Source organism: Salmo salar, chromosome ssa10 (assembly GCF_905237065.1).
Source record: "Salmo salar chromosome ssa10, Ssal_v3.1, whole genome shotgun sequence".
Classification (NCBI taxonomy): Eukaryota; Metazoa; Chordata; class Actinopteri; order Salmoniformes; family Salmonidae; genus Salmo; species Salmo salar.
This window is the reverse complement of record NC_059451.1, coordinates 86,852,848-87,090,591: the sequence shown is the minus strand read 5'-3', so window position 1 is coordinate 87,090,591 and position 237,744 is coordinate 86,852,848. Positions and strand designations below refer to the sequence as shown.

General features: G+C 43.2%; 10 protein-coding genes, 2 long non-coding RNA genes, 1 other non-coding gene and 1 pseudogene across 26 annotated transcripts in view; 8 read left to right on the top strand and 6 right to left on the bottom strand.

Moving 5' to 3' along the window:
• Positions 1-12,833, top strand: part of herpud1 (homocysteine-inducible, endoplasmic reticulum stress-inducible, ubiquitin-like domain member 1) — an 18,332-nt gene extending 5,499 nt beyond the window's left edge. For both annotated transcript variants that reach the window (XM_014124099.2, NM_001177821.1), the window contains 4 exon segments: positions 3,380-3,490; positions 5,782-6,144; positions 8,088-8,193; positions 10,585-12,833. In XM_014124099.2, coding sequence (XP_013979574.1) covers positions 3,380-3,490; positions 5,782-6,144; positions 8,088-8,193; positions 10,585-10,761 — 757 coding nt within the window. In that variant the 3' untranslated portion in view covers positions 10,762-12,833.
• A 959-nt stretch (positions 12,834-13,792) lies between these two features.
• LOC106560849 (cholesteryl ester transfer protein) lies at positions 13,793-32,309 on the top strand. Its single transcript, XM_014124222.2, has 16 exons — positions 13,793-14,084; positions 14,229-14,343; positions 14,625-14,756; positions 14,967-15,037; positions 15,180-15,267; positions 15,400-15,469; positions 15,725-15,785; positions 15,908-15,999; positions 16,116-16,295; positions 16,534-16,584; positions 16,798-16,947; positions 17,050-17,117; positions 27,962-28,004; positions 28,091-28,160; positions 31,385-31,470; positions 31,609-32,309. The coding sequence occupies exons 1-16, from the start codon at positions 13,943-13,945 to the stop codon at positions 31,684-31,686; spliced, it is 1,497 nt and encodes a 498-aa protein (XP_013979697.2). The 5' UTR covers positions 13,793-13,942; the 3' UTR covers positions 31,687-32,309.
• A 9,092-nt stretch (positions 32,310-41,401) lies between these two features.
• On the top strand, positions 41,402-68,217 carry LOC106560850 (protein NLRC5). 5 transcript variants are annotated; one of them, XM_045688184.1, is made up of 49 exons: positions 41,464-41,497; positions 44,656-46,674; positions 47,046-47,346; positions 47,589-47,639; positions 48,188-48,271; positions 48,565-50,296; positions 50,386-50,469; positions 50,592-50,675; positions 50,871-50,954; positions 51,095-51,184; positions 53,145-53,195; positions 53,422-53,451; positions 53,580-53,663; positions 53,780-53,863; positions 56,045-56,134; positions 56,453-56,533; positions 56,660-56,743; positions 56,866-56,949; positions 57,058-57,147; positions 57,643-57,687; positions 57,780-57,836; positions 57,963-58,046; positions 58,251-58,334; positions 58,442-58,531; positions 58,635-58,694; positions 58,873-58,956; positions 59,208-59,291; positions 59,453-59,542; positions 59,650-59,715; positions 59,987-60,073; positions 63,448-63,531; positions 63,632-63,718; positions 64,058-64,117; positions 64,229-64,279; positions 64,398-64,481; positions 64,589-64,672; positions 64,788-64,871; positions 64,960-65,043; positions 65,123-65,209; positions 65,277-65,360; positions 65,465-65,566; positions 65,670-65,753; positions 66,228-66,311; positions 66,460-66,543; positions 66,668-66,751; positions 66,844-66,921; positions 67,032-67,115; positions 67,201-67,284; positions 67,418-68,217. In XM_045688184.1, exons 3-49 carry the CDS (start codon positions 47,049-47,051, stop codon positions 67,497-67,499), a joined length of 5,571 nt encoding a protein of 1,856 aa, XP_045544140.1. In that variant the 5' UTR covers positions 41,464-41,497; positions 44,656-46,674; positions 47,046-47,048; the 3' UTR covers positions 67,500-68,217. The 5 variants fall into 5 exon arrangements, with proteins under 5 accessions (XP_013979699.1, XP_045544140.1, XP_013979700.1 ...); XM_014124224.2 differs by lacking the exon at positions 44,656-46,674 and having other exon boundaries at positions 41,402-41,497; XM_014124225.2 differs by lacking the exon at positions 41,464-41,497 and having other exon boundaries at positions 42,861-46,674; positions 48,191-48,271.
• A 2,198-nt stretch (positions 68,218-70,415) lies between these two features.
• On the top strand, positions 70,416-100,024 carry LOC106560852 (copine-2). The gene is made up of 16 exons (XM_014124226.2): positions 70,416-70,684; positions 75,576-75,778; positions 77,237-77,416; positions 77,555-77,629; positions 77,786-77,857; positions 78,053-78,136; positions 78,325-78,414; positions 78,588-78,686; positions 79,188-79,274; positions 79,772-79,831; positions 88,096-88,229; positions 88,537-88,591; positions 89,385-89,436; positions 89,645-89,778; positions 98,504-98,740; positions 99,516-100,024. The coding sequence occupies exons 2-16, from the start codon at positions 75,605-75,607 to the stop codon at positions 99,621-99,623; spliced, it is 1,641 nt and encodes a 546-aa protein (XP_013979701.1). The 5' UTR covers positions 70,416-70,684; positions 75,576-75,604; the 3' UTR covers positions 99,624-100,024.
• Positions 100,025-102,194: 2,170 nt separating this feature from the next.
• On the bottom strand, positions 102,195-111,201 carry LOC106560853 (PSME3-interacting protein). Of its 8 annotated transcripts, none has more exons than XR_001318680.2 (9): positions 111,116-111,201; positions 109,687-109,731; positions 108,342-108,475; positions 108,098-108,196; positions 107,434-107,555; positions 103,980-104,113; positions 103,728-103,801; positions 103,433-103,583; positions 102,195-103,105 (listed from the first exon to the last, which is right to left on the bottom strand). XR_001318680.2 is itself a non-coding variant. In XM_045688180.1 (9 exons), the coding sequence occupies exons 1-9, from the start codon at positions 111,184-111,186 to the stop codon at positions 103,101-103,103; spliced, it is 858 nt and encodes a 285-aa protein (XP_045544136.1). In that variant the 5' UTR covers positions 111,187-111,201; the 3' UTR covers positions 102,195-103,100. The 8 variants fall into 8 exon arrangements, 6 of the variants coding, with proteins under 6 accessions (XP_045544136.1, XP_045544137.1, XP_013979702.1 ...); XR_001318681.2 differs by having other exon boundaries at positions 102,195-103,089; XM_045688180.1 differs by having other exon boundaries at positions 103,705-103,801.
• Positions 111,202-116,779: 5,578 nt separating this feature from the next.
• LOC106560854 (RING finger and SPRY domain-containing protein 1) lies at positions 116,780-140,776 on the top strand. 2 transcript variants are annotated; one of them, XM_014124234.2, is made up of 15 exons: positions 116,780-117,398; positions 117,917-118,451; positions 119,143-119,195; positions 126,753-126,865; positions 136,543-136,669; positions 137,488-137,546; positions 137,684-137,750; positions 137,848-137,979; positions 138,061-138,176; positions 138,353-138,496; positions 138,583-138,694; positions 138,853-138,955; positions 139,106-139,258; positions 139,395-139,499; positions 139,611-140,776. In XM_014124234.2, exons 2-15 carry the CDS (start codon positions 118,093-118,095, stop codon positions 139,705-139,707), a joined length of 1,740 nt encoding a protein of 579 aa, XP_013979709.1. In that variant the 5' UTR covers positions 116,780-117,398; positions 117,917-118,092; the 3' UTR covers positions 139,708-140,776. The 2 variants fall into 2 exon arrangements, with proteins under 2 accessions (XP_013979709.1, XP_013979708.1); XM_014124233.2 differs by having other exon boundaries at positions 116,782-117,398; positions 118,007-118,451.
• Positions 140,777-140,889: 113 nt separating this feature from the next.
• Positions 140,890-143,255, top strand: LOC106560855 (ADP-ribosylation factor-like protein 2-binding protein; annotated as a pseudogene).
• A 29-nt stretch (positions 143,256-143,284) lies between these two features.
• On the bottom strand, positions 143,285-146,245 carry LOC106561108 (uncharacterized). The gene is made up of 3 exons (XR_001318726.1): positions 146,159-146,245; positions 144,872-144,976; positions 143,285-143,815 (listed from the first exon to the last, which is right to left on the bottom strand). It is a non-coding gene; the product is annotated as an uncharacterized lncRNA (long non-coding RNA).
• On the bottom strand, positions 145,714-145,796 carry trnal-cag (transfer RNA leucine (anticodon CAG)). The gene has a single exon. It is a non-coding gene; the product is annotated as a tRNA-Leu (tRNA).
• Positions 146,246-157,117: 10,872 nt separating the features above from the next.
• Positions 157,118-171,890, top strand: LOC106560856 (protein-glutamine gamma-glutamyltransferase 2). The gene is made up of 13 exons (XM_014124235.2): positions 157,118-157,334; positions 158,331-158,501; positions 158,667-158,897; positions 159,301-159,419; positions 160,128-160,256; positions 162,949-163,126; positions 163,299-163,437; positions 163,547-163,650; positions 163,791-164,033; positions 164,224-164,490; positions 164,732-164,892; positions 165,097-165,233; positions 171,149-171,890. The coding sequence occupies exons 1-13, from the start codon at positions 157,319-157,321 to the stop codon at positions 171,294-171,296; spliced, it is 2,043 nt and encodes a 680-aa protein (XP_013979710.1). The 5' UTR covers positions 157,118-157,318; the 3' UTR covers positions 171,297-171,890.
• Positions 171,891-171,966: 76 nt separating this feature from the next.
• exosc6 (exosome component 6) lies at positions 171,967-173,425 on the bottom strand. Its single transcript, NM_001141201.2, is given in 2 exon segments — positions 171,967-172,191; positions 172,437-173,425. A coding segment is annotated over 1 exon segment (834 nt). The 5' UTR covers positions 173,338-173,425; the 3' UTR covers positions 171,967-172,191; positions 172,437-172,503.
• Positions 173,426-173,853: 428 nt separating this feature from the next.
• aars1 (alanyl-tRNA synthetase 1) lies at positions 173,854-194,363 on the top strand. Its single transcript, NM_001140078.1, is given in 21 exon segments — positions 173,854-173,920; positions 181,052-181,205; positions 181,488-181,676; positions 181,837-181,982; positions 182,504-182,695; positions 184,560-184,704; positions 184,794-184,939; positions 185,043-185,151; positions 185,421-185,571; positions 185,675-185,799; positions 186,273-186,417; positions 186,550-186,728; positions 187,017-187,130; positions 187,243-187,449; positions 187,758-187,942; positions 192,100-192,208; positions 192,372-192,485; positions 192,574-192,693; positions 193,025-193,111; positions 193,258-193,371; positions 193,500-194,363. Coding segments are annotated over 20 exon segments (2,904 nt in total). The 5' UTR covers positions 173,854-173,920; positions 181,052-181,061; the 3' UTR covers positions 193,683-194,363.
• A 274-nt stretch (positions 194,364-194,637) lies between these two features.
• On the bottom strand, positions 194,638-204,912 carry st3gal2 (ST3 beta-galactoside alpha-2,3-sialyltransferase 2). The gene is made up of 6 exons (XM_014124237.2): positions 204,282-204,912; positions 201,239-201,432; positions 200,182-200,361; positions 199,698-199,743; positions 198,026-198,145; positions 194,638-197,898 (listed from the first exon to the last, which is right to left on the bottom strand). Exons 1-6 carry the CDS (start codon positions 204,624-204,626, stop codon positions 197,725-197,727), a joined length of 1,059 nt encoding a protein of 352 aa, XP_013979712.1. The 5' UTR covers positions 204,627-204,912; the 3' UTR covers positions 194,638-197,724.
• A 1,250-nt stretch (positions 204,913-206,162) lies between these two features.
• LOC123724456 (uncharacterized) lies at positions 206,163-223,575 on the bottom strand. Its single transcript, XR_006757015.1, has 3 exons — positions 223,106-223,575; positions 206,568-206,687; positions 206,163-206,466 (listed from the first exon to the last, which is right to left on the bottom strand). It is a non-coding gene; the product is annotated as an uncharacterized lncRNA (long non-coding RNA).
• Positions 223,576-237,744: the final 14,169 nt, after the last annotated feature.

Below are 237,744 nucleotides of genomic sequence, written 5' to 3'. Positions count from 1 at the left end.
AAGGTGCCGCCAGTGGGTTGGGTTCCACTGGCGAAATCTTCTTATCTTGACTCGGCACAGCCTCAGAGACTGGCCACTCCGAGGAGCCTGGTCCTCCCAGGGTTTCTCCATTGGGCCCGACTAATAGGGAGTTTTTGCTCCTGGCCGCCGTACACCGTCTCAAACGCGGTTAGCTCCAAGGAGTACAGGCTGGGTCAAGGGAACCATTGAAGTACAATTGTACCCCGCCTTCCATCACCGATATGGAGCGTACCGAAGGGCCCGTTAGTAGGGAATTCCGCTGATTACGCTGAACCTCCGCTCGTTCAACTAAGGCTGGGTTAAAGCTAGATAAGAGGAGTGAAAAGGGAACTTTGAAGCCCACAAGTGTGTTGCATTGTGGGGAGTAAGTAAGGCCTCCGGTCGGAAGGAAGGCGGCTGATGCGCAGCCTATATAACGTAGAAATGTCAGGCTTGTCGGGTTTGGCGCAAGCGGATGTCAAAGGGAAGAAATCCAACCGGCGGAACTCCTCTAGTGGCGCTGTGCTCCTCATACCAGTATGTAAATATCAGCGTCGCGCAGGTTACAGCGAGAGCAACTATGACTCTCTTAACCTCTCTTGGGCAAGTGGGACCCTTCACACTATTCAACAGCCAGTGAAAAATCAGAGCGCCAAATTCAAAACCACAAAATGTCATAATTCAAAGTTCTCAAACAAAGGACTATTTTACACCATTTTAAAGGTACACGTCTCATTAATGTAACCACATTGTCCGATTTCAAAAAGGCTTTATGGCGAAAGCATAAAGTTAGATTATGTTAGGACAGTTCCAACACAAGAAAAAGCACACAGCCATTTTCATAGCAAGGACAGGCGTCACAAAAACCAGAAAACCAGCTAAAATTATGCACTAACCTTTGACGATCGTCATCAGATGACACTCCTAGGACATCATGTTACACAATACATGCATTTTTTGTTCGATAAATTTCATATTTATATCCATAAACCCCATTTTACATTGGCGCGTGATGTTCAGAAAATATTTTGCCTCCAATACTGCCGGTGAATCAGCACAATTTACAAAAATACTCACCATAAACGTTGATAAAATATTAAACTGTTATTTAAAGAATTATAGATGAAGATCTCCTTTATGCAAACGCTGTGACAGATTTCAAAAAAGCTTCACGAGGAAAGCACACTTTGCAATAATCTGAGTACTGCGCTCAGAAAAATACACTAGGCAATACAGATACCCGCCATTTTGGAGTCATCTAAAGTCATAAATAGCATTAGAAATATTCACTTACCTTTGATGATCTTCATCAGAAGGCACTTCCATGAATCCCAGGTCCACAATAAATGTTGCTTTGTTCGATAAAGTCCATCATTTATGTCCAAATATCTCCTTGTTGTTAGCGCATTCAGTAAGCTACTCCAAGTGTAGGAAGCGTGCGGAAAATGTCACGACGAAAAGTAAAAAAAGTTATATTTACGTTCGTTCAAACATGTCAAACGTTGTATAGCATCAATCTTTAGGGCCTTTATCACTTAGAACTTCAGTAATATTCCAACCGGACGATTGCAATGTCTTAAAAAACGTTTTGGACACAGCTAACTCTCACGTGAACACGCGCCAACGAACGCCAGTACCTTCCTGAGTCAACAACTTCCAACTTCCTCTATTCGCTCTCTGTTCATCATAGACGCCTCAAACAACTTTCTAAAGACTGTTGACATCTAGTGGAAGCCTTAGGAGGTGCAAAATGAACCCTAAGTCACTGTGTGTTCGATAGGCAATGACTTGAAAGGACAACAAGCACCAGAATTCTCACTTCCTGGTTAGATTTTTCTCAGGTTTTTGCCTGCCATATGAGTTCTGTTATACTCACAGACATCATTCAAACTGTTTTAGAAACTTCAGAGTGTTTTCTATCAAAACCTACTAATAATATGCATATTCTAGTTCCTGGGCCCGAGTAGTAGGCCGTTTGATTTGGGTACGTTTTTCATCCGGCCGTGAAAATACTGCCCCCTACCCTAGAGAGGTTAAGGTAGCCTGCAGCGCCTTTATCTTGGCCAGGTCGCAGTTGTAAATGAGAACTTGTTCTCAACTAGCTTACCAGGATAAATAAAGGTGAAGAGAAAAAAAACACTTACCAAAACTATAGTTTGTTAACAAGAAATTTGTGGAGTGGTTGAAAAATGAGTTTTAATGACACAAACCTAAGTGTATGTAAACTTCCGACTTCAACTGTATCTCTTAACACCATCCAAATTGGATTTCTGTTTGCCATATATTTTTCAATTGTGCTGTGATGCTTCACCAAAATTCGAAACCTTTCTATTCTTATAGTTTCTACAGATTGTAAATTAAAGATACAATTTTCTGCTTAAAGTATTATTATATTATTGATCGATTTGACTACGACTTTTCAAATCACCCAGTAGTGCTATCTGCAGGGTTAGCTCCAGGTAATTGTTGCAATTCTTCAGCCATTCCTGGACCTTGACCAAAAATGAGCTACATATGGACAGGACCAAAATAAATGATCTAATGACTCTGCCCCCTCACAGCAAAATCTGCAGAGCTGGTAAAATTATATCCCCCATATATATAACATTCTATTGGTTGCAAGAATTTTGTATACATATAAATGGAAAAATTCAAAGTTTTGATTCCGGCGTCATTTTGCGTGTCAATTCATAAACCATGTGCCATGTAATCGTTACATCAAAAATCTCTTCCCAACTACTTTTCACAGCTGTCAATTGTTTGGTCCTTAAGTGAAACTAGTATATATTTTTATTTATCACAATTTCCTTTAACCAATTTTGGTATTTAATGCAGAGCCGACAGACAAGTTCCTTACTTTTTCTCCCTTCCCCCTTGCCTCTTCCATTTTTGCGGTAGTGCTGCAATTAGTTGGTTGTAATTTTGGATAGAGCAGACATTTCCATATATTTGTCTTAGCTGCATGTGTGACATACATTTATCGAAAAATAAAGTAATTGTTTTTATCAATTAGTATATTTGAGTTTAACCATAATATTTGTTGTATTATTTGTTCTGTCTTTTCTGGTGGAGTAAACTGAAATTGCAACAAACTTTCTATGGCTTGTTTAAAAAATAACTATATTTTGGAGATTATTTTGTTTTCAAATAACCAAACGTGAGCGTTTGTAATCTGAATAAAGGGAAAAAGGCCATTCTTGAACATGGGGTGAGACATTCTTACTAATCTGCTAGAGAACCAGTTTGGATTTAAGTATAGCTCTATTACTTGTGTTGCTTTATGAAACGTTATATTGCTGGGAGAGATGTAATACGTTGGTCTATCCTTCATTCTGACATGACATGCAATTCACACTGCTCTTATCCTGTGTGTCTCTAGGCCAGGGGCAGCAGAGATAACCAACCCAACCTTCCCCACCTACTCCCTCTACAGCCCTCAACAGCTGCTCTGGCTGCAGCACATGTATGCTCGCCAATACTACATGCAGTAGTAAGTATTCAATCCCAAGCATTTTATCACATTTAGTTATGACTTCCTACTGTCTTGCCATAGCATAATTTTAAGCAGGGAAAATACTTAATGAAGTATGTTTGGCTTAGACCAGGGGTGTAAGCTCGCAGGGCCATATGCTATAGAGGGAGATCTCAATTAACATTAAAATTACTAAAACCAACTGTGGAGAAATGATAATGGACCTACATTTAGCAGTCCCTCTACGATCGCAATTTTTTTTTAATCAACAATTCCCTGCATTATATGCGAGGGGTTGCGAATTTGAACAATTACTGCACTATTTGCTCATTAAACAGTCAAATCATAGCAATATTATTGCATAAAACTGAGCCATCACTGCATTACAAAAAGAGGGCTCGCAATTTCAACCAATCACCGCACATTAACTGCATAATATGGTTCAATCAAGCCACACATCGACCAACTTTTTTCCTCGTCAGCACAATTTTTTTATAAATCGGGCAAAGTCACTGCATTTTGCCATGTAAAATGTCAGATTTACAGCTGCAAGATCAAGCATTTTTGCCCGCAAATATAAAACAAATCCTAGAGAAATCCTGGATCAAATCATTTATAGTCTCTTCACTCTGTCCAGCTTGCTAAGTGATCGAAAACAAATGCGGTGCACAATTAGTTTAACACTCCTGGCTTACTGTGGGTGTTTCTCAAAATACATAGTACCGTGCTCCGAGCATACAAATTGGAGCACGGGAGGGTCGGAGTATGAGTCCAAATCAAAGTATGCGAAACGGAGCACGAAGGGCACTTCTTGAATGCGTACTCCATTTGTACATATTTTGAAGCATGCATCGATGCAAGCTTAAACGGAAAGTAAGGAAAGAAATATGATGCAACCACGTAAAAAATAATGCTTTTAAAAGAAAAATCAATGGCTGACATTATTTGAGATGAAGCGAGATAAAATACTAATGCTGCCTATTCACGTGTAATATGTTGCCCAAGTACAATATTTTATCTTCATATGTTAATAAATACATGCTGTGTTAATTTTGGCATGTTTACATGCCGAAGTACCGTAGATCGCAAGCCCATGATAAGTAAATCGGGCTAACTGGCTAGCTACGACTGTTAGCTAGTTAGCCAGATAGCCACAAATAATTTTTAGCTAGCTACCCCTGAAGAATTGACATCTACCTTGTATAATATTCGTTTTAGGTCAGTTTAACAAGCAAAAATATCTGGTTAGCTTCATTATTACGATTCACACAGCTAGCAGATAGTTATGACGTAAAACGTCTGCTTTGTGTATATCTTGTTTAGTCTCTATTGCCATTGTCCTGGAAGGAAGACGGTTCAGTAAATGTGTAGCTAACTGGCTGGCTAGCTAGCTAGTCACGAACAATTGGTAGCTACCCACAAAAAATGTACATCTACCTTGCATAACATTAGTTTTAGGTAATTTTTGCCTGTTTAACTAACTGGCTAGCTAGATTATTACGATTCACATATCTAACGTTAGCTGATAATTATGAAGTAAAACATTTGCTTTGTGTATATCTTGTTTAGTCTATTGTTGTAATTGTCCTGGCTGGAAGAAGGTTCAGTGAATGGGAGATGTAGTGTGAGGTAATACAGTAGGGGGAGGGGGAGGTAATACAGTAGGGGGAGGTAATACAGTAGGGGAGGGGGAGGTAATACAGTAGGGGGAGGGGGAGGTAATACAGCAGGGGAGAGGGAGGTAATACAATAAGGGGAGGGGGAGGTAATACAGCATGGGGAGTGGGAGGTAATACAGTAGGGGGAGGTGATACGGGAGGGGAGGTAATACAGCATGGGGAGGGGAGGTAATACAGCAGGGGAGGGGAGGTAATACAGTAAGGGGAGGTAATACAGTAGGGGGGTAATACAGCATGTGGGAGGGGGAGGTAATACAGTAGGGGAGGGGGCGGTAACACAGCAGGGGGAGGGGGAGGTAATACAGTAGGGGGAGGGGGAGGTAATACAGCAAGGGGAGGGGCGGTAATACAGCAGGGGGAGGGGGTGGTAATACAGCAGGGGAGGGGGAGGTAATACAGTAAGGGGAGGGGGAGGTAATACAGTAGGGGGGTAATACAGCAGGTGGGAGGGGGAGGTAATACAGCAGGGGGAGGTAATACAGTAGGGGGAGGGGAAGTTCTTCTCTAATGTTTTATGCATTCACCACACTCGTCCTCACAAGAACGTACTCAAGAGAACGTAGTCGGAGAAGGAGTGTGGAGCATGGTACTATGCATATTGAGAAACCGTGTCTGTCTTTTGTCCCATAGCCATGCAGCCTACGCAGCAGCAGCTTCTGCCCCCTTTGCCCCAGCCGCAGGCCCATCCCTGCCTGCTGCTCCCCACCAAGCCGCTGTCCCAGCAGCCCTGCCCAATCAGGCCCCCATTGACAACCTGCCAGCCAATCAGAATGCGCAGGACGGTGCCTTTATCAACCCGGGAGCAGCCAATCAGAACCTGCGGATGAATGCCCAGGGCGGGCCTGTGATGGAGGATGAGGAGGAAATGGATCGTGATTGGCTGGATTGGGTGTACACGGCTGCCCGTCTGGGAGTGTTTCTCAGTATTGTCTACTTCTACTCCAGCCTGAGCCGCTTCGCCCTTGTTATGAGCAGCCTGCTCCTTATGTACCTGTGAGTTGACTGTTGATGTGACTGTGTTTGTTTGTTGTTAAACAAGGTATGTTGTTGTGTATTATGTCTATAACTGTATAGAGCCCCACAGTGGAGGTGTCATTATACCCATAAAACCTAGCGGTCAAACAGGGAAATGGTTCCAATTGTTTTTCCACCATTAATAGAGGATTTTATCAACACTTAAAATAAGGTCTGTGTTTTGTGTAGGCTTACCATGGTGTGACATTTTGATAACTGTGTAAATCTCTCTTGGACAAGGTGACTTCTTTATCTGTTCAGCTTTGTTCAATCTCATATTCAAAAAATGCTAATTAGGATCCAAGTAGACATCATGCAAACTACAAATCCCTGCAAGCTCCTGCATGTCAACTCTAGCTGACACCTTTGCTAACAGGTATTGTGTCCGTTTAAAACTTGCACAAGACAGTTCACAGAATTGTCCATTGAAAGAAATGTAGCCAATTTATTCATTACTACATTTAGCTAACATTAGATGGGAAGAATCTCTGGATTAACTTTTTCCTCGATTCGTCAGTCTTCTCCAGACCATCATGGCGTTTGTAATTTTTTTTATGATAACCATATTAGCAGCTAATTAGCATTCCATTTTTTGGGTGTAAATACAGGCAAATATATTGATAAAAGTCACCTTGTCCTACAGAGATTTACATGGTTATCAAAACGTCACACCAGTGTAAGCCTAGACAAAAAACAACCCTTATTTGAAGTGTTTCTAAAATGCCCAATGGGGAAAATTAATGGTGGAAAAACGATTGGAACCATTTCCCTGTTTGACCGCTAGGTTTTATGGGTATTTTGACTCATACTGTTGTACTCTGTAGCCAGAGCCATGTATTTAGAGAGTTTGGCCAACTTTTAGAAGTTTGAATATTGTTCATATTCTCCATGTTATGTTAATCGGCACTAACATGGCTGACAATAATGTTTTCAAGTGTCATGTAAATGCATCATAATGCTCATTCTAGACATTATTCCCAATGTAATGTTAATGAGGTGCTAACATGGCTGCCATAGCATGTTGTAGAGTCATCTAAATGCATCATAATGCAGAAACCTCAATGGCCCAACTCTCTAAATACATGGCTCTGTGTATAGCCTGTCTGCTAATGGTGAGGCTGGCATTGGCCATGGGTGATGGGCAGATGAAGGCACCCATACAGTAGTCCTGAGAGAATGAGGGCCATATGTTGTGCTAATCAGCAAAGAAGAGATGTCCTTAGCTCAGTGTGTTGCAGTCACACGCTCTGTCCATTGTGCAACTCCCTCAGGCTCTGGAATCAGCTCTCTCATCCAAACCACACATTCCAAAAGTATGACTGGAGACAAAGCTGTGTGTGTTTGAGAGATGTTGAGGGAGAGCGAGAGAGGCATGGCCTCGACATACACTAACACAGTCTGTGAGTTCGTTGTGACCGCAGTATCCTGAATGTTTTCCCATATTTCAGTCTAATGTGAGGATATGTAGTGCTGGTTGAGTGTTTCTCTATGTGCTGCTGAGAGCTGCCTGGTACAGCAGGCCTCATCTCTGCTACGGTTACTATAGATATGGGCATCAGCTCAAGGGCACTACTCCCTCCCTGATCAACTAATCTGAACAGACGTGGCAGAATGGGACCTAAGCCTTATCTTTATGTGTAACAAGGTTTAGCCGCTAGTACTCCACCACCCACGCTAATGATTAGATTGGTCTCAGTGTGCTGGAAGGAAAGTTGGCCTGGTTATAGGAATGTAAATAGAGTGACCATTATTAACATGTCAGTCAGTCTGTACTTCCTCTTTGTTTGCACCACCTGGTCTTGTCTGGAAATGCAAATGGGGACCACCACAAATATCCTGTATACTCTGACTGGGTAATAGATGCACAGTTTGAGAAGAATCATGCAGATCTACTTTATTAATCCCAGTTGTCTTCCTCTCAGGCACACAGCAGGCTGGTTCCCCTTCAGACAAAGGCCCCTGGTCAGAGGTCAAAACAACTTGGTCCCTGAGGTCATCCAGAACCAGGACAGGAACCCAGTGCCACCGGTAAGACACATTTCCTCAGGGGCTGGATCTCTGGGGGTGAAAAACAGATATGGCTTCATTACAAGGCATGTACTGCCTTATGTAGTAACATTCGTCACACAGCGTGTAGAGCAGAGGTGTCAAATGAATTTTGTCCCAGGGGTCGTATTTGTTCTTCAACGTGGTCCAGAGGGGTGCACTGAAACTTGGTTATACTTCCTAGCTGTCAGAATTAGCAAAAGATAGTCCTCTTTCCATTGTTTTTGTAATTTTCAATACTCCCTGACTGTCTAGCTTTAATTTCGGGGATTATTAGCAAGCTGGACAGTCAAGAACTGTATAAATGTTGGTCCATTGTCATTTCTACACAGTTTAGATTTGGTTTTAGTCATTTTGAAGTATATTGAGTTTGTGTCCCAGGAAAGAAGCGGATTTAACTTCTTTAGGAAAACAGCCCTAATGTTGGAAACAAACATTATTATGTTGTCATCCAGTCACATTTATTGATTTTCCAAGCTATAGCACACAATATGTTATACAGTTCATTCGGGAAGTATTCAGACCCCTTCCCTTTTCCACATTTTGTTACGTTACAGCCTTATTCTAAAATCTACGATTTTTTCATATTTTTATTATCATCAATCTACACACAATACCACATAATGACAAAGTGAAAACAGGTTTTTAAAAACTGAAATACCTTACGTATTCAGACCCTTTGCTATGGGACTCGAAATTGAGCTCAGGTGCATCCTGTTTCCATTGATCATCCTTGAGATGTTTCCACAACTTGATTGGAGTCCAGCTGTGGTAAATTCAATTGATAGGAAATGATTTGGAAAGGCACACACCTGTCTATATAAGGTCCCACAGTTAACAATGCATGTCAGAGCAAAAACCAAGCCATGAGGTCGAAGGAATTCTCCGTAGAGCTCCGAGACAGGATTGTGTCGAGGCACAGATCTGGAGAAGGGTACCAAAAAATATCTGCAGCATTGAAGGTCTTAAGAACACAGTGGCCTCCAACATTCTTAAATGGAAGAAGTTTGGAACCACCAAGACTCTTCCTAGAGCTGGCCGCCCGGCCAAACTGAACAATCGTGGGAGAAGTGCCTTGGTCAGGGAGGTGACCAAGAACCTGATGGTCACTCTGACAGACCTCCAGAGTTCCTCTGGAGATAGGAGAACCTTCCAGAAGGACAACCATCTCTGTAGCACTCCACCAATCATGTCTTTATGGTAGAGTGGCCAGATGGAAGGCACCGAAAGGACTTTCAGACCATGATGGTCTGATGAAACCAAGATTGAACTCTTTGGCCTGAATGTCAAGTGTCACGTCTGGATGACACCTGGCACCATCTGTACGGTGAAGCATTTTTTTATTATTTTATTTTTACCTTTATTTAACTAGGCAAGTCAGTTAAGAACAAATTCTTATTTTCAATGACAGCCTAGGAACAGTGGGTTAACTGCCTTGTTCAGGGGCAGAACGACAGATTTTTACCTTATCAGCTCAGGGAGTTGATCTTGCAACCTTCGGTTACTAGTCCAACGCTCTAACCACTAGGCTACCTGCCGCATGGTGGTGACAGCATCATATTGTGGGGATGTTTTTTAGCGGCAGGGACTGGGAGACTAATCAGGATCGAGGGAAAGATGAATGAGATCCTTGATGAAAACTTGCTCCAGAGCGCTCAGGACCTCGGACTTCCAACAGGACAATGATCCTAAGCACACAGCCAAGACAACGCAGGAGTGGCTTCGGGCCAAGTCTCTGAATGTCCTTGAGTGGTCCAGCCAGAGCCCGGACTTGAACCCAATCGAACGTCTCTGGAGAGACCTGAAAATAGATGTGCAGAGATGCTGCCCATCCAACCTGACAGAGGTTGAAATGATTTGCACAGAAGAATGGGAAAAAACTGCCCAAATACACGTGCTAAGCTTGTAGCGTCATACCCAAGAAGACTCGAGGCTGCAATCGCTGTCAAAAGTTCTTCAATAAAGTACAGAGTAAAGGGTCTGAATACTGATGTAAATGTGATATTTCAAAAAAACAGTTTTTGCTTTGTCATTATGGGGTATTGTGTGTAGATTGATAAGGGGGGGGGGAAACTATTTAATCCATTTTAGAATAAGGTTGTAACTTAACAAAATGTGGAAAAAGTCAATGGGTCTGAATACTTTCCGAATGCACCGTACAGTAGGTTTTCAAAGGACCAAAGAGAATGGTCTAATTCGTGTTTTAATTTTTGCCATGGAAAAATATTAGTTATACTGGTATCATCCTGGCCCTGTTTGACTCCCCTGATATAGTTTCATTTAACTGTGTTAAAAAAAAAAATACAGTTTAAGTGTTTGTTTTATATCTGAACTCTGGTGGTGGGGCTAACAGAGTTTCTCCTCTTCCCTCAGGCGGAGGTCCCTGCAGGAGAAGAGGGGGCCGAGGCGGAGGTTGGACCTGATGAACCACACCCGCTGACTGGAGTACCTGTGCCTCAACACAGGGTGTCCGTCGTTTGGAGTGCCTGGATCTTCTTCAAAGCCTTCTTTGCCTCCCTCATCCCAGAGGCCCCGGGAGTGGCTAACTGAATAATTGACTCTTCCAGCAGGGGGCACAGTGGAACTGAAGTTTCCCTCAGTCTCAGACCTGCCTCTCTGTCACAGGAAGTCCTCTCTCTGGCCTTCTGGATGGATGCCTGGATGGATGCCTGGACATTTTGTGAGAAATCATGAATGATTAAAAGCGTCAATGCATACAAAGCCCTGGCTGTAGTCTGTTAAGGGTGTGTGTTTAGGGATATGATTCATTCGGCGCTTCCTGCCTTATGATAGTGACCAAATGGTTGTATATACAGTACAGTACATACACCTCTCTCTGCCAAATGGTTGTAAATGCTGTAAATGTTTATTGGAACAAAACATTTAAATATTATTGTATTGTCTGTACACAGCACTTTACAAAACTTATCTTATTATTAGGGCTGGGACAATACTAATATCGCAATATTTTTTCCATTGCAAAAATGTAAACACGAAGCAGATCAAACTCTTTGGCCCTTTAAAAACCTTCTGTATGTAAATATTGTCTGCTATATCTTGGAAAAATAAATAAATGTGATTCTGGATGAGTAGTAATGTACACTCAGCAGCCAGTTTATTAGGAACACCAACCTAGTACCGGGCCAGACCCCTTTTGCCCCCAGAACAGCCTGAAATCTCAGGGTCATGAATTCTACAAGGTGTGGCATTCAAACATTACTCAATTGGTATCAATGGACCTGATGTGTGCTAGGGAAAGCATTCCCCACACCATTACACCACCGCCACCAGCCTGTACCGTAGACACCAGGCAGGATAGCAACGTAGTCAGACTCATGTTGCTAAATGCCAGATCTTGACTTTGCCATCAGCATGACTCAACAGGAACCGAGATTTGCCGGACCAGACAATGTTTTTCCACTCCTCAACTGTCCAGTGTTGGTGATGGCGTGCCCAGTGGAGCCACTTTTCTTGTTTTTAGCTGATAGGAGTAGAAACCGGATGGGCTGCAAAATCCCATCCGTGACAAGGACCGACGAGTTGTACGTTCCGAAATGCTGTTCTGTACACCACTTGTACTGTGCCATTATTTGCCAGTTTGTGGCCGGCCTCGTAGCTTGCACAATTCTTGCCATTCTCCCATGACCTCTCTCATCAACGAGCTGTTTTCGCCCACAGGCCTGCCGCTGACAGGATATTTTCCCCCCGCACCATTCTCAGTTAACCCTAGACACTGTCGTGTGTGAAAAGCCCTGGAGGCCGGCCATTTCTGAGAACCGGCACACCTGACACCGAAGATCATACCATGCTTAAAGTCGCTTAGGTCACTCGTTTTGCCCATTCTAACGTTCAATTGAACAGTAACTGAATGCTACGATGCCTGTGTTCCTGCTTTATATAGCAGGCCACGGCCACGTGACTCACTGTCTGTAGGAGCTAACCATTTTCGTGAACGGGGTGGTATACCTAATAAACTGGCCACTGATTGTATGTTTCCAACATACATGGGGCTGTTTTCCGAAATAGTTAAATCCGCTTTGTGTTTTGTTTCTTTGCCACGATACTAACGAGTATCGCAATACTGGTATTGTGCCGGCCATACTTATTATGCAAGCTTGCTTTAATCTGGGTTAAATTCTGAGATGCTTATAGTGCTATATGATAAAATAGTTTGTATTGCTCTTGCTCAGAGATGGAAGTGCTATACAGGGTTGTGCATGAGTATTGAATGTTTCTCTGGTTGTCTCAGATGTGAAATGGAAGGCAGTGTTAACATAGTGTGGCTTTAATTCATTAGACTGGTTAAAGATCTTCTGAAAGTTGAATTATGTTAAACACGGGAATATGCAGTTGTGTGGGTCTTAGGCCAGACTGTTTTTGCAATTAAAATGGAATCATGCATAGCGACCTCGCTCCCTTGTTACACAATGAGAAAAATATATATTGTGATTCCTTTTGGAATGCCTTTAACTGTACACATACACTAAGTGTAATTCCCCCCTAGTACGTTTTAATGTGATTTATCTTTTTGTTTTTATTTTGGTAAAACAGCTTTTTAATGGATGCTACTGTATCAAGAATATTTTGTGGAGACTTGCAATAAACTTACTTATTTAAAAGGATTGCTTCTTTAGATAGTCATTTACTAGACTACAGTCACCTAACAGAACAAAAATACTTTACCTCATCTAAAGTACTCAGACACACAAGCTTGTTTTAGATAACATGTTTGAGAACAATCAACAAAAATAGATTTGACATTTTCATAACCTCTCTTGTAAAGAAAATTGTTCACAGGGGTAAAAGGGTCTACACAGTATACGCAAACGGAGCCGACGGAGGTCAGTTTGGGTCACTACGTAGTTCTACGTACATTTGTGCGGCTGAATTTTTGGACTGCTGTGTAGATCCCTTAAGCCTCCGCTCCAACTCTACAGCTTTTGCTATCCAGAGTTCATTGACCTGTTGGAGAAATGTGGGAGTTGCAAACTGCATTCTGTGTTTACAATGTGGGGTTTACTGTAGTACATTCCATGTATTGTCCCCATCACTTCCTCAGAGTTATCCAGGCAGGCCAGGGAGTTCAGCTAGTACATTTGGTCCATAGAGACTTGCTCCCTCTAACCCAGCCCACTCTGCAACTGATCATGTATGTCATGTCACTACATATTTACTGGAAAGTACATATTTTCTTAGGAAGTTGTATTGACCAACGTGGTCATGATTGATGAATATTTGCAGAAATAGTACCACAATTCCAATTTTCTTTACATAAAACTGAAAGATTTTAGTGAAAGTTTAGCTATATGGTTCCATCATTCTGGGTCAAGATTGGCATTTCTGTGACTGTAAGGTATGGGAGTTTCTGATAATGTGCCCTAGAAAAAGTGTCTGTACATCTGTTATTTACTGCCCTATAATAACCCTACCTCGCATGTACAGAACTAGTCCCCTGGGCCCAGATAGAACACATAACAACACCCACTCCCAAATATCCCGCTCTGGCCTGGTTGAGGCCCAATCACAGACTACAGGGGCGGTGTTGTGAAGTTTAGTTCAGCCAAGTTTAGCCTCAGTCCGATCCCCATGTCTTCTGTTCCCTCCCTCTTCCTCCCCTTGTCTCTTGTGCATGCTCAACACAGCCTGGATCAGTTAGTTCAGAGGTTCTGAGGAGGCACTACACAGCTCTGGGATCCACTTTGAAGTCAGTGTTCATTTAGCTACTGGTGAGATGGATAAGTGTGTGATGACACTCCCAGTCCTGCTGCTCTTCCTGGGCCTGGTTGTGATGTCCCAGTCCTGTCTGGAGCCAGCCTCTGCATACAGGTTCACTGGGGCTGTCTGTAGACTGACCTACCCTGCAGCGGTGGTCTGTGAGTATCTATCTTATTTATTCCTGTCTCCCTATGGTGTTCTGTAATGTTTTCCACCAGAACTGTTACTGTCAGGGTAGTTAACTGTTTTGTTAAGTATTGTCTTTAGTCTATATATAGACTAATTGTGTATTTTCTCTTCAGTAAATGAAAAGACGACCAAGGTCATCCAGGCTGCCTTCCAGCATGCCAAATATCCAAGCATCAGCAACGAGAAGTCTATTCTCTTTGTTGGAAAGGTGAAATATGGGCTTGCCAAGTGAGTGGACCTGACAGTCAGTATACCTGCACCACATGTACGCGCTTATGCTGTTCCTTTCATCCTCCTCCATTACCTCACATGCTCTTCTTTTATCCTGTATTCACTTACCATTGATAATGTATACAACACATGATTGGATGAATGCATAAGCACTATTTTTTCAATCAAAAACAGATTGAATGTCAACACTGTTGCCATTGCTTTGTTGGTTTGCTCCTTTATTCTTGCTAAAATGAACAACCAATAATAATGTCCTCGCCTGACCTTTGCCCTCTCAGCCTGGAGATCCATAACCTGTCGATTGGGCGGAGTGAGTTTGAGCTCATAGCAGGTGAAGGCATTGAGATTGCCATCTCCAACGTGTCTGCTGTTTTCAAGGGAACCATCCAGTATGGATATGGAAGCTGGCTGTGAGTCCTTCCATCAGTCATTGTGAACAGGGAGGATGAGAGGGATGGAAATAGTTTGTGACATGATTAGATATAACTTTCTAGATCTTACAGTTACGTATGTTGTGATTTATCCACATTTCATGTTGGCTACTACTTAAGTTTTGTATTGAATATCTACCTTGAATATCTGCGTGGCCATGACACTGCCATGTGTAATCTGTTTTGCAGTGTCAATGTGGGACATTCAGTAGACTTTGAAATTGATTCGCACATTGATCTTGGCATTAACCCCAAACTCTGTAAGTACCTTTTTCTGCCCATTGTTTTTGTGGTGTTCAATGTTCACTCTTCCTTCTCATTCTTCCTAAGAGTTTACAGGAATCTTATCTTACCTTTTGTAATGTATTTCCTGCCACTGATCATGTGCTTTCTCTGTCTCAGATTGTGGAAAGGGGAAAGTTGCTGCAGACACATCAGACTGCTACCTCACATTCCACAAGCTGGATCTCCTGCTGCAGGGAGACAGGGAGTAAGTGGCATTCTGGAACCCAGATAGTTTTATACACATAGTGTAAAATGGTATATCTGTAATGTCCTCTTCCTTCAAGGGAAGTAACTGCGACATGAAGGACAAACCCTGTGTTTTACATTCTGGCTTTAGGCCTGGCTGGCTCAAGAGGCTGTTCACAAACTTCATCACCTTCACTGTGAAGCTGGTTATTAAAAGCCAGGTGAGTGATGATTAGAGGGAAATATAGGAGAATAATGTACTGTTGGACCTAGGGTAGGCCATCATTGTAAATAAGAATTTGTTCTTAACTGACTTTCCTAATTAAATAAACCTGCAGTGTATCAAGGTATTGGACAGAGGCCTCACTGATAGCTCAACTCTGCCCTCTACTGTCTTGTTAATGCAACCCAGCAAAAACATTGTCACATCAGCTGCAACATAAAATGAAACAATGTCCCTGTTTTTGTTATCTTAGATCTGTAAGGAGATCAATAATGTGGCAAACATATTGGCTGACTTTATACAGGAACAAGCAGGTATGGACACGTTTGGGGATCCTGGGTAGATAACACACGAAGTCTATAGAGGTAACAAGACTTTCTCTTATTTAGAATATCTGTCAGTGACTATGTTAACATCTCCGTGTTGATTCCCACAGAGCAATTCCTTAGTGATGGTGACATCAGCATGGATATTGGAGTAACTTCTGCCCCTGTCATCACATCCAATTACATTGAATCATACCACAAGGTACTGTATATCCCTTTATTATCTAGCATCCATATTCATTGTACATGATGATGCACAATACCAATTGTTATTATATGTATTACAGTATCTTTCTTCTGTCTTCCCATAATGTCCAGGGTCTGGCCAAATACAACAACGTGACAGCTGTCATCAATGCGTCTGTATTCGACCCCGGCCAACTGACAGAGGACCGCATGCTGTACTTCTGGATCTCTGATGAGGTCTTCAACCCCCTGATTACAGCTGCCCACCAAGATAGACGTTTTGTCCTCAACATCTCTGGCCTGGAGCTCACAGTAGGTGTCTACCAGACTAGTGGAAGTCATGTGGACTAGTGTACAAGGCAGCATTTATCAGGAAAACAGTAATCAGGACTTGTTGTTGGGGTTTGGTCCACGGTGTTACAATATGGTAAAGGCAGGGAAACTGACTGGAGCACTGTGACAAGCAATGAAATTCTTGTTCATTACAAGCTGAATTAATGTGTTTGTTTTAATGTATGCCAGTTATTTAACATGGTCAATTTCATTTCAGGAACTGTTTAAGACACATTTGTCTACCCCCATTCCAGAGTTCCTAAGCCAGGTAATGTGACAAAGCCACTCAGGACAGTCCTCAGACAGACACAACATGCTTTTATCAGCTCCACAGACCATGCGACCTATCTTGGCCTCTGCAATTTAGTGGTGTTTTGAGTTTCATTGTATTTCAAACCTCTTATATTGTGTACACAGGTAAGTCAGTGTTTCTATCTGTCTGTTCCTGTATGAAACCTGTCTCTCTGTATCCCTTTGTCAGTTTCTGTCCTCTGAGGAGCCAGTGCTGAGGGTGTGGAGTGTGTCAGTGCCTCACCTGTGGACGACCCCAATGGGCATCTCTGTCAGAGCTGTGGCTGCAGCAGAGCTGACTAGCGGAGCTGAGGACATCCCAGGACTTTACTTTGAGATGGTCAGCCAAACAAACACTTGTTTTAATATTTTAAATGATAACCTAGCATCAGACAGTAATGTGTCCAAGAAGAGTAGCTGAATGGGGTTTGTCGTTGTCTAGGAGGTGGAGGTTGTTGTGACTGCTTCCTACGCCAAGAAGAAACTGATCCTAATCGCTACAACATCACAGTGAGTCCATTTACGCGCCTATACTGTAGTGAACATGTACATACACATGTATATGAACTGCATATGTGAGTAAAGGCATTACATGAAGACCATGCTTTTAATTGTTCTTGTGATACTGATTCCACTGTGCCTCTATAAGGGATACAGACTGTAATGGTTTAGTAAAACACTTTCTGATTGCATGGCAGTTTACTAACAAGTATACGGAACAAAAATATAAACGCAACATGTAAAGTGTTGGTCCCATGTTTCCTGAGCTGAAATAAAAGATCCCAGAAATGTTCGATATGCACAAAAAGCTTATTTCTCTCAAATTTTGGGCACAAATTAGTTTTCATCCCTGTTAGTGAGCATTTCTCCTTTGCCAAGATAATCCATCCACCTGACAGGTGTGGCATATCAAGAAGCTGATTATACAGCATGATCATTACAAAGGTGCATCTAGTGCTGGGGACAATAAATGGCCACTCTAAAATGTCCAGTTTTGTCACAATGCCTCAGATATCTCAAGTTTTGAGCAAGCATGCAATTGGCATGCTGAATGCAGGAATGTCCACCAAAGCTGTTGCAGAGAATTGAATGTCCATTTCTCTACCATAAGCCGCCTTCAACGCCAGCCTCACAAATGCTGACCACGTGTAACCACGCCAGCCCAGGACCTCCACATCTGGCGTCTTCACCTGCGGAATGGTCTGAAACCAGCCACCCGAACAGCTGATGAAACTGTGGGGTTTGCACAACTGATGAATTTCTGTTTAAACTGTCTGAAACCGTCTCAGGGAAGCTCATCTGCGTGCTCAAATCAAATCTCGAATCAAATTTTATTGGTAGCAGATGTTATTGCAGGTGTAGCGAAATGCTTGTGTTCCTAGCTCCAACATGCAGTAGTATCTAAAAATTCACTACAATACACCCAAATCTAAAAGTAAAATAATGGAATTAAGAAATATACAGTACCAGTCAAAAGTTTGTCCACACCTACTTATTCAAGGGTTTTTCTTTGTTTTTACTATTTTCTACATAGTAGAATAATAGTGATGACATCAAAACTATGAAATAACACATGGAATCATGTAATAACCAAAAATGTGTTAAACAAATCAAAATATATTTTAGATTTTAGATTCTTCAAAGTAGCCTTGATGACAGCTTTGGCATTCTCTCAACCAGCTTCATGAGGTAGTCACCTGGAATGCATTTCAATTAACAGTTAAACAGTTCCTTCTTAATGCGTTTGAGCCAATCAGTTGTGTTGTGACAAGATAGGGGTGGTATACAGAAGATAGCCCTATTTGGTAAAAGACCAAGTCCATATTATGGCAAGAATAGCACAAATAAGCAAAGAGAAAGGACTGTCCATCATTTAAGACATGAAGGTCAGTCAATCCGGAAAATGTATTTTATAGATTTTTTGTACCCCTTTTTTGTGGTGTCCAATTGGTAGTGACAGTCTTGTCCCATCGCTGCAACTCCTGTACGAACTGAGGAGAGGCGAAGGTCGAGAGCCGTGTGTCCTCCGAAACACGACCCCGCCAAGCCGCACTGCTTCTTGACACACTGCCCATTTAACCCGAAAGCCAGCAGCAGCAATGTGTCGGAGGAAACACCGTACACCTGGCAACCGTGTTAGCGTTGTTGCGCCCGGCACGCCACAGGAGTCGCTAGAGCGAGATGGGACAAGGACATCCCGGCCGGCCAAACCCTCCCCTAACCAGGACGACGCTGTGCCAATTATGTGCCACCTCATGGGTCTCCCGGTCGGCTGCGACACAGCCTGGAATCAAACCAGGATATATAGTGACACAGATAGCACTGCGATGCAGTGCCTTAGACCGCCGTGCCGCTCGGGAGGCCATGTGTCTGAACTTTTGACTGGTATTATATAAATATTAGGACGAGCAATGTCGGGGTGGCATTGACTAAAATACAGTAGATTAGAATAGAGTATATACATATGAAATGAGTAAAGCAGTATGTAAACATTATTAAAGTGACTAGTGTTCCATTAAAGTGAGCAGTGATTCCATGTCTATGTATATAGTGTAGCAGCATCTAAGGTGCAGGGTTGAATAACCGGGTGGTAGCCATCTAGTGATGGCTATATAAAAGTCTGATGGCCTTGAGATAGAAGCTGTGCTAGTAACACTGGCTGCAGTACCCATGGGGAGGGGGTCACACTCGAACAATCAGAGAGGGGGCATGTTATTGTGGCCCTGGTGGCACAAAATAATCAAAGGTCTGACTGCACAGAGATGCTTGGGGAAAATGGTCATAACGGGGACCAGAGTGTGTGTGTTTCAGGGTAATGGGGTGGATCTGATCTCTATCACCTAGGACTTGACATTGGTTAAGTCTTGCATGCTTTCTCAACAGCTGTAACTGTATATGCATTTGTAAATCAGGTCCTTTCTTGAGTTGGGCTCTGGAATGTAACAACCATTGGGCATCTGAGCTTATGGTTGATTGTGGGGGAAAGGGGTTGAGTGTGTAAGAGTGTATTTGTGTGTGTGTATATACCACATCTGTTGCAAGGGGGTAAGGATGTTAGGGACAATATAGGAGGAATCACAATAATGTTTTGCTAAAATAATAATTGCTTGACAAGAATTTAATGCATTGGCAATCCTGGTTACAGGTAACAATCCTTTCCATGAACTGTCAACATTATTACGCATATTAATTGTAAATGATGGAAATTAAGATACGCAAGAAATTTGAATATATAAATATTTTTAATAGCTATATATGAATCAAATTGAGGTGAGAGCATTGGAAATACTTTTAGCGGTTGATCTGCTTCTGTTCTGTGGGTGGCACTGTGTGCTCTTTTCAAAGGATGGGTCCTGGCCTCTCTGGGGGGGCTAGGGATCCGGAGGGACTGGGGTGGTCTGCCGGTCACTGGGATGACAACCCAACTTGGGATGGGGAGGGCTTTAGCGGGTGGAATAGTGGAGAACAATTGGAGGGTTACTTAGTAGCAATGCAAATATCATGGTACAGCTATATGGACACTCAATCACTATGGTACTTTTTAATGGTAAATTTACAAACATATATTATGGTAAATAGATTTGAAACTTGTATTTCATGGTAAATGGTGAAATAAGTATAATCAATTGTAATAGCTTAGCAAATAATAAGAAAAGAAGAACAATATTTACCTGGCTCAAAGAGAAGGAATATAATATCTAATGTTTACAGGAAACTCATTCAACAATTTAAAATTACGTTGTGTGTGAAAAGGACTGGGGGGGGGTGAAATATACTTCTCCCATTGGCAAAGTAACTCAAAAGGGGCGATGATATTAATTAACAGTAATTTTGATCCGAATGTGCAAATTGTCTAAACAGATCCGCAAGGTAGATGGATGATTTTAAATACGTTATTGGACCATAAACAGATATGGCTCATTAACCTTTTCACGCTTCTTTGAAAATATATATAATAAATGATCAACCCTGCAAGCAATACAAGACTCTATTATCATGGTGGGAGATTGGAATACTGTTTTAAATACCTTAATGGACCGTAATCAAAATCACATTACGAACTATCACCCTCGTGCTTTTAAGGAAATCATGAATGTCATGGATATATTGGAGCTGGTGGACATATGGAGGCTTAAATATCCTGACCTAGTGAGATATACAGGGGCTCCCGAGTGGTGCAGCAGTCTAAGGCACTACATCTCAGTGCTAGAGGCGTCACTATAGACCTTGGTTCGATTCCAGGCTGTATCACAACCGGCCATGATTGAGAGTCCTATAGGGCAGCGCACAATTGGCCCAGTGTTGTCCGGGTTAGGGTTTGGCCGAGGTAGGCCATCATTGTAAATAAGAATTTGTTCTTAACTGACTTGACTAGTTAAATAAAAAAACATGGAGGAGGCTCAATCAAGCTAGTTGTCTTGACTTCTTTCTTATGTCATTCTCATTGGCACCAAAAGTAAAAACGGTGTTGATAGGGGATCGAATGCTGTCGGACCATCAGATAATTGGCATATACATTGCTCTTACTGAATTTCCACATGGGCGAGGATATTGGACATTTAATCATAGCCTTTTGAATGATAACTTGTTTTTAACTAGGACAGAGTTATTTATAACTGAATATTTCCGACATAACATAGGTACAGCAAATCCCCTTATTGTATGGGACACTTTTTAAATGTGCCTTTAAAGGCCATGCTATTCAGTACTCATCTCTAAAACAAAAGCAATTCAGGTCTAAGGGGTCCAACTAATAAAGGAAATAGAAAGACTAACAGAATAGATAGGTAACAATAAAAACTGTATCATAGAGGCTCAGAATAAGTTAGAGGAAAAACAAAAAGAAACGGAGGAACTAATTCAACAAAGATCAAGAGTAATATATTATAATAATAAAGCAAACTGGATGGAATATGGGGAAAAATGCACCAAATTATTTTAAAATCTTCAACATAGAAATGCTACCAAAAATAATTTACTGAAACTTGTTACAAGTGACAGAGTCACCCATGATTCACCAAATTATATTTTGAAAGTGGAAGCGGAGTAGGCCTACTTTAAGGATATGTTTTAGTTTCAGTCTCCTCCATCTCCTCTAACTTAAGCTAATTGTATGGATAATTGTTTTTTTTTGTAAAATTAACAGCCATACAGAAATACTCATGTGAAGGTGAAATTACAGAGGAGGAACTTCTTGATGCAATTAAAGCCTTTAAGTCCGGGAAAACTCCAGGGCTGGATGGCATACCAGTAGAGGCATACCAAAACTGTTTTGATATACTCAAAGGACCATTATTAGCATGTTTTAATCACTCCTATGTTAGATTATCAGACACTCAACAAGAAGGTCTGATTTCATTATTACTGAAACAGAATACAAGTGGGAAATATAAAGATCCAGTCCATTGAAAAAAATTGGAGGCCCCTTACAATTCAGTATTGTGATGCAACAATTCTTGCAAAATGTACAGCGTATAGAATTTAAAAGGTATTGTCGGACATTATTCATTCTAATCAGACAGGCTTTTTACATGGATGAAACATTGGAGATAATATAAGGCAAGTACTGGAAATAATAGAACACTATGAAAAATCTGTGAAACTAGGCCTGCTTTCATAGCTGACTTTGAAAAGGCTATTGATAAAGTGTGACTGGAGTTTATATATAAATGCCTGGAGCATTACAATTTTGGAGAATCTCTTATAAAATGGGTTAAAATTATGTATAGTAACCCTAGGTGTAAAATAGTAAATAATGGCTACCTCTCAGAAAGATGTAAAATGTCAAGAGGAGTAAAACAAGGTTGTCCACTATTGGCATATCTATGTATTATGGCCATCAAAATGTTAGCCATTAAAATCAGATCCAACAATAAATATCAAGGGATTAGAAATACAGGGCTTAAAAGCAAAGGTGTCATTGTAAACTGATGATTCATGTTTTCTTTTAAATCCACAACTTGGATACCTCCACAGCCTCATAGAGGATCTAGATAATTGTTCTAATCTCTCTGGATTACAACCAAATTATCATAAATGTACTATATCATGTATTGGATCACAAAAAAAACAACTTTTACATTACTGTGTAGTTTACCAATAAAATTGTCTGATGGTGATGTAGATATACTAGGTATACATATCCTGAAATAAATACATAATCTCACTCCAATACATTTTAATAGAGCGTTAGCAAAAATAGATAAGATCTTGCTACCATTGAAAGGTAAATACCTTTCTATTTGTGGAAAAATCACCCTGATTAACTCTTTAGTAATATCCCAGTTTACCTATTTGTTTATGGTGTTGCTTACACCTAGAGAACAGTTTTTTAAATTATATGAGAAAAACATTCAAGTTTATTTGGAATGGCAAGCCAGACAAAATTAAATGGGCCTATTTATATAATGAATATGAATTCGGATGAATTATGGAATTATTAAATTAATTATTAAAGCATTATACCTCTCACTAAAGGCTTCAGTCATACAAAAGTTACACTTAAATCCGAACTGGTTCTCTAGCAAATTAGTAAGAATGTCTCACCCTATGTTCAAGAAAGGCCTTTTTTCCCTTAATTCAGATTACAACCTCTCACTTTCAGTTATTTGAAAAGGAAATCCTCTCCCAAATATCGCTATTTTAAAAAGAAGCCATGGAAAGTTTGTTGCAATTTCAATTTAACCTACCAGAAAAGACAACAAATAATACAACAAATATTATGCTTAAACTCAAATATACTAATTGATTAAAAAAACAGTATGTTTTGAAATTCTTTTTTAAAAAGGTATAATCTTCATAAATTATATTATAAATAGGACTGGTGGAGTTATGTCACACATGCAGCTAACAAAAACATATGGAAATGTCTGCTCTATCCAAAATTACAACCAACTAATTGCAGCATTATCGCAAAAATGGAAGAGGCAAGTGGAAGGGGGAAAAAGTAAGGAACTTGTCTGCCGGCTCTGCATTAAAGACCATCATTGGTTAAAGAAAATTGCGATAAATAAAAAAGTATATCAGTTTCATTTAAGGACCAAAAAAATGGACAGCTGTGCCATATAGATTGCAAAATAGTTGGGAAGAGATTTTCGACGTACCGATTCCATGGCACATGGTTTATGAACTGATACGCAAAACGACATCGGATCGAACCCACAAATGCTGATGCACCAGATACTCAACTATTCTAAAGGCCAGTTTTATTGCTTCTTTAATCAGGACAACAGTTTTCAGCTGTGCTAACATAATTGCAAACGGGTTTTCTAATGATCAATCAGCCTTTTACATTTACATTTAAGTCATTTAGCAGACGCTCTTATCCAGAGCGACTTACAAATTGGTGGATTCACCTTATGATATCCAGTGGAACAACCACTTTACAATAGTGCATCTAAATCTTTTAAGGGGGGGGTAGAAGGATTACTTTATCCTATCCTAGGTATTCCTTAAAGAGGTGGGGTTTCAGGTGTCTCCGGAAGGTGGTGATTGACTCCGCTGTCCTGGCGTCGTGAGGGAGCTTGTTCCACCATTGGGGTGCCAGAGCAGCGAACAGTTTTGACTGGGCTGAGCGGGAACTGTGCTTCCTCAGAGGTAGGGAGGCGAGCTGGCCAGAGGTGGATGAACGCAGTGCCCTTGTTTGGGTGTAGGGCCTGATCAGAGCCTGAAGGTACGGAGGTGCCGTTCCCCTCACAGCTCCGTAGGCAAGCACCATGGTCTTGTAGCGGATGCGAGCTTCAACAGGAAGCCAGTGGAGAGAGCGGAGGAGCGGGGTGACGTGAGAGAACTTGGGAAGGTTGAACACCAGACGGGCTGCGGCGTTCTGGATGAGTTGTAGGGGTTTAATGGCACAGGCAGGGAGCCCAGCCAACAGCGAGTTGCGGTAATCCAGACGGGAGATGACAAGTGCCTGGATTAGGACCTGCGCCGCTTCCTGTGTGAGGCAGGGTCGTACTCTGCGAATGTTGTAGAGCATGAACCTACAGGATCGGGTCACCGCCTTGATGTTAGTAGAGAACGAGAGGGTGTTGTCCAGGGTCACGCCAAGGTTCTTAACACTCTGGGAGGAGGACACAATGGAGTTGTCAACCGTCATGGCGAGATCATGGAACGGGCAGTCCTTCCCCGGGAGGAAGAGCAGCTCCGTCTTGCCGAGGTTCAGCTTGAGGTGGTGATCCGTCATCCACACTGATATGTCTGCCAGACATGCAGAGATGCGATTCGCCACCTGGTTATCAGAAAATGATCAACTTGGATTAGCTAACACAACGTGCCATTGGAACACAGGAGTGATGGTTGCTGATAATGAGCCTCTGTACGCCTATGTAGATATTCCATAAAATATCAGTCGTTTCCAGCTACAATAGTCATTTACAACATTAACAATGTCTACACTGTATTTCTGATCAATTTGATGTTATTTTAATGGACATAAAATGTGCTTTTCTTTAAGTGACCCAAAACTTTTGAACGATATGTATGTATGTATGTATGTATGTATATATATATATATATATATATATATATATATATATATATATATATTTGAAAAAATATATATGGGGGATTAGAAGTGATGCAGACAATTACATTGATGGAAGCTACAATCTATCTGCAATATTAAAGCTGATCTACCCCCTAAAAAAAAGTTTTTCAGTCTCTCGGTCTGATGCACCTGTACTGACTTCGCCTTCTGGATGATAACAGGGTGAACAGGCCGTGGCTCGGGTGGTTGATGTCCTTGATTACCTTTTTGTCTTTCCTGTGACATCGGGTGGTGTAGGTGTCCTGAAGGGCAGGCAGTGTGCCCCCGGTCATGCGTTGGGCAGACCGCACCACCCTCTGGAGAACCCTGCTGTTGCGGGTGGTGCAGTTGATATGGCCCGACTGGATGCTCTCAATTGTGCATCTGTAAAAGTTTTAGGGGCCAAGACAAATTTCTTCAGCCTCCTGAGGTTGAAAAGGCACTGTTGCACCTTCTTCACCACGCTGTCTGTATGGGTGGACCTTTTCAGATCATCAATGAATGACTAAAATGAATGACGTGTACGCCGAGGAACTTGAAGCTTTCCACCTTCTCCACTGCGGTCCCATCAATGTGGATAGGGGCGTGCTCCCTCAGCTTTTTCCTGAAGTCAAGGATCAGCTCCTTCGTTTTGTTGATGTTGAGGGAGAGGATATTTTCCTGGCACCGCTCCACCAGGGCCCTCACCTCCTCCCTGTGGGCTGTCTCGTGTGATAGAAGAATTACATATTTACCTGATTTGTTGGATATTTGACAATTACTTAACAAACAGTAAGATATTTCTGTCCTGCTAATGCTGAGTTTTATGGTGTCCACTCTAGCTTCCTGCAGCTAGTCTGGGTGTCGAGGACATTGGTTTTACTGGAGATAGCTTGAAGCTGACAATTGATTGATGTCTCTGTGATAAAAAAAAAAACAAACAGCCACATTTCATTTTATGGTTAGTGGTGCATGTGAGACATATGTCTCCGGTCTGATTGAGCCTGCATTCCATGGACAAGATATGGTGTATGTTTAGCTGGGATAGAGAGTAGTAGAACAAAGGCCTCAATGGTCCTTAGACATCCTGGCATCTGGGAAATTAGGCCAGGGGTTAAGATAACGCCAGGGGCAGCTAAAGGCAGGATGAGCCCAAAGTGGCTTATGGTGCCCCCCAATCTATATGGGAGTGGTGGAACCAAGCATTCTGGGTATTAGCTATATGAACTGTGCATTGTATGATTCAGGCTCTCAGCCTAGCAGTCAGAACAAGACTGTTGGGCTGACGGTGTCATTATTGCAATAATTAATCGATATTTTAAAAAAAATGATTGTTTGAAGAAATAACCAAGTCTCTCTCAGGACTGAATTTCCACGACTCTCGTCATTGTTGGTAATCAGGCTTACTATGGTTGTGTCGTCTGCAAACTTGATGACTGAGTGGGAGGCGTGTGTGGCCACACGCAGTCATGGGTGAACAAGGACTACAGGAGGAGGCTGAGCACGCACCCTTGTGGGGCCCCTGTGTAGAGGATCAGTGAAGTGGAGGTGTTGTTTCCTACCTTCACCACCTATGGGCGGCCCGTCAGGAAGTCCAGGACCCAGTTCCATAGAGCGGGGTTCAGACCCAGGGCCTCGAGCTTTAGGATGAGCTTGGAGTTTACTATGGTGTTGAAGGCTGAGCTATAGTCAATGAACAGCATTCTTACATAGGTATTCCTCTTGTGCAGATGGGATAAGGAAGTGTGCAGTGCAATGACGATTGCATCATCTGTGGATCTATTGAGCGGCAAGCAAATTGAAGTGGGTCCAGGGTGTCAGGTAAGGTAGAGGTGATATGATCCTTAACTAGCCTCTCAAAGCACTTCATGATGACAGAAGTGAGTGCTGTGGGGTGAAAGTCATTTAGTTCAGTTACCTTTGCTTTCTTAGGTACTCACCAGGGTCTTGGCCTGCCTGCAGTTTGGTGTCATAACTGATTTCAGTGGGAAAATGCTCACCTTCAATGGCCACTGGCATGCTGGAGAAGTGTGCTCTTCATGAATCCCGGTTTCAACTGTACCGGGCAGATGGCAGACAGCGTGCATGGCGTTGTGTGGGCGAGTGGTTTGCTGATGCCAACGTTGTGAACAGAGTGCTCCATGGTGGCGGTGGGGTTATGTTATGGGCAGGCATAAGCTACGGACAATGAACACAAGTGCATTTTATCGATGGCAATTTGAATGCACAGAGATACTGTGACGAGATCCTGAGGCCGATTGTCGTGCCATTCATCAGCCACCATCACCTCATGTTTCAGCATGATAATCCATGGCCTCATGTCACAAGGATCTGTACACAATTCCTGGAAGCTAAAAATGTCTCAGTTCTTCCATGGCCTGCATAATCACCAACATTGAGTATGTTTGGGATGCTCTGGAACGACGTGTATGACAGCGTGTTCCAGTTCCCACCAATATTCAGCAACTTCACACAGCCATTGAAGAGGAGTGGGACAACATTCCACAGGCCACAATCAAGAGCCTGATCAACTCTATGTGAAGGAGATGTGTCGCGCTGCATGAGGCAAATGGGGATCACAGCGGATACTGACTGGTTTTCCGATCCACGCCCCTACTTTTTGAAAAAGTTATCTGTGACCAACAGATGCATATCTGTATTTCCAGTCATGTGCCTAATTTATTTATTTCAATTGGCTGATTTCCTTATATGAACTGTAACTCGGTAAAATCTTAGAAACTGTTGCATGTTGAGTTTTATATTTTTGTTCAGTGTACCTCACACTGCTGCCTATGTCTGTGCAAGTAAAGAAACAACACTTATGTGACTTTGCTTCTTCCCACAAAAGAATTTCCATAATGAAGGATTCACTGTCCACAGACACACTGCAGGTGAGAATTAAATAGGCTGAATCCCAATCTAAGTGACCAGTAGCGGTGGTACATTGCTTTATTTCTCATTTCCCTATGCTCTCCAGATGGTTGAAGCCCACATTGAATATTTGAAAGAGGCAGTGGAGAAAATAGGGGTCCCAAAAGTAATATCCGGTGAGTACTGTTTCATCCTCTCACACTTAGTGAATTGTGATATACAGTGCATATGGAAAGTATTCAGACCCACATTTTGTTACATTACAGCCTTATTCTAAAATTAATTTAATTGTTTTTTTTCTTATCAAACTACAGTTAAAGTTTGCACACACCTTAGCCAAATACATTTAAACTCAGTTTTTCACAATTCCTGACATTTAATCCTAGTACAAATTCCTTGTCTTAGGTCTGTTAGTATCACCACTTTATTTTGAGAATGTGAAATGTCCGAATAATAGTAGAGAGAATTATTTATTTCAGCTTTTATTTCTTTCATCACATTCCCAGTGGGTCAGAAGTTTACATACACTCAATTAGCATTTGGTAGCATTGCCTATAAATTGTTTAACTTGGGTCAAACATTTCAGGCAGCCTTCCACAAGCTTCCCACAATAAGTTGGGTGATTTTTGGCCCATTCCTCCTGACAGAGCTGGTGTAACTGAGTCAGGTTTGTAGGCCTCCTTGCTCGCACACGCTTTTTCAGTTCTGCCTACAAATTTTCTATAGGATTGAGGTCAGGGCTTTGTGATGGCCACTCCAATACCTTGACCTTGTTGTCCTTAAGCCATTTTGCCACAACTTTGGAAGTACGCTTGGGGTCTTTGTCCATTTGGAAAACCCATTTATGACCAAGCTTTAACTTCCTGACTGATGTCTTGAGATGTTGTTTCAATATATCCACGTAATTTTCCTCTCCCATAATGCCATCTATTTTGTGAAGTTCATCAGTCCCTCCTGCAGCAAAGCACCCCCACAACATGATGCTGCCACCCCTGTACTTCACGGTTGGGATGGTGTTCTTCGGCTTGCAAGCCTCCCCCTTCTTCCTCCAAACATAACGATGGTCATTATGGCCAAACAGTTCTATTTTTGTTTCATCAGACCAGAGGACATTTCTCCAAAAAGTATGATCTTTTTCCCCATGTGCAGTTGCAAACCGTAGTCTGGCTTTTTTATGGCGGTTTTGGAGCAGTGGCTTCTTCCTTGCTGAGCAGCCTTTCCGGTTATGTCGATATAGGACTCGTTTTACTGTGGATTTACATACTTTTGTACCTGTTTCCTCCAGCATCTTCACACAGTCCTTTGCTGTTGTTCTGGGATTGATTTGCACTTTTCTCACCAAAGTACGTTCATCTCTACAAGACAGAACACGTCTCCTTCCTGAGCGGTATGACTGCTGCATGGTCCCATGGTGTTTATACTTGCGTACTATTGGTTGTACAGATGAATGTGGTACCGTCAGGCATTTGGAAATTGCTCCCAAGGATGAACCATACTTGTGGAGGTCTACAATTTTTTTTCTGAGGTCTTGGCTGATTTCTTTTGATTTTCCCATGATGTCAAGCAAAGAGACACTGAGTTTGAAGGTAGGCCTTGAAATACATCCACAGGTACACCTCCAATTGACTCAAATAATGTGAAGTAGCCTATCAGAAGCTTCTAAAGCCATGACATCATTTTCTGGAATTTTCCAAGTTGTTTAAAGGCACAGTCAACTTAGTGTATGTACATTTCTGACCCACTGGAATTGTGATACAGTGAATTATAAGTTAAATAATCTGTCTGTAAACGTTTGTTGGAAAGATTACTTGTGTCATGCACAAAGTAGATGTCCTAACCGACTTGCCAAAACTATAGTTTGTTAACAAGAAATTTGTGGAGTGGTTGAAAAACGAGTTTTAATGACTCCAACCTAAGTGTATGTAAACTTCCGACTTTAACTGTACATACAATACCCATAAAGACAAAGCAAAAACTGTTTTTTTTAATATAACATTTACAAAAGTACTTAGACCCTTTACTCAGTACTTTGTAGAAGCATCTTTGGCAGCGATTACAGCCTCAAGTCTTCTTGAGTATGACGCTACAAGCTTGGCACACCTGTATTTGGGGAGTTTCCCCCATTCTTCTCTGCAGATCCTCTCAAGCTCTGTCAAGTTGGATGGGGAGCGTTGCTGCACAGCTATTTCCAGGTCTCTCCAGAGATGTTCGATCGGGTTCAAGTCAGGGGTCTGGCTGGGCCACTCAAGGACATTCAGAGACTTTTCCTGATGCCACCCCTGCGATGTCTTGGCTGTGTGTTTAGGGTCATTGTCCTGTTGGAAGGTGAGCCTTCACCCCAGTCTGAGGTCCTGAGCTATCTGGAGCAGGTTTTCATCAAGGATCTCTCTGTACTTTGCGCTGTTCATCTTTCCCTCAATTGTGACTAGTCTCACAGTCCCTGACTAGTCTCACAGTCCCTGCTGCTGAAAAAATCCCCACGGCATGATGCTGCCATGTTTCACCATGAGGATGGTGCCAGTTTTCCTCCAAACATGATGATTGACATTCAAAGAGTTTAATCTTGGTTTCATCAGACCAGAGAATGTTGTTTCTTGTGATCTGAGAGTCCTTTTGGCAAACTCCAAGCGGGCTGTCATGTGCCTTTTACTGAGGAGTGGTTTTGGTCTGGCCACTCTACCATAAAGGCCTGATTGGTGGAGTGCTGCAGAGATGGTTGTCCTTCTGGATGGTTCTCCCATCTCCACAGAGCAACTCTGAAGCTCTGTCAGTGTGACCATCGGGTTCTTGGTCACCTCCCTGACCAAGGCCCTTCTTCCCCGATTGATCAGTTTGGCCGGGCGGCCAACTCTAGGAAGAGTCTTGGTGGTTCCAAACTTCTTCCATTTAAGAATGATGGAGGCCACTGTGTTCTTGGGGACCTTCAATGCTGTTTGGAACCCTTCCCCAGATCTGTGTCTCGACACAATCCTGTCTCGGAGCTCTACGGACAATTCCTTCGACCTCATGGCTTGGTTTTTGCTCTGACATGCACTGTCAACTGTAGGACCTTATATGTGTGCGGCTTTCCCAATTGTGTCCAATCAATTGAATTTACCACAGGTGGACTCCAATGAAGTTGTAGAAACATCTCAAGGATGATCAATGGATACAGGATGCACCTGAGCTCAATTTCGAGTCTCATAGCAAAGGGTCCGAATAGTTATGTAAATAAGGTATTTCTGTTTTTTACTTTTTATACATTTGCAAACATTTGTTTTCGATTTTTTTTAATCCATTTTAGAATAAGGCTGTAACGTAACAAAATGTGGAAAAAGTCAAGGGGTCTGAATACTTTCCGAATGCAAGGTAAGTGTGTTGTTGTGAACAATATGTTCCTCTTTTGACCCTGTTTTCTTAGAACTAGAACCAAGTTTAACTGCACTACTGGACAAACAGGGAGCAAATCTGTTTGAACTCATCGAACCCCAGGTTGTTTCTCAGGATGTGAGTACTCATACATACACCCTCACTTCATTCTTACTCATCATAAACTCAAATTAAAATATATACACAAACTATAGGACTAAATAAATATTTTACAGAACTGATACTATTCATTGTCATTTGTCTTTCTGTCTGTAGGGTTTTGTGATTATCCAGACAGACTTTGCCTTTCCTCATCATCTGCTTGTGGAATTCCTCAGGAAGACTCTGGAGTGATTCTAATATTGAGATGCTGGGAGTGGTCACAGGCGCTCCCTGTCCCTGTGCATCAAATCACATACAGTAGGCTACAGTATACTGAGGTCTAATGTGCAATGTTTTGAATGACTGTATTAGTGGAAGTGTTGATAAACGTACACTTGGGAATACAATTACTAGTTGTATTTGCACATTAAACAGGAATAGGTGCAAACACATAGCAAATCGGGCACTCTGTGTGTGAAAAGGTTTTTGAAAAGGTCATTACACTCATTATGAACTTCTGTATTGACATGGTTGATTCTGTCTCTTAACCTTGCCCCTAAAGCTGAATTAGATATTCAACTTGTCTCAATTAGGAACATGATTTGTATTTGCATACTGTAAGTAGAGGGTTAAATGTGACCATGGCAGTTGGGTATTTCTGCTCATGTCTTGTGATTGGATTGGTTAATTTAATATTCCATGGTTAAGGTGGCACAGAGCAGGTAGAACCGGTTCCTCTGCCAACTGCCCTGATGTACCAGGTGTCCCTCTGCCCTCTGGGAAGATTGCTTCAGAATGGAAACAATACCAACTTGTTTGGTCTCTGAAATGTCTTACTGAAATGTGCAGTTTTGTAAATAAACAAAAATACGGTTGATGGTAGTCTCCTTTTAATTCACACACTTGTTTTATAAAGTAAAGTAATAGAGGAGATATGTATTGGAAAAGTATTGGAAAATAAGTTATATTGCATAATACATATAGGGACAATCTAATTATATAAAGGAAAGTACTACATCTTCACAATGAAAGAAAGTCTTATCATATAATGATATTGCCTGGCCCTTCCACCTCTCCTCCAGCAATATGCTTATGACTGTATAGCCTACATGTAGCCGGGTCATTCCTACAATGTCACACCAGCCTTCGCTTTGGCTCCCCCTCCTGTCCAGCTCAGGCGTTTTGCGTCACCGGCCTTCTAGCTGCTGCCGAACCTGCTGCTGGCAAACGCCCTTCACTCATCAACCCCGAACTTGTCTCGCCATCATTACACACACCTGATTCAAATCCTCACTGTATATATACTCCCTCTGTCATTTGTTTATTATTTATTATTTTGCACTTTGGGTTTTGTCCCGCTTTTATAATTATAGTGCTTTAATAAACTCAGTAGTTCTAAACCTGCGACTGCCTCCTGCCTACTCCTCTCTACACTTGTGACAGAATCACTGACCCAAGAGAACAGGAAGCAGCAGGACATCTTGACCTCTCCGCTATAGGAGCGAAGCTCCTATACCAAGACTCGTGCCTGGAGCACCTCGGGACTGCCATGAACAAGGTGCTCCGGACCGTACGCCAGCTGCAGGCTACACCACCATCTTCTCAGTTCCCCGCGGTCGTTCCAGCCACCCCACCACCATCTACATCACCCGGTCCGATCAGCAACATCCATCTGCCCCTCCCGGAGTGGTTTGACGGGACTCCAGCTCACTGTAGGGGGTTTCTCCTGCAGTGTGACCTCTACCTTGCCCGTCATGCCGGGACAAGGTGGCCTTGGTGATCTCGGTGCTGACAGGCCGCACCCTGCCTGGGAGAGGGACGGTCCAGAATTCCTATGAGCGCTTCACCCAACTCTTCCATGCCGTTTTCGACCGCCCTACAGAGGGCCGAGAGGGAGGTGAGCATCTCCTCTGTCTGCGCCAGGGGTCCAGGACAGCGTCTGAGTATGCTCTGGATTGCCGGACAATGGCTGCATCCACTGTCTGGAACGACCAGGCCCTGTTGACTGTTTTCCGAGCTGGCCTGTCGCGATGAGGACCTCACGCTGGACCAGCTCATCACCATGAACATCCGCCTGTATAATCTACTGCGTGCCCGTCGTTGCCCGGGTCTCTCCCAGGAACCTCCAGCAAGACTGAGCCCATGGAGGTGGGCACTTCGCACCTTCCCCCAGAGGAACGTCAACGCCGCCGTCAATCGGGTCTCTGATCCTACTGCAGGGATTCGGACCACCCCTGGAACACCTGTCCTAGAAGGTGAACCAGGTGAGGAAGCGACAGGCCAAGGAGCGCTCCGGCACCTTCCCAGGTAGGCGTGGACGTGCCTTGCTCCTCTCTGTCCACCCAGCCCGTCCTCCTTCCTGTCACCTTTCTGGACTATCCTGGCCCCCCACTAGTGGACTCAGGTTCTGCAGGCAATTTCCTAGACAGGTCAGTGGCCTTATCATTACGCATTCCTCTAGTCCCTTTACAAACCCCTATCCCAGTCCATGCCCTAGACAACCGTCCCCTAGGAACAGGACTGGTGTGCCAGACCACGATTCCCATTTCCCCTACAGTTGCTCACAACCACCATGAACGCATCCCTCTCCTCATCTTAGACTCTCCTGGAAACCCCATAGTTTTAGGTTGCCTCTTGTTACAGTTGCATAACCCCAGGATATTGTGGACAGAGAGGAGGTTGTTGGGTTGGTCGCAGGAGTGTCAGGGGAGGTGTCTCTCTGTGTCCATCTGTGCCACCTCGGTGGAAAGTCCGCACCAGGCCACCCACGTTCCTATCCCGGAGGAATACCGGGACCTACAGGTGGCTTTTTCGAAGACTCGTGCCAAGTGCCTGCCCCCTCATCGCCAATGGGACTGCACTGCATCAACCTACTGCCTGGTTCTACCCTCCGGCATGGGCACATCTACCCTCTCTCACATGCAGTGACCGATGCCATGGATGTCTACATCCAGGAGGTGCTGGGCCAAGGATTCCTCTGTCGGTCCACCTCTCCGGCCTCCTCCAGCTTATTTTTCGTGAAGAAGAAAGACAGAGGTCTCCGCCCCTGTATCGATTACCGGGCACTGAATAAGGCAACTGTTAAATTCAGTTATCCGCTGCCTCTCATACCCACTGTGATTGAACATATGCACAGTGCTCAGTACTTTACCAAATTGGATATACACAGTGCCTACAACCTGGTGTGCATCAGACAGGGGGATGAATGGAAAACCGCCTTCAGCACCAGGCACTACGAATACAGGGTAATGCCCTACGGCCTGACAAACGCACCCTCTGTGTTTCAATCATTCATTAACGAGGTGTTTAGAGACATGTTGGGTCGCTGTGTAGTGGTGTAAATAGACAACATTTTGGTGTACTCCACTACACGCGTGCAACATGTTTCATGTCAGGTCCGTTTTGGAGAGGCTGATAGGGCATTACCTGTACGCCAAGGCGGAGATGTGCCTTTTCTTCCAGCAGGCGGTCTCCTTCCTGGGCTATCGGATATCCACCGCAAGAGTGGAGATGGAAGAGCAGAGGGTCAGTGCAGTACGGTCATGGCCTGTTCCATCCAACATAAAGGCGGTGCAGCGCTTCCTAGGTTTTGCCAATTATTTTAGATGCTTCATTGGGGGTTTCAGCACAGTGGTGGCCCCTCTCACCTCCCTCCTGAAGGGAGGTCCTAGATAGCTCCGCTGGACTGAGGAGGCCAACGAAGCATTCTGTGCGTTCAATTAATGTTTTACGAACGCACCTGTTCTGGCTCATCCTGACCCGTCTCTGCCCTTCATCGTGGAGGTGGACGTCTCAGAGATTAAAGTAGGGGCTGTACTCTCCCAACGCACTGGATCGCCGCCTAACCTCCATTCATGCGCCTTCTACTCATGGCAACTGTCTCCCGCAGAGCGGAATTATGAGGTGGTGGATTGTGAGTTGCTGGCAGTCAAGAAGGCGCTGATAACATGGCGGCACTGGCTGGAGGGTGCTCAACACCCATTCCTTGTTTGGACGGACCACCGGAACCTAGAGTATACTCGAGTAGGGAAGAGGCTGAACCCGCGGCAGGCCTGGTGGGCCCTATTCTTCGCCAGGTTTGACTTTACCCTCTCCTACCGGCCGGGATCTAAGAACGTCAACGCTGATGCGTTGTCCCGGGTGCATGACACAGAGGATTGGAGGGAGAAAGACACACCCATTGTTCCCCTGTCCCGCATTGGGGCTCCTGTTGTGTGGAATGTGGACGCGGACATCTGTCGAACCCTGCGACAGGAGCCCTCACCTGCCCACTGTCCCAAGGGGCGTGCCTACGTGCCCTCTGATGTGCGGGACCGTCTCCTTTCCTGAGCACGCACAGCACCTGTGTCAGGGAACCTGGATATAGGCTGTACTATTGACTGTCTCTCCACCAAGTACTGGTGGCCCACCTTGGCCCAGGACATCCGGTTTTACGTCTCTTCCTGCTCCACCTGCACACAGAGCAAGACACTGAGACACCTCCCCTATGGCAAACTCCATCCGCTGCTGATAAGGGAATTTATATGTTTAAGGTAATGACTAAAGAATTCCACCCTGAAACATAGTTATTAGATTATGTAACATGTATTATGAATAATTAGACTAACGTAATTATTAGACTATGTAAAGTAAAATGAATAAATGTGATTAGACTAAAGTCCAATAAGGTTTGGTCGAGACAAGTTAAGGGTGAGAAGTGTGTAATTAAGAAAATTTGGAGGAAAATTAAACTATTCATGACCTGACCTGGTTGGAACTCTAAGAAACTTAGACGACAGGAAAGGGAGTCCTGTCAAGGTCCCTCTAATCTCGGCAGGATAGACCTGCCAGCTTGGTAGTGATAAACGAGGAATGCGAACTGTGGGGAAAGATACAGCCCACCTACTGATTGTGTGTCTGTGTGTGCGTGGAAGTAGGAGGGGGTGAGAGTTATAAAAAGACATGTCTTTGCATTTTTTGACTTTAGAAGGTTCTCTGAATAAACTTTACGGACCTTTTGCAGAAGCTGAGTCTTTGCCTAATTATTACTATACCCAGGGTCTTACAAACCTCGGGGGATTGGTCAAAGCTTAAATAATTGTTAGTTATCATCATTGGGATTGAAAATTCTCATGACAGCTGCCGGTTCCACAACGACCCTGGTCCCATCTATCCGTGGACTTTGTCACAGAAAATCCCCCCTCGTAGGAGCCCAATGTTTTTGAACATGTGAATAATTCAAACCCCAAAATATTTGAATCTTTATTTAATTGGTGGATGCAAGGGTTTGTACATATTGTTGTTTGGTCGTTATAGGCCCAGTTTTCCAATGCCTTTCATTTGATTCCTCTGCCTGGTTAGCTCTTCTCTCACGTCTTCCGGCACTATGGGATCCCAGAGGACATCGTGTCTCACCGTGGTCCTCAGTCCACCTCCCGTGTCTGGAAAGCCTTCATGGAATGACTGGGGGTCACGGTAAGCCTCACCTCCGGGTACCATCCTCAATCAAATGGGCTCCAATCCCCATTCTATCACTGTATATATACTCCCTCTGTCATTTGTCTTTGTCGGTCATTGTAAATGTTGCTTGTTTTCCTGAGAGGAATCTCTCCTACTATTTCCTGAGTACTTTATGGTTTTGCACTTTGGGTTTCGTACTGTTTTTATAATTATAGTGCTTTAATAAACTCAGTAGTTCTAAACCTGCAACTGCCTCCTGGCTACTCCTCTCTACACTTGTGACACAATGTGGTGCTTTTTGGACCTGTGGGGAACAAAAGTATATACAGTTGGAGTTGGAAGTTTACATACACTTAGGTTGGAGTCATTAAAACTAGTTTTCAACCACTCCACAAATTTCTTGTTAACAAACTATAGTTTTGGCAAGTCGGTTAGGACATCTACTTTATGCATGACACAAGTAGTTCTTCCAACAATTGTTTACAGACAGATTATTTCACTTATAATTCACTGTATCACAATTCCAGTGGGTCAGAAGTTTACATACACTAAGTTGACTGTGCATTTAATCAGCTTGGAAAATCCCCAAAAATGATGTCATGGCTTTAGAAGCTTCTGATATGCTAATTGACATCCTTTGAGTCAATTGGAGGTGTACCTGTGGATGTATTTCAAGGCCTACCTTCAAACTCAGTGCCTCTTAGCTTGACATCATGGGAAAATCAAAAGAAATCAGCCAAGACCTCAGAAATAAATGTGTAGACCTCCAAGTCTGGTTCATCCTTGGAGCAATTTCCAAACACCTGAAGGTACCACGTTCATCTGTACAAACAATTGTACGCAAGTATAAACACCATGGGACCACACAGCCATCCTACCACTCAGGAAGGAGATGCATTCAGTCTCCTGGAGATGAATGTACTTTGGTACAAAAAGTGCAAATCAATCCCAGAACAACAGCAAAGGACCTTGTGAAGATGCTGGAGGAAACAGGTACAAAAGTATCTATATCCACAGTAAAATGAGTCCTATATCGACATAACCTGAAAGGCTGCTCAGCAAGGAAGAAGCCACTGCTCCAAAACAGCCATAAAAAAGCAAGACTACGGTTTGCAACTGCACATGGGGACAAAGATTGTACTTTTTGGAGAAATGTCCGCTGGTCTGATGAAACAAACATAGATCTGTTTGGCCATAATGACCATTGTTATGTTTGGAGGAAAAGGGGGGAGGCTTGAAAGCCAAAGAACATCATCCCAACCGTGAAGCATGGGGGTGGCAGCATCATGTTTTGAGGGTGCTTTGCTGCAAGAGGGACTGGGGTACTTCACAAAATAGATGGCATCATGAGGGAGGGAAATTATGCAGATATATTGAAGCAACATCTCAAGACATCAGTCAGGAAGTTAAAGCTTGGTCACAAATGGGTCTTCCAAATGCACAATGACCCTAAGCATACTTCCAAAGTTGTGGCAAAATGGCTTAAGGACAACAAAGTCAAGGTATTGGAGTGGCCATCACAAAGCCCTGACCTCAATCCCATAGAAAATTTGTGGGCAGAACTGAAAAAGCGTGTGTGAGCAAGGAGGCCTACAAACTTGATTCAGTTACACAAGCTCTGTCAGGAGGAATGAGCCAAAATTCACCCAATCTATTGTGGGAAGCTTGGGGAAGGCTACCCGAAACGTTTGACCCAAGTTAAACAATTTAAAGGCAATGCTACCAAATACTAACTGAGTGTACAGTGAGGGAAAAAAGTATTACTGACAAAGAAATTATCAATCTATCATTTTAATGGTAGGGTTATTTGAACAGTGAGAGACAGAATAACAACAAAAAATCCAGAAAAACGCATGTCAAAAATGTTATGATTTGCATTTTAAGGAGGGAAATAAGTATTTGACCCCCCACTCCCCCCCCATTCTGAAATTTGCATTTTTGTCCCCGCCAACATTTTATAATTGCACTGTGACACAAAATGCTGCACCGGTGTGCTTTAGGACCACACAGACACCAATGATCATGCGGACAGGCTGTTTAAAGGCAAAGCTTCTGAAAGGCTGCCATATAGGACCAGCATGGGAGAGATTATCAGAGGCAGCTGCAGTCTGGTTTTAACTTTTTCTCAGAGTTGTAAAAGCAAGCAGAGCAGAAACTGGCTACTCTTTAGTTGACTGATATAGCTGGCAAGGTATCTGCTGTTTTACTGGAAAATGTATATTCCCAGTGCTGAGCTAGGAGTGTAACTGACATGTTACGTTAGCCAATGTTTCATCCCTTCTCGATTGAAGTGAATGAACTACTAGCCACTAGCTAGTAGCTACCACAGGCAGTTCAGCTGTAGCTAGCCTCTAGCTATCTGTCAGGTAGCAGTGTCTAACAGCTGTTGTGTGTATGAAAATGTTTTGTAGCTTTTGTTTTGCCCCGTTACAACAGAAGTACATTTCAATCACACTAGACCTGAATCAAACGATGAAACCACCGCCAAACAATTGAAGACCAATATATTCTGACGTTTCTTCTGCATAATGTGAGTTGTATTAATCAGTATAGTAATGTTATTTATCTGTCACTTTCCCTAGCTAATTCCCTACTTTTTACACAGACACGGTATAAACAGCTCTTCAGACTTCACTGTCATGGTGCACAGTCAGTACGCAACACTATGCTCATAATGTCTTAGCAGGATCAGACAGCCAGGGAAGACCAGTCTACGGAGCTCAGGTGAATTTTGCAGTATATTATAACAATCACTGATTGGATACAAAGTTCCATCTTGAGTTGATGGGTAGGCTGCTGTCTGGGATCTGGGAATAATGTTCATTTCAATTATTGAACAAATAATTATATTCTTGGATAATGTATAAATGTACACCAAGGTAATTCTTTGTCATGCCTCATCTGAGCAGGATTAGACGGTGACAGGGGTCTCATCAGGAATAACTGAATATCATGCACTCAGAAATGTCTTTATTCCGATGTAGGTGTAAAACACAAAAGGGGACATATTTGCATATGTTATGGTCTTGTGAATTCTGGCAAAGAGTATGTTCTTTTATCTCAGCATGTCTACAGATTCTCCATGTTTTGTTTACTTGGAAATGTTGATACTGGAGACTGTTATCAGAAGAAACTCTGCAACTGTCACGTCTACTCCCGCTCCTCCCCTCCGGCGTTCGACGTCGGCGGTATACTAACCACCATTCCTGGGATCCATTATAATGCACACCTGGTATCAATCATTACGCGCACCTGCAGGTCATCATCAGACACACCTGGACTACATTACCTCACTTATTACCTCGCCTATATCTGGCACTCACTTAGGTTCTCTCTTCAGTCAGTTTTGTTTATGTATTTCATGTCCATAAGCTACTCGTGGTTGTTATATTGGTTGATGTTCCGTTTATTTTTAAACTCACCCCCTACACTTGTTTTTCTGACTACCAGCGTATATATTACAGTATCCTAGCTTTTATAGCAGCTAAGAAATGCATTGCCATTAATTGGAAGGTTGGTTATCCACCCACAATGTCACAATGGGTGGCAAAAATGTCAAGTTGTGTATCACCAGATTTGATTTATTACAAGATTAAGGGTATACTGTGCAACTTTCATAAGGTCTGGATTCCTTATATGGAATACTATACGACAAAAGGAGTCTGTATTGAAAACATGCCCACGTCAGGGGAGATACCTATTTAGGCAATCCCTAGCTGCTTGGCTGCTCAGTCCTGGCCCTGGGGTTATTCCATACTGTTGGCTGTCTCTTTGGCCTTGGCCTAACACACCTGAAACCAATAATGAATGTTTCACTAAGATCCTAAAGCTGAGTGGGGTGTGTTGGGTTGGGGAGCTGCAGGGCCATGGAAGGCTAAGGGCAGGACAGGGTGACCCAGCTATATTTTGTGCAAGTAAAAAGATCTCTACAGTACTATTAGGCCTATGATATTAATTATATGGAGGCTGTCCTGTTTCTGTGTGTTTTATTCAACTTTTCATTTCCAAACCTTTCCCTTGAGACATAAAAAAAATGGGAAGAAAGTTGTGTTGGGGAGAGAGTTGAGTTGGGGGTCGGGCTGGCTGGGCGGGCTGGCGGAAATTTGGTATAGAGGATGTCTTAATAAAGACAATCAAAAGTTAAGTCTTTATACTTTATTTAAAAGTGTTGTTCGTTTGTTAGGCTATTGGTTAAAGGTGCAACACAATATTGATTACTGAATTATCATTGATCTAGTTCAGTCTTATCAATCACTTAAACATATTTAATAATGGTCTCTTACCTAGCTTGATGACTGTAGACATTTTTACTTACTTTTTGTTGTTTTAAATAGAGATGGCTAGAAGGGCCATGGGTCATATTAGATTGTGTTGAAATTCAGGAAGTTAGCTTTAGATGCAATATTATTTTGGAGACTGGCTGTGGACACCCGTGACGCGCGCGAGCAGTTTGCATGAAATTATTCAATGTGTAAATATATTTTGCAATGCTCGCACACATACCGCGGTCGGTTTCTAATGAAAACGACTCAAAAACGAAACCGAAAGTAAAAGCATCTTATTTGGTTTGAGTTTCACTTTATTGTAGGCTGTTCTGCAGCGATGCGACCAACAGCTACATTTGGTAAGTTATACTTTTGGCATACACTTATATTGGTTATTTAAAAAATAGGTCAATAGTTAATTGACTTTGTATAGAGTAGTAGGCTATACTTTATGTAGCAGCCCATCCAAACTTGCGCGCCCAATACGAAGTAGATTGTCGTGGTAGATGATGGCACCACTCATGTCACCACTCACCACTCATGCCATAATGATGGCACCGCTCATGTCTCTTTTGTAACTAATGTTCCTATACTTATGAGTATAACAATGTTCAAAGTTTCACCCCGCATCCAACAACATACACAAAATAGTTCAAATTGGTGAAGTGAAAGAAAAGACTTGTTTCAATAAATTAGAACAAATTCTAAATGGAAAAGTGGTGCGTGCATATGTATTCACCCCCTTCGCTATGAATTAGTGGATTCGGCTATTTCCGCCACACCCTTTGCTGACATGTGTTTAAAATCGAGCGCACAGCCATGCAATGTCCATAGACAAACATTGGTAGGAGAATGGCCTTACTGAAGCTTTCAGTGACTTTTAACGTGGCACCATCATAGGATGCCACTTTTCCAACATGTCAGGTTGTCAAAATTCTACCCTGCTAGAGCAGCCCCGGTCAACTGTACTGTGCTGTTATTGTGAAGTGGAAACGTTTAGGAGCAACAACGGCTCAGCCCAAAGTGGTAGGCCACACAGGCTCACAGAACGGGACCGCCGAGTGTTGGAGCTCGTAAAAATCATCTGTCCTCTGTTGCAACATTCTTCTTCCAAACTTCCTCTGGAAGCAACATCAGCACAATAATTGTTAGTCAGGAGCTTCATGGAATGGGTTTCCATGGCCAAGCAGCCGCACACATGCCTAAGATCACCATGCGTAATGCCAAGCGTCGGCTGGAGTGGTGTAAAACTCATTGCCATTCGACTCCGCAGCAATGTAAACGTCTTCTCTAGAGTGATGAATCACGCTTCGCCTTCTGGCAGTCCTACGGACAAATCTGAGTTTGGCGGATGACATGAGAACGCTACCTGCCCGAATGCATAGGCCCCTTAGTCTCAGTGAAGGGAAATCTTAACACTAAAGCATACAATGACATTCTAGACGATTCTGTGCTTCCAATTTTGTGGCAACAGTTTGAGGAAGGCCCTTTCCTGTTTCAGCATGACAATGCCCCCTGTGCACAAAGCGAGGTCAATACAGAAATGGTTTGTCGAGGTCGGTGTGGAAGAACTTAACTGGCCTGCACAGAGCCCTGACCTCAACCCCATCGAACACCTTTGGGGTGAATTGGAATGCTGACTGCGAGCCAGGCCTAATCATCCAACAACAGTGCCCGACCTCACTAATGTTCTTGTGGCTGAATGGAAGCAAATCCCCGCAGCAATGTTCCAACATCTAGTGGAAAGCCTTCCCATAAGAGTGGAGGCTGTTAAAGCAGCAAAGGTGGGACGAACTCCATATTAATGCCCTTGATTTTGGAACGAGATGTTCGACGAACCCTGAACCCTCCCAGTCAGATAGAGCGTCGCCGCCTGCCCGCCTCTGGAGAAAACAACCTGTGGTTGCCGAGGTTACCCCATTGGCTCACTGCAAAAAGTTAACCTTCATCAAATGCAATTTTCTTGTTGTCTGATTGTTTTAGTCAATTACAAAAGTACATTTAAGAAAAGTACAATATGTCTAAAGATTACATTTCAACACTGCCTGCTCTGCATTCTCTCTACTTATATAAAAAAGTTATATTGTAGGGCAGGATCCTCAACTAGATGATGTTCAAGGGGCCGGAAAAGGCAGTGTCGGCATTTAGGCCTGTAATCGAAAGATCACTGGTTTGAATCCCCGAGCCGACTAGGTGAAAAATCTGTAGATGTGCCCTTGAGCAAGGCACTTAAGCCAAATTGCTCATGTAAGTCGCTCTGGATAAGAGAGTCTACTAAATTACTAAAATGTAATCATAATTACAAATAATTTGTAGACTGCAAATTGACCGCAAGAAGCCCAAACCGATATAGTTTGACTAAAACATAATAATTTCTCTCTATTATGCGTGGGAATACTAGGGAACCGATTTCTTCAATTAAAATCACCTGGAGTTTATATCCTGGTGTTTTTATAGTCTATTATGTCCAAGAATAAAAAATGTAAATAAAAAAAGTTGAATCCAAAAAAATCGAAAACTTGGAGGGGCCAAATCAAACCACCGGTTGCCATTGGGGAACCCTGTTACTTCCCTCATGCCCCTATTTCCCTATGTGGGAGCATTGCGGACCGTAGGTTGGGATTTTTGACCAGATTATATGTACATTGAACAACACAGCAGCTTTTGGGAATGTTTTGTTATTTCTGTACAAGTAAAAATCGACAATGAATGTGGCTATTTCACACTGTTTGCTTTCCCCAATTTGTGGGCGTGGTTGAGGTGAATTCTTTATTACTTGAATACAGGGGCGCAACTTTCACTGGGGACGGGGGGACATGACCCACCCACATTCTGAAATTAGCATTTTTGTCCCCGCCAACATTTTATAATTGCACTGTGACACAAAACGCTGCACCGGTGTGCTTTAGGACCACAGACACCAAAGATCATGCGGACATGCTGTTTGAAGGCAAAGCTTCTGAAAGGCTGCCATATAGGACCAGCACGGGAGAGATTATTAGAGGCAGTTGCAGTCTGGTTTGAACTTTTTCTCAGAGTTGTTAAAGCAAGCAGAGCAGAAACTGGCTACTCTTTAGTTGACTGATATAGCTGGCAAGGTATCTGCTGTTTTACTGGAAAATTTATATTCCCAGTGCTGAGCTAGGAGTGTAACTGACATGTTACGTTAGCCAATGTTTCATCCCTTCTTGACTGAAGTGAATGAACTACTAGCCACTAGCTAGTAGCTACAACAACCAGTTCAGCTGTAGCTAGCCTCTAACTATCTGTCAGGTAGCAGTGTCTAACAGCTGTTGTGTGTATGAAAATGTTTTGGAGCTTTTGTTTTGCCCCGTTACAACAGAAGTAAATTTCAATCACACTAGACCTGAATCAAACGATGAAACCACCGCCAAACAATTGAAGACCAATATATTCTGACGTTTCTTCAGCATAATGTGAGTTTTATTAATCAGTATAGCAATGTAATGTTATGTATCTGTCACTTTCCCTAGCTAATTCCCTACTTTTTACACAGACACGGTATAAACAGCTCTTCAGACTTCACTGTCATGGTGCACAGTCAGTACGCAACACTATGCTCATAATGTCTTAGCAGGATCAGACAGCCAGGGAAGACCAGTCTACGGAGCTCAGGTGAATTTTTCAGTATATTATAACAATCACTGATTGGATACAAAGTTCCATCTTGAGTTGATGGGTAGGCTGCTGTCTGGGATCTGGGAATAATGTTCATTTCAATTATTGAACAAATAATTATATTCTTGGATAATGTGTAAATGTACACCAAGGTAATTCTTTGTCATGCCTCATCTGAGCAGGATTAGACGGTGACAGGGGTCTCATCAGGAATAACTGAATATCATGCACTCAGAAATGTCTTTATTCCGATGTAGGTGTAAAACACAAAGGGGACATATTTGCGTATGTTATGGTCTTGTGAATTCTGGCAAAGAGTATGTTCTTTTATCTCAGCATGTCTACAGATTCTCCGTGTTTTGTTTACTTGGAAATGTTGATACTGGAGACTGTTATCAGAAGAAACTGTGCAACTGTCACATCTACTCCCGCTCCGTCCCTCCAGCGTTCGACGTCGGCGGTATACTAACCACCATTCCTGGGATCCATTATTACGCACACCTGGTATCAATCATTATGCACACCTGCAGGTCATCATCAGACACACCTGGACTACATTACCTCACTTATTACCTCCCCTATATCTGGCACTCACTTAGGTTCTCTCTTCAGTCAGTATTGTTTATGTATTTCATGTCTATACGCTACTCGTGGTTGTTATATTGGTCGATGTTCCGTTTAATTTTAAACTCACCCCCTCCACTTGTTTTTCCGACTCCCAGCATATATATTACAGTAACCTAGCTTTTATAGCAGCTAAGAAATGCATTGCCATTAATTGGAAGGTTGGTTATCCACCCACAATGTCACAATGGGTGGCAAAAATGTCAAGTTGTGTATCACCAGATTTTATTTATTACAAGATTAAGGGTATATTGTGCAACTTTCATAAGGTCTGGATTCCTTATATGGAATACTATACGACAAAAGGAGTCTGTATTGAAAACATGCCCACGTCAGGGGAGATACCTATTTAGGCAATCCCTAGCTGCTTGGCTGCTAGTCCTGGCCCTGGGGTTCTTCCATACTGTCGGTTGTCTCTTTGGCCTTGGCATAACACACCTGAAACCAATAATGAATGTTTCACTAAGATCCTAAAGCTGAGTGGTGTGTGTTGGGTTGGGGAGCTGCAGGGCCATGGAAGGCTAAGGGCAGGACAGGGTGACCCAGCTATATTGTGTACAAGTAAAAAGAGCTCTACAGTACTATTAGGCCTATGATATTAATTATATGGAGGCTGTCCTGTTTCTGTGTGTTTTATTCAACTTTTGATTTCCAAACCTTTCCCTTGAGACATAAAAAAAATGTGAAGAAAGTTGTGTTGGGGAGAGAGTTGAGTTGGGGGTCGGGCTGGCTGGGCGGGCTGGCTGGCGGAAATTTGGTATAGAGGATGTCTTAAAGACAATCAAAAGTTAAGTCTTTATACTTTATTTAAAAGTGTTGTTCGTTTGTTAGGCTATTGGTTAAAGGTGCAACACAATATTGATTACTGAATTATCATTGATCTAGTTCAGTCTTATCAATCACTTAAACATATTTAATAATGGTCTCTTACCTAGCTTGATGACTGTAGACATTTTTACTTACTTTTTGTTGTTTTAAATAGAGATGGCTAGAAGGGCCATGGGTCATATTAGATTGTGTTGAAATTCAGGAAATTAGCTTTAGATGCAATATTATTTTGGAGACTGGCTATGGACACCCGTTGACGCGCGCGAGCAGTTTGCATGAAATTATTCAATGTGTAAATATATTTTGCAATGCTCGCACACATACCGCGGTCGGTTTCTAATGAAAACGACTCAAAAACGAAACCGAAAGTAAAAGCATCTTATTTGGTTTGAGTTTCATTTTATTGTAGGCTGATCTGCAGCGATGCGACCAACAGCTACATTTGGTAAGTTATACTTTTGGCATACACTTATATTGGTTATTTTAAAAAATAGGTCAATAGTTAATTGACTTTGTATAGAGTAGTAGGCTATACTTTAAGTAGCAGCCCATCCAAACGCGCGCGCCCAATACGAAGTAGATTGTCGTGGTAGAGTATAATGTACTCAGCAGCCAATCCAAACTTGCACCCAAAACAATGCCTATTATTACGGTGCATGGCGTTTTCTTGTGAAGCAAGCCTATGTATTTGCGAACATGCCGTGTAACTATTTAGCTTTGTGAAATTGTTTGAGATTGTGTTATAATCTAGTTATAGATTAAACGTAATCAAACTGAATTTTATGTTATTATAAAATGTATCCTAAACTTGTACAGCTGATGGAAGCAGAGGAAGATGTCCAGACTGTATTGACACAGGAGACCCATGAGCTGGCAGACATTCTGAGCTATCAAGATGATGCAGTTCTCGCCATACTCAATAAAATGATGGACAGCAGAGCGCGCGAACGGCTAGTGCGCCTTGCCAGCCACAGAGAACGCATCCTGGGGTTGTTGAATTACTTCAGGACAACAGACCCTGCTATTTGCCGCCAATTTCTTCAAATGGTCTGCATGCACTGCGACATGCCAATGCGTCTGGAATCTCGGCTGATGTCTGTGGCCGGATCTGTGACTAGTGAGTAAGACATTGTGGTGCCTGCCCATACTGACCATCCAGAATATCCACACTATAGCCTATTTATTCAGTTATGGGGAAGATGTTGATATCAGGGTGAGGTTTCCTTTCCATTTCCATCCCTCAAATGTTGACACCCAACAATAAACAATAAACACCCCACTGACAATGCTGTAACTCTGTGGATAGACTTAGGCTTAGTTTTGACCCATATTGGAAGTTTGATTTGTTTGACTGTGCAGGTGATCCTTGGCCTACACCAGCAAGAGAGACCCTATCCCTCTGTGATCCAGGTAATCAATCAATCAATCATTACATTTTACTGCAGCTGTTCAGTCAGTTTTTACCCTCTTTTTCCATAATAATTTAAGGAGATATGAAGTGTTTCATTTCTTTGTGTAAGATGACACCTCTGTGATATTCAGGCAAGAAATGGGTCAAAGGTCCAACAGCAGTTAACACACTAAAAACAGCATTAAAATAGTTAAATGCGTATGGAAGTAAAATAGTGGTTTTGTCTCAGACATAACTCCGCAAACTGTTTTTAGATTGGTCATTTAGTCTAGCCAGCTATCTAAACTTGTACTAATGTGTACTAATGGCCAATACTAATGGGCATGCAGGGCACGTGCCCAGGGGCCCTGACATCTGGGGGGACCCCATTGATTTTGTTTGTAATTTTGTTAGCAAAATCTTGCTTAGGGGCCCCCAAAAGGCCCTGGAGAAGGGTGTCTTTTCCAATGCTTATGCAATTCTGTTTAACCACTGTGCTTCTTCATATTTTCTTGGGTTTCCCCTATTTGTCCCTTATTGGGTTCTCTCCATTTTGTTTTCTTCTCAGAAGAAGTCATTGAAAACAACAGCCATACCCTGGTTCATGAGTATATACCATCTCAGGGTTGGTGTGCAAAACGCCCACGAATAGGTAAGTACCAGTCTTTTCATGACACCCAATTTTTGGGGGGGCATATCTCAGTAAGATTTCTTACGGAGTTTCAATTTTAAAGGACTTGCATACTGTGTGAGCTACCTCTGTTACCTGAAATGTATCTTTGTCTTCACTTTATGAAAGTTGTTTGATTCGAAATTAGTACACAGTCACAAAATATATTTTGTAAACAAAGTCATGAACAGCCTCATAAACGTGTAGTCATGTAGCTGTGTTCAGGTCAGGAGTATGTTGTGTGTTATTTTATAAGATGTTCTTTGTATGTCCAGACCACGTAGAAAGCTACAAGTCTGCTGTGAGGAGATTTCTACTGCAGAGGTGGGAGAGGGTGATGCAGGGTGTGGTGAAGGAGGTTCGTCTGGAAGAGGCCTGGGTCAGTCTGCGCCACAGAACCCATGTTAGACCCAGAGACAGGGCTGATGGAGCTCTGAGCCCCTCAGAGCTTCCGCAGGGGGACGAGGAGGGGGCTGTGGAGGACAGGGTGACTGTTCACTCCCTCCTGGGTTCAGAAGCCCAGGTCACACTGCTGTTAGGCCAGGCAGGGTCAGGGAAGACACTACTGATGCACTGCCTTGGCCAGAAATGGACACAGGGCGCCTTTCCCTCCTTTCACCTACTGATCCTGCTAGAGTTCCGCCAGCTCAACCTCGTGGCTCGGCCGCTCTCTCTGAAGGAGCTGCTCTTTCGCTTCTTCCTCCCACCAGAGGGTGGGGAGGAGGAGTGTACCGCTGTACTTGACTTCATCCTTGAAAACCCTGAGAAAATATGCTTGATCTTTGATGGCTATGACGAGTTTCACACTAAAATCACCCACTCAGGGAAACTGAGCAGCCCATTTTACCCACTGTGTCCGCTCCCCATGGCAGAGCTGATCTCAGGCCTGTGCAGTCGCAGAATCCTCCCAGGATGCACTCTGTTGATTACCTGTAGGCCTCGGGATGTGACAGACTTGGAGAGCTCTGTGGACTGCATTGGGGAGCTGCTAGGCTTCAACCAGCGCAGTGTGAAAGAATATGCTGAACAGTACTTCCAGGACAAGGGTCTGGATCTGAAGGAGAAGGCAGTGAGTCATCTACTGGCCAACCACCACCTCCTCACCATGTGTTACCTGCCAGCCCTCTGCCATATCTGCTGTGTGTGCCTGGACCACATATTCTCCAGTGGTGGGTCTCAGCTTTTACCCCAGCTTCCAAACACCCTCACTCAGGTCTACCTCCAGATCCTCTGTGCCTTTCTGAGCCGATGCCCAGGGAGCAGCACACCCCTGTTGCAGAGTCACAGGGCAGAGGTCACACTGCTGGGCCGCCTGGCCATGAGGGGCCTGGAGGGGAGCAAGATCGTGTTCTTGTCTGAAGAGGTTCCACCAGACCTGGTGGACTTCGCCACTAAGGCTGGTCTCCTCTCACAGGTGGACCTGACCCATGAGGATGGATCTAAAGGCCAGGGCTACACATTCATGCACCTCACCATGCAAGAGTTTCTGGGCGCGCTACATATCATGACCAGCGAGGACATCACAGATGCCCAGCTCAGGAAGAAGTTCAACTTCAAGACCCGCTGGACCACGAAATCAGACCCCAAGACGGTTTTCACTGACTCCCTCCATCTGTATGTTTGTGGGCTTGCTGCACCAGCCTGCTCCTCCTACCTGATCCAACTTGTTCGGGGAGTGGGGGCTGTGGGGTGGGTGAAGAAACGCTTGGCACTAGTTCGCAAGTTGCTCCGAAGCCTGGCAATGAGCACCAACCTGACTGGGCCCAAGGTGGTGGAGCTGTGCCACTGTGTCCAGGAGACCCAGGATGCCCAGCTGGCCAGGGAGATGGTGGGGTCGCGTCCCTGCTTTGAACTAAGGAACATAACATTGAACCCTGTTGATCTGGATGCTCTGGCCTTTGTCGTCTCGTCTGCTGGAGTGGGCATCGGGTTGGACTTTGGAGCCTGTTCTATGGAGCTGGAGTGTCTCGATATTCTACCCAGCTGCCAGCACATCGACTTTCTAATGTGAGTTCATGACTCATTTATACACTGTGTACAAAACAAGGATAATCCTGCATGAAATTAATTTCCTCTTTTTTTTAACAATCCCTCAGTTTTCGAAGCCGTAAGTATGACGACAGATTTGCAGATAAACTTTCTTCCATCCTTCCCAGACTACCAACCCTGAAAAGATTTGAGTGAGTCCTTCACTGAGTCACTCAGTTTTGAAATGATCAACTTTCAAAATTGTTTGTTTGTGTGTGGATGTGTACGCAAATTGTCAAAGTGTGACGTGAATAATTCTGCTCCTCTTCCCCAGGTTTATCTGTGGTAACCTCACTGATGTGGGAGCTGCCAAACTTGCCAGAGCCCTGGAGAGCTGTCCACTGATCACAGAGCTCAAGTAAATGATTATTTACTTACCGTAACAACCAAAGATTATTACCACCACTTCAAGATTTTATAAACCCTTTTATCAGGATCTAACCAATGTGGTTAAAGATACAGTACCTTATTTGCCATGAAAGTACAGTTGGTCTGATTCGGTATTGAACAGGTTTTGCATTGTATAAAGTGATTTGTGTTGTCTGTCTGACAGTTTCAGTGACAACAGCCTGACAGACAGCGGAGTCGGGGAGATTGCTGACATCTTTCCCAAGCTGCCCAGTCTGGCCTCTGTCTCGTGAGTTTATTGTTTCCTTGACTGGATAATTTGCGTTGCATGATCCTAGCCATCTATTTATATTACAAGTGTCTCTTATTTCTACATTTCAGCAAGCTTGCACTTTTGTAATGTGGCCTATGTGTTTTGTATGTTTTCAGGTTGGGGAGGAATGGCTGCTCTCTGGAGAGTATCTACATCCTTCTAGAGAAGATCACTTCCAGCCCCTCCATCCAGGGACTCTATGCTGAGTGAGTTCAAACAATAGACACTTCCAGTGTTTACAAATAGAACCTCCAGTTGTAATCTGCATACTTCAGAAAGTATTCCCACCCCTTGATGTTTTCCACATTTTGTTGTGTTACAAGGTGGGATTAAAAGGGATTTAATTGTCATTCTTTGTCAACGACCTACGCAAAATACTCCAACTGAAAAATTTGAACATTTGTAAAAAATAAAATGAAAAATAAAACACTAATATATCTTGATTACACAAGTGTTCAACCCCCTGAGTCAATTCATGTTAGAATCACTGTTGGCAGCGATTACAGCTGTGAGTTTTTCTGGGTAAGTCTCTAAGAGCTTTGCACACCTGGATTGTAGAAAATTTGCCCATTATTTTTTTTTTATTATTGAAGTTCTGTCAAATTGGTTGTTGATCATTGTTAGACAAGTCTTGCTATAGATTTTCAAGACGATTTTAGTCAAAACTGTAACTAGGCCACTCGGCGACATTAAATGTAATCTCGGTAAACAACACCAGTATATATATTTGGCCTTGTGTTTTAGGTTATTATTCTGCTGAAAGGGGAATTTGTCTCCCAGTGTCTGTTGAAAAGCAGACTTAACCAGGTTTTCCTTTAGGATTTTACCAGTGCTTCGCTCTATTACGTTCCTTTTTATCCTAAAATAAACTCCTTTGCCGATGACAAGCATAGCCATAACATGATGCAGCCACTACCATGCTTGAAAATATGAAGAGTGGTACTCCGTGATGTGTTGGATTTTCCCCAAACATAACGCTTTGTATTCAGGACATATCTTTTTTTGTTTCGCTTTAGTGCCTTATTGCAAACAGGATGCATGTTTTTGAATATTTTTATTCTGTTCAAGTTTTCTTTTCACTCTGTCATTTAGGTTAATATTGTGGAATAAATGCAATGTTTTTGATCCTATAAGGGCACAAGGCGAGAACCAAATGCAGACACAGGAGGCAGATGGTTGAGCTCCGATATTTATTACAACAAAAGGGGTTGGCAAAAGGCAGGTCGGGGACAGGCAAGAGTTCATAAACCAGGTCAGAGTCCAAACAGTATCAGGGGATAGACAGGCTCGAGGTCAGAACAGGCAGAGTGGTCAGGCAGGCGGATTCGGCGTCAGGACAAGCAAGGGTCAAAACCAGGAGGGCTAGGAAAAAACAGACTGGGAAAAATAGGAGCTAGGAGAAATGCTGGTTGACTTGGCAAAACAAGACGAACTGGCATAGAGAGACAGGAAACACAAGGATAAATACACCGTGGACTAATGGGGAAAACAGGAGACACCTGGAGGTGGGTGGAGACAATCACCAAGACAGGTGAAACAGATCAGGGCATGACAGATCCATACAAATGTTTTTCCTATCACAGCCATTAAGCTCTGTAACTGTTTTAAAGTCACCATGGTTAAATCCCTGAGCGGTTTCCTTCCTTTCCTGCAACTGAGTTAGGAAGGACGCCTGTATCTTTGTAGTGACTGGGTGTATTGAGACACCATCCAAAGTGTAATTAATAACTTCACTATTATTTTTACCCATCTAACAATAGGTGCCCTTCGTTGCGAGGCATTGGAAAACCTCCCTGGTCTTTGTGGTTGAATCTGTGTATGAAATTCACTGCTCTACTTAGGGACCTAGTGAGTCCATGCAAGTTTACTCCTGAAGTTATTTAGGCTTTCCATAACAAAAGGGTGAATACTTATTGACTCAAGACATTTCAGCTTTTCATTTCATATTAATTTCTAAACATTTTTAAAAGAATCATTCCACTTTGGCATTATGGGCTATTGTGTGTAGGTCAGTGAAACAAAATCTCAATTTAATATATTTTAAACTTAGGCTGTAACACAAGAAAATGTGGAAAAGGTCAAGGGGAGTGAATACTTTCTGAAGACACTGTAACTCAAAAAAAGAAATACTGGGGATGTAAACTATGTTTTTCTCTCTCTTTGCAGGGGAATGAAGGACGGCAGTGTCCTGTTTGTCCCAAGCTTAGACATGAAATGGTGAGTTTCAATTCGTTTTAATGAGGTGAAATAAAATAATATGCAACTTTCATTTATTTTTTCATTGTTTGGTGTACCAACAGGCCCATGAAAATCAAGCTCATGTTTCATAGCTCTTTGAGAAAATGTTGCTTTTATTTCATTGTTTTTCTATGCTACATTTAAGGAAATCTGTACTGTATTAATCAGCCTGACCCCTTTTCACTGCTTTTCTAATTGTCTCAAGTTCTAAGGATAAAACTGGACTGACTGTCAGGTATGAAATTCTCAAATGTGTTCTTATACAGAACCCAGGCTTTTATACATGTATATTTCAATTGAGCTTCTGAATTCCTTGAGTAACATTGCTGTTGTTTTTTTCCTGTCTCTTTATGTGTCATCCAGCCTGTTGAACTGCAGATTCACTACTGACCAGATGAACAGACTGTGTCAGTTGCTAGCGAGATGTCCTGGCCTCTCTGTCCTGGAGTAAGTGAATATGTACCCAGTGTCCTTGAACAAGTCAGATCAGACTGTGGGTAAAGACACAAAATAAGTTAAGACAATCTGACTTTCTGTTTGGCGTTATGTTGTAACCCCTGCAGTCTCTCAGGTGGCGACATCAAGGCTGATACTCTCAAGGCCCTGACTGACTCTCTACAGGAGCTGAACGTCTCCAAACAGATTGTGTAAGACTGATCATTCATTTCAAGTGTTAGACTTTTGACAAGGTCATGACCTTGTGCCTGTCCTATATATATATATATATATATATATATATATACTGCTCAAAAAAATAAAGGGAACACTTATACAACACAATGTAACTCCAAGTCAATCACACTTCTGTGAAATCAAACTGTCCACTTAGGAAGCAACACTGATTGACAATACATTTCACATGCTGTTGTGCAAATGGAATAGACAACAGGTGGAAATTATAGGCAATTAGCAAGACACCCCCAATAAAGGAGTGGTTCTGCAGGTGGTGACCACAGACCACTTCTCAGTTCCTATGCTTCCTGGCTGATGTTTTGGTCACTTTTGAATGCTGGCTGTGCTTTCACTCTAGTGGTAGCATGAGACGGAGTCTACAACCCACACAAGTGGCTCAGGTAGTGCAGCTCATCCAGGATGGCACATCAATGTAAGCTGTGGCAAGAAGGTGTGCTGTGTCTGTCAGCGTAGTGTCCAGAGCATGGAGGAGCTACCAGGAGACAGGCCAGTACACCAGGAGACACGGAGGAGGCCGTAGGAGGGCAACAACCCAGCAGCAGGACCGCTACCTACGCCTTTGTGCAAGGAGGAGCAGGAGGAGCACTGCCAGAGCCCTGCAAAATGACCTCCAGCAGGCCACAAATGTGCATGTGTCTGCTCAAACGGTCAGAAACAGACTCCATGAGGGTGGTATGAGGGCCCGACGTCCACAGGTGGGGGTTGTGCTTACAGCCCAACACCGTGCAGGACGTTTGGCATTTGCCAGAGAACACCAAGATTGGCAAATTCGCCACTGGCGCCCTGTGCTCTTCACAGATGAAAGCAGGTTCACACTGAGCACGTGACAGACGTAACAGAGAGGGAGACGCCATGGAGAACGTTCTGCTGGCTGCAACATCCTCCAGCATGACCGGTTTGGCGGTGGGTCAGTCATGGTGTGGGGTGGCATTTCTTTGGGGGGCCGCACAGCCCTCCATGTGCTCGCCAGAGGTAGTCTGACTGCCATTAGGTACCGAGAGGAGATCCTCAGACCCCTTGTGAGACCATATGCTGGTGCGGTTGGCCCTGGGTTCCTCCTAATGCAAGACATTGCTAGACCTCATGTGGCTGGAGTGTGTCAGCAGTTCCTGCAAGAGGAAGGCATTGATGCTATGGACTGGCCCGCCCGTTCCCCAGACCTGAATCCAATTGAGCACATCTGGGACATCATGTCTCGCTCCTTCCACCAACGCCACGTTGCACCACAGACTGTCCAGGAGTTGGCGGATGCTTTACTCCAGGTCTGGGAGGAGACCCCTCAGGAGACCATCCGCCACCTCATCAGGAGCATGCCCAGGCGTTGTAGGGAGGTCATACAGGCACGTGGAGGCCACACACACTACTGAGCCTCATTTTGACTTGTTTTAAGGACATTACATCAAAGTTGGATCAGCCTGTAGTGTGGTTTTCCACTTTAATTTTGAGTGTGACTCCAAATCCAGACCTCCATGGGTTGATAAATTGGATTTCCATTGATTATTTTTGTGTGATTTTGTTGTCAGCATATTCAACTATGTAAAGAAAAAAGTATTTAATAAGATTATTTCATTCATTCAGATCTAGGATGTGTTATTTTAGTGTTCCCTTTATTTTTTTGAGCAGTGTGTGTGTGTATGTATATATATATATATATATATATATATATATATATATATATATGTATATGTATATATGTATGTATATGTATGTATATGTATATATATATATATGTATGTGTATATATGTGTATATATGTATGTATATATATATATATATATATATATGTATATATATGTATGGTTGTATATATATATATGTGTATGTGTATATATATATATGTGTATGTATATATATATGTATATATATATGTATATGTATATATATATATGTGTATATGTGTATATATATATATATATATATATATATATATATATATGTATATATGTATATATATGTATGTATATGTATATATGTATATATATGTATATGTATATATATATGTGTATATGTGTGTATATATATATATGTATATGTATATATGTATATATATATGTGTGTGTGTGTGTGTGTATATATATATGTGTATGTTTTAACCCAGTCATGTAGCCTAATACGGTTATTGGTTGTGTCTACAGTCTGAATGAGATTCCCATATCGGTTGATGGGTTGATGGTTCTGACGAGTTTCCTGTCTGTATGTCCTGATGTGGTTCAAGTAGACATCAGGTATGTTGTGCATAACACCCCTTCATTTCTTAGATCGAGCCAATATAGACCGCATCCCTTTTATTGTGTGTAAACTACAACCACAATAAAACCAGCACATTACCTCATCACTTCCTGGTAGCGTCACACTTCAGAGGGTGTCTCTGTCAAGTGGCTTGTGATAGGCCCAAACCAGACGTTATAAACAAGCAATCAATTACAATACTGTGGTGCCTTTTATAATGTACAACTTCGATGATCATGATTTTTTTAGAATGCTCTGAAAATGTTACCTTAACACTGACTGATGTGCATTTTCCCCATGTTTCCTCATGACAGCCTGCAGGACCCTGTGCGTGCATCCATACTTTTTGCTGGGGGGATAGAGAAACAACATCCTGAGATGTCAAAGAAACTTTGGTATGTACAATATTCAAGTTGTTATACACTGTATTCACTGTGTATAACAATATGGATAATGGCTATAAAGTTATACGATATTGTCTCTTCTTTTCATCCTCGTTTCTCATTAACCCCTGTGTACAGTCTGATTGGCTGTGGTCTTCGTCCCCCTCACTTGGACCATCTGTGTGAGAATCTGATGGACTGCTCTGCTCTGACTCTGCTGGAGTAAGTGCTCTGAGTTGTGAAAAGAGAGTTGGGTTGTGAAAAGTTTCAGAGAGTTGGGTTGTGTCTGTTTGTGTCTGTTTATCTCTCCCCCCTCCCCCCCACCTGTTCTTTGCCTTTCTCAGTATTTCCAACAATTCTCTGGGAAACAAAGGTCTAAAGAAGTTGTTAGACCTCTTACCTCAGCTTAGCACCATCCAGGAAATCAAGTAAGAATTTCTTAGAACTTACCTTTCCTCCCTTTCGTTTGCTTGAGCTTTTTTTGATCAAAGCTATTTCTGTCCATCAAACCAATGCTTGTACCCTGTTTGGTGTAGTGTCAGTGAGAATGCAGTCAGCATGGAAGGGGTGGTGCTGCTAGCTGACACACTCTGCTCACACAGGAACATGAGCGAAGTGAATGTCAGGTATTCACATACCCTATTTCTCTCTCTTTCTTTCTCTCTTTATCTATCTATTTATCTACAGTATATATCTACAGTATATATCTATGTGTCTATCTACCCACTGGGCGCACACAGGTTGAATCAACGTTGTTTCCATGTCATTTTAATGAAATTACATTGAACCAATGTGGAATAGACATTGATAGATCCACTGGGAACAGATTTCAATTCAATCTATCTACAGTATATATCTATCTATCACTCTATCTATAGTATATATCTATCTATAGTATATATCTATCTATAGTATATATATATCTATAGTATATATCTATCAATCTATCTACAGTGTATATATCTATCACTCTATCTATAGTATATATCCTGTCTGTCTGTGTCTATCTATCTATATCCTATACTCTATCTTGTGTAAAATGGGCATGGTAAAAAGTTATTGAAATCATATCATGTTTGATTAGTATTTTTTTCTTTTTATACAAATGTTAAATTTATCAGTCATGGGGGGAAGAAGCTGTTCCTGAAATTCCATTCCAGTAAAAGGTAATAAAGTTGTTTCTGTCAGTATACCAATTCTGTAACTCAGTTGGATGGTGTAGTCCAAATAACAATTCACTGAATCACTTTAATTTTAGAATACAATCAGAAGCACTCAGGACCTCACCAGATATGGAACAGGATAAGAAACTCAGGTAGGACACTAAAGTTTTAGACAGAAGTCTTAACATGCAAATGACTTTCTGAATTGCTGTTGTCCGTGTAATATCCCATTCACTTTACCCTGCAATATAATCCCAAGCTTGTGTTTTTGTTTTTAGCCTAACTCACAGTGATATCCAGCCCACTGACATGACCAGGCTGTGTAGAAGACTGGTACAGTGTCCCGGCCTACTGAAGCTAGAGTGAGTTCTTATGTTACCTCTAACTATGTCTATGTTCTGTCTCTGTCTTTCATGGTTAACTATAATATACTGTATTGTGCAATATTTATGTATAATATCTAGTATAGTTTCTATGTTCTACTCCCTCCCTCTTCTTAGTGTGTTACATGTATGATGTTTTCCTCCTCAATCCTCTAAAACCATTCTGCCTGTCTGTCGTTTCAGTTTCTCCCATGGATCCCTGAAGGACGATGCCATTGAAAATCTATTAAATATCCTGCCTAAGATGACATCTCTTCAGCTGCTCAAGTGAGAATTCTTCACCCTGCTCAGTAATGATCATCTCAGGGCCACAACACCAGTAAGGTGTTCATTTCTCGTCCTTCTCTTCCGCCCCTCTTCCCTGCCTCCCACAGTTTGAGCCATGTCCAGATGTCTACAGACGGAGCGTTGTTATTGGTCAGATCTCTGATAGACTGTCAGCGTGTCAGAGCTGTGGAACTCAGGTATGTACGGCTCATTCATTCATGTGGTTCATACATTTGGTTTTATATGTACAGTATGAACTGTGTTTATGTAAATGACCTTACATTTTGATGTACTTCTAAGGCCCCAAGGAGAAGCGTTCATCAAGTTTGTCAACATGAAAGTAGAACAAGCAACTTGCAGGTGAATGTGGTTTATCTGCTCATACTGTTCCCATGTATACAAATGTTATATTACATTACAGAAATAAGGTTTTAGGTTAATTAAGCTGTATTTAATCAGTCACATGTAGTAGTTCTTCTCTCTAACCTGGTTTAACCCTGACCTCATGTCTGTCTGTATCTCTGTGCCACCTCTGCAGACTCACGCAGTACACACTGAGCAGTAGAGATGTGGAGAAACTCTCTGGGATCCTGGAGCAGTGTCCTCATTTGTCTGACCTGGAGTGAGTGTCCCTGTCCCTGGGTCACTGCCCAAATTTGACCAAAAATAGCAGTGCTTATAAATGATGTACTCGCAACTACTGCGCTGTATTCCCAGAAATACCTTACACTACTAGAGTATATGCCTTAACCAATGGTCAAACTGTGTTTCCCTCGCTGAACATTTTAGGGTGTTTTTTATGGCTATTTTTCAACACATTTTCAACCAACCTTTCTCATAGTGGATAATAACCCATTATTTTCAACGGTGCAGTTTATCCAGTAACCTCCTGAGAGACGAGGGAGTGAAGAGCTTTGTGGATTCTCTGCCAAGGCTGCGGATTGCCAGCTCAGTGAAGTAAGGCTCATTGCAACACCTCATCTTCCTTCAGTCCGTACGGTGAACTCCATTACCACTAGTGCTGGTCTGCCTCCCTGAGTGCTAGCAGATGCATCTGTTCTAGCTTTATGGAAGTTAGTTGTGCTTGCTTGTACAGCTGTATGTGTTTCTCTCTGCAGTCTTAATGATAACAGACTGACCCAGATGGGGGTGCTCTACCTGGTGAACACAGTGACGACCTGTGAGAAGGTGGCTGCAGTTGAAGTCAGGTAAAATTCTATTGAACAATACCATGTTGGCAAACTGAACATTTACTTGTCTAGACCCCCATCTATATAGTATGAAAGTCTGGGTCACTTTTTATGTCTGTCTGTAGTTTGGGAACTGAGGAGAGGTCGCTCATCCGCTTTGAACAGGACAGTGACTGTGGCAAAACTCTGAGGTAGGACAACAAGGCTACTACTTTCTACTCAATAGTCATAAAATCAATTAAGGCAGTCACAGAAACACCATAGTGTAAACTCATTTAGCTAGTGGAACAGGAAGTATTGTTTATTTTGCTCCCAGAAAAATAAAACTCATATCGAAACTGAAAGGATTGCTTGTATAAATTATATCAAACCTCTTACATATGACTCATGGGCATGACCTCTATCTCCTCAGTCTCTCACCTTCTCATTCTCTCTCTGCTTCATGGTTCCTGAACCCTGCAGTCTGAGAGAGTGTCATTTTGGGGCTGACCATCTGCAGAGACTAGCAGAGATTCTGACACGCTGTGCTGCTCAGTTGGTCAAACTGAGGTGAGAATGGGACTGGGAGAATTGCTTGACCCAAGGTTATTATAGTAAATGAAACGAAAACAAATCATGAACAAACTATTTAGTAAACTGAAATGAAATAATTAACAAATCGTTTTGAAAAATTAAAACTATACTGAAGCTATTACCTTTGACTCCAAAATGAACTAAATTAAAAACATCGTGAATTATGCTCAGTTTTATTTTTTCTTCAACTTTGGGCAAAACAGGTTTTCAAGACTTCGGTGGGTTTATGCAACCAGGAGGTAAATGCAACCAGGAGATAGTAATGTTTCAAATAGGCCTAGCTTGTGAATCACAATCACTAGCTAACACTAGCTAACAGTGGAAAAAAGGTGGCTAGTTAGCTAATTTGATTCTTCTTACATGTACTACTAAAGTTAAAAAGCATTGGATTGGTGTAAACATCGGCGAGAGAGCGTTTCCGTCCACCATATTTTTTACTCCAGTCTGTACTATTCCTTTTAAATCCAAGTCACATTGATATTGACTTAATTTAAACCTAACCTAACCTATGATCTTACCCATCACCTGATGTATTAGCCTACTGCCCTCCAGTTGCAAGAGGTAAAATCCTAAACCCCACCGCAAAAAAATGATACAACACAAATGGCTCCAAGCCTCCCACGCATGCTTTCTGTCCTTAACACTAAAACTAATTCATATAAAAATGAAATATAACTATAACTAAAGAAAAACTAGCAAATTAGGTCTGAAAATGACTTATAACTAAACTAAATTTCAAATAAAAATTGAAAAACGAATAGAAATAAACACATGTAAAAACACAAAACTATAATAACCTTGGCTTGACCTTTGCGATAATTAACTCCACAAATTTCTTGTTAACAAACTATAGTTTTGGCAATTTGGTTAGGACATCTACTTTGTGCATGACACAAGTAATTTTTCCAACAATTGTTTACTGACAGATTATTTCACTTATATTTCACTGTATCACAATTCCAGTGGGTCAGAAGTTTACATACACTAAGTTGACCGTGCATCTGTCAGACATATCAGTGTGGATGACGGATCACCAGCTCAAGCTGAACCTCGGCAAGACGGAGCTGCTCTTCCTCCCGGGGAAGGACTGCCCGTTCCATGATCTCGCCATCACGGTTGACAACTCCCTTGTGTCCTCCTCCCAGAGTGCTAAGAACCTTGGCGTGATCCTGGACAACACCCTGTCGTTCTCCACTAACATCAAGGCGGTGACCCGATCCTGTAGGTTCATGCTCTACAACATTCGCAGAGTACGACCCTGCCTCACACAGGAAGCGGCGCAGGTCCTAATCCAGGCACTTGTCATCTCCCGTCTGGATTACTGCAACTCGCTGTTGGCTGGGCTCCCTGCCTGTGCCATTAAACCCCTACAACTCATCCAGAACGCCGCAGCCCGTCTGGTGTTCAACCTTCCCAAGTTCTCTCACGTCACCCCGCTCCTCCGCTCTCTCCACTGGCTTCCAGTTGAAGCTCGCATCCGCTACAAGACCATGGTGATTGCCTACGGAGCTGTGAAGGGAACGGCACCTCCATACCTTCAGGCTCTGATCAGGCCCTACACCCAAACAAGGGCACTGCGTTCATCCACCACTGGCCTGCTGGCCCCCTACCTCTGAGGAAGCACAGTTCCCGCTCAGCCCAGTCAAAACTGTTCGCTGCTCTGGCACCCCAATGGTGGAACAAGCTCCCTCACGACGCCAGGACAGCGGAGTCAATCACCACCTTCCGGAGACACCTGAAACCCCACCTCTTTAAGGAATACCTAGGATAGGATAAAGTAATCCTTCTAACCCCCCCCCCTTAAAAGATTTAGATGCACTATTGTAAAGTGGTTGTTCCACTGGATATCATAAGGTGAATGCACCATTTTGTAAGTCGCTCTGGATAAGAGCGTCTGCTAAATGACTTAAATGTAAATGTAAATTTAAACAACTTCAAATTCTGGAAAATGATGTCATGGCTTTAGATGCTTCTGATAAGGTAATTGCCATCATTTGAGTCAATTGGAGGTGTACCTGTGGATGTATTTCAAGGCCTACCTTCAAACTCAGTGCCTCTTTGCTTGACATCATGGGAAAATCAAAAGAGATCAGCTAGGACCTCAGGAAAAAAAAATGTAGCTCTCCACAAGTCTGGTTCATCCTTGGGAGCAATTTCCAAATGCCTGAAGGTACCACGTTCATCTGTACAAACAATAGTACGCAAGTATAAACACCATGGGACCACGCAGCCGTCATACCGCTCAGGGAGGAGACGCGTTCTGTCTCCTAAAGATGAATGTACTTTGGTGCAAAAAGTGCAAATCAATCCCAGAAGAACAGCAAAGGACCTTGTGAAGATGCTAGAGGAACAGGTACAAAAGTATCTATATTCACAGTAAAACGAATCCTATATCGACATAACCTGAAAGGCTTGCAGCAAGGAAGAAGCCGCTGCTCCAAACCCGCCATAAAAAAGTCAGACTACGGTTTGCAACTGCACATGGGGACAAAGAATGTACTTTTTGGAGAAATGTCCTCTGGTCTGATGAAACAAAAATAGAACTGTTTGGCCATAATGACCATCGTTATGTTGGGAGGAAAAAGGGGGAGGCTTGCAAGCCGAAGAGCACTATCCCAACCGTGAAGCACGGGGGTGGGGGTGCTTTGCTGCAGGAGGGTCTGGTGCACTTCACAAAATAGATGGCATCATGAGGATGGAAAATTATGTGGGTATATTGAAGCAACATCTCAAGACATCAGTCAGGAAGTTAAAGCTTGGTCGCAAATGGGTCTTCCAAATGGACAATGACCCCAAGCATACTTCCAAAGTTGTGGCAAAATGGCTTAAGTACAACAAAGTCAAGGTATTGGAGTGGCCATCACAATGCCCTGACCTCAAGCCTATAGAAAATTTGTAGGGAGAACTGAAAAAGCGTGTGGAAGCAAGGAGGCCTACAAACCTGACTTCGTTACACCAGCTCTGTGAGGAGGAATGGGCCAAAATTCACCCAACTTATTGTGGGAAGCTTGTGGAAGGCTGCCTGAAACGTTTGACCCAAGTTAAACAATTTATAGGCAATGCTACCAATGCTAATTGAACTTCTGACCCACTGGGAATGTGATGAAAGAAATAAAAGCTGAAATAAATCATTCTCTCTACTATTATTCTGACATTTCACATTCTTAAAATAAAGTGGTGATCCTAACTGACCTAAAACAGGGCATTTTTACTAGGATTAAATGTCAGGAATTGTGAAAAACTGAGTTTAAATGTATTTGGCTAAGGTGTATGTAAACTTCCAACTTCAACTGTACACACCAAGTTATTGAATGCAAAATGATTGCCTTTTTTACTCTGATTTACTTCAGGATAAGAAACAACGGACTGAGTGTTCAGGTGATTGAAGACTTGGTGAAGCAGCTGAGGTGTGGTCACGTCCAACGCTATATCAGGTGAGGAGGAGGATATGGGAATGGCCTGTGGTGTCTGTGTATTTGTGTGTGGGATTTCTTGCATGAGTGTGTAAACATCTCTGTATTAATTTCCCATCAGTATTGAGGAGCCATGGATCACAGCAGAAGCAGCTGTAAACCTGGTCTCCTGCTGCTTGAACCTGAACCCCAACATACACACCATCAGGTGAGAATTCATTGTTTTTATTTGACCTTTATTTAACTAGGCATGCCAGTTAAGAACAAATTCTTATTTACAATGACGGCCTACCCCGGCGAAACCCGGACGATGCTGGGCCAATTGTGCGCCGCCCTATGGGACTCCCAATCACAACCGGATGTGATGCAGCCTGGATTCGAACCAGAGACTGCAGTGACACCTCTTCCACTGAGATGCAGTGATTTAGACTGCTGCGCCAATCGGGAACATGTTGGCATTCGAGCATTCATGTTGGCGTTAGGTAATATTTAAGTCTAGGAAAATAGAACACGATATGCATAATGGATGTGTGAACTTGTTTTGCAGGATAAATAAATCCACCGTACACATTACTTTGGAAGAATGCCAAAATCCCACTGCTACCAGGTAAAGCTGAAAGACAATTACGTTGTCTATTTCCAAAATGTTTTTTAGATGCGAAGATAAAGATAACACACTCTTTCTGTTTTGACTGAGCTGCCTTTATTTGAGTTTCAGTGGTGGCACTTCTACAGACATGTCTGGCTCTCTGTCTACCGTGACCATAAGGTGAAAGCATCTTCCTTTATTATTCCTACATCAACAGGAATATGTGTGAGCTGGCTCAGAACTGGTTACTGCATGTGAGCTCTCCCTATCATATGGTCCTGCCTCTTGTGTCTTTCAGCCTGGTAGACTGTGCAGTGCAAGGGCACCACCTAGTGTCTCTGCAGACTGTGTTCCAGAGCTGTGTTCTGCTACAGGAGCTAGAGTAAGTATCTGTGAGAAAGAGACCTGGCAATACTTTGGAAGTAGTGAAAATGATTCTAATGTCTAATTTAGTTTTAAGTTATACATATTTCTTATTTTCCTCTTTAGTTTGTCATTGACCAGCATTGGTAGAGTGGGAGCAGAGTTGCTCTGCTCTGTCCTACCATCCTTAGCTAGTCTGAGGAAACTCAGGTAAGGCTGATGTTATGGATTTTGGGGGTTGGAAAGGCTTTTAAGTGTTTTGATGACCAAGGATGACTATCTTAGGCTACACATGAAAAACATGTTTTCTTGTCTTTTTTCCTAGTCTTGAATCAAAAGAAACCTCTGAAGATGTGGTATTGCTCCTTGCCGAGGGGTTGTTGCAGGCTAAAAGCATTGAGAGCTTGAAGTAAGTGATTGTCATTCATCCCCTATGCCTACTTTTTATTTTTCGTTCCTGACTCTGACCTGTCACCACTCTCTCCTCTCTCCCTCAGTTTGTCTGGTCATGTGATTACTGACAGAGGAGCTGTAGCTCTGACCAGAACACTCCAAAACCTTCCTCGTCTCAGAACAATCAAGTAAGAACTCTTGTATTCTTGTATTCAACCACCTGGCCAGTGATACAACAATACTAATACTGTGCCCTTCGTCCCCTAGTCTGTCCCTCTGCTATGGTTGGACACCAGCATCGGCCTTGGTGCTGGTGCGTGGGCTGGGACAGTGCCTCTCTCTGGAAGGGATCAGGTAAATGATTATTATTATTATTAGTATTATTAAGGGCATGAGTTAAATATCTGTATCCTGTCCACAGCCTTGACTCTGTACAGCTGGATGAGGAGAGCACAGTGTGCCTGGCCCAAGGGCTCCATGCTATGACCTCCTTGAAGAGGCTGAAGTGAGTAGAGCTTCCTGACTGAGAATGTAGTGGACTTTGCTGTGCCTGAGACAGATTTGGTGTAGAGTGTTATCTTTACCAATGATATGTGATCCGTCCCGTAGTCTGAATAATAAAGTTACCATGTTGACTGGATCCCCATGGGAGGGGGCCACTCTGGTCCTGCTGTCCTCTCTGGAGGGGCTCAGAGGGATGGAGGAGATAGAGTGAGTAGAACCACGATAACACAAATGTCAAGTAGTATCTGACTTCTGCATGGACTAGACATCACGTTTGATGTGCTATTGTCAATGTGTGTCTGGCCTGCAGGTTGGAGGGGATGAGGATGTCAGATAAAGAAGTGGAGGAGCTTATCAAACACCTGCCCACCTGGACAGGCCTGAGGAAGATCAGGTAGGGATTATTGGACTGGAGGAATGGATGGGGAATGGCCCTGGACAAAAAAATAGACTGCATAATTAATGTGTCAAATGAAGCTAAGATATGCATCAGGAATCTGTCACATGACCCGATCTTAGAACTGTCAAAGTGTCAGCTAATATTCCAATGGCCTTCAACATTGGTGTGTGTGGGATTTAGGCAGACATTTGTAGATGTATCATCATCAGAAAGGTATAAAGCTGGTTCAAAGTGCTGATTTATTTGTTATTGCAACGTTATTATATAATTATGTTTTCTCCATCACAAAGTCCAGCTTATTCTACTTCCTGAACTGTTGCAGAGGAAACATACTGCTGTAACACTATGAGCTATGATATGAAATGGACACATTTTCCTCTCAATGATTAGAAGATGGAGAATGTTGGTCCATATCTCTATAGACTATATAAAACACACAACCAGCCTCTTTCCTTTTTTGTGTCTCAGCCTGTCAGGGAACTGCATCAGTGACCAAGCAGGAGAGAGGCTGGTCCAGGCCCTGACAACCTGCACAGCACTGGAGGAGCTCAAGTAAGGCCAAGCCCAAACTATCAATCCAAAGTGCCCTATTTCCGCTGGGCTTTCACAATGACCAAAATAACATTTTGAATTCACAATGACCAAAATATCATTTTGAGTGCAAACAATGCACCGTCTGACCTATGACTTTATATCCCAGTCTGTCCAGGAATAATCTCAGCCTTGCCTGTGCTGTCAAGATGGGACAAGTTCTGCCCACTCTCACTCACTTCAGGGTTCTAGAGTAAGTCTATTCCCATCAGTTTTTGTGTGTGGTTTGGATCATGTTACGTTTATTTATTGATTTTATGCCATGTAACTGCAACCCTAACCCTTGTTTATGTTCATGGTTGTGATTTTGTGAAAAGTCTCTCAGAGAATGAGATTGGTACAAAAGGATCTGTCAGTATCTCCAAAGCCTTGATCTCCATGAAGTATTTGACAAAGATACAGTAAGATATATATCTATGTGTAATCTGCTATAATAGATACTGTATATTCCCTGCCCAAGAGACAAGCTTTTAATGTACTAGTTGTCTTCCAGCTTGACCTCCATAGGGACTTCAGAGCTTGCTTGTCTGGCTGACAGCCTGGCTCACTGTGTCTGTGCAGAGGATGTCAGGTAAGGGAAATTCAGACAGCACAGAGCAATATTCACCATGATCTGAATATTCACGACTGATTTGACCATGTTTCCTCGCTCCCTTTTTCACTTCCTGTCCATTTGGTCAGTTTTGCGTGGAATGATTGTGGAGATGATGTCGCAGTGAAGCTTGCCGAGGTTTTACCACAATGCCAGAAGCTAAGGAGACTTGAGTGAGTGCTAAGTGTATGCTTTTACATTGACATGTTTTCAAAGGATTTTATAATCAGATGTGTTCTTTTATATCTTTGATTTTAGTCTAGAGTCTAACAGAATCAGCACTATTGGAGCAGAGGCACTTGCCAGAAGCTTACAGTCTTGTCCATCAGTTGAAGTGATCAGGTAAATATCTTGGAAGTTTTTTGTTGGTAAACTGTCAATTGTATAAATGTATTATACTGACTATTAATTTGGATACTGCCTTTATTGTGTGCAATGCCATTTTTACAAATGTCCTCTCCCTGTGTTTGACCAGACTGTGGAGGAATGTTATTTCTGCCAGTGATGCCCAGAAACTGAGACAGAGAGAGAAGAGGCTCAACTTCTCCTCCACATAGATCTCCACAAAGATCTAATCTCACTCATTGAATGTGTCAGCAGAACAGTAAACTTGCACTTTTATTTTATAGTTTTATGCACTTAAAGTTGATTTTGTTTACATGTCATCAAATTCAAACAAACAATAATATCATCCAGGAAGAGGAGGAACAGTGAACCTTTATTCCAACCCTGGTAAGAGGATGTAAGAGATGAGACTAATCTCTCTTTATACATCTCCCTTCCTCTTCCTGGACAATCAGCTCATAGTCTCCACTCTCGTATTTATTTCTGGATTGATTTTGAATCAGGAATTTATTGATTGTTTGTGTTTTGCTAAAAACTAATGTCCACCTCAGGTAGAAAGAGTGAGCAAATGACAAACTAATAACTCAAGTTTATGCTTCAGGTGTTCCCGCTCTCTATCTTGGTTTGTAAAACTTGAAGTATTTATGTGATGTTGACCTCTCCCCATTTGTTAACTAAGCATTGAGGTAGATTTGAAATATTGTTTTTCTAATGGAAACCCCTGCTTGGTGTGAATCTTATTTCTTACACTTTAATATTAGTTATCTTGCACTGCTGGATTCTAATGTCACGGCTCATGTTTCACTGTTACGTTATTAGATGCATTTCTGCTCATTTATTTCTTATTCCTCACACTTGTTTTTGTAATGTTCATGTTTTAATCTCACATGCACGTTGGTCTAATAAAGTGTGAGACATGTCTTTTTCATATTCCATGTAAATAGTGATTCTTTTTTTATCTGAACATACCTCTAGATGGCAATACAATTTCACAACAGGAGGTTATATTGTGAATCAGTAGGGAAAATTAACTGGGTGCCTTCATTTGAAATATTTACGTAGTGTATTCTCTTACCCGAATGGACCCAATGACAACTAGACCCGACCCATACCCTAGACCAGACTGGACCCAAGTGACAGAAAAAATTGTTTTATCAGCCAAGTTGCTCTTCTGGTTAACGAATAGTTCTATTTCTTTATATGATGGAAACAGCAGAGCTGTGGTCGGGTCCGCTCAGTTCTATCAGCTGTAGTTACATAAACCCAGGACTTGATGACAATCAAACAGGACCTGACCCAATGGAAAAGTTACAATTTTGGACCTGGACAATTTTCTGTAGCTTTCTTAAGATGAATGCACCAACTGTAAGTTGCTCTAGTTAAGAGCATCTGCTAAATGACTAAAATGTAAATGTTTTACATACAGATCGCATATTACTGTGTTGACTTATAAAATATTGATGCCACATGAATCATTTGTACAGTTCTTTATTAAAAATGTCATTTTTTTGGTACATTTGACTGTGTAAAACCTAGCAGTACTAATTTCTCTGCGAGTGAGAATGATATATTATCAGGACTCAGGATAAGACCCAGATGCAGACAGTTCGAATCACAGATGTTTATCACAAAATGGGGCAGGCAAACGACAGGTCTGGGGACGGTCAACACACTGGTAGGCTTGACAAGACGATCTGGCAATAGACAGAAAACACAGGTATAAATGCACAGGGGATATTGGGGAAAATGGGCGACACCTGGAGCGGGGTGGAGACAAGCATAAGAGGGGTGAAACAGATCAGGGTGTGACATGTATAGCATTTTGCAAAAAAACATTATTTGTCTCTGAAATGAAAGCATCAAGTGATAGATTTTAAACAAATACTGTCATTGAACACGCCAATGATTAGATAGTGAAAAAACGAATCTCTTCCATAAGTTCTTTAAACAAGAAAAGCTAATTTACCAACATTTCTGAAAATGGATACATTATCGAGTTTTGGAACTACCAAACATTAGGAACACCTTCCTAATATTCCTAATATTGAGTTGCACCCCTGTGTCAACAATTTTGGACCCCCTTGTGGCCCCCTTAATGTGGAGTATGAAATAATTTTTACATAACTAATTTTTGCTATCTTTCTTTTTTTACATCCGTTATTTGACAATGGCAACGATGATGATTATGAACATGGTCTTTTGCCTGTTAATGCCTGCTAATGCAGTGAAGAAAATGATATGACAACAATAACGTCTAATGTAACTGGCCCCTCTAACAGTACAACTGGCCCCAGCTTGGCGCCCCCAGTTGAAATGGTCTAGAACCGCCACTGCTCAGAACATCGTCAATTCGTCGGTTTATGGACTCAACAAGTTGTCCAACGCATTCCACAGGAATGCTGGCCCATGTTGACTCCAATACTTCCCACAGTTGTGTCAAGTCGGCTGGATGTCCTTTGGGTGGTGGAACATTCTGAATACACAAGGGAAACTGTTGAGCGTGAAAAACCCAGCAGCGTTGCAGTTCTTGACACACCGCCAGGCACCTACTACCATACCCCGTTCAAAAGCACTCAAATATTTTGTCTTGCCCGTTCACCCTCTGAATGGCACAATCCATGTCTCAATTGTCACAAGGTTTAGAAATCCTTTTTTAACCTTTCTCCTCCCCTTCATCTACACTGATTGAAATGGATTTAACAAGTGACACCAATAAGGGATCATAGCTTTCACCTGGATTCACCTGGTCAGTCTATTTCATGGAAAGAGCATGTTTTCTATCGTCAGTGCATACATTTGACTAAATGTGTAAAACAAATGTAATATATGCTTATTTTGGGGAATTAAAAACAAAAACGTGTGTTACAAATGGTTAAGGAAAGAAAATGTGCTACTGCTTGTGCTTTACATATTTTTAAAGATAAAATATGTTGGGGCTTTTTGGGGTTAACTTTAATGGAAACAGTAATGTACCCTAATATACTGTACTTATGTGTCAAACGCATTGGGCTATATAACATTCGGCCCTGATTAATGATTACACAATAATAGTCTATGTTAATAAAAGTATGTAGCTATTCCCGAACCAGAGCATTTATGTTCTCATTTTGCTGAAGGCAATTATCAACTGAATAGAGGGGAGCGCGTGTGATTGAGTCGGGTGGAGTTGCAATGCGCGACCACTTCAATCGCTCCACTACACCACTCGGCGAGAGACTGTCACAGACCAGAATGACCTCCCCTCGCGGCCAACCACAACAATTTGTATTCCCTTGATTATATGTTTTGGACATCATGAAAATAACGTCAATGTGTGCATAGAAAGAAAAGTGTTAAAGTTATCAAGAAAGAAGCGTTCTTCAGAGAAGAGTATTAGTAAAAAATCACATTTACCAAGGTAAGTGAATATTGGGGCACTTGTGTATTTTTATCCTATGCGATTTAACGATATTCATATATTATGTCTGGAAACATGTCAATTAAGTAAATGTCTCTTTTAATAAAATATGCAATGTGTTCCAATGTGTGCTGACTGAAATATTGTCAGTGTATTTATGGGATATTGATTGATTGTAATTTTAATGTTCAATGTACTGCTTCCTGAAATTGCAAACTGATGCAAATATTTATGGTGGCACACAGGATATGTCAGATGTTAATGTGAAAAGAAAGCACAAAGCTCAAGCTGTCAACCACAAGAGGAAACCGAGTCAGTTGTCTCTAGTTCTAAAGTAGAAATGTCAGTCTCCTCTGAGACTCATGTCTTTACTTCTCAGGTTCACTCTTATCTGTCTATTAAAAAGGGACATATACTCTCTCTTTCTGTATCTATCTTTGCTCCATATTTCTCTGGATTGACCTGTGCTCATCCCTTTTGTTGGTAGTTAAAATCTATTCTGAAATGTTTTGAATTTCCATTGTACGCAACCATCAAAATTCTCACCCACCCCCATAAGTATTCTCAAGTGACATTTGCTCTCACAGTAGATGAGATGATGCAGTCAGTCTAGTCCTTCAGCACTGAGATTAGTGAAGATGGGAATGCAATTTTCAGCTTGGGTTCACAATTGTCTTGATTGATAGTCATCTTGATAGATCTATGGGTATCTATATGTGTTGACTTAGCCTGGACCATTTGAAGATAATGTCCCTAGTTACTGGCCCAATACCCAATTTAATCTTTTTACCATCTGAATAAATGGTCTGAGAAAAGTTTTCCTGCTGATTAGAACAGCTCAAGGGGCACCCGAGGGGCACTTTATGTTTGCAGACAACCAGACCTGTATTTATCTGTGAGGTCACTTCCTTCTACCACACTGAACACAGAGAGGAGAACAACATGATACTGAGGGTGGTGACTTGGGTCTATAACTCTTTTAGGTAGCCTACTGTATTCAAATCAGTTTTCAGTGTGTGACGCACATGGCGAAATGTAAACTAATAGGTTAAAGTATCAAAGATTTTATTTGAACGTCAATACGCCTACAGTATGTGGCATTATTTATTTTAGAATTCAAGTCACTGAGACAGTTCTAGACTCTAGTCACTAATTCAGATCCTGTAGTCTTTCCCCATTTCCTACTATCCCACAAAGATGTGAACCGTACTTTGGCCAAAGCTTTGCCTTAGGTTTGGAGAATGTGTTAACTCCATAATGTTGGATGGACTGAGGGGCTGTTATCACCCTCTTTATTTTTGGTATGTATTGTATCGTCAGTGCATACATTTGACTAAATGTGTAAAACACATTGCTGATACCAAATCAACATTTAACTGTTTACATTATACCAGCAATTGAGAATATGATACTTTTGTACACTTGCGCAAATCCACCCATCAATGAAGATGCTTAGGTTGGAAGTGTATGATGATGCTGTACACTTCAGTATGCTCCCATTGTACACTTTTGCTTTGGTTGAATCAAATTATTTTATACCTTCATTTAACTAGGTAAGTCAGTTAAGTCAAATTCTTATTTTCAATGACAGCCTAGGAACAGCCTGTTCGGGGGTAGAACGACAGATTCGTACCTTGTCAGCTCGGGGGTTTGAACTTGCAACCTGTCAGTTACTAGCCCACCACTCTAACCACTAGGCTACCCTGCCGCTCCAAATATATTGATAATGGAAAGACCTTTCGATGGAACGAGCATCATAGAGAGCCTCATATATGACCTTTAGATGGAACGAGCGTCATAGAGAGCCTCATATATGACTTTTAGATGGAACGAGCGTCATAGAGAGCCTCATATATGACTTTTAGATGGAACGAGCGTCATAGAGAGCCTCATATATGACTTTTAGATGGAACGAGCGTCATAGAGAGCCTCATATATGACCTTTAGATGGAACGAGCGTCATAGAGAGCCTCATATATGACCTTTAGATGGAACGAGCATCATAGAGAGCCTCATATATGACTTTTAGATGGAACGAGCGTCATAGAGAGCCTCATATATGACCTTTAGATGGAACGAGCGTCATAGAGAGCCTCATATATGACCTTTAGATGGAACGAGCGTCATAGAGAGCCTCATATATGACTTTTAGATGGAACGAGCGTCATAGAGAGCCTCATATATGACTTTTAGATGGAACGAGCGTCATAGAGAGCCTCATATATGACCTTTAGATGGAACGAGCGTCATAGAGAGCCTCATATATGACTTTTAGATGGAACGAGCGTCATAGAGAGCCTCATATATGACTTTTAGATGGAACGAGCGTCATAGAGAGCCTCATATATGACCTTTAGATGGAACGAGCGTCATAGAGAGCCTCATATATGACTTTTAGATGGAACGAGCGTCATAGAGAGCCTCATATATGACCTTTAGATGGAACGAGCGTCATAGAGAGCCTCATATATGACTTTTAGATGGAACGAGCGTCATAGAGAGCCTCATATATGACCTTTAGATGGAACGAACGTCATAGAGAGCCTCATATATGACCTTTAGATGGAACGAGCGTCATAGAGAGCCTCATATATGACTTTTAGATGGAACGAGCGTCATAGAGATCCTCATATATGACCTTTAGATGGAACGAGCGTCATAGAGAACCTCATATATGACCTTTAGATGGAACGAGCGTCATAGAGAACCTCATATACGGCGCCTACATATAACAATCCATTAACCATATCAGAAAATGACATGTAGAAAAATGCGCATTTTGGTTTTATTTTTTTATTTTAAGTGTTCATTATAACCTTACAATGCATTACTTCAGTTCATTAGTTATGGTACAACATACAGTGCATTCGGAAAGTATGCAGACCCCTTCCTCTTTTCCACATTTTATTATGTTACAGCCTTAATCTACAATGGAATAAATATATATTTTTTCTCATCAATCTACACGCAGTACCCCATAATGACAAAGTGAAAACAGTTTTTTTGATATTTGTGCAAATTTATTAAAAATAAGAATAGAAATACCTTATTTACATAAGTATTCAGACTCTTTGCTATGAAACTCAAAATTTTGCTCAGGTGCATCCTGTTTCCATTGATCATCCTTGAGATGTTTCACCAACTTAATTGATTGGACATGATTTGGAAAGGCACACACCTGTCGATATAAGGTCCCACAGTTGACAGTGCATGTCAGAGCAATTGTAAGGAATTCACTTGTAAGGAATTCAAAGGAATTGTACGTAGAGCTCCGAGACAGGATTGTTTCGAGGCACAGATCTGGGGAAGGGTACAAAAAATGTCTTCAGCATTGAGGGTCCCCAACAACACAGTGGCCTCCGTCATTCTTAAATGGAAGAAGTTTGGAAACACCAAGACTCTTCCTAGAGCTGGCCGCCCGTCAACACTGAGCAATCGGGGGAGAAGGGTCTTGGTCAGGGAGGTGACCAAGAACCCAATGGTCACTCTAACAGAGCTCCAAAGTTACTCTATGGAGATGGGAGAACCTTCCAGAAGGACAACCATCTCTGCAGCTCTCCACCAATCAGGCCTTTATGGTGGAGTGACCAGACCGAAGCCACTCCTCAGTAAAAGACACATGACAGCTCGCTTGGAGTTTGCCAAAAGGTACCTAAAGGCCTCTCGGACCATGAGAAACAAGATTCTCTGGTCTGATGAAACCAAGATTGAACTCTTTGGCATGAATGCCAAGCGTCACTTCTGGAGGAAACCATCATGCCGTGGGGATGTTTTTCAGAGGCAGGGACTGTGAGACTAGTCAGGAAGGAGGGAAAGATGAATGGAGCAAAGTACAGAGAGATCCTTGATGAAAACCTGCTCCAGAGCACTCAGGACCTCAGACTGGGGGCGAAGGTTCACCTTACAAAAGGACAACGACCCTAAGTACACAGCCAAGACAACACAGGAGTGGCTTTGGGACAAGTCTCTGAATGTCCTTGAGTGGCCCAGCCAGAGCCCGGACTTGAACCTGGTCGAACATCTCGAGAGACCTGAAAATAGCTGTGCAGCAACGCTCCCCATCTAACCTGACAGAGCTTGAGAGGATCTGCAGAGAAGAATGGGAGAAACTCCCCAAATACAGGTGTGCCAAGCTTATAGCGTCATACCCAAGAAGACTCGAGGCTGTAATTGGTGCCAAAGGTGCTTCAACATAGTACTGAGTAAAGGGTCTGAGTACTTATGTCAATGTGATATTTCAGTTTTTTTTATTTTTATAAATGTACAATTTGCTTTGTCATTATGGGGTATTCTGTGTAGATTGATGAGGGAAAAAACAATTGAATCCATTATAGAACAAGTCACATAACAAAATGTGGAAAAAGTAACTGTATGCAGTCCTACATCTGTGATCTGTTGGTATTATAATCCATTTCCTATACCCTGGTTCCACTAGCACCAGCAGTGGAGGGAGGGTCTTACACAATGGCACATCAGTAGCTTAGCAACAAGAGCCCTCACCACACTCCTCATGTCCTTACATTACGTTACCTGTGTATGAATATTTGACAGAGTACAGATTTTATTCTCTCATATGACACATGAAGGACCCCTGTAGATCAAATATTCTGCATGCGACCCTGACCTTTGTTTTTCATGCAGCTGAATTGATTCATTCAACTCTCTGGATACTGCACATGGATCAAATATGTGTTTAATGTTCTATTGAATATGGAATATGAGAATTTATGATAGGTCTCAAATTCTCTGTCATTAACCGCCCTGCATTAAACATCCTCCTGTTTTTGTGCGTCTCTCCATCTTATTTTGAACCTATGAGTCTCTACAGAATGCTCCATGCTACAGTAATGTCATTCATAGTGCTGTTTCTCTGTGCTGTGTGTGTTCCTAGGCTGTGGGAGGGCTGACACTCCTGCGAGCATGGCCTACACGCTTGGCACGGTGCCTGACTCTGGGCCAACCATGGGTCCCCAGAACTGCGTCACTAGGGTGGAGCTGTCCGTGTGCTGTGGCAACCTGCTGGACAGAGACGTGGCCTCCAAGTCTGACCCCTTCTTAGTGCTCTTCCATGAGGTGGACAGCAACTGGGTTGAGGTGAGGAGGGGGGAGGAGGGTTGGGCATGTCTGGGAAAGGTTGAGGGGATCAATTATAAAGGAAGAGAAAAGGAGAAATGACTGTTGGAAAAGTGGAAGGAATGAAGGATTGTAGGGGTTGAATAAAGTGGTGAAGTAAACCACTTGAGAGGGTGAAATAATCATTAACAAATATCCTCTGACTGTTGATTGCTCTCAATGTTTTTTTGAATGATACTCGCCAAGTTCGCAATAACACACAGTGTTATCAATATACAATGAAGAAACATCAATCCAGAGCCGTCTTTGAAGTGTCTTGAGGAGTGTGGATCTGTGTGTGCTCCGGGTGCCCTCTCATTGCCAGGGAAAGACATGCCTGCCTGCCTGCCTGGGTACTGTTGTGTTGAAGCAGGCTAAGTGTGATCGCTGCAGGCTTGGGCTGTCGGTCAACAGGGCAGGCTCCAACATGAAACCAGCAAAGCGGTTGCTGCAGTTACCATGGAAATTTGGACGGAAACAAAGGAGTCATGATGTTCTTGATGCGTGGAAAGAGTAATGAGGAATGGAACTTACAGGCAAACAGGGAAGGGACATGGAATATACCCAGTGGGTTTTGAAAACGGGTAGCCTATATGTAAAAAGTACCTCGGAGGATGTCTGCTATTCCAGAGGTGTAACATTTAATCTCTTTAAACTCACTGAGCATGTAGTCATCCTGACAATGGTTTCTCTTTGGATCATGATGAAAGCTACAGCACATGAAACACACAACTATACACAAACATTCCAAAGCTATATGAAACAAAAACGCAGAGAAGAAATAGAGGAGTGAATGGTTTTTAAAGGGAAGGGCTTTTCTTCCTGTCTGTCTCGGCGTGAGAGAAGGGTTCATTCTGGGTGGAGGAGCCATCTGTGCTGTAGGGGTAAAGAGGGAAGTGTGATAGCACAGAAAGGGGAGGGAGGTAACAGTCAGAGAAGATGCTGGGAGAGACACAGAGGCGAGGGGTTCCAGTCAAACAGACAGAGCAGCGTTGGAATGTACAGTTTGCGCCAGTCTAGCCTCAGAGATAAGAGCACAATGGGGTCGAGGACTATGTGAATATTCTATCAGTGAGTCACACATACACTGTGTTAGTCACCACCAGCTAGTTTTATCTTTCACATGAATAAGGCCTTTTCAACCTTACACACCCCCACATGTCCACCTCCAATCCAGTGGAGGCTGCTGAGGGGAGGGCGGCTCATAATAATGACTGAAACGGAGTGAATGGAATGGCGTTAAACACATGGAAACCATGTGTTTGATGTATTTGACACCATTCCACTTATTCCGCTCCAGTCATTACAACAAGCCCGTCCTCCCGAATTGAGGTGCCACCAGCCTCCTGTGCTCCACTCTGTATACTCGGTGTTGGCACGTTTGTGTGTGTGAATACAGTACCTGTTTGACAAAACCATATTCCTGTGTATCATTTTCAGATTGGTCGAACAGAGACTGCGGTAAATAACCTGAATCCAGTGTTTGGGGTGAAATTTAAGGTGGACTACCATTTTGAGGAGGTCCAGAAGCTCAAGTTTGCCCTGTTTGATGAGGACAAGTGCAGCAGCCAGTTGTATGAGCATGACTTCCTGGGAGAGTACATCTGTACACTGGGGGTGGTATGCTACCTGTCACACTGTTCTTAGAGTCTGTCTGTGACCCCTTTCTGCATCTGTTTATCACCTGTTTGTTATGTTTATTTGCAGTTGGGCATTTTCACCCCTCACTCACTTCTCTCTCTGGTCTGTTACCTTTAGATTGTGTCCAATAAGAAACTTCACCGGTCACTGACCTTGGCCAATGGCAAGCCAGCTGGGAAAGGAACCATCACAGTGAGAACATCATGCTTGCACAACTCATACCCACAGAGCGATCCAAGAAATAAAGACATGTCCACACACACGCACTCACACATACACACACACGTTCTGTAACATGGTACAGTTTTACACTGGATACAATACAGTAACGGGTTCTCTTGTGTACAGATAACTGCGTTGGAGCTGTCAGACAATAGAGTAATCACACTGACCTTGTATGGGAGAAAGCTTGACAAGAAGGTAAGAGTCACTGCCCATGTAGTACCATATTATCATCACTGTTAAGAAGTTATTACGTAATATTTGGAACAACAATATGATTTTGTCAATAAAGACAATGCTCATGAAACAACAACAATGCCCTCTCCAAGTCTTCACCGTGGTATGCCGGCAGCTATGTGGGCCATTGTCGAACAAGATTGCTTTGTTTTGCAGGATTTCTTTGGTAAATCAGACCCTTACCTAGAGTTCCACAAACAAGGAGATGATGGGAAATGGATGTTGGTCCACAGGACAGAGGTGAGTTGGCTCGGGGGTGGCTGTTTAGACTATTTCAATGTCAACACTGCAGAACTAAGTGTATTATATCACTAAACAAGGTGTATTACCACCTGGTAATACATTAACTGGATTGACCTAGCATCTGAGTTCTGTATTCCACATGACATGGAAGAAGTTGTATCTCTGTAGCTGTTTTTGTGCTGCAGGTGATAAAGAACACTCTGGACCCGGTGTGGAAGCCCTTCACAGTACCACTCATCTCCCTCTGTGATGGGGACGTAGACAGGAGCATCAAGGTAAGTGAGGTTTACCAACATGTGCATTCATCTGAGGACGACGGCATGAAAATGTTAGCGAGGGAATCCCCTTTTAGATATGTAAAAAGCCAAATACATTTGAAGTGATTTCTTGTGGTATTACGGAATGTTCTGATCTTTTTGTCCTTCCTGTGTGTTGTCTCATATTACAGGTACTGTGCTATGATTACGACAACGACGGAAGTCATGACTTCATTGGAGAGTTTCAGACCACTGTCACCAAGATGAGTGAAGCCCAGAATTCACTGGAGGTGAGGGATGGATTTTAGATCTGTTCCTGTTTATCTATGAGAGTTTGTTCTATATGGGTTAGTCATGCTTTGATGTGGATCTAAGACCATTTTCACATTGTCTCCAATCTCAAAGCACTCCTCACTGTGAGTGAATGACTCACTTAAGACACTACAGTCTCAATGCATCTAACACAGCTCACCATTTCTGAATGGAGGATGCCCGTTCATTTGGATATTTACAAGTGTTTATTTACTAACACCAATTCAATCTACTGCCTGTTTTAACCTCACTAAGAGATGTTGGGTAACACTTTATTTTACAGCTTGGTAACACCTGGTGAGAGAAGTAGGAAGTTACATTTTACTTCAGTTTTTGGCTGTCAACTTCTTCCTGAAAACCTTGTGTCATTTGCTAATGGCAGAAATCCAAATAGAGCTGGTGTGAGAATGAGTGTAAATTGTGTGGGTGTGCAGATGGGCCTTAGTTGTAATTTTTCACTTAGTGTTCCTTTCCGCCAGGTCGAATTTGAATGCATTAATCCGAAAAAACAGAAGAAGAAAAAGAGCTACAAAAACTCTGGAATCATCATTCTGAAGTCATGCAAGGTGAACCAAAACACGCAAAGACTCACAGATATACACTATGCCTCTTAATTAGTCAACCCATTATGGAAATCACAAAAAGCCATATTAAGTCTAAAAGGAAACAGCTTTAAATGTAATATGAATCCACATTAAAGCGTTATGCACACAGCTAATGACTTTCCTTCATAATAGTATTTTTTATTAAAAACCAAAATGCCTGTAATGTGGCTTTGCTTCAGGCAGGGATTAAAGTAATGGCTCCAAATCCCTATTAAATTAATGTATTAATATCAGCACAAAACACCTGTCAGTCTCACACAGTCCACCACGGTTCTGCCTGCAGTAATCACCTTTGTTCAGGCAGCCAATTACTGAATATGGAGATGACTCAGTCCTATCAAAGTGTCACTGCCGCGCCTCCTCCAATTATTTATCCATAGGAAAAAACAATTTGAACTTGCTTGAGTATGGAAAAGTATGAGCAGAGTTTGAATAATGTTTGAATAATGTGTCCTCAGGTTGAAAGGGACTATACCTTCCTGGACTATATTTTAGGTGGATGCCAGATCATGTTCACTGTGAGTATGAGGTCATCACTCAACTCAGTGTGTCTCCCACTCTACCTGTAAACTCTGACCCTTTACTCCTACTCTCAACCGTCTCTGCCACCCACCTACAGTAACTCAGACATCCACCTACCCCTGGCAATGGACTCCAACATGTAAAATTACACATAACTCAGGATGGAACACAAACACACTGTGCACACACACACACGTACTGTATGTTCGCACACATACTAACAAATACATTTTGAAATACACTACCATTCAAACGTTTGGGGTCACTTAGAAATGTCCTTTTTTTTTAAAAGAAAGGGACATTTTTTGTCCATTAAAATAACATCAAATTGATCAGAAATACAGTGTAATCATTATTCATGTTGTAAATGACTATTGTAGCTGGAAATGGCAGATTTTTTATGGAATATCTACATAGACGTACAGAGGCCCATTATCAGCAACCATCACTCCTGTGTTCCAATGGCACGTTGTGTTAGCTAATCCAAGTTTATCATTTTAAAAGGCTAATTGATCATTAGAAAAACCTTTTGCAATTATGTTAGCACAGCTGAAAACTGTTGTTCTGATTAAAGAAGCAATAAAACTGTCTGTCTTTAGACTAGTTGAGTATCTGGAGCATCAGCATTTGTGGGTTCGATTACAGGCTCAAAATGGCCAGAAACGAAGAACCTTCTTCTTAAACTCGTTAGTCTATTCTTGTTCTGAGAAATGAAGGCTATTCCATGTGAGAAATTGCCAAGATACTGAAGATCTCGTACAACGCTGTGTACTACTCCCTTCACAGAACAGCGCAAACTGGCTCTAACCAGAATAGAAAGAGGAGTGGGAGGCCCCGGTGCACAACTGAGCAAGAGGACAAGTACATTAGAGTGTCTAGTTTGAAAAACAGACGCCTCACAAGTCCTCAACTGGCAGCTTCATTAAATAGTACCCGCAAAACACCAGTTTCAACGTCAACAGTGAAGAGGCGACTCCGGGATGCTGGCCTTCTAGGCAGAGTTCCTCTGTCCAGTGTCTGTGTTTTTTTTGCCCTTCTTTTATTTTTATTGGCCAGTCTGAGATATGGCTTTTTCTTTGCAACTCTGCCTAGAAGGCCAGCATCCCGGAGTCACCTATTCACTGTTGACATTGAGGTGCATGGTTGCTACTCAGATCTCCTCCAGCTCCTACCAAACCTGTGGCTGACAACTGGACAGCTTCCCTTGTTCAATAGATGGACAGAAAGATAATGAGGGAGGGAGGGAGGGAGGGATAGATCTAACATTAATAATATTTACACTGTATTTCTCATCAATTTGATGTTATTTTAATGTACAAAAAATTTAATTTTCTTTAAAAATCAAGGACATTTCTAACTAATCCCCAAAACTTTTGAACGGTGGTGTATATTTTAATGTAACGTTTATTTTTTTTATTTGAACATAAACCACTTGCATATGCTACTTCATTCATTAAATGCATCTTACAGTACTGTACATCTTTGGAAACATGGTAGGTTCAGAATTCTCTGTAGAAGGATAAAATCATCATTGGTCTATTTTTGGCTCAGGCTGATGGGAGAAACATTGTGCGTCCCTGGTGATGTCACACCTTTGTGTCAGTGCTCCGTTATTGGCCAGCCAGGGTATTTATCTCCAATGGTGCTGAAACACTTTACACCTCCACCACTTACGTATCCGTGCTACCGTGAAATACTCAGAGGAACTGTTCTCAGCACCCAGGGTTTAGAAACGTGTAAAAACAACTGTTACCACCATGATGACATGTTGTTGCATACTGTAAATACTTTAGTACATACCAAGAGAGAATGTAGACTTTTATGCCAATATTCTGTAGATATTTTGTGGCCACAAATTAACTCCACCTGTTTTTTATTATTCCCTGAATGGCAATATTAACTTGTTCCATCTTGCCACAACTTTTTAGTTACCTGTATGTGACTAGTTGTGTTTATTTATGTGGTTGTGGACCACAAACATTGTTCTGATGAGCAGGTTATGTGTGGTCCTGTTCAACCAATTATTTTATCCCAATGTTATTGTCAGATTTTTTTTATAAGCAAATATAACATTTGTGTTTCCATAGTTACTGTGTTTTGTGCCAAAGCAGACTGTCTTTGCAGGAATGAAAGAGAGGGAGAGACAGAAAACAGTATAGGGGTATTACTGGAAAGACACAACTTGATGGTTTGGCTTTAGGTGGCTACATCTTATAGGTCACCCTTGAGAGACCAATGGAATTTGTGTTTGTACTGTATCCATAAGATTTTGTCTTTTAGTTGACATTTTCTAAAACCTAGGAAATGTGCAATGATTCCTGACAGTTTTATTAAATGTATCTGATTTTAAAAGAGGAGATACTCCTATTTCTACTTGGTCAAATTATGTATATCCTTATTTTTTTTAAACGTGTTCAAACCCCCAGTAAGATTATAACACCATTACCTTAATCCACTATGATAATTCAAATATTTAAATAGTTCACCCATGTGTGCTTCATGGATATTATACCTGCTTGTTATAATTCAGCTCGAGATTGGTGTTTGGGAAGGAATGTGAATCTAAATCCTCAACTGTGCTTGCTGCAGTTCTCTTAAACTCTTTTTCTTTTGTGAGAGACCCAGGGCTCTCTCTCTGTTCCACAGAATTCAGTTATACTTAATGCTAATCTGTTAGAGGGGAAATCTTCTCTACAGAGATGCAGATGAGGAGCACTGCTTATATTGAAGAAAACAGTATTTGTGGTAGTTGCAGGAAAAACCTTCTTGACTATAGAGCAAAATATTTATAACATTGTAATAAAAGCAGCATTAGAACAATGGTCAAACCAGCCTAAAGGTCAGGCCTGCGGTGGGGAGCAGTCCTCAGTAGAACAGTGTTCATCTATAAGGTCATCTGATTGTACATTAGCTTGTTACTTCACCACCGGCTCTTTCGGAAGCACTACACTTTTAGAAGAAAAGGGTTCCAAAAGGGTTCTTCGGCTGTCCCCATAGGAGAACCCTTTTAGGTTCTGGATAGCATCTTTTTTTCTAAGAGTGTAACAAAGGGTTAGAGATATGTTTAAGAAACAGTGTGGTACTTCATCTGTACTAAGGGAGTTAAAGCTGAAGATGTGAGTCAGTTGCCTGATCAGCACACTCATCATCTTACCTAGAGCTTGATTGAGACGCATGGGGTCGGGCATAAGACGTGGCACCCTAATTCTGTCCAATCTTATCTATCTATCTATCTATCTATCTATCTATCTATCTATCTATCTATCTATCTATCTATCTATCTATCTATCTATCTATCTATCTATCTATCTATCTATCTATCTATCTATCTATCTATCTATCTATCTATCTATCTATCTATCTATCTATCTATCTATCTATCTATCTATCTATCTATCTATCTATCTATCTATCTATCTATCTATCTATCTATCTATCTATCTATCTATCCCTCCCTCATTATCTTTCTGTCCATCTATTGAACAAGGGAAGCTGTCCAGTTGTCAGCCACAGGTTTGGTAGGAGCTGGAAGAGATGTGGATTACAGTTTTTCTCCATTGGTTTGGCTCATTTCTTGAAACAGAAATTACATTCTCAAAACTCTAAGATCATTTGGCAAAACAGTCTTACAGTTCAGCACAACACTATAGCTCACTTGCAAAAGCTCATGTCTCTCCTAAAACTGTTCACTCATGCTTCAAAACTAAATTCCTTTCCCATATAAAGAGTCAGTGCCACGAAAATGGCAAAGATCCTTCTCAATTGCTTTGGCTCATTTCTTGAAACAGACCGGAAGTTCTCAACACTCTTGGTGCTTTAACCAAAACTAAATTTCCTTCTCATTTAAACAGTCAGTGCCCCCAAAATGCAGCGGGCCACGGTGGAAATTCACATTGTCCCATACAATGACATATTGTGGTAGGTGAGGCCCTACGAGACCTCTCTCATTTTCAGGGATCAAATCAAAATGAAGGCGGTCCAAGAAGATGAGGAGCTTCTGTGTATTGTATGGGCCAAGACTGGGGATGTGAGTGGCCACACCATTCTCAGATATGGCAGCACACATAGTTATATTGCCCCCTCGCTGGCCTGGGACATCCGCCGTGGCCCGGTGGCCAATAATATTACGGCCACGTCTTCGGCCCTTGGCCAGGTTGAAGCCAGCTTCATCCACAAACACGAGGATGTGATGGGTCTCGTTTCCTTCCAATGCCATTATTCTCTACAATAGCGTAAAAAAAGAAAACATCAAATCAGTCATACAGAAGAGTCATACACTACAGTTACAGACAATTACATAGGAATGTTCTATGTTCTCCACAAGTTCAATATACTACTGGCCACTACTCCAGTGGTTCCAAACCTGGGGTACATGTACCCATATGCAGAGGTACTACAGGGGGTATTTGACAGAAAGGGGAGGGGGGAAATCATCAATGACCAGACTTACTGAAATGTTACAGTAAAACCCACAGTATTAGATAGATTTACATGGGAGGCACTAATTGCAGCTCTTTGACCCCTTTTCTTATTGTATGTTATATTCTTCAAAATAAGGATTATAATGATAATTGCATCATACAGTAAGCTGCAGTTTTTAGGCGAAATGTTGAAGTCAGATAAATCAAATACTTCCATACCTGGATTACCTGGATACACAAATCAGGTAAAGTGGGTACTGAAGCCAAAAAAGTTTGGGAACCACTGCTAAATTGTAAAAAGGTTATAATGATGGACAACCAGTAACTGACTTACATGTACATACTGGTACCACAGCTCTTTCACTCTATCAGAGTTCCTCTCAAATGGTACCCTGTAAATTTGCTTCATTGTCATCTGATGCTTCTTCAATATCCGGTCTATTGTGGAGTTGCTTATAGAGTTGACATTTTGGAATATGGCATTGTCTTGTAGGATTGCAGCGTGGATCTGTCTCAATGTGATGGCATTATTTGCCATCACCATGTTACAGATCTCTTGTTCTTGTTGTTCATTGAGAAGTTTTCCTCTGCCACCCGTGCAAGGTTGTCGTCCAATCCTAGATATAGAAGTCAAAGGACAACACTCCATTCGTAATGTATACCTTATGTATTCCTTACAGAATGAGTTACCTATGTAATTGTATTGTTGTTTTACTTACAGTAACTTTACCACAATTCTAATGCATCACTGCACAGTGACTGGAATACTACTGTAAACTGTATCATCAATACTGTAGAAAATAAACTGTTCCATAGTTTATTTTCTCCAATGTTTTTCTTGTCATTTTTAGTATCATAACATCCCATTGAGGTAAGATATTACTGTAGGCCTATCACACACACACACACACACACACACACACACACACACACACACACGCACACACGCACGCACGCACGCACGCACGCACGCACGCACGCACGCACACACACACTAAATGAATAGGTAAATGTGTAAATAAATATATTTCTTGCTCTATGCACAGTGTCCTGTCCTATACAACATATAATTCCATAATTGACTGACTACATACCTGTTTTCCCTGCGAAAGGTTTGGATGATGGAGGAGACTGTTGAGCGAGTCACATTAGGCTGCACTCGGCGACCTGCCTCCGCCATTGTGAGGCCATGGTTGATGACATGGTCTATAATTGTGGCCCGAATTTCATCCGGGACAGCATGGTGTCTTCGTGCTCCTCGGCCTCTTCCCCCTATTCCACCACCACGCACCCTTACTCCTCCTCCTCCTCCTCTTCTTCTTCCTCTCCCTCTTCCTCGAGCAGTCAGTTGCCCTTGTTCATTTACTTGGCCAGGTGCCTCCATGTTCAGAAATTGTACTGGTCCTGCATGGTCAAGCTCTTTACATACATGTTTGGCAGCATTCACAGTCATGGACAGCACCTGTCAGGTAACTAAACATACTGTTTGATTGGTCATCTGAGATGTGTGAAACTCCTCCTTCGTTAGTCAAGTTCTAGTTTCACCTGACTGTCAATTGCTGTAATAAATGTATCAAATGTTCCAAGGGATTCATATATGGTATTCATGGTATTATGTTCTTGACTAATTTTGACAATTGAACAGACTATTGTGCATGTGATGACTTATACAATGAAATGACGCTGACACGTTTTGGAGCGAACAACCATTAGACTGAGAATCAACAATCAATTTAGATCGATAAGATCTATTCACTTGGAAATTGTGCTAAATGTAGGCTACATGTACTTAATCATTTGCAAAGATGTACTGAGACATTGAGACATGTACTTAGACATTTGCAATTTGATGAAATGAATGAGAAATTCAATTCTGTTGTGAACAATTGCCTAGTGGTTTGGAGGTTTGTCCATGTAGTTTTGAGAATGTAATTTCTGTTTCAAGAAATGAGCCAAACCAATGGAGAAAAACTGTAAAGGGGGTTAAAGGCAGTGGGTTAAAGGCAGTAGCATGGACTGCATGAGGATGTGGGCTTGTTTGTACAGCAGGGGAAAAAAGTATTTGATCCCCTGCTGATTTTGTACGTTTGCCCACTTACAAAGAAATGACCAGTCTATAATTTTAATAGTAGGTTTATTTGAACAGTGAGAGACAGAATAACAACAAAAAAATCCAGAAAAACGCATGGCAAAAATGTTATAAAATGATTTGCATTTTAATGAGGGAAATAAGTATTTGACCCCTCTGCAAAACATGACTTAGTACTTGGTGGCAAAACCCTTGTTGGCAATCACAGAGGTCAGACGTTTCTTGTAGTTGGCCACCAGGTCTGCACACATCTCAGGAGGGATTTTGTCCCACTCCTCTTTGCAGATCTTCTCCAAGTCATTAAGGTTTCGAGGCTGACGTTTGGCAACTCGAACCTTCAGCTCCCTCCACAGATTTTCTATGGGATTAAGGCCTGGAGACTGGCTAGGCCACTCCAGGACCTTAATGTGCTTCTTCTTGAGCCACTCCTTTGTTGCCTTGGCCGTGTGTTTTGGGTCATTGTCATGCTGGAATACCCATCCACGACCCATCTTCAATGCCCTGGCTGAGGGAAGGAGGTTCTCACCCAAGATTTGACGGTACATGGCCCCGTCCATCGTCCCTTTGATGCGATGAAGTTGTCCTGTCCCCTTAGCAGAAAAACACCCCCAAAGCATAATGTTTCCACCTCCATGTTTGACGGTGGAGATGGTGTTCTTGGGGTCATAGGCAGCATTCCTCCTCCTCCAGACACGGCGAGTTGAGTTGATGTCAAATAGCACCATTTTGGTCTCATCTGACCACAACACTTTTACCAGTTGTCCTCTGAGTCATTCAGATGTTCATTGGCAAACTTCAGACGGGCATGTATATGTATTCTTGAGCAGGGGACCTTGCGGGCGCTGCAGGATTTCAGTCCTTCACGGCGTAGTGTGTTACCAATTGTTTTCTTGGTGACTATGGTCCCAGCTGCCTTGAGGTCATTGACAAGATCCTCCCATGTAGTTCTGGGCTGATTCCTCACCGTTCTCATGATCATTGCAACTTCACGAGGTGAGATCTTGCATGGAGCCCCAGGCCGAGGGTTATTGACAGTTCTTTTGTGTTTCTTCCATTTGCGAATAATCGCACCAAATGTTGTCACCTTCTCACCAAGCTGCTTGGCGATGGTCTTGTAGCCCATTCCAGTCTTGTGTAGGTCTACAATCTTGTCCCTGACATCCTTGGAGAGCTCTTTGGTCTTGGCCATGGTGGAGAGTTTGGAATCTGATTGATTGCTTCTGTGGACAGGTGTCTTTTTTACAGGTAACAAGCTGCGGTTAGGAGCACTCCCTTTAAGAGTGTGCTCCTAATCTCAGCTCGTTACCTGTATAAAAGACCCCTGGGAGCCAGAAATCTTTCTGATTGCAAATCAATTTATAACATTTCTGACATGCGTTTTTCTGAATATTTTTGTTGTTATTCTGTCTCTCACTGTTCAAATAAACCTACCATTAAAATTATAGACTGATCATTTCTTTGTCAGTGGGCAAACGTACAAAATCAGCAGGGGATCAAATACTTTTTTCCCCCACTGTAGGTGAACGCTTGTACTCGCCGCTTCAGGGAGGGCTTGTCAGTTGTAATCTTTGAGCAAATTAGCATGTTTATATTGTAACCTTCTGAATGAAGTCACTTTTCCTGAGGACAGGATCCTGAAATAAGGCCGAAATCTATTTATACGCTCCACATCTGTTCATATTTTGAACCGATTTATAGACTTTGTTTGTGTTTGTAAGCATGTCTGTCTCCTTTCTTGCTATTCCTGTAGGTTGGCATTGACTTCACAGCATCTAATGGGAACCCCCGGGAGCCCTCCTCTCTTCACTACATCAATCCTCTGGGCAGCAACGAGTACCTGTCAGCCATCCTGGCTGTGGGCCAGATCATCCAGGACTATGACACGTGAGTCCCGTTATAGTAAACACTACTGACAGGACTCATTATGACCATATCACAGATACATACAGTATAATATTTTTCATAATACATCAGTCTTAAGTTACGAAAAGGTCCCTTCAACTCTTCTAATTCTGTGTCTACTCAGTCATATTCTTTATGTCACTTCAAAGTATCAGATTGTGTGGGTAGGTTTAATTGTTTATGACAAAGTACCAACCCAAGTGTATTGCAACATTCCATGATGCAAAATTGTATATTGAATTTTGATGAAGTAGCTCAACACTGCCAATCTGTTGCAATACTTCCTCAGTGACAAAATGTTTCCTGCTCTGGGATTTGGGGCTCAACTCCCTCCAGACTGGAAGGTAAGTGTATGTACTGTCTGTATGCGAGTGTGTGTTTTCACAGCACACTACATATGATAGAAGTAGAGCCAAAGGAGTGTTAAAGAGAAGAGGGCGACTGGAAGAGAACGCTATCACGGAGATAAAGAGTATGTATAATACATGCATAATCCAATGATTATACAACTGTTGTCCCATCTGGGTTGCCATGGCACTGCACTGATGTAAAGGACAAAGGGAAGAGGAGGATGAGCAACAGAAATAGACAGAATATTTAGCCTTGCTTTCAGATACTGTAAGGGAAGCATTTAGGGAGGTTTAACCCATCTGTGGTCTGAGAGGACTAGAGGAAGGAGAGAGCAAGAGGTTGAAAGAATGGGAATGAAAGGCCACTGCAAGGATGGGAATGAAAGAGCACTGCAGGGATGGGAATGAAAGGGCACTGCAGGGATGGGAATGAAAGGGCACTGCAGGGATGGGAATGAAAGGGCACTGCAGGGATGGGAATGTATGTAATGGAATTGGCATGAAGGAAAGCTAAATAGAATAGATAAAGTGACAGAAAAAGGGATGGGGGAGGGGATAATTATACAATTTGATCACATACACAATTCACTACTTTTCCCAAGGGGATAATTATATAATTTGATCACATACACAATTCACTACTTTTCCCACCAGTTACAATTAAACAATGCAAATTCAGATTTCTACTGCACCCGCATTCCTCTACTGTCTCTCTCACAGCCATTGGACATTCTCAATTTTCCATTTCTGCACCTGAGCCTTGTTTCTTTGTCTCTTGAACCTGCAGGTGTCTCATGAATTTGCCATCAACTTTGACCCGACCAATCCATTCTGCCAAGGTGAGCAACTACTATGTTATCTGTAACTCCTATTTAAAACCTTACTACAGGCTGTACTTACCAGAGTTGGTTTCTTGCTTTTTCAATGGAGTTGGACTTCTGTCTAATGTATTAGAGAAGTACCATACTAAAACCCTCTGTGTAGAGTCTGAGTTTGCTGTCAAGCATTTTCCATGACATGGTTTCCATGTGGGTTTCCTGTGGTCAGGTGTGGAGGGGATTGCCCAGGCCTACTCTGCCTGCCTGCCTCACATCCGCTTCTACGGCCCAACCAACTTCTCCCCCATCATCACCCATGTGGCCCGCTTCGCCACCCAGGCCCTGCAACAGGAGACTGCTGCGGTGAGTGCTCGTTAGCACTATTAGGACCACTACTTTCATTGTTTATCCATTTTCATTCTATTGAATGTATCATTTTGCTGTTTAACATTACCAGTTCTCAATGACATGTAAATCCCCCCACATTACCAATACTTATTGACTTTAGAGGCGGATGCACTTTGTAGTAAACACGAGCACTGTTCCACTGCCTGTGGCCAGTTATGGTAGCACACAGGCTGACCATGTGACAGGTTTCCAACTGTAACCCAGAGCTCCTGAAGTCACAGAACCGTTCAACATTCACACGGTTGGAAAGGTATTACCACTGAGTCCTTACATGACATCTTCTTGATCCGGGGTAGAGTTTTTTTAGAAAGATTACATTTCCATGGAAAACATACCCTCACCACAGCTGAAGTAACTCAAAAGCCATATCTAACAATATGGAAAATAGCTGGAGTATTTACTACATAATCTACTCTACACGCACCCTATTCAAACACTTTCCACTCATCCCTGTTTTTACAACAGTAGTGCTCTGTACTCTACCGCTCATGCATAATGAGACATTACAGACTCCAGCTTATTGGTGGAGTCATCACAGTTACAATGAACAGAATTCAGCCCGTTGGACAGCTTTCCCTTTAAGAACAATTCTTTCCTGTGTCTCTCAGACAGGTCTGTTCCCATCAGAGCTGCTCAGCATGCTGTAATCAGAAAATAATGAGTCCCCTTACTGCTTTTCTCATGGGCCTATCAGCAAGCTGTGTATATGTGTGTGTGTGTGTGTTTTTTTGACTCGGGGTATGTAAGATGGAGAGTTGGATCCAGCACTAACAGAGATCCTAATTGCTGTGTGAGAAAACTTTGCTTCTAGTTGTCAGTTCAAAGTCTGCAGAGGCATTTTGAACAGCGCTCGCAATTTCTCTCTGCTCTTATTACCAGCCCAGAGGAGAGAACAGTAGCCAATAAAGTCCCCTTTCAATTATATAGATGTAGGATGTTATTTTGATCCTCCTGTTGCAGGGGAACTTTCCTGCAATGCAGGCAATTAAAAACTTGTAGTGTATTTAAAGTTTAAAAAGGCTTCTGAAGTTTGTAATTTCCACTTTGAAATTTCAGACTTAATTTTCGAAAAATGGATCAACCCCTACAAAAATGGCCATTAATTATAAACCACATAATAATTCACATTTCCTGTTGCTGCAGGATTATTTTCCTGCTGTAGCAAACCAGCTCAAATTAAGATCCTACATCTGTAGTTATTTATAGATGGTGATTCAGTGAACAAATCTTCCCTCTTTTCACCTGTTGTTTATTGGTTTTAATGACTAATGAGGCGTAGCCTAGAGGTCTACTCTTTTCTCTTTGCAGTCCAACAGAATGGTCTCTCTCTCTGTCTCTGCTCTGTGACGGGAGAGGGATCTGACTCTTGACAGAGATGCAGCACTGGAGAATGTGACCGCAAAGATGTGACAGCAACTCTACACTTTCAGAAAAAAAAGGTGCTATCTAGAACCAAAAAGCGTTTTTGGGCTGTCCCGATAGGAGAACCATTTGAGGAACCCCTTTTGGTTCCAGGTATTACCCATTTGGACGTAGAACTCTTTCCACAGAGCATTCTACATGGAACCCAAAATAATTCTACCTGGAACCAAAAAGGGTTATCCTATGAGGACAGCCGCAGAACCATTTTGGAACCCTTTTTTCTAAGTAGTGTGAACAGCCTAGAATGAGACAGTTAACAAGTATTTTCCTCCAGGGAAGGAAGAAGCTGAAAAATGAGCTCCTACAAATATTGAAATTTACATGGTTTTTAGAGTGAAGTACATCGGAAAAAAGCTAAAGAAAACTGCAAGACTGAATAGGAGAAAAAACAAGCAACAAACAAAGAAGATAGGCTTTTGAAAAATAACTATTTTTCATAAAATTGTAGTTATCTTAGCAAGCTGAATTGTTTACCAGTTGCTAAGCAGTTGCTAGGGACTCTTTTGGAAGAAGCTAGCTAGCTAACGAAGAACAACAAAGAATATCTAGTTAACAGAAGAAAAGAAAGAGAAAATCAGGACAGAAGAAAGGATATCAAAGTGAAACAGTTCTCTAAAGACACAAGAGACAATAATACAAGAAACAACACTTCTGTAGCTTGTCAACTATGTGTCTGTCTATCCCTGTTCTCTCCCCTCTGCACAGGCCATACAAACGCTTCACACCGCGTGGCCGCTGCCACTCTAACCTGGTGGTCCCAGCGCGCATGACCCACGTGGAGTTCCAGGTCTCCGGCAGCCTCTGGAACTGCCGGTCTGCAGCCAACAAGGCTGAGTTCATCTCAGCCTATGCTACCCTCCAGTCCCTAGACTTCCTGGCGCTGACGGAAACATGGATTACCACAGATAACACTGCTACTCCTACTGCTCTCTCTTCGTCTGCCCACGTGTTCTCGCATACCCCTAGAGCATCGAGCCAGCGGGGTGGTGGCACTGGAATCCTCATCTCTCCCAAGTGGACATTCTCTCTTTCTCCCCTGACCCATCTGTCTATCTCCTCATTTGAATTCCATGCTGTCACAGTTACCAGCCCTTTCAAGCTTAACATCCTTATCATTTATCGCCCTCCAGGTTCCCTTGGAGAGTTCATCAATGAGCTTGACGCCTTGATAAGTTCCTTTCCTGAGGATGGCTCACCTCTCACAGTTCTGGGTGACTTTAACCTCCCCACGTCTACCTTCGACTCATTCCTCTCTGCCTCCTTCTTTCCACTCCTCTCCTCTTTTGACCTCACCCTCTCACCTTCCCCCCCTACTCACAAGGCAGGCAATACGCTTGACCTCATCTTTACTAGATGCTGTTCTTCCACTAATCTCATTGCAACTCCCCTCCAAATCTCCGACCACTACCTTGTATCCTTTTCCCTCTTGCTCTCATCCAACACTTCTCACTCTGCCCCTACTCGGATGGTATTGCGCCGTCCCAACCTTCGCTCTCTCTCTCCCGCTACTCTCTCCTCTTCCATCCTATCATCTCTTCCCTCTGCTCAAACCTTCTCCAACCTATCTCCTGATTCTGCCTCCTCAACCCTCCTCTCCTCCCTTTCTGCATCCTTTGATTTTCTCTGTCCCCTATCCTCCAGGCCGGCTCGGTCCTCCCCTCCTGCTCCGTGGCTCGACGACTCACTACGAGCTCACAGAACAAGGCTCCGGGCAGCCGAGCGGAAATGGAGGAAAACTCGCCTCCCCTGCGGACCTGGCATCCTTTCACTCACTCCTCTCTACATTCTCCTCTTCTGTCTCTGCTGCTAAAGCCACTTTCTACCACTCTAAATTCCAAGCATCTGCCTCTAACCCTAGGAAGCTCTTTGCTACCTTCTCCTCCCTCCTGAATCCTCCTCCCCCTCCCCCCCTCCTCCCTCTCTGCGGATGACTTCGTCAACCATTTTGAAAAGAAGGTTGACGATATCCGATCCTCGTTTGCTAAGTCAAACGACACCGCTGGTCCTGCTCACACTGCCCTACCCTGTGCTTTGACCTCTTTCTCCCCTCTCTCTCCAGATGAAATCTCGCGTCTTGTGATGGCCGGCCGCCCAACAACCTGCCCACTTGACCCTATCCCCTCCTCTCTTCTCCAGACCATTTCCGGAGACCTTCTCCCCTTCCTCACCTCGCTCATCAACTCATCCTTGACCGCTGGCTACGTCCCTTCCGTCTTCAAGAGAGCGAGAGTTGCACCCCTTCTGAAAAAAACCTACACTCGATCCCTCCGATGTCAACAACTACAGACCGTATCCCTTCTTTCTTTTCTCTCCAAAACTCTTGAACGTGCCGTCCTTGGCCAGCTCTCCTGCTATCTCTCTCAGAATGACCTTCTTGATCCTAATCAGTCAGGTTTCAAGACTGGGCATTCAACTGAGACTGCTCTTCTCTGTGTCACGGAGGCTCTCCGCACTGCTAAAGCTAACTCTCTCTCCTCTGCTCTCATCCTTCTAGACCTATCTGCTGCCTTTGATACTGTGAACCATCAGATCCTCCTCTCCACCCTCTCCGAGTTGGGCATCTCCGGCGCGGCCCACGCTTGGATTGCGTCCTACCTGACAGGTCGCTCCTACCAGGTGGCGTGGCGAGAATCTGTCTCCGCACCATGCGCTCTCACCACTGGTGTCCCCCAGGGCTCTGTTCTAGGCCCTCTCCTATTCTCGCTATACACCAAGTCACTTGGCTCTGTCATATCCTCACATGGTCTCTCCTATCATTGCTATGCAGACGACACACAATTAATCTTCTCCTTTCCCCCTTCTGATAACCAGGCGGCGAATCGCATCTCTGCATGTCTGTCAGACATATCAGTGTGGATGACGGATCACCAGCTCAAGCTGAACCTCGGCAAGACGGAGCTGCTCTTCCTCCCGGGGAAGGACTGCCCGTTCCATGATCTCGCCATCACGGTTGACAACTCCCTTGTGTCCTCCTCCCAGAGTGCTAAGAACCTTGGCGTGATCCTGGACAACACCCTGTCGTTCTCCACTAACATCAAGGCGGTGACCCGATCCTGTAGGTTCATGCTCTACAACATTCGCAGAGTACGACCCTGCCTCACACAGGAAGCGGCGCAGGTCCTAATCCAGGCACTTGTCATCTCCCGTCTGGATTACTGCAACTCGCTGTTGGCTGGGCTCCCTGCCTGTGCCATTAAACCCCTACAACTCATCCAGAACGCCGCAGCCCGTCTGGTGTTCAACCTTCCCAAGTTCTCTCACGTCACCCCGCTCCTCCGCTCTCTCCACTGGCTTCCAGTTGAAGCTCGCATCCGCTACAAGACCATGGTGATTGCCTACGGAGCTGTGAAGGGAACGGCACCTCCATACCTTCAGGCTCTGATCAGGCCCTACACCCAAACAAGGGCACTGTGTTCATCCACCACTGGCCTGCTGGCCCCCCTACCTCTGAGGAAGCACAGTTCCCGCTCAGCCCAGTCAAAACTGTTCGCTGCTCTGGCACCCCAATGGTGGAACAAGCTCCCTCACGACGCCAGGACAGCGGAGTCAATCACCACCTTCCGGAGACACCTGAAACCCCACCTCTTTAAGGAATACCTAGGATAGGATAAAGTAATCCTTCTAACCCCCCCCTTAAAAGATTTAGATGCACTATTGTAAAGTGGTTGTTCCACTGGATATCATAAGGTGAATGCACCATTTTGTAAGTCGCTCTGGATAAGAGCGTCTGCTAAATGACTTAAATGTAAAATGTAAGAAAGACCAGGACAGAATGTCCCAGTTAAGAATATAGATAATATTCTTATGCCCTGAAAATAGTGAAAATACAGTCCAGACCCCTCTTTGGACCTTCTGTTTCCTGGCTTCACATTCAGATTGTAAGGGCTGTCGTCGGAAGAAGACCAAAATGCAGCGGAGTTAGTGTTCAACATATTTAATTAGTGCCGTAACACTATTCAAACAAAACAAGGAACTGACAGCCAACACAGTCCTGTCAGGTGAAACACACTAAACAGAAACAATTACCCACAAAACCCAAAGGAAAAACATGCTCCTTATGTGTGACTCCCAATCAGCAACAACGAGCTTCAGCTGTGCCTGATTGGGAGCCACACACGGCCCAAAACAAAGAAATACAAAAACATAGAAAAAGGAACATAGAACGCCCACCCAATGTAACACCCTGGCCTAACCAAAATAAAGAACAAAAAAACCCTCTCTATGGCCAGGGCGTTACACAGATGTACACAGCCTGTGGGTTTGGAGGAAGTAATAGCCTGTTATTATTCATTATCCTTTAGGCTCCTGGGAGCTTTTTGTCCCTAATTGCACCCTGTCACCCCAAAGAATATGAGTGAAACAGAGAACTAGAGAGAGACCAAGGATAATTTTACTGCAATTTGCTGGTATGTTTACAGTAAAAACAAGACAAATTAGCTATTGTGTTCACTTCACAAGGTTTTGGAAATGGAAGAGATAAATACCTTGATGTATGTGCGCATGTGAACTCACAAATCACCTGCTAGGCACTGTAGATGTCTGCCCCTGGGCTTGGAAAAAGATTGTGGGTGTGTGTGAGTGTGTACAAATCGGCTGAGATAGCTGTGTCTGTCTCTGTCCCTTAGATAATGATTTACTAATGAGCGGGCCTGTTAAAGTACATTAAATGAGCAGACTTCACAGCGTCCACAGCAGGGGGAGGGTGCTTTTATCAAACACATGCCAGCTCTGGTGGCCCCTCTGACGAGAAGCAGGCAGGAGCAAGGGGTCGCAACAGCTAGCATATCTGAGGGACTGTGTTTGTGTGGGAGGAAGCTACTGACAAGACTACAGAGATTACTGGAGAGCAGTTAGTAAAGACAACAGCTAAGCTGTGTGTGTGTTGCTGTGTTTGTGAACTTGTCAACTTATACCTGTATATACCTATATACTTATACCTATATGTCTCTGAGTGAGTAAAAGCACACATATTTTTGTGCATGTTGAGTGCAATTGAAACAGCGAATGTGTGCATGCGTGTGCTTTTGTATGAATGTAGAGTGTGTGTGTGCTCCTGTGTGTATTTTGTGTGTGTGTGTGTGTGTGTGTGCGTGTGCGTGTGCGTGTGTGTGTGTGCGCACGTGCGTGTGCGTGTGTGTGTGTGTGTGTGTCCGTGTGTGTGTGTGTGTGTGTGTGTGTGTGTGTGTGTGTGTGTGTGTGTGTGTGTGTGTGTGTGTGTGTGTCCGTGTGTGTGTGTGTGCGTGTGTGTGTGTGTGTATGTGTGTGTGTGTGTGTCCGTGTGTGTGTGTGTGTGTGTGTGTGTGTGTGTGCGTGTGTGTGTGTGTGTGTGTGTGGGTGTCCGTGTGTGAAGAGGATGAAAATAAGTCAGCCTCAGCTCTCTTCTTAGCCCAGTGCCCCTGCTAAGTGTGAAGACGTTGGGGAGCTGTGACACATTGGCCCGCAGGGCTTGATGTCTCAGCATCACAGCATCACATCAACCATGCCAGAAGGCCAGGAGAGTTAATCCTGGCCTCCGAATGTGTGTATTCCACACTTTATGCCTCAATGTGCGTATTCCACACTTAAAGTAAAACCTAGCCAAGCAGTAATGGAGCTTTTCTCACCTAGAGGGACATGTTTGTGTGGTCTGTTAGTTAGAGCACTGGACACTGACAATGGCCAGAGACGGAAGAAAAGAAAAACAGATTATTTTATTAACATAGGTCTAGCCCTCCCATTTGGATGATTTACCAGGGCATTTCATGTCAGTCAGATTGCTTTGTTTCCTTTTGAGAACAGAAAGCCGCAGTGGGTTGGGGGGCATTTTTGAAGTGCTCTACATAGAAATGAGCATGGAACGTGGGAACTGCTGAGGGTCTTTGTGTCAGTGGCTGTGCTTGGAGAAGCAGCTAGAGGTCCTCTCATCCTGCACAAGTGCTGCTCTCTCTGACCCTCATGGTTTGGACCTGGCCATAATAAACCCACAGGACGAAATTATGGTCATCAGACCATAGCTTTACACTGACTCACACTAGACAATCAGACAGACATGCTGTTACTGATTTTGGCTGCGCGCTGCGGTATGATTAAGAAATCCGTTGATCCCTTAAGACCAGAACAGCCTTTGACATTTGTGCTTGTGGGAGTGGGTCTTTTTGGGCTCCAGTCAGTTAATTCTCCAGGTCGTGTGTGATAATTCAGTGTGACTGTGCTGCTGTCTGCTCTCTAACCAGCCTTACAGCTGGAAGAAGATTTCATTATGATGCCACGCTGAGCAAATGTAAATCTCCATGCTAAATATGACTATCAGCAAACTGCAGCAGAAAGAACAGGAGACAGGGATTGTGTGACTATATAAATCCTCCTTCCCCCACCCTCCTGTTTTGCAGGAGTGGAATGGGATTGTATTAAAGCTCCTTTTTTCTCCTTCTCATCTTGTCTCTCATCTTCCCTCTCCCTGTGTACAACAATTTCTCCACAATGTAATGCAATCATCAGTAATCTGCCTGTGCTCTTCTAAGGTGTTTTGAGTTAATGTACATCAAAAGCTATTAACGAAATGTGTGTCTACAATGAGGACATGGAGCGTTGATATTAATTGCCTTAATATTAAGGGCTGGATTCAATCCGTATCACGGAAGATCCGCATACACATTTTAAGATCATTTCCGATTGAGCCGACATATGCAGCATTTACCGTGCATGCAGTCTTCGCGAAAGACTTCAATCAAGTTATAACGAGGATCTTCCTCCATACTTCTGCGATAACGATTGAATCTAGCCCTAATTTGTTATTCCAGCACCAGTGCCACTTCGGAGATGTGGTTATACAGTAGCCATCATACTGAAACCGGTCTGTAATCCATGTGGCTAAATGGAACAGTTTAATATATTTTGGCTAAATGTAATTTCTGTCTGAACAAACTTTCCTGCTCTGTCCCTACATGATTATATTCACCTTCAAGTCTCCTTCACATCATCCCCAAAGCTTAAAAGAAAATCCACAAAAAACGATATTTTGGTATTTTTTTCATTAGTCCACAGATAATAAAGTCTCAGAATGTTTTGCATGTCAGCAGTCAAGTTTTCATGATGTGGCAAGTGACACTTTGCTTCTTGAAAATCCTATATCTTGAAAACTTGACTGCTGACATGCAAAACATTATGGGACTGTACCAACAGTAGACTAATACAATTTTAAAAATGAAAAAGATTTTTGGAGTGGATTTGTCCATGAATCACCCCTTCTCTCCACCCATCTCTCTTTCTCCCCCTGCAGCAATACTTCACTCTGCTGATCATCACAGATGGGGTGATCAGTGACATGGATGAGGCCCGCCACGCCATTGTTCAGGCAGCCAAACTCCCCATGTCAATCATCATTATTGGAGTGGGCAATGCAGACTTTGCTGCCATGGAGTTCCTGGATGGGGACAGCAACGTGTTACGCTCTTACACAGGAGAGGAGGCAGTCAGAGACATTGTGCAGTTTGTTCCCTTCAGGGACTTCCGAAATGTGAGTGTCTCACATGTTTAATAGGGTGAAACAAAAGGATTGTATAAATTCCCACATTCTGATTGTACCCACAGTGGAGCCGTGCTTCAACACATGGTAGTAAAAAGTGTCTCTTATCTGTCCACCTTGTCCGCATTGTGACCAGTTATCCTGGTCCCTCCCTGTATGAAAAGTATTTGACAGATATTCATTCAAAATAATATTTATTTTAAGACACATATTGATGCCATAAGTCAATGGCATCACCTGTCAATGATTTTAGAGGGTGGGATAATTATGATTTAAATGGTTAAACTGTCCAGATCTGTCTACACTTGTAAGCTATCCAGACATCTGCGTGTCTGACTACCTCCGGAGGTGGTCAGGAAGACCTGATCACAATCAGATCACATTGCATCTTTTAATTATCTACACCTGTCTAAAAATGTGGGTACAATCAGAATGTGGACAAGATCAGGAAAAAAGGACTGTTATATCCCTATGTTAAAACCACAACATGTTGTTGTTGCTAGACAAATTAGAGATGATACTTGCTGTAATGGATTTATTTCAATCACATCTGTAAACAGCATTGGGAGTGGGTGTGGGAGTGGGCAATCTGTAGCTTCAGTCCATCTGCAGGAAATGAAAAAATTTATATGGAGTGATCCAGTAAAAGGTTTACTTCCCAAAACGTTTACTGGATGAATGTTGATTCGAATGCATTATTATTTTAAAATCACTGACATTTAGAGATCTCTAATGTGACTTTTATTTTCCCGTCATGTTCTCACAGGCTCCGAAGGAAACTTTAGCCAAATCAGTATTGGCTGAGCTGCCGCAACAGGTCACACAGTATTTCAAACAGAGGAACCTGTCGCCTAGCAACACAGCATTGGAGTGAAAGCCCAAGGCCTTGGTTAATCATGCATGTTGCAAATATCGACTCACTGTTTACAAAAAACAATGTGCATGAAACGTTTTTTTTTTTATATGTATTTATCAGATTTTTTTTTACATCTTAAAGCAAGACTTTGTGGAGGAGGAAAATGTGGCAAAGAACACTACTTTGCAGTCCCCTGAAAAGAAAGGGAATTTTAGAAATGTGTATACTGTATACTGAATGTAAATTTATACAATATTCTATGTTTTGAAAAGGAAATGTTTATGAAAAGTTCTTATGTATCTTTTATGCATTGAATTGTAATTTGTTGTACTTGTACCTTGAAGGTGTTGTAATTGATTTTATAAAGTTCACCATGTATTTATGTTACCACGCAGGTAAATAAACTTACATAAATGTCACTGTGCAGTGCACTGTGTTTGACTGGAACATAATGTTGAGCCAACATAATGGCCATGTTCGAGAGAAATTGTAAATTGTGCCTGACTGATCTACAAATAATATGGAGTAGTTATTTTTTGAGTAGTTATTTATGATGCAAGGTGATTTGTAGATTATTTTGCCTTGACTCACCTTTAAAGATAGAGGACTTTAGTGGCCAAAAAAAGAGCCAGTTTTAGCATGGGCAGTGCCATTGAGGACATTCACCATTTTGAAGTAGTCAACTGGGTGGGACTATGGGTTAAAGAAGGATCAAATGATACCATCCTCATCATCAGGAGGGATCAGACAATTAATTATATTTGTGAGCAAACATTTCATAAGTGCAGGTGGCAGTAAATCGTCAACCTTGGCTTTATACCTGTTCAAACAGAACATTACAGGTGGCACTATGCACCCTTTCAGTTTGTTTGCCAACTCATAGAAATAGGAGAAGAAGAAAATGGACTACTTCAAAAATAGAGATAGCCTCAATAACGCTGCCCATGCTCTCATAGACGCCATAAAGGAACATACACAATGATGCGATGTCTATCGAAGTCTATGAACGTGCGCAATGAATACATTCTGGTCTAGTTCCTGCCCGATTAGATGCGCAGGTGTTGCGTTGCACCAACCAATGGCATATTCAAGAGCATCAAAACCGTGATGTATCATGGGTAAATTGTGACTGACTGATCTACAAATATTGGGTGTTCGAGCAGTAAGGCTAACGAAGGTGACTGTAGACGAAATTCGGCGAGGTCCATCTGCGACAGTCGAAAGTCTCGACACTGTAGTGGTTTTCCAACAGCAAGATCAGTGTTGATCTGAGCCTTGCTTTTTTGTCTTTATAAATGTCGAAATAAACGTTTCTGTACCCCTATAGCACACACTCACAAAGTGAAAACATAACGTGTGTACAATTAATTGGTTCAAGAGAGGTCTCAAATATCAATTTCATTTGTATCCCCTGTAGCTTTAGAATTGCTGCAAAGTTGGTTCCTGTTCAGTCAAGTCTTTGGTCATATTCGCGTGGGTCAACCAAAAACACCCTATTGATTGGTTGCCAAATAGTGCCTCCCACAATGCAGGTGATGAATGCATGGTTCAGTTGGTGAGAAGCAACTGCAGCAACTTGAAGGTGACTTTATCAGAAACTGATTGACCTTCGATCACATGTGTTTTGTAAAGGTCATGCAGGTGACATGTAAGCGCAAGTCTGACAATGTTTTACCCATAATGCAACACACTTTGAAAGGACTAGACACAATTGATCCGGGCACATTCAACATTACAGCCAACTTTAAATGCGAGTCGAGACTGACTGATTTACAAATCAGCATTATAACTATCAGTCAGTCATCACAATTTTGACGCTCTAGTCTAAAACCTGGCCGGGTGATTTGTAGAAGTCAGGGCGCATTCCTCTGCCCAGGGGTTAGGGTTTTTTGTATCAGCTAACCACATCATGGGCGTGCGCCTCAGCTAAGGTGACGCAACAACCAATGGTTGCGTGTCATGTCAACGACTGTCATCGACTGACACATTGCTGTAACGTATGTGGTTATGCCGGATTCAAAACAACTGGGAACTCTGACTTCCGACTTCAATGTGTTCAAGATTTGGAAACTTGGGGGGAAAAACAACGTCTAAGTACAGAAACACGCCCTATATGTTATGCACCCTGCCCAACAGCAGTCGATGATGTGGCGCGCAACCATTGGTTGATGCATGCAAGTGTGAGCAGGGGAACGCGACCTGTCTCGACTTTAGTCAACTGCCACGTTGAACGCGACAAATGGTTGCGTGTCTGGTTAGCAGATATAACATACTGTATCTATCCATGCATTGTAAGATCTGGCATGCATCTGCAATGTAGTCAGGCAGGAACTCAACCTCTGCTTCACAAGAAAACACAGAGCTGAAAATGTTAGAAAGTTTGGAACAATCAGTATAAATTTAACCCTGGATGTGCCAGATTAAATCCATTTCAACTTTATCTGAATGTGTATGCTGTACAAACAAGGCTTCTTTCAGAGTGCCCTGAGAAATATATCCCTACACTTAGATTTCTTAGCGCCACTTATTTTTCATTTGTCACAACTAATCGGTTGCAAGTGAATGAGTACAAACAGACACAGAAGTCAATTCCAATTTACTCAAACTGTATTTGGTTCCAGTTATCTTCATTCATGCACTCGCATACACCAACTCTTTCAACCTGTACTCAGGGGTAGATGTAACATAGTAAACAAACATCCGGGACACTCAAATTAGTATATGTTAGGTATGTATTAATTTGTGGATATCCATCATCCATTTCGTATGATATGTTACGAATTACAATCTGTGATAGGTTAGAAATTGCAACTTGTACAATGTTACGAATTCCAATTGGTTGTGGTTAATGTTAGCTAGGTGGCTAACATCAGCTAGGCTAGGGGTTAAGGTTAGGAATTAGCAAAAAAGTAGTTAAGAAGTTGCAAATTACCTAAAATGCTCAAGTTGTCCATGATGAGATTCGAACAGGCAGCCTTTGGGTTGCTAGACGTTCACATTATTCACCCTCCTTTAGTTTTTGTCTTAAGTAACCTTCTGTCTTATTTAACCACACCAAATGTTACATATACTAATTTGAGTGTTGTGGATTTTAGTTTACTATGTTACATCTAGTCTAGGAAACCAGGCTGACTCTTCACACCATATAACAAAGAAAACAGGAAAACTTTTTATTTTCTTCTCCCCAAGCCTTGATCATCCCATGATGGAACCCTCATTTTCATAGAGAGAAAGAAATCCATTCAAATCCAGCATTATTCGCACTGACGCATCAAAAATAAACACAAAAAAAACGAAAGGAAAAGCATTTCCACATACATTGCATCTGAGACAAAGCTCTGGCTCGCTTTCTTGATGTTGTCTAAGGTAAGGTATGAATGTGATGTGACAGTCTAGCAGTCTTGTCCTTGATCCACAGCTGTCAGTCACTGTTTCCTTGGCCAATAGCAGAGCTGCAGCCACAGGGGGATGTCATCAGGTTAGGCTGCCAGGGATTTAAACTGTGTGAGATGTCATATTGGGAGGAAGGGGGGAGGTGTCATGTTTGAATGCACAACACCAAAACCACAATGCCATTGAAGTTAATTTAACAGGTTTAAATTCATATTTAGTGATTATGAAGAAATCATAAACTATGCCACTCTGGGCTAGAAAACACTTGATGGAAACGCTGCTAATGACTTAGAATAACAGTAACTCATACAGCTGTGAAAGCAATGGTGTCGGCAGCCTGTTTGTGTGAATGAGTGTGTGTGTAAGCATATGAGTATGTGTCTATCTGCAGACTCTGTATCTCTTTATGGGAAAGATGCTCCTGTCCATGCTACCTTCGCTGTCGCTGCTGGACTCAGAGTCACTGCTGCCGGAGTAGGCTCCCATGCCCGGCAGGATGCCCACACACACGGCGGCCGATGGAAGGTGGAGGACACCTGTTGTCTTTACTGTGGAGCCCTGCTCAACCACACCTCTGCCCGCCTCCTGCTCTGAGAGCACAACACACTGCCAGTCACACTTACCGATGTCGGTGAAGTCATACATGTGAGATAGAAGAGTGTGTGTTATAAGAGCACTCAATTGTGAAATGACGAGCAGCTGTTACATTATAAGAAGGTCTCAGCCCACCTGTCCGGCCCCCATTCCCTGCTGCAGACTCCTCAACCTTCTGTTTCTTGCTATTGTCTGAGGACTGTGAAGAGCTGCAGGAGAAAGGAAAGTCAACAGAAAGACTAGAGACATGCAGATTAATTCACTTTTCCCCCCACTCTCACCCAACTCCACCACTCCCCTATAACTGTGTTACATCCTCCAACACTATATCCAGATGATCTGAAAACTGTGACCTAGGTCTAAAAGTACTGTGGCCACTGGCCTCACCTGCGTCGCTTGAACGCCCCAGCCAACAGGTGTGCCTGGGACAGGTGACTGGTCTTGACCTCTGCTGGTTTAGGACCCGCCCTCCTCTCTGGCTCCTTCCGACTCTCACTAGATGCCAGTTTTTTCAGAGCACTGTGAGATCCAGGAGTTAAGGAGAGGAAATGGAAAATAACTCAGACGTACAGATCCTAGATGTGATAATTAACTGCTGATAGGAGTGATGGGGACACCAGGTGACTCACAATTAATTCACATTTCACAATCACTTCTGAGCAGGAAATTGCCCACTGGGCTAGCACTGACTGTCAGAATAGATTTCCCAACAATGTTTGACTGAGTGAATACAGGAGAATAAGTTGTACACACTCGAATCGCATTCGGGGTTCATCTAGCCACAGTCCAGGTGTGTCCTCATAAATCCAGCCTGTTCTTTCCACTTACTAGTCTATTTGTGGGCCTCCACCAACGCCCTGGAAAAGTGACACATTTTTAAGTTATAAACAACCCTGTGACAAGGTGGGAAAACTAGCTGAACTAGGCCAAATCAGAATATTACAACAGGATCTGGTTGATGGTTCTCTGCAGTAAGCACTTCAAACTGTCTCCCATCAGCTTAAAAGCCAGCCCTCAGTAGGATTTGGTTGCCATGACAATGCATCCTCTTCCATCTGCAGACAAACCTGGTGTCAGTGGAAAGAGAGGAAACATTTATTTTCTCCCTTACACAATAGCATAATTGTCTGATCATGCTCCATGCATCATGATTGTACATGACAGGCTGATTGAGAAAGATTGAGAGAAATGCAGGCTATCAAGTCAGTCACGTTACAAACTATGGCTGAATTTATAATGAATCACCACAGGACCGTGGCTCTGAGCAGTGCTGAGATATGTGGCGTGAGAGCAGCTTTGCATACATTAACATACGTTCATATCAGTTAAGTGGACATACAAAGCATACAGTACACTTTAAAATAGATAAATTAAAACCACTACACGTTAAGAGAAACGAGATCATGCTTTTTCCATTCACAAAATTGCGTGGTAAAAGTGTTCGTGCTGAGGATCAACCCATTAACGTTCGGGTTGGAAAGGTCGGCAAGGAACAGTGTCAGATCAGGAATGGCTAATCATCTCTTCACTGTGAGGTTATCATGATTATATGCCAAATCAAGTTATCACTAATTACCTGTCTGTCACTGTCTACGCACCCTTAAACTGTAATCGTACCCATACATTTTTTTATTATTATTATTTTTTTAATAATTTTTTTAAACCCCTTTTTCTCCCCAATTTCGTGGTATCCAATTGGTAGTAGTTACTGTCTTGTCTCATCGCTGCAACTCCCGTACGGACTCGGGAGAGGCGAAGGTCGAGAGCCATGCGTCCTCCGAAACACAACCAAGCCGCACTGCTTCTTGACACAACGCACATCCAACCCGGAAGCCAGCCGCACCAATGTACACCTAGCGACCTGGTCAGCGTGCACTGTGCCCGGCCCGCCACAGGAGTCGCTAGTGCGCGATGAGACAAGGATATCCCTGCCGGCCAAACCCTCCCTCATCCGGACGACGCTGGGCCAATTGTGCGTCACCCCATGAGCCTCCCGGTCGCGGCCGGCTGCGGCAGAGCCTGGACTCGAACCCAGAATCTCTGGTGGCACCCGGGAGGCTACCCATACATTTTTTTGATCTAATGGTTTCTCGGCATGTATAATGTGGTTCTGTGTTTGAGGCTGTACTGTATGTCATGTTTGAGAGTAGGAGCACTAACAAGGTGGAAGAGCACTCGTTCTGACCCGAGTACGTGAGCGGAGCGAGCCCAATTTTACTGTAGCGAGGAGCGAGATTCCGAAAGGCTGGAGCGTCAGCCTTCTCGCCTGCTCCAATTTCGCTCCAGTAGCACTCACTTCACAAGCTCAGGGCATGTCCGGCCCAGCATGCCTTCGCTAAATATTTTAATAAAGAAACTGATAAAACACACAGGTGCAAAATCAAGGTGACTTACAAAGATGAGGACCAAGAGCAAGTGAGGGAGTGTGGTGATGTAGTGTCTACAACTAAACAATCATTGTGGAATCTGAAGACACGTATCCCTAAAGCATGATGGTGTACTTACAACGTACACATGCTAAAAGAAAGGAACGTGGTGGGTAGATAACTAAGAGTGTCATTGTAGCAAAGTATTTATAAACTAAAAATCTGATCTTTTAAACGTTTCGTTAATTTTTGTTCTATTACCTATACAATAGGCTATAATTGATTTGGCCGAATAGGCCTGGCATATTCCAACTTTCAAGGAGCTTTCTGTTTTGATTGGGTTATTTTGCCTAAAAACCTTTAGGCCTACCTACAGAAACAACAACTCTCTCTGCTCAGCCTGGCGAGAGTGACCAAAAGGGTGTTTAGCATCCCCAGTGGCTCTGCAAGTGTGGAGAATATATTCTCCACTGCTGGCCGGCTCTCCAGGCACCATCGCATGAAGTTACAGACTGGCCAAACTCGTGTTTCTAAAAATGTATTCAAGGGCACAAAATTTTAATTTCATTCTAAGTAAGGCACGGCCTATATGCACCATTTACAGACTATAATAATTTAATACAACATGCTGAGCTCTTTACGTCCCTACCAACCTATTGTGTATCACTCGCAAATGCTTCACAATGCACTTCTTTGTAGGCTACAGCCTTGAAATAATATAGACTAAATCATTCCTTTTCGTTCCTTCTTAGGCACTGTCTGGCTCCTGACCTATTCAGAGTGTTTATATGCAGTTTAATATGACATGAAGCCTTTTTTAAATGATGTACGCTTCTTACATTCACCTTTTCATGTTTACTCAAATACTTTTCATTCAAATCCTATGGTTTGGATTCAATACTTCAAACCAAATGGTAGGTCCAGGTAGTCACAACAATAGATGGCTGTTGGTTAAATTGGGATTTTAATGAATGGAGTGAATTTGGAGCAGCAGTTTTTTTTCTGTGAGCGCCGTTTTTAGCGGAGAGGTTGGAAAGGACATAGAGCGCCGGAGCGGTGAGCAGGATTTCCAACCACTCAACTCCACTCATGTGCTCTGGTACTGACCTGAAGCCTGTAGACTGACTGCCTCCTCCTGTCCATCAGATGAGAGTGGGAGTAAAGGGGTAAGACGAGCCTAATCTACTGTCAAGAGAGCAAAAAACTCAACCCCACCAAAATATTGTGACAGAGAAAGAGAGCGAGAAACACAGGGAGTATGAGAGTAGTTGGCTCTCACATTCGGCTCTGACACATAGATCCATTATTTGTGTGACTCATGCCTACTAAATGTTGCCCTACTGACAGAAGAAGAAAAAAAACCTGCAATAAAATGACATGAAAATGGATACACTGTGTTTTTGCTCTTTGTGTGTGTTAAAGAGAGAAACGTAGAGTTATGGGGAGGGAGTATACAGCTGAAACTGAAAGGATATTCTGTATTCTTTTAGTTCATGCAGCTCCTCGTCTCTGCGTTGCTTCTCCACCAGGCTCTGTTGCCTGGAGACCTCATCCAAGAAGTGAGACTCATCCTCATCCAGGCCTTTGACCATGTTCTCTGTGGTGAGAAGACAATTCCCATGGAAAAAATGTCTAAGTACTGTAGAACCAATACAATAATAATATCTAATCATTTCAACTTAAGGCCATGGGAGTTGGAGAAGGGTTATTACAAAACAAAACGCTTTCTATTTTCCTTAAATATCCTTGCTGAAAGAGCGTATAGCTTTACAAGACACATACGGCCACCAGGGTGACTGCTAATAGTAGGCTGGTCACCAGGGAAACGGAAAAGCAGGGAAGCTGCTATGCCAGGCAGAAGGCTCCACTCATTCCCAAGACAAGGTCATAATCTCCCCCTGCTCCTCTTCTGATACATTACATAGTTCTGTCTGTTCACACAAACAGGTTCATAATATAAAAATGTACACACTCCCAGAGTAACAAATACTTTCTACTCAACAGGTCCAGAGTCTGACTATCCATTCCATAGATGCAATAGTTTAATCTGAGATATCCAATGTGAAGTCCCAGAATGTGGTAGGGGCTGTTGCAGGGAAAGTGGAGAAGAACTAAAATAAATGAGAGCGGGACCCTTACTGAATTTAAACTGCTCATCGTATTCCTCCTGCTTCTTGTCCTTCTGCTCCTGTAGCCGCTCAAACAGTGAACGCCCATCATACTCTTCCTCAGGAGCCTCTGTGTTAGGGAGACAGCACAAACACACAGAAACTAAAGCTATGCAGATGCTTAGAGGAGACAAGTGTACAGGCATGAAGAAAGATATTGCTTGTGTCTGTGTACATTTTGGGAAGTAGAGTGGAGTTAGTGGCAGATGGCTTACTCTCTGGGTCCTCTGGCTTCCTAACTTTTTCCCATTCCTCCTGTCTTTGCTTCCTTTTCTCCTCGATCTCGGTCTCTGACACAAATTTCCGACTGAGGTCTACACCCCCGGCCGCTGGCACTGCCATCTCACACCTTGAAAAGGTACATGCACAAACCTGAGCTCAAACAGTAGCATCCACAATAGACTAACGGAAAACACGTTATACATCTGTAATAGCAAAGAGTTGTTAGAGGGGAAATCAGCAGTTTAAATGATAAAAGCATTCCCTGCCCCTGTTTCAGCAAAAAGCTGAGGGATGGGGCTGGAGAAATGCAACCACTCTCAAATTCATAGACCGAGCTATGGCACAGACAACCACTCTCAAATTCATAGACCGAGCTATGGCACAGACAACCACTCTCAAATTCATAGACCGAGCTATGGCACAGACAACCACTCTCAAATTCATAGACCGAGCTATGGCACAGACAACCACTCTCAAATTCATAGACCGAGCTATGGCACAGACAGCCACTCTCAAATTCATAGACCGAGCTATGGCACAGACAACCACTCTCAAATTCATAGACCGAGCTATGGCACAGACAACCATGATATCAAAATTAGAGTTTTAAACATGTTTTGAGGCTATTTGGTATTTGTTTACATTTACAAACATTGGAATAAAACAAGGTTATATTTAGGATTCTTTATTTTACCAGGCAAGTTGACTGAGAACACATTCTAATTTACAGCATCTACCTGGGGAATAGTTACAGGGGAGATGAATGACCCAATTGGAAGCTAGCAATGATTAGGTGGCCATGATAGTCAGATTGGGAATTTAGCCAGGACACTGCCGTTAACACCTCTACTCTTATGATAAGTGCCATGGGATCTTTACTGACCGCAGAGTCAGGACACCCATTTAACGTCCCACCCAAAAGATGGCACCCTACACAGGGCAATGTCCCCAATCACTGCCCTGGGGCATGGGAATATTTAATTTTAGACCAGAGGAAAGACTGCCTACTGGCCTTCCAACACCACTTCCAGCAACATCTGGTCTCCCATCCAAGGACTGACCAGGACCAACCCTGCTTATTAGCTTCAGAGGCAAGGCAGCAGTGGGATGCAGGGTGGTATGCTGCTGGATTCTGATGGGTTAAGACTGTTGAACGATGCACATGGCATTTATAAGTTATATTCTTCAAGAATGAATGGGTACATGTCATTAAATGACGAGTCAAAAAAATGTAACAACTGCAGATTTCCCTTTTAAAGTTAATCAAACTGATAATTTTTGGATCCATGAAAATAGAGGTATACAGTGGAGATTGAGAACTTACTTTACTTTACTTGCCTCAACTCAATCAAGTAGACCACAGACACCAGGTCAAGAAAACATCTGTTGGATAGATAATAAAATAATTCAGAACAGTGTGCTTAAAGGAAAAATGTAGACATAAGATTAACAATTAGAGTACATAGAGTAGACCAAGGTTTCTCAAACTCAGTGCATGTTTTGTTTTTTGCCCTAGCACTACACAGCTGGTTCAAATAATCAAAGCTTGATGATGAGTTAGTTATTTGAATCAGTTGTGTAGTACTAGGGCAAAAAACAAAATGTCCACCCAGGGGGTCCAAGGACCAAATCTGTTACCATGGTTGGAAACAATCATTGGTTATCACCTATTTATAATTTATGAGGCTATGCCTCCCTCTAGTGGTCGACTCAAGAAATGTGTAGTGTAGCCATCTACTGTATGGTTTCCCAAACTCGGTCCTAGAACCCCCTGGGTGGACATTTTGGTTTTTGCCCTAGTACTACACAGCTGATTCAAATAACTAACTCATCGTCAAGCTTTGATTATTTTAACCAGCTGTGTAGTGCCAGGGCAAAAACCAAAACGTGCAGTTTCGGAAACCCTGGTCTTCTGCACGCTAGCTGTCATTATATTTGAGCTAGCTTCTACCAAGTGAAGTAAGGGTTGTCTTTAAGGTTGATATTCCATTTTAGTAATTTACGTTTCCAGATAGGTAGTTGCTATCTATGGGGGAACCTACCAAACTATTAGTTAGGCCTACATATTATTGGATACCTGCTGACTAGGTTTTTTCTATCCAACAAAACTCAACGATTTAAGATAGCTGAGCGGCGTTTATGTGGGCGGACTAGTGATCCAACGTCACAACTTGAAGTTTTTATCAAAAACGACTGATTTCAGCATCCAGAGAATAGCACGCAATTACACAGATCAATGTCGTGTGTAACTGGACAATTTTTTGGGGTGCTGAAATCAGTCGTTTTTTATCAAACTGAATTTTACGTTACGTCGTAGCTCCAGTCTGCCCACAATAGTCGCCGCACAACTCCATCGTAAATCTTGGGAGTTGAATTTAAATCGGCTAGGTTCCACACTCTAGCTGATCAGTCTATTAGCTACGGGCTTATAAGATTGATTAGCTAACCAATAAGAACGGATTTCGAATAGAAATTTAGAGGATAAACTTAGCTAGCTAAGACAGCTATCTTGCTAAATACATTGTGTAGCTGCGAGCTGTCTAGCTCGCTACTGTAGCTGTCTCGCTAGAAAACTAGTTCATTGCCAACAACACCGCTAGCACGCAGCTCGTTGCGAAATAATGGTTAAATACCGCTTCTATAATGTAAATATATATCTGCGTTCAAAAATGATTACAATTGTTCATATATGAATCAATGATCGTACATTTTGGATTACAAATGTAATATTTAACAACAACAACACAGCTAGCTAGGACACTTTTACCCAATCCACGGAGCCACGTGTCCCAGTAAATAGGTTCCGCATAATTTGTGAAGAAACAATATAGTTCCCATTTGTGCATCGGCCTGAATAATTGTTGCAATCTGTGTAAATAAATACGTATTAACTTCCACTGTGTCTTCAAAATTGTGTGGAAGATTATTTTTGTAAATCTAGTAACCGAGCCATAATGTTATACATTATCAGGCAATAACTATGCTTATTTACTGAGCTACAGCTGAATGGCTCTGGTTGGATTCTCGCACATACTTCATTTAAACATTTTCGGATAACTGTATAACAATCTAATTTGCAACTGCAGATTAGAAATCCTAAATTCTAAATCTATAATTTACTGGTTGTAGAACGATTATGGATTATTGAGAAAACTTCCATTGACATCATCACCACCACTCCATCCAATTACCGCCATATTTTTGTTTTCAGTTTAGATATTCGGATTTTGCTCGTCAGTCTCTTCGACGGAAAGTTTTGTGATGATAAGAGTGATACATCTAGAATAAGATGACGATAGAGAGCAAGGCACAACGTTTATTAAATCAACTCGGTTTCAAAAAGGTGACTTTATGTTGGTTTCAATGGGTGAATATTACGCGTTTGCGGCTAAGGGACCGTCTTAAAAGTGCAATCAGCAGAAACTGGTGTTCAGAAAAAGTACATTTTTATTTCAAATTAGAAATCTAGAGATCTTAAACCAAATGTGTTTTTTTCCCCCACAACAATTACATTTTGACATTTTATGTAAAAATAATTCTGGATTTTATGTAAAAAACATGAAAAGGCCTAAGATATTTCTCACTCTTATGCAACCTTGTAGCCTACTAACATAACAGAGCTAAAATCACTTGTAGCAAAGTCACAGATATGCCTTATCCATGATACACCCATTAGAATTCCCATTTGAAATGTTTTATATTTTCAGATCCACTTAACTCTAACCCATTCATAGACGCTAACTACCTTTTAGCGGCTATTGGCGATAGTATCTTCGGACCGGGGGAGTTTTGTTAAGAGCCCCGACACTTGTTTTACGAACGTTAAAACGCATCGCTTGCGGTATGGTTTTGGAAACATAAGGAAGGTATCTTTTATATCAGAGAGAAATAGTAATAAAAAAAAGTTTAATTACGACACACCTTTATAGGGTTCCCACACAGCCATATTTCCATGTTACAGCACTTGTTCATGGAAAACAGACAAAAGACAGAGGCGTACCTGTGCTAATTAGCTATCTGCGTCTCCGAACAACTGTGTGTAAACGGAAGACGGACGCCACAAACGTGTTGTCACTGAAAAATACTGTTGGCTGCAACTGTGTTAAAACCAGTTAAAACACTGTACAGTATATTTAGCATTTTTAAAATCGTTTTTATGTGATATGAAAATAGAGAGCTTTATGTTTCTAGAACCGTACCGCAATTGAGAATCAATTCACATTTAGATGGAGTATTTGGCTGTTTTGTTTGCCAAAGCCAATTCACCTCTAAACAGAACGTGTAAGGAGTAAGGTTAGGCTTTTAGTCCATTATTGGGGCCACTTAACTCAAGCCCTTTCTGACCAACTTGAGCTCATCCAGAAGCGAGCTTGATGAATCATCCTCAGCATGGAATATCCTGGATCAACAATGATCTGATTTCACTATCACTGCCCTCACTTAATGAAGAGAGAAACTGTGCCTTGACTTCCAGGCAGGTCACCCGTGATACAAGTCAGTATTTGACTTCCATCCATGTCGAAATGTGACGTTTGAGAAACATGGATGAACGTCTAATTCTGATGTGAGACTTTGAGAGCTTGTAGCAGGCAGACTTTTCTGTCTCACTGTTTAAGTTCCCCTTCAGAGACTGGTTACCTGCCTGCCGAGGACAAGTGTCAAGCAGATCCTGCCACAGTACACATCTGCTCTCAATTCCGCAGCCCAGGAGTCCAGGACTGAAAGATATAAACAAAACTTGCCTATTCTCTACCTATGCACATTTTTATTTGATTTATTTATTTAACCTTTATTTAACTAGGAAAGTTAATTAAGAACAAATTCTTATTTACAGGCCAAGGACTCCTGGCCTGTGGAATTACGAGCAGGTGTGTACTGCCGTAGGATCTGCTTGACACTTGGCCTCGGCAGGCATGTAGCCAGTCTCTGAAGGGGCACTTGAACAGTGAGACAGAAAAGTCTGCCTGCTACAAATTAATACACAAAACTCCTGAATGTACACTACCAGTCCAAAGTTTTAGAACACCTACTCATTCAAGGGTTTTTCTTTATTTGACAATTTTCTACATTGTAGAATAGTAGTGAAGGCGTCAAAACTATGAAATAACACATAAGTAACCAAAAAAAGTGTTAAACAAATCAAAATATATTTGAGATTTGAGATTCTTCAAAGTAGCCACCCTTTGTCTTGATGGCAGCTTTGCACACTCTTGGCATTCTCTCAACCAGCTTCACCTGGAATGATTTTCCAACAGTCTTAAAGGAGTTCCCACATATGCTGAGCCGTTGTTGGCTTCTTCTCCTTCACTCAGCGGTCCGACTCATCCCAAACCATCTCAATTTGGTTGAGGTCGGGGTATTGTGGAGGCCAGGTCATCTGATGCAGCACTCCACTCTCCTTCTTGGTAAAATAGCCCTTACACAGCCTGGAGGTGTGTTGGGCCATTGTCCTGTTGAAATACAAATGATAGTCCCACTAAGCCCAAACCAGATGGGATGGTGTGTCGCTGCACAATGCTGTGGTAGCCATGCTGGTTAAGTGTGCCTTGAATTCTAAATAAATCACAGACAGTGTCACCAGCAAAGCACCCCCACACCATAACACCTCCTCCTCCATGCTTTATTGTGGGAACCACACATGCAGAGATCATCTGTTCACCCACACCGCATCTCACAAAGACACAGCGGTTGGAACCAAAAATCTCCAATTTGGACTCCAGACCAAAGGACAAATTTCCACCAGTCTAATGTCCATTGCTAGAGTTTCTTGGCCCAAGCAAGTCTCTTCTTCGTATTGGTGTCCTTTAGTAGTGGTTTGTGTAAAGCAATTTGACCATGACGGCCTGATTCACGCAGTCTCCTCTGAACAGTTGATGTTTAGATGTGTCTGTTACTTGAACTCTGTGAAGCAGAACTTATCCTCTGTAGCAGAGGTAACTCTGGGTCTTCCATTCCTGTGGTGGTCCTCATGAGAGCCAGTGTCATCATAGCGTTTGATTGTTTTTGTGACTTCACTTGAAACTTTCAAAGTTCTTGAAATGTTTCGTATTGACTGACCTTCATGTCTTAAAGTAATGATGGACTGTCGTTTCTCTTTGCTTATTTGAGCTGTTTTTGCCATAATATGTACTTGGTCATTTACCAAATAGGGATATCTTCTGTATACCACCCCTACCTTGTCACAACACAACTGATTGGCTCAAACGCATTTAGAAGGAAAGGAATTCCACAAATTAACTTTTAAGAATGCACACCTGTTAATTGAAATGCATTCCAGGTGACTAATTCATGAAGCTGGTTGAGAGAATGCCAAGAGTGTGCAAAGCTGTCATCAAGGCAAAGGGTGGCTATTTGATGAATCTCAAATATAAAATATATTTTTATTTGTTTAACACTTTTTTTGGTTACCACATGATTCCATATGTGTTACTTCATAAACTCAGCAAAAAAGAAATGTCCTCTCAATGTCAACTGCGTTTATTTTCAGCAAACTTAACATTAGTAAATATTTGTATGAAAATAACAAGATTCAACAACTGAGACATAAACTGAACATGTTCCACAGACAAGTGACTAACAGAAATTGAATAATGTGTCCCTGAACAAAGGGGGGGAGGGGAGGGGGTGTCAAAATCAAAAGTAACAGCCAGTATCTGGTGTGGCCACCAGCTGCATTAAGAACTGCAGTGCATCTTATCCTCATGGACTGCACCAGATTTGCCAGTTCTTGCTGTGAGATGTTACCCCACACTTCTACCAAGGCACCTGCAAGTTCCCGGACATTTCTGGGGGGGAATGGCCCTAGCCCTCACCCTCCGATCCAACAGGTCCCAGACGTGCTCAATGGGATTGAGATCCGGGCTCTTCGCTGGCCATGGCAGAACACTGACATTCCTGTCTTGCAGGAAATCACGCACAGAACGAGCAGTATGGCTGGTGGCATTGTCATGCTGGAGGGTTATGTCAGGATGAGTCTGCAGGAAGGGTACCACATGAGGGAGGAGGATGTCTTCCCTGTAACGCACAGCATTGAGATTACCTGCAATGACAACAAGCTCAGTCCGATGATGCTGTGACACACCGCCCCAGACCATGACGGACCCTCCACCTCCAAATCGATCCCGCTCCAGAGTACAGGCCTTGGTGTAACGCTCATTCCTTCGACAATAAACACGAATCCGACCATCCCCCCTGGTGATCCCGCCCAGCACTTTTTGTCAGTCCTGTCTGGTCCAGCGACGGTGGGTTTGTGCCCATAGGCGACGTTGTTGCCGGTGATGTCTGGTGAGGACCTGCCTTACAACAGGCCACAAGCCTTCAGTCCAGCCTCTCTCAGCCTATTGCAGACAGTCTGAGCACTGATGGAGGGATTGTGCATTCCTGGTGTAACTCGGGCAGTTGTTGTTGCCATCCTGTACCTGTCCCGCAGGTGTGATGTTCCGATGTACCGATCCTATGCAATCCTCATGCCTCCTTGCAGCATGCCTAAGGCACGTTCACACAGATGAGCAGGGACCCTAAGCATCTTTCTTTTGGTGTTTTTCAGAGTCAGTAGAAAAGCCTCTTTAGTGTCCTAAGTCTTCAAAACTGTGACCTTAATTGCCTACCGTCTGTAAGCTGTTAACGACCGCTTAACGACCGCTCCACAGGTGCATGTTCATTAATTGTTTATGGTTCATTGAACAAGCATGGGAAACAGTGTTTAAACCCTTTACAATGAAGACCTGTGAAGTTATTTGGATTTTACGAATTATCTTTGAAAGACAGGGTCCTGAAGAAGGGACGTTCTAGTTTAGTTTTGATGTCTTCACTATTATTTTACAATGTAGAAAATAGTAAAGAATAAAGAAAAACCCTTGAATGAGTAGGTGTTAAAAAACTTTTGACCGGTAGTGTACATATTGTCATGAATTTCACTTGTGATTTAAACTTGAACGTGTTGTTATTGTGTATGTATTGTAATATCCATGTATTTTAGTGTCTTCGACTGCAATGTAGGTTATCAGTAACAACTTGAATGTGCCAGAGATCTACATTTGCTCCAGGGGTGTCGTACTACTATGGCTGACCCTAAAACAACACATCTCACTGCACCTATCTGGTGTATTTTCTTTACAGACAAGTGTGGTGTGTTCCTTGACCTCTATTATCAAATCAAGTAACTTTTTCAAAATTCCCTCCATTTGATTTTTTTACAAATATTTATCCTGGTTATTCATTCACTAGTCCTACATATCTTACAATAATCAATAGCTTCCAGTCCAAATTACATATACATCTAAAACCACTTGACCTCCCTCCATAGTACATCCATTATAATTGCAATTTTTAATTTCACAGATTTTATGAATCTTTTCTGTGATGGGTCTAATTTTCAATAGCTCACTCTCCCTATGAGCTGCAGATCTACAGACAATTGCGCTGGGTTTCGTGACCTCTCTTATCAAATGGACACCTTTTATTTTTTCAAAATTCCTCCCTGTTGATTTTCTACAAATATGTATTATATTACAGCTGTGGTTATTAATTTACGCACAGATCAAATGTTCAATAGCTTCCAGTCCAAATTACATATACATCTAAAATTACTTGAGGTTAGGTCTCTGAACTCCCTCGTCCATAGTACCAAAGGCAGTCGTTTAGAAACCAAAAAATTAACAAAAAGTTTAGAAACTCGTGCTAGTACAATAGCGAAGCCGCATCAAGCTACTCCTGTCCTGGTGACAGCTGATCAGATGGAGGATAGCCGACACTACGGAACTAGCTAGCAGTACTGCCGTCAACGAAATCAAACAAAGGGGTTTGAGGACGTAACTGATATACTCGATTGAATTAAGAAAGAGTGGATTAAATATGAACGTTAACTAGCTTGTTCTAGTTTGCCAGCTCCTTTAAAAAAAAATATATATAGCTAACGTTATCTAGCAAGGTAGGATACACGTTAGCTAGCTAACCTAACGTGAACGCTTTTTTCGTAAAGCTTTTGAGGCCTGTTCATCCTGACAATTTATTTTATAGTTAACCGAGGACACTACCAGCTCATTTGCGAGGTAAGTAACTTGCGAGCTATTTTTCGTTGCTATACTAGAACCAACAAGCATCTCATGAGAGCCAACATTGGCTATGTAGCTAGTAGCCTAGACCTATTTCTAGTTATCGTGTGGGAAATGGCTGTTTACTATTTATGTTGGCTTACTATCTGGCATCAACAGGTTAACGTTAGTGTTATAATTTGGTAATCTAATTATAGCTAGCTAGTTTAATAAAAGTTCTCAGTCAGATATGGTTAACTACCTACAGTACAGGTAACTCATTAGCAATTTCAACATGGCTGTCACAGCCAGTCAATTTATCCTTGGCGTAAATTGGTAATAGCAAACTAACGTTAGTTAGCTACCTAGCCAGCTAACTACATTTCCCTGAAATATAACAGCCGTCTATAATGTTAGCTAGTGTTGCTGATTAACATTACTAGCTAACGTTAGCTACATAATTTCATTTTGCAGTGTATTTTGTTTTTCTAAAACATGTAGCTAGCTATTATTTCTATACATGTTATTTTACACAGGTTAGAGTTTGGGAAGTGCACGTGGACTTCCACCTGCTAGGATGGTTTTTGCTCACTGTAGCACTGCTGATCTGTGCTACTCCCTCCTAGCTATCTGCCATCCATCCGCAGCAGCAGGATGACTGACGTCCCCACCGGAATCATCATGAGACGCCTCCACCAGGGCTCCAAATGATATGATAGTAGCTAGCTGGATTGCATTCTGTGCCAGCAGGAGCCTTGTGCAGGTTCTGCTGCTCTCATTGGAGCAGTTATCGCTACGGTTTTGGGAAAGCCTCGAGACATCCGGAACTATGGGAAACAGCTGCGTTTGTAGAGAAGAAAGTGACGTGGAGGATGGATCGGCAACTCGCAGGCAACTCAGGCGAGTTGATCACCCCGCTGCCGATCCCCCTGAGGCGCGAAGCAGTCGGCCCCGGGATCCTGTCAGACCCCCACGGCGTGGCCGGGGACCCCATGAACCCCGCCGGAAGAAACAAAACGTGGATGGGTTGGTGCTGGACACACTAGCTGTGATCAGGACTCTAGTTGACAAGTAAGTGTTTGAAATGTAGTCTAATTCCCAACCAAGCAAGTCGACATGGCATGCATAATAAACTTTGCTTCCCTTCACAGGTCTTATGTGTCTGGGCTGTAGTACAGTTTGTTCAGGCCCTTTGTTGGCACTTCAGACATTCACAGTACGCAACTCCGTGGTCTTAAGATGTTTGAGGGGTGTGTAAACTCACTCGGGATAGGCTTACATCTTGTTACAAGCTTGTTGGCCATTGAGGTGTTATCCTCCAGACAGCTTCCTCTGCTCCCTCAGAACCCTGTCAATAGTGTTTAGGCTGACCGAATGCTTCCTCAGGGCTATAGAGGTCTGGGTCTGATTTTACGATCTAATGATGAAGGACTTGAACCTGTGAGCAGAGACAGATTCTTCTCTGGGATTATCCTCCAGGACGAGTTCCCAAGGTAGCATTGGGTCTGCTGTCATTGGTCAGATTTATAGGCAGGATGAGGAAGGCCAATGGGCCAGCCTCTCTATCAGACAAAACAACATCCTCAACAGTTGCAGCCGCACACCCATCCATTGCACTGTTCCATTCTGCCTCTAGCTTGTCATCTGAATTTCATAACTGCTTAGAGCAAGATACTTAACAATGCACCCACACATTACATGTGATGATTATTGAGCTTCACTGTCACAAGATTCTCTGTTCACAATCACTTTTTTTTTTTAGCGACCAAGAGCCCCCCTACTCCATGATCACGCTGCATGAGATGGCAGAAACGGGTAAGACAAATGTCCTTATATGGTACTGTACGTGAGCATTGATGTAATACATGGATTTCATAACTTTCTCAAGAAAGATTGTACATGTTCTTCTGTATGAGATAGAACAGTAACAGGAGCTCCGTCCTCTGTGGCTGTCTCCTCTGTGTCAAATGAAGTAATTAGTGTGTCCTCTTTGCTGCTGTAACCTCTGGGTATCGATAGAGTGGATCATAAGGTTTCCCAGGCTGTGCCAGTCATTACTCTCTGTTAAAGGCTCTTCTAGCCCACACAATGATACTAATGCAGGCTTCCCATTCAGTCTCTAAGGCAATAATGAAATGCCTTTGCGCCTGCCTATTAGTCATGACAATATCACCTGATCCCACAGCAAGATTGTGTTCATTTTACATTGAGACTTGCTTGTAAAGTTCTACTATTCCCTATTAATGCTACTCTTTTTAGAGAACCAGACCCATAGTGCCAGAGCATGGTGCTAGTTCTTGTGGACAGTCAGTGGCAGTCTGAGCCTCTCTTTAGCTGGTTTCAGAGGTGGATCTAGCGGGGCCTAACAGTCTTAACATCTGTATCCAGCCCGCCAGCTTGTCTCTCCTCTCGTTGCCCAGTCCCTCCAGGATTTCGTGACTTTTTTGTGATTTCTGCGGCCAAAAATGCTTGATTTAGTGGCATCTTTTCTGAAATTCCGAGCTACATTTTGCGATGTTTTTTTCACGTTAATTTCATATAAAGCAATAAAAAGTCATATGTGCTCAGTTTTAGGGCGATTTTAAAGCAGAATACATAATACAAAAACAATTAGAAGCATTTAAAGTGCTTAATTTTGTTTATTTTCAACAGTAAAAAAATGCATTCCCCCATAATCTGTAGGTACTAAAAAAGATTAAACTAGGACAAAAGAAACACCTGGGGTCCAATCTGCAATTAAGACATATTATATCTTAAGGTCAACCTCCATGAAAACAATTAGAGACAAAGTGCTCTTTTGGGCTGTTTCTTTTTCTGAACATAATGAGAGGTGAAAAATAACAATTGCACCAATTAATTAGATAAAATATATATCCGTGTGTCGTAATCCACTCACACACACAACTCTCCATCAGGCTTGGGGCTTGCTATCAATACGAGATGAACCTCCCACTCACACTCTCTCTCAAAAAACGCTTTCAATTTGAGGATCAATATTTATTTAGCATAAGTTGTCTTCAAAATACTTGATTGTGATTTATTTTAAAAATTCTGAAAGGGTCGTAAGGGAGATAAAGAACAGAAAACGTAGAAATAGAGTATTGTGGTTGATTTGTACTTTTAAAACAGTATTACCATTTCTAAAAAATCCAGGAAGATTGTGCTTTCGTGATCCGTATTAAGTTTTACAGAGTTTTTAAAACGGCAAAGCTGACAAATTGCACTCAGTGCTTTGAGCAGCGCTCTCCATAGACATCCTGGGGAGAGCAGAGTGCCGACCACCCTACTAAAGCCAAGGTTAGCGGAGTAAAAGTTTGAGTGAAACGCCACTCACCTTGATTCTTTCAGCGCTTGCCACAGTCTTCCCTGCTACCACTTCAGTCATGGTGTTCTGCCGCTGCTGTGGGAACTGTTCTGACATTCTCATATGCTTTGCTGATTCGAAATGACTGTTGATTGTCAACTTTCTCTTGTGTTCCAGCACAACGTTAATTTCCCACCACTTTCATGTAAAACATTTGGAAATTGTTTTGCACTTTAGCTGTTATTTTTTATGGCAAATTATTGATTTCTGTTCATTGTAATGCCTGTCAGCCATCAACAATCAGCCATCTTCGCACGTGAAAACACTGACAGGCCGGGGGGGGGGGGAACTTTGTTGATGTGTGGCTGGATTGGGCCATTTTCCACGGTAATTGGTCAAAATTACGAACCTGCTTTTGATTGGACCCTTTTATGCGCTAAAAGGGCGGGGATTGGTCAAAATTGCCAGCTTTCGCATAATATGCGCCGTTTGTTTGATTTTTGCATTGAATTATGCAATTGCAGAATCCTGGGGGGACTGGTTGCTACAGCTGTGTACTGTTTACTTTATTTATTAGTGCATCTGTTGTTTTGATGGTTGAGAGAGACTAGTAGGTTTGGAGTAGAGCAGTCAGGTGTTGAGTCACTGCTACTGGGAAGGGTAGAATGGAGTTATTCCTGGGCCTGTTATCAGGAATAGGAGTGGGATTTTTCTAATGTTACACACTGATGTTGTGGATATCTGTAAAAGGGTAATTCCCTGTTAACGGAATTACGCTGAGACTCAGATTTTTCACTTTAAAATGTATGCCAAACAAAGTTGAACAAACCATCCAACTACACGGCCAAAAGTATGTGGACACCCCTTTAAATTAGTGGATTTGGTTATTTCAGCCACACCCGTTGCTGACAGGTGTATAAATTGAGGACTCAGTGACTTTCAACTTGGCACCGTCATAGGATGCCACCTTTACAACATGTCAATTCGTCACATTTCTGCCCTGCTAGAGCTGTTCCGGTCAACAGTAAGTGCTGTTATTGTGAAGTGGAAATGTCTAGGAGCAACAATGGCTCAGCCGCGAAGTGGTAGACAAACTCGCAGAACGGGACCGCTGAAGCGCGTAATGTGTAAAAATCATCTGTCCTCGTTTGCAACACTCACTACCGAGTTCCAAACTGCTTCTGGAAGCAACGTCAGCACAAGAACTGTTAGTCAGCAACTTCATGAAATGGGTTTCCATAGCTGAGCGGCTGCACACAAGCCTAAGATCGACATGCGCAATGCCAAGCGTCAGCTGGAGTGGTGTAAAGCTTGCCGGCTTTGGACTCTGGAGCAGTGAAAACGCGTTCTCTGGAGTGATGAATCACGCTTCACCATCTGGCAGTCCAAAGGACGAATCTGGGTTTGGCTGATGCCAGGAGAACGCTACCTGCCCCAATGCATAGTGCCAACTGTAGAGTTTGGTGGAGGAATAATGATCTGGGGCTGTTTTTTCATTGTGCGGGGCTAGGCCCCTTAGTTCCAGTGAAGGGAAATCTTAACGCTACAGCATACAATGACATTCTAGACGATTCTGTGTATCCAACTTTGTGCCAACAGTTTGGGGTAAGCCCTTTTTCAGCATGACAATGCCCTTGTGCATAAAGTGAGGGTAATACATAAATGGTTTGTCAAGATCGGTGTGGAAGAACTTGACTGGCCTGCACAGAGCCCTGACCTCAACCCCATCGAACACCTTTGGGATGAATTGGAACGCCAACTACGAGCCATCAGTGCCACTAATGCTCTTGTGGCAGAATGGAAGCAAGTCCCCGCAGCAATGTTCCAACATCTAGTGGAAAGCCTTCCCAGAAGAGTGGAGGCTGTCATAGCAGCAGAGGGACCAACTCCATGTTAATGCCCATGATTTTGGAATGAGATGTTTGACGAGCAGGTGCCCAAAATACTTTTAACAAATTACACTGAACATTTTACAAAAACACATTTGTTAACAGAATTTCTGTAAAATCACATTTACCAAAAACTCTGCTACGAATTATTTGCTACGAGTTAAGATTCAAAGATGTCTGCAGAAGGAATGGGGTGTCAGCTATGAAATGACACCTTGACTTATTCAACTACAGTAAGTAAAGTGGATTTACAGCCATTAACAGAATTACATCATGGGTCCCTGATCTGTACTATATAGAAATGCATTATTATGGATATAAATGTCATTCTCTTCATGGCGATATAGCCTGACTAGTAGGGCCCTATAAAATTTGCGTCGCTGTGAACGTGGACAGAATCATGTAATCCAAACATTTTAAAAACAGAATTCAACAATATTTTTTTAAATTATTGAACTTAGTAGGAAATCAATTAAATGTATTGAACTTTTTTAAAATATTTATTAATATACCTAAGATGATCATAAGCCATGAACAAAATGCATCAGTGATTCCTATTAACGCGGTAATGCCCCTGTCTTTGTGGGCACATTTCTCTACCACTTTGTGTAGTCGTTAGCGATAAGTCTTCTGGTAGATGGAAAGGCTTTCTCAAAAACCCTCTCAATTAAATGTTAACTGCAAAGTAGCCTGATATCATGATTATTTGCATCAATAAGTATCTTGCTGGTGGGCAGTTGAATTAGGGTATCAACACCCCAACAACAACAACAAAAGTCCAGACCTTGTGGTCTCCTGATGGGGTGTAAGCATTGTTGCGGACTTAGAACATCCAGTTTATCTATTAAAGTATGATTTTGAGAGCAAAAAAATGGAGAAGAAATGAAAGGTGGAAAAAAGCCCAGGAGAGAACGTTATTAGGATGAAAAATAAACTGATGTAGTAGTACAGGGATAGGCAACTGATGGCCTGCGGCCCCCCTTTTTGTAGGCCGTGTCTACATTTTTGTATTTTATGAACTCAGTCGGTCTCAACTTACTGTTGAGCGTTAGAATAGTAGTGCAATTTCGAAATGTTGTGCATCGTCAGTTTCTCTCTCTGTCAGTCACTAACCATATTTACATCCACAGCGTTTATGCAAGTGAAGTCATACTGTATTAAAAAAAAAAATCATGACAGCTGTGATGGAAACACAGTTTCAGTACAATTTGATAAATGCCAAAAGATAATTTGTTTGTTCGACATGGTGGGATCCAACATAATTTCGCTTGGGGACCCCAAAAGGCTAGAGCCAGCTCTGACTGCATGTATGGATGTGGGTACACAGACCAATGAACAACTGCGGTCCCCCACCCTATCAAAGTTGCCCATTTCTTTTTATAGGGCTCTAGAATAGGTACACAAAAGTAAGGAGGATATTGCATACTTCTATTCTTCACACTGGCTATTATTTTAATGAGCTCTGCCCTCACCTCATTTGGTTGGTTAGGACCAAACCTGAACCAATCATAGAGGTCTGTTTCACAAGTTTGGACATCAAAGTTCAGCACAGTAGAGCTCAGTATAGTACAATACATTATACTGTACTCATACAGTACATTGTACTGTACTGATACAGTACATTATACTGTACTCACCTAGTGTAGTGTTGTCACAATACCAGAATTTACTTCGATACCAGGTTTAGTATCACGATACTCAATGCCAGAATTATACCATGGCAAAAAAAGACAGCATATTAAGGTGTTGGTCCCATGTTTCACAAGCTGAAATAAAAGATTCCAGAAAGGTTCCATATGCACAAAAAGCTTATTTCTGTAACATTTTGTGTACAAATTTGTTTACATCCCTGTTAAGTGAGCATTTCTTCTTTGCCAAGATAATCCATCCACCTGACAGGTGTGGCATATCAAGAAGCTGATTAAACAGCATGATCATTACACAGGTGCACCTTGTGCTGGGGACAATAAAAGGCCACTCTAAAATGTGCAGTTTTGTCACGTAACACAATGCCACAGATGTCTCAGGTTTTGAGGGAGCGTGCGATTGGCATGCTGACTGCAGGAATGTCCACCAGCGCTGTTGCCAGAGAATTTAATATTAATTTCTCTACCATAAGTCGTTTTTAGAGCATTTGGCAGTACGTCCAACCGGCCTCACAACTGCAGACCATGTGTAACCTCGCCAGCGCAGGACCTCCACATCTGGCTTCTTCACCTATGGGATGGTCTGAGACCAGCCACCCGGACAGTTGATGAAACTGGGTTTGCACAAACTGTCAGACACCATCTCAGGGAAGCTCATCTGCGTGCTCATCATCCTCACCAGGGTCTTGACCTGACTGCGTCATAACCGACTTCAGTGGGCAAATGCTCAACTTCACGGGCACGCTGGAGAAGTGCTCTTCGGGCCTCCTGAGTGGCGCTACGTTTTAAGGCACTACAGACCCGGGTCTGATCCCAGGCTGTTTCACAGCCGACCGGGAGACCCATTTGGCCCAGCATCGTCCGGGTAGGGGAGGGTTTGGCCAGGCGGGATTTCCTTGTCACATCACGCTCTAGCGATCCCTTGTGGCGGGCTGGTTGCCTGCAAGCTGACTTCAGTCGCCAGCTAGTCGGTGTTTCCTCCGACACATTTGGTGCGGCTGGCTTCCGGGTTAAGAGAGCAGTGTGGCTTGGCAGGGTCGTGTTTCAGCGGTAGCATGGCTCTCGACCTTCGCCTCCCGAGTCCGTAGGGGAGTTGCAGCGATGGAACAAGACTAAATACCTATTTGGAATTAGAGAAAAAGGAGTAAAAAACAAATTAATCCCGGTTTCAACTGTACCGGGCAGAAGGCGTGTATGGTGTCGTGTGGGCGAGCGGTTTGCAGATGTCAACGATGTGAACAGAGTGCTCCATGGTGGCAGTGGAGTTATGGCATGGGCAGGCATAAACTACGGACAACGAACACAATTGCATTTTATCGATGGCAATTTGAATGCACAGAGATACTGTGACGAGATCCTTAGGCCCATTGTCGTGCTATTCATCCACCGCCATCGCCTCATGTTTCAGCATGATGAGGCACAAACCCATGATGCAAGGATCTGTACACAATTCCTGGAAGCTACAAATGTCCCAGTTCTTCCATGGCCTGCATACTCACCAGACATGTCACCCATTGAGCAACTTTGGGATGCTCTGGATCAACGTGTACGACAGCGTGCTCCAGTTCCCGCCAATATCCAGCAACTTCGCACAGCAATTGAAGTGGAGTGCGACAATATTCTACAGGCCACAATCAACAGCCTGATCAACTCTATGTGAAGGAGATGTGTTGTGCTGCATGAGGCAAATGGTGTTCACACCAGATACTGACTGGTTTTCTGATCCACGCCCCTACTTTTTTTTAAGGTACAGTATCTGTGACCAACAGATGCATATCTGTATTCCCAGTCATGTGAAATGCATAGATTAAGGCCTAATGAATTTATTTCAATGACTGATTTCCTTATATGAACTAACTCAGTAAAATCTTAGAAATTGTTGCATTTGTTTTTGTTCGGTGTAGTTTGCAGGGGTCTTAACTTCAATATTGTGTTTTAAGGTATTAGAAATACATCAAGACTTAATCTGGTCGATGTTTTCTAGGAGCCCTTTTCTATCTGTTTGACCAGAAATCAAAGCCTATGCTTATTCCTAATTTTTAGGATGTAAAATGGATATGTATGTGGATTCACTTCTCAATATTAATGCTTAGCTTTCATTTGACACCCAATTTCATATACTCCTATGAGCAGTTGCTGTTCATGGGTCCTTTTACATGGAAATGTCCAAAAGACATCCATCCGCCTTATGTGCTGCTGTTGCCACAGAAGTTAAAATTGAGTTACATAGTTTTATCACAGGGAAAGGTTAGAAATTATTCAATTATTTTGAATTAAGGATGGCTAGGGGGAAGAGAAGCCAAAATAATACCTCACTTTCCACCAAATTCAACAGTAATTGAGTTTAAGTTTCTGGCCAGCTGAGTGATGCACAACAAAGCCTCCAAGCAGACGTGCTTAGACACTAAACCTCAGACCGCACATATCTGCATCAAGTGTGACAACTACAAAGAGGCTGTTAATTAACCAGTTTTGCTGTCCCCTGTTAACCGCCACTTTTTTCCCCCTACCCCACCCCCTGTGCCACCCTAAGATGACGGCTGGTTGGAGGTGGTCCAGTCTCTGATCCGGGTGATACCGCTGGACGACCCACTGGGACCAGCTGTGATTACCCTGCTGCTTGACGAGTGTCCACTGCCCACCAAAGTGAGTACTAGTTACATTTACATTTAAGTCATTTAGCAGACGCTCTTATCCAGAGCGACTTACAAATTGGTGCATTCACCTTATGATATCCAGTGGAACAACCACTTTACAATAGTGCATCTAAATCTTTTAGGGGGGGGGGGGGGTTAGAAGGATTACTTTATTCCTTAAAGAGGTGGGGTTTCAGGTGTCTCCGGAAGGTGGTGATTGACTCCGCTGTCCTGGCGTTGTGAGGGAGCTTGTTCCACCATTGGGGTGCCAGAGCAGCGAACAGTTTTGACTGGGCTGAGCGGGAACTGTGCTTCCTCAGAGGTAGGGGGGCCAGCAGGCCAGAGGTGGATGAACGCAGTGCCCTTGTTTGGGTGTAGGGCCTGATCAGAGCCTGAAGGTATGGAGGTGCCATTCCCTTCACAGCTCCGTAGGCAATCACCATGGTCTTGTAGCGGATGTGAGCTTCAACTGGAAGCCAGTGGAGAGAGCGGGGTGACGTGAGAGAACTTGGGAAGGTTGAACACCAGATGGGCTGCGGCATTCTGGATGAGTTGTAGGGGTTTAATGGCACAGGCAGGGAGCCCAGCCAACAGCGAGTTGCAGTAATCCAGACGGGAGATGACAAGTGCCTGGATTAGGACCTGCGCCGCTTCCTGTGTGAGGCAGGGTCGTACTCTGCGAATGTTGTAGAGCATGAACCTACAGGATCGGGTCACCGCCTTGATGTTAGTGGAGAACGACAGGGTGTTGTCCAGGATCACGCCAAGGTTCTTAGCACTCTGGGAGGAGGACACAAGGGAGTTGTCAACCGTGATGGCGAGATCATGGAACGGGCAGTCCTTCCCCGGGAGGAAGAGCAGCTCCGTCTTGCCGAGGTTCAGCTTGAGGTGGTGATCCGTCATCCACACTGATATGTCTGACAGACATGCAGAGATGCGATTCGCCGCCTGGTTATCAGAAGGGGGAAAGGAGAAGATTAATTGTGTGTCGTCTGCATAGCAATGATAGGAGAGACCATGTGAGGATATGACAGAGCCAAGTGACTTGGTGTATAGCGAGAATAGGAGAGGGCCTAGAACAGAGCCCTGGGGGACACCAGTGGTGAGAGCGCATGGTGCGGAGACAGATTCTCGCCACGCCACCTGGTAGGAGCGACCTGTCAGGTAGGACGCAATCCAAGCGTGGGCCGCGCCGGAGATGCCCAACTCGGAGAGGGTGGAGAGGAGGATCTGATGGTTCACAGTATCAAAGGCAGCAGATAGGTCTAGAAGGATGAGAGCAGAGGAGAGAGAGTTAGCTTTAGCAGTGCGGAGAGCCTCCGTGACACAGAGAAGAGCAGTCTCAGTTGAATGCCCAGTCTTGAAGTTACCATCTGGGTCATTTCTGTGTAATGCCTCCAAGATCCATCTTCCTTGCCTAATGCCTACACAAAACTCAAATTCAAAGCTCAACTTCCCAAAGCATGGCCATCCACTCTTAGACACTCATTGATAGCAGCTGATTACAACACACCAAGCTCATGTTCCAGTAGGGATGGGGGTGGGGGATTGATAGTTACTAAAAATAACTAGGGTTGAGTAGTGATGTTGCCACTGGTGCATCTGTAAGAAAGCAGGAATGATGGTTGGAGACAAGGTTTCCAGTTCAGGGTACTTATTAACTAACTAAAAAGCACAGTACAGGGACACAGGAGCACATGGGGGTAGGCTGTAGATTTGATGGCTTGTAAGGCCAGTAGGTACGTTTGTGATACAAGTTATGATACGAGGTTGTGGTTCTGGGGATTATAAAATGGAGATGCTAACACATGGTAACATACAATCATGACTGACAAGTGCAAAAGGATAAGAAATTGAAAAGTATCAAACAAACTGAGGATGCCTTTGGAAAGTATTCAGACCCCTTTACCTTTTCCACATTTTGTAAGGTTACAGCCTTATTCTAAAATGGATTAAATAGTTTTTCCCCCCTCAATCTACACACAATACCCCATAATGACAAAGCAAAAACAGTTTTTTATAAATTTTCGCTAATTTATAAAAATTAAATAAAAAGTATTCTTACCCTTTACTCAGTACTTTGTTGAAGCACCTTTTGGCAGTGATTACATCCTTGAGTCTTCTTGGGTATGGCACTACAAGCTTGGCACACCTGTATCTGGGGAGTTTCTCCCATTCTTCTCTGCAGATCCTCTCAAGCTCGGTCAGCTTGTATGGGTAGCGTTGCTGCACAGCAATTTTCAGGTCTCTCCTGAGATGTTCGATCGGGTTCAAGTCCAGGCTCTGGTTGGGCCACTCAAGGACATTCAGAGACTTGTCCCGAAGCCACTCCTGCGTTGTTGGCTGTGTGCTTAGGGTCGTTGTCCTGTTGGGACTGGAGCAGGTTTTCATCAAGGATCTTTCTGTACTTTACTCGGTTAATCTTTCCCTCGATCCTGACTAGTCTTACAGTCCCTGCAGCTGAAAAACATCCTCACATAATGATTACTCGCACCATCATGCTTTCCCGTAGGACGGTACCAGGTTTCCTCCAGTCGTGACGCTTGGCATTCAGGCCAAAGATTTTAATCTTTGTTTCATCAGACCAGAGAATCTTGTTTCTCATGGTCTGAAAGTCCTTTTTAGATGCCTTTTTGGCAAACTCCAAGTGGGCTGTCGTGCCTTTTACTGAGGAGTGGCTTCAGTCTGGCCACTCTACCATAAAGGCCTGATTGGTGGAGTGCTGCAGAGATGGTTGTCCTTCTGCAAGGTTCTCCCATCTCCATAGAGGAGCTCTATCAGAGTGACCATCGGGTTCTTGGTCACCTCCCTGACCAAGGCCCTTCTCCCCTGATTGCTCAGTTTGGCCAGGCAGACCACTTTAGGAAGAGTCTTGGTGGTTCCAAACTTCTTCTGTTTAAGAATGATGGGGGCCACTGTGTTCTTGGGGACTTTCAATGCTGCAGACATTTTTTGGTCCCGTTCGCCAGATCTGTGGCATGACACAATTCTGTCTCGGAGCTCTACAAACAATTCCACCGAACTCATGGCTTGGTTTTTGCTATAAACCTGTTTTCGCATTGTCTTTATGGGGTATTGTGTGTAGATTGCTGAGGATATTTTTTTATTTAATCCATTTTAGATTGAGACTGTAATGTAACAATGTGGAAAAAGTCAAGGGTCTGAATACTTTCCGAAGGCACTGTATATACAAAGGTATGTGGACACCCCTTCAATGAGTGGATTTGGATATTTCAGCCATACCCGTTGCTGACAGGTGTATAGAATCGAGCACACAGCCATGCAATCTTCATAGACAAACATTGGCAGTAGAATGGCCTTAAGAGTTCAGTGACTTTCAACGTGGCACCGTCATAGGATGGCACTTTTCCAACAAGTCAGTTTGTCAAATTCCTTCCCTGCTAGAGCTGCCCCGGTCAACTATAAGTGCTGTTATTTTGAAGTGGAAACGTTTAGGAGCAACAACAGCTCAGCCGCGAAGTGGTAGGCCACACAAGCTCACAAAACGAGAACGCCGTGTGCTGAAGCACGTTAAAATCGTATCTCGATTGCAACACTCACTATCGACTTCCAAACTGCTTCTGGGAGCAACGTCAGCACAAGGACTGTTCATCGGGAGCTTCATGAAATGGGTTAACATGGCCGAGAAGACGCACACAAGCCTAAGATAACCATGCGCAGTGCCAAGCGTCACCTCTAATGGTGTAATGCTTGCCGCCATTGGGCTCTGGAACAGTGGAAATGCGTTCACTGGAGTGATGAATCACACTTCGCCGTGTGGCAGTTTGACGGATGAATCTGGGTTTGGCGGATGCCAGGAGAATGCTTCCTACCCCAATGCATAGGGCCAAATGTGAATTTTAGTGGAGGAGGAATAATGGTCTGGGACTTTTTTTTTTTTTTTTTCATGGTTCGGGCTTGGCCCCTTAGTCCCAGTGAAGGGAAATCTTAACGCTACAGCATACAATGACATTCTAGATTCTGTGCTTCCAACTTTTTGGCAGCAGTTTGGGGAAGGCCCTTTCCTGTTTCAGCAGGACAATACCCCTGTGGTCAAAGTGAGGTACATACAGAAATGGTTTGTTGAGATCGGTGTGGAAGAACTTGACTGGCCTGCACGGAGCCCTGACCTCACCTTTTTGGGATGAATTGGAACGCCGACTGCGAGCCAGGCCTAATCGCCCAACCTCACAAATGCTCTTGTGGCTGAATGGCAGCAAGTCCCCGCAGCAATGTTCTAACCTCTAGTGCAAAGCTTTCCCAGAAGAGTGGAGGCTGCAAAGGGGGGACCAACTCCATATTAATGCCCATGATTTTGGAATGAGATGTTCCACGAGCAGGTGTCCACATACTTTTGGTCATGTAGTGTTTCTTACATGATTAACTGGCAGGAAATTTTACTAAGTAATTTGGCAGCATTATATAAACTTCAACTAAAAATTCTTATTTATAAAGGTTCTTAGATAATAAAATATATATTTTCCTTGTTTCATTATCATAAACAAATTGTAAATATATTTGAATTCCAAAAGGAAACTATAAAATAACACATGGAATCATGTAGTAACCAAAAAAGGGTTAAACAAATCAAAATATATTTTATTTTTGAGATTCTTCAAAGTAGCCACCCTTTGCCTTGATGACAGCATTGCACATTCTTGGCAATATCTCAACCAGCTTCATGAGGTAGTCACCTGGAATGCATTTCAATTAAGTGGTGTACCTTATTTTGTGCAATTTCTTTCTTTCCTTAATGCATTTGAGCCAGTCAGTTGTTGTGACAAGGTAGGGTTGGTATACAGAAGATGGCTCTATTTGGTAAAAGACCAAGTCCATATTATAGCAAGAACAGCTCAAATAAGCAAAGAGAAATGACAGTCCATCATTACTTTGACTGCCCTTCATGTCTTAATCTGGAACATTTCAAGAACTTTGAACGTTTCTTCAAGCGCAGTGTCAAACCATCAAGCTCTATGATGAAACTGGCTCTCATGAGGCCCGCCACAGGAAAGGAAGACCCAGAGTAACCTCTGCTGCAGAGGATAAGGTCATTAGAATTAACTGAACTTTAGATTGCAGCCCAAATAAATGCTTCACAGAGTTAAAGTAAGACACATCTCAACCAGAGGTCGACTGATTATGATTTTTCAATACTGATAATTGGAGGACCAAAAAAAGCCTATACCAATTATCTGACGATTAAAAAATACATTTTTTTTTTTTTATTTTTTTTTTATTTACATACATACATACATACATACATACATACATACATACATACATACATACATACATACATACATACATACATACATACATACATACATACATACATGCATGCATGCATACAGTGAGGGGAAAAAAGGATTTGATCCCCTGCTGATTTTGTACGTTTGCCCACTGACAAAGAAATGATCAGTCTATAATTTTAATGGTAGGTTTATTTGAACAGTGAGAGACAGAATAACAACAAAAATCCCCAAAAACGCACGTCAAAAATGTTATAAAATGATTTGCATTTTAATGAGGGAAATAAGTATTTGACCCCTCTGCAAAACATGACTTAGTACTTGGTGGCAAAACCCTTGTTGGCAATCACAGAGGTCAGACGTTTCTTGTAGTTGGCCACCAGGTTTGCACACATCTCAGGAGGGATTTTGTCCCACTCCTCTTTGCAGATCTTTTCCAAGTCATTAAGGTTTCGAGGCTGACGTATGGCAACTCGAACCTTCAGCTCCCTCCACAGATTTTCTATGGGATTAAGGTCTGGAGACTGGCTAGGCCACTCCAGGACCTTAATGTGCTTCTTCTTGAGCCACTCCTTTGTTGCCTTGGCCGTTTGTTTTGGGTCATTGTCATGCTGGAATACCCATCCATTTTCAATGCTCTGGCTGAGGGAAGGAGGTTCTCACCCAAGATTTGACGGTACATGGCCCCGTCCATCGTCCCTTTGATGCGATGAAGTTGTCCTGTCCCCTTAGCAGAAAAACACCTGCAAAGCATAATGTTTCCACCTCCATGTTTGACAGTGGAGATGGTGTTCTTGGGGTCATAGGCAGCATTCCTCCTCCTCCAAACACGTTGAGTTGATGCCAAAGAGCTCCATTTTGGTCTCATCTGACCACAACACTTTCACCAGTTGTCCTCTGAATCATTCAGATGTTCATTGGCAAACTTCAGACGGGCATGTATATGTGCTTTCTTGAGCAGGGGGACCTTGCGGGCGCTGCAGGATTTCAGTCCTTCACGGCGTAGTGTGTTACCAATTGTTTTCTTGGTGACTATGGTCCCAGCTGCCTTGAGATCATTGACAAGATCCTCCCGTGTAGTTCTGGGCTGACTCCTCACCGTTCTCATGATCATTGCAACTCCACGAGGTGAGATCTTGCATGGAGCCCCAGGCCAAGGGAGATTGACAGTTCTTTTGTGTTTCTTCCATTTGCAAATAATCTCACCAACTGTTGTCACCTTCTCACCAAGCTGATTGGCGATGGTCTTGTAGCCCATTCCAGCCTTTAGTAGGTCTACAATCTTGTCCCTGACATCCTTGGAAAGCTCTTTGGTCTTGGCCATGGTGGAGAGTTTGGAATCTGATTGATTGCTTCTGTGGACAGGTGTCTTTTATACAGATAACAAGCTGCGATTAGGAGCATTCCCTTTAAGAGTGTGCGTCTAATCTCAGCTCATTACCTGTATAAAAGAGACCTGGGAGCCAGAAATCTTTCTGATTGAGGGGGGTCAAATACTTATTTCCCTCATTAAAATGCAAATCAATTTATAACATTTTTGACATGTGTTTTTCTGATTTTTGTTGTTGTTATTCTGTCTCTCACTGTTCAAACAAACCTACAATTAAAATTATAGACTGATCATTTCTTTGTCAGTGGGCAAAAGTACAAAATCAGCAGGGGATCAAATACTTTTTTCCCTCACTGTGTGTGTGTGTGTGTATATATATATATATATATATATATATATATATATATATATATATATATATATATATATATATATATATATATATATAATGATAGTTTCAACAATACTGAATGGCTCCTTTTAACATGAGACTTCAATTTTCCCAGGTAAGAAGTTTTAGGTTGTATTTATTATAGGAATTCTAGGACTATTTCTCTATACCATTTGTATTTCATATACCTTTGACTATTTGATGTTCTTTAGGCACCATAGTATTCCCAGCCTAATCTCGGGAGGCTTGAAGTCATAAACAGCACATTGCTTGAAGCACAGCGAAGAGCTGCTGGCAAATGCAGGAAAGTGCTGTTTGAATGAATGCTTATGAGCCTGCTGCTGCCTGCCACCGCTCAGTCAGACTGCTCTATGAAATCATAGACTTAATTATAATATAATAACACACAGAAATACGAGCCTTAGGTCATTAATATGGTCAAATCCGGAAACTATCATTTCGAAAACAAAACGTTTACTCTTTCAGAACTACTTTTATTCTTTCAGAAATACGGAACCGTTCTATATTTTATCTAACGGGTGGCATCCCTAAGTCTAAATATTGCTGTTGCATTGCACAACCTTCAATGTTTATGTCATAATTATGTACAATTCTGGCAAATGAATTACGGTCTTTGTTAGGAAGAAATGGCCTTCACACAGTTCGCAACGAGCCAGGCGGCCCAAACTGCTGCATATACCCTAACTCTGCTTGCAAAGAACGCAAGAGAAGTGACACAATTTCCATAGTTAATATTGCCTGCTAATATGAATTTCTTTTAACTAAATATGCAGGTTTAAAGATATATACTTGTGTATTGATTTTAAGAAAGGCATTAATGTTTATGGCTAGGTACACATTGGTGCAACGACAGTGCTTTTTTCAAGGATGCACTTGTTAAATCATTTACATATACATTTTAGTCATTTAGCAGATGCCCTTATCCAGAGCGACTTACAGTAGTGAATGCATACATTTCATACATTTTTTTCTCCGTACTGGTCCCCCGTGGGAATCGAACCCACAATCCTGGCATTGCAAACACCATGCTCTACCAACTGAGCCACACGGGACAAGTTGACTGATGCATTTTATAAAATATTAAAGTTGATTAAATATATATATATTTTTGTCACTGGCCTACACACAATACCCCATAATGTCAATGTGGAAGTATGTTTTTTTTTTTTATTACTAATTAATTAAAAATGAAAGGCTGAAATGTCTTGAGACAATACATATTCAACCCTTTTGTTATGGCAAGCATGAATAAGTTCAGGGGTAAAACATTTCTTAACAAGTCACGAAATATGTTGCATGGACTCACTCTGTGTGCAATAATAGTGTTTAACATGATTTTTGAATGACAACCTTGTCTCTGTCCCCCACACATACAATTATCTGTAAGTTCCCTCAGTTGAGCAGTGAACACTGATTCAACCACAGAGGCCAGGGAGAATATCCAATGCCTTGCAAAGACGGGCACCTATTGGTAGATAAAAATACAAAAATCAGACATTGAATATCTCTTTGATCATGGCGTAGTTATTAATTACATTTTGGATGGTGTACCGATACACCCAGTCACTACAAAAATACAGGCGTCCTTACTAACTCAGTTGCCAGAGAGGAAGGAAAAAGCTCAAGGAGTTCACCACGAGGCCAATGGTGACTTTAAAACAGAGTTGAATAGCTGTGATGGGAGAAAACTGAGGATGGATCAACATTGTAGTTACTCCACAATTCTAACCTAAATGACAGAGTGAAAAGAAGGAATCATGTACAGAATAAAAATATTCCAAAACATGCATCCTGTTTCCAACAAGACACTTAAGTAATACTGCAAAAAATTGTGGCAAAGCAATTTACTTTTTGTCCTGACTACAAAATGTTATGTTTGGGGCAAATCCAATACAACATTACTGAGTACCACTCTCCATATTTTCAAACATAGTGGTGGCTGCATCATGTTATGGGTATGCTTGTAATTGTTAAGGACTACGGAGTTTTTCTGGATAAAAAAAGAAACGGAATGGAGCTAAGCACAGGCAAAATCCTAGAGAAAAGCCTGGTTAAGTCTGCTTTGCACCAGACACAGGGAGATGAATTCACCTTTCAGCAAGACGACAACCTAAAACACAAGGACAAATCTACACTGGAGTTGCTTTCCAAGAAGACGGTGAATGTTCCTGAGTGGCCGAGTTACAGTTGACTTAAATCTACTTCTAAAATTATGGCACGACCTGAAAATGGTTGTCTAGCAACGACCAAAAACTAATTTGACAGAGCTTGAATAATTTTTTAAAGAATAATGGTAAAATGCTGCACAGGTGTAAAAAGCTCTTAGACTTACCCAGAAAGCCTCACAGCTGTAATCACTGCCAAAGGAGCATCTACAAAATGTTGACTCGGGTGTGATTACTAATGTAAAATAGATTTTCTAGCATTTCATTTTCAATAAATTTTGCAAACCTTTCTAAAAACATGTTTTCACTTTGTCATTAAAGGGTATTGTGTTTAGATGGGTGAGGAAAAAAATAATACACTTTGAATTCAGCCTGTAACACAACAAAAGGTAGAATAAATCAAGGGGATGAATACTTTCTGAAGGAACTGTATTATGAAAGAAAAGACTATGAAGTTTCAATAGATTTCAAGAGACATTGTTTTCCTGTGTTGAGCTTTCAAAACAGTGCTTGTTTCCCCTCCTTTGTCAGGATGCTCTACAGAAGCTGTCCGAGATGCTGAGCTTGAGTGCCACTGTGGCCCGCAAGGATGCCATCATCCCTTCTAAGCACCGCAACACTACTGCTGTACTGGGCTGCCTGGCTGAGAAACTGGCTGGTAAGTGTGGATGCAACCTGATCTCCCTTATTCTCTTACACACGTTTGTTTTACTATCCATGTAGGGACAATTGATTCCCATTCAAAATCCATTTTTTCTTAACCCTAATTGTAACTCTAAACCTAACCCTTAAGCCTAAAAAAATATTTTTTCTTGTGGGGACTGGCGAAATGTCCCAACTTGTCCAAACTTTCCTTGTTTTACTAAACCTGATGACTTCTGGTCCCCACAAAAATGGTCAAACCAAACCCCACACACATACTCTTGAACTCACATAATCAACAGTGAAAAATGAAAATGCTCTCAAGCGCCACAGGTTATTTGACCCTAGTTGCCCAACCAGTATTTGGCATACCAAATGGTCATTGTGAACTGAAAGAGCTGATCCTGCAGGTTTGAGTTGTATGCTTGTCATGACACGGCCGGAATGCTCTGCCTTTGCTCTGACAGTTCTGCTGAGCCTGCAGCACTGGGCTGGGGAGAGGGTGGCCAGGGTGAGACAACTCAGTCTGTCTGACATACCCAACAGGGGTTGCCTCTACTATTCAATGTCTGTTTGTTTACACCCCAAACTTTTGTCTTTCTCTGGAAGCGTTGTGTTACTATTTTTCTTTGTATTATTTTTTTTTTAACTCGGTATCGTTGGGAAGGGCTCGTAAGCAAGCATTTCACGGTATGATGATGTCTACACCCATTGTATTCAGCGCATGTGAAACATAATATTATATAATTATTTTTTGGGGTGGGTGGAATCCTGTGCCTTTACTGTGGCCCTTAGTGTTGTTCCTTCACCTAACGCCCACTCCACATGTCTCAGGTCCAGCCAGCATTGGACTCCTGAGCCCTGGAACCCTGGGGTACCTGCTGGAGAGCCTGGTGAGACCACAACAAACATGTAGAACCACCCAAATGCTGTTGCGCTGTCAATAGTCATATACTTGGGTTACATGTCATTTTTTCTGTAGAATGAGGCTGAGACCTTGTCTAATTTATCTCAACATCTCTGTTCCCAGAGTTCTGAGGCCCATCCTACTGTAATGCTCTTTGCCCTCATAGCCTTGGAGAAGTTCTCACAGACCAGTGAGTGTGTCCCCTTGTCCTGCACATCCTTCTGAAGGTTGCTATGCTATCCCATTGGCCACAAAACGGACTAGTAACTGTTATTTCCCTGTTGCAGGTGAGAACAAGCTAACAGTGTCTGAGTCGTGTATAAGTGACCGACTGGGGGTTCTGGAATCGTGGGCTGACCACACAGACTACCTGAAGCGCCAGGTCGGCTTCTGTTCCCAATGGAGCCTGGATAACCTCTGTGAGTAGTAGGCTACATCATGTTAGGGAAGACAGTTCTCATCCACTGACTGTTAATATTCCCTCTATTTTGTCTCCTCAGTCCTGAAAGATGGCCGTCAGTTCACCTACGAGAAGGTGAACTTGAGCAACATCAACGCCATGCTGAACAGCAACGACGTCAGCGAGTATCTCAAGATCTCTCCCAGTGGACTGGAGGTGAGGGGACCTCTCTCTGCAACACGCCTGACAGAACAGTGTGACTGGAATGATCCCTGTTGCGCACACAATAAATGATTATACTTTGTTTGTCATGCTAAATGCCAGTATTGCACTGATCAGTATCATCTTGTTCCATAGACATAATGGATCTCCCTTTTCTCCCCTCTCCCAAGGCGCGCTGCGACGCGTCCTCCTTTGAGAGTGTCCGCTGTACCTTCTGTGTGGACTCAGGCGTGTGGTACTATGAGGTCACAGTGGTCACCTCCGGGGTCATGCAGATTGGCTGGGCCACCAAGGACAGCAAGTTTCTTAACCATGTATGTGCTTACATGCTGTACTGGTACACAGAGCAAGCAGCGTTTATTTCTGCTAGAAACTGAATGCCATAATGTGTGTGTTTCAGGAGGGTTATGGGATAGGAGATGATGAATACTCGTGTGCATATGATGGCTGCAGGCAGCTAATCTGGTACAACGCTCGCAGTAAACCACACTCCCACCCCTGCTGGAAAGAGGGTAAGTGCATCCCAAACTCAATACAGTATCATGTTGTAGCTCAGAGGCAGGCTGCAATGGGGAGATGTCTGTCAACACCTCTGCTTACACACATTTGTTACTGAACTACTGTCCCTTACAAGCATATGCTTAAGCCTTACACTTTCTTTGATCTGTAGGAGATGCCATAGGTTTCCTACTGGACCTCAGTAAGAAGCAGATGCTTTTCTACCTGAATGGACATCAGCTCCCCTCAGAGAAGCAGGTGTTTTCCTCTGCAACGTGAGTATACACACCCTGCTCCTGCTTGCTCTATTTTCTGGCCATAATCCAAAGTGCATCCCACACAAGTATTGACATACTGTACATTTCAGTAACTCACTTCCACGTCCAATATCCTTATTAGTCTTCCTACTTCCTTTCTTTTTCCAGGTCTGGCTTCTTTGCAGCAGCAAGTTTCATGTCCTACCAACAATGTGAGTTTAACTTTGGGGCGAAGCCCTTCCGCCATCCCCCGTCTGTCAAGTTCAGCACCTTCAATGACTTTGCCTCGCTGGCATCTGATGAGAAGATTATCCTTCCCAGGTAAGTCTGAGCTAATGTAGCCTTGGGCAAAATGGTTAGGCTTTAAATGATCACTCTAGTTGAACAGGACAACTGCACATTATGTGAACTCCCATGTACCATTTAGTGACTGTTTGTGCTTGTGTGTGTTCCTCAGACACCGGCGCCTGGCCCTGCTCAAGCAGGTGAGCATCAGAGACAACTGCTGCACCCTCTGCTGTGACCAGATGGCCGATACAGAGCTGAGACCCTGCGGACACAGGTACAACAACTTCCCTCTCTGTTTCAGCCCTTGTACCTGTATTGAGTATCTAGCCATTTGCCTGTGTATTACAGCTCCTTACGTGGTCTCTGTGTGTGTTTGTGTCCTTAGTGGGATGTGTATGGAGTGTGCCTTACAGCTGGAGACGTGCCCGTTGTGTCGCCAGGACATCCTGACGCGTGTCAGACTCATCTCACACGTGTCCTGACACATCACCTTCAAACCAGGACATGAACGCTCCTCCCCTCCTCCAATCACCTTTATCCCAGTAATCAACCCGACCAATAGGACTGTGAGGCTGTGCCAGGATTCCTGATCGGACCCTGAGCCTAATATGAGGAGGGAGTGATGGGACCTGACAGAGCTCCAGGAGAGATACAGTGTGGGGGATAGTGTAGGGAGAAGAGGGCAAAGAGGGATAACCTTTTCTTCTGCTGCACTCCATGGCGCGTTCTCTCTGTGAGGAGATGGGGCCCCACACCCGTCTGGGAGCAAAAAAGTGCTTGGAGAGTGAGGGGGCAGTGGGAGGAAGACAATTAGAGACATTACCAGGCAACAGCATTTCCAGAATCACCCCATCAATCTTAATGTCATAAACTCACACAGTGTCTGCACATGGATCTGCCTAATGTTCCGTCCCTTAGGCTCTGGTCAATGTGTCCTGTGCATCTCTGCTCAGAGGTTTTACATGTATCTGTGATTCTCTTGTTTTATTCTGTCTAAACGTAAAGGCACAACAACGAAAAGACAGCCTTGGTTGGCTCAGTTGGCTGTGACGATGTTGAGGCCCTGCTCGATCATACAATACTGAGCACAGATTTGTGTCCCTCTCTCATCTTCTTGAAGCATTTCTGGGTTGATTGAGTAACTATGCTGTTATAAATGAGATTGAAAACTTAATGAATTAACTGTTATTCAAAATACTATTATATTTATCTACAATTCAAACAAAATATAAGGACATTTGGGTTATTGAAATCACAGCTAATTGGGATCATTTTAATTACGGGGTTATATGAAGTGGTTGTGGAAAATCAGAAGCTACTACATCTTGATCAATATGAATGACTACATTTGGCCACAGTGTGTAAATATGGAGGACCAGTCGTCTCCAGTCCATTCCTGACAATGAGTTAGTCATGGAAGAAATTAAGAGTTATAAGTTCAATTGTATCTGTCTTTAATGGAGTAGCCCCAGGGGTCACAAATATGTGATTTACTGAATAATCATTGTTTTCTGGATTATGATAATTGTAATAAATATATTGTGTTGCATAGTTGCTTGTCAAAGATGCCAATTTTATTGACAAGATTTAGCAGGCTAGCTACATCACTACTAAACGCATCATCAGCCAGAATATATGACGTGTATGCCATGCCGCATTATCATGGGACGAAAAGGAAAATAAATGTAGTCCATGATTGCAATAAAGGACCTATTAACGCACTTAAACATTGAACGTTAATTTCAGTTCACACGATGTTGAGAGCCTGACCGTACTCTACTGTACTTCCGGAACTAATTAGCTGGGATCTGTTTCCTCTAGGGACTTAATTTTCTGAAGGGAGCGGTTTTTTCGTTGCCTTGGTAATTTGGTGCTTTGGAAGCCATTACCGAAAATCAGACAAACCTACACGTTAGCTTGATAGCTAGCTAAGTAGATTTAGAATGGACGTGAAAGAGCGAAGTAACTAACTTCACAAATTGTAAATCATAAAAATACAGTCGGATGGCAATGATTGCTGAGCTTGTTAGCCTTTAGTGTGGTAACTTGCTTGCATGCTAATTTAATGTTAGCTTCCATTAGGCTAGCTAGCTAATGTGTTGACACGTTATCATTGAGATCCTTTGTAATTTCTAATTCTATGCAATGTCTTATTCTTTTTTAGATCTGCTGGGCGGTGGAGTTGGAATGATGGATTTAGAGGAAGAGAATTTTGCTGTTTCAAAGTATGTGTGTGTCTGAGAAAGTGAGTGAGGTAGCTAGGTTAGAAGATAATAATGGTTTATATTGTTTGGTTGCTGACTACGGTATGTTTTAACTCCCTAGCTCATCAGATGCTGATGCTGCCTTTGATGCTGTCATTGGGAGTATTGAAGACATCATCATGGGTAAATTGCGGTCTTAGACATGTTTCAGTGTGTAAAGGTTAAATGAATTGCTAATGTTACTCAATTTCCACCTTAGAGGACGACTTCCTGCAACAGAGCTTCATGGAGAAACACTACCTGGAGTTTGACTTAGAGGAGAACAAACTCACCTTCACACCCATCTTCAACGAATATGTAAAGCAGTGTTAATGTTAATCTGCCTCCCTTGTTTGAACTAACTGTCATGTACTGTAGAGCGTATTTAAAAAAAAAAAAGAAGTAAAGTATGTCTCGATCATACATATTGTTTACTTCAACCTCAGATTGAGATGCTTGAGAAACGCCTCGAGCAGCAGCTGATGGAGAGGATTCCGTTTCAACATGAGCACATTTAACCATTTACTCAAGTAAGTGCATTTCCCCTCTACATGCTGCCACTAGGTGGCACATTGCCCCTTGTAAACCAAGTACACCTCACTGCAGAGTACAACATGTGGTTCTCGTTTCACAACAACAAAAATTGTTTCAGGCAGCACAAAGATGAGGTGTCAGGAGACATCTTTGACATGTTGCTTACATTTACAGATTTTATGGCCTTCAAGGAAATGTTAATTGACTACAGAGCAGTGAGTAACAACCCAGAATGTTTCCGATTTGATGTTTTAATTTTAGGATCTGCACTAATCATTTGTTTAGAGAGGATTGTCTCCTCTGTTGTTGTGTGTCGGAAACATAGAGATAGGTGTAGGACTCTAGTGCCCAAAAGCCAGTTTAGTATGGGCAGTGCCATTGAGGACTTTAACCATTTTGAAGTAGTCAACTGTGTGGGACTTCCTAAGGGTTAAGGAAGGATCTCATAATTCCATCCAGGTCACCAGGAAGGATCAGCCAATAAATTATACTTGTGAGGAAACATTCCATAACTGTAGATGGCAGTAAATCGCCAACCTTGGCTTTATACCTGTTCAAACAAAACACTCTAGGTGCCAGTGTGCACCCTTTCAGTTTCTTTGCCAACTCCTAGAAGTAGTAGAAAAATAAAATTGACTACCTCAAAATGGAGATCAATGGTGCTGCCTGTGCTCTCATAGACGCCATGATGTCTATGCTCAGCACCTATACCTTCTGTCTTCAGGAGAGGGAGGGCCGAGGGCTGGACCTCAGTGATGTCCTAGTGGTGAGGTCTCTCAGCTCTGCAACCTCTAAACCCATCACCTCCAGAACAACAGAACTGAAATAACGAATGAAGAATCATCCCCAAACCTAGAAACATACACATTCACGTCAAATAGTGTAGTGCTGCTGGTGACAGAACATAAGTGTTCATGTCTTGCCCATGCTCACCTTTTGTATTTGAACTGTTGCAGGTTTGCAATGGGAATGGTATCAGTATATTTTATGTCTAGCCATTCTCTGGTGAAGATGGACACCTTTGTCCTCATGGTACAAGGATTTTTTTATTGAATTTGTGAACTCAATTACTTTTTGAGTTTTGTGTCTGATTTTTTTTTTACATTAGTACACGTCTGAAGTTTCTAAAACAAACAGTATTTTTATTATGTCATGCACTCAGTGAATGTCACCGGTTTGTGCATATTTGCTTATGTCCCATTGTCTGTAAATAAGGGTTTCAAATAAAGACATTCAGTCATTCTGTAAAATCACATTCTACTTTATTTTTAAAAGTGTAATGGTGTGGATAAACCACAGTGCACACAACACATGATTCTCTTGCTCTTCAGAATGAAAACCATTTCTGAATGTGTGTTGCACACAGACCATTGGGATGCCTGTGTATCTACAAGTATTACATTATAAATAGTATCATTCATGACACTTTCCTAGAGTATATGATCATAGTGGTTATGTATGGGAGCATGTACAGTATGTGAGTCATGAGTGAGTGTGCTGATAGATGTGCAGTGGTGGGGTTACCATAGCAACATACTTAGAAAGGGGCTGCAAAATGCTTCCAGACTTTATTCCAGTCATAATCTTGACATCTCAAAAATCTATTGATGCCTGTTTTTAAAAATCTAGCTGTTCTTTGATAAGCAGGCTTGGTATCTCCTCTTGTCACTGTTCGGTTCACACTGTACAAGTCTCTGTGTATGGAGAGGGTTTCTCAGGATAAGTAGTAGAGTAGTCCTATGCAGGACCACAGTTGCAGACTGCATTACCTCCATTCGACTTCCAGGCCATGTTGTAAAAGAAGGTGCTGGCTCTGTGTCGGTACGATGCCAAAAAAACGGAACAAGTGACAAACACATAGTAAGACCAAATCAGACATGAGAGCAGAATGTTATCATAAAATACATGCCTGCATTCATTATTTCTCGATTATCAGTTAATTGATATTGTTGATTTCTTAACTGGCAATGTCGAGGATGGGCAGGTGGGTTGTCAGTACTTGTTGTCATATCTGTATGGGCTTTAGCCAGCTCATTTTCCATTTGTTGTCATGCCATACATGCTACATATTGATAGTCTGACTCCTGACCTAAATCTATGATGTTTTTGAAAATCTCTGGCCAAATAATATTAATGGTAGGATGGGAATATTTGTCTTTACTCTAGAGTCACTGGGCTTCTGATTTCCTGGGTTGTAAAAGGCAGGAGATGCATGTCTTTAAACACACTTTAATGTCCTATGCATGGTGAAACTGTTGATAAGCTCTGTTAGACACACTAATAGCCCTATGTCTTTGTGCAACAGGGCCAATGTCATGGTGACTAGCTTGTTCCTCCCAGGAAGATCAAGGGCTTGTCATATGCCTCATTGTAAATAGCAAACACAGCCATAGACATGTAAAAAGGCACACAGACAGGCTGGCTGACTTCATAGTTGGTTTACCTAGTTCTGATCAGTTGATAAGTGACAGAAACACATGAGAAGCCCTTGTTTAGACAAGCGCTCCCCTTACAGAGGGCTATATAGACCGAGTCTGAATACATTCCAATCAGTACTTGCAATTTTTTCGTTGTCAAGTAGAAAACCTTTTACAGGAAGTGTGGATATCCACATTCTATACAGTTATGGGTATAATTAATAGAAAACACAGAAGTTTGTTTCTGGCCCTCCTACTACTTGATCTTTTTTCCACTAATTGGTATTTTGACCAATCACATCAGATCTTTTCATGTCAGATATTTTTCAGACCTGATATGATTGGTCAAAATACCAATTAGTGAAAAAAATATCACATTTAGGTAAATGCAGCCAATGTTTCGGTCTGCATGTGTCTTTGTGTCTGTACCAGGTGCTCTGTTCTAGACTTACCTTAGCAGCTGCCATATGGCGGTAACGGTCAGGCATGACTGATGCAGCATTGGCCAGAAACGCTGTGAGGTACAGAACGGTTGCCACAGTATTATACACCATCACCTACAAGATAGAGAACAGATGTTGATAAAGAAGAAAAAACTATATGAGCATACAGCCTAAATGTTCCATTTTCCATTGAATTACAATCACAGGAGGTTAGTTGAATCTTAATTGGGGAGGACGGCTCGTGGTAATAGCTGGAGCGGAATGATCAACAACCAATTTGACAGAGCTTTAAGTATTTTAAAAATAATGTGGAAATCCAGGTGTGCAAAGCTCTTTGAGACTTACTCAGAAAGACTGTAATCGCTGACAATGGTGATTCTAACATGTATTGACTCAGGGAATACTTATGTAAATGAGATGTCTGTATTTTATTTTCAATAAATTCACATTGAGGTTATGCGGTATTGTGTGTAGATGGGTGAGCCAATTTTTTTTATCAATACTTTCTAAAGGCACTGTTAGCCTACTGTCTGGATTAAGACATTGTCTATATCGGCTCTCAATAGCTTTTTTCCGTGCCTGTCACAAACTCGTGTCCAAACCCTAGCCTATATAATGCAAGCGTGGCCTAGCCTACATAAATTTGCTTTTAGTTGCAAAATACAAATATTCACAATAACATTGCCTAAAATGTTTCCCTATGTTTTATCACCGCGTAATCATCATAGGCTACAGTTATTTATTTATTTTAGAACACCATTTATTGATCAATTCAATAATTGAGTTTAATAAAAAAAATAACGAATATTTAGTTACTGGCTACCTACTACTATTAAATTACCAAAAACTATTGTCAGAAGTGGGATTCGAACCCACGCCTCCAGGGGAGACTGCGACCTGAACGCAGCGCCTTAGACCGCTCGGCCATCCTGACGTTGTTCTACTAGACTATTTTAGTACTTATGAACATGTGCACCCGAGTAAGAATTGTCAATAAACGTATAGGAAACATAGCCAGCGAGCTACTTTTGTAACAATAGTATGGCGAATAACAAGTGAAAAAATAATGAAACAAGGAAGGATATCAGCGAGCTATGACGCAAATTAGCAGCTAGCTAGCATATATAATTATTAGCTTGCTAACTAACGTTAGCACGTGGTTTCAAACCCTTGAATAACATTAAGTTACTGTAGCAAGCTTGATTTTCTTAATTTGTCCTCCGTTGGAAGCTATGTGCAATTCTCATAGCATTTATTTGTTTGTTGAATTGGGAACTAACAATATAGCACGGCTACCTGTTAGGCGATATTTCGTTCTAAAAATATTTTTCCCATCAGCATTTGGTCTGTCTCATTGCATTGGTCACTAGCAGTGCTTAATTTGAGCCGGTTCTGCCGGAACAGGATCAGTTCCTTTACCCATTTTCCAGGATCCGGTACCTCTCGTGTAATGAAACATTATTTTCACTGTTTGCAATGTAAACATTTAGTTAATTCAATTGCCTCTGTAATTCTCCTACCCCCTAAAAAGTTCATGTGAAAATGTGCCTAATATTCTAAGAATTGATTCATGTTGAGCCCGTCCGGGTTTATGGTTCACTTTCTATGATCTTTCTCCCTCTCACTGCTAGACATGAATGAATCAATCCAATTTCTAAAGCTTTTTTTACATAAGCACATGTCACAAAGTACTTGTACAGAAACCACTTAATTTATTTCCTTATATAATGATAGCCGCCAGAACCGTGCTGCAGAACCCCTGATAAATTGAAATACAATTGAGTACTACACCAGAAGTAGGCCTATAATTAAGCCACAGAGGATCAATAGCATATTTAAAATAAATAGCCTAGCTGTGGATTGAGTGTAGCCCAATCACAAGGCATGCCTACAGTCGGGAACACGCAGAACATCTGTCAGAGAAAAGAATGCAGCCAAAACACGCCTTTTGCAATATTTGAAATACAACCGCTGGAAAACTCAGGTTGGAAAGGAAATGGATTCTGCTGAAAAAAAGAAGACTGTAGGCTACCAAATGTTGTCAACTTACAAATAGGCCAATTGAGCGAACAACGAGAGAGAGATGCTTTCGACTATTGCTGGTGAATGAGCTGTGCGTCATTGGGTGAGTCAGTGAAACTGGAAAGCTTGTATTGTCATCCAGCGGTTTTCTCCTAGCCCCTGGTGTTCACGAGTCCCTGTTTTTCCTCCTGGTTCTGACCCATGCCTCTCCTGACTCTGAGCCCGCCTTCCTGACCATTCCGCCTGCCCTTGACCTCGAGCATACCTGCTGAACTGTACCGTTTTGGACAGTGACCTGGTTATGAACTCTTGTCTGTCCCCGAACTGCCTTTTGCCTACCCGTTGGACTATAATAAATATCAGAGCTCAAACCATCTGCCTCCCTTGTCTGGCCTCTTGTTATATTTATAGGAATATAATCTCCTCCTCAGATTGTACAATATGTGTGTCTCCACACACCTAGGCCTAGGCTGTTGATGGATTCAAGACAAGGTCGTTTTTATTGATCTCAGTTAGTGTCAAAGTAGCCTGTCATTTCGATAATTTGTGAGCTATTAAAAAATATTCTGCTAAAGTCTCCAGTCATGTAGAATTGCATGAAATGTCTTAATTTTTCTCTCTTTCAATTCAAGGGGCTTTATTGGCATGGAAAACATATATTTATATTACCAAAGCAAGTGAAATGGACAAACACAAGTGAAATAAACAAAAAGTGAAGAGTAAATATCAAGTTCCAAAAGAATAAAGACATTTCAAATGTCATTATGTCTATACACTGTTGTAACAATGTGCAAATAGTTAAAGTACAAAAGGGAAAATAAATAAGCATCAATATGGGTTGTATTTACAATGGTGTTTGTTCTTCACTGGTTGCCCTTTTCTTGTGTCAACAGGTCACACATCTTGCTGCTGTGATGGCACACTGTGGTATTTCACCCAATAGATATGGGAGTTTATCAAAATAGGATTTGTTTTCTAATTCTTTGTTGGTCTGTGTAATCTGAGGGAAATATGTGTCTCTAATATGGTCATATATTTGGCAGGAGGTTAGGAAGTGCAGCTCAGTTTCCACCTCATTTTATGGGCAGTGTGCACATAGCATGTCTTCTCTGCCTACGGCAACCTTTCTCAATAGCAAGACTATGTCTGTACATAGTCAAAGCTTTCCTTAATTTTGGGTCAGTCACAGTGGTCAGGTATTCTGCCACTGTGCACTCTCTGTTTGGGGCCAAATATCATTCTAGTTTGCTCAGTTTTTTTGTTAATTCTTTCCAAAGTGTAAAGCAATTATATTTTTGCTTTCTCATGATTTGGTTGGGTCTAATTGTGTTGCTGTCCTGGGGCTCTGTGGGGTCTGTTTGTGTTTGTGAACAAAGCCCCAGGACCAGTTTGCTTAGGGGACTCTTCTCCAGGTTCATCTCTCTGTAGGTGACATCTTTTTGTTATGGAAGGTTTGGGAATCGCTTCCTTTTAGGTGGTTTAATGGCTCTTTTCTGTATTTTGATAATTAGCGGGTATCGGCCTAATTCTGCTCTGCATGCATTATTTGGTGCTTTACGTTGTACACAGAGGACATTTTTGTAGAATTCTGCATGTAGAGTTTCAATTTGGTGTTTGTCCCATCTTGTGAATTCTTGGTTCGTGAGTGGATCCCAGACCTCACAACCATAAAGGGCAATGGGTTCTATAACTGATTCAAGTATTTTTTGCCAGATCCTAATTGGTATGTCACATTTTATGTTCCTTTTAATGGCATAGGAGGCCCTTTTTGCCTTGTCTCTCAGCTCGTTCACGGCTTTGTGGAAGTTACCTGTGGCACTGATGTTTAGGCCGAGGTATGTATCATTTTTTGTGTGCTCAAACGTTATCTAGGTGGAATTTGTATTTGTGGTCCTGGCAACTGGATCTTTTTTGGAACACCATTATTTTTGTCTTACTGAGATTTACTGTCAGGGCCCAGGTCTGACAGAATCTGTGCAGAAGATCTAGGCGCTGCTGTAGGCCCTCCTTGGTTGGGGACAGAAGCACCAGATCATCAGCAAACAGTAGACATTTGACTTCAGATTCTAGTAGGGTGAGGCCGGGTGCTGCAGACTGTTCGAGTGCCCTCGCCATTTTTTGATATATGTTGAAGAGGATGGGGCTTAAGCTGCATCCCTGTCTCATCCCATGGCCCTGTGGAAAGAAATGTGTCTTTTTGCCATTTTTTACCACTCACTTGTTTGTGAACATTGATTTTATAATGTTTAGCCAATTGGAATTTGTGGTCTATTTTAGCATTTCATGTAGGATGCCAACAACACCACAGGCCTTTTTGGGTTGGAATGTTTGTAATCTGTCCTGTAGTTCATTCAATGTAATTGGAGAATCCAGTGGGTTCTGCTAGTCTTTAATAGCTGATTCAAAGATGTGTATTTTGATCATATATGTTTTTGCTGTTTGTTCTTTGTTATAGAGCCAAAAAGTTTGGAGAAGTAGTTTATCCACACATCTCCATTCATGCTGTTGTTTGTTTAGTGTGTTCCAATTTTCGCAGATGTGGTTAGATTCTATGGATTCTTCAGTTACATTGAGCTGATTTCTGACGTGCTGTTCATTATTTTTCCGTAGTGTTTTTGGTTGGATAGGTTTCTCAATTTCTTTCTTAGGTTTTTGCATTCTTCATCAAACCATTTGTCAATGTTATTCATTTTCTTAGATTGTCTGTTTGACAATTTTTGATTTCATAGGGAAGCTGAAGGGTCAAATATACTGTTTAGGCTTTCTACTACAAAGATTACACCTTCACTATTACAGTGAAATGTTTTGTCCAGGAACTTGTCTAAAAGGGATTGAATTTGTTGTTGCCTAATAGTTTCTTGGTAGGTTTCTACACTACTTTCCTTCCATCAGCCGAGTGACACGAGCCTACCAGATGAGCTAAATTACTTCAATGCTCGCTTTGAGGCAAGTAGCACTGAAACATGCACGAGAGCACCAGCTGTTCTGGATGACTGGATGATCACGCTGTCCACAGCGGATGTGAGTAAGACCTTTAAACAGGTCAACATTCACAAGGCCGCAGGGCCAGATGGATTACCAGGACGTGTACCCCGAGTATGCGCTGATCAACTGGCAAGTGTCTTCACATTTTCAAACTCTTCCTGTCTGAGTCTGTAATACCAACATGTTTCAAGCTGACCACCATAGTCCCTGTGCCCAAGAACACCAAGGTAACCTGCCTAAATGACTACTGACCCATAGGACAAAAGAAACACCTATGTGAGAATGCTATTCATTGGCTACAGCTCAGCAGACTAAACACCTCCCTCTGCAACTGGATCCTGGACTTCCTGATGGGCCACCCCCAGTTGGTAAGGGTAGGTAACAACACATCTGCCACGCTGATCCTTAACACGGGGGCCCCTCAGGGGTGTGTGCTCAGTCCCCTCCTGTACTCCCTGTTCACTCATGACTGCATGGCCAGGCACGACTCCAAAACCATCGTTAAGTTTGCCAATGACACAACAGTGGTAGGCCTGATCACCAGCAACGACGAGACAGCATATAGGGAGGAGGTCAGAGACCTGGCTGTGTGGTGCCAGGACAACAACCTCTCCCTAAACGTAATCAAGACTAAGGAGATGATTGTGGACTGCAGGGAAAGGAGGACCGAGCATGCCACCATTCTAATCAACGGGGCTGTAGTGGAGCAGGCTGAGAGCTTCAAGTTCCTTGGCGTTCACATCGCCAACAAACTAACATGGTCCAAGCACACCAAGACAGTTGTGAAGAGGGCACGACAAAACCTATTCCCCCTCAGGAGACTGAAAAGATTTGGCATGGGTCCTTAGATCCTCAAAAGGTTCTACAGCTGCACCATCGAGAGCATCTTGACTGGTTGCATCACTGCCTGGTATGGCAACTGCTTTTACTGCTGCTCTTTAATTATATGTTACTTTATTTGTTATTTTTTAATGTATTTTTCTTAACTGCATTGTTGGCTTGTAAGTAAGCATTTCACTGTAAGGTATTGTATTCGGTGCATGCGACAAATACAATTTGATTTGAACTACAGCATTTCTTAATATTGTGCAGTTCCTTTGGCTTTGATGCCTCATGATTGACTATTGTTCTGTTCAGGTAGACTGTGATTTTGCTGTGATCTGATAGGGGTGTTAGTGGACTGACTGTGAACGCTCTGAGAGACTCTGGGTTGAGGTCAGTGATAAAGTAATCTACAGTACTACTGCCAAGGGATGAGCTGTCGGTGTACCTACCATAGGAGTATCCTCGAAGCCTACCATTGACTATGTACAGAGCTGTAGGAGTTGTGAACAATTGTTGTTGGTTGTTTTGTCATAGTTGTGTCTAGGGGGGCATATTTGGGAGGGAATATTGTCACCTCCAGGTAGGTGTTTGTCCCCCGTGTCCTAGAGTGTGTCAGGTTCTTGTCCAGTTCTGACATTGGGACATTCCCTGGGCCTGGAAATTGTTGATCTCCCCCTCTAGGATGGAGAAGCTGTCATCGTTAAAGTATGGAGATTCTATTGGGGGGATATAGGTAGCACACAAGGACATTTTCCTCTGTTGGGATAATTTCCTTATTAATTTCTAGCCAGATGTAAAATGTTCCTGGTTTGACTAATTTAATAGAGTGGGTTAGGTCTGCTACCAAATTAACATACCCACTGAGTCTCTTCCCTGTTTCACACCTGGTAGTTTGGTGGATGGTCATCAGTGGGTCCGTCTCCTCTATACTATGCTTTTAATAGAATGACAATGTCTGTAGTTCCATTTTCTTTGATGAAGTCTGGGTTCCTGCTCTTTAGGCCAAAGGCAGATGACCTCAGACCTTGTATATTCCAGGATGACATAGTAAAAGCTTTGTGTTCCATAGTGTCTAGTGTTGCTTTTGTGTGGTTTAGGCCCGGACCATTACAGTAGGTGTGAGCAGAGCATGTTGAGCATCTGATACATACCTCATAGGTCGCAAGATGGGGCTTTGTGGGGTGCATTAGTGGGGTTTAGGCCTGTTGCTCTTCTCACGGCCTGGCATATGTGCGGCTGTCATGTTGAGGTCCTTGCTGCAGGGGCCATGGGGGTGGCAGAAGGAGCATAGGTCTGATCAAGGGGGGGCCTATATAAGGTGTGGCCAGGGTTTGTTTGGGGTGGTCTCAGCTGGTTGGGGTCTGGGTGTAGGTACTTTTAGCATGGGTTATCTCGGTGCAGGTCCTTCGGGAGGGGGTCTTGCAGGTCTGGGAGGGTGTCTCGCTCCACACACACACACACACACACACACACACACACACACACACACACACACACACACACACACACACACACACACACACACACACACACACACACACACACACACACACACACACACACACACACACACACTGCTGTTCTGAATGTTGGAAGGAAGCCCAGGACAGTGTTTTTACTGTGAGGGGGTGAGCTCTGGGCAGAGGTTTCTGTCTCCATTCTGTGACTTCCTTCTGGCATCACTGCAGCACACACTCAGCCTGTGTTGATGGAGATGTCTGCACACCAAGCGTTACAGCTGCCTCCGCAGGAGAAGGAAGGATCAAGAACAAGACCTCCTGAAGACCACAGACAGCTTTAAATCTCTTGTTCAGAGTCTGTGTACATGTTGACTGTGTCTGATTCACTGTCCTTACTTCTGTGTTGTCTGATGTAGTGAAAGAGGGGATTCATGACTTACACGGGGTGTAATTCCAGGGAGTCACTCAATCTGGGCCAGGCCTCTACAACCCTTTTCCTGGAGAGCTACTGTCTTGTAGGTTTTCACTCCAACCCCGATCTAGCACGCCTGATTCTAATAATTAGCTGGTTGATAAACTGAACCAGGTTAATTACAACTGGGTTTGGAGCGAAAACCTACAGGACGGTAGCTCTCCAGGAGCAGGATTGGAGACCCCTGATCTGGGCTGTCCCTGCCCTGCTGTGTCTATACACCCGCAATAACCTCTGCTAAATGTGTATATGTGACCAATAAAATTGTATTGGATTTACAGTACATAGCCAGCCCACATGCAGCAATGCTGCCTCAGCCCCCATGTAGGACCGGCTATGCTCCAAAAACGCACCCGCACTGTCAGGAGGAGAGTATTTATGTCTTAGCGTTGGCACAAGCGTGAAGAAGAGGATGAAAGATGCTTATTATTTCAGTGGCGCTCTGTGGAGAGTAACTCTCCCTGTGTGAACATTCGGATCAGAGAGAGACTTAGTGTGACTTGTCATACTGGTCAACTGTCAAGAAGCTTGTCACATAGGTGCTATGAGGAAGAAGTTCTGTGGGCCATTTTCCCGAAACCTGACTGTCACAGCATTCCTTAGTTTAGTGTCTGACACACTTGTTTGCCCCCTGTGTAAGCTGGACAGAGGGGCTTCTGTGTGTCAGCAAAAGCAAGCACCACCCAAGCAATGTAACAGCATGGTGGTAATCTGCTGCCATCAAAATTATTTGAGAGGTTATTGTTCCTTCCACTTTCCACTCAGAAAATACCAGAGGCCTCATTTATTATTTATAGTCACTGAGAGTTAACTAAATATGTCACACACTGTAGCAAGAGGGTATGATGCTGTCATGGTGATGAAGAAAGATCCCTCATATTGTATCCCTTTTGGTGTGTCTCCTTACTCCACTATGGGAATATGACTTCGTTATACACGGTCCGGCTGGCAAACACACATACCTCTTATACACTCATCATTCCAATTTTCACAAATTGTAACTTCACATAGCTTAATATCTACTGATAGTTGAGCATGTACACACTCAGAAAGTACTTGTATTTATGATCTATTACTGTATTGTAGCTATATTAGCAATAGAATTGTGGACTTGAATCCTATGACTTGGGTTTGAATCGAGTCTCACAAATATTATAACATGATACTCGACTTGAACTTGGAGCGTTGACCCTCATGACATGTCATTGAAGTAGTCAGTCTCGACAGATGATATGATACACTACATTACCAAAAGTATCTGGACACCTGCTTGTCAAACATCTCATTCCAAAATCATGGGCATTAATATGGAGTTGGTCCCCTCTTTGCTGCTATAACGGACTCCACTCTTCTGGGAAGCCTTTTCACTAGATGTTGGAACATTGCTGCGGGGACTTGCATCTATTCAGCCACAAGAGCATTAGTGAGGTCGGGCACTGATGTTGGGCGATTAGGCCTGGCTCACAGTCTGCGTTCCAATTCATCCCAGAGGTGTTTGAGGTCAGGGCTCTGTGCAGGCCAGTCAAGAACTTACACACCGACAAACCATTTCTGTGTGTACCTCGCTTTGTGCACGGGGGCATTTTCATGCTGAAACAGGAAAGGTCCTTCCCCAAACTGTTGCCACAAAGTTGGAAGCACAGAATCGTCTAGAATGTCATCGTATGCTGTAAGCGTTAAGATTTCCCTTCACTGGAACTAAGTGGCCTAGCCCGAACCATGAAAAACAGCCCCAGACCATTATTCCTCCTCCAGCAAACTTTACAGTTGGCACTATGCATTCGGGCAGGTAGCGTTCTCCTGGCATCTGCCAAACTCTGATTCATCTGTTGGACTCCAGAGAACGCGTTTCCACTGCTCCAGTCCAAGTGTGGCGAGCTTTACACCACTCCAGCCGACGCTTGGTATTGCGCATGGTGATCTTAGGTTTGTGTGCAGCTGCTCTGCCATGAATCTCCCGACGAACAGTTCTTGTGCTGACGTTGCTTCCAGAGGCAGTTTGGAACTCGGTAGTGAGTGTTGCAACCGAGCTTGTGGTGCCTACCATTTCGTGGCAGAGCCGTTGTTGGTCTTAGACGTTTCCACTTCACAATAACAGCACTTACAGTTGACCAGGGCAGCTCTAGCAGGGCACAAAAACATCCTGTGGCGCACTGCACTAGCTTCGAATAGTCCCCGCGATATGCAACTTTTCAGGGAAGTCAGGAACCAGTATACACAGTCAGTTAGGAAAGCAAAGGCTAGCTTTTTCAAACAGAGATTTGCATCCTGCAGCACTAATTCCAAAAAGTTTTGGGACAGTGTAAAGTCCATGGAGAATAAGAGCACCTCCTCTCAGCTGCCCACTGCACTGAGGCTAGGAAACTGTCACCAACGATAAATCCACGATAACCGAGAATTTCAATAAGCATTTCTCTACGGCTGGCCATGCTTTCCACCTGGCTACCCCAACCCCGGCCAACAGCTCTGCACCCCCCGCAGCAACTGGCCCAGGCAGTCTCTATGGGGGTGCCACAGGGTTCAATTCTCAGGCCGACTCTTTTCTCGGTATATATCAATGATGTCGCTCTTGCTGCGGGTGATTCTTTGATCCACCTCTACGCAGACGATGCCATACTGTATTCATCTGGCACTTCTTTGGACACTGTGATAACAAACCTCCAAACGAGCTTCAATGCCATACAACACTCCTTCCGTGGCCTCCAACTGCTCTTAAATGCTAGTAAAACCTAAATGCATGCTCTTCAACCGATCGCTGCCCGCACCCACCCACCTAGCATCACTACTCTGGACACTTCTGACTTAGAATATGTGGACAACTACAAATACCTAGGTGTCTGGCTAGACTGTAAACTCTCCTTCCAGATTCATATTAAACATCTCCAATCCAAAATTAAATCTAGAATCGGCTTCCTATTTCGCAACAAAGCCTCCTTCACTCATGCTGCTAAACATACCCTCGTAAAACTGACTATCCTGCCGATCCTTGACTTTGGCGATGTCATTTACAAAATAGCCTCCAACACTTTACTCAGCAAATTGGATGCAGTCTATCACGGTGCCATCCGTTTTGTCACCAAAGCCCCATGTACTACCCACCATTGAGAACTGTATGCTCTCATTGGCTGGTCCTCGCTACATATTTGCTGCCAAACCCACTGGCTCCAGGTCATCTATAAGTCTTTGCTGGGTAAAGCTACGCCATATCTCAGCTCACTGGTCACCATAGCAACACCCACCCCTGTAGCATGCGCTCCAGCAGGTATATTTCACTGGTCATCCCCAAAGCCAACACCTCCTTTGGCCGCCTTCCTTCCAGTTCTCTGCTGCCAATGACGAACGAATTGCAAAAATCACTGAAGTTGGAGACTTATATCTCCCTCACTAACTTCAAGCATCGGCTGTCAGAGCAGCTTACCGATCGCTGCAGCTGTACACAGCACATCTGTAAATAGCCCATCCAATCTACTACCTAACTCATCCCCATATTCGTTTTTTCTGCTCTTTTGCACACCAGTATTTCTACTTGCACATCCTCATCTGCACATCTATCACTCCAGTGTTAATTGATAAATTGTAATTACTTTGCCACTATGGCCTATGTATTGCCTTACCTCCTTACTTAATTTGCACACACTGTATACAGATTTTCAATTGTGTTATTGACTGTACGTTTGTTTATCCCATGTTGTAACTGTGTTGTTGTTTTTGTCGCTTTGCTTTATCTTGGCCAGGTCGCAGTTGTAAATGAGAACTTGTTCTCAACTTGCCCACCTGGTTAAATAAAGGTGGAAAAAAAAAAGTGTATTTCAATACCATACATTTCAGTAGAAATACCCCTTCTGCTTTCACTAGTATTCTTCAACATTGGGACGCGTCTCCAGTCTAGATGACTCAACAAATGATGAAAAATATATGCTGATTAAATTGCTATATCATGTGCAAGGAAAAATGGACCGAGCTCCAGTCAATGTCCTGGACACCAATACATTGAATAAAAACCCTGGAACAAAATCATATTTTCCCTCTTAAGTAGTATATCATGCTGTAAACGTATTCAACTTGTTTGTTCTCTAAGTTGTGACTGGCCCATCCAGAAAGAAAAAAGTGCCCATGTATGTGCTATAGAGACTGTGAAACAGGAAATTGTATATGATGCAAAACATTTACTGGAAATCTGCTGGATTAGTAAAAGTGTGCCCTATTCCCTGACACCCTTCATCTGCTGAACAAAAAACCCTGTGTCTGAACTTGCATCAGAGGGGCAGACGGCTGACACAAACTATAGTAAATACCTGGACTCTCATCCTTTTTTCAGTGTTGAAGTAAAATATTGAAGTAGGCAGAGACACACATGGGCGCACGATGACGAACACACACACACACACACACACACACACACACAGAGACTGACTGTGAATACACCTTGGTTCTGGATCTCCACAGAGTGTGATGTCAGAGGTCAGGAAGGATAGTGAATGGGAGGTGTGTGTGAGAGTGTGTGTTGGAGCACAGGAATGGGGCCATTCCTCTCCAGTATAAATACGGGGTCCTGGTGGGGACAGTGGTAGAAAAGTGAGGCATACACCTTCAGGGCTGTTTGAAAAGGCACAAGAGGAGTCAAACTTATCATAAAAGGAGGTAACACGGCAGAGAAGAAAAGGAGGAGATATTCACAACAAAGACTGGAAAATGGCTGACCAAAACGGTGAGTGATTTATCATTATTACACTGCTTTTTCAAACCATTGATAGTGCTCTCTGAATTAGAGGAGACAAATATTACTTGCAGTTTCCATATCTGTGAAAAATGTGCTGCCATATAAATAAAATGTGCTGCCGTATGAATTCACAGCAGTGTGTTGAGATCACTCATTCTAATTTAAGCAATGCATACCAGGAGAGTAAGAGACCAATATAGGCTTGTATGCACTATTCATAAAAATATGAGGATGGGCAGATGTGCTATCTGACAAAGTTTATCCTGAAATGCATACATTTCTAAATTTAAACAGAATATACAGTAGATCAGTGTTTCTCCTAGTGGAAAAAGTTGGTCTGTCTCTGTGTGTGTTATAAGTATATGGCACACAAGATTTCCTGCCAAAATAGATTAGCAAAAAGTAATCAACTTAAGGGCATTTCATATTTTTTTCACACAACTTTTAACTTAAATTCAATAACATGATGACATGTTCAACCAAATGTAAATCAAAACTACATGTTGAACTGAAGTCTGTGCCCAGTGGGTATCATCAGAACAATGACTGGAAGTCTACAGATACCTTAGGATATACTACATAAAAATGGTATCCACAAGTTCATCTGACACTGGATAAGTAAAAAAACGTATTGATTGACAGAATCTCAGTCTCTAATGTTTTCACACAGTACATCATGCTTGAATGGAGTTGCCTACCTACAGTAACTTCTATAAATATGAAGTGGGGTCCTTGACTTGGTGACTCATAACGATAGTCAGGCTCCAATTGATGATTTGTCTGACCTTTCTGTTGTTTGACCTGTACAACATGGGACCATTGTGATTGATATGACTAAAATAGAGATCTGTCTAGAAATATGAATATCTACTAGAGTATTAGTGTATGGCCTGGTTACCACCAAGATTCCCTCATTAACTCATTATTCCTAACTACACAGTAGAAGTGACTGTGCCCTATGTTCTTTCTTTAATTGTGTTCCAGGTGTATTCATGGGGATGGACCTGCGTTGCCAGGTGAACAACCATGCCCATCGTACAGGGGAGATGGACCTGGAAAGGCTGCTGGTTCGTAGGGGGCAGCCCTTCTCCCTCGCTCTGCAGTGCTCCACACCCCTGCCCCCTAAACACAAACTAGCCATGATCCTGCATCTGGGTGAGCAACTCAATGCCAAGGACCATAAGCTTGAGTCAGCTATAGAGTGGACATTATTGCACAGTGGGAGGAGGAGTCAGTTATGATTCAGATATAAAACGAAAATGGTCTGGCAAAACAGCTTTGACTGACAGTATATGAGTTTTTGTTTGTTTGTGTGTTTAGGTAAGGAGGGTGAGGTGGTGGTGAAGGTTTTAGATGCCCGTTCTGGCCGTGACAAGTGGTGGTTCCGCCAGCAGAGGGCTCAGAATGAGGTGCTGCTGACGGTCCACAGCCCAGCAGACACCCCGGTGGGAATCTACAGCATGACATTGCTGCTCCTCTCCCCTGATGGACACATCCTGGAGCAGACCACACCAGAGACGTTCTACCTGCTCTTCAATCCCTGGTGCAAAGGTGAGCTCCGACACATAAAAACACACACACAAATTAGTAGAATCAGTTGAAATGGCCCAGTTGTACTTGCTCTTTTGGTGAGGGGAACCAATAAGGGCTCAGGAAGGTGTCATCGGTATTCATTACTTTTGCACTCTTAGTAGGTCAGAGTCAGGGGACTCAACTTCTACTTCTGTTGTGTGTTTGTCTCAGTCTGTCTCCCCCTGTGTTTACTTTTAAATAAGTTTGCGCTAAACATGAAATTATTAGAAGGGATAGAGAAATGTCAAAGTTGGTGAAGAGATTGCTGATATGAAAGCTGTCAGTTGTGTGATACAATATCAAATCAATAAGATTGCTGTTGCCCCATATGTTTTCTCACTCAGTCTTTCCTCTGCTGGGTCTTTGTTTTTCTTCCTCCCAGCTGACTCTGTGTACCTCCCTGATGAGGAGCTGCTAGAGGAGTACATCCTGAATGAAAATGGCCTCCTTTACCAGGGCTCCTGGGACCAGATCTCCTCACTGCCCTGGAACTTTGGACAGGTAGCAAACAGCACACCTCTGAAGGATGGACAGCTAACCCACCTGAGACAAAATTGATATATAGAGAGCAAATCTTTTGATCACAACCCATCGATCCATTGAGAACAAGAACTCAGTGTTGTGTAGCCTAAATCACTGTTCTAGCTGAGGCGTTTTCAAACAGAAAGATAAACAACAGGGCATGTGGGAGGGTGTTGGCAGCCAGTAGTTTCTGGCGAGTCTGATGGCGGCCTGTGTGAATTGTCACAGCTTGGTGGCATTGGAGACACAGTGCCTCAGCTGGCTGAAGAAATGTCTTTGGTGGATGTAAGGCATTTCTACTCTGGCTATGTGAAAATCCAGGGTCTCTCTCTCTCTCTCTCTCTCTCTCTCTCTCTCTCTCTCTCTCTCTCTCTCTCTCTCTCTCTCTCTCTCTCTCTCTCTCTCTCTCACAGTAAGAGAGAGAGAGAGAGAGAGAGAGACTCTGCATGGCTGATTGTCTCCATCTAGAGAGAGAGAGAGAGAGAGACTGCATGGCTGATTGTCTCCATCTAGAGAGAGAGAGAGAGAGAGAGAGAGAGAGAGAGAGAGACTCTGCATGGCTGATTGTCTCCATCTAGTGAGGAGGAAAGTACATATTCAGTCACCAACTGTACGTTAACACTGGTTTGAGATTTGCATACCTCATCATGTGTTCTCATAATATTTTAACATATCATTTTTCATTAGTTTGAACAAGATGTGGTGGATATCTGTTTTGAAATCCTGAACAATTCACCTACTGCACTGAAAAACCCAGAGATTGATACAGCCAACCGAGCAGATCCAGTGTACGTGAGCAGGACAATTACTGCAATGGTAAGGTTCACCATATAAAGTAATTATTTCTACATTTAGGGGAATAGATGGCGCCGGAGAAGAAGGCTGACGTTTTACATGTTCCTATCCAATTGTGTTTTTGTTTGTTTCTTTACGTTGTTTGTAACTTATTTTTAACTTATTTTGTACATAATGTTTCTGCTACCATCTCTTATCAGAACTGCGATTTCTCACCATGAACTGGCAGAATCCTTTTTTCCTTTAACGAGTCCGACGAGCCCGACGTGAATGACATACTGCTTTCCCTGGAACAGGCCCAGATTCCCGTCATTTGCGTGAAGATAAGGCGGAGAAAAAGGGGCTGGAGGGCGGGCTGCCTTCAGAGTATTCGTAGGCAATCGAATAAACCCCCTCTGCCTTCCATTCTGCTAGCAAACGTGCAATCTTTGGAAAATAAAATAGATGACCTACGCAGAAGACTAAACTACCAACGGGACATTCAAAACTGTAATATCTTATGCTTCACGGAGACGTGGCTGAACAACGACATTATCAACATACAGCTGGCTGGTTATACGCTGTACTGGCAGGATAGAACAATGGCGTCTGGTAAGACAAGGGGCGACGGACTATGTATTTTTGTAAATAACAGCTGGTGCACAATATCTAAGGAAGTCTTGAGGTTTTGCTCACCTGAGGTAGATAAGCTGTAGACCACACTATTTAGCAAGAGAGTTTTCTGTATTTTTCATAGCTATCTACATACCACCACAGACTGAGGCTGGCAGTAAGACCACACTCAATGAGCTGTATTCCGCCATAAGCAAACAGGAAAATGCTCACCCAGAGGCGGCGCTCCTAGTGGCCGGGGACTTTAATGCATGGAAACTTAAATAGGTCTTACCAAATTTCTATCAGCATGTTAAATGTGCAACCAGAGGGGAAAAAACTCTGGACTACCTTTAGTCCACACACAGAGACGCATACAAACCTCTCCCTCGCCCTCCATTTGGCAAATCTTACCATAATTCTATCCTCCTGATTCCTGCTTACAAGCAAAAATTAAAGCAGGAAGCAACAGTGACTCGATCAGTAAAATAATGGTCAGATGAAGCAGTCGCTAAACTACAGGACTGTAATGCTTGCACAGACTGGAATATGTTCCGGGATTCCTTCATGGCATTGAGGAGCACACCACATCAGTCATTGGCTTCATCAATAAGTGCATCGATGACGTCATCCCCACAGTGACCGTACGTACATACCCCAACCAGAAGCCATGGATTACAGGCAACATCCGCACTGAGCTAAAGGCTAGAGCTGCCATAGCCATGAAGTGCATTGAAAGTCTGGTCATGGCTCACATCAACACCATTATCCCAGAAACACTAAACGCTCTCCAATTTGCATACCGCCCTAACAGATCCACAGATGATACAATCTCTATTGCACTCCACACTGCCCTTTCCCACCTGGAAAAAGAGAACACCTGTGTGAGAATGCTGTTCATTGACTACAGCTCAGCATTCAACACCATAGTGCCTTCAAAGTTAATCACTAAGCTATGGACCCTGGGACTAAACACCTTCCTTTGCAACTGGATCCTGGACTTCCTGACGGGCCGCCCCCAGGTGGTCCTCAACACAGGGGCCCCTCAGGGGTGTGTGCTCAGTCCCCTCCTGTACTCCCTGTTCACTCATGACTGCACGGCCAGGTATGACTACAACACCATCATTAAGTTTGCCGATGACACAACAGTGGTAGGCCTGATCACCGACTACAACGAGACAGCATATAGGGAGGAGGTCAGAGACCTGGCCGTGTGGTGCCAGGACAACAACCTCTCCCTCAACGTAATCAAGACTAAGGAGATGATTGTGGACTGCAGGAAAAGGAGGACCGAGCATGCCACCATTCTAATCAACGGGGCTGTAGTGGAGCAGGTTGAGAGCTTCAAGTTCCTTGGTGTCCACATCACCAACAAACTAACATGGTCCAAGCACACCAGGTTCTACAGCTGCACCATCAAGAGCATCCTGACTGGTTGCATCACTGCCTGGTATGGCAACTGCTTGGCCTCCGACCGCAAGGCACTACAGAGGGTAGGGCGTACTGCCCAGTACATCACTGGGGCAAAGCTTCCTGCCATCCAAGACCTCTATACCAGGCGGTGTCAGAGGAAGGCCCTAAAAATTGCCAAAGACTCCAGCCACCCTAGTCATAGACTGTTCTCTCTGCTACCACACGGCAAGCGGTACCGGAGGGCCAAGTCTAGGTCCAAGAGGCTTCTGAACAGCTTTTACCCCCAAGCCATAAGACTACTGAATATCTAATCAAATGGCTACCCAGACTACTTGCATTGCCCCCCGCCCTCTTTTTACACCGCTGCTACTCTCTGTTGTTATCATCTATGCATAGTCACTGTAATAGCTCTACCTACATGTACATATTACCTCAATTACCTCGACTAACTGGTGCCCCCGCATATTGACTCTGTACCGGCAGCCCCCTGTATATAGTCTCGCTATTGTTATTTTACTGCTGCTCTTTAATTACTTGTTTCTTTTATTTCTTATTCTTATTTGTACTGCATTGTTGGTTAGGGGCTCGTAAGTAAGCATTTCACTGTGAGGTTGTATTCTGTTGTATTCGGCGCATGTGACTAATAACATTTGATTTGATTTAGTTATAATCTCACAGTAATTAACTTACTTCCTCTACATCTGTGCAGGTGAACGCTAATGATGACCGTGGCGTGGTGTCGGGCCGCTGGGATGGGAAGTATGATGATGGGGTGTCGCCCACACGCTGGACCGGCAGTGTGGCCATCCTCAGGCGATGGAGCGAGGCCGGGGCACAGAGGGTGCGATACGGACAGTGCTGGGTGTTCTCAGGTGTAGCCTGCACAGGTAAGGCACGCATACAGCGCCCTGACACAGGATGGCTCTCTTTTTTTCAACACTCTCTGGCTCTATATTTTCTTTAACCTTTCATTAGGGCTCCAGTAATATTCAGCTCTGTAATTCTAGACAGACTATATGCTATTTGCTGATTGGCTCCTTCCGTTCCCCCATCCCACAGTTCTTCGCTGTCTGGGCATACCTACTCGCCCTGTTACAAACTACTCCTCTGCCCATGACACTGACGGCAACCTGAATGTGGACTATCTGTACAACGAGCAGCTGGAGAGTGTCTCTGGAGGCAGGAAGGACATGATCTGGTAAAGCTCAAAAACTAAATTTCTTTCTCTTGACAAAATCAGCACATTCATCTTTTTTTTATATAGTGGCCTCCCTCACATCAATACTGTAAATGCTTTGTGTGTGTAGGAACTACCATTGCTGGGTGGAGTCCTGGATGGACAGGGAGGATCTTCCTAAAGGCTATGATGGTTGGCAGGCTCTGGATCCCACCCCACAGGAGAGGAGTGATGGTACGGCCGCCCCACTTGATATTCATGATCAGTCTGTCTCACTAAGGAAAGGCTCCTTTAAAACTCTGTTATTGGGCTCTTCATAACCTCACTCTCTTCAAATCACCCCATCCCCCCACTATCGTTCCCTTGACTCTTAGGGGTGTACTGTTGTGGGCCCTGTCCAGTCAAGGCGGTGAGAGACGGTGATGTGGGGATGAAGTATGATGCAGCCTTCGTGTTCTCTGAGGTGAACGCAAACCTGGTCACCTGGATCGTCTACCCAGATGGCCAACGCTCACAGGTTTCCCTCAACCAGAAAACAGTGGGCCGAAACATTAGCACCAAGAGTGTTTATGGAGACTACAGAGAGGACATCACTAAACATTACAAATACCCTGAAGGTATTCACTTCCTTCCGTTAAGCACAAATATTCACACCTGCTTAAATATTAGCACAGATGGGAACCGAACAGAAAGAGTACAGTACCGTTATACACAACAAATACCTCAAGGGAAGTGTGTTACTATATACACACGCATACCATAAGATCACATATATAACAGTATGACATCCTCCTTTCTTTCTACCAGGTTCAGTGAAGGAGCGTGAGGTGTATGAGAAGGCAGGACGTCAGATAACGCAGCTGAATGGAGGACCAGGGCAGCTGGAGCTGAAGATCAAACACGCCCAGGCCATCCTGGGGACAGACTTTGATGTGATAGTGGAGGTGCACAACGTGGGTGGGGAGGACACCCCGGCCCAGCTCACTGTGACCTCCAACGCTGTCACCTACAACAGCCTTCACCGGGGGGAGTGCCAGAGGAGGACTGCCAGCCTGACCGTGCCAGCCCAGAAAGGTGGGCCTCCGCTTGTCACATACACCATATAGGTGCCGTAGGCGAGAGGAATCAAGACTCCGAACTGGTGTCAGTCCCTGTGTTAGATTAGTTTTTTAACTTGCACTGGGTGAGTCTGACCTACAACATCCCTGGGTTTCCTGTATTTTTAGGAACTGAGTAAACAGAGCAAAAAATACCACACCGAAGTGAAAAGAATACAATAACATACTTTTTCCTCTCATCCCTATTATTCTCACAGCTCATAAGGAAGTGATGCGTCTACGGTACGATCACTACGGGGCCTGTGTGTCTGAGCATAACCTGATCAGGGTCACAGCACTGCTCCAGGCCAACAGCCAGCCCGATGTCATTCTGCAAGAGGTCAACATCCCACTAAGCATGCCACAGCTCCATGTCAAGGTACTAGGCTATAGTGTATGTAACTGTAAATAGCTGGTAAATAATTGCTTGATGAATTGCGTACTACTGTTTGCACTTTGCACAATTGTCAAGATTGGCCATTTCCGGAAGGAAAGCAGTTGAAATATGTTGTAGGGGCTTGTTTTAGATATACTGAAATAATCCTCTCTGATGATGCCTGCACTGTCCATTTTCTTGCTTCAGGTAGTGGGAGATGCAGTTGTATCTCGGAAATTAATTGCACACATCAGCTTCACCAATCCCCTGCCTATCACCCTGAGAGGGGGCGTGTTCACAGTGGAGGGGGCAGGTCTGACTGCACCACGGGAGCTCCAAGCACCGTAAGTATCTCTGTGTGTTGTATGTGAGGGGACACATTCTTCATTGACTGTATGACTTTCAGCATGTTTGCCAATAAGTGTGTTCAGAGAGAATGTTACATCAGTATTATAGCCATGTTATTACTGTAAGTATAGAGGTGTAAAGTGCTATTTAAGCATAGAAGATGACTCATCTAAGGTTTTGCTTAAATAGCAATGATTGTGGGTTTATCCATGAGCAATGAGTGAGACATGGCAGAATGAGTTTGAACAATGGTCTACTTACTATATGTAGACCTGAAACTCTTTAAAGATCCCACACCCTGTGCAGCAGCAGATTTAGGACAGCAGCTCAGAGAGCTCTTGGCTGCCATGGTCAATTCCTCAGCAAAGACATACTCTTTGCAATGTGGTCAGACTATAAAGAACAAGATCTGCTTTTCTCTCACTCCACCTCCCCCAAAGACAAAGAGAGAGCCAGACATACCCTCCTTTTGCCAGGCCAAAGACGACTAACCTACCAGCCCAGCATGGCTCTCCAGGACCACAAGCCAAATGTTACCACACATAACCTCCAACAGGAGACGCCAGTGTAAACATAAGTCCTCAGACTAAACACAGGATTATTTCTCTGCCCGTCATTGACGTGAGGCTGGGGTAAATTGAACATTCTTTGAATGGTATTATGTTCAGACTTAGATTTTTATTAAATCATGATCCAGACTGTTTTGCTAAGAAATAACCTAGCCTACCTCATCTTTTGGTCAGTCATCTCATATTGTTCAACTGTGAAATAATTTTAAACATGCTATGGCACACTGTCATAGCAGCACGTAGCAGCACATACTGTAGTAGCACATAGTGTAGTAGCACATAGTGTAGTAGCACATAGTGTAGTAGCACGTAGTGTAGTAGCACGTAGTGTAGTAGCACATAGCAGCACATAGTAGCACATAGTGTAGCAGCACATAGTGTAGCAGCACGTAGTGTAGTAGCACATAGTGTAATAGCACATAGCAGCACATTGTGTAGTAGCACATAGTGTAGTAGCACATAGCAGCACATACTGTAGTAGCACATAGTGTAGCAGCACATAGCAGCACATAGTAGCACATAGCAGCACATAGTGTAGTAGCACATAGTGTAGCAGCAAATAGCAGCACATAGTGTAGTAGCACATAGCAGCACATACTTTAGTAGCACATAGTGTAGCAGCACATAGTGTAGTAGCACATAGCAGCACATAGTAGCACCGAGTGGAGCAGCACATAGTAGCACATAGTGGAGCAGCACATAGTAGCACATAGCAGCACATAGTAGCACACAGTGTAGTAGCACATAGCAGCACATAGTGTAGTAGCACGTAGTGGAGAAGCACATAGTAGCACATAGCAGCACATAGTGTAGTAGCACATAGTGTAGCAGCAAATAGCAGCACACAGTGTAGTAGCACATAGTAGCACACAGTGTAGTAGCACATAGTAGCACACAGTGGAGCAGCACATAGTAGCACACAGTGGAGCAGCACATAGTAGCACATAGCAGCACATAGTAGCACATAGTGGAGCAGCACATAGTAACAACTTGGTTATTTCTGGCAGCAAACCAGATTTAAATATTTACTGTGTGTGTGGTCTTTCCCAGAAATACACGGCTGCAAAACGTTGCTATTATGGGGTCTGAAGACACGTGTCAGAGACTCCAGTCACCCAAGTTATAGACTGTTTTCTCTGATACCGCACAGAAAGTGGTACCGGAGCGCCAAGTCTAGGACCAAAAGGCTCCTCAACAGCTTCTACCCCCAAGCCATTAGACTGCTGAACAATTCATAAAAATCGCCACCGGATTATTTATATTGACACCCCCCCCTTTCCTCACCACTGCTGCTACTAAAAGTAATTTCCTCACCATCTTAAATAAGCATGCCCCTTTCAAAAAATGTAGAACTAAGAACAGATATAGCCCTTGGTTCACTCCAGACCTGACTGCCCTCGACCAGCACAAAAACATCCTGTAGCCGTCTGCACTAGCATCGAATAGTCCCCACGATATGCAACTTTTCAGGGAAGTCAGGAACCAATACATGCATTAGTCAGGAAAGCAAAGGCTAGCTTTTTCAAACAAAAATGTGCATCCTGTAGCTCTAACTCCAAAAGGTTTTGGGACACTGTAAAGTCCATGGAGAATAAGAGCACCTCCTCCCAGCTGCCCACTGCACTGAGGCTAGGAAACACTGTCACCACCGATAAATCCACGATAATCGAGAATTTCAATAAGCATTTCTCTACGGCTGGCCATGCTTTCCTCCTGGCTACCCCAACCCCGGCCAACAGCTCCGCACCCCCCGCAGCTACTTGCCCAAGCCTCCCCAGCTTCTCCTTCACCCAAATCCAGATAGCAGATGTTCTGAAAGAGCTGCAAAACCTGGACCCGTACAAATCAGCTGGGCTTCACAATCTGGACACTCTCTTTCTAAAATTATGTGCCGCCATTGTTGCAACCCCTATTAGCAGTCTGTTCAACCTCTTTCGTATCGTCCGAGATCCCTAAAGATTGGAAAGCTGCCGCGGTCATACCCCTCTTCAAAGGGGGTGACACTCTAGACCCAAACTGTTACAGACCTATATCCATCCTGCCCTGCCTTTATAAAGTCTTCGAAAGCCAAGTTAATAAACAGATCACTGACAATTTCGAATCCCACCGTACCTTGTCTGCTGTGCAATCTCGTTTCCGAGCTGGTCACGGGTGTACCTCAGCCGCGCTCAAGGTACTAAACGATATCATAACCGCCATCGATAAAAGACAGTACTGTGCAGCCGTCTTCATCAAATTGGCCAAGGCTTTCGACTCTGTCAATCACCGTATTCTTATCGGCAGACTCAACAGCCTTGGTTTCTCTAATGACTGCCTTGCCTGGTTCACCAACTACTTCTCAGAGTTCAGTGTGTCAAATCAGAAGGCCTGTTGTCCGGACCTCTGGCAGTCTCCATGGGGCTACCACAGGGTTCAATTCTCGAGCCGACTCATTTCTCTGTATATACCAACGATGTTGCTCTTGCTGCGGGTGATTCCCTGATCCACCTCTATGCAGACGACACCATTATGTATACATTGGACACTGTGTTAACAAACCTCCAAACGAGCTTCAATGCCATACAACACTCTTTCCGTGGCCTCCAACTGCTCTTAAATGCTAGTAAAAGTAAATGCATGCTTTTCAACCGTTCGCTGCCAGCACCCGCTCGCTCGACGAGCAGCACTACTTTGGACGCTTCCGACTTAGAATATGTGGACAACTACAAATACCTAGGTGTCTGGCTAGACTGTAAACTCTCCTTCGACTCATATTAAACATTTCCAATCCAAAATGAAATCTAGAATCAGCTTCCTATTTCGCAACAAATCCTCCTTCACTCACGCCGCCAAACATACCCTCGTAAAACTGACTATCCTACTGATCCTCGACTTCGGCAATGTCATTTACAAAATTTAATTTTCATCATAGGTACACGTCAACTATGACAGACAAAATGAGAAAGAAAATCCAGAAAATCACATTGTTGGATTTTTTATGAATTTATTTGCAAATTATGGTGGAAAATATGTATTTGGTCACCTACAAACAAGCAAGATTTCTGGCTCACACAGACCTGTAACTTCTTCTTTAAGAGGCTCCTCTGTCCTCCACTCATTACCTGTATTAATGGCACCTGTTTGAACTTGTTATCAGTATAAAAGACACCTGTCCACAACCTCAAACAGTCACACTCCAAACTCCACTATGGCCAAGACCAAAGAGCTGTCAAAGGACACCAGAAACAAAATTGTAGACCTGCACCAGGCTGGGAAGACTGAATCTGCAATAGGTAAGCAGCTTGGTTTGAAGAAATCAACTGTGGGAGCAATTATTAGGAAATGGAAGACATACAAGACCACTGATAATCTCCCTCGATCTGGGGCTCCACGCAAGATCTCACCCCGTGGGGTCAAAATGATCACAAGAATGGTGAGCAAAAATCCCAGAAGCACATGGGGGGACCTAGTGAATGACCTGCAGAGAGCTGGGACCAAAGTAACAAAGCCTACCATCAGTAACACACTACGCCGCCAGGGACTCAAATCCTGCAGTGCCAGACGTGTCCCCCTGCTTAAGCCAGTACATGTCCAGGCCCGTCTGAAGTTTGCTAGAGAGCATTTGGATGATCCAGAAGAGGATTGGGAGAATGTCATATGGTCAGATGAAACCAAAATAGAACTTTTTGGTAAAAACTCAACTCGTCGTGTTTGGAGGACAAAGAATGCTGAGTTGCATCCAAAGAACACCATACCTACTGTGAAGCATGGGGGTGGAAACATCATGCTTTGGGGCTGTTTTTCTGCAAAGGGACCAGGACGACTGATCCGTGTAAAGGAAAGAATGAATGGGGCCATGTATCGTGAGATTTTGAGTGAAAACCTCCTTCCATCAGCAAGGGCATTGAAGATGAAACGTGGCTGGGTCTTTCAGCATGACAATGATCCCAAACACACCGCCCAGGCAATGAAGGAGTGGCTTCGTAAGAAGCATTTCAAGGTCCTGGAGTGGCCTAGCCAGTCTCCAGATCTCAACCCCATAGAAAATCTTTGGAGGGAGTTGAAAGTCCGTGTTGCCCAGCGACAGCCCCAAAACATCACTGCTCTAGAGGAGATCTGCATGGAGGAATGGGCCAAAATACCAGCAACAGTGTGTGAAAACCTTGTGAAGACTTACAGAAAACGTTTGACCTGTGTCATTGCCAACAAAGGGTATATAACAAAGTATTGAGATAAACTTTTGTTATTGACCAAATACTTATTTTCCACCATAATTTGCAAATAAATTCATTAAAAATCCTACAATGTGATTTTCTGGATTTTTTTCCCTCATTTTGTCTGTCATAGTTGAAGTGTACCTATGATGGAAATTACAGGCCTCTCTCATCTTCTTAAGTGGGAGAACATGCACAATTGGTGGCTGACTAAATACTTTTTTGCCCCACTGTATTTCACTGGTCATCCCCAAAGCCAACACTTCCTTTGGCCACCTTTCCTTCCAGTTCTCTGCTGCCAATGACTGGAACGAATTGCAAAAATCGCTGAAGTTGGAGACTTATATCTCCCTCACTAACTTTAAGCATCAGCTATCTGAGCAGCTAACCGATCGCTGCAGCTGTACACAGCCCATCTGTAAATAGCCCATCCAATCTACCTACCCCATCCACATATTGTTTTTTACTTTTTTGCACACCAGTATTTCTACTTGCACATCATCATCTGCACATCTTTCACTCCAGTGTTCATTTGCTAAATTGTAATTACTTTGCCACTATGTCCTATTTATTGCCTTACCTCCTCTCGCCATTTGCACACACTGTATATAGACTTTTTTTCCCTATTGTGTTATTGACTGTACGTTTGTTTATTCCATGTGTAACTGTGTTGGTGTTTGTGTCGCACTGCTTTGATTTATCTTGGCCAGGTCGCAGTTGTAAATGAGAATTTGTTCTCAACTGGCCTACCTGGTTAAATAAATGTGAGAAAAAAAAATTAATAATACTTGCTGTTTGTTTGTTACCTATGCATAGTCACTTCGCCCCCACCTACATGTACAGATTACCTCAACTAGCCTGTACTCCTGCACACTGGCTCAGTACTGGTGCCCCCTATATATAGCCTTGTTATTCTTATTGTTACTTATTATTACTTTTTATTTTAGTCTACTTGGTAAATACTTCTTATTCTTGAACTGCACTGTTGGTTACGGGCTTGTAAGTAAGCATTTCACGGTAAAATCTGCACTTGTTGTATTCGGTGCATGTGGAAAATAGTTTGATTTGATTTTGATTTGAACCACAATTTACATTCGAGGATCATACCAAGGCTGAGTTAAGAGAACCATGCTTTATTTTCTCCTACAGAGGCAACATTGGCCCAGGTGAAGATGTGAAGGTCAAGTTGTCCTTCAAGCCCACCCGTGCTGGCCTGAGAAAACTGATGGTCGACTTTGATGCAGACAGACTGAGGGATGTTAAGGGGATTGCCACTTTGATTGTGCGAAACAGATGAACTGTGAATTAAGAATGTATATCATAGTTCATAGGTATATTTTTTTACATGTAAACATATCCCTGTGAATGCAATATAAAAGTGAGGTGCAAAGTAACGGGATGTTTTTTCATATTATTCTTTGACCTTAAGGGATTTATTTTACCTTGTACAAAGTAGTTAAGATTAGCAAAGAAAGGTGGGCCTTTAAATCCAAAAATATTGTTAGAGTCCGAAGACTATCTGTGAGAAAAAAGTAACTGTACTCTTACAGTATTTACAGGATATAGCACACTATTTAGAAGCACATATTGCCTAGGACCAAGCATGGAGGCAGCCTTTAGTTATTATGCCCCCAGCCTCTGGAATAGCCTGCCAGAGAACCTGAGGGGGCCAAAACTGTGGATATATGTTTTAAAGAGATCATAAAACATTTTTTGCTTTGCCTTAGGGTGCTTTTTAGTTGTTTAGTTTGTGTCATTCCTTTGTTTTTTTTTACTTGTTTGTTGTGTAGTAAATATTTATTTTCAGTTTAAAAAAAAAATCCTGTAAACCACATTGCGTTGCTTTAAATGTCTGGAATGTGCCATATAGTTAAAGCTTGATTTGATGATATTGTACACCGCTGTGGCTTAGATAATATGTATTCTGTTCTTTAATAATTTCATACTTGTGAAACATCTCTAATTTTAGTAAATTATTTATTTTTAAATCTATGCATGGAGTCTGACGTGTCAAAACAGTAAAAATTGACAAATGTTGACTTTTTTCTTATTTTTACAAAACATTTTTTCATCTAACCTAGGCAGCCGATAGTGTGCTAGATCTGCACACTATCATGGCTTGATGTACATTCCCAGTAATACACTCGTGGCCCCCATGGACCTGCTCATACATAAAGTATCCTCTATTCAGGCTGCAAAGGCATCATTTTCCTCCTTAACTAGCTTTAATGGTGAGAAGTGGAGGGGAAAAAAGGGGGAAATATGCGTTCTTTCTCTATGCAACACCATTTTCAGACAAATCTGCTTTCAGCCAAAAGTTGTGGCAAAAGGCCTTGTCGCCATTAAAGCTAGTTGAGGAAAATGATGCCTTTGCAGCCTGAATGGAGGCTGCTTTATGTACGAGCCGGTCCACTGGGGACACAAGTGTATTATCAGGAATGCACATCAAGCCTAGACGATCAGCTGCCTAAACTAGAGATCATCATGCAACACGTTTCAGTCTCTCAGCTCTCTGATGGTGGTGCTTTTCTTCGTACTGCCTTGGACAGTGCTTGCTGAATGACAGGGTAGAGTTTGAAACACCCCTCAATGCATGTGCGCACACCCCCAGTCAGGGTGTCCTCGCCCATCTCGCCATCCGATTGTAGTCCAGAAATCTGGTTCAGACTTGGCAGAAATGCAACTGTCAGGCTTCCCAAATTCTCCCTGGATCCTGAAGCCAAGTTGCATCCATTTTCCTCCAGAAAGGTAGGGTCGATAAGGTATGTGGCACCTTCCTGACGGATTGAGCATCCAAGAACCAGATCGTACATCTCTATACCTGCGTCCGCCAGCGCCATGGACGCACAGGTGACTGCATGTGCCAGGACGGCGCCGTCGTTTTCAAGGACCATCACATTTACTTCAATCTGAGAGCGAGGATACTTCTGCAAGCACACTCCTGGCCTCAGGCTCTCCAATAGCATCAGTGACAGATCCTTTTCATCACTACCTTGAATCCACGAGCCTCTCTCTCGACAAGAGAATGGGGCAAATCTCATGTCAGTAATCAGTCTTCCGGATTTCATATCGGTCTCATCCTTGCGCTCAGTCTCTCTGGGTCCATACACACAGCAGATCAGCTTCGTGTTCCCAGCTTCAATGTAAGCTGAACCTTTGGCTTGACTTATCAGCCCACATCGGACAAACACTGAACGGACATCCACTTGACCACGCTGCCTGCCATCTACTCTGGCGTCGTTGGAAGCGGTGGACTTCTTTGCCGCGGTTTTACACAGAAAGAGAGATGGACTTTGAGACACTTCTGGGCCACGTACCCTTTTTGTATCAGTCGGCATGGTCGGGGAATAGTCCTTCCAAAAATGTTACTTACTTGGGCCGCGTGCTGTATTTGTCCACAGACTAGTTATTGCTAACTGCTTTTTCTGTTCCGGTTGCTCAATGACTGTATGCTCGATTAGATCACATGGTACCGTGTGTGCGTCACCAAATATCTTCCCCGGCCATCACATTGCGCATGTAGTTCCTCCTCACACATCTGCTCACCTGTCGCCTGCTGGACTGGAGTACAGAAATTAAACAAAAATAAATTCCACAGTGTATGGAATACAATACATGCATGCTAATAATGCATCAGGAAATATACATTATTTATTTTCAATCCACATATTGCTCTATAAGAGAAAATAAATATACATTTTTATTGCATCAGCCATCGACAGCAGTTCGCGCAAGTGCGGACGCGGGTTTGGAAATGATTGACAGTAAATTATAACCAATAGAAACTGAGTACCAATGCAGTGACTGTTCTGTCAAACCAATAGTGGCAGTGTATATGCGGGAACACTGCATTTCACTTTCATTGTGCCAGCGTGGGGTGTCAGTGCGAGCGGTGACAGAAACAAAATAAAGATAAACTTTGTGAGTATGGGACATTTTTAATTGATAGGAGTACAGTTAATGGTGCCTGTCATTGTTAAAATGATTAAAACAGCGGATTTATGTCTAATATAGCTACTTAATTCGTTCGAATGTCGCATATAGCTGACGTTTTCATTAATGATTTGAGAAATGAGAATGGCAATTATTCATACACCGTTGGATTATGCCTTACTATGGTATTAACTAGCTGGGTTCAAAGTTATCTCCATTAGCTAACTTTATTTAGCTAGTTACCTATATGGGTAATTAGCAGGCTGGCTAGCTAGCTAGCTAGCCAGCCAACCAACTATTAAGAACGAATGTATTGCTAGTCAACGAATTTGCAAAGGGAGACGTAGAAGGGCTCAATGTAACCGCCTCATTTTAGCACGAATGTATCGATAAAAAAAGAACTACGGTCAGGACAGGTTACAATTGCAGGATGAGCTTGCTGTAAAAAAAAAAAGACGGTGCGGGCGGGCGGTCGTTAACTCGGTTGTCAGGACCGGGACTAACTCAAACTCTCTAGGCGGCGTTTTGCCTTCTCCCTACAGTTTTCAGCATTAGCTTTGCCCACGACTGGCTTGTATGAACTATAACCCCGACGCTATGTTTTTAAGGTTTAGTATTGTCAATCATCGCTTGTGATATAGCTTTCGAAGCATAGCCCTTTCATCAGCAGTAAGTAATCCTTCAATTAAAACGATAAACATACTGTAGCAGTTTTGCACAGGTCAATACAGTTATGGATGCCTCCATCTGACGAAACTAAACTTCCGCTATACACTATCCGATTTAAAGCGGTGTACACTACACGATTTTGTCCACGATTTAGCTGTCCCAGACACTTTTGAGATTTCAAACAAAATACTGATGTCGTTGCCTACTCTGGGCGTGCGGCCGTCATTGACACTCTTAATGTAATCGAGTCAAATACGCAATCTGAGGGCTGTAGTTCTCGTCTTTGAGCAGTCAGACATCCCTATATTTTTAAACAAGTTTGATGTCGGCACAAAATCTGCAATGCTCTTGTGTGAGATGTGCAAAGACAAGTTGAGAACGTTTGTACTTGCCTTCAACCAAAGCAAAAGTGTCAAATCGGTACAGTCTGACGTTCACAGGCAATGTTTAATTAAAAATGTTGGCTAGATATTTAAACTCTGTATGGCAAGCGTGAATCCTGCCGACAACGATCTCTTGGGTTCCCGAGTGGCGCAGCGGTCTGAGGCACTGCATTTCAGTGGAAGAGGCGCAGGATTCGCGCTTGCCATACAGAGTTTAAATATCTAGCCAACATTTTGAATTAAACATTGCTTGTGAACGTCAGACTGTACCGATTTGACGCTTTGGTTGAAGGCAAGTACAAACGTTCAACTTGTCTTTGCACATCTCACACAAGAGCATTGCAGATTTTGTGCCGACAACATCAAACCTGTTTAAAAATCCCTGTTTCGAATCCAGGCTGTATCACATCCGGCGGTGATTGGGAGTCCCATAGGGCGGCACCCAAATGGCCCAGGGTAGGCCGTCATTGTAAATAATAATTTGTTCTTAATTAACTGACTTGCCTAGTTAAATAAAGGTTAAATATTTTTTAAAGTCTGACTGAACGTTTAAGGTTGCTTTGAGCGACAGTTTGTAGCTACGTTCAATCGAATCACGTCATTTGTTTCGCTAGACAGCATGGTTTCGACAAGCCTCTTGACCAAGTGAATAAACTTGTAGTGTGTGACCACCAGCTGTTTCACATCATTTAGTGTGCGCACCGCTATGTTGGCCACACACACACAAAAAAACTACTGGAACGACGGTCGTTTAATGTAAGAGTCTTAGCGATGTTAGGATTTTGAAAGTCGTGTAGTGTCCACCAGTCTTTACACGCAGGTGTTAGGAGCATGTAAGATGGCTAATTAGCACAGGTGGCTTCCATCTGTTTTCTCTAAACAAGCACTGAAACATGGAGATATGGCATTGTGGGAATCAATTTAACATTTAAAAAAAAAAACGTTTTTATTTCTGGCTGATATGAAAGAGAAGGTCCTTATGCTTTGGGGCTCTGAACATAACTCCCCCATACAGAAGACGCCTTCATCCAATTACTCTTATATGTAATGGAACTGAGAGTCATGATCAAGGGCTAGACCAGGACATGCCATTGGCTGTTAACCCCCAGGGGAGACACATGGAAGGTAATCTGCACCAGCAGTGGAGTTTCCTGGATTATCAAGGATCCCACCTCAGGAAATAGGACCTCTGTTACCTTTTAATTGTGGCTGTGACATATGCTATATGTCCACACATGACTTGGTTTTACTTTAAAGTAATGGCTAGCTAAGTGATCTTTGAAAGTTTAAGATTGACTGGCAGGTGTAAATTATGATTACTGTATAGAGCAAAATGAAAATCCTACCTCAGGGGAGGGACAGGAAATTGCTTTAAAGGTAGTCATACAAAGAGGAGTGTTGTATTCATGTGGGATCTTCTCCTGCCTTACAGCCAGGCCTGCTATGAAGCTTCAACATTGGTGAAGATAATGGGTCTAAGGCCTAGACAGACCCTAGGGCCAAACTTGTCAAAAACATACTGCATAGGCCTATCAAATCAAAGTTTATTTGTCACGTGCGCCGAATACAACAGGTGTAGACCTTACACTGAAATGCTTACTTACAGGCTCTAACCAATAGTGTGAAGGAAATAAATTGTGTGTGGGTAAGTAAAGAAATAAAACAACAGTAAAAATACATTTGAAAATAAGAGTAGCAAGGCTATATACAGACACCGGTTAGTCAGGAATATTGAGGTAGTATGTACATGTAGGTATGGTTAAAGTGACTATGCATATATGATGAACAAAGAGTAGCAGTAGCGTAAAAGGAGGGGTTGGCGGGAGGTGGGACACAATGCAGATAGCCCAATTAGCCAATGTGTGGGAGCACTGGTTGGTCGGGCCAATTGAGGTAGTATGTACATGGATGTATGGTAAAGTGACTATGCATATAAGATAAACAGAGAGTAGCAGCAGCGTAAAAGAGGGGTGGGGGGGCACACAATGCAAATAGTCTGGGTAACCTGTTCAGAAGTCTTATGGCTTGGTGGTAAAAACTGTTGAAGCCTTTTTGTCCTAGACTTGGCACTCCGGGACCGCTTGTCATGCGGTAGTAGAGAGAACAGTCTATGACTGGGGTGGCTGGGGTCTTTGACAATTTTTAGGGCCTTCCTCTGACACCGCCTGGTGTAGAGGTCCTGGATGGCAGGCAGCTTTGGCCCAGTGATGTATTGGTCCGTACACACTACCCTCTGAAGTGCCTTGCGGTCAGAGGCCGAGCAATTGCCGTACCAGGCAGTGATGCAACTGGTCAGGATGCTCTCGATGTTGCAGCTGTAGAACCTTTTGAGGATCTCAGGACCCATGCCAAATCCTTTTAGTTTCTTGAGGGGGAATAGGCTTTGTCGTGCCCTCTTCACGACTGTCTTGGTGTGTTTGGACCATTCTAGTTTGTTGTTGATGTGGACACCAAGGAATTTGAAGCTCTCAACCTGCTCCACTAACTACAGCCTCGTCGATGAGAATGGGGATGTGCTCCTTTTCCTGTAGTCCACAATCATCTCCTTAGTCTTGGTTACGTTGAGGGATAGGTTGTCATTCTGACACCATCCGGCCAGGTCTCTGACCTCCTCCCTATAGGCTATCTCGTCGTTGTCGGTGATCAGGGCTACCACTGTTGTCGTCTGCAAACTTAATGATGGTGTTGGACTCGTGCCTGGCCATGCAGTCGTGGGTGAACAGGGAGTACAGGAGGGGACTGAGCACGCACCCCTGGGGAGCTCCAGTGTTGAGGATCAGTGTGGCAGATGTGTTGCTACCTACCCTCACCACCTGGGGGCGACCCGTCAAGAAGTCCAGGATCCAGTTGCAGAGGGAGGTGTTTAGGCCCAGGTTCCTTAGCTTAGTGATGAGATTTGAGGGTACTATGGTGTTGAACGCTGAGCTGTAGTCAATGAATAGCGTTCTCACATAGATGTTCCTTTTGTCCAGGTGGGAAAGGGCAATGTGGAGTGCAATAGAGATCGCATCATCTGTGGATCTGTTTGAGCGGTATGCAAATTGGAGTGAGTCTAGGGTTTCTAGGATAATGGTGTTGATGTGAGCCATTACCAGCCTTTCAAAGCACTTCATGGCTACAGACGTGAGTGCTACGGGTCTGTAGTCATTTAGGCAGGTTGCCTTTGTGTTCTTGGGCACAGGGACTATGGTGGTCTGCTTGAAGCATGTTGGTATTACAGACTCAATCAGGGACATGTTGAAAATGTCAGTGAAGACACCTGCCAGTTGGTCAGCACATGCCCGGAGCACACGTCCTGGTAATCCGTCTGGCCCCGCAGCCTTGTGTATGTTGACCTGTTTAAACGTCTTACTCACGTCGGCTACGGAGAGCGTGATCACACAGTCGTCCGGAACAGCTGATGCTCTCATGCATGCCTCAGTGTTGCTTGCCTCGAAGCGAGCATAGAAGTGATTTAGCTCGTCTGGTAGGCTCGTGTCACTGGGCAGCCCGCGGCTGTGCTTCCCTTTGTAGTCTGTAATAGTTTGCAAGCCCTGCCACATCTGTCGAGCGTCGGAGCCGGTGTAGTATGATTCAATCTTAGCCCTGTATTGACGCTTTGCCTGTTTGATGGTTCGTCGCAGAGCATAGCGGGATTTCTTGTAAGCTTCCGGGTTAGATTCCCGCACCTTGAAAGCGTCAGCTCTACCCTTTAGCTCCGTGCGAATGTTGCCTGTAATCCATGGCTTCTGGTTGGGGTGTGTACGTACTAGAGGTCGACCGATTAATCGGAATGGCCGATTTAATTAGGGCCGATTTCAAGTTTTCATAACAATCGGACATCGTTTTTTTTGGCAGATGTTTTTACTTTTTCTTTTCTTTTTTTACACCTTTTATTTAGCTGGGCAAGTCAGTTAAGAACACATTCTTATTTTCAATGACGGCCTAGGAATGGTGGGTTAACTGCCTTGTTCAGGGACAGAACGACAGATTTTTACCTTGTCAGCTCGGGGATTCAATCTTGCAACCTTATGGTTAACTAGTCTAACGCTCTAATCACCTGCCTTACATTGCACTCCACGAGGAGCCTGCCTGTTACTCGAATGCAGTAAGAAGCCAAGGTAAGTTGCTAGCTAGCATTAAACTTACGTTATAAAAAACGATCAATCAATCATAATCACTAGTTAACTACACATGGTTGATATTACTAGTTTATCTAGCGTGTCCTGCGTTGCATATAATAGATGCGGTGCGCATTCGCGAAAAAAAGACTGTCGTTGCTCCAACGTGTACCTAACCATAAACATCAATGCCTTTCTTAAAATCAATACACAACTATATATTTTTAAACCTGCATATTTAGTTAATATTGCCTGCTAACATGAATTTCTTTTAACTAGGACAATTGTGTCACTTCTCTTGCAACAGAGTCAGGTTATATGCAGCAGTTTGGGCCGCCTGGCTCGTTGCGAACTGTGTGAAGACTATTTCTTCCTAACAAAGACAGCCAACTTCGCCAAATGGGGGTTGATTTAACAAAAGCGCATTTGTGAAAAAAGCACAATCGTTGCACGACTGTACCCAACCATAAACATCAATGCCTTTCTTAAAATCAATACACAGAAGTATATATTTTCAAACCTGCATATTTAGCTAAAAGAAATTCAGGTTAGCAGGCAATATTAACCAGGTGAAATTGTGTCACTTCTCTTGCGTTCATTGCACGCAGAGTCAGGGTATATGCAACAGTTTGGGCCGCCTGGCTCGTTGCGAACTAATTTGCCAGAATTTTACGTAGTTATGACATAACATTGAAGGTTGTGCAATGTAACAGGAATATTTAGACTTATGGATGCCACCCGTTAGATAAAATACGGAACGGTTCCGTATTTCACTGAAAGAATAAACGTTTTGTTTTCGAGATGATAGTTTCCGGATTCGACCATATTAATAACCTAAGGCTCGTATTTCTGTGTGTTATTATGTTATAATTAAGTCTGATTTGATAGAGCAGTCTGACTGAGCGGTGGTAGGCACCAGCAGGCTCGTAAGCGTTCATTCAAACAGCAATTTTGTGCGTTTTGCCAGCAGCTCTTCGCAATGCTTCAAGCTGTTTATGACTTCAAGCCTATCAACTCCCGAGATTAGGCTGGTGTAACCGATGTGAAATGGCTAGCTTACATTTACATTTTAGTAATTTCTAGCTAGTTAGCGGGTGCGCGCTAATAGCGTTTCAAACGTCACTCGCTCTGAGACTTGGAGTAGTTGTTCCCCATGCTCTGCATGGGTAACGCTGCTTCGAGGGTGGCTGTTGTCGATGTGTTCCTGGTTCGAGCCCAGGTAGGAGCAAGGAGAGCTTTACTGTTACACTGGCAATACTAAAGTGCCTATAAGAACATCCAATAGTCAAAGGTATATGAAATACAAATTGTATAGAGAGAAATAGTCCTATAATTCCTATAATAACTACAACCTAAAACTTCTCATGTTCTGAGCAAGGAACATAAACGTTAGCTTTCTTACATGGCACATATTGCACTTTTACTTTCTTCTCCAACACTTTGTTTTTGCATTATTTAAACCAAATTGAACATGTTTCATTATTTATTTGAGGCTAAATTGATTCTATTGATATATTATGTTAAAGTAAGTGTTCATACAGTATCGTTATAATTGTCGTTATTACAAAAAAAAAACATTTGCCCGAATAATCGGCTTTTTTGGTCCTCCAATAATCGGTATCGGCGCTGAAAAATCAGAATCGGTCGACCTCTAGTACGTACAGTCACTGTGGGGACGACGACATCCAAGGATGTGGAAGGCAGCTGCAATTAGTGTTTTATAGGTCCAGTCAGGGATGTGCTGTAAAGTAAACATTGTTTTCACATGAATTTGGTTGAAGCTGATATTCAGTTTGCCCCCAAAACATTTGCTTGCTATTCCAGTGGAAGCAAGGACACAGAATAATTTAATTTAAACTTTAGTTTATTACCTACAGTATTCGGACCTGCCTACCCATACCTTCTCGCTCACCGGCATTTCATGTGTTTGTTCCTAACTGTTTTTCCACTGTCTGTGTGATCGCCAGTCCTTTCAGAATGGACTCTTTGTTGACTGCTGCTCAGATCCGTGAGAAGTTCATCGACTTCTTCATTCGCCATGAACACCAGTATGTCCACTCATCCGCCACTATACCTTTGGATGACCCCACACTGCTCTTTGCTAATGCTGGCATGAACCAGGTACGTAGCAATACTATCCCTTCCCCCATACTTCTCCCCTGCAGGTCTGTAGAGAGTGCGGCTCTATTGGCTAATTAAAGCCTCAACTCAGTGGAATAATACCCTCTGGGAGTGTATTGTTCTGAAAAAGATGTCTCCTAAACTCACACATTCTGTCCATATTTGAAGCTTTTTTCAGTTGCATGGAAAGAATAGACAATTTGAAGTATACTCATCCCAATTTAACGCTGTCTTTCTTACCCACCCTCTCTCTTTGTCCACCTATCCAACCTCCAATTCCAGTTCAAACCTATCTTCCTGAACACCATTGATCCGTCCCACCCCATGGCCAGACTCAAGCGTGCAGCTAACACACAGAAGTGCATCCGCGCTGGGGGCAAGCACAATGACCTGGATGATGTGGGCAAGGACGTGTACCACCACACCTTCTTTGAGATGCTGGGCTCCTGGTCCTTCGGAGACTACTTTAAAGTAAGTCATGGAGACCGGATGTTAGATACTGTAGTAGTCATCTCATCTGTAATGACGCAGCAACATTTTAACAAGTCTCTCAAGATAGTGTTTGCGTGTTGGGAAGATTAATTGATTGTATATCTCTTATTTCCTTTCCTGCTGACTCCTCTCCCTGCAGCACCTTGCTTGTACGATGGCCCTGGAGCTGCTGACTAAGGAATTTGGGATTCCCATCGAGCGTCTGTACGTAACCTACTTCGGGGGTCATGAAGAAGCTGGGCTGGATCCAGATCTGGAGTGTAAACAGATATGGCTGGACCTCGGGTGAGTGAGTTTCAGGAGTAGGAAATTCTTGTCAGATCGAATCGGGCTATTATATATCCAAATCTACCTGAATGATAGAAATAGGCTGCACTCTTTCTATTCTTGTTATTGTGGTCAGTAACACTATGTGTTGGGTGATAATTCGCTCAGGGTACTGTTCCCTTTTCAAACCTCCAGACGCCACTTTTCTGGTTACAAAAACAGTCTTGTGAGAACAGTCATGTTCTCGCTCTGTGCCCGTGTTCCAACCCAACCTGCTCCTACTGTAACCTCCCTCTTCTGAGTCTCACCTGGGAAGGATTTATTAGTCGGATTCCATTGCAAAACATTTCGTCATTTGCAACGGAAACCATTTAGCATTTACTTTAGGAATCAAATTGAAGCAAACGGTACCAAACAGGGAGGGACTTTACATGAATTTGTCCAATAGAACCTCTAATTTTTGTTGCAAAATATTTTCTAACGGTATATGACTAATGAATACACCCCTGTTTTACCTGTGTCTCCTCTCTGGGTGACAGAATGGATGAGGCTCGTATTATACCCGGCAGCATGAAGGATAACTTCTGGGAGATGGGGGACACAGGTCCTTGTGGGCCCTGCAGTGAGATCCACTTTGACCGCATCGGGGGGAGAGATGCAGCCCACCTGGTCAATATGGACGACCCCAATGTGCTGGAGATTTGGAACCTGGTGTTCATCCAGTACAACAGGTAATGAATTTATAAATGACTGTAAAATATGTGACTGACTGGCTCGATTGGGTCTCATGTAGCAAAATTTGAAATTGTGTTTTTTACATTGGATAAAAGTACACTCAGAGCTAGAAAATGGTGTATCATACACTATAGTTGAGGAACAATGGGAAAGTAATTCTGCTTTGAAAGTTGATAAACTTGTTACCCCACTTTTGAGAAAATTGTCCTTGAATGTTTTGGTACACCTCCTGGAGAGCTCTTCTTTGTCTACACCCATTTAGCAACGTTCCAGCTTCTTAAGCCTCACCCATCTCTTTAAGGATTCACTTATGAGCCCATGTGCTAAACAGTGAGTACGGTAGTGCACAACCAAAGATTTCAAGACTAAACGCTGGTTTATACTACATCTATTGACATGTCTGTATAAAGTTGTCGCAGTGACATCATGAACATTCTATTGTCATCCGACATCAAACTTGTCGTTATGAAAAAGTATAAACACAAAAACGACAGGCTGCATGACTTCAGCACCCTGGTGGTCCAAAATAGCATAACTGGTGTATTTTAAAGCCAATAAACCCACCCTTTTAAAAATGAATTTAGTATACAGTGAATTCGGAAAGTATTCAGACCACTTTACTTTTTCCACATTTTGTTACATTACAGCCTTATTCTAAAATGGATTAAATAAAAACATCTCAAATCTACACACTACCCCATAATGAAAAAGTGAAAACAGGTTTTTAGAAATGTTTTGCAAATTTATTAAAAAAACATACCTTCTTTACTAACATGTTCAGGCCCTCTGCTATGAGACTCAAAATTGAGCTCTGGTGCATCCTGTTTCCATTGATCATCCTTGATGTTTCTACAACTTGATTGGAGTCAACCTGTGGTAAATTCAATTGATTGGACTTGATTTGGAAAGTCACACACCTGTCTATATAGAGGTCCCTGTGTTGACAGTGCATGTCAGAGCAAAAACCAAGCCATGAGGTCGGAGGAATTGTCCGTAGAGCTTCGAGACAGGATTGTGTTGAGGCACAGATCTGGGGAAGGGTACCAAAACATTTCTGCAGCATTGAAGGTCCCCAAGAACACAGTGGCCTCCATTTAGTTTTTAAATGGAAGATGTTTTGAACCACCAAGACTCTTCCTAGTACAGTACAGTGAAATGGTTACTTGCATAGTGGAGTCTTTTTGGTTTAGACATGTAGCTAGCTAAACAATGAACCATAATCCAAACTTTATGAATCTACAGGTAGCTAAATATAACTAGCTACAATTAGGCTATAACTAGCAATGCGAATGGCTCTAAGATACGAATAATATTACTACACAGATCATACATGTAACGTTAGCTAGCGAGCAGCCAGCTAACGTTAGCTATCTAGCTAACAGTACGCTTTAACTTGAAATGAAAACAACTTTCTGACAAAATGAGAAACATAATATATGAAAATGTAGCTAGCTAGACTCTTTTACCTGTATATATGGATGAATGCTTCTCCCTCTCTGTCACGGATTCCATGGTTGCCCATAGTTTGAAGATGTAATCCGGAGACAGGTGTTTTTTTGTTTTTTTTCATGGCTAAACCAACTAGGCTTGTAATTTTACAGTTTTATTCGTATTTAAGATGGCATACAAGTTTGTTATTAAGGCACATGAAAGTTCCCATGTTCCAGAAGGCATTTCTGCCATTCATTTTGATAAATGTTTTTACGTTCAAATGTATGTCCTGTAAAGTAGTGACGCGCGACATGCCTAGTTTCCTGAAACAAATAAGAATATTGTTTGTGTTCAATTCAAGTCCTGTGTAATGCACATGCAGATGTGCGTAGACGCATGATCTGACTGAACCTGTTCCTCCCCCACCAGGGAGTCTGAGACAGAGCTGAAGCCCCTGCCTAAGAAGAGCATTGATACAGGCATGGGTCTGGAGCGTCTGGTCTCTGTGCTGCAGAATAAGATGTCCAACTACGACACAGATCTTTTCATCCCCTACTTCCAGGCCATCCAGAAGGCAAGCACCACTACCAACACTATTTACCATTACTCTCTGGGTGCTCTGAATGACCTGTCTGACAGTACCAATGTGGTTGTTCTGAACAGGGTACAGGAGCCAGGGACTACACAGGAAAGGTTGGTGCTGAGGACGTAGATGGCATTGACATGGCCTACCGTGTCCTGGCTGACCACGCCCGCACCATCACCATCGCCCTCTCTGACGGGGGCAGGCCAGACAACACAGGGAGAGGGTGAGTTTTTTTTAACTGTCTGGCTGACTGTCTTTGGTCTATGTTTGTGTGAACATCAATCTCTTAATGTGCACATGTTAACCTTCTCCCTCTGTGTGTTCAGATATGTGTTGAGGAGGATCCTGCGTCGTGCTGTGAGGTACTCTCACGAGAAGCTGGGTGCTCAGAAAGGCTTCTTTGCTACCCTAGTTGACGTGGTGGTAGAGTCCCTGGTAAGAAAGTCATCCCACTCTTCATGTTATTCACCATCTCTCCTTCTGTCTTAGTCCTTTCCTGTTTTCCTCTGCTGTCCCCTCGAAGGTGGAAAAATCTGTCATTCTGGCCTTGAGCAAGGCAGTTAACTCCCAACAACAACTGCTCCCAGGGCGGTTGACGGTGATTTAAAGCAGCAACCCGCACCACCCTGATTGATGGGTTGGGTTAAATGTGGAAGATGGATTTCAGTTGTGCATCTGACTAGGTATCCCCTTTCCACCTCCAGGGCGATGCCTTCCCTGAGCTGAAGAAAGACCCAGACATGGTAAAGGACATCATCAATGAGGAAGAGGAGCAGTTCCTCAAGACACTCAGCAGGGGGCGAAAGATCCTGGACAGAAAGATCCAGAGTCTGGGAGACAGCAAGACCATCCCTGGTACTGAAGGGCTACATTAGCAAATTGGATTAATTAGAAACATTTACCTTGTTGTCAAAACAGAATGCTTTTTTTTAACCCTTTCTCTTCTCTCTCTGTGAAGGTGATACCGCCTGGTTGCTGTATGACACATACGGTTTCCCCCTGGATCTCACTGCCCTCATTGCTGAGGAGAGGGGGATGATGGTGGATGTTGCTGCTTTTGAGGAGGAGAAGAAGGCTGCTCAGGTGAGAGTAGAGAAATGGTGACCAGTAGAAAAGATGGAGCCTTGGATTGGCATGAAGTTGATGTGGATTTTTGAATTTGCCTGTGGAGGTGGGAAATGTACTGCTTTGTGAATGTCTACAGACATGAATGCTTTCCTCTCTGTCAGCATTTCTCAGTCAGTATTGCACTGTAAGTGACAAGTGCCTTGCTCTGCTTATTAGATAAGTATGTACAATACATTACAGCTCCATTACTTGCAGTGTTAATTTGTACTGAAAAGCACCTTTCCACGTTGAGTGAAGGTCCAAATCACTTCAATAATGTCATATGATATCAGTGCTAAACAGGCCATTTGGCTTTCTATCTAAATAATGAGTATGATGTTTCCACATAATGAATGAATGATTCATCATTGGTGTAAAGTTAGTTGAAAGTTTATTCAATGTAAATAGAACGGGGATTGGGCTGTCTCCTCCATGTCCCTCCCACTCAGGTTAAGTCCCAGGGGAAGGGCTCTGGGGATGAGGACCACATCATGCTGGACATCTATGCCATCGAGGACCTTCGCAACAAAGGCATCGCTGCTACTGACGACACACTCAAGTACAGCTACAGTGCTGACGACAGCGGCAAATATGGTGAGAGACGCAAATAAAATCAACTCAGTTTAATTAACCAACTCAGAAAGATGGTTTGCTTGGTATTTATTCAAATCGCTTTCTTGCTTGTGTCTGTTTTAATCCCTGTATATTTCTCTGTGGTTGTCCCAGTGTTTGAGCAGGCTGTGGGCACGGTGCTGGCTTTGAGGAGGGAGCGTGCCTTTGTGGAAGAGGTGACGACAGGGCAGGAGTGTGGTGTTCTGCTGGACAAGACTTCGTTCTATGCGGAGCAGGGTGGACAGAGCTTCGACGAGGGCTACATGCTGAGAGAGGACGACTCTGTAGATGATGTAAGGACCTACAGGGAGGACAGACGGGCCACTCTTTTAAGTTGTAAAAGCCATATTAGACATGAATGTTGGCAGCAAGTAGCCTAGCGGTTAAGAGAGTTAGGCCAGTAGCCGGAAGATCGCTGGTTTGAATCCCTGAGCCCACTAGGTGGAATGTCTGTCGATGTGCCCTTGAGCAAGGCACTTAATCCTAATTGCTCCTCTAAGTCCCTCTGGGTAAGAACGTCTGCTAAATGACTGTAATGTAATTCTGTCTCCCTCTCACATCACATTTACTCCCTTCCTCAGAGGATGGAGTTCACAGTGAAGAACACTCAGGTTCGGGGTGGATACGTGCTGCATGTAGGAACGGTTTACGGCACTCTGAAGGTTGGAGATCACGTCATTCTGCACGTGGATGAGGTAATGCATCACTCAAAAGTACATTTTAATGACTCGATTTCGAGATCTTTTCTTAACTGCCTTGGTATTGAAAATGTCATTACATCTCTACTGTCCACTCCCCCCCCCCCAGACTCGTCGTAGGCCCATCATGAGTAACCACACTGCCACCCACATCCTGAACTTTGCCCTGAGGGAGGTCCTAGGAGAGGCTGACCAGCGTGGCTCCCTGGTGGCTCCTGACCGCCTGCGCTTTGACTTCACCGCCAAAGGTGCTCTGAGCACAGAAGAGGTGCGACGCACAGAGGAGATTGCCTGCACTATGATCCGCGATGCAAAGGTAAGAGGTCATAGGTCACTGAAAGTATGAGTAGGGGTATGTTAATTTCCGTTTGATCAAGTGTTGTTTTTACACAGCTCTTTGGTTGCTGGTGTTATTTATCTAGGGCCTGTTGTCTATTGTTCTATTTGAGTATTCCTTGACTGTATCCTTGCCTTATTGCACCTTAACAGTCCGTATTGTCTCCTGTTTTCTTTTATACACTGTCACCCCAAGGCTCCTGTCATAATTTTCTCCTCCTCACAGAATGCACTGTTTTCAAGCGTTTATTACCAAGTCACGACATCAGCTCTTTCTGTCTCTTACAGCATGTCTATGCCATGGATACCCCTCTGGCAGCAGCTAAAGCCATCCAGGGTCTGCGTGCTGTGTTTGATGAGACCTACCCTGACCCGGTGCGCGTGGTGTCCATTGGCATCCCCGTGGCTGACCTCCTGGCTGACCCCAGCAGCACTGCCGGCTCCCTCACCTCCATCGAGTTCTGCGGAGGAACGTGAGTACACAGCTCCCCGTGGTTGCAGTTGCTTTTCATAATTACATCTCATGATTCAGAAATACAGATATTTTGTTTGAGAATTTACTGTGAGATTGTTGCTCGGTTGTATTTGTTAACTCGAAATGACACAACGACAAGGTTCCAGTTTAACAAAGTTTACTATACCTTATGAACACTACAAGGTAGGCATTCCACTCAAGGCTAGGTCCATCAACAACCAAACACTTCTCGCGCAGGCGCACTCTTAACAGTGATAGCCCCGTAATAACAGAAATATAGGGATACTTAAAACATGAACTTAACAATCTCCCTCTTTTCTTTAAAGACAAATAAAACATCAACAACATAATTCAATGTCCAAGTATTATTCAAGTTCCCCATTACAAATGGGTTGTGTGACAGTTTTTATTTGTATTTCTCAAGCTGCCACTTTCCATTACTGAGAGCCTGTAGGAGGAGAGCCTGTAGGAGGAGAGCCTGTAGGAGGAGAGCCTGTAGGAGGAGAGCCTGTAGGAGGAGAGCCTGTAGGAGGAGAGCCTGTAGGAGGAGAGCCTGTAGGAGCACAAGACCGGATGCTCCTTTTTCAGTCAGACAGTCAGCAAGCTGTTCCTTTGTGGTCGACCACAGAATCCGCTGGATTCTCTGTGCTTGAATAACTTCCTTGATGCTGCTAATCTCAAGACGAAGTCTTTTCTCTGTGACAGACTTGGTTGACTTCAAAGCATCAACTAATGAGTAGTTGTCAGTGACACAAACTACAGGTAGAATGTGCCGTTTTGTCTCACCAGTGGTAAGCTCTGAGAACAGAGTTGCAAGAAAGATCGCATTGTCAATTCCATCCGCAAGAGGAAGGGTTTCTCCAGCAAGTGTGCTTCAGACAATCCTTCTGATCCTTTTTGACTGCCAACAGATGGGTGAGAATCTTCCTCCACCCATTAACACGATTAGATGTCCACCTTGTGTGCCTCCATCTAAGGTTCCCTAGCGAAGCATCACTGAAGACAACTAGTTTCAAAGAGTCATCTTTTCCAACATGCTGAAACTTTAAAGCCACTTGTTGTGATTTCAGTTTACGAACACCTTTGTTTGCCTCATGAATGGTTTGTACAGTGGCGTGTTTTGTGTTAGATGCCAAGTTGCAACCATCAAACATTACATCAGGTCTACTCTGTCTAGCAACCCATAAAATTTGTCCTATCTTTGACCTCAATTGATCAGCTTCAATTCCACACAGAGGGGAATTCCTTTGTACGGCTCGTGAAGAATCCATGTGAATGGGTTGAAGATTGTTGATATAGCTTTCCTGTTGCATCAGTATTGTTCCATCAACTGTAATAAACTCTATGCCAACATAACAAAAATGATCATGCTCCTCACGGCCGACCTGGAAAACAGCTTTGAGGTTTGGAATCACAGTTGTAGCAAAGGTCTGTGAGCCACCCCAGATAAAGTCATCAACATGACAGGCAAGTACTCCAGTCACATTGCAGTCTTGATCAAGCCAATAGAAGACTGCAGGATCCACTTGTGACAGGTTTCCACCTGTATTCAGCATTGTTGCCTTGACTTTGTTGTACCAGTAGAGTGATGCATCTGCCAGTCCATACACACACTTTTTTAGTTTCCACAGTGTTCCTTCGCTCTTAGCTTCAGGCGGAGGTTGGATGTGAATGTCCCTTGACAGCACTGTTCCCTGAAAAAATGCAGATTTGATGTCTATGGAATTAAGTTTCCATTTTTTCTGGCAGATCATTGACATCAGCAATCTGAGTGACTCTGAGGCGCATGTCGGTGAGTCTTTTGGGAGTTGTTTAGCAGCCAGCTCCTCAAAACCTCCAGCCACTCCAAGTGCTTTAGGCACTATTCCAGTTAAGGATTCTTTAAGGGTACACACCCACCTTGTTGACACATTTTTGGCCAATGTCTTTGACTTCCTCAAACACTCAATTTTTCCTCCAATTACTGAGCTCATCTAGCTTAGCTGAGTCAAATGACACGTCCTTTGTTTCAAGTACATCATCATTTTGAATGTCATTCTGTTTTTCTCGATTTTTCCATTGGTTCAATTCTGAGATTATCTACAAGTGACAGGTCAGCTGAACCTGTTGTACCAGAAAGTGTAGCTGGTTCAGAGTACTGCAAGTTGTACCAGTTCTGATGTTTTCCTTTGGCTTTTCTTGCTCGTCCAATGACGGTTGCTGTATGTGGAATACCACTTTCTCTGTCCATGTATTTAACAGTTTGTCCAGTTTTCAGATTGGAACAACCATGTTGTCTTAACACATGTGGCTGTTGTTGAATGTTTTCCTCATTTGAACGCTCAACAGTTATCTGTGGCATGGTTGAAGGTCTCTGCTCCATTTCCTGTGTCAGTTTCAGTGTCCATATCATTGGATGCGACATCTGGTAGGTTTGTGTCTGTTAGTGACCTTTTTGTCATTTTCATTAGGATGATTCTCAGCAACAGCCCCTCTATCTTGTTGATCATTTACTTTCCACAATCTTGAGTGATGCACCCTGACAATGATGCCTCCGTGCCTCACAAATATCACCACCCTATCTTGGCCAATGACTACTCCCGGTCCCTTCCACTCTTGACAGTCAACTCGTTTGTAGTACACTTTGTTTCCAGTTTCGTACTTCTCATCGGTGGGTCGTAGCTGTTTACGCAGAGCCCTGCGAATTCTCTCTGAGCACTCTGCTTCAGTGAACGCTTTTCTCGCTGCATGTGGTGCTGGAAGGTGCTTTGTGTCCATCAGAATCTCATTTTTACATGGACTCTGATGTCTTTGTCTAAAATGTTTACACAATAGTGGCCCAAGGTAGTAAGTTCAAGAGTCACTAGTTGTTTAAACATCACTGCCTTGTCATTGTTTATGTCTAAATTTGAAAGCTCTGTTGCTTGGTGTGTCAATCATATTTTGTACTTCTTTCATATTTAGTTCCCTGACATAGCTATCAAGCCATTTTGTACAACACACTGTCTGTGTACATGCACTATCAATCACAGCAGATCCTAAGGATTCAACTATAAAAATCTCAGTATCAGAAGCAGATTTGTTTGAAAACAGTGTAATGTTACACTGCTCTGTCTCTGTGTTTACATTTTCCTCTGTTACTTTAACTTGTTCATTTTTTTATGAGGACAGTCTTTAACCCAATGGTAAGTGCTTTGACAAATGGCACATTTTGATCTCCTTCCATATTTGTCCAGTGGATTTGTGCCGGGAAATGGCGCCCTCTTCTGGTTGTCTTGAGAACGTGACTTGTTGGCGCCTTTTCTCTGCTGCTCAGCGTAATATTACATTTACATTTAAGTCATTTAGCAGACGCTCTTATCCAGAGCGACTATATGCCGCGTCACTCACTTGCATTCCATCTGCTATTGACGCGACAGACGTCTTTTCACCAACAATTATTTTTAGTGCCGACTTCATTAATGCAAAAGTCAGCACAGTACAAGCAGTCAAAGCCAACTGTGTCTCCCTACCATCTAGACAGGCAGTATCTAGCAACTTGAAAGCTAACACTGCATCCGGGAGAACCATGTCGTACTTGCGCATCCTATTGTACCTCTGTTCGAAATCAATGATGTAGTCCGTCATTGCAACCAAAATATCTCTCGTAACACTGTCAAAGTTTGAATATGTCTCGTAGGCACGGTCTTTCTCTTCTTTAAGAAATACAGAATCCAGTGCTCTGATCAGAGTTCCCATACCATCATCATTGTTGAAATCCTCCAGGGATATTTCCAGTGCTGTATCTCTCGCTCTTCCCTCGAGCGATAATACCACCGCAAGTGCTTGCTTTTTCGCGTCCAGATTAGTAACCCGTGTCCAGATTCCAAGTAAATTTTTCCAACTTTCGTACGACCTCTTCTAGTCGAAGCGAGGTGGCACATTGTAGTTATTAGCCATCCTCTGCTACCAATGTTAACTCAAAATGACACAACGGCAACGTTCCAGTTTAACAAAGTTTACTATACCTTATGAACACTACAAGGTAGGCATTCCACTCAAGGCTAGGTCCATCAACAACCAAACACTTCTCGCACAGGCGCACTCTTGACAGACTGATAGCCCCTTCGTAACAGAAATATAGGGATACTTAGAATGTACGGAATACTGTTAAGTTCATGTTATCTGTAACTTCAGGCACTTGCGGAACTCTGGCCATGCTGCACCTTTTGTCATCGTGTCAGAGGAGGCCATCGCCAAGGGAATCCGCCGTATCGTCGCAGTGACGGGAGCAGAAGCACAGAAGGTGAGAGGACAGAAGCTTCCCAACCATTACTGGATGCTTGACATTTGTGTTCTTCATTATACTGCAGGTTCTTAGTCAAATCACTGGGTGATGATTGGTATAGGTATCACTCTTTCGTAACCGCTATTTAACTTGAATCCCGTCCCCACCCTGCTCTGTTCAGGCCCACAGGAAAGCAGATGCTCTGAGACAGTCCCTGTCTGCTCTGGGGGAGAAGGTGAAGGTTCAGACCGCCCCCAATAAAGACGTGCAGAAGGAAATCGCTGACATGACAGAGGTGAGAGCTGTCGCAGAACATCCAGCCCTTAATGAGCCGTGTCTGTCTGCGTGTTTACTTACTATGTCTCTGTTCTGTGTTGTTGCAGTTTCTGGGCATGGCAGTGATCTCCCAGTGGCAGAAGGATAAGATGAGGGAGGCCCTGAAAGGCTTGAAGAAGACCATGGATGACCTGGACCGTGCCAGCAAGGCTGATGTCCAGAAAAGGGTAAGAGAGAGGGGCCAGACATGGGGTTTAGGGGGGGTAAGAGAGAGGGGCCAGACATGGGGTTTAGGGGGGGGGGGGGTAAGAGAGAGGGGCCAGACATGGGGTTTAGGGGGGGTAAGAGAGAGGGGCCAGACATGGGGTTTAGGGGGGTTGGTGGAGTTGTATTTTTTTTACTAGGTGAAGGGATACTACATGTCATAGAAACTGATGTACTATGTAGGCTGTGTAGTTGGGGAGTATGCAGGCCATTCTATATGAATGGTGCTTTCCTCATGTTCTCTTGTTCAGCTGGTCTTTAATTACTATATTCTCTCTGCCTCCCCTCCCCCAGGTTCTTGAAAAGACCAAGGAGATGATTGACAGCAGCCCTAACCAGCCGCTGGTAGTCATGGAGATGGAAAGTGGAGCCTCTGCCAAGGTAACAACAGCATCCTTTTCTCTCCTCTACAGCCAACCCTACCACTGTGGAGAATTACAACACACCACGGCACACATTATCCCTAAATTTATGTCTAATTCCACTTCTATTTTCTAACCCTGTCACTGTGTATTTTTGTGTCCCAGGCTCTGAATGAGTCTCTGAAGCTGCTGAAGACCCAGTCCCCCCAGACTGCTGCTATGCTCTTCACCGTAGACCACGATGCTGGAAAGATTGTCTGTTTATGCCAGGTGCCTCAGGTAAGCCATGTGCTCAACCTGTGTGTTTACATCTATTCACAGATTAGCTCCTTATTTGTGCTTAATGCAATAACCTTCATTTTTTTTGTTGGGACAGTATCTTATCTGTTGACTTTCTCCTCTACCAGGATGTTGCCAACCGGGGTCTGAAGGCCAGTGAGTGGGTGCAGGAGCTCTGCCCTCTGATGGATGGCAAAGGTGGTGGCAAGGATATGTCTGCCCAGGCAACTGGCAGGAACACACACTGCATAGAGGAGGCACTGCAGATGGCCAACCAGTTTGCCCAACTTAAACTGAGTGAAAATGAATAGAGAGGAGGAGGCTGGGGTGTGGTGAATGATTATGGGGAAAGATCCCTCGATCCAACCCCACCGGAATGTTCCAGCTCTGTTCTCTGTGACTCTGAACTGGACGTTCCAGAAAATTGTATAGAAACATTCACCCCTAGGAACATTCACCCATCCAAAGGTTAGAAAGGGAAGCAGATACAAGACCCCTCTTTCTCTGAAAGAGAGCTGCATCTGCAATTTTAAGGAGGATAACACGGTTTTGATCCATGCACAATTTGATGGCTCCCTGCAAGATCTGTGGTCGAAGGATTAGGTGATCAAATGATTGATAGGTGTACGAGGATGCTACCCCCAACATCCTATCTGATCTGTCCTGAGGTAGATAGTATTAGTCCTCCATCCATCCTCTCTTCCCACTTTACTAATTATGAGAATACTCAACGGGAAACTGCTTCAGTTCATTGCTTGGTTTTCTCTATTTCATTGGCCTCTCCCATGTCATTGTGTTTCACTTCCCCTCCCTGACTGTGGGGAGATGTGGTCTCTGCAGACTGTCTTTCCTGCCAGTTGTAATGTACATTCACAACAGCAACCTTGGCACCTGTCAGTGCCACCAGCTGTGTAACAGTTTTGTCTGGCATCTCAATATTAATGTAGTCAATTAATAATGAATTAAATAAATGGGTGACATGACATTGTCAATTCTGTGAAATGCATTTTATTGCCGCTTATGAATGCGTTGTGACGTTCATGTCTTGATGAATTCCATGTTGTGGAATAAAAATACTGATAACACTTGATTTCTCCTACTAGTATTTAGATCTGTCCTCTCCTGTAGTTGGTAGGTGATGGTAAGATGACCTAGTTGTCTGGTCGGTCTGATGCTAGGTAACGATGTCCAGCATTAGTACAGGGGCTGATGTGTTGTAAGAGCTCTCTTACTGCCCCACTGTAGGAAAGACCCAGAAAACCACCATCTTTTCATGTTGCTTTTATTTTCACAATAGCATATGATTAAAAACAGTCCACCACACACACACTGAGGTTTTAAGTAGTAAAGAGGGAGTACTTACAACCAATGATAGTCATAATACTAATGAGGATACTATTGGTAATAATGATAGTAACACTGATGGCACGTACAGTCTGTTGTCGGTATATATTGTTGTTGTGCACAAGAGACCTCTAATGAAGAGCTGGAGATGAAACCATCAAAACACTGCAACAGCATAGACGCTTCATAAGAGACCATTCAGCTATCACTAGAAGCCACTCAAGCAAGACCCGATGAACTCAAATACATTCATAACTATCCATTACGGAATAATAATATCAGGGACAGCAGAGTTGAAAGGGATGTCTCACCTTTCACACAGTCAGTTCCCCACAGTGTACACAGCAATCAAACAACATATTAGGGAAGACTGTATCCTTATGCACGTTGAGCTAAAACGTGGCATTCAGCTTCAATGTGCTAGCTTTATTGATACAGTAGATATGGGTATTGTCCTGTTGGATAAACAGTTATTACAAAAGTAATTGGGAGTAATGGAATTAAAGTTATGTCCAATCATTAGTCAATTGTGTTTGATTCTCTTTGAAGTATTGCACATTTTAGTTCTGGCGTGGTTAGTAGTATCACCCAGGAAAGTGTTGGGTATACTTACTAAAACATCCCATGTAAAACACAGACATAAGGTGGAGATATGTTTTAACCACTGGACACAATGCCATCGGCTGTCATCTTGAACACATTACCTCAGCACATACGAATCACAGACACAATGGCAAAACACTGATTGAGAAGAGCAAATGAATACAACCATAGTCATCAACTTCACCCATTTCTAGTCACAGGTAGGAGTTGATTTTCTTTCATCTCTAGATAATGAGTTGTTTAAAAAGCAACAGCATAAAGAAAGCCTCTACGTGGCTCCTAGAGAAAGGCATAGTGAATCATATGGGTCCAGAAGGCACAGCTCTCAGCCAGGCAAGACCAGAGGGGGTGGGTATAATCTAAGGTGTATGGTCTAAGTCGGAGAAGACATTTGAAGCCCTCAGAATATGTGTATGTGTGTAAGAGACATGACTGACACGCTCTTATGATCACAATAGCAGTACCCATAGTAGAAGGGGCTTTGTGTTTGCGTGAATGTCCTGTGCAGACTAAATCAAGCTTAAGATAGCACACGTGTACTGAGGTTTATGGTGCACTGCAGGAAAGGTATGTCCAACACTGGGACAAGGCACGCAAGCATTGATGTGTGTGTGTTGTCACATGGCTGTAAATTGCTGATATGTGTCTATTTTCTTATGAGAGGGGTCTAACTGAAAATCTCACTTTGACAAAACTAAGTAAATCACATTTTGTTTTTACAGCACTCTCTCTCACACACACACTAGTAAGGAGTGAGGGCTGATAAAAACTCACTGGCACTCCGTAGATGTCCTTAAAGTATGTGTGTCAGGTAGAGACATACTTGAAAACAACAAAAATTCCACACAGAAATGAGTTATGTATAGGAATCAGTTACAGTGATCTGCCCAACTCAATGTCAGAGTGTCAGATAAGAACTCCATGATGTGCAAAGGATAGATATAATACAAGTACATCATACAGTACATAATGGTATATACCATATTTATGATATCATCATAGGATTACACAACAGCACGCATCCTTAACTGAATGTCACATTGCCAAATTGGCTAATAACTACTGCAGCCAGGACTAAAGACAGAGTTTTTACATTTAACTAAATTAGCACACACCCTTATTCAGAGCGACTTACAAAAGCAATTAGGGTTAAGTGCGTTGCTCAAGAGCACAGACAGATTTCTAACCGAGTCAGCTCAGAGATTTGAACCAGCAACCTTTCGGTTACTGGCCGACACGCTTAATTGCTAGGCTACCTGCCTAGACTACCTGCTAAGCTACCTACCTTTTTAGAGTTCCTAAACTCTGATCTGAAAATATAGTGGCATTTTTTACTAGCAGTCGGGTTAGTTATGTTGTGCCATATTACTTTCCATTATCAAGTGGTCATCATTAGACACAGAAGAGGCAGCCTTCAGTTTGTCCTATGTACATATAATGTATGGGCCTCAAAGTGATGCAGTATCCCTTAACAGGCAGCAGGAGGCAGCAGGTCATCTTAGTGTGAGCTCTGTACTCAGTCCTATACTTACTGGTATTAGCTCTAAATGACCAAGAACATTGTGTGAACGGTGTACGTGTGGAAGAGTGTGTGTGTATGTTAATGAGTGAGTAGTGTTAGTCTTATTGCTATATGTCTGCTTGTGTTGTTGTTGACCATGTGTAAGCCTCTCCCCAATCTACCTAATTAGCAGGATGATTAGTCACTTAAAATGGTTAAAACAAATCAAAGGGTTAATACTGTCTATGTGGTCAAATCCCTGTGGGCCGTACATACCTTCAACATGACAGTCATATAATTACAACAGGAACTCTTATTTTGAAGTAGCCTCTGGGCTTCCAACCACGTAAACTTCAACTACCTAGTACTCCCAGCTCCGAGGGGCAAGGGGGCTTTAACAGCAGCTATACAGGTGGGTGTGGACACGGCAGGGGTAGATCAGTGTCCGTCACCGGTTGCCATGACATTTAGGGTGGGGGCTACAGACTGGGAGGGGGCTGAGTCTCTGGGTGTGAGACCCCTAAGGCGTGTGATGACTGAACCCCCTGCGGATGAGCAGGAGGTGGGATTGTGGGACTGGCTCACAGGTCCATACAGTGGCTAGGCCAGACTTCTCCGCCCCCACTATAGTTCTGACCGTCCGTTTCTCCTCAGGGCTGAGGGCTATGGAGGTAGGCCTGTTGGGGGCAGAGTGTGTAGTCACATGTAGTTCCACTCACAACCATCAGCATCTTACCCTCCTGCACAATGGGAACAGGGTCATCAGGCAACGTATGATCTAGTGTTATGGAACCCTCTCTATGCAAATCACAAAGAACCAGATAACTAAGCACATAAAGATGGCTGGTGGTGATGCTTACTCCAGTGTTCCTGTAAGCCTGCCCAGTCCACCACACCTCCAGCCCTCACTTTCCTGGAAAAACTGTGATCTTTCCGGCCTTCGCCAGTGAGTCGATGATCTGGGCCTCGTAATCTGCGTCATGTACCCCTGTTTTCCGGAACTCTCCAGAGTAGCGGTTCTGCTCCCAATAGTGGTGCCAGTTGCCTCGACTGTCAGCGCCAAAGCCAAAAACATTCACCTGTAAAACAAGACCAAGGTTTTCAAACATTACAGATAGACCAACAAATCATGTTCATGTCAATCCTAACAGACCGAGAGACACGCGCGCGCGTGCGCGTGTGTGTGTGTGTGTGTGATCACCTCACCTCGTCACACACGTGCAGAGCGAAGAACAGGACCAGCATGCCTGTGGAGGGGTAGCGGCCGTGGTGCCTGGTCCAGCGGTCATGGATGTACTTGAAGAAGGCTGGGTTGAAAATCTGAACCTGTGGAGATAAACAGTTTGTAAAGAGTTGACTTACCATGTATTAATAATTCTTCCTACATTTGTAAATGTCAATAAGAAATCTCTAAATAGCCATTTACACATTTAAACATTTGTAATAATTTATTAATGATTTATAAGGTAATGAATAAGGTGTTTGATCATAGTATGTTCACAATTTGTAAATTATTAATAATGTACTAATAATGTAGCAGTTATAAAGGAGTTATTGTCAATTCATAAGATTATTTATAAGGTATTTATATATATCATGAATGGGATATTTATAAATTGTTAAATGAATGCATTTGTAAATGTCAGTACATACACTTACTTCCTCGGTTGTTGATTAACGTAGATCCTTAAGAAACATTTACTAACTGTATATACTTTATAAACATTTATAAATGACTTGTTACTCCCCAAAAGCTGGCTACATTAGTAGAGAGTACCTAAAGCTCCACCAACAGCTAGAAATAACCTAAAACATGATATGGTCAAATAAAAAGTAGGCAATACAAGGTACAACATCTATTTAAATTAAAAACAGAGCATCTACATCTACAATTGTACTGCATTCATTTGTTGCCTGAACAATTTCAGTTATATATTTCCTAAGGTTCACAACTGCAGCAATTAACAAAGACCTGATAAATCACAAGTGATCATCAACCCTCGGCAACTTGCACTTGACCCAAAAGCATATGTGCAGTGCTACATGGCCGTTTAACACTGAAATAGCCGGGCCTCGATGAATAAAAATAGCTGGCAATGACGCAGCCTTGGGGCTGCTACATTTTAACAGAGACATTTTTTCTTCTTCGATTAGGCAGGCCTAAAGAAACATTATATTAAAACGTTCGCACATTTTTGGTTGACTGAGTGAGGGAAATGCTGTAAATGATGAGGACTCTGTGTATTGTGAAAGATGAGACGTTGAGGATTGTAAATACTGCTTTGATGTCATACAAGCAAGTCAAACACCCATGAGTCCAAATGTGCACTTCACAGTTCCATATCATAGAACTCATGTCATATACAGCGTCAACGTTTATGATCACTATGTTTGTACACTTCTAAGATGACATGGCGTCATACCTTAGGTTACTCTGAACAGAATGAGCCTGCTTGTCTACTGTGAAGAACATTGGCGCGACACACGCACCTGAATGCACTCCGTTCCATGCGCACCAAATTTTGATCCGTTTCCATGAATTGCATTGTGAAAGCCTATCTATCGTATTGTAGAACTTAGCTAGTCATACTGGCTAATAGAATAAGCTTTTAAAGTATGCCCACCTGACCCAGATTGCGATTTATAACGGACCACTTTTGGATTGCATGTGTGATATCAGGGATGCAGGGCTGTGTTCCAAACAAAACAAATACAAGTGTGCTTGTTCTAGTTCCTCAACAGCACAGCTACACTCCTAGAATAAAAGGTGCTATCTAGCACCTAAAAGGGTTCTTCAGCTACAATTATGTTCCGTTGAAAAGTACCATTGACTGATACATATAAGAGATCGGAGAGATTCTGATGACAGATGTGGTACCTTGTCTTTGTCCACCCGTAGAAACTGCTTCACAGGGGCGTAGGTACTGAGAGAGAGAGAGAGATGAAACACTCTTTTATCCTTTACTTTCTAAATTGCTTTTAAGTGATTGAATGATTCACAGACGGCGCGTTGTTCCCGTGGTTCCACAGAGAGAGAGTGCTCTGTTGTTGATGTGCTCTGATCTGGACTGGGAGGAGAGAGCAAAGAGAGAGCAAGAGAGAGAGTGGCACTGTGCTTGTGAAGGTGTGAAGCAGCAGGTCACATTAAACATGTGAACAAAATGTGCTAGTGTGAAAAGGTGTGTGTGTTAAAGCAATATAAATGGAGCTGGATTGAGTTTGAATGTGTAGGACTGTGTGTGTGTGTGTGTGTGTGTGTGTGTGTGTGTGTGTGTGTGTGTGTGTGTGTGTGTGTGTGTGTGTGTGTGTGTGTGTGTGTATCCATGCGTAAATGCATGTGTGTGCGTGAGCATTGCTCTTACAAGCGGATCTGTCCAGTGGAGAGTGCGCTGGTGATCCACAGCAGGTCCAGGGTCTTGAAGGGCACCAGCACGAAGCTGACATTGGCTGCCAGGTTCTTGGCACTCTCTGGGTACATGAAGTGGTGGGTGGTGTGGCTGCCTGCATCCTCCTCATAGCCCACCGTGGGGGCCAGGTTGATCCTGAAGGACACATAGACAGGACAGACACAGGGAATCAGACCATGCTGGAAGTAACTCCAAAGACAGACAGACACGGACAGAGGGATATCAAGACATTAGGGAAGAACAACAGACAGACAGACACCATGAAGACAGAGTAGTAGCTGGTTGGGCCCACGCAGGCAGGCTTCTGAAGGCAGAAAATGGCTGCTGATCCCTGGATGCTGTGCTGGGTTTCATTACTGTTATTTATCCACCCACACACATTCTACTGTCATTAAAAACACTCTCTCTCCCCCCTCTCTCATATGCAAACCCACTCCCATGCTTAGATATTGTCACTGATTGTCTTCATCCCTGTCCATGGATTGTGTATGCGTCATGTGTGTGTGTAATTGTATAGTGTACTGTATGCATGGCTGTGCATGTGTAATGCTTGTGTGAGTATATGCTATGTATGTGTCTGTCTGTGTGTGCGTTTGCAGACAGACAGGGAGAGGGATTAGCTCAGTAGGATTTAGTGCATTACCGTTATAATCTATATGTTTTGCTGCCTTTATCTTCTTAAGACACAAAGCCGCAGCCTACGGAGAGCTGCTGGTCACATGACCAATTATCCAGCCAATGTGGAGGGAAGATTTCATCAAACATAATCAGATTCAAGACATCAGCAGAACCTATTGTTGAGGACACCCTACGCCCCCTCCCCACCCACCAACCACAAGGGTACACAATCTTCTGCAGAGATACGAAAGCCTTCAATAGCTTACAATCGCAGTATAATACACAGTATAATACACTGTATAATACACAGTATAATACAAATGAACAGCTAATAAACAGATTTAGAAAACAAGCACCTCTTTCTCTCCCACCCCCCTCTCCTTCCCTTCCTCACCTCATGATGTAGTTGTGGCCGTCTATGGTGGGCCCGTACCCGGCCCCACGGAGGTTGCCTGAGTTCCCCACCACTGCACAGCGCAGGCAGCGGGCGGGGTCCCAAGAGCCGTAGGGGGAGCGGCCTGGGATCACCTGGAACAGCCGCAGCAGCACCTGCTGGATCGTGTGGGGCTTGAACTGAGGCTGCAGCATCTACAGGCAGGGGGCGACAGAGAGGCAGCACGGTCAGGAGAGCAGGCAGGGGCAGTACCATAGACTCATATGGGAGGACAGGCCACTGAGACTGGCTGAGGAGAGGGGGATGGGATGGGAGAAGAAGAGGTGGTTCTGAGGGCAGAAAAGGACACTCTTCTCTCTTTCCTCCACCAGGATGTCGAAATAGGGCAGAAGGGGAGGGTGTAGTAGTGATTCATGAAAAAAAAGAAAAGGAAACTGAATATTTAAATGAAGGTGAAAAGAGGTGAAATGTTTTGGGGGGAAATGGATGGAGAGAGGACATCTATGTATAAACATTGAAGGTGAAAATGAGAGGCTGTTTTTCAACACTTGGCTATCTGAGCACCTCCCAACAAAGAAACAAAATAGTTCCATCAGACTATTGGCACCCCTTTCAAATACCTCTCCCTCTCCCACAAGCAACCCTCTTTCTCTCTCTCGCCATCTCTCTCCTCGCACAGCTACTCCCCCCTGCCACCTCCTCCCCAATTCTCAGTTTCCCCTGCATGACCCTCTCACTGTCTCTCTTTTCCTCTCTCCCCATTGCTCCCCCTCTATCCTTTCCTCTATCTCTCTTGCTCCCTCTCATCTCTCTCCCTCTCCTCGATGCCAACGCCTGGCACTGCACAGTGGATTTCTGCAGGGTCACACATTTTTGGCAGATGTTTAGTGGGCACTGCTGCTGCCAGACTGTGTCTTTACTGCTCTGCTCCTGCTCTGCTCTGCTCCTGCTCTGCTCTGCTCCTGCTCTGCTCCTGCTCTGCTCTGCTCCTGCTCTTGCTCTGCTCTGCTCTGCTCTGCTCCTGCTCCTGCTCTGCTCTGCTCCTGCTCTGCTCCTGCTCTGCTCTGCTCCTGCTCATGCTCTGCTCCTGCTCTGCTTCTGCTCCTGCTCCTGCTCCTGCTCCTGCTCTGCTCTGCTCTGCTCTGCTCCTGCTCCTGCTCTGCTCTGCTCGCTCTGCTCCTGCTCTGCTTCTGCTCTGCTCCTGCTCTGCTCTGCTCCTGCTCTGCTCCTGCTCTGCTCTGCTCCTCTCAGGCTTCATTGTAGAGAAACTATGACTATACTCTTCACTACCACCTCTCCCTTATACCAAGTATATACACTGAGTGGCGCAGAGGTCTAAGGCACTGCATCTCAGTGCAAGATGCGTTACTACAGTCCCTGGTTTGAATCCAGGCTGTATCACAGGCTGTATCACTGCCTAGAAGGCCAGCATCCCGGAATTGCCTCTTCACTGTTGACGTTGAGACTGGTGTTTTGCGGGTACTATTTAATGAAGCTGCCAGTTGAGGACTTGTGAGGCGTCTATTTCTCAAACTAGACACTCTAATGTACTTGTCCTCTTGCTCAGTTGTGCACCGGGGCCTCCCACTCCTCTTTCTCTTCTGGTTAGAGCCAGTTTGCGCTGTTCTGTGAAGGGAGTAGTACACAGCGTTGTACGAGATCTTCAATTTCTTAGCAATTTCTCGCACGGAATGGCCTTCATTTCTCAGAACAAGAATAGACTGACGAGTTTCAGAAGAAAGTTCTTTGGTTCTGGCCATTTTGAGCCTGTAATCGAACCCACAAATGTTGATGCTCCAGATACTCAGCTAGTCTAAAGAAGGCCAGTTTTATTGCTTCTTTAATCAGAACAACAGTTTTCAGCTGTGCTAAAATAATCACAAAAGGGTTTTCTAATGATCAATTAGCCTTTTAAAACGATAAACTTGGATTAGCTAACACAACGTGCCATTGGAACACAGGAATGATGGTTGCTGATAATGGGCCTCTGTACGCCTGGAATGTAGATATTCCATAAAAAATCTGCAGTTTCCAGCTACAATAGTCATTTACAACATTAACAATGTCTACACTGTATTTCTGATCAATTTGATGTTATTTTAATAGACAAAAAATGTGCTTTTCTTTCAAAAACAAGGACATTTCTAAGTGACCCCAAACTTTTGAACTGTAGTGTATGTTATTTACCTTCGTATAGCATAAGATCAATCAATCAATGTGCATGCAAAGAACACATTGAAACAAACAATTCAAAAAATGTACCCACAATAGAGCATGTTGGGAAATATGACAGATGGTCAAGGTTTTTGTGATGATTGTACTGTACCTTTATATCCAAAATATTGGGTAGAAAAGTGGACCATTATACTAGATTATCAACACATGTACCCTAAGGCACCGAACAGAGATTATATGTGTATGTCTGAAGGTACATTATGTGTATTTTGACATTTTTGTACCCCCGAGAACAATACTGTACTCTCACTGTACCCTTTTTTTTTTGAGAGTGTAAGGGGCCAGCACTCTGCTCAAAGACTAGCCAATTCCATAAGAGATATGTTACTAAAACAATATCTTCTAACCAACTCAAAATTGCAGACTTTTCACTTTACAGGAGATACATTAATCCTAATCTATGCACTCCTTCACCTTTCCCTACTTCATTAGTTCCTCCTCTCTCTAATCTCATTTACTTTACACTGTTTCGGCACTGGCCGGTCTACTTCTGTTTACAATCTCACCTAATTATCTAGTGGGATATATATAAAGCCAGCAACTCAAGGACGTGACACTAAATAGGCTAAACCTCTGACCTCCCACCTCCTCTACGTTACTTAGAAATAACAACCTCTTTTAGCCAAGAAATCACATAGGCTTGATTTCCTGACAGTAATTCAAACAGAACTTCCAGGGACATTTACAGCTCTGTCTTCTTTTAATATGATTGGCAGAGCTGCTCTCATTCTTTCCATGGAGACCAGGAGAACGAAAGAGGATGGGTAAAATGGAGTAAAAATAGGTGGTGTTCAACTGGATCACTTACCACCCACCAATAGTAGACATCTGCAGGCAGCTGGATGTTGTCCCGTGTCCACACGGGGGAAATGTCCGGGTCGTAGTTCTCATCGAACCAGTCCGACACCCCAGGGTCTCCCACACAGCGGGGGCAGGCACATGTCTTCTCCTGCTGGGTGCCCTCTAGAGGGCTTAGCTGGTGAGCACCAGCGTAGTTGGGCACTAGTTTAACTCGGCGAGACTCCTCCCATCCGGGTGGGTCCAGGTAGGGCAGGCTGACGCCCCCCCTCAGGGAGATGGAGAAGAAGAGGGAGGTGAGAAAGACCAGGCCCAGGGAGCCCAGCAGCACCCACACCCTCAGTGAGCACCGCATGCCCCCTCCTCCACCTCCGGTAGACCCCGGCCGACCCCCCCGCTCCACGCTGGCCCCGCCTGTCAACCAGGGCCTCAGCTTCCCTGACCTCTGGCCCCTCGCCCCCCCAGGGCCGCCCCACACCCAGCCCCAACCCCAGCGCCCCTCCCGGTGCTGGGTGACGGACGGCACCCGGTCCCCCCACTGCCATGCACCGCTCCCTGCCACTGTCCCCACCCTACTGGCCTCAGCTCCACTCAGCGTGCAGGCTGGCTCACGCTGGCTCAGAGAGAACACTCTTCCAGTCCGTCAAACAGAGAGAGGGAGAGTCGCAGCACCACAGTGTGTCTCTCAGTGTCTCACACTAAACAGTTTCTCCCAGAGTTGTGTGCTGCTCCCTTCACTCTCTGTCTCTGCACACGTGGCTGCCGCTCTTCACACCTTCCACCCAGCCCCGACTTTCCACACACAGCACTGCTCAAGTCCTGGATGGGAGCTCCAGCAGAGTGTCTGCACATAAAAAAACTGACGAACTCAACACAAATTGTACACTGTTAGCCTGAGAACATGTCAGAGTCTATCACGCTGTGTTAACCTTGGTTAGCAGTCGTATCCACCTACAGTGATATCCATGGTAAAAGTCAGGTACTGAGTCATTAGTGTCATCTCAGTCGTCCAAGTGGTTAGTCCGCCCCTTGCGTTTGGAGTCCTCTGTGAAATGCTGAAGCAGTCTTCTGAGAGATATGCTCTAGCAAGCTAGATGGGAGAAAGAAGGTGAAAGAGGGTAGAGACTGCTGGGAGGCTGATATGAAAGAAGCTCCATCGAGTCTCTCGTCATCCTGAACAAATAACACGTCTCCCCGCCTCCCTTTGTCTCGCTCTCTCTTCTGCCCCTGTCTCGCTCAAGCTTTTTTTCTGTCAGTAGAACCACTTCAGAGATTCTGAGACTAGCAGAGCTACTCAGGACCTTGTGTTCTCCTCTGAAACATTGGGTCTGGTGCCCTGTAGTCTAGTTCTCATTGAGGCTGTGAGTGGTGTGTGTCCCTGTGTTGGCAGACTGAGCATCTACCAGCCCTTCTAATGCTCTGGGTCCAGGTACTCTGTCTAAATTCCAGTGGTTTTCAGCCAGAGTAAAAACAGAATACAGTAAAACCCCCAAAGTAATCAAAGCATTCTGACCATAATGACAAAGGGGATTGACCCAGAATCTTAAGAAAAGTAGATATGATGACCTTAAAACAGCTTACCAATGAATGATCTCCAAGGAACCGTGAGGCAATGAGTGACTGGATTGGAAAAAAAAGATAAACCAATCAAAATCTCCCATCCCTCCATCTGGCGCTGATCGTCAAACAGGACAGCAGGGAAGGGAGGGGGCTCAGTAGCTGTCCAGCAGTGGAGATTATTTGTGTATATGTGTATGTGTGTGAGGCTGGACCACTGCCTGCCAGTAACAGGAGCAGTAGGGTTTAATTGAATTCTGCGGTGTGGTGTTGGTGGAAGTACAGATTGTGTCAGGATAATGTGCCCTGACCTGCTGTTCTGGCTAATCTGTTATCTCGATGCTGCGGTCGCCTGCTCACCACAGTGCCCCCTCTCTGCCAGCCAGATGCCAACCTTCTGCCCAGTGGCCCTCCAGTGCCCTTCAGAGTGGGTTAGTCCTGCTGTTAGCCAGTCCTTGGCTGTATGTGTGTGTCCACCTCTCGATCCCTGACACAAAGACAGCCTCACAGGGGAACTGAGGAGCAGATAGACACCGTGGCCCCTGTAGCTCCTATATCTCCTGCTCCCTATCTACTTGTTTCCAGATCCCTGTCCCCTTGAGACACCAACACACTGTTGTTCAGGAAGCAGTAGACCCCTGGAGAGAGGAGATAAAAGAAGTGAGGGCGTGAATCAATAGTGCATTTATAACACACAGGCATTGTGGTGATTCCCAGGAATATAGATACTGACATTTACCTTGGTATTTGACTTTATGACAGTATTTGATTTTAAAGCTTTTGTGTCGTTCAAAGTATTGTGTCTGCTGTGAAGAAAGCCACGTCTGAGCCCCTCTCGGCCTTTACTCTTTCCCTTGGTCTTTATACACAAACACACAAAACAGAATTAGAATTTGTCGTCACAGTATAGCAGATTCTCCATCTCCCATATTCCCCTGCTTCAGCCTAAAACCGCTTTCCATCTCTACTGCTTATGCTCTTTGACTTCCTCTTTCCTCCCAAACACCTAATTTCCCTCTCATTCTCAGGCCTGTCTCTGAGGACAGAACAGAGGATGTGCTTCTATCTTTGGGCCTCTCCGGGGCCCGGAGCTTATAGATGAAAAGAGACAGTCTCTACAGTATGGCTGAGGCACTCTGCTGTCAAAGACCAGAGATGACATGTAGAAAGAAAGAGGTAAATCACCAAATAATGTTCCACAGTGACTCGACCATAATATGCTGGCAATTATGCAACCACAATACAATGCAGCGCTCACAGAGAGCAACAGTGTAGGTAAGCTCTTGGGCAAATCCATTTGAATTCAATCACTTTTTAACAACACCCTTTTTGATTTGAACGAAATGTTCCATAGTGGGGTAAATTGAGCCATTTTTTACATTCAGTATCACTCCATCAAGGGAAATATAGTATTCTTTCTAGCAAAGATATCTACATATATTTCAAGATTTTGTGTATCCTTGGAAATAATCAGAATTCATCTAAACATTAGTTTTTACATGTGTATCTTTATTTCCCAAACACAATTCAACACAATCACAATCACTTTTTTTGTCTTTGAATAATTTAAGCATACTTTAACACAAGCTTAACACCAAACAAACACTTAGTACTTTATTATTATTATTATGATTTATTGTTGACCTAGGCCAGGCCTTGTTGTTACCTCATGTCCCAGTGATAATGCCATGCATTAGGTCTGGGAGGAAAACACATCAATTTGCTCAACTTGCCATTGGCTCAATTTACCCCAAGGCAAACATTTTGACTATATTAGCCCACACAGCTACAATGATGCACTTTCATGCTAGGTTTAGGACCTCATATTCAAGCTTATAGAGACCCCAACTGAAGGATAGAATCTTAAAATGATCTCCTTTGATTTAGATACAAGCATCATGAAACCTCTATCACAATAAATTAATTTGACTTAGTGAATATAATGTTTCCCCCCCCAACTTCCTTACATTTTAGTCATTTAGCAGACACTCTTATCCAGAGTGACTTACAGTAGTGAGTGTATACATTTTCATACTGGTCCCCTGTGGGAATCAAATCCACAACCCTGGAGTTGCAAGCACCATGCTCTACCAACTGAGCTACACAGGACCATAGGAGACCTATTGAAATCATAGAAATATAGATAATAGAATAGACATGACCGTTTAAGTTGACATTCAAAGGTGGGTGGACCGGCAGCCATCTTTTTGGTAGTAATTACAAGTAAAATGTCAATTTAATTTTAATGGTGTACCAACTAAATTGTAGTGGTCTGAAGGGATAGGTCCATTCTATTAATTCAATTTCTATGATTGAATTGACACCCACTCTGTACTCCAGAGTACGTTGTGTCTGAACTGATGGCGGGCACAACACAAACATCTCAGTAGAGTCTATGCATTTTTAGATTAATTGACGTTTAAGGTAAAAAAAAAAGAAGATACAATAGCTTGACTACCCTGTTTGTAAGCGTTTAAATGATATCAAACTCAACCTTTTATCTTTTCCAGTGATGAAGACATGCATGTCTCATGGTATGGTGGGGTATGACAAATGGGTCAACTTTCTGACCACTTCTTCCACGGGCAAACATGTATGGCAGGTTTTGTTTCAATCAAAAGGGATGATGTCAAATAGTGACTGATTTCAAATGGATTTACCCCCTTACATAGATATATGGTTGTGCAGAAACACCTGTTGTAATTACAATGTTTGAGCTATTGGTAAAGGGTGTATCAGTGTCTGTACTCTGTTCTCTGTTAACATGGCACTGTGGCTTTCACCAAAGAGGAGACTTCAGGTTTCCATGACTACCAAAATAATAGACTGGACTGCTTCTTTGTGCGGTTAGCAGAGATGTGTGTAACGCTCACTGAATCAAATTTACAGAAAGACAAGGAAAGACTAACATACAGAAAAGACTGTTGAGCCACAAACATTTCAATGTTTACAAGTGGGCCAGCCTGGGCTTACCAAAATGCTTCCAAAAACAATAGCATACAGCACACACTAATACTCAGGAAGAAGAGATCCGTAAAGTACACACTGGCAGTGGAACAGCCTAGCTCCACTGAACTAAACAGGTGGCTATGGCAGGCTGCTGCTGCTGCTGGGTACTGCTGCCTCAGCTTCAGACTCAATTATAGGCACTGTGATTTCATGTGTGGGCGTAGCACTAAAGCTCCAATAATGCCTTGCATTGTTCCCAATTAGAAAAAATATATATTTTAGATGACATATTCACCAGCAAGCATTGCATTCGTTCCTTAAAGCTGTGGAGCCTACTTAAGGATCCCGAGAACAGGGACATCATAAAAAAGAGCAAGAAAGAGAGAAGGAGAGAGATTGAAAGGAGCGTGGAAGTTGGAGGGAGATTCAGGAGAGAAGATTGAGACTTGAGTGATTGCTACCTGTAGAGAGATACGCTATAGCTATCTTCCTGTGACAGGAACATACAGCACAAGCAACAACCACAGGCTTGGCTCTGGTCTCACTCACTGCTAATGTATGATGCAGCGGTCATGGTGCATGTCAAGTCTGCGAGTGACCTCACCCTCAGCCGTCTGAGGTGCACACACACACACACACACACACACACACACACACAAAGTAAGACTCTTTGTTCCATCTCTGTCCTGATTTTGTACATGGAGTTGTGGAGGAGTGAGGTGCCTCTGTTGCCCTGGAAACATTGCCTCACAGCTGGCTGCCATGGCATTGTAGCAAAAAGAAGTGATGAAAAAAAGACTTCAACAGTAGACGTTGTATCATGACACAAGGCGAGACCCAGATGCAGACACAGGAGGCAGATGGTTGGAGGCTTACAATGTTTATTCATCCAAAAGGAGTAGGCAAGAGAATGGTTGTGGACAGGCAAAAGGTCAAAACCAGATCAGAGTCCAGGAGGTTCAGAGTGGCAGACAGGCTCGTGGTCAAGACAGGCAGAAACAGAGTCCAGAAACAGGCAAGGGTCAAAACCGGGAGGACTAGAAAAAGGAGAATAGCAAAAAGCAGGAGAATGGGGAAAACCACTGGTTGACTTGGAAAAACATACAAGACAAACTGTCACAGGAAACACAGGGATAAATACACTGGGGAAAATCAGCGACACCTGGAGGGGGTGGAGACAATTACAAGGACAGGTGAAACAGATCAGGACGTGACTCATTGTGTAGCAGCCTTAAGAAAGTGCAGGCAGAGCTGCTGGAGACAGAGCTTTATGATGGATGCCTTATTCTGTGGAATGAGAGTTTACAGTGCAGTCACAGTGACAGACCTAGTCACAGTGACAAACATAGTCACAGTGACAGACCTAGTCACAGTGACAGACATAGTCAGTGACATACCTAGTCACAGTGACAAACATAGTCACAGTGACAGACATAGTCACAGTGACAGACATAGTCACAGTGACAAACATAGTCACAGTGACAAACATAGTCACAGTGACAGACATAGTCACAGTGACAAACATAGTCACAGTGACAAACATAGTCACAGTGAGAGCTCCAGAGGAGTATTGTGCTGTCTCTTAAGTCTTTGTATGACCCTTCGCTATGGCATTGTTACGGAGCCTCAGTGCTGATTCAGAGACCGTCTGCTGTCAGAATACTGCTGTCCTCTACCACAAACCACCAGCTCAACTGTATGAAGCAGTAACAGTGCTCAGATAATACCAAGTAGATGAGACAGTATGTGAGTTAGTGAGAAGTAATATCATTTGTCTGTGTATACATGAGTTCTTATTTGTGGAATATGGCACAGTAGGCATATTTCATAATTAGCTGTTTTATCATGGATATGCTATATTTCATACTACTTAAAACTGACTTTAGACTTAAGATTTTTAAACTCCATAAATGTTCTCTGAAGCCCTGATGTCCTCTCCTCTTCCCTCCACAGTGCTTACTGCTCAATAAGTCCTAGCTTGGAGGTCTGTTCTCTGAGGACTGACCAGCTACTGCTGAGTGTGTGAGTCAGCTCAGCTCCCTGCTCTGTTCAAGGCTATAACACTGTAACGCAGCCTGGCTACTGTCAGAGGAGAGGCCACTTAGCAGGACAATGGATACCCCCAGACAGCCTGACTCACTTTATTAAATACCAACAATGTAAAATTACCTACTTCATTTCCCGAGTCTCCACATATTATCATCATTTTATCAAATTCAACCAATGGTGACTGCGGGTGCTCAATGAGAAATAATGCAAGGCAGACGTTCCATTGTTAAGGATCATTGGCATTTCATTGTTTTTGAATTAGGGTTGTGTTATTTTTAGCTGTCCTTGACAAAATTGCAGAAACGAATGCGTGGCAAAAAAGCACAGTTGAATAGAGAATGAATAGAGAATAAATGGAGGTTTCACACAGAGGGCTCTTAAAGGTCAAGTCCCCCTCCCTCCCTTGCTGTCCTGTTCCTCCTCCCACATCATCCCGCCTAACTCTCTCTCTCTATCTCTCTCTCTCAACCCTGAGTGGCCCCTTTAACCTCCTCATTGTCGATCCTCACCCCATATCACATTTCCCAATCATTTCACTGTGTCACATTCTGTCCCTTTGCCATATTCAATTCCTTTCTATCTTCATTACTCAATACAGCAATCTAATATTGCTCCTTCATCGCTCTCTCCCTCTGCCTCTCTTCCTGCCAGTTTGTGACCATTGAAGGTTCTCACAGACTCCCAGGTCTGGGGCCTGTTGCCAGGGCCCGCCGCAGAGCCCATCCATCCAGTGGAAAGCAGGGGTGACAGAGTACTGGAACGCAGCCTCAGCTAGTCTGGGCTGGTCTGACACAGTTAACCCCAAGCTGGCTCACTAACTACCACTTAGGATACAGCGGGCATGTTATGAGCATGGCCTACCTGAAAAACAGCTCAGATATACTGGATTACACTAAAACAGGAGGGATATGCAAATGCAATGAATGTTGTAAAACCCAAGACACTAAAAATGTACAATTACCCAATGAAAAGGGAAACAGTGGTAGGCTACAAGATGGGGTGGATAGGATATCAAGGTCTGAAGTCCCCCTGTAAATAAAAGGTGTGTGTGTGGGAGAAATGGGATATTAGATTCAGGAAGCATCTCTACTCCTGCCAGGCTTGAGCACACATCAAATTTCCCAGGTGAGGACAAACTTGTTACTGACAGGATCAAAAGCCTGACTGCACAAAGCCATCACATTTTCTGTAAGCTGATGGGATGGCTGATGTGATGGCTGTCTCTGCAAGGAGACTATCCCATCTGTTAGGAATCCAGAGCCAGTTACGGCAGTAGCTGAGCGTGAAAACACACACACACACACACACACACACACACACACACACACACACACACACACACACACACACACACACACACACTGGAAGCATTTTTTTTTAAAAGAAGATGGGCATGGCTATAAAATAAATACAGTATGCCACTTTCTGCTTCAAAAGGGGGTTTCCTAAAGTGGAATAAAGAGGGAAGTCCTAGTCCAACTACGTGTTGTTAAAGATAGCTATGCAACCCGGATTGCCTTGCACCGCATGTTGTCTCAATGAGCCCGACATCAACATATCTACCTCGCTATCGGACATCAGTCTGCATGACAACCTGCCTATTTACGGCACACTGACAGCGGTCCTTGTGCACAAAGATGTTACAGTAGGTTACTTCGCAATTGAATCATTGTGTGAATAACCTATTTTAGGTTCTAATGGAGGATGCTCCGTACAGTAACCTACTTAGAACTCTCACTGGACACATTTTAACAGCACTCTGTATGGCCTTAGAAGTGAGTAACCTAGTTACAGCTGTGTCTATAGGCCTTCTGCTGGCACTTTCAATTCCCTGGATAGCATATTATTAACCTAGTAAAAGATCGAATTGATGAATGTTGTTGAGCTCAATTGGAAAATACTTCAGAGTGGACTATATAAGTCTACATGCCTGTACAAAATGTTTTAAAAAATCCTCAATGGTGCAACAGAAAATCCTGTCCCACTGGGCACAGACGTCTAGTTTTCATTTACATTTGGTTGAGTTGTCAACTAATGTGAAATCCCCCCCAAAATTCACCATGTCATTTGATTTAGGTTCAAATTTGGGTGAAAAAAAGATGAAATTCCCTTACATTGATGACTTTTGAAAAATGCAATTCAGTTTTCCATGTTCATTCATCGTCATCACATGAATCAACGTTTCCACATGACGCGGAAATGTTGATTCAACCAGTTTTTGCCCTGTGGGGTAACACTTTAATTAAGGTACACTTTAAGGGGATCGTAAAGGGGTTTATTATAGTGAGATAAATATTAATTAATATGTATACTGAACAAAAATATAAAAACATAACATGCAACAATTTCAAAGATTTTACTGAGTTACAGTTCATTTAAGGAAATCAGTCAATTGAAATAAATTAATTTAGCCCTAATCTATGGATTTCACATGACTGGGAATACAGATAGGCCTTAAAAAAAGGTAGGGGCGTGGATCAGAAAACCAGTCAGTATCTGGTGTGACCACCATTTGCCTCATGCAGTGTGACACATCTCTTTCGCATAGAGTTGATCAGGCTGTTGACTGCGGCCTGTGAAATGTTGTCCCACTCCTCTTCAATGGCTGGTCGAAGTTTCTGGATATTGGCCGGAACTGGAACACGCTGTCGTACACTTTGATCCAGAGCATCCCAAACATGCTCAATGGGTGACATGTCTGGTGAGTATGCAGGCCATGGAAGAACTGGGACAATTTCAGCTTCTAGGAATTATGTACAGATCCTTGCGACACGGGGCTGTGCATTATCATGCTGAAACATGAGGTGATGGCGGCGGATGAATGGCATGACAATGGGCCTCAGGATCTCGTCACAGTATCACTGTGCATTCAAATTACCATCGATAAAATGCAATTGTGTTTGTTGTCTGTAACTTATGCCTGCCTATACCATAACCCCACCGCCACCATGGAGCACTCTGTTCACAATGTTGACATCAGCAAACCGCTTGCCCACACGACGCCATACACGTGGTCTGCGGTTGTGAGGCCGGTTGGACGTACTGACAAATTCTCTAAAGCGATGTTGGATACGGCTTATGGTAGAGAATTAACATTAAATTCTCTGGCAACAGCTCTGGTGGACATTCCTGCAGTCTGCATGCCAATTGCACACTCCCTCAAAACTTGAGGCATCTGTGGCATTGTGTTACAAGAGTGCACATTTTAGAGTGGCCTTTTATTGTCCCCAGCACAAGGTGCACCTGTGTAATGATCATACTGTTTAAGCAGCTTCTTGATATGCCACCCCTGTCAGGTGGATGGATTATCTTGGCAAAGGAGAAATGCCCACTAACAGGGATGAAAACAAATTTGTGCATAACATTTTTGAGAAATAAGCTTTTTGTGCGTATGGAACATTTCTGGGATCTTTTATTTCAGCTCATGAAACCAACACTTTACATGTTGCATTTATAAATCATCGGTAAATAGTTACAGTATGATTAATTGGTTTAAATTGTGTGATTGTCATTTTGGTGCTTGTCAAAAAAGGTTTATACATGGCTGCACAGTTAGTAGTCCTTTACGGTAAGATAGCTGAATGCTCTATAGTTCCTGGGCAGTATCACTGACAGTGTAGTCCCAGAACCGGATATTGAATTTGAGCCGAGACCTCAGCACCATATGGGTCAATGAGCACAGGCTCGAACTGACTCATTTTGTCTCTTATCTAATCTACTCCAACAAAATCATAGGCTGAATGACTCCTAAATTCTGTCGGTCACATAATTAATTAGGCTGAAGAAAATGCATGTTCGATAAAATCAACATCTCAATAACACATTCCTACACACAGCTTACTGCTACGCTCGTCGTAGTGAATGGACCAAGGCGCAGCGGGTCGAGTGCTCATCTTAACTTTATTTGTGAATACTTATTAAACAAAACACTAACTAACTAACTAACACAGGCTTGCAGGCTTGCAGGCTTGCAGGCTTGCAGGCTAAACACAGCAGTGCTAAGAACAACCTCCCACAATCCCCAAAACAAACATACTCCTAATTATAGGACCTTCAATCAGAGGCAACGATACACAGCTGCCTCCAATTGAAGGCCCCAATTCCAAAACCTAAACATAGAATTAAACACCCTAGAACAGACATAGAAAGATACAATATAGAACAATGACCAAAACCCCGGAATACATAAATCAAACGCCCCTCTACATAAACACACACTCAAAACCATATAAAACAAATACCCCCTGCCACGTCCTGACCAAACTATAATAACAAATAACCCCTTTACTGGTCAGGACGTGACAGCTACTATGTTTTTTAATTATGTGTGTGTGTGCTAATTACAACGTAACTGTTAATTGATGTAAACATTATTTGAGTGGGTAAAAAAAACAACTGAAATGAAACAGTGACAATAACAAATATAGTAAACAGGGTATGGCAAATAGCCAATGATTGACACAATCTGGACCATTGAGCCGGATGCCCGTGAGCCTAGGCTCTGACATTCGAAGAATTTTGCGACAGGGATTTGTATTTCAAAGCTCCTCACGGAATGTTTAGGCTATACATACATTCCTAGAGTATTAAGTGGAAATCCAATTCACTAAGCTATACTTCATCTGCTACAACACCTATGGCTATTAAGGCTATGTGCAATTAGGGCTACCGGTAGGGTAAGTGTACCTATTTAGACATTTCTAGTGTATACAGACCTCATTTTCATAAAACATATTCATCTCTCATGTGAAGTTTTATGACTTTGCTTACACCATTTTTTTCCTGTGAGATAAAAATATTTGATCAAACGTGAAAAGTCCAGAATGGGCTAAATGGGTAGTGAATGTTCCCTTTAAGCCCATGGGGGTTCCAAATAAGCCCACCTCTTAAATAATCAATTTTAATTAATTTCCAAATGTTAAAAATGTACAAACAGACATGTCTTATGTAAGCTTAAATTATAATCATCTCCCCTAAACATATTAAAATCAATTGATCATTACTATTCATCATGGAAGAAGCATTCATAACAGGGGGGTGTCAATCGTATCCGCCAAGATCAATCTGGGCTCAGGGTTTTGTTCTTGCCAACCAGTACACACCTGATTCAACTAATCAACTAATCATAGACTTCAATTAGTTGAATCAGGTGTGCTATTGCTTGGTTAGAACACAAACCTGAACCCGCAATGGTCCTCCGTGGATAAGAAGCCATGCAACAAAAACCATAACACACCCAACTTTCAATAAATTATCTGAAACCTGATTCATATTTGCTGTACTGGTATTCTTATGAATTAGTTCAACTGGTCTTCCTAAAGCCTGTCTGAAGACAGTTTCTAATCTCCCACTCTACTGTTGTATGACAAAGGTACATGTGGTGAACCAAAAGATAGAAACACCTGGATGAATTAGGGACAACAATATGACAATGCCACGGCCTTAACTGCATCCAATAGTCATCTTCTTGTCCCTCATTTGTTTCAATTTTTATCCACTACTTATAGGTCTTTTATCCCTGATATCCTTCATGCTGATCTTATTCTTCTCTCTCTGCATCAAACGTCTTGGAGAGAGTAAAGAGGCTTTTAATTGTTCTTCATTTTTATATATATTTATTTTTATTTAACTAGGCAAGTCAATTAACGACAAATTCTTATTTACAATGACAGCCTACCAAAAGGCAAAAGGCCTCTTGAAGGACGGGATTAAAAATACAAATTAAATACAAATATAGGACAAAACATACATTACGACAAGAGACAACACAACACTACATTAAGAGACAACAATGAATTCATCTTGGTAAAGGCACCATGGATAGATGCATGGTATTTTAATCAACTTAAATCTGAAGAAAAAAACATTTATGTTCATGTCACGCCCTGACCTGAGAGAGTCGTTTTTCTCTGTTTGGTTAGGTCAGGGTGTGACATGGGGTGGGCATTCTATGTGTTGTATGTCTATGTTGTTTTTGTATTTCTTTGTTGGGCCGAGTATGGTTCCTAATCAGAGGCAGCTGTCTATCGTTGTCTCTGATTAGGAATCATTCTTAGGCAGCCTGTTCCCCACCTGTGTTTGTGGGTTATTGGTATTTCTGTGTGTGTATGGCACAGTGCGTTACGTTCGTTCTGCGTACCTGTTTATTGTTTCGGTTTCCCGAAATAAAGATGTGGAATTACCGGCACGCTGCGCCTTGGCTCCTTTATGACAGGGAATTTGAGGATTCAGAACGTGACAGAATAACCCACCACAAGAAAGCCAAGCAGCATGCGCTGACTGGGAAGACGAGCTGGACCGGGGAGAATCAACGACAGAAGCCCGAGAGGCAGCGGCAAAAACATTTTTTGGGGGGGGCACACGGGGAGATTGGCGAGGTCGGGGTTGAGACCTGAGCCAACTCCCCGTGCTTACCGTGGGGAGCGAGTGAACGAGCAAGCACCGTGTTATGCGGTGATGCGCACTGTGTCGCCAGTGCGCACTCACAGCCCGGTGCGCTCGGTGCAAGCTCCTCACCGATGCCGTGCTAGAGTTGGCCGTCAGCCAGGAAGAAGTGCGCCGGCTCAGCGCATCTGGTCTCCAGTGCGTCTCTTTGGCCCAGGTTATCCTGCGCCTGCTCTACGCACGGTACCCCCCCCTTTCACCCGCACAGCCCAGTTCGTCCTGTGCCGGCGCTCCGCCCTTGCTGGGCTACAGTGACCATCCAGCCAGGACGGGGTGTGCCAGCCCTGAGCTCCAGACCTCCGGTGCGCCTCCACAGCCCAGTGTGCCCTGTGCCTGCTCTGCACACCCAGTCTCCTGTACGTCTCCCCAGTCTGGTGAGACCGGTGACCAGCTCCCCATCGGAAGCCTCCAGTGATAATCCATGGCACGAAGCCTCCAGTGATGATCCATGGCACGAAGCCTCCAGTGATGATCCATGGCACGAAGCCTCCAGTGATGATCCATGGCACGAAGCCTCCAGTGATGATCCATGGCACGAAGCCTCCAGTGATAATCCATGGCACGAAGCCTCCAGTGATGATCCATGGCCCGGAGCATGTAGGGATGATCCATGGCACGAAGCCTCCAGTGATGATCCATGGCCCGGAGCCTCCAGTGATGCTCCATGGCACAAAGCCTCCAGTGATGATCCATGGCGCGGAACCAGTAGTGATGATCCATGGCACGGAGCCTGCAGCGACGCTCCCCAGTCCGGAGCCTCCAGCGACGCTCCCCAGTCCGGAGCCTCCAGCGACGCTCCCCAGTCCGGAGCCTCCAGCGACGCTCCTCAGTCCGGAGCCTCCAGCGCCTCAGCCCGGAGCCTCCAGCGACGGTCCGCAGCCCCGGGTCTTCAGCGACGGTCCGCAGCCTGGAGTCTTCAGCAGCGGCCTGCAGCCCGGAGTCGTCAGCGGCGGTCGGCAGTTCAGAGCCTCCAGCGCTGATCCACGGTCTGGTTCCTCCGGCGACACAGAAGCGGGGGGATCAGCGGGCGGTGTGGGGGCTACGTCCCGAACCAGAGCCGCCACCATGAGTAGATGCCCACCCGGACCCTCCCCTATAGGTTCAGGTTTGCGGCCGGGAGTCAGCACCTTTGGGGGGGGTGTACTGTCACGCCCTGACCTGAGAGAGTCGTTTTTCTCTGTTTGGTTAGGTCAGGGTGTGACATGGGGTGGGCATTCTATGTGTTGTATGTCTATGTGGGTTATTGTTATTTCTGTGTGTGTACGGCACAGTGCATTACGTTCTTACTGCGTACCTGTTTATTGTTTTGATTTCGAATCCCGAAATAAAGATGTGGAATTACCGGCACGCTGCGCCTTGGCTCCTTTATGACAGGGAATTTGAGGATTCAGAACGTGACAGCTCAGGTTTATTGAATATTAGGGATATCAACACACTATCCCCATGTGTTTCAATATAAACCAGGCTTAATATGAGCATACTGGGCTTAATTGTAACAACAGTGATTTATGGTGAAAAAGACAGAATAGTAAAGTCTACTCATAAAATAAACTCAGCAAAAAAAGAAATGTCCCTTTTTCAGGACCCTGTCTTTCAAAGATAATTAGTAAAAATCCAAATAACTTCACAGATCTTCATTGTAAAGGGTTTAAAAACTGTTTCCCATGCTTGTTCAATGAACCATAAACAATTAATGAACATGCACCCGTGGAAAGGTCGTTAAGACACTAACAGTTTTCAGACGGTAGGCAATTAAGGTCACAGTTATGAAAACTTAGGACACTAAGTAGGCCTTTCTACTGACTCTGAAAAACACCAAAAGAAAGATGCCCAGGGTCTCTGCTCATCTGCGTGAATATGCCTTAGGCATGCTGCAAGGAGGCATGAGGACTGCAGATGTGGCCAGGGCAATAAATTGCAATGTCCGTACTGTGAGACGCTTAAGACAGCGCTACAGGGAGACAGGACGGACAGCTGATCGTCCTCGCAGTGGCAGACCACGTGTAACAACACCTGCACAGAATCGGTACATCCGAACATCACACCTGCGGGACAGGTACTGGCAAAAAGTGCTCTTCACTGACGAGTCGCGGTTTTGTCTCACCAGGGGTGATGGTCGGATTTGCGTTTATCGTTGAAGGAATGAGCGTTACTCAATGAGCCTGTACTCTGGAGCGAGGTCGATTTGGAGTTGGAGGGTCCGTCATGGTCTGGGGCTGTGTGTCACAGCATCATCGGACTGAGCTTGTTGTCATTGCAGGCAATCTCAACGCTGTGCGTTACAGGGAAGACATCCTCCTCCCTCATGTGGTACCCTTCCTGCAGGCTCATCCTGACATGACCCTCCAGCATGACAATGCCATCAGCCATACTGCTCGTTCTGTGCGTTATTTCCTGCAAGACAGGAATATCAGTGTTCTGTCATGGCCAGCGAAGAGCCCGTATCTCAATCCCATTGAGCACGTCTGGGACCTGTTGGATCGGAGGGTGAGGGCTAGGACTAGGGCTAGGACCATTCCACCGAGAAATGTCCGGGAACTTGCAGGTGCCTTGGTGGAAGATATTTCAAATATTTACACATGTTAAGTTTGCTGAAGATAAACGCAGTTTCTTTTTTTGCAGAGTTTATTTGGAAACCAATGGTTTGGGATATAAATATACGACTCCAATATTATGCAAAGTTAGTATTGACAATATTGAACAAAATGTATTTATTCCATTTACATTCTGTATAAAGAGTGTGCTTTTTATGCTACTGTACCCTTTAAGCCCACCTGACATAAATGTCACACCCCTAGACTTTTTCGGACATTTTGTTATGTTACAGCCTGAATTTTAAATGGTTTAAATTGAGAGTTTTTGTTACTGGTCTACACACAATACCCCATAATGTCAAAGTGGAATAATGTTTTTCGAGATGTTATTTTTACAAACTTATTAAAAATGAAAAGCTAAAATGTCTTCAGTCAATAAGTATTCAACCCCCTTTGTTATGGCAAGCCTACATAAGTTAAGGAGTAAAAATGTGCTTAACAAGTCTCATAATAAGTTGCATGGACTCACTCTGTGTGCAATAATAGTGTTTAACATGTTTTTTAAATGATTACCTCATCTCTGTACCCCACACATAGAGTTATCTGTAAAGTCCCTCAGTCAAGCAGTGAATTTCAAACACAGATTCAACCACAAAGACCAGGGAGGTTTTCCAACGCCTCGCAAAGGGCACATATTGGTAAAGCAGACATTGAATATCCCTTTGAGAATGGTGAAGTTATAAATTAAACTTTGGATGGTATATCAATACACCCAGTCAATACAAAGATATAGGCGTCCTTCCTAACTCAGTTGTCGGAGAGGAAGACAGCCTGTAGGAAAATATGGTAAGCAAATATACTAGAGTTGTATACCAAGAAGAGACAGTGAATGTTCCAAGTTCCAGTTTTGACTGAAATCTGTGGCAAAACATGAAAATGGTTGTCTAGCAATGATCAACAAACAATTTGACTGAGCTTGAAGAATTTTTTTAATAATAATTGGGCAAATGTTGCACAATCCAGGTGTGGAAACTCTTAGAGACTTACCCAGAAAGACTCAAAGCTGTAATTTCTGCCAAAGGTGCATCTACAAAGTATTGACTCAGGGGTGTGTAAAGGAGATATTTATGTATTTCATTTTCAATAAATTTGCTAACATTTCTAAAAACAAGTTATGCTCCCACTGTGACATGTGTCACGACTGCTAGCATGAAAAACCCATATTTTCAATTGGCAAGAAATAGTAATGAATACCCATATAGCATGCTATCATGTGCATATATCAACACATGAATCTATTAGTTCTACATTAAGTATGATCAATTATCTAAGAAGGTACAATTTAAGAGTCGCCTCCACACCAACGTTCTTTTGCAACTTTGAAATTGGCCACTGATAGGAACTTACACATAACTGTCAATAACTTAATAACAAAATATCTTATTGGCCTATAATAAAAACTGGTATGGATACAACAACCACATTGAAACATTAAATAGCAGAACATTAAATAGAGAACGCCCCCATCCACATCGACGGGGCTATAGTGGAGCGGGTCGAGAGCTTCAAGTTCCTCTGGGTCCAAATCACTAAGGACTTAAAATGAAAAACTTAAAAAACGTAAAATTGCTTGGTATGGCAACAGCACCGCCCTCGATCGCATGGCGCTACAGATCGTGGTTTGGACAGCCCAGGACATCACTGGGGCCGAGCTCCCTGCCATCCAGGACATCACTGGGACCGAGCTCCCTGCCATCCAGGACATCACTGGGACCGAGCTCCCTGCCATCCAGGACATCACTGGGACCGAGCTCCCTGCCATCCAGGACATCACTGGGGCCGAGCTCCCTGCCATCCAGGACATCACTGGGGCCAAGCTCCCTGCCATCCAGGACATCACTGGGACCGAGCTCCCTGCCATCCAGGACATCACTGGGGCCAAGCTCCCTGCCATCCAGGACATCACTGGGACCGAGCTCCCTGCCATCCAGGACATCACTGGGACCGAGCTCCCTGCCATCCAGGACATCACTGGGGCCGAGCTCCCTGCCATCCAGGACATCACTGGGGCCGAGCTCCCTGCCATCCAGGATATCACTGGGGCCAAGCTCCCTGCCATCCAGGATATCACTGGGGCCGAGCTCCCTGCCATCCAGGATATCACTGGGGCCAAGCTCCCTGCCATCCAGGACATCACTGGGGCCGAGCTCCCTGCCATCCAGGACATCACTGGGGCCGAGCTCCCTGCCATCCAGGATATCACTGGGGCCAAGCTCCCTGCCATCCAGGATATCACTGGGGCCAAGCTCCCTGCCATCCAGGATATCACTGGGGCCGAGCTCCCTGCCATCCAGGACATCTATATCCCCAAGCTACTAGACTAACTGTATTTGATTTTTTTTTAATTGCACCGTTTCTATGCACACTGACAGGCCTCACCACACTCCAACACACACATAACATGCACACACATGTATACTGACTCAACACACATGCACACACACACTCACATACAATCTTCATTTATGCTTCTGCTACTCTGTTTATCATACATCCTGATGCCTAGTCATCTTACCCCTATACATATGTAAATCACTCCAGTATCCCTGCACATTGTAAATATGCTATTATTTGTATTTCTTGTGTGTTTTTGTTCTGCCTTATATTGTTTTTTAGTGCAACATTGATATTGATTACTGCATTGTTGGGTTCAGAGCTTGCAAAAGGCATTTCACTGTACTTGTGCACATGACATAAAAAATTGAAACCTGGAGCTCACATGCTTGATTCTAAATGAAGAAGTGAATTTGAAATGGACAATACAAACGTGTAGGCCTAACGTCCGTGCCCATAAACTTTTTCAGTTCCTGGTGCAACAAAGTAACCAAGCCGGAGCCTCCACGCTTGACCTAAAACATTGTTGCCTACCAGTCAGGAACCAGTTGAGATGCATGCATCATAGGTTATTACTGTTAATTGCAGTGTCCCTGCAACCCCTCACCCGAGCACTTGCCCTCCATCCTTCATGGCACTGCTGTATCTTAGCAACACTGGCAGATCGATAGGGGCAGTTCAGAAATTGAACAACACCCCTGTTTAAAACTGAGAGCTGAGATCAAGATACAAAGAAACGACATATCCTACATTGGGGACCACCAAACCGATGCATTAAACAGAAATAGACTATATCCCCAACATCTTGTCATTCTTTCACAAATCTAGGCTTTTCATTCAACCCCAACACATCCTAATGAATAGTCTAATGAAAATGTAATTCAAGCAGTATTCTTGAAAGTCTTACCTTGTAAATCTGATTTCGCCAGCTTCTAAACCTCGAAAGCCATCATCTATTTGTGCTGTCTCCCCCCCAAAAAATATTCTAATTGAATTTGTCGTATGCATCTAACGGTAGGCTATGTGTTTGCCTCTATGTACTCACGTTGCCGGAATGTAAATTAGTTTCCACTCTAAGCTACAATGAATGTATCAAAGTGAGAGAGGAAACAGTCTGACGAGCATTAGGCAAATTTCATCATGATATGTCGTATTCAGCCTGTGCAGTGACGAATCCAGATGTGAGCCTATATTGTGATATGTAGCCTAGGTAAAATACAAAATATTTTGAGGCAGTTTCTTTTCCTGGTAAAAACACATCCCTGCCTTAAATTCGACAGGTAGGGCAGTGTTTCAGCGAGGAAGGATCCAGTTTCTCAGCTCAAACCCCGATGGCTGTGGCAGCTCCCGAAAAATAGAGACCCGCATTCCACTAGTATTCTGCCAGCAGCACAAACGAAAACATCACCTTGCATGATAATGACGAATCATAAAAAATAAAAGCCCACATTATGAAACATTGAAATGTGAATAACACAAAAAATGTACTCCATTCGTCCATTTGTGTTGTGCTTATAAGCAAATGCAACAAGGAATTTATGGAAGCAATTGCAAATATGCAACAAAAAAAAGGGATGTTGGGACCACTATCGAAAAATACAATGTTCAGACTTGTATGTTCCCAATATTGGGCTGTAGAGAAAAAAATACTCTATGTGCCGAGGTAAAAGTGGAGTTGGGAATACTAGAAATAGCACCATATATAGATTCTACAGACCCAACTGAGTAATCCCAACCCCACTTTTACCTCAGTAAATATTAAAAAAGATTCTCTATAAGCCAATATGTAGTTCATATAGCGCAGTGGGCTCCCGAGTGGCTTCAGCTGTCTAAGAGGCGTCACCACAGACCATGGTTCGATTCCAGGCTGTATCACAACCGGCCGTGATTGGGAGTCCCATAGGGTGGTGCACAATTGGCCCAGTGTGGTTAGGGTTTGGCCGGGGTAGGCCGTCATTGTAAATACGAATTTGTTCTTAACTGACCTGCCTAGTTAAATAAATAAAATGAAATAGTGCATTGCAATAAATGGAGTGGGTGGATCAAGGAGTCAACAGCACTCTGTATTAAACCCATTGGTCAGCACATGATACCATTTAAAGTTATGCAGATTCTATTGAGTAATTCCAATTCCATATATTTGCATTTTATTAAAACCCACTGGGCACAGACGTCAGTTCAACGTCTAGTTTAGATTTAAATTTGGCTGAGTTGTCAACCATCCAAAGTTTAATTCAGTTTGAAATAAACAACAAATTTCACCATGTCATTGGATTTAGGCTAAACGTTGTGTGGGAAAATTACAAAATTCCCTTCCGTTGATGACGTATGAATTATTTGGTTTAAATGATGTGGAAACTACGTAGATTCTACCTGTTTTTGCCCAGTGGGAAAAGGATGACTTTAATTATAAACTGGGTGCTTCGAGCACTGAATGCTGATTGGCTGACAGCCATGTTATATCAGACTGTATACCACGGGTAAGACAAAACATTTATTTTTACTGCTCTAATTACGTTAGTAACCAGTTTATAATAACAATAAGGCACCCCGGAGGTTTGTGGTATATGGCCAATATACCACGGCTAAGGGCTGTATACAGGCACTCTGCGTTGTGTCATACATAACAACAGCCCTTAGCCATGGTATGTTGGACATATACCACATCTCCTTGTGCCTTATTACTTAAATATAGTCTACACAATGGGCATTTTGGAGTGGAATGTCGAAAGTAGCCGACTGTAGACTGAAATCGACAAGTAAAGTCGGGGAAGGTACATATGCACTGACAGCAAGTCAGACAACTTATGTTGTTTCTAGGAAACACAAGAATGGCCTTTGTCATTGCCAATGAAATGGATGCTGTCGAAATTCCACTTCTCCTACATGATGCTTATCAACATGGAAGAAACCTGGTTAGTCACAAGACCTGTTTAGTATTTTAGTGATGGTTTTCTCATAATATAACCAGGAAGTGAGTGAGTGCATAGGCTACTAGAATGAGTACATAGGAGGTGTTTTTGCAGCACATGGGATATGCTCTGTTGTTTGCCATTACTTCATGCCCGTGTGTACCTTCCTCATTATCATTTGTGATTGTAGAATATGGAATTGTAACAGATGTGATTAAATGGAGTCCACAAAGGTTCTTACTGTATGGTAATTGATTGTATGTCAGCATCACTACAGCCTGGAGTGTATTTATTTAATTCTAAACCTTTATTTTGCTTTTGTCAGTAAGGATGTAAAGATCAGAATTTGATTCAATCACATGAAGGACAAAATACTCACTGTACAGAAAAGGATTAGACTATAAATGTACATTAGTTCACATAAGTTACTGGGTAAACAATATGACAAGCAATATGCCAAGCAGTCAAGTGCACTTGGTATTGACCCCACAACTGGTGTCTGGGGTACATGCTCATTAAGGGCCGGATTCCTGGACACAGATTAAGCCTCTAAAATTGCCAGTGTAGAAATCCCCTACAATAACCCATGTGTAGCCTACAAAGTGTACAGTCATGGCCAAAGGTTTTGAGAATAACACAAATATTAATTTTCACAAAGTCTGCTGCCTCAGATTGTATGATGGCAATTTGCATATACTCCAGAATGTTATGAAGAGTGACCAGATGAATTGCAATTAATTGCAAAGTCCATCTTTGCCATGCAAATGAACTGAATCCCCCCAAAATATTTCCACTGCATTTCAGCTCTGCCACAAAAGGACCAGCTGACATCATGTCAGTGATTCTCTCGTTAACACAGGTGTGAGTGTTGACGAGGACAGGGCTGGAGATCACTCTGTCATGCTGATTGAGTTTGAATAACAGACTAGAAGCTTCAAAAGGAGGGTGGTGCTTGGAATCGTTGTTCTTCCTCTGTCAATCATGGTTACCTGCAAGGAAACACGTGCCGTCACAATTGCTTTGCACAAAAAGGGCTTCACAGGCAAGGATATTGCTGCCAGTAAGATTGCACCTAAATCAACCATTTACCGGATCATCAAGAACTTCAAGGAGAGCAGTTCAATTGTTGTGAAGAAGGCTTCAGGGCGCCCAAGAAAGTCCAGCAAATGCCAGGAACGTCTCCTAAAGGTGATTCAGCTGCGGGACCGGGGCACCACCAGTACAGAGCTTGCTCAGGAATGGCAGCAGGCAGGTGTGAGCGCATCTGCACGCACAGTGAGGCGAAGACTTTTGGAGGATGTCCTGGTGTCAAGAAGGGCAGCAAAGAAGCCACTTCTCTCCAGGAAAAACATCAGGGACAGACTGATATTCTGCAAAAGGATTGGACTGCTGAGGACTGGGGTAAAGTCATTTTCTCTGATGAATCCCCTTTCCAATTGTTTGGGGCATCCGGAAAAAAGCTTGTCCGGAGAAGACAAGGTGAGTGCTACCATCAGTCCTGTGTCATGCCAACAGTAAAGCATCCTGAGGCCATTCATGTGTGGGGTTGCTTCTCAGCCAAGGGAGTCGGCTCACTCACAATTTTGCCTAAGAACACAGCCATGAATAAAGAATGGTACCAACACATCCTCCGAGAGCAACTTCTCCCAACCATCCAGCAACAGTTTGGTGACAAACAATGCCTTTTCCAGCATGATGGAGCACCTTGCCATAAGGCAAAAGTGATAACTAAGTGGCTTGGGGAACAAAACATTGATATTTTGGGTCCATGGCCAGGAAACTCCCCAGACCTTAATCCCATTGAGAACTTGTGGTCAATCCTCAAGAGGCTGGTGGACAAACAAAAACCCACAAATTCTGACAAACTCCAAGCATTGATTATGCAAGAATGGGCTGCCATCAGTCAGGATGTGGCCCATAAGTTAATTGACAGCATGCCAGGGGGGATTGCAGAGGTCTTGAAAAAGAAGGGTCAACACTGCAAATATTGACTCTTTGCATCAACTTCATGTAATTGTCAATAAAAGCCTTTGACACTTATGAAATGCTTGTAACTATACTTCAGTATTCCATAGTAACATCTGACAAAAATATCTAAAGACACTGAAGCAGCAAACTTTGTGAAAATTAATATTTGTGTCATTCTCAAAACTTTTGGCCACGACTGTATTTCATTTTATGCACACTTAATAGACAATCAACAAATATGAATTTGTTGGCTGACAACAATATTACAGACAAGATAAAGTGTATGCTATAACATTGGACACAACATTATAGTAACATCGAGATAAATACATTAGCTTCTGTATTTGTTTCAAGAAGGATATTTGATTTACTTACTGTACGTTAGAAATTTGGATCACATGTAGGCCTATGTACCTTCAGAAAGTATTCATACCCCTTGACTTATTCAACATTTTGTTGTGCTGCAGCCTGAATTCAAAATTGATTACATTTATATTTTTTCTCACCCATCTTCACACAATACCCCATAATGACAAAATTAAGATATGTTTTTAGAAATGTTAGCAAATTCATTGAAAATTATATATAGACATATCTAATTTACATACTTTAAGTATTCACACCCCTGAGTCAATACTTTGTAGAGCTACCTTAGGCAGTGATTACAGCTGTGAGTCTTTTTGGGTAAGTCTCTAAGAGCTTTCCACACCTGGATTGCTCGACAACCATTTTCAGGTCTTGTCATAGATATTCAATGAGATTTAAGTCAAAACTGTAACTCGGCCACTCACTTTGAAGCTAAGCAGGGTTGTTCCTGGTCGGTCCCTGGATGGGAGACCAGATGCTGCTGGAAGTAGGGTTGAAGGGTCAGTCTTTTGGAATGGATGTGAAACGGGTGTCCTGACTCCTTGTGGTCACTAAAGATCCCATGGCACCTATCGTAAGAGTTGGGGTGTTAACCCTGGCGTCCTGGCTAAATTCCCAATCTGGCCCTCATACCATCATGGCACACCTAATCATCCCCAGCTTCCAATTGGCCCCCTCCTCTCCCCTGTAACTAATCCCCAGGTTGTTGCTGTTAATGATGTGTTCTCAGTCAACCTACCTGGTGAAATAAGGGTTAATAAAATAAAAAGCAACGTTCACTGTCTTCTTGGTTAGTTGCTTTGTCACATTTTTTGCAGTATTACTTTAGTGCTTTGTTACAAACAGGATGCATGTTTTTGGAATATTTTTTTATTCTGTACAGGCTTCCTTCTTTTCACTCTGTCAATTAGTAACTACAATGTTGTCAATCCATCCTCAGTTTTCTTCTATCACAGCCATTAAACTCTATAACTGTTTTATAGTCACCATTGGCCTCATGGTGAAATTCCTCTCCGGCAGCTGAATTAGTAAGGACATCTCTTTGTAGTGACTGGGTGTATTGATACACCCTCCAAAGTGTAATTAATAACTTCACCATGCTCAAAGAAATATTTTTTACCCATCTACCAAAAGGTGTCCTTCTTTGCGAGCCATTGGAAAACCTCCCTTGTCTTTTTGGTTGAATCTGTGTTTGAAATTCACTGCTTGATTGAGGGACCTTACAGATAATTGTATGTGTGGAGTACAGAGATGAGATATAGTCATTCAAAAATCATGTTAAATACTATTATTGAACACATTGCGTCCATGCAATTTATTATGTGACTTGTTAAGCAAATTTTTACTCCTGAACTTATTTAGGCTTTCCATAACAAAGCGGTAGAATACTTATTGACTCAAGGCATTTCAGCTTTTCATTTCTAATTAATTTGTTAAAAGATTATAACAAATAATAATTACACTTGGACATTGTTGGGTATTTTGTGTAGGCCAGTGACAAAACAATATCAATTTAATCCATTTAAAATTCAGGCTTAACATAACAAAATGTGGAACAAGTAGATGATTAACTATAATTAGATTGTAAGGATGTAAGGATACAGACGTATTTAAGCTCTAAATATCCACCCAAAACAGTAAACATGTATTGTGTTAAAACGACCGGCTTCAGTCAGCTGATTATATCCTTTATGGTTACATCTATGTCATTTTTAGCAGACGCTCTTATCCAGAGCGACTTACAGTAGTGAATGCATACATTTCATCTCCATACTGGTCCCCCATGGGAATCGAACCCACAACCCTGGCGTTGCAAACACCATGCTCTACCAACTGAGCCACACGGGACCATGGTTAGTTCTAGTTGGCAGCTTAGGTCTCCAATTCAGAGGACCTCCACATTTATTAGTGTCTTATTGGTCAAGGTCACGCTAAATTATTATCGCCACATCTCCTTGCGCCTATCAGTGGCTTTGATTCCCGGGACTTCAGTTTCAGTTAGTCTATGACCATGTTGACTGGTACTGTATATCACTCATGCTCGTTGTAATTATATTATGTATATTTCAACATTACTGTAATGTTTACCTGAGCACATTTTCATGAGTTTCATATGTAGAAGTCCAATAGGCTGTTTAGTTTTGCCATGTGACTAGGCCTTATGCCTGCTGTAGTGTATAGCCCTTGTTGTTATACACTTTCCTGTGCTAGTTTATAAAGCCATGTCATTCATATTATAGCAGTGCTATAGCCTAAGTTTCTTTCTCCTCTTTCCTTTCAGGACCACATAGTTAATGTCAGTTCTCTCTGGACATGATTCTCAGTTATCTGAACCATGAGTGGTCAGATGTGTGAATGTGGAGATCTTCTTCAATTAAATTCCCCTTAACCTGGACATCCGTCTCATCCTTGTTCTGACCGGACATTCTGTAGTGGTTGCTACCGGCCTTAAGCCAGCACCTAAGGTTTCATATAGCATTCATGGTCATTCGATTCTCTACAACCCTACCCCTTTTTTTGACATTGATAGTAAGCAATAGCTAAGGTTGTTTTTTTGTCAACAATTGAAAGGATTGCATAGAAAATAGATTTGACAATGCTTGCTACGTGCGTTTCCATTTAACTTTCTTATGTTGATCAGAATAGCTGGGCCTAAGGATGTCACACCTAAAATAAACACTTTTTCGCATTAATGTCACGTCCTGACCTTAGAAAGCTGTTATTTTCTATGGTAGAGTAGGTCAGGGCGTGTAACGGCTGTCTGGAAGAGGGAACCAAGGTGCAGCAGAAGATGTGTTCATCATTAGAATTTTAATTAAAAAAACAAGAGAACACTACAAAATGAACAAAAACGACAGCAAACAGTCCTGTTAGGAAAATACTCAAAACAGAAACAATTACCCACAAAACCCAAAGGAAAAACATGCTCCTTATGTGTGACTCCCAATCAGCAACAACGAGCTTCAGCTGTGCCTGATTGGGAGCCACACACACACGGCCCAAAACAAAGATATACCTAAACATAGAAAAAGGAACATAGAACGCCCACCCAATGTAACACCCTGGCCTAACCAAAATAAAGAACAAAAAACCCCTCTCTATGGCCAGGGCGTTACAGGGCGTGACAGGGGGGTTTTCTAGTTTAGTTTTTCTATGTTGTCAGGTTCTAGTTTTGTATTTCTATGTGGAGTTTTGTTTGGGATGATCTCCAATTAGACGTAGCTGGTCCTCGTTGTCTCTAATTGGAGATCATACTTAAGTAGGGTTTTTTTCCACCTGGGTTTGTGGGAGCTTGTTTTTGAGTAGTGTATGTTTCACCTCTGTGGAACGACACACGCTGCACTTTGGTCCGCTTATCCTTCCTACGACAGCCGTGACAGAATCTCACACCACAAAAGGACCAAGCAGTGTGCCCAGGAGGAGCAGGGATCTTGGGCCCGGGAGAGGAAAGAGTGGAGGACGTCCTGGACCTGGGAGGCGGTAATGGCAGGGGACAAGACCCTGCCATGGAAGCAGGTGGAGACAGCGAGGGAGGAACGGCATCGTTACGAGGAACTAGCACGGCAACGACGGAAGCACGAGAGGCACCCCCCAAAAAAAATTGCACACGGGGAGATTGGCAGAGTCAGAGTGGAGACCTGAGCCAACTCCCCGTGCTTACCGTGGGGAGCGAGTGAAGAAGCAAGCATTTTGTTATGTGGTGATGCGCACTGTGTCGCCAGTGCGCATTCACAGCCCGGTGCGATCTGTGTCCGCACCCCGCATTTGTCGAGCTAGGTTGAGCATCCAGCCAGGACAGGTTGTGCCAGCTCTATGCTCGAGACCTCCAGTACGCCTCAACAGCCCAGTATATCCTGTGCCTGCCCCACGTACCCGGCCTCCAGTGAGTCTATCCAGCCTGGTACGCCCTGTTCCTGCTCCCCGCACTCGCCCTGATGTGCGTGTTACCAGTCTGGTGCCACCTGTGCCAGCCCCACGCATCAGGCTTCCAGTGCGCTTGTCCAGTCCGGGGTGTCCTGTTCCTGCTCCCCGCACTCGCCCTGAGGTGCGTGTTACCAGTCTGGCGCCACCTGTGCCAGCCCCACGCATCAGGCCTGCAGTGCGCATTCCCAGTCCAGAGCTTCCGGCGACAGTTCCCAGTCCGGAGCTTCCGGCGACAGTTCCCAGTCCGGAGCTTCCGGTGACAGTTCCCAGTCCGGAGCTTCCGGGGACAGTTCCCAGTCCAGAACCTCCTGCGACGGCCTGCAGTCCGGAACCTCCTGAGACGGCCTGCAGTCCGGAACCTCCTGAGACGGCCTGCAGTCCGGAACCTCCTGAGACGGCCTGCAGTCCGGAACCTCCTGAGACGGCCTGCAGTCCGGAACCTCCTGAGACGGCCTGCAGTCCGGAACCTCCTGAGACGGCCTGCAGTCCGGAACCTCCTGAGACGGCCTGCAGTCCGGAACCGCCTGAGACGGCCTGCAGTCCGGAACCGCCTGAGACGGCCTGCAGCCCGGAACCGCCTTGAGACAGCCTGCAGTCCGGACTCTCCAGCGACGTTCCCCAGTCCGGACCCTCCAGCGACGTTCCCCAGTCCGGACCCTTCAGCGACGGCCTGCAGCCCGGACCCTTCAGCGACGGCCTGCAGCCCGGAACCTCCAGCGGTGGCCTGCAGCCCGGAACCTCCAGCGGCGGCCTGCAGCCCAGAACTTCCAGCGGTGGTCTGCAGTACAGAGCCTCCGGTGATGATCTACAGTCCAGTTCCTCCGACGACGATCCACGGTCTGGTGGCACAAAAGCAGAGGGATCAGTGGTGCGGAGCGGGGTTTACGCCCCGAACCGGAGCCGCCTCCTCTGTTGGAGGATCCGCGGGATGAGAAGGTTCTGCCTACTGCACCAGAGCCGCCATAGATATTTGTCACCCTCCCTAACCCTCCCTTGTTTTTTTTTGGTTCTTTTGTTGTTTTGGTGCGTTCGGAGTCCGCACCTTTGGGGGGGTACTGTCACGTCCTGACCTTAGAAAGCTGTTATTTTCTATGGTAGAGTAGGTCAGGGCGTGACAGGGGGTTTTCTAGTTTAGTTTTTCTATGTTGTCAGGTTCTAGTTTTGTATTTCTACGTTGAGTTTTATTTGGGATGATCTCCAATTAGAGGCAGCTGGTCCTCATTGTCTCTAATTGGAGATCATACTTATTTAGGGTTCTTTTCCACCTGGGTTTGTGGGAGATTGTTTTTGAGTAGTGTATATTTCACCTCTGCGTCACGCAGGGGCGGAAATCCCGGGGGGGACGGGACCCCCCCATCCTGGGAAAAATATGATTTGCCCTCCCCAATATATCACTGAAACATAACTATGTAATTTAAATAATATTAATAATACGCAATGAAAGCAATTGTGCTGATTATAGACACTTAATAGCGCGTTTTTAAGTTTCAAAAGATTGCGACGCCCCCACCCTTTGCCTCACAATGGTTTGATCCACTGCCAGTTTCTTAGTTGGCAAGCTAACAGAGGGGTCGTATCTACTGTCTGAAAGGCACTCAACGAACGTAACTGACGTGAGGTTAATCCAGTCAATCGCGCACACACACTTGCTGAATATGCAGAGCTAGCACGCAGATATTAACTATTAAGCTAGCTAGTACCTATTCCATTTATGTGGCCTCGTCAAAGATGGAATCTTTGCTATCGTCAATTTATTCCAAGATCAGCATGCAGATGATGTAAGTTAGTGCTTCAAAGTCCCTGTGATAAGGTTAGCGATAAACTGAAGTCCAAACTGAACAGAACTACACTCTCTTCTACCATTGTCTTAAATATATTTAATGGTCTCGTTGCAAAAGCTAAATTGTCGCAAGGGAACTTTTATTTATTTATTTTATTTAACCCGGGTAGCAAAGATTATAGCAAACACCACTGAAACGGAATTGGTGCTCGCTAGCTTTGCAAATTCAGCTATTGTTGGAAGCCAGCCAATTTGAAACAAACTATTAAAATTACAAAAGGTTGCAGCATATGTTGTGTAAATGGTGAACTCATACAGCTGTCAACTCTTGTCATTTTAATCCGTTTCACATTTGCTAGCTACCTTTTAGATCGAAGCCCAAATAGAATGATAAAAGATAAGATGATAGAAGCCCATCTCCTACTGTAAATAACCTACACACTGTGTGTGTGTGTAGCCAGCCAGCCAGCCAGCCAGGTAGAAAAAAGGCAGAAAAATAAAAGACGGACATCAGAGTATTTTTCAGTACACCAAAACGCAAAGTAAGAACCCTAGTAGCCTAATATCTCAAAGACTAGTTGATAAAATGTTCATAAGAAAGAAATGAAATTCTAATTGAATGTTTCACAATGATGTCATTGGGCAGAACAGGCAAAAGATGGCACAGAGACAGCAGAGTTGGGGACAGATATGCAGGGACAGACTGGCAGAGACAGGGAGTCTCAGGTAAGTTTGTTGAGTCTTTGTTTGGCAACATTATGAAAGGTTCTCAATTTTTTTTACTTGTAAAATAGGAACATAATTGGAAAATGCCATGGATACCCCCACTCTCAACTTAAACTGGTGACTGAACTAAGATTTGTTAAAGGCAATGGTATTGCTGTTGTGATTAGTTGTGTAGTTTTGGGTACCGGTAGTTAGGAGTACGGCAAACACCTTATTTCTTTGGTTCCTCAATATACATTTACCATATTACAATGTAGGCTATGTGTTACAGCACTACTTTTGGTGTCCCCCTCAGGAATTGCTCTTGAGAAAATTTCATGTAATTGTCCCCTCCAAAGTTGATATCAGATTTTCGCCCCTGGCATCACGGTTTGTTGTTTTTGTTCTTTAGTTTATGTTTTGCATAGTTTCACAGTGTAAATAAAATGTGGAACGACACACACGCTGCACTTTGGTCCGCTTCTCCTTCCTACGACAGCCGTGACAATTGACCTACAGTGTCGAGTAAAAATGAAGTGGGTGATGCGTGTCCATTACCCATTTATGCAAATGGGACAATATTTATGCAAATTGAACAATAAATTGGCGACAGTCTGTATGCCCTCCCACATATCTGTTTCATGTCTCAGGTTGCCCACAAAAGCCAGCATCGATAGAATGCAATAATTTACTAATATTTTGCCATATTCTAATAATTCTTCTGTGCCAACATATTGCCACAGTCCGTGACATGGTGAAACTTGCACTCCTGTAGATTTGACATAATTGGATGGTGGAACTTGCATCCAGCCAACCAGAAAAGCAAGTCCAAACAATTCAGCCATTTTTGAAAGTCATGATAAGGATCCTGCAAAGAAACATTTTTATTGTTGAAAAATAGATTTATCAGGCAGTAGGCATTTAGAATGAAATGAGTGGCGCTTCATAGCTAGGGGTAAGTGTTGACATCATGTGCCCCGTGTACCTTCAAAATTATTCGGCAATCCTCATTTATTCGGAAAACCCAGATCCATCATTGTTTGTCGCAATAAAGAAAGTTGGACAAAAGACAAATCAACGCCTGTCAAACGGATAACAATGTCAATCATTAGAAAATGTCTTATATCTGCCGTTTCCACATTTTTTTTGCTGACATTGATTTTGTTGAATAAACCTGGGTCAATGGAAACCTGCCTATTGATAGATGGTGACATCAACCATTTATCAGCATGCAGCGCTTTTTGCTTCCAATAAAACAGAAGAAAGTTGTCTCCCAAAATGCTTTGTTTCCAACTTCAAGTTGCAGTTAGTGAGGAGGAACTGCAGAAATGTCCAGTCGACTGCAATCAAAAGTTATCACATGATTGTAGTAAAGTCATGCAGTCGACATGTAGTTACGAGGGCACAGGGCGAGAGCCAGATACAGACACGGGAGGCAGATGGTTTGAGTCTCTGATATTTATTAGTATCCAAGGGGCAGGCAAGAGAATGGTGGTGGACAGGCAAAAGATCATAACAAGGTCAGAGTCCAGGGGGTACAGTGTGGCAGGCAGGCTTGAGGTCAGGGCAGGCAGTATGGTCAGGCAGGCGGGTTCAGAGTCAAAGCAGACAAGGGTCAAAACCGGGAGGACTAGCAAAAAACAGAGAAAAGGAAAAAGCAGGAGCACGGAGTAACACGCTGGTTGACTGGACAAAACAAGACGAACTGGCACAGACAGACAGAAAACACAGGTATAAATACCCAGGGGATAATGGGGAAGATGGGTGACATCTTGAGGGGGTGGAGACAAGCACGAGACAAGCACAAGGACAGGTGAAACTCAGGGTGTGACAGTAGTCCCAAGTCAACATACCAGTATTGGTGTAAACTAAAACTTTCTAAAGAAATGCTGGTATAAATAATACAATAATAAAAGTATGGGGCCTCCCGAGTGGTGCAGTGGTCTAAGGCACTGCATTACAGTGCTAGCTATGCCACTAGAAATCTTGGTTAGAGTCCAAGCTCTGTCGCAGCTGGCCGTGACCGGGAGACCCATGGGGCGCACAATTGGCCGAGCGTCGTCCAGATTAGGGGAGGGTTTGGCCGGCAGGGATGTCCTTGTCCCATCTCGCTCTAGCGACTCCTGTGGCGGGCCGGGCACATGCACCCTGACATGGTTGCCAGGTGTATGGTGTTTCCTCAGACACATTGGTGTGGCTGGCTTCTGGGTTAAGCAGGCATTGTGTCAAGAAGCAGTGCAGCTTGGTTGGGTTGGGTTGGGTTGTGTTTCGGAGAATGCACGGCTCTCGACCTTCACCTCTCCCGAGTCCGTACTTGGAGTTGCAGCGATGAGACAAGACTGTAACTATCAATTGGATACCACGAAATTGGAGGAGAAAAAGGGGTTAAAAAAAGAATAAAAGTAGGTGAAATTATCATTATATTTTTTACAAAGGTGGAAAAACGATTGTAAAATGAAATGTACAATTATATTCCCAGTTTAGCAGGTTTTTGCATGGGGGACTTTTATTTTGAAATATAAAATCCGTGAACGCGCCACAGTATAATATCCTGCTGCTAGGAGAATGGTAATCCGCATTTCTCAAAACCTCTAAAATGGCTTTGGGATTTGTAGTCCTTCTGGTCATAAATCCATTTCAACACCATAGCCTCAGCTGGGTGAATTCAGCAAAACCATGGTGGTGTGCTTCAAGGGAACTGTCGTTTCGTCATAATAAGACGCGACCACTGTGTCGAAAATACAGGCACGCGTACATATGCCAGATGACTGATTATGATTAAACGCTTGTGCAAGATCTATACTACCCTGTGCATGCTTATCTGTAGCATATCAGTGCTTAATTAGAGCCGGATCCTGTGGCAGCTCTCCGTATTCGACTGTTTTGTTCCGGAACCTGTTTGGCCGGATCCTGTACCTCTCGTGGCATGAAAAATAATTGTCACTTTTTTCACGGGGGACCAGTACTGAGAAAAACATGTATGAAATGTATGCATTCACTACTGTAAGTCGCTCTGAATAAGAGCGTCTGCTAAATGACTAAAATGTAAATGTAAAAATTCGAATAGAAGCGATCAATGTTAATTCTAGTTGCCTAATAGTTAATTCTCCTTGCCCACAAAAAAACGTATGTGAAAAAGTCGATTTTAAGCCGGGGCCTAATATTATAAGAGTTGATTTGGGTTGGGTCTTCCCGGGTTTATGGTTGGCAAAAGATTGTAACGAACCAGTGTATGAGACCATTGCTTGGCGCTGGCTGTGTGAGATGCGCATCATTATGTCTCTCATACAGTGGCGACCCGTCATTCAAGGCAGGTGGGGCTAAACACCACACTTTTAAATAAATAAAATATATATACTTTTTTTGGTGGAGGGGGGGGGGGGGGCTTGCCTGTTTTGCTTGTTATTTTGGCATTAATACCTGTCACATAGCAGTTTGCAAACAATGTTAAAAAAATGTAATTGAGCCACATACAAACATGGTCTCTTTTGTTTTGTTGAGTAAGGCAGCTCCAAAATGCAGGTGTTTCAGCCTAGCTCAGTGCTTTCTGTGGTGGTGGGGCTAGCCAGCAGAAAATATAGAGCGTTGCACCTGATTGGCTCAGTTTTCTGTCATGATTGACTCAGTTTTCTGTCACTCATGGGACAGTACGTCATACCCAATTCTAAGGTTAGAGCTTGAAAATGTTTGCCCCTTGTGGTTCTGCCATAGAGTTTTATTAGAAGTGCCCATCCATGAAGGCTCAAGGTCATTGGCCACAGATAGAATGACATCAAATCACATTATATCTACAGTAGCTTTGATTGGACTGATCATGTCAACATCATACTTTCAAAATCTTAGCTAGCAAGCAAGCAGTCGTCACCATTAATCAGGTCGACAATCAACTCC

Excerpts from the sequence above, each read along its gene's own strand:
- LOC106560854 (XM_014124234.2), top strand. The coding sequence starts at position 118,093 with ATGATAGTAGCTAGCTGGATTGCATTCTGTGCCAGCAGGAGCCTTGTG. Across the intron at positions 139,259-139,394 it reads GAGAAGATTATCCTTCCCAG|ACACCGGCGCCTGGCCCTGC; the intron begins GTAAGTCTGAGC and ends TGTGTTCCTCAG. Across the intron at positions 139,500-139,610 it reads CTGAGACCCTGCGGACACAG|TGGGATGTGTATGGAGTGTG; the intron begins GTACAACAACTT and ends TTGTGTCCTTAG.
- st3gal2 (XM_014124237.2), bottom strand. The coding sequence starts at position 204,626 with ATGCGGTGCTCACTGAGGGTGTGGGTGCTGCTGGGCTCCCTGGGCCTG. Across the intron at positions 198,146-199,697 it reads TACGGGTGGACAAAGACAAG|GTTCAGATTTTCAACCCAGC; the intron begins GTACCACATCTG and ends TTATCTCCACAG. Across the intron at positions 197,899-198,025 it reads CTCTGCACGTGTGTGACGAG|GTGAATGTTTTTGGCTTTGG; the intron begins GTGAGGTGATCA and ends CTTGTTTTACAG.
- LOC106560850 (XM_014124224.2), top strand. The coding sequence starts at position 47,049 with ATGGAAGCAGAGGAAGATGTCCAGACTGTATTGACACAGGAGACCCAT. Across the intron at positions 58,047-58,250 it reads CCCGGCCTACTGAAGCTAGA|TTTCTCCCATGGATCCCTGA; the intron begins GTGAGTTCTTAT and ends CTGTCGTTTCAG. Across the intron at positions 65,044-65,122 it reads CCTCGTCTCAGAACAATCAA|TCTGTCCCTCTGCTATGGTT; the intron begins GTAAGAACTCTT and ends TTCGTCCCCTAG.
- LOC106560852 (XM_014124226.2), top strand. The coding sequence starts at position 75,605 with ATGGCCTACACGCTTGGCACGGTGCCTGACTCTGGGCCAACCATGGGT. Across the intron at positions 79,832-88,095 it reads GATGCCAGATCATGTTCACT|GTTGGCATTGACTTCACAGC; the intron begins GTGAGTATGAGG and ends CTATTCCTGTAG. Across the intron at positions 88,230-88,536 it reads ATCATCCAGGACTATGACAC|TGACAAAATGTTTCCTGCTC; the intron begins GTGAGTCCCGTT and ends ATACTTCCTCAG.
- LOC106560849 (XM_014124222.2), top strand. The coding sequence starts at position 13,943 with ATGGATAAGTGTGTGATGACACTCCCAGTCCTGCTGCTCTTCCTGGGC. Across the intron at positions 16,585-16,797 it reads TTCCAGAGTTCCTAAGCCAG|TTTCTGTCCTCTGAGGAGCC; the intron begins GTAATGTGACAA and ends TCCCTTTGTCAG. Across the intron at positions 31,471-31,608 it reads CCCAGGTTGTTTCTCAGGAT|GGTTTTGTGATTATCCAGAC; the intron begins GTGAGTACTCAT and ends TTCTGTCTGTAG.
- LOC106560856 (XM_014124235.2), top strand. Across the intron at positions 163,438-163,546 it reads GGCAGGAAGGACATGATCTG|GAACTACCATTGCTGGGTGG; the intron begins GTAAAGCTCAAA and ends TTGTGTGTGTAG. Across the intron at positions 164,893-165,096 it reads TGCCACAGCTCCATGTCAAG|GTAGTGGGAGATGCAGTTGT; the intron begins GTACTAGGCTAT and ends TTCTTGCTTCAG.
- LOC106560853 (XM_045688180.1), bottom strand. The coding sequence starts at position 111,186 with ATGGGAACTATATTGTTTCTTCACAAATTATGCGGAACCTATTTACTG. Across the intron at positions 109,732-111,115 it reads CACGTGGCTCCGTGGATTGG|ATGTTTTCTTGACCTGGTGT; the intron begins GTAAAAGTGTCC and ends TCTATCCAACAG. Across the intron at positions 104,114-107,433 it reads ATGAACTAAAAGAATACAGA|AGTGCTCTGAAAAAACTGGC; the intron begins ATATCCTTTCAG and ends CCTGGATCTCAC.